Below are 288,358 nucleotides of genomic sequence, written 5' to 3'. Positions count from 1 at the left end.
GGGTGACCCATAATTCCCCCAAGGTAGTTTAGTTCACTTTTGATGGTCTTTAATCATGAGTCAGTTTTTTTTTTATTCTATCGAATTGAAATTCATCTCTTTAAGATTTTTACTCATTGTTCCTTGTTCTGCCCACTTACATCAAGTCAAACAAGCCTGGTATCTCTTCCATATGTGAACCCTCCAAGTACTTGAAAACAATTGTCATATTCCCTTATTAACTCTTCTTTTTTCAGACTAAACATTCCCAGTTTCTTCAAACAATATAAAAAAGCATGTCCTAGAAAGCAAAAAAAGATAGTAGGGTAGCATCCAAAGTACCTGGGGAGTAACCCACCACCACCAAAACACAATGGTGTGTCATCAATAACAAGTTATTAGCTAACATTTATATAGTGGTTATTATATGCCAGGCTCTGTGCTAAGTGCTTCACAATTGTCTCATGATCTTTATAGCAAACTTGGGAGAAAGGTACTATTATTATCCTCATTTTACAGATGAGAAAACTGAGGCAAACAGGGATAAGTGACTTGCCCAGGGTCACACAGCTAGTAAGTCCCTGAGGTTGGATTTGAACACAGGTTCTTCTGATTCTAAGCTCAGTACTCAATTGTGCCACTTAGATCTCCTTTAAACCGTAGCTCATGAGGGCCCACTGATGTCCTTTCTAATTAGAAGATAAACCTAATTCAAAGCAAAGACATTAGTGGGGCACATGTGGGGAACACAGGTGAGGACTACATTTGTAGAAAGCAATGCATGTAGGGAACTTGAATGGGCAGGGTCCCTGTGTAGAGGATCAGCTCATGCTTCCAGTGGTCCAGGCACACCAGTGCCTTCTGGTGAGATGAACATGCTCTTTCTCCTGGGATGTATAATAGTCTCTGTTGGGCTCGTGGATGTGGTATGTAGTTTCTAATGGCCATTGCTTACTGTGGCTCTCTTGTGATTGCTATCTGATAGTGTTTTGCTGAAAGGCTTGAGGATTTTTAAAAAAGCAGAGGCACCTTCTACTGTGGAGTAGCTAAGAAAAAGCATTTAGATTAGGAATAGTGGTGAACTTACAACCAGTTTCTGATATCTGGGAGGCTAGAGAGTTCTCAACTGCAGTGAGCCATCAATTGGGTGACTATGAGAAATTTGGTATTAAATATGGTAAGCTCAGAGAGAGAGAGAGAGAGGAAGGAAGGAAGGAAGGAAGGAAGGAAGGAAGGAAGGAGAGGGAAAGAAGGAGGGAAGAAAAAAGGAGAGGGAGGGGAGAAGGAAGGAAGGAAGGAAGGAAGGAAGGAAGGAAGGAAGGAAGGAAGGAAGGAAGGAAGGAAGGAAGGAAGGAAGGAGAGGGAAAGAAGGAGGGAAGAAAAAAGGAGAGGGGAGAAGGAAGGAAGGAAGGAAGGAAGGAAGGAAGGAAGGAAGGAAGGAAGGAAGGAAGGAAGGAAGGAAGGAGAGGGAAAGAAGGAAGGAATGAAGGAAGGAAGGAAGGAAGGAAGGAAGGAAGGAAGGAAGGAGAGGGAAAGAAGGAAGGAAGAAAAAAGGAGAGGGAGGGGAGAAGGAAGGAAGGAAGGAAGGAAGGAAGGAAGGAAGGAAGGAAGGAAGGAAGGAAGGAGGGAGAGGGAAAGAAGGAGGGAAGAAAAAAGGAGAGGGAGGGGAGAAGGAAGGAAGGAAGGAAGGAAGGAAGGAAGGAAGGAAGGAAGGAAGGAAGGAAGGAAGGAAGGAAGGAGGGAGGGAGAGAGGTTAGTTTTCATTTTGGGAGTTAGCATTACCAGGGCATTAGGATTAGCTGTTCTATAGATCTTGCTTCAGATAAATATATGTTGAAAATTCAGCTTCTTTAAAACAACCCCAATAAAATGTGTCTTGCTTGTGCCAGGCATACATTACACAGTAAAGTGGTTCTCCTAGAGATGGGTGTATTGACTTTGCCTTGAAGGCATTTCTTTTCCTGAATAACAGATTGTTGCCCTTTTATAAAAGTGCTTGGCTAAGTTCTTATCGATCACCTTCAAAGGAGAAAAAAGCATTGGGGGGGGGGGGGAGAAGGGGGGGAGGGAGCGCGCAGGTGGGACCAGACCAGTCATTTTCATTACTTTCGGTCAGACAGATTACCCAGACATACTCACAAGTATAATAAAAATCTGCTGGAAGACTTTTTTTTTTCCATCCAATAAGGGCCTTATTTATTTAACCACAACTCAGAAGACATTTGTATATCTGTAACTAGGAATGTTCCCCTTCTACCTTTGTATCCCTGTTCCTAGGATTTTCCGTCACATAAAATATCTCTTGCCTGTCTGTCTTTCTTTCTCTTTACCTTCTGTCCTAGAATTGATACTAAGTATGGATTCCAAGGCAGACAAGTAGTAAGAGGTCAGCAATTGCAATTAAGTGACTTTCCTAGAGTCACACAGCTAGGAAGTGTCTGAGGTCAAATTTGAACTCAGGACCTCCCATCTCTAGACCTGGTTCTTCATCTGCTGAGCCACCTAGCTGCCCTTCTGCTTATCTTTCCTGTGATACCTGCAGCAGGAGTCCCCTCTCCCTCAATAACCATATTAATATCCCTCCGTCTCTTTATCTGGCCCTTTATCTTGGAAGGTGGGGGGACATGCCAAGCTCAAGCACGTGCAAGGAAAGACAAGCTCTCAGTATTTCCAAAGCAATTCTATTCAAACTGGACTACTTAAAAACTGGAATGTATTAGGCATCCACAGGCACTTTGAAATAAAATTCCGAGATATTTTTAGGAAATTTGGGTGTTTCATTTTCTTCTCTTGCTCACAATAAAATTTCCCTATGACTTAAGCACAGCAATGTCTTATGAATGAGTGAAAAGGTCTTTATTAAGGGCTTACTGTGTGCTAAGCCCTGACTGAGCTCATGCTGGGGAAACAACTAGAAAAGTGAAGATGGTCATTGGCCTCGAGGACTTAACATTCTAAGGGGAAGAGAGAACACAGATAAGGGAATGGTGGTCAGGGATGGGTGTTTGGGTCTGGGAGACCTCAGAGATGGTAAGTGCACAAGTAAAAGCAAAGATTTACCTCCCCTTTCCAGTAGATATGACTGTTCAGAGCTAGAAGGGAGACGGGTTCCAGAGAAAGAACCATTGGAGTCGTCTTTCCCATCAGTGTATTTATGGTTTTATTTAGGGGTTTTGGTTATATATGATTTTGCTCTTACAACAATGACCAATATGGAAATGTGTTTTGCATGATAATAAAAATGGGGGGAAAAAAGAAGGGAGAAGGAAAGGGAGGATGTATGCTGTAGCAAAGCAGGATGGACGGTGAAGCCCTGACCTGAAACTGGACTAAAACAGTGGATCATGTGCAGAACTCATCGATCAAACCAGCAAACACTCCAGGTTGAATTTAGTCACTGAAAGGCATGGGGTCTGCTCATGGTGGTCATGGTGGGTAGTGAGCTCACTGGGGAATGGAGTAAAGCATAGCCAGTCTGATAGAGAGGACCATGAAGCACTCACCAATCAAACTTGTAGGGGTCCAAGAATGGGAAAACCAGAGCTCAAAGGGTAGAATCCTCAGGACATGGTTTGGGCAATGGAAAAGCTTTGGAATTTGAGACTCCAGTTCTCCTCCTTTTTGTCTTTCAATCATGTCTCACTCTTCCTGACCCTATTTGGGGTTTGTCTTACCAAAGATACTGGAGTGATTGCCATTTCCTTTTCCAGATCAATTTATAGTTGAGGAAACTGAGGCTAACAGGGTTAAGTGATTTGCCCAGTGTCAAAGGTAGATTTTCTTTAAACCCTTACCTTCTGTCTTAGAATCAATACTGTGTACTGATTCCAAGGCAGAAGAGTGGTAAGGGCAAGGCAATGGGGGTTAAGTGACTTGCCCAGGATCACACAGCTGGGAAGTGTCTCAGGCCAGATTTGAACTTAGGACCTCCCATCTCTAGACCTGGGTCTCAATCCACTGAGCTACCCTTCTAAGGGAGATTTGATCTCAGAGAAGAAAAAGCTTTCTGATTCCTGGTCTGGCACTCTATTCGCTGCCTCTGACTATTCCTTCTGAGTCTCTGTTGCTAAACCTACATCTGTGTCTTTCCTGATTTGTGTGGGTGTCCTCCAGGACTCTCTTTTCTTCCCTCTCTACTTTCTCCCTCTCACTATGTCTCCTTCCATTTTCTGGAGATGAGCTGAGCTCTCCATCTGTCACCTCTTGCTCTTTCCACATGACTCGTCCCCTTCCTTTTCCAGTCATCCATCTCCTTTCCTTCCCAGCACATACCACTCCTCGTATGTAGGTCATCACTGGAAACATGCTGCAGCCTCTTTACCACCTGTCTCACTGTTGTCCTCTGGGTCCCCTTCAGCTTGCATGTCTCAGATGTTGTGGCGTTCCAGTATTCGAGAGCAGAGAGCATCACAAGGAGGATGATTCTGTTCAAGTCAGAGCTGGTTCTGTAGGACAGGGACTGCTCAAAGGGAGGCCAAATCTTCCAAATAGTCCAGACGATGGGCACTTTTCAGCCATTATTGAGTCCGTTTCTTCTGGATGGCTGTAACTCTCATCAAGAGTAAATTGTACTGGGCTTGATGGGATCAAGGCAATATCATCTGAAATCAGGAGTATCTGGAGGACCAAGCCATTTACTGGCCCTAACCTCAACCATCTGGTCTTTGAGTAGGGCACCCTCCATCACTATGTTTACCTCCATTTGGCAAGCACACACTTCCCTGCTTTATGCCTTGACTAATGATCATGATGTTTTCGAACAGGTATTTCTATGGTTGCATTAATCTAGGGATCTTGTTCGATCTTCACACATGCATGAGACACCTTTCTGATGGAGAGCTACTCTTTTGTTCTCCTAGGAGAGTTCAGTGCTCTCTAAAATAATGAACAAAGAGTAAAATGAGTCACGTCTTTATTCTTTGCCCTTTTAGGTCAGTTGCGTGACTTAAAAGATGTGCTCTTCTAGAGAGAATTTTAGAAAAGACTCAGTCAATTAACAAGCATTTAAGTGCCCATCCATGGTGTGCCATACACTGTACTAAGCCCTGGAAATACAAAGAAAGGTAAAATCTCTCAAGAAACTCACAGTCTAGTAGCCAAAAGCTATGTTTGAACAAGATAGAGATATAGATATAGATATATGATAAATTAGAAACAATTTGGAAGGTGTAAATTTTAAAAATTCTATTTCTACTAATAAAAATGTTATATTTTAAGAGAGGTTTATTAAGGATTATTAGAAATCAAGGATACAAAATAATAACCACATTTGTGCCCATGGCTGATTAGCTCATTCATAATCCCCACGATTAGCTTACTTACTACATCATTGCAATGGAAGAGAGCATAGAAGAGGGAGAGGTAGGCGTTACCGCCAGTTAAATACTAACTGTGATCTCACCCAGGTGGAGACTCATGTGAGATTATAGGGAACTCTGGGAAATACCAAAGACTTCTGGGGATTGAAGTCTAGGGTTCAAATCTCCATTTTTACAAAGGAAAGGCATTAAGATTAAGGAAAACTAAAGAAGAGGCAGCTAGGTGGTACAATGCTAGACTTGGAATCATAAAGACCTCAGTTTGAATCCAACCTCAGACTTACTAGCTATGTGACCTTGGGCAAGTCACTTTAACTTCTGTTTGCCTCAGTTTCCTCATCTATAAAATAGGTACGATAATACCACCTCTCTCCCAGAGTTATTGCAAGGACCAAATTAGATAATAATTTTAAAGCACTTAACATAGTACCTGGCACATAGTAAGTATACATAAAATTATTATTTAGTATTATTTAAATTTATTATTATTTATTAAATTAATATAATTGTTTTATATAATAATAAAATTAAAATAATAAACAAATTAAATGTATTATTATTTAAAATAAATTATTATTATAGGCTTCTTGTAGGTGAAACTTAATCTGAGACTTGAAGGAAGTCAGAGAAGCCAGGAAAAGATGAGGAGGAAGAATTCTAGACATGGCAAATAGCCAGTGAAAATGTTCAGAGTTTGAAGATAGAAGGATGGAAGGATGAAAGGAAGGAAGGGAGGAAGGAAAGAAATATGGAAGAGAAGAGGAAGGAAAGAAGGGAGAGAGGATGAAAAGAAGGAAAGAAGGAAAAATGAAAGAGAGGAAAGATGGAAGAAGGAAGGAAGGAAAGAAAGAAATCTGGGTTTTTATGAGATATTATAAGATGCTTAGCACATAGTAGATACTCAAAAAATGCTTATTCCTTTCCTTTTAGTCTCCTACTGTTATAAATGGAATGGATTGGGACAAGTATGAGAGCCAGACCTGGAGATGGGAGGTCCTGGGTTCAAATCTGGCCTCAGACCCTTCCTAGATGTATGACCCTGGACTAGACACTTAACCCCCATTGCCTAGCCCTTATTGTTCTTCTGTCTTGGAACCAATACACAGTATTGATTCTAAGACAGAAAATACTTGTTTAAAAAACAAAAATAAACAAAAGATGCTACAACTCAGAATCAGGATCTTCACAGACCAATTTAATACACTGGAAAAAGCACTGGCTAAAGACCTGAGTTCAAATCCCAACCCCTGATATTTATCTGTGAGACTACTCATTTATTCACTGTGAGCCTCATTTTTCCCATCTGTAAAATGAAAGAGTTGGACTAAATGACTTCCAAGTTTCCTTCTGACTCTCCATCTAGGATGTTCTATGGCTAGCAGCTTTTCCTTTCCTGCTCCTGTAAGCCCCATGATTCAGAACTGACTTCTCCATAGGTGAAAACATCTTATCCCCGCCATCTTGCCTGATACTTTCATCCCTAGCTTACCCACTTCCCATATTGCTTGGTCCTCTCTTTCCACTGTGCCCTCTCCTGCTGTGGGGTTTGGGATTGGTGCTGGAGGACCCAACCATTTGTTGAGCATGAAGCCTTAAGCAAGGCTCCATGTTATGAGCTGAGCATGATGACCTTATCCCATGCTTCCCTGAAATAACTTCGATTCTGTTGACTCATCTGAGGAGCTTCTTTCAGGCCTGTGGAGTTTTTATGGCCTCGTTGGAGTTTCCATGATTTTTTGATGGTTTCCTTTCCTTACCCACCCCTAACCTCAACATAAGAGAAAGTCATGGTTTGTTAGCCTCTTCATAAAATCACGTATGGATCTCTGCTCCATTTCCTTTGGATCTGTTCCCTGTCACCCTTCCCATTTCTGATGCAATGCAATCCAGTTAAAAACATTTGTTCTGGATGTCCCCTCTTAACCTCTAAAGAAACATTGATTCAGATTCAGATTCTCTCCTCCCCAGTTTTTTGGGTTCCATTTCTGCTCCACCTTTTTGATGTTGAAAACTGGAATCTGACAGAATTCTCCTCTATCCTTTTCATCCTTCTTTTCTTCTCATGTTCCTTTCATCTTCAGATTTTCACTGATGTCTAGTTTTCTTCTGAAGACTCTACATTTCTTGTCATCTTCTCCAAGACTGGCTACTCCTCTCTTGACATACAGGGTCAGAAGGAGATGTTGACACCATCCCTGAGAAACCAGCTTTCCTCCTTTGACTCCATCCAGTCCAGAAATTGTTTTGCTGACCTTTAGGAGGTTCCAAGTTACTTTTCCTCATCTTCCATTAGTTCAATAATGGGCTCTCAGTTCTCTTTTCTCTCCCAGCTCCTGCCTTCTTAAAACAGCCTGATCTCCCTATTCTTTGACTTCCTTGACATCCTTCTCTAATGTGCTATTATTACACACTGGAGTGTTAAGATTCCTTTCTCCCCCTGCCCACTTCTGACTCAACTGACTATGGCTCAGGAGTTAACATGCCTAGTGATGACTATCACCAGCTATCAATGTCAATGGTATAGAGATTTTAGTTGACTCTTGCCCAGAGTCACATAGTAAATATTGAAGCAAGGATTTAGATTCTGATGCCATGTCCAGTGTTCTTCCCAGTAAGTACACCATGGGTCTCTACTTTATGTTACTTTGTGATTATTTTTGAGGAATTTATCCCCAAATCCACTTTTGCTCAAAGGATTAGATTTGGTGTTTAAATGAACCTTAGAGATCAATGAGCCCAGTTCTCTCATTTTACAGGTCTCTGAGGCCCAGAGAGATCAAAAGATAAAGAGGTAAAGCCCAGGGTCACTAAGCCAGAACAGCATTTGGGGCAGGATTTGAGTTCAAATCTTGCTTATTCCAAGTCCAACTTCTGACTTACTATGCCTGCCCTTCCAATGTTTCTCTCCTAGATGGGATTTTATAATAAGGAATTATCTTCCCCAAACCCCATCCCTACCCACCCAGAAAATATGTTCAGTGTCTTAGTCTTAAAACATTTCAAATGTCATGATGTTGCCAGCTATGCAGAGAGATGCCATAATTGGTCTAAAGTCAGTCAACCTCAAGTTTTCCATGGAATACTATCATCAGAATAGTGTCATGGATAGAAAGGACCTCAAAGGACTCATAAAGTTCAACTCACCCATAAAACATGGATACACCTGTCAATCAGGTTCAAAGTCTTATTAATTCTGCCAGAATTTTCTTACATTAAACAACTAGCAGAACTTGAAAGGGACCAAAAAAAATATGTTCTAGTATCCTCTCCATAGGTGACATCTCCCTGGATAGATTATATATTTCAAAGGGAGAATGATGCCTCAGTTTACCTTTATTGTTTTCCCGTTGTTTAACTTAATGAATGGTTGTTGATCAAATGCTAAATGGAAGATCATATACTGGAAATAGAACTGGGATTGAAGTCCTAAGACCTGGCTTCTACCTCTGACTTTACTGTTTAAGTTTTAAGACTTTGCTATTTCAAATTTTAAGATTTGAACTAAGTTCTGAGCCTCAGTTTACTTAACTGAAAAATAAGATTGGACAAGATGACCTTCCAGCTCTATAATCCTCTGAATTCTAATATCACAGTGGCTAGTAAAATGAGTCATCTTTTAGAGTGATAGGGAGACATCATCATTTTGGTAGTAAGAGATTTTGCTTTTTGGACAGCGTTTAGCTTTGTGTTTAGTATAGTGTGGCCATCCTTTCTACGGAGAAGCTAGGTGGTAAAGTAGATAGAGTGCAGGGCCTGGAGTTGGGAAGACTCATCTTTCTGAGTTCGAATATGGCCTCAGACAATGAATAGCTGTGTGACCCTGATCAAGTCTTTACACTGCCTCAGTTTCCTCATCTGTAAAATTAACTGGAGGAGGAAGTGGTAAATACTCCAGTACCTTGCTCAAGAAAATCCCAAATGGGTTCACAAAGTGAAACGACTGAATGAGATCCTTCTTTGCGTGCAAGCTCAGAATTGCCATTTTATTCCTGGTTTCAACAATCATGTGGGTGCTTTGGGACCCACTCCTGGTCTTACACCTTACATAGGCTATGCATCCATCAGAACAACATGGGATGCCCTCCTGGGCCTTTCTTTATGGGTCATTTCCTACCGATTTAATGTTAGATAGGATTTACCACCACTCTGGGCTTCCCAAGAAGGATTTACCACCACACTTCCCAAGAAAAGTTACCTGGGGACTACCTGTGCTAACTTCACACCCTCCGTGGCCCAAATGGGAAGGACTTGTCTCGTCTTGCTACTGCCTCCTTCCACTACAAGTGGCTCTTTATTTCTCCATGTTTCATGCATTAAGGGCTTTGTGGACTTCTTTCTTGGTCAATGAAACTCTGATTAGTTTCTTTTCAATCAATGACTGACATGTTAAATTTAGCAGCTTACCCTATCTGCTATGGGGCTGCATGGTAGGGTTGACTTCTTTAAGCAGGGTGCCAGGTCTTTTCTCCATGCCCTTATGTGTCAGGAGGTTAAGATGGGTTGAAATATTTTTGGCCCTTTCCTAATATTTCTTGGCCCCTGCTTTTCTCATGTCTTCAATGTTCTCCCCTCTCTATCTCTGCCTGTGGCTTCAAGACTCCTGTCATAAGGCATCTTCTTCATGAAGCCTTCCCTGGTCTCTCCGGGTCAGCAGAGGATGTAGAAAGTTTATGAATGCTGTGTGAGGATCTTTTCCAACAAGGAAAATTAATTAATTAAAATCATTAAATATAATAATGCTCATACCATAGAAAATATTTCAGATGCCACAGATGCAGGAAAACCTTCCATCCTCAGCTCCTGTGGATCCAAAACTATGTCTTGTTTCCTTTGTGTCTCTCTCAGAGTCTTGTACATAGGCAGAGACATAACTAGGGCAGAACCAGTGGGCCACTCATTGCTCAAGGGCGCCTGAGATAAATTGCATCAGCATTGGTACCCACATCTCATCAGTATCCTCAGTTGCCTTTGCCCCTCTAAACTTGAAGGCTGAACAAAAAACTCCTCCTGAAACCTACATTAATGAGGACTCAGAAGCCCAATCAACTCTTCATTTCCCACCAGCTTCCTTCTTTGGATTTGACACTACCGTCTTCATGTCCCTTCACCAACTTTTTGTCCCTCCAGCCCCATCCTTTTCAACTTCCTCTTGTGTGTTATGTTCCCCTATTAAATTATAAGTTCCTCGTGGTCAGGAATTGTCTTTTTCTTATCTGTTAGTACAGTGCCTAACATATAGAGTTGCTGTTGTGTTGTTGGGTAATGTCTTGGCTTGCATGGGGACTGTATTTAAGTGAGACAGAGTTGAACAAAGTCATCATCCTCTCTCTTCCAGAATCATCCAGCAGCAAGACAAAAGTCAGGATGACTAATGATGGCCTGAGATGTAGTAGATGACCTTAGCATCTTTAATGGTTGACCAAGCTCTAAGTGCTCCACAGCATCTGCTTTAGCCACTTTCATGACTGTTAGAACAAATTACTTTCATCTCTCCATTCCAGTGGGGGAAGTCTTTACATGCTTGGGATAGGCATCCCTTAACACATCAATGAGTTTGAACCCTGTTGGTTGCTCTCAATCTGGTTTAGCCCATCTGCCCAGGGTATGGCCATGGCACATGCTACAGTTTCTTGGAGACACAGGTCAGAATTGGGCAAAAGATAAGCACAAGATGGATGAGCAGCCCTGAAAAGTTTCAGCAAGCCTTCACACCAGAGGTGCCTGAACACCCCATGTACCTCTGGCATGTAGTAAGCACATAATAAATGTTCAATGTATTGTATTGTAGTGATCTACTCTAGATTGTTCCCAGAAACCAAAGTCAAGCTCACTGGGCTATAGGTTTTATTTTTTTTTCCTTTGTGTAAAGATATTTTATTTTACCAATTACATGTAATAACAATTTTCCACTTAAGTTTTCTGAAGTTATATAATCCAAATCCAATATGATCCAAATGATCTCCCTTCCAGGATTTGGTAAATAATTTGATCTGGGCAACACACATATTATCATGCTTGCAGATTTTATTCTCTTCCTTTAATTAATTAACAAATTAGCTAGCTTCTTGGCTTGGTTACAGGTTTCCCTCTTTGATCCCCAGAACTGGCACTGAACTTAGACCTTTTCCTGGAGTTGGTTTTGTTGACTCTTTCTGGCCTGCTAATAATCATCACTAATCCCGAGTGGGGCAAGGATATTATTAGGCTTTCCCAATAGAATCAAAGCAGACACAAGGAGGGTTAGGGTCGGTCTAGGAATAAAAGAGCAGCAAGCAATTAAATCTAAGATTGGGGAAATAGCAATCAGCCAGGGCCAAAACAAGGGTCCACCAACACAGTAATAAGGGGAGCTCAAGGGAAGAGTGTAAACTGGGAAGAGAGGTTAATTTACGGGCAGTCGTTGAGCCAGAGCTCTTTTGGGCATTTAAAACTGATTTCTTGAGGCTTTTATTAGGCTGGCCTTTGCCCACCTGATCTGATAACCCCTCTCCACCAGCCGTGAGTAACTCTGGCTTGCCTAGGAGTTCACACATAGTCTTACAAGAGAAGCTACTCTGCTAGTGTGGATAATGGCCAAATTGGCTAATGCCAGTGCAATCAGGGTCAAGGTTCTGGTAGCTTATTGGATGCCTCCAATTGGCTATTGGTTCAAACATGGCCTTCTTGCTGTTCTTTATTCATCTCTTGTCTCCATGCCCTTGCACAGACTGGAATGCATGACCTCCCCATCTTTGCTTCTTAGACTCCCTTGCTTTCTTCATTGCTCAGTCCTTTGGTGTATTGCTTTTGTATACCATATTGTCTTTTCTCATTAGACTGTAAACTCCTTAAAGATAAGAATTATCTTTCTTAATTTATCTCCAGAGCTTAACACAGTCCCTGGGACAGTCTGTCTATCCTATAACATCATTCCAAGGGCCACCTCCTACAGGAAGCCTATCTTGATTCTCCTTCATTCCAATGAACTTATATGTAGTTTGAAATACAAACTTTGTATTTACCTATATAGTATGCGTGAAGGAGATTTCCCTAAATAGAATGCAGACTCAGACAGGAACAGTCATTTTTGTCTGGGGATACCTATTGCCTAGAACAGTTCCTGGCACATAGGAAGTGCTTAATAAGTGTTTGTGGGTTGATTATCCTTTCATGGACTACATATGCTCCTGCTTTCTCTGCCTCTTGGCTTCCCTGGCTTCCTTCAAGTCTTAGCTAAGATTGCAAGAAATTCTTCTCAGTCCTCCTTAATCTTAGTGCTTTCTTTATGAGATTAGCTCTAATTTAACCTATATGCGTCTTATTCATTCATAGCTGTTTGTTTGTTGTCTCCCCAATTAAATGTATTCCCTGTACTTAGCACAGAGCCCGGTACCTAATATGTACTTAAGAAATGCATTGGCTTGCTTGGCATTCCATCTCCAGTCCCTGTCTTTGTACAGACCCATGACTGCGGCAGCAAGGTGGTTCAATGGATAGAGTGCTAGGTCTGGCTTCTGACCTACTACTGACTACTGACTTCTGACTACTAGCTGTGTGAACCAGGGCAAATCACTTTATCCTGTTTGCCTCAGTTTCCTCATCTGTAAAATGAGCTGGAGAAGGAAATGGACAACCATTCTATTATCTCTGCCAAGAAAACCCCCAATGGGGTCACAAAGTCAGACTGAACATCAATGCCTGGAATGCACTTTCTCTGGATTTTCATCTATGGAATCCTAGGTGACAATGAGACTCAGTTCAAGTGCACAAAGTTTGTCTCACCTTCTCCAACTGATAGAGCCCTTCCCTCAATTGTTTTGTATTTACTTATCCATATACTTGCTTCTCCTCCCTGTTCTTGAAGGGAGGGTCAGGTGATTTTTTTTTTGTTGTATCCCCTACACAGTACTGTACCTATATAGCAAAATACTAGGTATTCAATACATGTTTATTGAATAAAAGAAATTAGCTTCCTTCTCTTCTATAACTATATGAGATCACCCGTAACTCACAAAAATCGGTAAATGGTCAAAATGGTGGATTGAGCAAACATGTGTTGTACCTCTATGGCAATTTTCCTTTCTGACTCCTTTATACTCACCCAGATACCATCAGCTTATTTAAGCCCCTCTGCCCTAACAACTCTGCCCTAGATTATTTTTTTAAACCCTTACCTTCTGATTTAAAATCAATACTGTGCATTGGTTCCAAGGCAGAAGAGTACTAAAGGCTAGGTAATGGGGGTCAAGTGACTTGCCCAGGGACACATAACTAGGAAGTGTCTGAGTTCAGATTTGAACCCAGGACCTCCTATCTCTAGCTCTGGCTCTTAATCCACTGAATCACTCAGCTGCCCCTATCCTCTAGATTACTGAAGCATCTTCCTAACTGGTCTCTCTGCCTCAAGTCTCTCACAGCTCCCGTTGGAGCATTGCAAATGCTGTTGTACATACTGCTGGACAGCGCATACTGTTGACATTACTTGAATTCAGATCTAACCATGTCACATCCCAACTCGGTCAACTCCAGTTACTTCCTATGTCTCTAGGATCAAGTATAAATTCTTCTATTTAGCTTTTAAAGCCTTTACATTCTGGCCCCAACCTATCTTTTCACCTTCACTGAATGATACCTCCTCTCCTGCACTCTCCAGTCAAACTGGTCTTCCCTTTGTTCCTCACACTATATCCCTTTTCCTATCTCTACTATCTATCTATCTGTCTGTCTGTCTGTCTGTCTATATGTTTATCTTTCTATCTGTCTATCTATCTGTCTATCATTCTGTCTCTATATGTCTTTCTATCTGTCTATCTGTCTGTCTTTTTATCTCTCTGTCTATCTATAATCTATATGTATCTGTCTATCCATTTATCTTTCTATCTATCTTTGTCTGTCTGTCTATCTCTTTCTGTCTATGTCTATCTATGTCTGTCTTTCTATCTGTCTGTCTACCTTTCTATCTGTCTATCTCTCTGTCATTCTAACTCTCTATATGTCTATTTTTTCTATCTATCTGCCTGTCTGTCTATCTTTCTCTCCATCTCTGTCTTTCTATCTCTTTGTTTATATATAATCTATATGTCTATCTTTCTATCTATTCTGTCTCTATGTCTATCTATCTGTCTGTCTGTCTACCTATCTCTCTGTCTATCTATAATCTATGTCTCTGTCTATCTGTCTATCTATCCATTTATCTTTCTATCTATCTTTCTGTCTCTGTCTATCTCTTTCGATCTATCTATGTCTATCTATGCCTGTCTTTCTATCTGCCTGTCTACCTTTCTATCTGTCTAGCTCTCTATATGTCTGTTTTTCTATCTATCTATCTATCTGCTTGTCTGTCTGTCTCTCTATATGCATCACCTCATGCTTGGAATATACTCCCTCTTCACCCCCATTTCAGAAACAAGCCCCCTTCCTTCCAGACACATCTCGAGCACAACCATGCATGTCAAGCCTTTTCTCATCCCCTTAACTTCTCGTGTCCTCTCAAACTACTTCGTATTTAGTGGCTTGGCATTTATCAGCATTCATTCTCTTTACATCGATCCCAAATCTCCTCGTCTATGTACTTCTTGTCTTCAGTCGAATGTCAGCTCCTTTCGAGCAAGGCATTTTTGCAATCTTTTGTATTTATATCTCCAGTACATAATGCGATGGCTGGCACTTAGTACATGCCTGACTGATACTTGGGAGAGGATTGACAAAAATGTATCATTACCTCTGGGAGAAAACACACGCACACACACACATGCACACACATACACACAACCTTATTGATGTTGACTCAGTAGCTTAATCTTTGATACATAACCTGGTTTAGAAGGCAGCCAGAGCAGGGATATTAAAAGCCAGTCATTAGCAATGCTATGCAGCCCTCGCCGTATGCCTGAACTTGTGCCCTTCCAGGGATCAGATAACTAACTCCTATTAGCCCATCAGGCATGCCAGCCATTCCCTTAATGAAAAACAAACAGAAAAAACCCTTCACATGATCCTGCTGGAAGATGAGGGCGATACACACACCGGCTCTGCTCTCACACAGCAGGTCAAGTTCAAGAGAAGGAGGGGAAGGGCTTGTTTCCTGTCAGGAGGGACCGTGAGACAGTTCCTAAACAAAGTCGACAAAAGAATCAGTTCTTCACCTCAAATCTCCTTAACAAACCCATTTTGGGGGGTTTGGATTTTTATTGAATACTTACTTAATCATCAGCAAATATGAACATTTTTGCAATAAAGAGATGAATAGATGAAATTGGGAACTTTGGTTGCAGTTGTGAATATTAAATTGAACATAGTGACAGAATTGCCTTTTTTTTCCCCCTTCTGAACTCTTTTTGTCAGTGCATTTTTTAAAAACCCTTACCTTCCATGTTAGAATTAATACTGAGTATTGTTTTGAAGTCAGAATATCAGTAAGGTTCAGGCAATGGGGACCAAGTGACTTGCCCAGGGTCACACAGCTAGAAAGTGTCTGAGGTCAGATTTGAATCCAGGACTTCCCATCTCTGGGTCTGACTCTCAATCCACTAAGCCACCTAGCTACCCCCTGTCCATGTATTTTTAAATTATGCTTTTTAATTTTTGCATTTTTATCATGACCTACTAACACATTCCTTTTGGCCCCAATATAAGGGGGAAAGTTGCTGTTCAGTCACTTTTCAGTCATGCTCAACTCTTTATGACCCCATTTGGGGTGTTCTTGGCAGAGATACTGGAATAGCTTGTGCTTTCCTTGTCCCCCAGATGAAGAAACTGAGGGAAACAGGGTAAAGTGACTCACCCAGGATCACCCAGCTAGTAAGTGTCTGAGGCCAAATTTGAATGCAGGAAAATGAGTCTTCCTAACTCCAGGACAGGAATCCCATCCACCACACCATCTTGCTGCCCCTACCTTTGGAGGATGACAACTCTGATAATGAAGTGACCAATCAAGACTTCAGAAAACTGAAGATGAAGCATAGCAGGCATCTCTTGGGAGAGAGGTGATAGATTATGGGCACAGAATAAGGCAGGAATTTTCAGAAGTGACCAATTTATTGAATGGGTTTTTTGATTCTTTTTTGTTTTAAGTTTTAGAAATCTTTAATTAATTAATTTAGAATATTTTCCATAGTTACAAGATTCATGTTCTTTCCCTCTCCTAAAAATGCACAATTCCACTGGGTTTTACTTGTGTTACTGATCAAGACTTATTTCCATATTATTGATATTTGCACTGGGGTGATCATTTAGAGTCTATATCCCCAGCCATATCCCCATCAACCCATGTAATCAAGCAGTTGTTTTTCTTCAGTGTTTCTACTCCCACGGTTCTTCCTCTGAATGTGAATAGTGTTCTTTCTCATAAGTCTCTCAGAATTATTGAATGGTTTTAAAAGACAGTGCTCAATATGCTGGCCTCTACTTACTTGTTTCTGTAGACAGAAGACAAAGCACCGAAGGACTATAATTTGATAGAATTACATTTGTTCCATTGTAGTTGGTTGGTTGGTTGGTTTTTAATAAGGCACAGTTGCATATTGAATTGGTTGGGTTACTTAAATAAGATGCTGTTCCATTTACAGCATCATAAAGTTTCGAAGCAGGATAGGACCTCATCCTCTGGTCCAATCAGTGCCTGAACAAGAATCCCTTCTACCCCAGTTTTGTCAAACACAAGTAGAAATAGAAGCATATTGAGCCAGAAAACCACATACTAACACTATTTAACAATAATAAAAATAATAATAAAAATAAAAAATTTAACAAAATAATAACTATTAATATGCTAACAAAAACTGTTATTATTTTGTTAAATATTTTTATTATTGTTAACTAGTGTTATTATTTTGTTAAATACTTCCCAAAATACATTTCAATCTGTTTTAGGCCATTATGGGGTTGCAGACTACGTCATCCTTTGTTTGATACCTCTGCTTTATAATATCCAACCTTTGCTTTAAGACTTCCAGGGGGGGGTGGAAGGAACCTACTTTTTCCTGAGGGAGATCTAATTGTTAGAACATTCTTCCTTATATCAAGCCTAAATCTTCCTTCCTTCCTTGCTTCCTGGTTCTGCTCTCTGGGGTCAAGCAGAACAAGGCCAAATTTCTGTGTGAGCATCCTTTAAACACTTGAAGAGCAGCTACCATGCTCTGCCCCCTCAACCTTTTTTTTCCTTCTCTCAGCTAAACATCCCCAATTGCTTCAAAAGATCCTCATAAAGTCTGAATTCCTGCAGAATAAATAGTCCATAAGTATCCAGTGAGGAAGAGCCACACACAGGGCTATTCATCTCTAACTCATCACTCAGCAAAGGCACCTTATCCTAACTTGGAATTTTCCATGAAGTACTATAATAGCATTGGACAAAGAGAAAGGAAAAGGGAAAATGAGGAGAGAGGCAGAGGTGGGGGAAGATCCGGAACTCTTCATATTAATTCCTACTGACTCACAACTTTGGTGTTAATGAGGCAGAGTTATCACCTCTGGGTGTTTGGAACTTCCTGAAGGTCACCCTCTTGTTGCTTGGGCACCTGTTAGAAAGAATATGTCAGCAGAGAGGCTGAGCTGGATCTGATCTTCAAAGAAGGGCATTTCTCTGGACTCAGCACAAAGCTCCTAGGAAACTGATCATCACATGTTCGTTTCAACCTCCCCAATTATACGGGAGCATTTAGGTAGCTGTGCAAAATTTCACTAGGCAGAAGAACCACGAATCTTGATACTTGGGGCAGGTTTTCCTCTTTCCTTCAAGTAGATGTTTGGGCTAGAAGCAGCCTTTAACCTTTAAGTTTTCTCCTTCCCTTGTGGAGCCCTTTCAAGAAGAAGCCCAGGGTAATTTGCAAAATTTGACCAGCTTCTTTGGAAGAATGTGAGAACAGAAAGATGGAAAGGCTACAGGAATGTCTCTGGGAACCCTTATACTCAGTGAGAGATGCTTACAGAAAATCTGGTGTGGAGAAGAGGCAAAAAGGTCGGATTCACCATGAATTCCCCGCACTCAGGACCCAGTTCTATCTATGCTTAGCACAGGGTCAGGACTTGGAAGGCCATCTAGTCCAGCCTCTTCATGATTGAGAAGACTGAGGCCCAGAGACACTAAGTCACCCGTCCTGGGTCACCCAAGTTGTGAACACGCTAAGACTCGAATGCAAGCCCTCTGATGATCAATCCAGCTATTCTTTCTTTATTGCACTTGCATTTCAGTACCCAGCAGTACCCTAGTCTGAAACAATGACTGTAGGAACTTCCAAAGGTAATCAATGAAAAATAGATAAAAGTAATATTGTGCATCAGGAAATATCCAGCTAATGTAGTATGTAGAAGGTAATGTCAGTAGTAAATTAGTTGCTTACTGTTGTTTATTGTCGCTCAGAGGTCAGCTTAAGCAATCAATGGTCCTATGAAAGAGAGATCACAAACTTCAGAATAAGACCTGAATTTGAATCTCACTTCTGATGCTCAGTTGTATTACCTTGGGCAAGTCACTAAACCTCTCTGAGTCTAGTTTTCCTAATCTATTTAGTAGGGATATTAATACTTCTACTATATGCCTCATAGAGTTTAGAAGAAATGAGATAACATCTCCAAAGGACTTTTGTTCACGTTAAAGACTCTGTAGAATGCTGGAGTGAGAATTATTAAGAGCCAGAGGGCACAAGGCTAAATCTTCCAGATGCTGAAGCCTATCTAGGAAAGGAAACTATGACAAAATAGCAACAAGATGCCTCCCACAAGCACTATTTATCAAGTGGAAGTGACCTAACGTAGGGATGCATGACCATCATTCTATCTAATTAGAATTTGTTCATTTAATTATTATTATTAATTAATTAATTTAAAGAAAGGCTATGTTCTGTGTTTTATCTGATCAGAAATACAGACAGAAGGGCCCTCTTATCCACGGTTCTCCATGAAGCTCAGGAAGTCTACTGAGGCAGGCAGCAAAGGGGTAAGGTAGGGACATAGCCGATGTTGCCTATATATTTATTTTAACCATCTTCTCTAGATCTTGGAATGTTTCTCCAGATGGTATAGAGCCCTATCGTACATAAGAATTCTATTAATATCATAGTTTTGGAGCTTGAGAGAGAAATATGGGTCCTGTTGGGCACTCGGGGTCCCATATATCTATCAGCCACATGTTCCACAGATAAGTTCCCCAAAGGCAAAGCTCATGTCTTATTTCTTCAGTTTACTTCACAGTTGCTCAGCTCACACTGTTCCACAAATATATGTCAAATAATCGATTTGCTTTCTTTATACAATAATTTAACTTTCTACTGGCACACTGCTGACCAAACTTGAATATACAGTGATATCACTCAGATGCAAAGTAGCCAATGCATTCAGATAGATGCATTTTTGTAACTTTCAGTTAAATTTTATGAAAATGACACTTCCTGAAGTATTGCCTGGCCTTGGAGTTAGGAAGAGCTGAGGTGGACTCCTTCCTAGTTATGCTACTATTGTTATACTATAACAGTGATGAACCTACTCAAGTTTCAAATTTTGATATTATTTTTAAAAGATAATCATGTTTTTGTGATATCTAAAAACGGCTTTGAGAATATAATCATATTGTCTCAATATTTATTTATAAATAAATAAATTTCCTTTACAACACAAAGAAAAAAATAGTGATGGACTAGTTATTTAACCTCTTGCTGTTCTGCTAGATTGATCTTGAAGACTCTTAATGACAAAAGGAGTTACTGATTTGGACCAAGAGAGGGCGTTTCCACATTAGACACATTTGGGGGAATTTCTTTTGATCTCTATTTTATGGCTCCTATCCAGAAAATCCCCTCACCTTCGAGTATTGGGAAGTTATATCTCTGACCTGAATCTCTGACCCATCACTGACTGAGGATAAAGCACCTGGATTTCTTTTCAATTGCTTCTCTAATCTCAGCAAATCAGCTCTACTATTATGTACAGCATCTGGTTAGAATGGAGGGGCAGAGGAGGGGTGGGATCAAGATTTTCTGGGAATGTAATAAAGAAAAAAGGCCCAAAGAAATATCATCTACTGTTGTTGTTTAAAAAATGAAACTTAAATAAACCTTTATTCCACCTTCTTGTACCATGGCCCAGATTTGGATAATAGTCAGACATAGTGGAAGGTTACATGGAGCACAGAAGCTGGCTCTACAGACTGGGCTGCCACCATGTGGCCATTCCCTATATTACATTGTCTGGATCCAAAGGGTGAAATTAAGCAAGGTGAAATTTACAAGCCCCTCCAGGGTCAGACTTTGGTTGGACTGAATTGCCCTTTCTCCTTGTATTTCTAATTTTTCGTGTCTTACAAACATAACGAGTATTTGTGTTTTGTAAAGATGTAATGTGTCACTTCCTTCTTGATTAACCAAACACTTTTCTGAAAGGTAAATGAATCCAGAGAAATGGTGAAGATAGCAAAAAAAAATGATGATTTCTGAGTGAAAAGTCCCAAACTACTGTCCTTGAAGGTCTATCCCTTCAGTGACCCTACAAATCAGTAGAATGGCTTTGACAAATATGTGGATTTTCTTCTCTGAATGGTTGGCCTTCAGAGGGGCACCAGGGAACATGCTAGAATTAAAGAACTTCACTGTCGAATTAAAGGATACTGAGCCTTATTCTTCATCCATAAATGGGTAGAGGATTGAACTTGGAGTCATGAAGCTATGAGTTCAAATACAGCCTCAGATTTTACTAGCTATACCCCTGGACAAATCACCACTTCTGTTTGCCTCACTATTTTCATCTGTAAAATGGAGATAATAATAGAACCTCCCCTCCACTGTTGTTGAAAGGATCAAATTGAGAATAATGGCACATCATATGCACAATATAAATGTTAAATATTATTGTTATGAGATGATTTCTAAGGTTTCTTCCATTTATTAATCTATGATTTCTCTCTAGGCTGAACTCCAGAATTTTTACCATGTCCTTGGTCTGGTATCTTATTTAATCTCCTTTCCATTCCCTTTTCCTTTTCAATTTCTGTTTATGTCTTTTGTTATAAGAATGTATGTTCCTGAAGGCTAGGACTATCTTTCTTCTTGAAATTATATTCTCAGTATTTGGCACAATGTCTAGCATATAGTAGGCACTTAATAATTGTTTATTGATTATGGACCTTAAATCAGAGACTGTGCTGCCTTATGTATGTATTATTCTACTCTACTGAACTATAAACTCATTGAGAACAGCTACAGAATTTTACATTCTTTTTTCCCCTCAGTATCTTTCACAGTATTGGTATTCATTTGAAAAGATTTCCCCCCATGATTTGCCATTTATGTTCAGTCTCACCTCTGATATATTGGCTGTGTGACTGTGGGCAAGTTGTTTCCCAGTTTAGTGTTCTAGGCAACTGTCTAAGGCTCTGAAGGCAATGACTTACATTGATACGAGAGACATTTCCCTCACCTGGGGGTTCCTTATCACAGAGAGGTCCAGTCCTTTTCTAGGAAGAATTTGCTTATTAAAGGATCCTTGGTTTAGAGCTGGAAAGGTTCTTAGAGGTCATGGCATCCAACTCTTTCTTTTTATAAATGAAGAAACTGAGGCACAGTGAGGTTAAGTGATTGGGTAGTAAATGCCTGACTCCAAAGTCACTCTATTTACCAAACTACCTAGATTGTAATTTCTAAAGATATTAGGTAAATTTCTTTAATCTAGATTTTGGGGGCAGCTAGGTGGTTTAGGGGATAGACTGTCACCAGGCCTAAAGACTGGAGGTCCTGGGTTCAAATGTGGCCTCAGTACTTCTTAGCTATGTAATACTTAACCCCAATTCCCTAGCCCTTACTGCTCTTCTGCCTTGAAGTAGATGCTTAGTACCCATTCTAAGACCAAAGTTAAGGGTTTAAAAAAATAAACAAAATAAACTCAATTTTTATATAGTGCCTTGCACACAGTTTATACATACTATGTGAATACACATATAGATGTCTATATACCAACCCACAAAACACAAATGCATCATGGCCACTTCCTTAGAAGTCATTTCTACTCCTCATTTTATAGTTGAGGAAACTAAGGGGAAGAGAGATTGCCTCAGGTCACACAGGCAATAGAAATTGGAGTCCAAACTCAAACCCAAATTTCCTGACACTAAATCTAGCAATTTTTCTGTGAATACCATTCCTCTATTACTATTGCCCACTGAGCACCAGTAGTGTTCTGGTTACTTTTTGGAACATGCATTCCTATGTTCTAGGAAAGAAGGGCTCTAATGTAATGCATATGTCCATCTTTCAGTTGTGCTATTGATGAGTTGATTCTAGAGATCCCTGGATATATTTATCAAACACAGCAGAATATTTTGTAATCCAGAGGTCAGAAGACAGGGCAAATATTAATAAGAGCTAAAATTTATATAACACCTACTATGTGCCAGACAGTGCTAAGCATTTCACAAAAAATCTCTCATTTGAGCCTATCAACAAGCCTGGGAAAAGGGTTCTATTTTTCATTCACATTTTCATGGGGAAATGAGATGAAGAAACAGACAGAAGTTAAGTGACTTGCCTAGATCACATAATGAGTAAGTACTTAAGCTGGATTTTAACTTAGGTCTTCCTGACTATAACAGTTAATTTAGTCTCTTGTAATAAAAGTGTTATATTTTATGAGGTTTATTAAAGATTATTAAAAATCAAGGATACAGCTCTTCCAGTCAAGATGGCGGCTTAGAGAAAGCTAAAGTCCAGATCTCCTGAAACCCTTCCTTATCGATCTCAAACCAAATGCTCCTAGGGCACCAGAATCCAAAACGATCAACAGCATAGACCCTGGGAGTCCTCCTCCTGGACCTGGACCTGGATCAAAAGGTACGTCCCCCCCCCAAAGCCAGAACCCGAGACCACTCAGACCTAAGGGGTAGGCAGGAGGAAGGTCCTAGGACCCATCCCCCCCAACCCAGAGCACCGAGTCTGAGTCCGAGACAGCAGAGGCAACCTCAGAGCCCCCACGGCCTGCTTTTCTGAAGGCCGCTTCCTGAAAACAATCTAACCCAGTCGAGGGGGCACCCAGACAGCAGGGAAACATAGAGAGACGGGGGAGCTCTTAACCCCCTGGGAGGAGCCCTCGGAGCTCCAGGAAGCCGCGGCTCCTCCTCCTCAGAGAGCAGGGTCGTGTGGAACAACAGCAACCCTCAGGGCTGGCAAAAGGGCCTTGAGAGCCGGCTATTCTGAAGGCCACATCCTGAAAACAACCTGACCCAGTCGAGGGGGCACCCAGACAGCAGGGAAACAGAGAGAGAGGGGGGAGCTTGTAACCCCCTGGCTGGATCCTTCCATTGGAGTCTCACGAAAAAAGTCCCTGCATCAAGGCATACTAGGGAGGGAGGAAGGAAGGAAGGAAGGAAGGAAGGAAGGAAGGAAGGAAGGAAGGAAGGAAGGAAGGAAGGAAGGAAGGAAGGAAGGAAGGAAGGAAGGAAGGAAGGAAGGAAGGAAGGAAGGAAGGAAGGAAGGAAGGAAGGAAGGAAGGAAGGAAGGAAGGAAGGAAGGAAGGAAGGAAGGACAGAAGGAAGGAAGGAAGGGAGGGAGGGAGGGAGGGAGGGAGGCGGGAAGGAAGGAAAGAAGGAAGGAAGGAAGGAAGGAAGGAAGGAAGGAAGGAAGGAAGGAAGGAAGGAAGGAAGGAAGGAAGGAAGGAAGGAAGGAAGGAAGGAAGGACAGAAGGAAGGAAGGAGGGAGGGAGGGAGGGAGGAAGGAAGGAAGGACAGAAGGAAGGAAGGAAGGAAGGAAGGAAGGAAGGAAGGAAGGAAGGAAGGAAGGAAGGAGGAAGGAAGGAAGGAAGGAAGGAAGGAAGGAAGGAAGGAAGGAAGGAAGGAAGGAAGGAAGGAAGGAAGGGTCTTTTCTAAGCTTAGTATTTCGCATAGCACCTAGTCAGACATTCTTCAGAAAAATATTTAATATGTTTATTGACCTGAATTTTATTTATTATCAAGTAGGTTTTATTGTCATGATTTCAACTTCTAGAAAGCTGCTAAAGCAAATAAAAGTATGTGCGCTATATATAGTTGGGACTAGATAGTTACTAATGTCCTTTCCCACTCTGAAATCCTATGACTGTATCAGGAGACCTGAATTCTAGTCCTGGGTACACCACTAACTTGCCATGTAGTCATGAGGTAGTTACTTTACCTCTGAGCCTCACTTTCTTCATCTGTAAATAGAAGGTTGGACTGAATCTATAAGACCTCATCTCAGAGCACTACTTCTATGTTGGTGTTCATCATTTGAAGATTGTTAAACTAGATTATACAGATAAGAAAATTAAGTCTGGAGTCTCTTAATATATTTATCTGAATCTGCATTGAGGTAGTACTACCAGGCTTAGTTGAAGATATGGATTAAAGGCACAGTTGTTCTAGAAGACTAATTCTTAAATCTAACGTAATGAAATAACCTAGAAGTGAATCTACAAGATAATCTGGCTTAACAAGGTGTCGGATTTTCTGCAAGTTTTTCCATTACATTTGGCTATTTCACAAGGCAGTATTTTGCAATGAGCTTGCATAGTAAATTAGTATTGCTTTGGCTTCTAGTGCTCTTTATTTGACAGACATAGTATTTGCTGGCTAGGATAATTTCTGGGCTCTTCTAGCCTCCACTTTGTAGTGATTGTTTTACAATAGTTAGACTTTGCTAATAAAAAAAACAAAAAGTGGAATATAAAGTAAATGTCTTTAATTCATTTATCATTTTTCAAAATCACTGGCTTGTTTAAATAAGTAGGATTGGAGTTTATACAATTACACAATATCTTTTATCTTTATATCTCATTATTTGGTATTTATTTTTGCCTTTGGCCTAAGCAGAGATCTGACAACACTTTTAAAGTAGAGATGTACATGTGGGAGGACAGTGACAAATGTTCTGAACAACATGCATCAGGATTAAGGAAAGGAAAGAGGCTAGTAGGCTATTAAGAAGTCTGAATGTCATGATGTACACAAAATGACTCCTAGGATGATCACCAGTTGTTTCCTACATGTTAAATTTTTTTTTTTGTGATTCTGTATAGATCCTGCCCTGTCCAACACCTTCTAACTCTCACCTTGAAGAAAGAAATGATCTGTAACACATACATTATACTTAGAGCTCTGAGTAGTTCCTAGCTGCAGAAGACTCAACAGGATCAGAGGAGTCATTGGTCACATGAAGCTGCAGCGTTCAGCTCGGCTTGCCCAGGAACAGTTGAAATTTCTAATCTGCTGTCATCTACTGAGGAGCCACAGCTGGCAATGAAAAATGGGAGCAATGGGAAGCAGATTTTGGTTCACTGTAAAGAAAAAACTTACTAACAATTAGAGTTGTCCAAAAATGGAATACATTCCTTTGAGTCAGTGAGGTACTTTTCTGCTATTAAAGGTCTTAAAGTAGAGGCTGAATGGGAGCAACTAGATGGCACAATGGATAGAGTGCCAGGCAGAGAGCCAGGAAGACTTGAGTTCAAATCTGACCCCAGACACTTATTAACTGTGTGACCCAAGTTACTTAATCCTCCTTACCTCAATTTCCTCCTCTGTAAAATGAACTAAAAAAGGAAATGGTAAACACTCGTGTCTTTGTTAAGAAAATCCCAAATGGAATCATGAAGAGTCAGACAGCTGAACAACAACATAGACTGAATGAAAGTAGTAGAGAGTCTTCTTGATTGACATAAAGATTGAACTACCTCAGAGCCTTTTATGTGCAATAGAGCTCTTTGGCAATCTGGGGAAACCTTTGCATCTGTTTCCAGAATAATGTTTTTAAGTGCTCAAAATAGGATTATGAAGGAAACCAGTCATTGAAATAGTTATTAAAATACTTTTAAAACAAGTTTATGACCCTAGTTAGCCCCTAGACTATATGATCTCTAAGATCACTTCTAACGTGACAATTCTATAGTTCTACTGAGTGTAGATATCTTGAGCAGACTATGTAAAGAAGCCACCATTTTGTTCCAGACTAACACTGGACAGCTAGCAATGTTGGCCAGATATGAAAAGCCAGTATTGGTTTGGGGAGCAGTTTGCTCAGCTTGAACTTTGCCAGTCGGAATCCTCCCATCAGGTGACCTACTTTGGCTTAGTAACAAAAGCAAGTCCTTTTCTTCTTCATTGGCAAGAAGAAAGAGTCATACAGATGCTTGAACCAAACATTAGGCCAAATTTAACAATGACAAATTTAACAATAACAAATTAGGTCACCCTAAATTTTGCACCTTGGATGGGTTCACCTATGCGATTGCACCTTTACCTCTAAACCTGACTTGGATATTCTCAAGGAAAGGAATTGAATGTTTCCCTCCTAAAATACTCAGCACTAATTTGGGGGTACAAGAAGGGCAGATACCTAACTGGAGGGAAGATTATGTCACCCAAATGCCGCTTTGGGGATAGTAACTCCTCCCTACTCTGCTGAACAGAGTCCTAAGAGACAGGCTAGCAATAGACTTCACCGCAGAGTTTTAAGAGAATCCATGAGCAGCAGAGAGATTTTTAAAATTTAAATTCTTCTTTAATGCTCTCAACTCAAGCCCCAATCCCAGTGTCTTCACAATATTAATTTCCAGTTACACTTAGTGGCTCTCTTATAACACTGATTGATCCAGGAGCAGAGGATCATTTGAAAAATCAAGCCCCCTTTTGGTCAGCTTCCCAAAGACAATAATATGAATTTTGTGCCACCACCTAGGGTTAATTTTGCCCGTAGGTACAGTGGGTGAGGACCTATTAAGTGTGATTTCTTGACTTTGAGGAATGCCTCATTATCCAAAACCAGTTCTCTGACCTTTATGTAAGGCTTGAAATTTCAGTATTAAGATTATTTCTTTGACTTAAGGCTGGGCATATAGAAAAATGATATGTTCTTGAGAAAGAATATGCATATTTTTAAAAGTTCTGAACTCGAGTGACCCTGGGCAAGTCACTTGACCCCCATTGCTTAGCCCTTACTCCCAGAAGTAAGCTCACCGAACCTCTTCACGTCGTTCAGCTTTCTGAGTATGCTTTCTGTGGTGAAATATTATAATAGGACTGAAGGGGTTTTAGGAAAGAAACATAGAAGGAACATATAAATATTTTGATTTTATTAAACAAGGAAGGGGAAGGTAAAAAAGGGAAAGAGGGGGAAAAGGGAGAGATCTTACTTATTTTACCTTCTAACTTATAAGCTATTTGACTAAATCTATCTTATTTCTAAGTATATTAAAGGCAAAGTCTTTAGAGATTAGTAATTCTTACAACAGAGTCTTTTGGTGGGCAAAGTCCAAAAATCCCAAGAAAACTATCCAAAGGTGGTCTGTTCTATCTGCCCAGCCCAAGAATGAAGACTGTCTTCTTCTCCACAGCCAGAGATATTCCCAGGCTTGTAATTTGAATGATGGTTCTCAAGTTTCTCCAGGAAAATACTCCTCCTCCTGCATCCAGGTCCAAAGAGATTGTCAATTGCTTAACTGTTTCTCTGGGATTCTATTCCACCAGCTCCAGGGAAAATTCTAATCCCATGCCCTGTCAATCACTCATGTCCCAAGCCTTATTGTCTATTTTAACAGTGATCACAGGATGAGGTTCCAATTGTACAATGCTCCTGTTACAAGTGTTTTGTAGTTGTGTCTATACAGATCCTATGTGTGTTTTTGTAGGCAAGCTCCCAAATAATTTATACATTTTATGGTTATTTTGAACAGAACTTCTATTTCTTTTTATTTCTGCTATGTTGTGTTGGCAGTACATAGAAAGAGGGATGATTTATGCAGGTTTATTTTATATTCTGCTATTTGCCAATGTTATAAATAGTATCAATTAAATTTCAGATTTAATTTTTTAGAGCTCTCTAACTAGATTACCATATCATTTTTAAAAAGCATTTTTGTTTCCTCTTTGCTTATGTTTATTTCATCAATTGCTTTTTCTTTTCTTGTTGCTATAGTGAGCATTTCTAGATATATGTTATGTATATCTAGGTATCTATAGATTATATAAAGTAATGGTGGTGATAATAGATGGTGGATCATGATGGAAGCTTCCCTAAACTAAATCAGCTCAAGGAGTTGTTAATGCCCATTCATGGACTTATCTTCCCTCTTAAAGAAGACAGAAGATCTGTAAAGACTAGGCAATGAAGATTAAGTGACTTGCCCAGGGTTACACAGCTAGGAAATGTCTGAGGCCATAGTTGAACCCAGATTATCCTAACTCCAGGCCTGGCACTCTATCCACTCTGCTACCCAGCTTCTCTGTTGCCCATTCTTATTAAATATCCTTCTCCCATATGGCTATGTAAATCTCCTGTTAACTGTTGAATCACCAATGAGTAGGGCAGCTAGGTAGCACGGTGGATAGAGAACCAGGCTTGGACAAAGAGCCATGACCTTCATGAGTCTAGGACCTCTTAGATGTAGAATTTCCTAAATGATATATTCCTAGACTCCACTCCCAGGTTGAGTCCATAGAACTCAGATTCACCCCAGTGCTTGAGAGTTATCCTTGAGGGGCTGGGAGGTGAAGCCCAGAAGAGGAAGAGGGCTTCCCTCTAAGATTATCAGTTGATATCGACTAAGCATTGAAGGGAGAAATCATTGTGAAAAAGGATCCACCTTTCTCATTGCCAGTGGAAGCAGCTGTTGACCAACTAATAGGTATAAGAGCCCTAAGAGAGACAGCACTTCTCAGACAAGCAGTCCTATTCCAGCCCAGCCCTCTCAGTCATCAATTGGGGAAGCAACTCTTGGGGAAGAAGAGCCAGCCATCACTTCTAAATGCCACACATAGGGCTGGCAAGTCAGTCTAGCTGAAGCAGTCAGTAAGCATTTATTAAGTGCTTACTATGTGCCAGGCACTGTGCTAAGTGCTGGGTGTGGGGTTTTCCTTAATGGACTTCCCTGACCAGCAGGGTCCCACAAGGGAAGGGGCTCACCTTTGTGATGGGACCCGAGGAGAGGTAGGAACCGAGAACCAGGGTGGAAATGAAAGACACAGACAAATCAGTGATTGGATAGGGCAGGCAACCCCTATGATTTTCCTTAAGGCGGAAAATGAGGATAATGGAATACAAGGTGGTTGAGGAGATTAAGATAGAGAATGCAGGCCGAGATGGTTACAGCCTTGGGGAAGGAGAAGGTCAAGAAGAGAGAGACATAGTCATAGAGGAGCCCAGTGGAGCTCCATGGAAGGGAGAAAGGCCAAGAGGAAATTCATGGGATTGCCTCTGAATTTATTCATGTCCTGCTTGGGCGGTACTCCCAAGGACGTAGTAACCACATCACAAAGTATAGACAATTAAGATTGGGTGGCAAGGTAGAGGGAACACCTTTTGGGCGTGTAGGACATAACCACGCTTTCCCGGGCAAGTCTCCGAACATGTTAATGGACTTGTGTTGGGCAATAGGTCTCGTGATCAGGTCAAGGTTACCTTCACAAAGCTTATCGGTAAAGCCTCATGCTTGGAGACACAGTAGTAATACAGTCATCTATATTTCATAGATGTGAATATGCTTGGGATGCTACACTGGGGATACAAAAGACAGTGCCTGACCTCAAGGAGCTCAGTTTAATGGGGGAGGTGATAAGTGAACAAATATGTACAAATAAACTCTATACAAGATAACATGGAAATAAAAGAGGGAAGGCACTAGGAATGAGAAATTGAAAAATAAGGAGTTTCCTGTAGAAAATGGGATTTTAATTTGGACTGGAAAGAAGCCAGGAGGCAGAGATGAGGATATGCTATGTTGTGATATGGAAGAGAAAGAAAATGTCCAGGGTTGAAAAGGGGATTGATTTATTTGTGTAAAAGCACTGGAGCTAACATTACTGAACTGAAGAGTATGTAGTGGGGAATGAGGTATAAGAAGATTGGAAAGGTGGAGGAGAGTTATGAAGGGCTTTAAATGAAAAATAGAGAATTCCATGTTTGATTCTAGAGTCATTTGAGTTTATCAGGTGTATATAGGGGAACCCAGTGAGAACTGTAGTTTAGGGAAATCACTTTGGTAGATGAATGGAGAATGAACTGGAGGAGTAGGGAGTAGTCTGAGTCAGATAGTAATGTGGGCTCCACTAGTATGGTGGTGGAATCAGAGGAGAAAACGGGTATATTCAAGAGATGGTGCAAAGAAGAAATTGTCAGGCCATAGGGAACAATTGGATATACATGCTGAGAGAATTTGAGAAGTGAAGGATGACACCTAAGTGGTAAGTCTGAGGGACTGGTCAGATGATGGGGGATAGGGGGGCAGGGTTTAGGGGAAAAAATAAGAGTTCCATTTTGTACATGCCTAAGATATCTATTAGACATCTAGTTTGAGATGACTGAAAAGAAAATGAAAATGTGAGACTAGAGATCAGCAGATAGTTTAGGGCAGGATAGGTAATTTGAGAATCATTTTCATTAGAGACAATAATTAAATGTATAGGAGCTGAGATCACCAAGTGAAGTAGTATAGAGTGAGAAAAGCAAAGGACCCAGGACAGAAGCCAATGGGACACCTGTAGTTAGCAGACATGACATGACTAAGGATTCAGCAAAGAAGACTAAGAAGGAGAAGTCATGGGTTGGAGGAAATTCAGGAAAAAGTGGTGTGTCAAAATAAAAAAAAAGGAAGAAGAGAATATCAAGGAGAAAAAGGTGATCAACAATGTCAAAGGCTGTGGAGAAGTCAAGATGAATGAGAATTGAGAAAAGACGGTTGGATTTGGCAATTGAAAGATGATTGGTAACTTTAGAGAACAGATTTAGTGGAATAATGAAATGGAAAGATATTGTAAGAGAGAAAAAGGAGAGAAAGTTGAAGCATCTACTGCAGACAATTTTCTCAAGGAGTTTAGCCAAAAAAGGGTAGATAAGATATTGGACAATAGTAGAGATGGAAGGATTAAGTGAAGGGGTTTTTCAGACAGAGGAGAGATGGAGGAGTGGTCTATTGGAGGAGAGATTAGAATTGGATTGCTTGTGCAGGGGGGATTTAGCCTTGTTAAGGAATAATGCCATTTCCTCATGTGAAACAGTGTAAAGATTAAAATTTAGGGGAAGCTGAGGCAGGTAGACATTAGTTTCTCTCTGCAAGGAGTATTTTATTTTTATGAGGTTTATTAAAGGTTAAGGATTAAAGAAAATACAGAATAAGAAAGCACATGCCTAGGCCAGAGAGGCCTAGACAGGATAACCTCACATCATGGAAGAGACGTGTCTGCTCCAAAACGGAAGTCCAAAAAGACCCAAGCCTATTCACAACCAGGTTTAAATACCCCATCTCGCTCTCGACCCAGGTGAGAATTCAGTGATATTATAAAGCATTCTGGGGAAGTGGAGCAAGGAATTCTGGGGATTGAAGTCCTGTATTTGAGTCTATTTTTTACAACAGGGGTGGAAGAGGAGATAGTAGCACAAGTCACCTGGATGATATAAGATGAGGACGAGAGAAGAGGGAGCTCGTAGTAAATGCCCTAAATTTTTTCTAAAAATATGAAGAATGTTCTCAGCAGAGAGGATGGATGAGCAGGAGCCACAAGAAGTTTGAGAAGGGATGAAAAAAGTCTAGAAGAATTGCTATAGTGAGTGGGTATAGATATAGAAACATCCATTTCCTAGCACAAATGAGGGCCCAGTGTAAATTCTATAACATGAATCTGTAGTAGATCTAGACAGAACAGTTTTGTACCTGTCTCCACTTTCATTCAGCAACACAAATAAGAAAAGAATGGAGGGGAAATATTATAATAGACAAAAATGGTCATTCCCATCTCCTTGGTTTGAAACCTCTATTCCAACCCCAAACTTCATGCATGTGGCTTTGTCTGTTGGAACTAGATATTTTCCAGAAACTATGGTTCCCAATTGGGCTCAGTATTTATATTTATCCCTGGATCCTGAACTGGTCTCAGTCTCTTTCCCCAGGAGAGGATTTCTATTCTGTCTAGTGATTAGACTAATTATGGGCACATATCAATACCCTAAAGGGATATGATTCCTTTGTTTAATAGTTTAAATTCGAAAATAGTCTTGCTATATATCTTTGATGATCCCTTTTATGTTGTTTTATGAATATACTTCATCACTGGTCATGTAATAATAATGCAGCCCATTTACATCCACCATGCATTTTCACATCACCCACTACTCTATGACGAGCTGTAAAGTGAACTCTTCAGAGATAATGGTATTGCATGATTTATAGCCATATTGCTGTACTGGAAGAACATTTATATTTAAAGGATGGGATTTCATTTCAAGAAGATGCTTGTGAACACTGGAAACACTGCCCAGTTTCTCAATCTAATCTAATCTAATCCAACAAGCATTTATTAAATGCCTATTAGAGGCAAATAAAGAAGGAATTGGCACATCACTGCAGTATCTTTGCCAAGAAACCCCACATGGGGGTCACAAAGAGTTGGATATGACTGAAAAATGACTGAACAATAACAAAATTAGAGGCAGCCTGGTGTGTAGTGGAGAGAGAACTGGCCTTGGAGTCACACAGTGTCCTGCCTCTGAAAAATACAGATTATGTGAATATAGATGAGTCACTTGATCTCAAAGCTTTCTAAGCCTTGAGGTCCCAAAACATTTGCACATCTGCATTGGTAGAGGGAGCTTCCTCACTAGCAATACTCCAAGCCAATGAGACCACAAGTCTGCTAAAAACAAAACCAAACAAAAGCTCTATACTAGGTAGGTGGGGATAGAGTTTGTATTCCTATATGTAACAGAGATACAAAACAAAACAAAACAAGTCTCTTTCCTCAAGAAGTTTACACTCATTTGAATTAAGGATATCCAGGGAAATCATGAAAAAAAAATGTGAAGGAAGGGGGCCTTGCAGTCCCAGATCTCAAACTATACTATAAAGCAGTGATCATCAAAACAATATGATACTGGCTAAAAGACAGAAAGGAGGATCAGTGGAATAGACTTGGGGTAAGTGACCTCAGAAAGACAGTCTATGATAAGCTCAAAGATCCCAGCTTTTGGGACCAAAATCCACTATTTGATAAAAACTGCTGGGAAAATTGGAAGACAGTATGGGAGAGATTAGGTTTGGATCAACATCTCACACCCTGCACCAAGATAAACTCAGAATGGGTGAATGACTTGAATATAAAGAAGGAAACGTTAAGTAAATTAGGTGAACACAGAATAGTATATGTGTCAGATCTTTGGGAAAGGAAAGATTTTAAGACCAACCAAGAGTGGTGGAGTTGTGAATTGATCCAACCATTCTGGAGGGCAATTTGGAACTATGCCCAAAGGGCGCTAAAAGAATGTTTGCCCTTTGATCCAGCCATACCACTGCTTGGTTTGTACCCTGTGACCGCGAAAATATGGGTCCAAGGCTTTGAATTGCCAAAACTGTAAAGATAATTTTAGTGTCTTGAATTAAATCAAAAATAAGTGGTCACCATGGGGAAAATTCCCAAATATGAAATACCCAAGTCAGCTGGGTTTTATGAAGATTTTAATTAATATAAATGAAGGAATTAAGGAAAGGGAAAGAGACAGAGTAAGAGGAAATAGTAGGAAAAGGCTAGGGCCTAGGCCTTTTTCTCTTTAAGAGAGAAACTAACTCAGTCTTTAATCACTCACCACAAGATCTTTCCTAGCAAAACTCTAGTGTTCAGAGACCCAACAGCCTCCTCTGACTCCTGACCTCCAGAATTAAATCAAACTACCTTGAACTGGTTCAGACAGCTCCTTTTAAAGAGAAATTTCTCTTGTGTCACCTCCCCTAAATTTTCATGTCTACCAATCACAGTAGATGCTTTTCCTAGGACAGCCCATTCTTAGTTTTTAGTTCTCACCTTCTCTGGGTAGATTATATCTTCTGAGTACTTCACACCTCTTTGTTAAGCTTGCCCCTTGCAAGTTGCCTGACCTTTTAGTGATTAATTTGACCTTCATAGGTACTTAGCACCCTTTTGTATTAGATCTAAAAATAGACCTAACTTAAGGGCTTTTGCCTCACTATAAGTATGGGTTAAGTACTTTTTCATTGTTCAGTAAGGAGTTTACAACTTTATCTTCCCCTAAAGTATGCCTAAGTACGGGTGGAGTAATTTTAGAGTTCCTAATACATTCCTGCCCAAGTACCTCCATTGTTTAAATGGAAAATAACCTTAACCATAACCTTAAGATAATGTTCCAAGGTAGAGTCTGAGAAATTTTAAGATTCACAATCCCCCCTGATGATCATTGGGAGACTAGTCTCCCCATTGATCATTTAACATAATCATTTTATAGTCCTAAAGCACTTCTAACTACAGATGTATATAATATTAAATTTTTCTAAGAGGAAATTATAGTAGTGAGGGAAGAATAGAAAAGAAAGAAAGCAAAACCAATGTTTTGCTAGGCGCATTGACAGAAAGCCAAATTAGGGGCAGTCCCTTTTGGCATAAATGCGTACATTTACAATAAATGTTCAATCAAACTTCAGTTCAATCAACCACACCCAAAGTTCATTCTTGATCTCTTTGCTGTAGTGTAGGTTTTCTGGCATCTTTTTGCAATAGTTCATTCTCTGGATTTAGGAGTTAGCAAGCTTCTTCCTTGAAGATCTTTTCTCGAACAAAAAATCAAAATCTTGGATTTTATTAAAAATAAAATCTCAAACAAACAATAAAAAATCTTGGATTTTAAATTAAAATACAACCCCAAAGAGATAATAAGGGAAAAGACTTGTACAAGAATATTCATAGCTGCACTTTTTGTGGTGGTAAATAATTGGAAAATGAGTGGATGCCCTTCAATTGGGGAATGGCTGAACAAATTGTGATATATGTTGGTGATGGAATACTATTGTGCTCAAAGGAATAATAAACTGGAAGAATTCCATAGGAACTGGAATGACCTCCAGGAATTGATGCAGAGTGAAAGGATCAGAACCAGGAGAACATTGTACACAGAGACTGATACACTGTGGTACAATTGAATGTAATGGACTTCTCCATTAGTGGTAATGCAATGATCCTGAACAACCTGGAGGGATCCAAGAGAAAGAACACTATCCACATTCAGAGGAAGAACTGTGCAAGTAGAAACACAGAAGAAAGACAACTGCTTGATCACATGGTCGAGGGGATATGGCTGGGGATGTAGACTCTACATGAACATCCTAGTGCAAACATCAACAACATGGAAACAGGTTCTGATCAAGGACACATGTAAAACCCATTGGAATTGTGAGTTGGCTATGGAAAGGGGTGGGGGGAGGGAAGGGAAAGAACATGATTCTTGTAACCAAGGAATAATGTTCTAAACTGACTAATTAAATAAACTTTTCAACAACAAAAAAAAGTTTACATTCAATGTTTCCAAGGGCAACCCTTGTTATCTTTTATCTGTTCACTTCTAGGTCTAGTTTATCATTTATCAGGAGAACCTTATCCAAGGTGGTTATGGTCTCTGGAGGTTCAGGTCTCAAGAGTCATTGTTTCTGGTGGAGAGAAGGGAATTAAATCTCTAATAACAGTGCTTATACATTGATGCCATTCACATGTCAATAGAAAGCTAGCAGTACAAGGCTAGGTTATGATAATACCTTAAGGTAATAGTGATTAGTAATGAGGGGTTTTGAGAAGTAATCAATTTTCATACCTATATCCCATTATTCAGATTGCTATTTGGTAAATCTAGGTGACTCAGTAGTTAGACGACTGGGCTTAGAATCAGGAAGACCTGAGTTCAAATTTGGCCTCAGATATTAACTAGCTGTGGGACCCTGGGCAAGTCACTTAAATCGGTGTATCTCCGTTTTAAATTTTATATGTAAAATGAGCTGGAGGAGGAAATAACAAATTGTTCCAGTATCCTTGCCAAGAAAACCTCATGGATAGCTATGGTCCATGGGATCACAGAGTCAAATATATAACTAAGGGACTAAATAACAACAAGAAATCTATAACCCTATGAGAAAATTGTTATTTCCAGAGCAAAATTCACATATCCGTGGAGGATTTATTGAACAATACAATTACAGCCAACAAAGCTTCTGTCAGTCTTAGTTTCCTCATTTGTAAAATGGGTATAGTAGCATCCACCTCCCAGGGTTGCTGTAAGGCTCAAATGAGGTATTTGTAAAGCACTTGCACAGGGCCATAAAAGTGCTAGCTTCAAAATAAATAAATAAATAAAAGCTTTATTTATTTTTATATTTTATATATTTTATTATTTTGTTTTATTTATATTTATTTTGTATATTATTTATTTATTTTAAAAGTCATTAGACAGTTAGACTCATGGTTAGAATGCCTAGATCTCATCTTTTTCAAAGCCCTGAGCTGGTATCTGTGAGACTTTTTTGCTGCTACTGGCCCTAGTAAAGATGATGATTGTCTACAAAGCTCCAAATCTTTCAGAGAGGAGAAACCAGGACAAAAGGCTTCCTAGCTCAAGAATGCCTTAAGGAAAGCAAAGACAACAAATATTTAACAGATGATTCCAATAATAGATTTCCATTCATTTGTTTTTACTGGACCTGCCCCTGTCTTTATTGATGAAATAATTAACTCTAGATGAGAAAATTCCTCCATCAAAGCAGAACACCAAGTGCTCTGCACTTTCTATCCTCAGAGCTTTTGTGCCTTTCTTGGTTTCTCCAAGTGCATGTCAGGGGAGAGACATGAACCAGGTCTTGACTCCAAAGTTGTTAGATCCCACTGCCCCACAAACAAATGTACTTGGGCTATTTCCTTCTCCTTGGAATCCTCAGGCTCAAGAGAGAGATTCTTTTTTTTTTTAATTTATTTATCTAGTCAACTTAGAACATTATTCCTTGGTTACAAGAATCACCTTCTTTCTTTCCCCCCTTCCCCCTCCACCCACCCTTCCCATAACTGACGTGCAATTTCACTGGGTATTACGTGTCCTTGATCAGAACCTATTTCCATGTTGTTGATGTTTGCACTAGAATGTTCATTTAGAGTCTACATCCCCTATCTTATCCCCCTCCACCAATGTAACCAAGCAGCTGTTTTTCTTCTGTGTTTTTACACCCACAGTTTCCCCTCTGGATGTGGATAGTGGTTTTTCTCATAGATCCCTCCGGGTTGTTCATGATCACTGCATTGCCACTAATGGTGAAGTCGATTACATTCTATTGTACCACAGTGTATCAGTCTCTGTGTACAATGTTTTCCTGGTTCTGCTCCTTTCGCTCTGCATCACTTCCTGGAGGTTGTTCCAGTCTCCATGGAATTCCTCCACTTTATTATTCCTTTTAGTACAATAGTATTCCATCACCAACATATACCACAATTTGTTCAGCCATTCCCCAATTGAAGGGCATCCCCTCATTTTCCAATTTTTTGCCACCACAAAGCACAGTTATGAATATTCTTGTACACGTCTTTTTCCTTATTATCTCAAGAGAGAGAGATTCTTGCAGTTGTATTGCACACATTCTTCTAAAAACACAGTAATGAGGACAAGGGATTTTTGCTTCATCGTTAAACATAGATGCAGAATTTATTTACCTGTGTGAAAGAGGCAATAACAGTGAGAGTGGGAATGAGTCTGATCAGGATATACTTCCCCAGGCAAATGGTTTGGTGTTATCAAAGTTTCCTCACTACAGTGACTGTGAGGAGGAAGCTTAAAGATAAGCCAGAAGTACCTGTCTTGGGCATAAATCTTGCACAAGGGTTAATGCCACCTTTGCCCTGGAAGAAGCCCCTAAATCTTACCGATGGCTCCACAGCTGTTTCCTGCGATTTTCTCAGAAAGACGTCCTGCTTCCCAATAAAACAATCTGAACTGTAAATATACCATCCCAAATGGTAGTAAGTACCTCCTCTAGGCAACTCACCTTGGATGTTTCCCATCCCAGTTTCCCATAGGTGAACATTCTAATACCTATAGCCTCTATCTCCCTGTTGATCTTGGCTTTGCCAAGGTTCCAACACATGCGCCCGAATTCTGTCCCTCTAAAGAAATAAAAATAACTGCTGTGAAAATTCTCTGATTCTTTTTCCAGGCTTAATATCTGCTTCCCTCATAAAGTGGTTGAGAGGAAGAGATTTTAGTCAAGAGAAGGAGTGAGGGGAACTTAGTTCAGGGCTTCATCTATGGGGGAGTTATACTTTTGCGAGGTACATCTTGTAGGGTGCCAGAGCCAGCTCAGAGCAGCTTGCAGTGATTGTTCAGTTTCCAGGAGGAGTATTTACAACTTGGAAATCAGCAAACACCACAAATCGGGGCTTGATCTATTGTTTTGAAGACTGGCTAGCTTAATGGGATGAATGAAGCATTACCAATACAGATTAATTGAATTATTTGTCAACTTCAGGATGGGGGGAAGAAGAGGGAAGGGAGATAACATGAATGATGTAATTTGGAAAACTTATGTTATTGGAATTGTGTAACTTTGGGAAACTTCTATGTAAATTTGTTATTGGAATAAAATAAAGTTTAAAATTTTTTAAAATACAGATTAAGTTTGAAGGTATATTCTGCATTAAAAAAATCAAATCCTGGAACAAAGGCCAAGCCAGGCTTAGAGCATGGAAGTAAAGCAACGGAGAAGCATCAGGAGGGTGCCAAGGAGAGGAGGGCAGTAACACAGAAACACCAGCAATTCCTGGCTTCCTGGGAAGACAGAATAACAACTGCATAGAAAGGACAATCTGCCTAGGGCTAAAACCTCTGAACGCCAGACAGAGATAAGAAAAGCTAGTCCCCCCCCCCCACTCAGATAGAGATGGCAAACTCCACAGAAGCAAAAAAGTCCCAAAATTAAAAAAAAAAAAACAAGAAGAAGGGGGCAACTTTGGATACATTTTATGGAGCAAAAATACAAAACACAGAGGAGATAGAAGAGGAAACACAAGCAAATGCAAGAAAACCTTCCAAAGGAAATGGAAACTCTCCATAAACCCATGAAGAATTTGAATCTGAAATGATCAAAAAGATGGAAGCCTTCTGGGAGGAAAAGTGGGAAATAATGCAAAAGAAATTCACGCATCTACAAAACCAGTTTGACCAAACTGTAAAAGAAAACCAGGCTTTAAAGCAAGAACTAATAAAGCAAAGCCAAAAGAGCAAGAAATTAGAAGAGAACATAAAATATCTCACTGACAAAGTGACAGATTTGGAAAATAGAGGTAGAAGAGATAATTTAAGAATAATTGGACTTTCAGAAAATCCAGAAATAAACAGCAAACTCGACATCGTAATACAAGAGATAATCAAAGAAAATTGCCCAGAGATTCTAGAACAAGGGGGCAATACAGCCACTGACAGAGCCCACAGAACACCTTCTACACTAAACCCCCAAAAGACAACTCCCAGGAATGTAATTGCCAAATTCCAAAACTCTCAAACAAAAGAAAAAATCCTACAAGAAGCCAGAAAAAGACAATTTAGATATAAAGGAATGCCAATCAGGGTCACACAAGATCTTGTAAGTTCTAATCTAAATGATTGTAAGGCATGGAACATGATCTTCAGAAAGGCAAGAGAGCTGGGTCTTCAACCAAGAATCAGCTATCCAGCAAAACTGACTATATACTTCCAAGGGAAAGTATGGGCATTCAACAAAATAGAAGATTTCCAACTTTTTGCAATGAAAAGACCAGAGCTCTGTGGAAAGTTTGATATTGAAAATCAAAGAGCATGGGATACCTGAAAAGGTAAATATGAACGAAAGGGAAAAGGAGAAAAATGTTATCTTCTTCTTTTACTCAAACTCTCTTCTATAAGAACTACATTTATATCAATCTATGTATACTAACATGTGGGGAAAATGTAATGTGTAAATAGTGGGAAAAGAAAGACCAAATAGAATAATCGTTCTCACAAAAAGATTCACATGGGAAGGGGAGGGGAAGAAAACTCCTATAAGAAGGAGAGGAAGAGAGTTTTTACTTAAACCTTACTCTCAGGGAAATCAACTTTGAGAGGGAAAAACATCCAGATCCATTGGGATCTTGAATTCTATCTTACCCAACAAGGTTAGGGAGAAGGGAAAACCAAGGGGGGGAGGGGGAGAGGGAAAACAAAAGGGGAGGGAAAGAGGGGGGGAAGGGGAGGGAACAAAAAGGGGGGGACTAAAAAAGGAAACATATCAAGTAAGGGGACAAGGGGGACCAATTTAAAGTAAATCACTGGACTAAAAGGTAGAGCCGAAGAAGAAAAGGTTAGAACCAGGGAAGGATATTAAAATGCCAGGGAGTCCACAAATGACAGTCATAACTTTGAACATGAATGGGATGAACTCACCCATAAAACGTAGACAAATAGCAGAATGGATTAGAATACAAAACCCTACCATATGTTGTCTTCAAGAAACACACATGAGGCGGGTTGACACCCACAAGGTCAGAATTAAAGGATGGAGTAAGACCTTCTGGGCCTCAACTGACAGAAAGAAGGCAGGAGTGGTAATCATGATATCTGATAAAGCCAAAGCAAAAATAGACCTGATCAAAAGGGACAGGGAAGGTAATTATATTTTGTTAAAAGGGACTTTAGATAATGAGGAAATATCATTAATCAACATGTATGCACCAAATAATATAGCACCCAAATTTCTAATGGAGAAACTAGGAGAATTGAAGGGAGAAATAGACAGTAAAACCATATTAGTGGGAGACTTAAACCAACCATTATCAAACTTAGATAAATCAAACCAAAAAATAAATAAGAAAGAGGTGAAAGAAGTGAATGAAATCTTAGAAAAATTAGAATTAATACACATATGGAGAAAAATAAATAGGGATAAAAAGGAATACACCTTCTTCTCAGCACCACATGGCACATTCACAAAAATTGACCATACATTAGTTCACAGAAACATAGCACACAAATGCAGAAAAGCAGAAATAATAAATGCAGCCTTCTCAGATCACAAGGCAATAAAAATAATGATCAGTAAAGGTACATGGAAAACCAAATCAAAAACTAATTGGAATTTAAACAATATGATACTCCAAAATCTCCAAAAACTCCAAAAAGTTAAAGAAGAAATCATAGAAACAATTAATAATTTTATCGAGGAAAATGACAATGGCGAGACATTCTTTCAAACCTTTTGGGATGCAGCCAAAGCGGTAATCAGGGGTAAATTCATATCCCTGAGTGCATATATCAACAAACTAGGGAGAGCAGAGATCAATCAATTAGAAATGCAAATAAAAAAACTCAAAAGCGATCAAATTAAAACCCCCCAGCAGAAAACCAAACTAGAAATCCTAGAAATTAAGGGAGAAATTAATAAAATCAAAAGTGATAGAACTATTGATTTAATAAATAAGACAAGAAGCTGGTACTTTGAAAAAAACAAACAAAATAGACAAAGTACTGGTCAATCTAATTTAAAAAAGGAAGGAAGAAAAGCAAATTAACAGCATCAAAGATGAAAAGGGGGACAGCTCCTCCGATGAAGAGGAAATTAAGGCAATCATTAGAAATTACTTTGCCCAATTATATGGCAATAAATACACCAATTTAGGTGATATGGATGAATATATACAAAAATACAAATTGCCTAGACTAACAGAAGAGGAAATAGAATTCTTAAATAATCCCATATCAGAAAATGAAATCCAACAAGCCATCAAAGAACTTCCTAAGAAAAAATCCCCAGGGCCTGATGGATTCACCAGTGAATTCTATCAAACATTCAGAGAACAGTTAATCCCAATACTATACAAACTATTTGACATAATAAGCAAAGAGGGAGTTCTACCAAACTCCTTTTACGACACAAACATGGTACTGATTCCAAAACCAGGCAGGTCAAAAACACAGAAAGAAAACTATAGACCAATCTCCCTAATGAAAATAGATGCAAAAATCTTAAATAGGATACTAGCAAAAAGACTCCAGCAAGTGATCAGAAGGGTCATCCACCATAATCAAGTAGGATTTATACCAGGGATGCAGGGCTGGTTCAATATTAGGAAAACCATACACATAATTGACCACATCAACAAACAAACCAACAAGAATCACATGATTATCTCAATAGACGCAGAAAAAGTCTTTGATAAAATACAACACCCATTCCTATTAAAAACACTAGAAAGCATAGGAATAGAAGGGTCATTCCTAAAAATAATAAACAGTATATATCTAAAACCATTAGCCAATATCATCTGCAATGGGGATAAACTAGATGCATTCCCAATAAGATCTGGAGTGAAGCAAGGATGCCCATTATCACCTCTACTATTTGACATTGTACTAGAAACACTAGCAGTAGCAATTAGAGAAGAAAAAGAAATTGAAGGCATCAAAATAGGCAAGGAGGAGACCAAGTTATCACTCTTTGCAGATGACATGATGGTCTACTTAAAGAATCCTAGAGATTCAACCAAAAAGCTAATTGAAATAATCAACAACTTTAGCAAAGTTGCAGGATACAAAATAAACCCACATAAGTCATCAGCTTTTCTATATATCTCCAACACAGCTCAGCAGCAAAAACTAGAAAGAGAAATCCCATTCAAAATCACCTTAGACAAAATAAAATACCTAGGAATCTATCTCCCGAGACAAACACAAGAACTATATGAACACAACTACAAAACACTCTCCACACAACTAAAACTAGACTTGAACAATTGGAAAAACATTAACTGCTCATGGATAGGATGAGCCAATATAATAAAAATGACCATCCTACCCAAACTTATTCATCTATTTAGTGCCATACCCATTGAACTCCCAAAATATTTCTTTACTGATTTAGAAAAAAACATAACAAAATTCATTTGGAATAACAAAAGATCAAGGATATCCAGGGAAATAATGAAAAAAAAACACATATGATGGGGGCCTTACAGTCCCAGACCTTAAACTATATTACAAAGCAGCAGTCATTAAACAACTTGGTACTGGCTAAGAGACAGAAAGGAAGATCAGTGGAATAGACTGGGGGAAAGCGACCTCAGCAAGACAGTATACGATAAACCCAAAGATCCCAGCTTTGGGGACAAAAATCCACTATTCGATAAAAACTGCTGGGAAAATTGGAAGACAGTGTGGGAGAGATTAGGAATAGATCAACACCTCACACCCTACACCAAGATAAATTCAAAATGGGTGAGTGACTTAAACATAAAGAAGGAAACCATAAGTAAATTGGGTAAACACAGAATAGTATACATGTCAGACCTTTGGGAGGGGAAAGGCTTTAAAACCAAGCAAGACATAGAAAGAATCACAAAATGTAAAATAAATAATTTTGACTACATCAAATTAAAAAGCTTTTGTACAAACAAAACCAATGTAACTAAAATCAGAAGGGAAACAACAAATTGGGAAAAAATCTTCATAGAAACCTCTGACAAAGGTTTAATTACTCACATTTATAAAGAGCTAAATCAATTGTACAAAAAATCAAGCCATTCTCCAATTGAAAAATGGGCAAGGGAAATGGATAGGCAGTTCTCAGATAAAGAAATCAAAACTATTAATAAGCACATGAAGAAGTGTTCTAAATCTCTTATAATCAGAGAGATGCAAATAAAAACAACTCTGAGGTATCACCTCACACCTAGCAGATTGGCTAACATGACAGCAAAGGAAAGTAATGAATGCTGGAGAGGATGTGGCAAAGTTGGGACATTGATTCATTGCTGGTGGAGTTGTGAATTGATCCAGCCATTCTGGAGGGCAATTTGGAACTATGCCCAAAGGGCGACAAAAGACTGTTTGCTCTTTGATCCAGCCATAGCACTGCTGGGTTTGTACCCCAAAGAGATAATGGAGAAAAAGACTTGTACAAGAATATTCATAGCTGTGCTCTTTGTGGTGGCCAAAAACTGGAAAATGAGGGGATGCCCTTCAATTGGGGAATGGCTGAACAAACTCTGGTATATGTTGGTGATGGAATACTATTGTGCTCAAAGGAATAATAAAGTGGAGGAATTCCATGGAGACTGGAACAACCTCCAGGAAGTGATGCAGAGCGAGAGGAGCAGAACCCGGAGAACATTGTACACAGAAACTAATACACTGTGGTATAATCGAACGTAATGGACTTCTCCATTAGTGGCGGTGTAATGTCCCTGAACAATCTGCAGTGATCTAGGAGAAAAAACACTATTCATAAGCAGATGACAAACTGTGGGAGTAGAAACACCGAGGAAAAGCAACTGCCTGACTACAGCGGTTGAGGGGACATGACAGAGGAGAGACTCTAAATGAACATTCTAATGCAAATATTGACAACATGGAAATGGGTTCGAATCAAGAACACATGTGACACCCAGTGGAATCACGCATCGGCTATGGGGGGTGAGGGGGAGGAAAAGAAAATGATCTTTGTCTTTAATGAATAATGCTTGGAAATGATCAAATAAAATATTATTTTTAAAAAATCAAATCCCTTACTTTCTGTCTTAGAATCAATACTTTGGATTGGTTCCAAGGCAGAAGAGCATAATAGGGATTAAATGACTTGCCCATGATCCTATAGCTAGGTTGTGTCTGAGGTCAAATTTGAATCCAGGACCTCCTGTCTCTAGGCTTGGATCCATTGAGCCACCTAGCTATTCCCTCTTCAATTTTTTTTTAAAGGAAAGTTGATTCTTAAACATTTGCCAGCATACTCCTGCATAGGTCAAAGCATGCATATATGAAAGGGGCTCAAAAGCCACATCCACACATTGCTGAAAAACTAGGCCTTTCACAGGCTATTTAAAAACAGCCCTTTGCAGAACCTCAGATGAGATTTCCACACAACAACTCTATCCTTGCCTTTGGAAGCACAAGAGCTGGATCTCCAAATGAGATGTCAGGCAGGGCAATGGCTGGCTATATAATAAATAATAATTTATTATATATGAATATATAATAAAGAGTCTCCCAGTTCTCTGCCCTATCCTGGTCCATCTTTGGGAGAACAGTGCTTTCCCTATTTGTCAATACATTCTGTTCTTATGGAAGAGCCTCATTAGGACAATGCTGATTAATCCATCCAATCCAAAGCCTATTAGTAGTTAGAAAAGCTTAGCTTGTGTGAAAGGCATTGTTCATGGGGCAGGGGACAAAAAGACAAAATAGGTATCAGTCTCTAGACTACCAGGAGCTCCCCATTCTCCTGGGTGTGGGGGAGAGCAGATAAGTATATAGAGAAAGAAAATTAACAATAGGAATATTAAAAAAGGCTTGTTGAGGCTTTGAAGCTGTGCTTTGAAGGGAAATTTTTAGGAATGGGGTGGGAGAAAGGATGAGAAAGGGAGAGAGGAAGAGAGGGAGAGTGCATTCCAGGCTTGGGAAATAGCTTATCCCAAGACTGAAAAGTGGGAGTTGGAATGCTGCTTTTGGCTAGAATGGAGAGGATTTGAAGGAGAGTGACTTGCAGGAAGCCTGGAGAGATTGAGTTAGGCTGGGGAGGCCTTTAAATGTCAAGCTGAGGAGTCTGTAATTTTTCCCAGCAATAATAGGAAAGGCCCTGAAAGTTCTTGAACACTACCTGAAGTGGACAGATATGTGCTGTGAGAAGGGTTTTTCAGCTGGCTGGAGGATGGATTTGAGAGGGGCAAGACTTGAGTGCAGGATTCCAAAACAGAAAAGTGTGGGCCCCTCTAGCCCATACCAACTGGCATCATAAATAAGATCTTCTCCCTTGTTAGCCAATTTTGAGTAAATGAGAGTACCATTTCATCCTTGTATTCCTCTTAAGCAATTGATGAATTCAAAGATCCCAGAGCATAGATCTATAGGCAAAGGTAGTATATGACATCTGGCATCCTATGAATCCTCATCCTGGATCTCCCGAAAAGAAGTAAGCTTCTGTAACACAATAGAGATGGGACTTTCTTTATACAAAAAGGAAAAGCTGGGGAGGACCCTTTTTTTTCTGGGAACAATAATCAGCTCACTACTACCATTGTTAGGAGAAAAGGCATGATAGTTGATGACCCTATGGTTCTAGTAACAACCTCTGTGGCTGCCAAACAAAATTGCCTTCCTTTTTTACCGCTCTCCCCAGTGTATTTTATGCTCATGTTAGAATAAAAAGTCTTGCTGAGGTCATTTACCCCAAGTCTATTCCACTGATCTTCCCTTATGCCTCTTAGCCAGTACCATATTGTTTTAATGACCACTTCTCTATAGTGCAGTTTAAGATCTAGTACTCCTAGGCCCCCATCCTTCACATTTATTTTTCATTAATTCCCTTGATATACTTGGTCTTTTGTTCTTCCAAATGAACTGTGTTATAATTTTTTTTCTAATTCAATAAAAAAGTTTCTTGGTAGTTTGATAGGTATGGCACTAAATAAATAAATTAATTGGGGCAGAATTGTCATTTTTACTATGTTAGCTGATCCTACTCATGAGCAATTAATGTTTTTTTCAATTGTTTAGATCTAATTTTAATTGTGTGGAAAGTGTTTTGTAGTTGTGTTCATATAATCCCTGTGTTTGTCTTGGCAAATAGATTCCTAGATATTTTATATTATCTAGGGTGATTTTAAATGGAATTTCTCTTTCTAACTCTTGCTGCTGATATGTTTTGGAAATATGTAGAAATGCTGATGATTTATGTGGGTTTATTTTGTATCTTGTAACTTTGCTAAAGTTGTTGATTATTTCCTCTAGCTTTTTAGTCAATTCTCTAGGATTCTTTAAGTAGACCATCATATCATTTGCAAAGAGTGATAGTTAAGTCTCCTAGTTGCCTATTTTAATGCCTTCATTTTCTTTTTCTTCTCTAATTGCTACTGCTAGTGTTTCTAGTACAATGTTAAATAATAGAGGTGATAATGGGCATCCTTGCTTCACTCCTGATCTTATTGAGAAGGCTTCTAATTTATCCCCATTGCAGATGATGCTTGCTAGTGGTTTTAAATATATGCTATCTATTATTTATAGGAAAAGTCCCTTTATTCCTGTACTTTCTAGTGGTTTCAATAAGAATGAGTATTGTATTTTGTCAAAGGCTTTTTCTGCATCAATTGAGATAATCATGTGATTTCTGTTGGTTTGGTTGTTGATATGGTCAATTATGTGGATGGCTTTCCCAATATTAAACCATCCTCTCATTCCTAGTATAAATCCCACCTGATCATAATGAATAATCCTTGTGATCACTTGCTGGAGTCTTTTTGCTAGTATTCTATTTAAAATTTTTGCATCTATGTTCATTAAGGAGATTGGTCTATAGATTTCTCTCTGGTTTTGGTCTCCCTGGCTTTGGAATCAATACCATATTTGTGTCATAAAAGGAAATTGGTAGAACTCCTTCTTTGCTTATTTTGTCAAATATTTGTGTAGTGCTGGGACTAGTTGTTCTTTAAATGTTTGATAGAATTCATTGGAATCCATCTGGCCCTGGGGATTTTTTCCTTGGGGGATTTTTGATGGCTTGTTCAATTTCTTTTTCTGATATGGGATTATTTAAGTAATCTATTTCTTCTTCTGTTAATCTAGGCAATTTATATTTTTGCAAATAATCATCTATAGTGCCTAGAGTGCCATATTTATTGCCATATAATTGGGCAAAATAGTTCTTAATAATTACCTTAATTACTTCTTTATTAGAGGTGAGGCTTCCCTTTTCATCTTTAATATTGTTAATTTGGTTTTCTTCTTTCCTTTTTTTATTAGATTAACCAGTACTCTATTTTATTTGTTTTTTTTAAGTAACAGCTTCTAGTCTTATTTATTAATTCAATGGTTCTTTTACTTTCAATTTTATTAATTTCTCCTTTAATATTTAGGATTTCTAATTTACTTTTTTATCTGGGGATTTTCAATTTGTTCTCTTTCTAACTTTTTAATTTGTGTGTCCAATTCATTGACCTCTTTACTCTCTGATTTGTTAATATATGCACTCAGGGATATAAATTTCCCCCTGAGTACTGCTTTGGCTCCATCCCATAGATTTTCATATGATATCTCCTCATTGTCATTCTCTTCAATTAATTTATTAATTGTTTCTATGATTTGTTCTTCAACCAATTATTTAATTTCCAATTAATTTTTTATTTGCCTCTCCATGTACCCTTTCTAATTATTATTTTTATTGCATTATGATCTGAAAAGGTTGCATTTATTATTTCTGCTTGTAAACCTCAAATTTCCTTAGACTTATAATTGTTGAAAATTTCACCATTGGGATATTTCATACTTGGAAAATTTCTTACTGATAGTCTATTGGAATGGGAACTCCATTGGCATGGGAGGTTCCTTCTCTTCCCTTCTTAAGAGTACTTTAGGACAGAAAACCCTTTGCTGAACAATGGATAGGACTTTGACCTATGCTTGAACATAGAACAGGAATTTCTTTGAGTCTTGATTGATTTTAGAATTGATACAATGGAGATACTCCACCCTATTCAGTCCTAATAAGATTGAGTAAGGGCTGCAGCCTAGATCAAAATTTAATTATTCCAATCTCTACCATACTCAAGTTAACAGGATTTAGAAAGGGCTGTAACAAAGGAGTATAGATTTAATCATTTGAAAATATGACCTTCAACAGACATGTGCAAAAAGCCAGAAACCTCTGGGCGGTCCTGGGTTAAGCGAGAGCCTCCATTAACAGGCAAATTGATGAAGAGTGATTGGTAGATGTGAGGACTGAGGGGAGGCAACTTGGATGGTTTCCTTAAAGATAGGAGGGTCTGGAGACTCGAAGGGGTGGTTGTTGAGTTTTTGGGTCGGTGTGGTTCCTGGGCTCTGAGGAAGCTTGCTCTGGAGGAAGCTGAAGGTGGGGGCCTCTGAGACTGTTTCTCCATTTTGGACACGTGAGTGAAAGGGACTGATCTCTTTTCTTTGCCCCAGCTATCTAAGGGCTTGGGCCTTTTGGCCCAGCCTAAACAGAAGGGGTATTTAAGCCCTATTCCCTTCTCTCCCCTTTCTCTCTCTCTATATATCTCTAATTCCTTTCTTGCTCCTATTGTAATTAAACTCCAAAAAAAGGCTGACGGCTGACTTGAGTTTTTCATTTAGGAATTACATAGCTGATTCCTTGGCGACCTTAAATTAATATATATCAGTCTTTTAAAGTGATTCCCTTGTAACATGCTTTTTTGCATTTGTTTGCAATGTTTTTATGCCCTAGTACATGGTCAATCTTTGTGAATGTACCATGTGCTGCTGAAAAGGTGTATTCCTTTTTGTCCCTATTTATTTTTCTCCACATATTTCTTAACTCTAATTTTTCTAAGATTTCATTTCCATCTCTTACCTCTTTCTTATTTATTTTTTGTTTGATTTATTTAGATCTGATAGAGGAAGGTTCAAGTCTCCCACTAGTATAGTTTTACTATCTATTTCCTCCTTAAGCTCCAATAGTTTCTCCTTTAAAAATCTGGATGCTGTATCATTTGGTGCATACATGGTGAGTACTGCTATTTCCTCATTTTCCTCATCCTGCCTTTTATCAGGATGTAATTATCTTCCCTATCTCTTTTAATTAGATTTATTTTTACTTTGGCTTTGCCAGATACCATGATTGTAACTCCTGCCTTCTTTTTCTCAGTTGATGTCCCCCAAATTTTGCTCCAGCCTCTTATCTTTACCCTGTGTATGTCTACCTGATTCATATATGTTTCTTGTAGACAACATATGCTAGGATTTTGCTTTCTAATTCACTCTGCTATTTGTTTCCATTTTATGGGTGAGCTCATCCCATTCACATTCAGAGTTATGGTTACCACCTGTGTATTTCCCCATCATTTTGATTTCCTCTCCAAATCCTGCCCTTTTTTCTTTAACTGTTCCTTCTATACCAGTGTTTTGCTTTTAATTAGTATCCCTAATCCCCACCCTTATTTTACCTCCCTTCCCACCTCCTCCCTTCTTCTTCCCCTCTTATTTTTCTTTCAGATCTATTAAATTCCCTCCCCCTCTCTTTCCCTCCCTTTTGGTACTCCCCCCTTGTTTTTTCCCTCTCAACTTCCCTGTAGGGTAAAATAGAATTCAATACCCCAATGGATTTAGATGTTCTTCCATTTCAGAACTAATTCCACTGAGAGTAAGCTTTAAGTATTACCTATTAGCACTCTCTTCCTCTCATTCCTAAAATAATATTCTTCCCCTCCCCCTCCCATGCACCTTTTTATGTGGCATAATTTATCCTATTTTTATTTCTTCACGTTTCTCTTGGTGTCATCTTCTATCCCCCCTTTCTTTTTTTTTACATATCATCTTAAACCACTTAGTACCCTAACCTCTACCTATGAATAATTCTTCTAACTACTATGGTAGTGAATACAGTTTTTGAGAGTTATAAATATCATTTTTCCAAATAGGAATATTAACAATTTGACCTTACTGGAGCCCTTAAAAATTTTCCCTTCTCTTTTTTGTTTACTTTTTCATGTATCTCTTGAATTTTGTATTTAGACATCAAATTTTTCATTCAGTTCTGGTCTTTTCTTTGCAAATACTTGGAAATCTTCTATTTTGTTAAATGCTCATACTTTTCCCTGGAAGTAGTCAATTTTGATGGATACGTGTTCCTTGCTTGTAGATCCAATTCTCTTGTCTTTCTGAATATCATATTCCAAGCCTTGTGGTCCTTTTGTATGGAGGCTGCCAGATCCTGTGTAATCCTGATTGGTGCTTCTTGATATCTGAATTGTCTCTTTCTGGCTTCTTACTTTTCTCTTTAGCTTGGAAACTCTTGAAGTTGGCAATTATATTCCTGGGGGTTATCTTTTGAGGATTTAATGTAGAGGGTGATCTATGGACTCTTTCATCATCTATTTTGCCCTTTTGTTCAAGAATATCAGGGAAGTTTTCTTGGATAATTTCTTGTAGTATGATGTCAAAGTTTCTGTTTATTTCTAGGTTTTCAAATAGACCTATGATTCTCAATTTGTCTCTCTGGGACCTGTTTTCCAAGTCTACTGTCTTCTCAAGATATTTCATGTTTCCTTCTATGTTGTCATTCTTTTGACTTTGCTTTATTAATTCTTGCTGTCTCATTAGATCATTGGCTTCTACTTGCTCAATTCAAGTCTTTAAAGACTGCTTTTCACCTATGATCTTTTGATTTTCCTTTTCTGTTTGGCCTATCCTGCTCTTCAGGGCTTCCAGCAGGTCAATTCTGGTCACCAATTTGCTTATCATTTCATTTGATTTCTGGGCTCCCTTTTCCAAGTGGGAGATTCTGTCTTTTAAACTGTTATTTTCTTTTTAAAAACTATTTCCCATCTTTCTTGCCAAGTTTCTTCTATATTTCTTAGTTGGTTCTCAAATTCCAATTTGAGTTGTTGGATAGCTTGTGATCAATTTCCTTTTGTTGTTTTTTTTTTGAAAATTTGGATATGTTTGCTTGTTTGTTGCTCTCTGCTATCTTCTCTGTAGTCTGCTGTTTTTCACCATAGAAGTTATCCAGGGTCAGAGTTTTCTTCTTATTATTTTGTTGTTGTTGTTGTTGTTGTTGTTGTAGATTATACTTCTTAGGTATTGGTGGCTATTGCTGTGTTAGTTTTTTCTTCCCTTCCCAGGCTGAAGTCTGAGTGAGGATGATAGTATAAGCTGTAAAATTATGATTGGACTTAATTTATCAGAGTATGGTTGCCAGGAATTTATTTTAATTAATTAGTTAATTAATTAATTTCAAATGATTTTTAGCAATATATTTATAAAATATAGAAAGAGTAAAAGTAAGAAAATCAGAGAGGATAGGGTAAGATATTGTAACTGTGAAAACATGGTTTTCAAGACTGTGAATTGCCAAAACTGTAAAGATAATTTTTAGCATCTTGATTTAAATCAAAAATAAGTGGTCACCATGGGAAAAATGCTTTTGGTGATTAAATCTAAAAATGAGCAGGGGACAGTTAATCTGATCTTCACAGTACGAAAGTCTCTGTGTGTATTGAGCTACAGAGTGGTTTTTTTCCCTGAGGCTATTTTTCAGTCTCCAATGTATCTGCTGTGGGCAGCCCCTCTCTGCCCTATCTCCGAGTTCCTCAGCCTCTTGGGGTCTCAAGTCTTGCTGCTCTCAAGGGTAAGTCTGTGGTGTCCTTAGCCATCCCCCCCAAGAACCTAAAGATTGCCCCCATGCTTGCTCTGACTCTGGTCCTGTAGGTGGAATGGGGGAAGGGTGATCAGCTCACACTTTGGTAGGAGTAATTTTACTCCCTTATAGAGTGGAAATACCCCAATCCTGCCTACCTTCAAGGCTATGATAAACTCCCTTCGCTCATATGATTTTGATTTTTGTCTTTTTGAGGAACTTTATATTGGTTGGTGGTGAGGCGAAAAATATCCTTGCTTCTACTCTGTGCCCATCTTATACTGGAAATCTGTCTGTACTTTTTTTGTTGTTGTTGTTTTTCTGTATCATTATTTTCATGTATGTAACCTGGAGAGCTGAACTAGCAATATTAACTATTGCATTATATTCATGAGATATTAAAAGACTTAGAGGAAGACCTCAGATTGAGGTACAGCATGACCTGATGGACTGGGCAAAAATTATTCCTTACATGACCTTAGTCAAGTTACTTAATCTCCATCCCTGTTCTTCATCTGTAAAATGAATTTTGGATTCTATGGATTCTAAGTTTCCTTCTAGCTCTAATTTGTGATTCTATGATGTCCTATGGAGAATTTATGGGAAAATGTGGGTGTGCCACATAGGATGAGAGACTGTGTATGGGCTGTTCTCTGCACTTAGAGATCAAATGTCCATATCAAATGGACCATGTCCCTAACCTTATACTGGGAGCTTACAGAGGTCAAAAAATTGATCTATTTACAATATTCATTATCATGCTGGTGATGAGATTCTTTAGCCTGGCCAATCTGCAAGTGACAGGAACATAGTTTGTCTCTGGGCTGATAACTGAAGCTCTTCAGGCTTGGCAGAATTCATGCTCTTCTGACAGAGCAGGGCATTAATGGATGTATAATTGAAAATCTGTTACCCTAAAAAAAAAAGAACTACATTTCCCAGGAGCCCACTGACTTCCTGTCATTATGTACTTCCTATAGATAGGGGATATTAGGCGGGGACGTGTAAGGCCCCAGCTCTTTACATGCTGTCCTAAGCTTGGTGGTGGTAAGGCGGGTATTTGAACTGGCTACTCAGTCATGGACATGTGGTCTTTATTTTGTGTGTTCTTTATTCCTTGATTTCTAATAATCAATAGTAAATCTCTTAAAATGTAATATTTTTATTAGAGATTTAATTTTTACATGGAGGTCCCTGGTCAATAAATTCTGATAGTGATAATAATTAGAATAAGTGAGGAAGGCCTGTGAAAAGAGGTTGAAATTGCCCAAGAAAGTGGCTCAGGCCTAAAGATATGGTCTATTTCCAAGTAAAAACCCACCTTCTACAAGAAACCTTTAGACCCCATTGCTTTCTTCTTTTAATTATTTCCCATTTATCCTATATTCAGCTTGCTTTGTATGTATGTTTGCATGTAGCTTCCCCCATTCAATTAGAAACTCCTTGAGATTAGGGACTGTCTTTGCCCCTTTTTGTGTCCCCAGCTAATAGCACAGTCTCTAGCATATAGTAAGCACTTAAATGTTTATTGTATTGAACTGCAGTTCAATATGGGAGCCCCAAAGTAGTCAACAGGCATTTATTTAAAAATCATAGGGGCAACTAGGTGGCTTAGTAGATTGAGAACCAGGCTTAGAAATAGGAGGTCCTGGGTTCAAATTTGACCAAGGATAATTCCTAGCCTTGACTCAGGGCTAGTTGTTTAACCCCCATTGCCTAGCCCTTTCCACTCTTCTATCTTGGAACCAATACACAGTATTGATTCTAAAGAGGAAGAGTTTGAAAATTAAAGACAAAAATCACACTCCAACTCCCTCATTTTATCCATGAAGAAGCTGTCAACATGGAATCTAGAAACCCCAAACTTGTGGCCTAATGGGATCTGATGAACCCCAGGTTTCAGGACTAGCTTTTAGGTTGGAGACACCAAAGTTTATACTTGTTCCAGTTCTCATGGGAATCCACCCTGAAGGGAATCACAAGCTATCAGTTTCAGACTGAATGGGGACCCTCAGGTGAATGACAATCCTAGTTAGGTGGGACTAAGCATAGGTTAAGGACCCTCTTTGTCTTAGGTAGTCTCTCCTATTGCATCAGAGACCCTTTCCTAAGAAGATCCACACCTGGGCAAGAACCATCCTTTTAGTATCCATTGTAAGCAGCCCCTTCTCTTCCACCCTAAACTCTCCTTTCCCAAGCTTGATTGTATCCTGTCAGTGTAGTTTCAACACTCCTATTTCCTTTGTAGCAATAGTGATGTCAGTCATCTTTCCCTGCCCCTGGATTCCCCCCAAATGGCATATAGGTTCCCCAAATTCTTTTGTTCCTTGGAGTAGTCATCTAGCATGGTGGCACTCCCAGGGATAACATCCCTAGAGGCCAGGGTTTATACCCTGAAAAAGTTGTGGCACCAGATTGAGTAAAGAATTAAATACTGGATTTATCCCTATCCTGATTCAAGACTTGGTTTTTCTGACTATTTGATAGTTCTGTGTTGTTTCCAAGTTAACAAATGGTGGGCCGGACAGGATGCCAAATTTATGGCTGCCTAAACCTTCAGTCAGCTTGACCACCGGGATGGAAGGTACACACAAGAACCCATTGAGTTCAGTCAGGAGTCAGCTGGGCAGGCTCCTTTAGGTAAGCCAAACTCTCAGCAAAGGAGCCTCTCTTTAATCAGGAGCCAAACGGGCAATCCCATTTCTGTGAATGCCCCAGCACACCTCCTCCCCCACTGCTGCCGAGTTCATGTCTATAATATGTGTCCATATATAATATATACATAATATATACATCCATATGTTATGGACCAGGTACCTGCGAGTGTCGAACATCAACCAAATCTGTTTCCAAGGTCCGTCAGCCAAAATGGAGCCCGGTTCAACCTGACTGCAAGCTCCACATTTGACTTAAGTTTTGTGTGTGTTGAGTGAGTGTTGACCTGTGTAGGCCAGTGAAGCAGTATCTCTACTAGAAATAAGAGAGAGGATAGTGTAGATCAGATGAGTGAATGGCTGGCTGAAAGCTTTGAATGGGAACCTTGAGTTGGAGTGTGAGAGCCTGAGTGTTCAATTGAAAGTCTGGATAATTGCTTTAAGTTGATTAAAATAGAGAAAGTTTCTTCATGAATTGAAATGCCTTAAGGTTTAAATGGTTATAAAGTTTTGTGAAAAAACTTCTCATAGAAGCTTAAGAACTTAAGTTCTGGATTTCTTATCCATTTTCTATGGGGTTTTGCTTATATTGTATGTCTAATGTAAATTTCTTAGGCAGAGATTTCGATGATAATTTCAAATGCTTGTGATTTAAACGTTAGCAAATAATGTCTGAAAGTTGTTAACAATGAATTCCTCCCAAAAATTGAAGAGGTGAGACCAGAGCTGGTGATTTGGAGACGGGAATATCTAGCAGGAGGCAAAAGGAGGTCCAGAAATTCATAACTTGAAAGTGTTTTATTCCCAAGAAAAACTTTTCTTCCCAAATTTTGGCATGGTTAATGTGTGAAATATTTTATATCAAGTGCAGTTAATATTGGTAATAAGATGCATTTTATTCTAGGTATTAACTTTGTTGTTTGAATGCTATAATTTCACATTTTTGTCAAGCTGTTATTGGTTTTTAAAGAGCAAGGTCTTTCTGATTAGTGTGTGTGTGTGTGTGTGTGTGTGTGTGTGTGTGTGTGAGTTCTGGAGTAAAGAAAGTTTATTTTTGGCTATTGCATTGTAAAATAACAAGATATTGTTGAGAAAAGGCTTTGCTTTAAATGGTAAGGAAACCCTGAGTGTTTTAAACTGACAAATGAATTTCCTCTCTAGGAGCAGCTTTAGCCATAGGCCAAAGGGGTTTGAGGCAAAGCTGAGAGAAATGCAATTTGGGGGCCAAGAGTAAATTAGAGTAATAAGATAAAAAGAAGGGAATAATATAGGTGTTCTGAGTTAAAGGTAATTTTTATGCTTTTCCTAACCCTAACCCTAAGTTTTATTTTTTGAGAAAAAAAAGTTATGGGGTTTAGTTGTTGAAAAAGTAAAAGGATCATGAACTATAACCTGATTTTTGGAATTTTTAAGGTAAATTTCCAGAGTGCAACCAGATAATTTTCTATTTTAAAAGACCAGTGAATACTAATAACTAATTTTCCTTTTTAAGTGGAGAGAATGAATGGTTTTGTGAGCATTATTTCTGATCACTGGCACATGACCACTAATAGAGAAAGGAATTCCCCACCTGGGAAACTCCTAAGAAATTTCTAGGAATGCTCTGTATTTTACCACCCCACTTCTGGAGTGTGAGTGAAGTGATTAAAATCTATTAAAGTTAAGTTTTACCTCTAGACGTTTCTTAGGAGCCAAAAGTCTGGACAGAATCTGAAGAATTCCTGAAGAAGACATCTCTATGAGAAATCCAAAGGAGCCCCCAAGATACTGAATCCAGATAAGTATTGTTTCTCATCATTTTCATTGACTTTTAGAAACATGTAGCAGGCATAAAATTGTCCATTGTATTTCCTTCCCACTGTTATGATTAAATTTTTTAGTTTCTAATAATAGAAGTATTATATATTTAGAGGTTTATTAAAAATTGAGAAATAAAGAAAAAACAAAATAAGAAAGCACATGGCTAGGAGGGCTGAAAGGCCCATTCAATTTCACTTACACTACCTCTTGGGAGATGCGTGTACCTAGCGGAAGCAGGAAAAGAGAGAGAGAGACCCAAAGTAGGTGGAGAGTCAGCCTAAATACAATTTCTGTTCTTGGCCCAGGTTCAGGTGAGGTTACAAGGCATTTTGGGAAGTGACCAAGGACTTCTGGGAATTGATGTCCGGGGTTCAAATCTCCATTTTTACACCCCTGAGAATTAAATTTAACCTGAGAAAAGTCCCTTTTAGGTAGAGAACCTAGAAAGAAGAGTTTTATTCCCCAAATTTAGATGAAGTAGGGAAAGCTTAAAATAGTAGCATTTTACCTTGTTAATGTTATGGGGTGCAGATGTGTCTGCAGAGAGGAAGAGAGAACAGATAAATGTTTTGTTTTCATAATTGGATCTTTAACTTAGCAATAATTTCTAGAATTGATGTATGTAGTTTTGTAAAATCACAAATAATTCTGGAATTTCTCTGAAAATTCCTTAGAGAGATTCCTGACTGATCTTGTCTTAGTTCCTTCAGATGGCCTAAGGTCAGGATATGATCTAGCCCTGATTTGTATTTACTGTAAAGCTAATCAACTCAACATTCCTGTTCATGTTTTGTGACTAAATTGTGATAAAGTAATTATTGCCAAAATATGTAAGAATAATTGCTATAATGTAGACTCATAGGCTTTAAGGAATCCTTAGAGAGGGCAAATGGTCAGAAAAGATTGTTTGAGGGTATGGAAATTTGTTTCTGGACTGCTGATAAGCAGAATTTCTCTGAGCTGTGATGGGTGAGACTTGTCCTTTAAGGAAAAGAAGGCTTCTGGGATCTAATGGTGGCAAAGTACACAAAGTACAGAGAACATCCTGGAATGGTTCTGATCATCTAGGCTGCTAATCCTTGAGTGAAACAATAATGGCAGTGACAGCCTTGCTTTGTACACGAAGTCACTCACTGTGTCCTTTGTGACTTAAGGAAATATTTTCTCTTTTGGGCCTTCTTCCTTTGTGACATTCCCATAATCAGCACATGATACAAATTGGAAAATTAAAGTTTCCATTTCCCCAAACAATCTATTATGTTAATAATTGAACATTCTCAAACTGTTAGGGAACATACTTTGAGAAGTAGGTGAAGTTTATTAATTGATGGCTTGTATTTGCAGCCTTAATTGAAGTTTGGATCTTGAGCTTGGAATAGCTCAAAAAACTCCTGAATTTTCCCCAGAATCTGGGGTAAAGAAATTCATCTGTAAAATATTGTTACTTAAGTGTTTATAGATGTTATAGTTAATGTTTACTTTGCAAAAGGATATTCTTTAACAGAAACATCACATACCAACTCTGCAAACAACTCAGGAATCCAAAGGGATCTATTCCTGTCAGAAGATTATCTCTGAAGATGAAGTCTGTCAGCTAAGATACCCAAATGCAAATGTGGAATACCAATTGCTATTGTACTAATTTTCTCTGTTTTTATCTGGTATTCTGGTGTTTCTCCTAGTCCTGGTTTCTACACTTCTATCTTAGGGGCTGAATCTCCCCTTGTGACCTGTCTCCCAATCAGGGGAAGCAGTCTCTGGACATATCCTTCACATCTCCAAGCAGATTTCTAGCTACCTAGGACCCAGGCATTCACTGAGGACATGTCCCTAAGACCCTGTGCCCACAGCCTTTCCCTCCTGCTATCTTAACCCCTTTTACTTTAGCTCTTAACTACCTGACCATAACTCATTTCTTTCCTTAAATTTTGGGTCTTCTTCTATGTTTTAAATCATGCATACCCAAACAGCTGGACATATAATCCTCTGATTCATCTATCTAGTTGCTTCTAGGGTAAAAGCACTCATGGGAGCCACCCAGATGCCAGATGCCAGATGCCACCATAACCTCTGCAACCATCCCAGCCTGATGCTCTGGACATGGCCTACAGTCAATACCTCTCTCTCCTAATGTTAGGCAGGGACAACTCTACGCCCATTCTCAGTTCTGAATAAGTTACAGAAGACTGAGACCATCTCCCCTTTCCCCTTACATATTAGGAGAGGGGGGAGGTGACATGGCCACTGTACCCCCAGAAACCCAGGCAAACTATTATCAGAGAAACTCCCTTGCTCCCTTACATCCTCGTGACTCTGAACCTAGAAACACCCAATGACCCCCTAGGGTCCTGAGATGTTTATCCTCTTTGATCATCCTCTAGATTTAAGATGGACAAAGAGATGAATCTTTATGCCTCCAAGCAGACCCCAGTCAGATGACCATCCCACCCCACCAAATGCCTGAGTGACTAACACTCTAGGTCACGTCCACACCATGACATAGCATCTGTTGTAAAGAGTATAAAAGCCCCCTGATGTCATCTGGGGGACAGATTTTCCATCCATGCTGTCCTCATGGGGAACACCCTTTCCTTTCATGCTGTCCTCCCAAGGAACTGCTCACCATCTTGCTGTTCCACCTTGCTATCCTCCTGGCCATTCTCAACCTTACTTCCTAAATTAATAAATTTCTATTATTGTTTTTAAGCTAAGTTTTGGAGTCTTGCATTCTTGCAAAAGGTATCCTTCCCAAACCCCAGGGGTACACATCTGAACCCCATAATAGTTAAGAAGTTTGATAGTAGTATCTGTAAATTTGAGAATTTATGGAGTGCTAGCTTGGTCTAAAGTAGTAGCAAAAATTAGGAAAGTGATGGAGCCTAAAAATAATTGTTAATAACAGGAGGTCATTTTAAATCCTGAACATGGTTAGAGAGAATTGCCATGTAAGGGTGAATTATATGGGAAGATAATTGGGAAAAGAAATGCTATTGGATGAAATTGGTTATTGATACAGTCACAAGGGCAAATGGAAGGGCTAAGTTTCTGTCAATTTCTACAGATGACTGCTGATCATTGCCAATTGACACATGGCATTAATATTCCAAATGACGATGGCATTTCTCCCTCATTTTAAGTTACTTCCCACTTTTCTCCTGTTAACAGCAAATTTTCTGTAATCGTCTGATGAAGGAAGCTTCAGGAAGGCAAGGCCTAGAAAATGGGAATTGGGAAAGCAGATAGAAATTTTTAGCCATTATGAGTGAGTAAGCAAATTCAAAGTGGTCCCTTTTCTTAAAAGGGAGAGTTTAGGTCATGTGAACCTTAAAAAATTCTCAGACCCTACTTCATAAGGTTTGGTTAAGACCATTCACCATTTAAACAATGAAGGGACTTAGATTAGGAATGTGAGAGCTCTACTCCACCCCTACTTAAGCATACTTTAAGGGAAGAAACTCCTTGCTGAACAATGAAAAATACTTAAACCCATACTTATAGTAAGGCAAAAGTTCTTAAGCTGTGCCTATTTTTAGATCTAATACAAAAGGGTGCTAAGTACCTATAAAGGTCAGGCAACTTGTGAATTTACAAGGAGCAAAGAGGTGAGAACTTACTCAGAAGTTTTTTCAGATGTGAACTTAATCAAAAGTTTAAGCCTAGACTTCCGGTTAAGATGGCGGCTTAGAGAAAGCTAAAGTTCAGATCTCCGGAAAACCCTTCCCGACCGATCTCAAACTATAAGCTCCTAAGGCGCCGAAATTCAAAACGATCAACAACACAGACCCTGGGAACCCTCCTCCTGGACCTGGACCCGGATCAAAAGGTACGCCCCCCCTCAAAAGCCAGAACCCGAGATCACTCGGACCTAAGGGGTAGGAGCGCAGAGTCCAAGGCTCCGGGAAGCCACAGCCCGGCCTGGCTCAGAGAGCAGGGTCCTCGGAACAACAACCCTCAGGGCCTTCTATCCGAGTCCCAGTGAAAGTCACTGCCCTCGGAGCTCCCCCGGCAGAGAGCAGGGTCGAAACAACAGCAACCCTCAGGGCGGGCAAGACAGCCTCACAGGCTGGATCCTGCTATCCAAGTCTCAGTGAAAGTCCCTGCCCTCGGAGCTCCAGGAAGCCGCAGCCCATCCCCCCGCAGGCGGACGAAACAGCCTCACGGCCAGCTATTCTGAAGGCAACTTCCGGAAAGCAACCCGACCCAGAGAGCCAGAGTGTGGCCTCGTGGTCCGACCCTTCCATTCCAGTTCCAGTGAGGCATATTCAGTTTAACCCAGGGAAAGCTCATAGAACCGACAATCTGCCCAGGACTAAAGCCTCTGAACACCAGACAGAGATAAGCTAATCCTCCACATTCAGAGATGGCAAACTCCACAGAAGCACAGAAGCCCCAAAATACCAAGAAAAATAAGAAGAAAGGGGCGACTTTGGACACATTCTATGGAGCCAAAATACAAAATACAGAGCAGATAGAAGATGATATACAAGAAAATGCTCCAAAACCTTCCAAAGGAAATGGAAACTCTTCACAAACCTATGAAGAATTTGAATCAGAAATGACCAAAAAGATGGAAGCCTTCTGGGAGGAAAAGTTGGAAATAATGCAAAAGAAATTCACGCATCTACAAAACCGGTATGATGAAACTGAAAAGGAAAACCAGGCTTTAAAGGCCAGAATCAGGCAGCTGGAAGACAACGATCGTGTAAAAGAGCAAGAATTAATAAAGCAAAGCCAAAATACCAAGAAATTAGAAGAGAACATAAAATATCTCACCAACAAGATGATAGATCTGGAAAATAGAGGGATAAGAGATAATTTAAGAATAATTGGACTCCCAGAAAAGCCAGAAATAAACACCAAACTGGACATGGTGATACAAGATATAATCAAAGAAAATTGCCCAGAGATTCTAGAACAAGGGGGTAATACAGCCACTGACAGAGCTCACAGAACACCTTCTACAGTAAACCCCCAAAAGACAACTCCCAGGAATGTAATTGCCAAATTCCAAAGCTATCAAACAAAAGAAAAAATCCTACAGGAAGCCAGAAAAAGACAATTTAGATATAAAGGAATGCCAATCAGGGTCACACAAGACCTTACAAGTTCTACTCTGAATGATCGTAAGGCATGGAACATGATCTTCAGAAAGGCAAGAGAGCTGGGTCTCCAACCAAGAATCAGCTACCCAGCAAAACTGACTATATACTTCCAAGGGAAAGTATGGGCATTCAACAAAATAGAAGACTTCCAACTTTTTGCAAAGAAAAGACCAGAGCTCTGTGGAAAGTTTGATACCGAAAATCAAAGAGCAAGGAATACCTGAAAAGGTAAATATTAAGGAAAGGGGAAAAATGTTATCTTCTTCTTTTACTCAAACTCTCTTCTATAAGGACTACATTTATATCAATCTATGTATACTAATATGTGGGGAAAATGTAATGTATAAATAGGGGGTAAAGAAAGACCAAATAGAATAATCTTTCTCACACAAAGACTCACATGGGAAGGGGAGGGGAAGAAAACTCCTATAAGAAGGAGAGGAAGGGGGGGCGTTTCTTACTTAAACCTCAATCTCAGGGAAATCAACTCTGAGAGGGAAAAACATCCAGATCCATTGGGATCTTGAATATCTTACCCAACAAGGGTAGGGAGAAGGGAAAACCAAGGGGGGGAGGGGGAGAGGGAGAACAAAAAGGGAGGGAAAGAGAGGGGGGAAGGGGAGGGAACAAAAAGGGAGGGACTAAAAAGGGAAACATCAAGGGAGGGGACAAGGGGGACCAATTCAAAGTAAATCACTGGACTAAAAGGTAGAGCCGAAGAAGAAAAGGTTAGAATTAGGGAAGGCTATCAAAATGCCAGGGAGTCCACAAGTGACAATCATAACTTTGAATGTGAATGGGATGAACTCACCCATAAAACGTAGACTAATAGCAGAATGGATTAGAATCCAAAACCCTACCATATGTTGTCTTCAAGAAACACACATGAGGCGGGTTGAGACCCACAAGGTCAGAATTAAAGGATGGAGTAAGACCTTCTGGGCCTCAACTGATAGAAAGAAGGCAGGAGTGGTAATCATGATATCTGATAAAGCCAATACAAAAATAGACCTGATCAAAAGGGATAGGGAAGGTAATTATATTTTGTTAAAAGGGACTCTAGACAATGAGGAAATATCATTAATCAACATGTATGCACCAAATAATATAGCACCCAAATTTCTAATGGAGAAACTAGGAGAATTGAAGGAAGAAATAGACAATAAAACCATACTAGTGGGAGACTTAAACCAACCATTATCAAATTTAGATAAATCAAATCAAAAAATAAATAAGAAAGATGTAAAAGAAGTGAATGAAATCTTAGAAAAATTAGAATTAATAGACATATGGAGAAAAATAAATAGGGATAAAAAAGAATACACCTTCTTCTCAGCACCACAAGGTACATTCACAAAAATTGACCATACATTAGTTCACAGAAACATAGCACACAAATGCAGAAAAGCAGAAATAATGAATGCAGCCTTCTCAGATCACAAGGCAATAAAAATAATGATTAGTAATGGTACATGGAAAACCAAATCTAAAACCAATTGGAAATTAAACAATATGATACTCCAAAACCGTTTAGTTAAAGAAGAAATCATAGAAACAATTAATAATTTCATCAAGGAAAATGACAATGGCGAAACATCCTTTCAAACCTTTTGGGATGCAGCCAAAGCAGTAATCAGAGGTAAATTCATATCCCTGAATGCTTATATTAACAAACAAGGGAGAGCAGAGATCAATCAATTGGAAATGCAAATGAAAAAACTCGAAAGCGATCAAATTAAAACCCCCCAGCAGAAAACCAAACTAGAAATCCTAAAAATTAAGGGAGAAATAAATAAAATCGAAAGTGATAGAACTATTGATTTAATAAATAAGACAAGAAGCTGGTACTTTGAAAAAACAAACAAAATAGACAAAGTACTGGTCAATCTAATTAAAAAAAGGAAGGAAGAAAAGCAAATTAACAGCATTAAAGATGAAAAGGGGGACAGCACCTCCGATGAAAATGAAATTAAGGCAATCATTAGAAATTACTTTGCCCAATTATATGGCAATAAATACACCAATTTAGGAGAAATGGATGAATATATACAAAAATACAAACTGCCTAGACTAACAGAAGAGGAAATAGAATTCTTAAATAATCCCATATCAGAAATTGAAATCCAACAAGCCATCAAAGAACTTCCTAAGAAAAAATCCCCAGGGCCTGATGGATTCACCTGTGAATTCTATCAAACATTCAGAGAACAGTTAATCCCAATACTATACAAACTATTTGACATAATAAGCAAAGAGGGAGTTCTACCAAACTCCTTTTACGACACAAACATGGTATTGATTCCAAAACCAGGCAGGTCAAAAACAGAGAAAGAAAACTATAGGCCAATCTCCCTAATGAATATAGATGCAAAAATCTTAAATAGGATACTAGCAAAAAGACTCCAGCAAGTGATCAGAAGGATCATTCACCATGATCAAGTAGGATTCATACCAGGGATGCAGGGCTGGTTCAACATTAGGAAAACCATCCACATAATTGACCACATCAACAAGCAAACTAGCAAGAACCACATGATTATCTCAATAGATGCAGAAAAAGCCTTTGATAAAATACAACACCCATTCCTATTAAAAACACTAGAAAGCATAGGAATAGAAGGGTCATTCCTAAAAATAATAAACAGTATATATCTAAAACCAACAGCTAATATCATCTGCAATGGGGATAAACTAGATGCATTCCCAATAAGATCAGGAGTGAAACAAGGATGCCCATTATCACCTCTACTATTTGACATTGTACTAGAAACACTAGCAGTAGCAATTAGAGAAGATAAAGGAATTGAAGGCATCAAAATAGGCAAGGAGGAGACCAAGTTATCACTCTTTGCGGATGACATGATGGTCTACTTAAAGAATCCTAGAGATTCAACCAAAAAGCTAATTGAAATAATCAACAACTTTAGCAAAGTTGCAGGATACAAAATAAACCCATATAAATCATCAGCTTTTCTATATACCTCCAACACAGCTCAGCAGCAAGAACTAGAAAGAGAAATCCCATTGAAAATCACCTTAGACAAAATAAAATACCTAGGAATCTACCTCCCAAGACAAACACAGGAACTATATGAACACAACTACAAAACACTCGCCACACAACTAAAACTAGACTTGAGCAAATGGAAAAACATTAACTGCTCATGGATAGGACGAGCCAATATAATAAAAATGACCATCCTACCCAAACTTATTTATCTATTTAGTGCCATACCCATTGAACTACCAAAATACTTCTTCACTGATTTAGAAAAAACCATAACAAAGTTCATTTGGAAGAACAAAAATCAAGGATATCCAGGGAAATAATGAAAAAAAACACATATGATGGGGGCCTTGCAGTCCCTGACCTTAAACTATATTACAAAGCAGCAGTCATCAAAACAATTTGGTACTGGCTAAGAAACAGAAAGGAAGATCAGTGGAATAGACTGGGGGAAAGCGACCTCAGCAAGACAGTATATGATAAACCCAAAGATCCCAGCTTTTGGGACAAAAATCCACTATTCGATAAAAACTGTTGGGAAAATTGGAAGACAGTGTGGGAGAGACTAGGAATAGATCAACACCTCACACCCTACACCAAGATAAATTCAAAATGGGTGAGTGACTTAAACATAAAGAAGGAAACCATAAGTAAATTGGGTAAACACAGAATAGTATACATGTCAGACCTTTGGGAGGGGAAAGGCTTTAAAACCAAGCAAGATATAGAAAGAATCACAAAATGTAAAATAAATAATTTTGACTACATCAAACTAAAAAGCTTTTGTACAAACAAAACCAATGTAACTAAAATCAGAAGGGAAACAACAAATTGGGAAAAAATCTTCATAGAAACCTCTGACAAAGGTTTAATTACTCACATTTATAATGAGCTAAATCAATTGTACAAAAAATCAAGCCATTCTCCAATTGATAAATGGGCAAGGGAAATGGATAGGCAGTTCTCAGATAAAGAAATCAAAACTATTAACAAGCACATGAAGAAGTGTTCTAAATCTCTTATAATCAGAGAGATGCAAATCAAAACAACTCTGAGGTATCACCTCACACCTAGCAGATTGGCTAACATGACAGCAAAGGAAAGTAATGAATGCTGGAGGGGATGTGGCAAAGTAGGGACATTAATTCATTGCTGGTGGAGTTGTGAACTGATCCAACCATTCTGGAGGGCAATTTGGAACTATGCCCAAAGGGCGACAAAAGAATATCTACCCTTTGATCCATCCATAGCACTGCTGGGTCTGTACCCCAAAGAGATAATGGACAAAAAGACTTGTACAAAAATATTCATAGCTGCGCTCTTTGTGGTGGCCAAAAACTGGAAAACGAGGGGATGCCCATCAATTGGGGAATGGCTGAACAAACTGTGGTATATGTTGGTGATGGAATACTATTGTGCTAAAAGGAATAATAAAGTGGAGGAGTTCCATGGAGACTGGAACAACCTCCAGGAAGTGATGCAGAGCGAGAGGAGCAGAACCAGGAGAACATTGTACACAGAGAGTGATACACTGTGGTACAATCGAACGTAATGGACTTCTCCATTAGTGGCGTTGTAATGTCCCTGAACAACTTGCAGGGATCCAAGAGAAAAAAAAAACACCATTCATAAGCAAAGGATAAACTATGGGAGTGGAAACACCGAGGAAAAGCAACTGCCTGAATACAGAGGTTGAGGGGACATGACAGAGGAGAGACTCTAAATGAACACTCTAATGCAAATACTATCAACAAAGCAATGGGTTCAAATCAAGAAAACATCTAATGCCCAGTGGACTTACGCGTCGGCTATGGGGGGTGGGGGGGATGGAAAAGAAAATGATCTATGTCTTTAACGAATAATGCTTGGAAATTATCAAATAAAATATATTAAAAAAAAAAACTTTAAGCCTACTTAGGTGTGAATTAAGAATGGTCTGTCCTTTGGAAAATGTCTACTGTGATTGGTAGATATGAGAACTTAGGAGAGGTGACATAGGAGAAAATTCCCTTTAAAAGGAGATGAAAAGCTGAGAGAATGGGCTTTCTCAGAAGAACTCTCTCAGGGGATTCAGCTGAGAAGCAGCTGGAGATTCAGCTGGGAAAAGCTGAATTGGAGGAGACAGCTGATGTCTCTCTGAACACTAGAATCTTGCATAGACAAATCTTGTGGTGAGTGGATTGAAGACTGACTGATCTTTCTCTCTTAAGGCTGGCCTAAGCTGGTCTAGCCTTTTTTTCTAATTATTCCCTTTTTCTCTCTCTCCCTTTCTTTAATTCCTCATTTGTATTAATTAAAACCTCTATAAAACCCAGCTGACTTGGGTATATTTAATATTTGGGAATTTTTCCCTGGCAACCACCTTATATTTGATTTAAAACAAGACACTGTCTTGAAACCATATTTTCTGTGTTCATAATTTAAGCCAAACACTTTTATCTGCCACAGTTTATGTACTCCCACTATTTTAATCAATACAGTCATAAGGAAACCTGGCAAAATATCAGTGCCAAAAAAGGGGGAAGCCTTGCACATAAATAATATTCTAGGCAGCATTTTTAATAAACAAGGTTCAGATAGAACACTGAGTTGCTCCCTAGTACCAGTAAAGTTTATACATTTTGAAGCCTCTAGGCAGGAAACAATGAGATAAGAAGGAAACCTTTGTGAATAGGAATACTAATGAAATCACCCATAGACTAGGCCTAAGTTCAATGGTAAATGAACCCTTATTGCCAATGAATAGATACTCAGGAAATTGAAATGTGTACCCAAAACTAATTTAGTTGAGGCTAGAACTCAGGAGAATTATTTTAACAATAATTTTTATCTTAGAAATAACATGGAACTATTAAATAGTCAGAAAAACCAAGTCTTTAATCAGGATAGGGGTAAATCCAGTATTTAATTCTTTACTCAGAGTCTGGTGCCACAACTTTTTCAGGGTATAAACCCTGGCTCCTGGGGATGTTATCACTTGTCCAAGCCACAGCACACCACTTGGGTGGGGAGAAGAGCGGGGAGGATCAGAGCTCTGTCTTAATGTGAACTGTCTAGGTTCCTTTCTTACTGCTGCCTAGGCTGCTTCGCCAGGGAGGTCGAGACATCTTTTATTTTATTATTACTATTTTTTTAAACGCTTACCTTCTGTCTTAGAATCAATAGTGTGTATTGACTCCAAGGCAGAACAGTGAGGCAACTGGGGTTATGTGACTTGTTCAGGGTTTCTGGGGCTACTTTTTTAATTTTTAAAAATGTAATTATTTTCCCATGGTTACATGACTCTTGTTCTTCCCTTCCCCCTTTTCCTTCTCCCATCCCAGAACCAACAAGCAATTCCAGTGGGTTATACAAATGGGGTTACGTTTGAACCGAGGTCCTCCTGGTTCTAAATCCAAGGAGTCACCAATTGCCCCCCAGAGACCTCTTCAATGCGCTTTGACCTGGAGGAGTGGTTAAGGGTGAGTGCATCTTCTATATGGGGACCGAGAGGCCCCGAGGCCACCCAATGAATAAGGGCCGGCCCTCGGTTCCGGTAGCTTCGTCGCTCCAGTCTGGTCTCCTGCTCCAGGGCCCACCTTAGTTCAGAGGCTCGGTTGTAGAGGGAGGGGTCTCGAGATGGTAGAAAAGGTAGGCGGAACCTTTTTTTCCCAATTTCACGTTTCCCGCGGCACCAATGAGTGTGCTGCACCGCTACCCCGCCAGCCTCACTCTCATCCATCCGCTGAGAGGGGTAGGGCGGGGGCGGGGTCGCTCCAAATTGAGGTCGAAATCGCGACCGTTACCCCCGACCACATCAGGTGTCCGTGGCCTTTGAAGAGGAAGATCTCCCTCTGGAGTCCTGTCAGAAGGGCGGAGGACCACCTGGGGAGACACTACAGGCACCGAGCAGGTCCAACCCCAGCTCCTGCACTGTGCCCCTTGGCGGCACCCCCTTCGTTTGCTCGCTCCGTCCCTCCCCTCAGCGGCGTGAACGCACGCCGAGCACTCGTCCCCGCCCCCGTCCGAGCTCGCCCCCGCTTCCTCCGCGCTCCTCGCCCCCACTCCTTCCCGTCGTTGGAGACCTCGGACCCTGAAGATTAGTGAACATCTTTCTGGTCGGAGCGGGAAGAATCGGCCCGGGTCCGAGGGAGAGAGCGAGGGTGGACACTAGCTTCTCCCGGCCTTTGCCTCAGCTCAGGCGCCCCCGGGGCTAGTTACCGGAGGTACCCGAGGGAGGACAGCGAGCGTGGGGCCAGCGCCGGCAACTGGAACTGAGGCCGAGCGGACCCGACTCGACCCGACCCACTGTGGGCTGATTTCTGCGCTCTCCCCGAGTGGGCCCGGGGACCATGGCTTCCCCTTACCCAGCCCAGGGGGCCACGACTGGCGACAGCGGCGGAGAGCTGAGCTCCGGGGACGAGTCTGGGGACGTGGGGGATTCCCCTCCCGGGCCCGAGAGCGAGGCCCCCAAAAGCCTGGTGGAGCTCTTTGAGAAGGCGGCGGCTCACCTGCAGGGCCTCGTCCAGGTGGCTAGCAGGGAGCAGCTCCTCTACCTGTACGCCAGGTACAAGCAGGTAAAGTCACAAGTCGGGGCAGGCTGCGCAGACCCCGAGGAGGAAGGGGGCAGGGTCAAGGTCAGGGCCCGGGCCCGGGCCAGGAAAGAGAAAGCCCTGCCAGGCAACCTTGCTCTCTCCACATGGGTGCACACACACTGTCTTGTCTTACCTACTCACTCATCCAGCTACCTATCTATATGCTGAACTGTATCTATCTACTGAGCTATGTATCTACCTACCTATCAGTCTATCTACTGTTCTAGGGATCTACTTACCTATTTATCTACCAATCTATATCTAACTGTACACTTGCTTACCTACCTATAATGATATCTGTCCTTCACTTCTTTATGGGTTGGAGATTGGATCATCATGCCCTCTCCAATGGTCAACGGAATAATAATAAAAGCATTTATATAATATACTGCTTTAAGTTACAAAGCATGCGTTACAAACGTTTGATCTTCACAACTGTATCCCCATTTAACAGATGAGGAAACTGAGGTAAATAGAAGTTAAGTGACTTGCCTAGCTACTACTACTAAATTTATATAGCACTTATTTTGTACCAGGTATTGTGCTAAGTATTTTCCAATTATTAGCTCATTTGATTTTCACAGAACCCTGGGAAGTAGGTGCTTTTATGATCACCATTTTACAGATAAGGAAACTGAGGTACAGGTGTAGTGACTTGCCTAGGATTATACAATTAGTATGTGAACTTTCTGTTTGCTGCACTTGAGGCAGAATTTTATCTGTTAGTAAATTTAGTAATAAAGCTTTGGGCATACAAAAAAAAGGGCAAAAGAGAGCCCTTGCCCACAAGGAGTCCCCTAGTCTAACAGATGAGACAACATACTAACAACTCTACAGACATACAGACAGAAAGGATAAATTGGAGGTGATAAGGAAGGGAAGGCACCTGCTTTGGGGGGACTGAGAAAGTCTCAGGTCTTTCTTACTATCCATTTTGCCACCTAACCAACCTTGCATATAACACTTAAACTCTCTAAGCCTCAGTTCTTTCATCTGTAAAATAGAGGTTATCATAAAGGTTCTATCTCCATCTTGCTTGAACAAGGGTATCATAATAGTTAATGTGGTCATTGTAAATGAAGAGCTTCAAGATTGTGAGAGAATAATAGTTTTATTGAAATAAATAAGAAAAATGCCAGACCAAATAAAGAATTGCTACTGTTTTTGTTGTACTTTTCAATGCTTGCCTATCTTACATTTTTGTCTTGACAGACCATGGTTTCTTGTTAGAATCAGACACTTAAGAGCTTGGAAAGAACTTAGAGATGGTCATCATCTAATGTTATTTTTCTATTTTACAGATAAGGAAACTGAGGCACTAAAAGGGAGACATAGTAAACATTTCTTAAACACCTACTATGCACCCCATACTATGCTAAGTATTGGGGATAAGCAAAAGGGCCAAAGACAGCCCCTGCCCTCAAGGACTTCACACCCTAATGGGGGAGACAACAAGCAAATATGTACAAACAAGCAGTATGCTGGATAAGTAGGAAGTAATTAACAGAGAGAAATCACTAGAATTAAAAGGGGTTGGGAAAGGCTTCCTGTAGAAGGTGAGGTTTTAGCTGGAACTTGAAGGAGACCAGAGAAGCCAGGAGGCCAAGATGAGGAGGGAGATTCCAGGCATAGGGGATAACCAGAGAATATGTTGAAAGGTAAAAGAAGGAGTATCATTTTCAAACATCCAGAAAGCCACAATCTGGACAGACCTCAGAGATCATTTAATTCAAACACTTCATTTAAGGAATGAGGAAAATCAGAGGTCAATGGCAAAGCTTTAATTAGAATTTAGGTTGCTGAATGCCCAGTTCAGTGTTTTTATTACCATGAAATAGGAAGTGTCTCTATTTTGTTAATGTATACCATAATGGATCACTTAAAGTGACCTCAGTTAAATGACAAGAAAAGGTAATTCTGTCAGTCAATGGTATTATTAAGAACCTGCTTAATTAACTAGATTGTTGGGATTGAGTTTGCCCTCAAATTGTTTACTTGAAATGACAAAACTACACCTGAAAGATTAAATACAGTAGTTAAGACTATAATAAGACCTCAGTTATCTTTAGAGCAATATCATTTTTGATGACTTTTGTTATAGAACTGTTCTAAAACATATTGTATGCTGTCTTTTTCCCATTTTTTACATCGTAATTTTACCCCATAGAATAATTCCATGTAACAAATAACAATTTTTAAAGACAAGAAAAAGGAAGAGGAAAAAATCAACACAACTGATTAGCACATTGAAAAAATATGTAATATATAACATTTGTGGCCTTCCTACCTCTGGAAAGGAGGATAGGGGTATCTTCTATCTTTTGGAACCTTGCTTGTTCTTTATAAATTTGCCATTTTCACTTTTAATTTTTTGATCTTTCCAATTACGCTGTTGTAGTTATTGTATATGTTACTGTCTTTGCTTACTTCAACTGCATCAGTTTATTTAACTCTTTCCAGCCTCTGCATTTTGCATTTTGTACTACACAGGAATATTCCATTGTATTGGTGAGCCATGGTTTGTCTCATTTGATTACCTTTCTTCTTAAGCCTTTTCTGGGCCCTGAAGTTCTTAATTTTGAAAGTCAGTTATTGTGATGTGCCAAAGATGTCACTATCGATACAAACAGGCATACCAGATTTTAGAGGCCCCAATCTTGGCAGGAACACTGAATCAGAACTTTGGGGTGTGTTGAGGTGAGGAGGAAGGCCCTGATTGTTCCTTGTTTTTTGGGTCTTTAGCTCTCTTTTTTTTTTTTTCAAAACTAAAGTGATTCAAAGGCTGAAATAGCCTTCTCACATGTATTTTTCTTGCTATTTAGAAATCTTCCCTGTTGCTTGCTTTTCAGTCAGTGTATGACTTAGCACTTGATTATCAGTGATTTGAATCACTTAATTCAGTACACCCTGTCTCTTTTGTTATAAGATCAGAGCGCTTCAGGCTATAAGAGACCCTAGGTATCATGTAGTGTAACCTGCTTCTCTAATCTGCCATTGGCCCCAATTTTCACTTTCCCATTCTGTCTAGATCACCACCCTCAATCCTGGAATTAAACAAAGGGATCCACTTCTCTTTTAATCAATAACTATCCTAGCACCAATCACATATGGTGGATGGCGATACAGTTGATTTGAATAAGAGAAGAATTAAATTCAATTACCCTTAATCCATTTCTTTAAGAATAGTATTTTTGCTTTGGATCTATCAACCTTCTTTCCAAGGAGTTTTCCCAAAGGGATCTGGAAAGGACAATGGAGAAAAATATTCCTTAGTATTTCAGTTTTACTAAAAAGGTTTTGCTTCCACATGTAGAAGGAAGATTTGATTTGTTATGTGTGGTCTTGAAAGACTGAATCAGTAGCAATATGTGGATCTAAAATACAGTGAAATGGGAAAGAAGAATGGGTGCCTTTTTCCACTATGAGAATTAGAAGTCAAGGGACCTGGATTTGAATCCAGACTGCTATCCATGTGATTTAAAACAAGTCACATAACTTCGGTTTCTTTATCCGGAAAAAATGACCAAAGGGTCAAATTTAGTCATGATTACAGCATAGCTGTCCTAATCAAGCTGTTCCTAAGTGGAATCAGCTGCTTAGAGAAGTGGGTACATTTTTCACTTAGTCATTTTAAGCAGAGGCTGAATGGGTCCATTTGTTAATCCTAAAACTACTATGAGAGCCTTCCTTCTAGCCACTGAGACCCTTTCCACTGAGCACATCTTTCTAATTCTATGTGGACGATACCTTTGTTGCTTTTTGTTACTACAAAACTAAAACTGAAAACTGTGTACTTTTTCCTGTTGGCTATATTTCCTCGTCCTTTGTTTCATTGCGACTTATCTGGACATTGCTTTAAGTGGATCTCATTTGAGTGATAGAGGGGAGCTTTGAATGTCATTGTCACTTTCTGAAATTGCTCGTAACCTGAATAAAGTGTCTCTGAAAGGGTTCAGCCAAAATAGAGTGAAGTTTGTTTTTTCCACAATTAGTACATGTAGACAGTCTTTATTTTGTTTAAACCACTTTATTTAGGAGACAGTGTTCCAGTGGCAAGAGCTCTAGGTTTAAAGCTTACTTTAAATCTCACATATGCTACTTAATGGTAGCTGTGTGATCTTGAGACACTAAATGTCTTTGGGACTTAGTTTCTCATCGTAAAATGAGGGGATTGGACTAATGGACTTCTAAGGTCCCTTTCAGCTTTAATTCTATAATTCTTTGATCCTATGAACCTCTGGGAAATTGATTCCTTGGCATCTATCAAAAAAGAAATTGGGAAGCAATAACCACATTTAAATTTGTAGTCAAGAAGACTTGAATTTGACTTTTGCTTCAGAGATCCCCATGGCAGTTATGAAACCTCTCTAAATCTCAGTTTTCTCATCTGTAAATGGGATAATAGCACTCTTTCATAGGGCTGTTGTGAGGATCAGGTGAAGTACACATAAAATGCTTTGCATACCGACATAAAATATATAACATCATGTATAACAGATAAGTAAAAACTAGCTACTCTTATAGCCTAATTTACCCAGCATTATAAGAGTGTTCAGGAATAAATTTCTCAGATACAAATCCTCTGGGAAAAAAACTATTCTGGAACCTCATAATTTGTCAACTCTTTTTCACCACTGCTTTTTAAGGCTTCTAAAACTATTTTAGTTTGTAAAATGAAGGCCATATTTCTAAGAAGAAACAACCAAACTCATCTGTTCATGAACATTTCACTTTAAATAACTACTGGGATCATAGAGAGAGACGTCCTCAGATCTCTTCATTGAAGACCATATAAAATAAGACTGATTTCAAGTATTTTACATTCTAATAAAAATAGTACTATTAATTCTAGTCAATTGAACTTCATGCTTTACTCTTTCCTTTGGAAAGTTCACTCCTAAAAAGTCAATAATAGTAAGACAGATCAATAATAATAATAGTTATCTCCACTAAACTGCTTTGGCTAGAGGTAATCTTTGGTTTTTGAAAGTTCAAACTTTTGCTGGTCTTCCCAAGCAGGAGATGCTTTAAGTACAGAACTGACCTAGTGATGGAGACCAGCATAGCTAAATGTAGAACGCTCTTCAAGTTTCCCCCAGGGTGATAAATTTTGAAGGCACAGTGACAAGCAAAAATTCTACTTAGAAGTGCCCTGCTTTAATAGAGGAAATATTGCCATTGATGAAATTAAGCATCCTTGACTAGGAAATATTAATCATTCTTTTTTACAAAGTAATTTCCTTCAAATAACTTATTTTGGACAGTATGGAGGCCTAGAGGGCTACTATAGGTCCACACAAATGAAAAATTTAAGCCCAAGTTTTGTTATTTTATGCCCAGGACTTTTTCTATTATACTCCACTATTCTCTCTCTACCTGGTTTGTTGAATAAGACAATAATTTGAAATTAAAATGATTTTGCCAGTTTTTGACATGACTTAGAAGATTTCATTGTATGTGTCTTGTTTTGAAATAATAACTTCTCATAAAAGGGCTTTATCCCTTAGATATTTGTTATTCTAGGTATCAACAGATTTCAAACAAAATATATTCCGGTGATCAATTTATCTTTCAAATTTAACTATCAGTTCAATAATTTCCAATTATGATGGCAAGTTTCAAATATTTTTTTTCTTTTAATGTTGAATGGAAATCTTTTTCCTTTGTTGAAGGAATTTGGGAAAGTCGTGGGAAGATGTTTTGGTGTACCAGAAGGGCTGCTATAATCATTCTAGGCCAAGTGGTTGGCTTGAAGTCAAACTTAATTTATTCATTCTCCATTCATCCCTGGTCTTCCATTTTTCTTGGTACGACTGATAGAACCAGAATTTATGAAAATACTGTAAGAAAGGATGTCTGTCCCTTACTACAACAAATTTTGGGACCTAGATTGCACCTTGCCTATAGCTCTTTTCTTTCCAGACCCACATCCTTAACCACCTTCCTCTTTTTTTTTTTAACTTATACCTCTCTTCCCCTTACAATGGCCCTCTTCTTGGACCTTTCTTATCTCAAGGTTCTCTGGTATATTTGAAGTTATATGCTTTTTTTTTTATCATAGTAGCTCCTATTCATATTATTTCTGCCTCTAGTTATTAAGATTTCAACAAAGAAGCCTATCATTCCCTATATGTTCATAATAGTATTTTACTTAATAATATTAAAGAATAAGTCTACATTTTTAAAAATTTCCCATTACAACATATGTTTTCCTAATTATAGTAATTGCATACATATTCATTTCAAAAGAGAAAAATGCTTCTCAGGTATTTAATAAGTTATTGGTATATTTTTTCTTTCTTTAGGTCAAAGTTGGAAATTGTAATACACCTAAACCAAGCTTCTTTGATTTTGAGGGGAAACAAAAATGGTAAGACAGAATTCTTGGAATTTCTGTTTGAGCTTGTTAAAAAATATTTTAGATCTATAGGAATTAAGAAGTAATGAGCAGATTAGAGTATTCTTGGATTAATCTCTCTGTTATCCTATTGACATTCAAACAGTTTGTAGAGAGATTAAAAGAATCCTATTTTATATAAGGTTCTTATGTACTGTGAGTTTGGTGGATAGGCAGTCTTTGATGTACTGTGCCTTACATAGCAAGGTACTCCGTGGCCTCAGCCAGGTGGTAGGTCACAAATACCAGTTTTCTCTCTCTACCAGTACTGTTTAGGATTTTCCATCCCCAGTCCCTTTCATATCTTGCCCTAGGGTCAGGCTAGGATCGAGATGTTGGTAGCAGGAGGGGAAAAGGAAGGAAGAAGAGAAGCTAAGCCTTCATGATTATTTTCCCTCTACTCATATGCTGCTTCTAATGATCTTGTTGGCAGTGTACCTAGACTGTTGCTACCTTTTCATTGACCTCAGGATTTATCCTCTTTCTGGCTACATAGACTTTCCATTTCTCCATCTCTATAGTACTTGTAATGAAAAGCCTAGAGTAGCCTTTCTTTGTAAAGGTGGAACACCAACAGATACTTCTAAGCATATTTTCTTCCTTAACTCTTGAAGTACTTTGTGCACATACACATATATTACACACACAATTTTATGTGACAATTTACCTTATTTTGTATTTTTTTAATAGTGTGACAGAGAGAAGAGTGGCATTGAGATTTAATCTCCCTTCTTCCCCACAAAGACATTGTTTAGGATAATTACCACAGTAATTAAGAAAGCTAATGCAGTTGGAGACCTAGAGACAGGAGGACCTGGGTTCAAATGGGTATCTGGGTAGGCATCAAATTTTAGGAAGGACATTGAAAGAAGGTGGCAATATAGTAAAGAGCCTTTAAATCATTTCCCTTACAGATAGGTTGAAGATAGTACTAAGTGTAATGAATGGCCAATTGTAAAGAGGCAAATCTAGGGTTAATGTAAGGAATAACAACAAAGTGGTATCAACTTTTTGTTGGTTCTGTTGTAAAAGAATTCTTTTTCAGGTATGGGTTGGATTAAATGACTTCTGAAGTACTTTTCAATTCTTAAGATATTCTGACTTTATTCTGACTATATCAAAGGTTAGGGTAGTACTTAGGATATTAAGGTATCACAAAAAGTAGCTGTTAAGTTAAAAATACCTCCTGAAACCTTCCCTGTTCTCTCTAGTGTGTCTAATTCAGATGTAGGACCTCATGGTCAAATATTAGAGGACCATTATGTAGGTTGGTCCAGAAGTCCAACTACCATGCGTTATGGGGGGAGGGGGGCAGAGATAAAATTTTTTATGAAAAAAGGGAGGGGTTCCTAATGTAAAAGATTGACTTAGAAATTAATAGAAATCATTTTTTTTGGTAAGCTTGTTCAGTTGCATTTGTTTGCCTGATGGATTGTTTGAACTACAGTGTAGCTAGTTTATCTGTAGTTAAATAGATGTGTTTCAAAGTCAATCTGAAAGGTAATGGTCTGAATTATTCTTGTAATTCCAAACCTTCAAGATGAGTATACATCATTTTAGTAGGTCACTGGTTTTCAAAGTGTGGTCAGGGAATGCCTGGGAGTCCCTTAGACCCTTTCAGGAAGTCTGTGAGTCAAAGCTATTTTCATAACAATACTAGACATTTTAATTTCTAATAGGGTATATGTTGATAGATATAACCCACATAAACATTCTTTGAGAGGAATCTTCAGAAATTTAAAGAATATAAAGGAATCCTGAGACCAAAAAGTTTGAAAAAATGCTACAGTTGGTCATTCTGGATATTTTTTTTTTATTATAGGGAAGCATGGAAGGCTCTTGGAGATTCAAGTCCTAGCCAAGCAATGCAGGAATATATTGCCTTGGTTAAAAAATTGGATCCAAATTGGAATCCTCAGGTAAGACTCATTTTAAGGATCTGCATTTTTGTTGGCATGGATATTCCCTCCATATCCTTTTATAACTTGCATGGTCTTGAAGAGTTGCTTTGGCTAAACATTTATCATCCTATTGTCAATCTTGTTATGAGTCTTGTTAAATTTAGCATAGATGGGCCTTGGGCAAGCAGAGAGAGAACCTGTCACTAAGCCTGTACATGAAGCTTTTCTCACCTTCAGACCTTGCAGAACTTCCAGAGTTTGTTGTATTCCATTGGTTTAGCCTTTGAAGAATTCAAGGTTAACTTTTTACAATAGTCACAATGAAAACAGAGTTTCTTGAAATAATGTCACATATTCTGAAATTTTACCGAATTACTAGTTAATATATTCAGTATATTTTTAAAGAAAATTTAAAAGTCAGGATAATATCTATTTTAAGAATTTATCATTTCCTGAATCAGTTATAAAATTACTTAGAAATTGAACTATACTTAAATATTAACATAACTGTAGTCTGATATTCTAAGTTTCTTTGGGCAACATTAGAAAAACATGATTACAGCTTTGGCCTGAGAATTCTCATATTTCAATACAATTTTATTGATTTTTAGATTTAAAGAAAATCTCTGTGACCTTTGACACTATTAGTTGTGTATAGTATCATCTTTCTAGGTTTTCATAAGTACTCTCACCTGATATTTTTACCTGTCAGACCTGTCTTTTCTAGTCCTTCGCTGCAACCTCCTCTAAGTCATACCCACAGAGCATAGGTGTTTCAAAAAGCTTTGTCTCTTCTCCTTCTACATTATTTTGATTGTTGTTCTTATCATGTTTCATGGGTTCAATTATCATCTTTTTGTGGATGATTCTCAGATTTATTTCTCCAGCTTCTACTTCTCATGCTTTAGACTTGCATCATCTACTGTCTCTTGGACATCTTGAGTTGTCCCATAGATATCTAAAACTCAGTGTATCCAAAATGGAAGTCATTATTTTTCCCATTAAACACACTCCTCCTCTGAACCTTGTGATTACTGTTGATGCCACCATTCTTTTCCCAGTCCCTTGGGCAGTCTAGATGGCATCTCCATCTAGTTTAATGTTTAGTGTTTATACTGTTACATCTCTGGTTTATGTCTCTTCTTCACTCACACAAGACACCACCCTGTTGCAACCCTTATCTCAGACTTGAACTACTGGCATAGGTTTCTGGCTGATCTTCCAACAGCAGAGATTTGCTTTCTCCAGTACATTGTATACTCAGTTGCCTAAGTGATTTTTCTAGGGTACATTTTACCTCTACTCAAACCTCTACCTGGTGGATCCTGGTAACCTCCAGATCAAATATAAAATGCTCTGGTTAGCACTAAAAGCCCTTTTAAACCTTCTAATTTTTCCAGTAATAATTTCTTTTCAGACTTTCCTTCTCTGGACCATTTGTCTCTTCACTAGCTGTCCCCCTTCCCTGATAAACTTTTCCTTCTTGTTTCCTTTAAGACTCAACCCAAATTCCATTTTCTATAAGACTTTCCTGGTCCTACTTGTCAACTGGAGAAACTAAGTTTGAAACAAGGGTTCTGTAGCTCTGCAAAATATAACACCAAAGATCCCAAAGGCTTTGTTTTGGCAAATATCTTTAATCGTGGAAAAAGGGGATGAAAATGTGCATGTCTCTAGCTGGCAGAGTCTTAGTTTATAGAATGGAAAAGGAAGTACAGCTGAGCAGGATCTGAGCCCAGCACTTGTTACACACTTTGGGGACCAGCATGATTGGTTAGAAGTTTGGTTATTGGGAGCTAGCCACGAACCCCTCTTTCCCACAGGCCTTAAGAAAAAGTCATTGTTGGAGTTCAGGGGCAAGGGATTGACCCAGATCTTTGGATGGCCAATGAGACATCCTTGAAAGATAACTAAGATAGTTTAGAAAGTTATGGTAGCTAAAGATAACAGCCCCAACCACTCCCTTTCTTTCACATGCAGTCTTCCAAGGTCAACACAGATTGTCCCCAGAAGAGTTAGATTTCTAAAATTAACCCTTCACAGGCCAGCTGAATTCTGAGCTAAGTTCAGAAAGAATAATAATTTGAACAAATAGAGAAAGCAATTGAGGGCAAAATTTTGTTCTCAGCTTAGGCTTCTGATTGGGCCTCTTCTAAAAATAAGAGTTTTGCTAAAAGAGTGGCAGAATTAAGTTTATTTCCACATACCCATTGCTAGTAGCTTCCCTGTTTTTAACTTACATGTACACAGTTCTCAGGGCATATTCTCCCCCACTTAGAATGTGAGTTCTGTGAGGGCAGGGACCACATTTTTGTCTTTATGTTTCTTATGTACACAGTAAGCCCTTTATGTAGCTAGTTTTTTGTGCGTATGAATAATGAATACCTGAAGTGGTCTGATATTTGAAATCATACTATTTATTTCCATTAGATTGCAACCAATTACTATTTTTATATAATTACAACTTGAAATAGTACATGTTGGACCACTTCATATAAGATTCTACAGTGCCTTCCTTGTAACCAATTAGTCAAGTGAAATAATTCAAAACAATTGGCCATGATTGAAAATATACATCTTCATTCACACCTCTAGTCTGTCATGATTCTGCCAAGAGCTGGATGGTATGCTTCATCGATCTTCTGAAATTATGATAGGTTCCGTAACCTTTCCAAGTTGTTTCCTTTACATTGTCAGCATTGTGTAAATTGGTTTCTTGGTTCTTTCCATTTTGCTTTGCATCAGTTCATATATGCCTTTCCAGTTTTCTATGAATTTTTTGTTCATCATATCTTACAGTACAATAATATTCCATTCATCAATATACCAAAGTTCTTATGGTATAATAATATTCTGTTGCATTTATCTGCCACAGCTAAATCACTATAGTAGTTGATGGACATCATCTTTATTTCCACTTCTTGGCTACAGCAAAAAGTCTTTCCAATAAATTTTCAATCTATTCATCTATATGTAATGTTAATAGTATAATCCTTTTGCTTTTGAATTCTAAGGAGTGAGCTAATGAAAAAAAATAATTGTATACACATAATTTATTTATCGCTAAAAAAGATTTTTGGTGAGTTTTGCAATGGATATTTTAAGGAATACTTAAGCTACAACGCTTATTTTTAACTTCAAATTAAATCTTAAAGGCAGTGTTGAAGAGTGGAAAGAAAGGTCACTGAATCTGGAGTTTTGGGGGACTAGCTTTTGAATCCAGGCTCTGCTTGCTACTTAATATTTCCATTGGAAGGGGAAAAAAAAGAGAAAAGGAAGAAGTGGGAGGGGAGGAAAGGGAAGAAGCCAGCATACTATTACTATCCTCATTTTACATTTGAGGAAACTGGGACATATAAAGATTAAGTGACTTTTCCCAGAGTCACATAGCTATAGTAAATGCCTGAGGTTGGATTTGAAATAAGATCTTCCTGACTTACAGGCCCAGAACTTTATATCCTGGACTCCCTCTATAAGGCAGCTTCTGTATGGCTTTTGGGAAGGTCAGTTAATCTCTCTCAATTTAAATTTTTTGATTTATAGAATAAAAGAGCATCTTTTTGAATATTGGGATTCCTTATTCTTTTTTTAATACTTATCTTCTATCTTAGAATTGATACCGTGTATTGGTTCCAAGTCAGAAGAGAATAAGGGCTAGGCAGTGGGGGTTAAGTGACCTGCCCAGGGTCACACAGCTAGAAAGTGTCTGTGGCCAGATTTGAATCCAGGACTCCTGGTCTCCAGGCTTGGCTCTCTATCAACTGAGCCATATAGCTTCCCTCAGGATTTCTTTTTAATGCCACTTTTTTTTTCAGATACAGATATGATAGTAATTGCACAATTACTATTCAAAGCCTAAGAAAATATATGAATTGAGAAAGTATACAAAGACTTAATTCAGTGATATTTTTGTATGAATTTATAACTTATTAATTATGCCATAGTACTATATACATTTGAAAAATTGCAAAATAATATATATGAGACAACTTGAGATATAAAGAATGGCCTCAAAATGGGTCCTTATTCACATAAAGCAATTTACTTGTTGGTTTTGAAATCTGGTTAATATATCCACTTTTTAGTTTTCAGTTATTTGTAACAGACTACATTAACAGGTGAAATTCCATTTTTAATAGATGGTAACTTTCTGAGCCTTGACAGGAACAAAAGAAAAACTGTGTTCAATTAAGGTTTTCAAGTAACTTTTGAGTTCTAGTAATTTTCTTGTTAAAGGCCATTGTATACTTAAACACTATAGATACCGAAAGAAGTTTCACAAAATTTAACACCCATTCATATTAAAATACTAGAAAACATAGGAATAAGTGAGCTTTCCTTAAAATAAGTAGTATTTATCTAAAACCAAGAGTAACCATTATCTATAATGGGGAAAACCTAGCAGCCTTTCAGGTAAGATCAAGGATGATGAAGCAAGGAGGTCTGTGATTATCATTATTATTTAATATTATATTAGAAATGCTAGCTATAGCAAGATTTTAAAAGGAATTTGAAAGAATCAGTACAGGCAATGAAGAAACAAAACTATCACTTTTTGTTGATAATATGGTATACTTATAGAACCCTATGGAATCTTTAAAAAAAAGCAGTTGAAATAATGAACAAGTTTAGAAAAGTTGCAAGATATAAAATAAGTCCTCATAAATCATTAGCAAAATTCAACAAAATCCATCAGGAGGAGCTAAAAAGAGATAGAGAAATTCCATTTAAAATAACTGAAGAAAAAAATAAAAATAAAATAACTGAAGACTCTGTGAAATATTTAGAAATCTAACTGCCAAGACACATACAGGAACTACATGAACACGGTTGTAAAATGCTTTTTACATGAATAAAGGTGGATCTAACCTATTGGAAAAATATTAATTGCTCATGGATTGACTAAGCCAATAAAATTTAAAAACAACAATATTATGTAAATGTATTTATTCAACATCGTACCAGTCCCACTACCAAAGAATTACATTATAGAACTAGAAAAAACTGATAAAATTCATCTGGAGGAACAAAAGGTCAAAATTATCAGGGAAACACATGGGGGGGGGGAATGTGAAGGAAGGGAGCTTAGCAGTCCATTTCTCAAACTATATTACCAGGCAATAATCATCAAAACAATTTAGTACTGAATAAGAAATAGAGTTGTTGATCATTGGAATAGATTAGGTATGCAATATACCGAGGTAAATAAATACAGTAACCTAGTTTTGATGAACCCAAAGATCCAGACTATTAGGGCAAGAATTTACTATTTGACAAAATCTTATAGGAAAACTGGAAAGTATTCTGGCAGAAACTATAGGTCAACATCTCATACCATATATCAAGATAATCTCAAAATGGGTACATGTTTTAGACATAAAGGGTGATATAATAAGCAAATTAGGGGAGCATGTGAGAAATTACTTGTCAGATACATGGAGAGGGAAACAGTAGTTCATGACCAAATAAGAGATAGGGTTCATAATATGTAAAATGGATAGTTGATCACATAAAATTAAAAAAGATTTTGCACAAACAAAACCAATGCGTCCCAAATTAGACAAAAATAAGGAAACTGGAGGGAAAGTTTTATAGCAGATTTCTCAGATAAAGGTCTCATTTCTCAAATATATAGGGAACTTAGCCAAATTTATAAAAATAAGAGACATTCCCCTGTTAATAAATAGTCAAAGCATCTGAATAGGCATTTTGCAGAATTAAGAAATCAAAGCTATCAATAATCATATAAAAATGCTTTAAATCACTAATGATTAGAGAAATGCAAGTTAAAACAACTCTGAGGTACCACCTCACACCTATCAGATTGACTAATGACAAATGCTGAGGAGACTGGAAAAATAAAGACAGTTGGTGTAACTGAACTTGTCCAACCATTTTGGAGAACAATATATGCAAAAATATCAGCTCTCTTTGTGGTGACTAAGAATTGGAATCTGAGAGGATGCCCATCACCCAAAATGGTTTCACAAGTTTTGGTATATGAATGTGGTGGAATACTATTGTGCTGTTAGAAATGATGAAGGGGGGGAAACTGGGTAGCTCAGTGGATTGAGAGCCAGGCCTAGAGATGGGAGGTCCTAGGTTCAAATGTGGCCTCAGACACTTCCCAGCTGTGTGACCCTGGGCAAGTCACTTGACCCCCAATGCCTAGCCCTTATCACTCTTCTGCCTTGGAGCCAATACACAGTATTGATTCCAAGACGGAGGGCAAGGGTTTAATTTAAAAAAAAAAAAAGGATCAAGGGGATGGTTTCAGAAAAACCTGGAAAGACTTCTATGAACTGATGCAGAGCAAAGTGAGCAGAATCAAGAGAACAGTGTAACAGTAACAGCAATATTGTGGAGGTAATCAACTATGAAAGACTGGGTAACTGATCAATACAATGATCTACCAGTACTCTAGAGGACTCATAATATAAAATGTTTTCTATCTCCAGATTGAGAATTGATAGAATTAGAATCTATATTGAAGCATATTTTTTTTTATTTTTCTTGCTCCTCCCAAATGTGACTAATGCAGAAATATGTTTTGCTTGACTTTATCTGTATAATAGGTATCATATTTCTTGCTTTCTTAAGTGGGGAGGGAGTGGTGAAGGGAAGGAAAGAATTTGGAACTGAAAATGAATGCTTTTTTTTTTAAAGAAAAAAATGAGGTGTAATCTACAAAAGTAACTCTGAGGTAACCTCAGTGCCTCTGTGATCTTATGCATATTCCCTCTAAAGATATTGTAATTCCTTTATAACTTCTCATATTGTGTGGATTTTATGTTTTCCTATAAATACTTGAAGGGGGTTCACCTAGCCTATTGTGAAATTTTTCTTAGATCTCTTATCAATACATGGTTACCAATGAAATTCATAGGCTGCTTACACACAATTTTTGCTACATGACTAGCCTACCTTTTTTCCTTCCTCTTTGGTGATTACATCTTCTAAATGATATCTTTGTCACTTCTTGCCTATATTTCTTCATTGGTAATAAATATCCCTTTATGTTTGTCTCCATTGTTATCTGGATTCCCTATGGTTCTGATTCTTTGGAGATTATGGTATTACATGATTCAGAACTGCAGTATATAACATTATTAGAAAATAGTAGAATAGTTGGATAAAGGAACATTCCTGTTAGTTCTGCTTCTGGAGAACTTGAGTTCTTGAGTTTAGGAGTTTTGAGTTGCAGTGGATCACATGCTGATCGGGTGTCCACTTTGGGTCCTGTGATGGTGAGCCTGTAGGAGTTGGGGACCTACCAGTTATCTAAGGAAGAGTGAACTGAAGTCATAAATGGAGCTGGTCAATGCTTCCATGTTAAGTAAGCTTTGTGGAATTGAGCCTGTGAATGACCATTGTACTTCTAGCCTTGGAGAAACCAAGCCTTAAAAAAAAAAAGAAAAGAAAAAGAAAAATGTTTGTATTAAGAATATAGATTTTTTTTTCCAGTGAGAATGGTGAAGTCATTAAAACCATTGTGCATTTTCTTAAATGCAATCCATTTTTCTCTCTTTTTGCTATTGAATTCTGGTCCTACTTCATTGTTTTTCCACAATATCTCCAAGTTATATTTACTAAAGGACCAGTTTTATGAACTGTCTATCAAACAGTATATATACCCGTCTGGATGATAGGTATCGTTTATATTTTTGTTCTTATATGGATTGTTTTAAGTGATTATGGATATTACTTAGGAGGCTTTGCAGTGTTCTGGGGCTTGATGAAATCAATATCATGCCAGCCACATAGAGACTCTCAATTGGAGAAACTCACCAGCATAGGAAATCCCTCTGTTTAAATTCTTCAGGGCATTTTCCATGATAATGGAAAACACTCTCTGGCAAGTACATATCTTCCTGGTTTATGCTATTTCCCAAAGTTATGAACAGTCTCCTAATGGCTAAATCTAACGGCCTTTTCTGAATCCTCATTCTTCTTGACTTCTCTGCAGCTTTTATACTGTTGATGATTCTCTTCTTGCTGGTCTCTTCTTTCTAGGTTTTAATGACACTGCTCTCTCCTGATTCTCTTACTTATGTGACCACTTCTTTTCAGTCTTCTCTGCAGGATTTTCATCCCACTCATGCCCCCTACCTCTGACCAAGATGGTCCTAGACCCTCTTGTTTTTTCCCTCATTACTTTTTCACTTGATGATCTCATCAACCTTCATGGATTTAGTTATTTTTATGTCGACAGTCCTCAGACTATTGTCTAACCCTAACCTCTCTTCTGGCCTCCAGTCTCATCTTCATGGACATATCCAACTGGATGTCATCTCACATCTGAAGTATTCTAATACCCTACTGGTTGGTCTCTTCTTATTCTGTTCTATCCTCCACTCAGTGCAGGCCTGATCACATTACCTCCATACTCTGTAAACTCCAAAAGCTCCCTGTCACCTATAAGATCAGATATAAAATATCTTGTATTCAGAGTTCTTCATAACCTGTCCTCCTTTCCCCTGCCAGTTAGCCTATGGTTTAGTGACCCTGCCCTCCTCGCTGTTCCATTTACAAGAAACTTTCAGTTCTGAACATTTTCTCTGGCTGTCCCCTAAGCATTCCTTTAAGTCCCATCTTCCATCTAAATTCTATAGAAACTTTTCTCCATCCCTCTTTCTAAGTGCTTTTTCTCTGTTCATTTGTGTATATAGCTTGTTTGGGCATAGTTGTTTATACACATAGTTGTTTATACGTTATCTTCCCCTATAGATTGCGAGTTCCCTGAGAGCAGAGGGTGCCCCCTTTGCCTTGACTGAAAAAATAATTACTTAAGTCAGTTTGTTTCTAATACTATTGATAATGGACATTTCAGAAGGAACTTTAAAAGGTTCCTATAGTAAATGAAATGCTTAGAGAATGGGGTATGGTGGTGAATTATATTTCTTCTGTAGCCAAAGAATAACTGTAAGAACCATTTTGTTTCAACTCTTAATGAAAATACTTCTAAGCTGTTTTAGAGGCCAAATGGTTAGAATATTCATCCTAGAATCATGCTTAGGAACTATGTGACCCTGGGCAAGTCATTTATCTTAGTATAACTTTCCTTATCTGTAAAATGGGGATAATAAAAAAAAAATCCAGTTCCCTGGGGGCTGTGAAAAATAGACTCGAATACAGGACTACAATCCCCATGAGCCTTTGCTCCACTTCCCCAGAATGCCTTGTAATCTCACCTGGGCTGAGATCGAGAAGGTATTTAAGCTCATTCAAAGGCTTTTGTTGGGTCTTTTGGACTTCCGTTTTGGAGCAGAGGCGTCTCTTCCATGATGTGAGGTTATTTTGACTAGGCCTCTGGCCTAGACACATGTTTCTTACTTGTATATTCTTAATCTTTAACCTTTAATAAACCTCTAAAAAATATAATACTCCTTGCAGAGAGAAACTAATTTCTACCTGCCTCAGTCTCCCCCTCTCCCCTAAATTTTAATCTTTACAGTTTTTGGTGACCACGAAGGGACAAAAGAACCTTATCAGTCTTCTGATCTCCTTACTATCACCTGGGAGAAATCCCACCCCGGCTACCCCCTCTGGCTCTTGGCCCTGCCTTAGTGCTTGGAAGGTTTCTAGAACCTCAATAAATTTCCTGAATTTTCTTGCCTTTTCAACCCACTTATTGCTCACTCCCTCAGTCCTGTTACCAAATACCTTGGCTTAAAGACACAGCTGCCAGAACAGGTGAGTATAAAATACTTTTTTTCTCTTTTCCCTTTACCCCTTAAGTTAAATTGGGGTCAACAGGATTTTTTTTTCCTTCTCCTCTTTATCTCTCATTTCCGTCTCCTTTTACTTTAAGAAGGTGGCTCAGTAGATTATAAGGCAGGCCAGACTTAGCTAATCAACTGATCAACAACGAGGAACCTCAGGAGAGGAAGCTCTTAGGAGCTCCTAGCCCGCAAAAATCAGCTGAATACAGCTAGGGAGCTAACTTAAAAACCATTTTTTTTTTCTGTTTCCTGGCCTTTCTAGTCTTAAAAATTTAAGTGGGCTTTGCTCAAGGAAGATAGCACATGGTCCTAGCGGCTTTAGCCTGAGGGCCAAAGAAGATTGCTGGGACCCACCCACATACACTTTGTAAAGAAGGAGAATTTACAATACAATAGGCCCTTAGCCTGTATAGGGTTGTAGACTCAGAGCCACCTACTGTAAAAAGAAAAAGCCTGTGGAAAGTTTGCTGCTTGGCCCTGCTCCCCACTTGCTTTGTGAAATTACAAAATATACATATAAAAATGAGTACTATATCCTTTGACAATTATAAGACAGCTGAAGAAGTAGGGGCATTGAGGAATGAAGGATACCTCCAAATTTTTATATTAATAGGTACTGTCATTTTTGTACTCCTCAATACTATATTTAGAGATGAAAAAATAAAAAAAATTGAGGATAAAATAAAACAAAATGAGGAGAAAATAAAACAAAATGAGGAGGAAATAAAGCAAAATGAGGATAAAATAGAAAATATTGAGGATAAAATAGAAAATGTTGAGGATAAAATAGAAAAAATTGAGGATACAATAGAAAAAATTGAGGATAAAATAGGAAATATTGAGAATAAAATAGAAAAAATTGAGGATAAAATAGGAAATATTGAGAATAAAATAGGAAATATTGAGGATAAAATGGGAAATATGGAAGATAAAATAGGAAAAATTGAGGATAAAATGCAAGCCCAATTAGAAGATCTAAAAAGTTTCTTACAGGATCAATTGACAAACAACCACTCTACCAGAAATAGACCTGTTTCTGAACCTTTGAATGAGGAAATTTCCTTCCCTGAAATAGAGATGGAAAGCACTTTTCCTATAGCCCAGTTAACAGACTGCTTCTCTCGTGCAGTGCAAATCTTGTCTGAATTTAATCCCCAAAACCCTTCCCCTGCAATCCCAGCTTCTCATGTTCCTTCTCCTACAGAAAACCAAATTCCAATGCAAGAGAAATCTTGTCCTCCTAGAGAAACCTGTTCTTGTCAAACTGACCCACAGGTGCAAAATTCAACTAGAGGCCTGTTTCCTCTAAGAGAAGTACCTGAAATAGGACGAAATGGGGATGTGGTGACTTTAAGACATAGGATACCGTTTACTCCCCAAGAAATAAATGAATTTACACGAAATATTCCCACATATGAACAAGATCCTTTTCTAGTAACAAAAAAGATGGGAGACATATTTTTTCAGTATAATCCGTCTTACAAGGACGTTGAGAGCTTACTCCAGGCTTTTTTAAGTGAACGTGAAAAAAATAAAATAATTGCTCATGTCAACAAAACCAGGGGGCGTAATGCAGCACATTGGCCATCTCAGGATCCCGAATGGGACTATAACAATCTCAGTCTCCCCATCTCCCCTAAATTTTAATCTTTACAGGGCAGCTGGGTGGCTCAGTGGATTGAGAGCCAGGCCTAGAGGTCTTAGGTTCAAATGTGGCCTCAAGACACTTCCCAGCTGTGTGACCCTGGGCAAGTCACTTAACCAATACACAGTATTGATTCCAAGATAGAAGAAGGTAAGGGTTTAAAAAAAAAAATCCAGTTCCCATTGCAGCCAGTGCTCTAAGCTGAGCCTCCTCTTGCTAGAGATCCAAGAGCTCAGAGAAGAGGGCTCAAGAAGAGAGAGCCATCACTATCTTTGCTAGAAAAACAGTGCAAACTGCTTGCCTCAATGTGAAAACTAGCATTATATTTAGCAAAATACAATAGGTGATTAGAGAGAAGTATTTATCATCTAATAACTGAAATCCTTAAGAGTTAAGTAGATTTCTTAAAAATGATCAATAATCTGAATTCAGGTTTCTCTGACCTTCTGAATAAATTATTGCTTGTGTTGATACAACATAGAATCTCCTTTAACCCACATTGATGACTGAAAAATTAACTCTGCCCTACTCAATTCTGAGTTAACTTGAACCTTCACTGTTGAAGGATTGTAGTTTTTCTAAGCAATTATCTATCTTGCTGCCAGATCAATCTTAGTAAAGTTCTGCTTTAGTCATGGCACTCTCTTCCTTAAAAACCTTCAAAGAATCCCCATTGTTTATTAATAAAGGCCCATTTCTTCACTTAGCCTTCAGTCTTGTATAACCTGGTCTCAACTTACATTTTCTTTTCTTTTTCTTTTTTTAAATCCTTACCTTCTATCTTAGAATTGATACTAAGTATTGGTTCTCATGGGGTCAATGCTATTTGGGTCTCATCCAAAGGATTGATTGTCAAATGGAGTCATTTGACTCCATTTTGAGGAAATAAGTTTTATTATAAGAGAATGTAGGGAAAGAGTAGCTAGTCTAATAAGTAATAAGGCAAGGGAAGGAGGTGTGGTAAGTAAAGAGAGTGTGTAGGGTTCTCCATCATGTTTTTTATCTAGATTACTTTCTAAGGACGGGGTCAGTTCTTTGGGTAGCTGCTGCTGCCTTGTAAATCCAGAGAACTGAGGTCACTTTAGCCCTGGATCACTTTGGTCTGTGTGGCTTTATCCCTGGTGCACTCTGTTTGTTCTCAGGGGGAGCAAACAGCAAACTGCAATGTAAATGGATGCTAATGATATGTTAAATACCCTGCGGCAACTGTTGGGCATTTTTCCCCCCTTATTCTGTAAGGAATCTAAGAAAGGTGTTGAGTGTAGAAATTGAGCATTGTTTGAAGCTAGTCCTGGGTGACTGGGGAACTGAACCACGTGTACTTGCTGTTCAGCAAACCCCAACCAGGGACCTGGGTTATATTTCAGGATTAGTGTGAGGAGTCTTCTCATAATTGTGAATCTAAGCATCTCTGTCTTATGTGTGAAAGGTGGCCCCATTCTAATCAGCTAGTTGTTTCTTTGTTCTTTTGATTGTGTACAGCTACTTGGCAGGGTTTGTGGGACACTGTAATCTATATCAGTTCTTAGGTAGAAGAGTGGTAAGGGCTGGGCAGTTGGTTTGAGTGACTTGTCCAAGGTCACACAGCTAGAATGTATCTGATGGCAGATTTGAACCCAGAACCTTCTGTTGATAAACCTGTCTTTTTATCCACTGAGCCACTTAGTTGCTTCTCCCAACTTACATTTTCAAACTTATCTCTTACTACTTCAAAAATGAATCTTAATTTTCAGGCTTCAAAAAAATCTAAACTTAAAACATTTTTTTAACCTTTTTCCCCCCATGTCTTCATGACTTGACTTCAGGTCATGACTCATGACAAGAGCTCCCTTGTTTCCTCTTTATTTGAGCTTTCTTTCCGACTCTTAAGCTTTGAATGAGATATTGTGATTTAGTGGAAAGGATACTGAATTTGCAGACAGGAAAAAATCTGCATTTGAATCTTGTCTCCCAAGAGTTAACACCAGTGTGGCCATGGGTATGAAGCATTAATTTTTTTTTTTAAGTAAAAACCCTTACCTTCCATCTTGGAATACTGTGTATTGGTTCCAAGGCAAAAGAGTGGTAAGGGCTAGGCAATGGGGGTTAAGTGACTTGCCCAGGGTCACACAGCTGGGAAGTATCTGAGGCCAGATTTGAACCCAGGATCTCCCGTCTCTAGGCCTGGTTCTCAATACACTAAGTCACCCAGCTTCCTAGGGACATTAAATCTTGACTCCGAGCCTCAGTTTCCTTATAGATAAGAGAGGTGTAATAACTCTAGTACTTATATCATAGGTGTTTTTGAAACCTTAAAGTGCTATAAAATGCCGGCTAGTCTTACTTATATTACCTTATATACTTATATTATTTGGCCACAGTTTTTATACTTTCCTTAGCTTTACTAGAAAATGAACTCTTAAAAGGTAGGATGTGTTATAAATATTGTATTCTCTTCAGCACTGCCTGAGCAGTGCTTATAGACTACACTCACTAAATATTTAGTAATATAAATTAACACAATAATTATGTTGAGGTAACAACAAGGTTAGAAACAACAACATAGAAAACCACCGGTTTTAAATACAAGCTTTTTTTAACTTGTGGAAGTAGGTTGTCTTGACGCCCAGTGGGCTGTAGAGGTCAGTATTTGACTACCTAGCTGGCTGGTGAGGTGTACCAATGAGCTCCTGGGAAACAGAATGATGCTTTTGTGTCTTTTTATGTGGAAACAATGTCGGATTAGGTGATTTTGAGTTAGGTTATTTCAGTTAAGTTAGATTACTGATTTTAAGTATGTTTTCAAACATGTTAATAAGTAATAGTAAATTTTGGGTGGAAATTTTTCAAGGAAAAAAAGTTTTAGAAGGGTTTTTTTTCTTTTATTACTTCACTTTACTTTTTCTCCAGTCTTTTCCCAGTAGCTTGAATCTTTGAATTTACTAAACACTCTAACACTATATTACTGTGGTCATTAATTAGGTGTGCTGGTTACCTAATCTATTCCATTGATCAACTACTATATTTCTTAGCCAGTACCAGATTGTTTTGATGATAACCACTTTATAGTATAGTTTAATATGGCCAGGCCTCCTTCCTTAATATTTTTTCATTAATTCCCTTGATATTCTTGATCTTTTATTTTCCCTTATTGTTCTTTATGATTCCATTATATAAATATATTAAAGTACTTAGGGCTGTTGAACTCCTGGGGTGTTTTTCCTGAATCTCCTGTGTTCAACTTTATTCAGTGGAAAATTTAAGACATAGTTTAGAAGCAAATTTGGCATAACCCCTTAGCAATCTATAATTTTCCATTGACTCAAAGGTGACACTTGTGTAGACAAGTGATCTGTACATTTCTTAGAGTATATTATTAGTAATTAAATCCTGTCAGAAATGTCAAGGTTTGATTGTCACTGTTTTCTATTCTAATACATATACCACAACACTGGACTGTTTCCATGAAATAAATATCAGCAACTTTGATAATTTTCATTTTAACCCCAAGAAAAAATGTTTATATTGTGCCAAATCTGATTTTTCAAGTATATGATTCATTGAAATTATCTATTTTCAGATAACTTGTCTAATTTACCATTTCCATTCTAGTAGAATTTTATTGTAAAAAGGTATGAATGTGTATCACTTAGCCATACTACATTTTATATACATAAAATTGAATGGAAAATTTTATATGAAATATAATATGAATATCTAGTATATGACATATTTATCTTAAATTCCATCAGCTTTTTAGTGCCATATGGCTGAAGATTTGACTTATGATTGGGGTTTTGTCCTTGGACTCATGTTCTTTTACCTGGTAAGGAGCTGTGTTAAAGGTCAGATTTCCCTTGTTACCTTTTAGCCTAATTTAGGTTGGTGATTTTATAATTTAGATAAGAAATATTTAACATCTCTTTTCAGATACCTTTATAGTAGCATTTCCTACTATTTGCAACATAGCATTATTTCTTTCTTGCATTTCTCACTGGATGAAGGTGACTATTAGGGAAACCATTTAGTTAATTAAAAATTTTGATGGAACAAAAAGAGTATTTTCTTGTTCCCCTCCCTCATTCCTCTCCTTATAATTTGAAGCAATCAATTCCACAATAACTTTGGGAAGACTTTCTAGTTTTTTGAAAAATAAGATTGCTTTTGTTAGCCATAAACTATACAAAAGTCCCCAAAAGGAAAAGGACTTTTAATTTTATAATTCTATGTATATCATTCTGTTTGGAGAATGAATGAAGGTGTTAACATACTCTCAGTTATGAGCAATTATTGCTCTTACCTTGTCAAATATGAGATTATAAAGACTAATCAAATAAACATAACATTTGAGTTAAAAAATAAAACTCAGGTCCTTTAGGACATAACCTATTCTCTAAGAGTAAATCAAAGCACTTAGGAGGAAGCTTATTATCTCACTTAGGTTACTGAGATTATAGTCCTGTGCTATTTACTAAAAATAATAAAGATTAGGTTACTAAGAAACTAGGCACATTTAGAAAGAAAAGTAAATAGTGTTGTATAATTGTATTCTTGTGTTTCATAAATAACGAATCTCAATCTGTTTTGCATCTTAAAATGTTTTCAGAACTTCAATAATTTAATAATTCTCCCTTTTTATTTTTGTTGCTCAGTATTTATGGGACTTGGATTTTTATTTTTCTATTACAGATAGAATCTTTAAAAAGGATTAAGATGAGGTACTGGACTTAATTCAGGGACTGACATTTGAAACTGGCCAGGAATTTACTAAACAATTTTGATACTGCTTTAAAAACTTTATTTTCTGTTGCATTAATAAATCCTTGCTTACCACTAGGTGGTCTACTGTTGTTCCATGTTATCTAGGATATGGATTATACTCTTTAATTGTTGTGAGTCACAGACATTCTAGAGCCTATCATATTAGTGTTTGGCACTCTGCTAGTCCCCCAAGTCTATTTGAGCTATAAACTAGTGATGACTATATTAATTTATCCTTTGAGATTCAATTCAATTAAGATTTATTGAGTTGCTTCAGGGTGCACAGCATAGCTCTGAAATAGTGCTGTGATTCCACTGAGATCTTCTGTCTAATATTAATGATTAATTGTAGCTTTCTTCTGAGAACTTTTAAAAATCAAAATTCTTTGAAACATGATTTTGACAGACAGTTAACTCCAGATATTATGTCACTAATTTAAAAAATTCCCTTCCTCTGTCATTACTACTCCTAAAGGTGAAACCATGGAATCCTTCCAGTTAGTTTCAAGTTTGTTAGTGGTCTGTTTCTTTTAGAACTAAAGCTCTTTTACATATTATAACATCATAAAAGAACTACTATGTGTCAGGCACTGTGTAAGGACTGTGATTCAAAGACAAAAGTGAGACTATTCCTGTCTACAAGGAGCTTTATGTATTTACTGTGAAGGGAGACAAATGTATTAAGTGTATGCAGAATACAGTGAATACAAGGTAGTTTGGGGAGGAAGGGAAACAGCAGCTAAAAGTGGGGAGTCAGGAGACTTCATTAGAAAGGGGCACTCATGCTGAGTGTTGAGTAAAATGAGTGATAACAAATAGACATTGAGGAGAGAGTGTACCCCACATGCTGGAGTTGTTTCTACTATTATAAAATTAGTATGGGATTGTAAAAAGTTAAAATTAATGTCAATAATAAAAATGTTATATTTTAGGAGATTTATTAATGATCATTAGAAATCAGAGAACAAAGAGGATACAAAATAAAGATCACGTGCCCATGGCTGATTAATCATTTCAATACCATGCTGGAGGAAAGCCCAAAAAAGAGACCCAAGAGGACCGCCCACTGGTTAATATCCTCTCTCTATAGGAAGTACACAAGGACAGGAAGTCAGTGGGCTCTCCGGAAATGTAGTTCATTTTTAGGGTAACAGTTTTTCAATTATACAGGATGGAGGCATTTGAAGTTGATTGCATGAGAACTGAACTTTAAAGAAATTTAGAGGTTTTCCTTTAAGTTTAGTTATTTTGATGGTGGACTTTAAAATCTGCCTATATCTTCAGTGCTCAGCATAGTACCTGGCATATAGTCACAGTTTAATAAATTCTGTGAAAGGAAAGCTTTATGAGTACTATAAGCAAAATGGTCAGTAAATAACAAGCACAGAAGGACTTCTTGGATGCAACAGAGGTGGCACACTACTTATCTTAGAAATAATAAAAGCTGGTCTTGTCTAGTCTTTTTTAGTTTTTATTTTTGTCTTTTGGAATATTGGAGTTTCTAGTTAATCATTTAGATTTAGAATTTGGCAGCCATACCTCTTGATGACAATGTGAGGTGGAGGTGTTTCTGTCTTGTACTTCTGTGTACTTGAGGTGAAGTGTTTGCCTTGATTACATGAAGAGTTATTATTTTATGAAGCAGTACTAGTCTAGGCGGTACTTTTTATGCCCTTTGCAAATTTTGAGATTAAAGATTAAATCCTTGCTGGTTAGGTAGTCAGTTTGGCTTTCAGTAAGTTAGTATTATATTTTTTCTTTTTGTATTTATTTTGGTTATATGTCTTAGATTTTTTAGACTGTAAAAATTGTTCTTTGTGGCATTATATAAAGTTTTAGGCAGTTGATTAAAATACAATATAGAGTAATTTAGTGTGCATTTTGTAAGTACTCAGTTTGAAAGGGAAACTAGCAGTGTAAAGAATATTGTTTCATAGAGCAAGATAAATTTCATTCCTCTCCTTCCTTTTTATAAGGGGTTCAGATCTTTCCAATACTTTGCATGTCATCGTTTTTGTTAATGATCTCATCTCTTCAGAAATGGTGAAAATGGCTGATCACTCCTTGGATTTGGGATGACAGATTAATTTCCTCCTGTTAATAACCAGGAGGTAATTATTGAATTACCATTAGGAGGACTTGTTGACATTTTATTGTATTAATATTTTACAGCATAGATTGCTTTGGGAATGTGTATATCTTTTATTGAATTTTGTACTAAAAAAGCATAGGGAAATCAGATTCATGAAATAATTCCTGAAGCCTGCTAGGTGTAGACTACATTTTGGAATTTTATGCTACCAAGAAATATTTTAACATAGGTGACAGAAGGCTGGATCTGGTGTCTGAAAGACCTCAGTTTTAGGTTTAATTTTGACATTTACTTGCTGTGTGATCCTCTGGCAATACCCTAGGAAGAATATTCTAATATAATGAATCCATCTATAAAGCATTAACCACTGAGGGATTGGGAAAGGTCTTTTATAGGAAGGAATACTTTAGCTGAGTTTTGAAGAAAACCATGGCTACTAAGAGGTAGATGAGATAAAGTTTGTATTCTAGACATTGAGAACAGTTTGTGCAAAAGTAGAAATAGACTTAAATATTAATTCTTTTAATTCTTTTTTTCTTTTTAATTCTAATAATTGGAATCAATACTATGTATTGGTCCCAAGACAGAAGATAGGTAAGGGCTAGGTAATGGGGGTTAAGTGACTTGCCCAGGGTCACACAGCTAGGAAGTATCTGAGGCCAAATTTGAACCCAGGACTTCCCTTCTCTAGCGCTGGCTTTCAATCCATTGAGCTACCCAGCTGCCCCCTTAAAGATTAATTCTTTAAAAGCATCTCAAATTGGTATTGGATAATATGATTTCCATCTCTGAATCTGATGTCAATTATATCTCTAATTACTACATAAAATAATTTTTGCTTCCTTTTGGACTTGGAACTAACCTTTAGCAGTAGTTAAAACTCTCTGTTACCTCCGCAATCAAATAAGAACTCTCTTAACTTTTAAAACTTTTTAAAACTTGGCTTCTTGCTGTCTTTTCAATTCTCTTACACTTTACTCCATTCCACAGACTCTGATCTAGTGACACTGGCCTCTGCATTTCCTTGCTTAAGACACTCCATCTATTTCCCATGCTTAAAACCGTCTCTCCTCTTCATCTCCGTCTCCTGACTTCCCTAGCTTCCTTCAGGTTTCAACTAAGGTCCCTTTTTCTTCAAGAAGCCTTTTGTAGTCCTTCTTAACATTCATGCTTTCCTTCTAAGATTATCTCTAGTTTACCCTGTATGGTTGGTTGTTATTCTTCATACTCAGAGGACCAAAATGACGCTGTAGTGTCAGGGTCAATGTACAATGTGTCCCACTGGGGCTGATCAGACCAGTGTGAACATAGGAAGGCTCTACCACAGGTTGGGCACCAATGGGATCCTAATGAACATCTGTGGTTGAGATGTCCCTCAATTTGTACTTCCCACATTTCTTTTGAGCTACTACTATTCTGCTTTGCTTATAGAGCACAGGGCCTTCTTTGTTGTGTGCATGCCATGCTGGATGGTCTTGTGCCAGTGTCTTCCATGTCTCACAATTGAAACCACAGTTCTTCAGAGAGACCTTGAGAGGGTCCTTGATCACTTTTTCTGAATTCTGTGTGATTGCTTGTCTTTTGTGAGTTCTCTGTAAAATAAGCATATAGACAAGTGTGTGTTTGGTATTCAAACACCATGGCCAGTGCACTAGGCATTAGAGTTTGGATGTCTGACAGTTCAGCTTAAGAAAGAACTTCAGTGTCCAGTACCTTATCGTGCCAGAAGATCTTCAAAATCTTCCTAAGACAGTTCAAATGGAATCAATACAATTTTCTGGCATATCACTGGTCCAGGTTTCCCAGGTATATATCAATGAGATCAGCATAATGGCTCCATAAACTTCAGTTTGGTAGGCAGCCCAATACCTCTAATCTCCTATACATTCCTTCAGAGTTTCCCAAACACCAAGTTAGCTCTGGCAATGCATGTGTCAATCTCATCGTCTCTGTACATCCCTGGAAAGTCCACTGCCAATGTAAGTTAGCTTGACCACAATATTCAAAATTTTTCCAATTGTTGTAACTGATGGTTCCTTCTTGGATGTTGTGGTGCTGGCTGGTGGAGGACTTCTGTTTTTTTGGTGTTAATTGTCAGACCAAAATTAGTACAAGCAGCAAAGAATTGATCCATACCTTTGTTGCATCCTAGTCTCAGGCTGCATTGAATGCACTTGTGAACAAAAAGTCATGTGTCAATACTTTTTTTTTTTAAACCCTTACCTTCCATCTTGGAATCAATACTGTGTATTGGTTTCAAGGCAGAAGAGTGGTAAGGGCTAGGCAATGGGGGTAAATGACTTGTCCAGGGTAACACAGCTGGGAAGTGTCTGAGGCCAGATTTGAACCCAGGACCTCCCATCTCTAGGCCTGGCTCTCAATACACTTAGTTACCCAGCTGCCCCCCAATACTTCCTTTTGTAGACTTTTCAAGTATGAAAGCCAATCTTGATACTGTTTTTCATCATCCTGGAAGGCATCCAACATCACTGACAACATCAGTTGCATGAAAGCAAACACACACAGTCCTGCCTCACACCATTGGTGCCGGGAAAGCTTGATGTGCAAGCATGCTGTCATGGAGCAGGCTTACAATATGGATGAATTTCTCTTGATAACCAGATTTTGCTCTGATCTTCCACAAGCTCTCATGACTGACAGTATCAAAAGCCTTGGCCATATCAGTGAACATTTGTGAACAGAGCTCTGCTCTGCTCCATTTCTCCTGGAGTTGTCAGGCAGCAAACAACATATTGACTGTTCCTTGGTTCTTTCTAAGTAATACTGATCCTAGGGAAGGTGACCATCTTCTAGGTGAAGGATCAGCCAGCAATAAATTAGAGAGAAAATATCCTTTCTTCTTTCTTCCTCCCTCTTGTCACAGAGCAACCTATTTCCTTTTCCTTTATAGAGATGGAAAATGAAGGCATCCTTGATCTCCTTGGGCATAATAACCTTCTCTTGCCATATAACCCAGAAAATTTCAGTCAGCTTATATATGAACAATGGACCTCCTGTCTTGTAAATCTCTGGGATAGAATCAGTACCAAGTGCTTTGGCACACAAGAGGAGCTCATGGCATCCAAAAATCACTTCTTCATTTGGAAGTTCAGCTAGAGAGGGATTGACTTCAACCTGAAGTATATGGTCAGTGGCTTCAGCATTAGTTGAGAACATTATAAAAATATTCAGCTCACCTCTCCAGGATCATGTCCTTATCAATGATCAATGTGGCTTTATCATCAGTAAGTAGTTGAGATGCACTTTAAGTCCTTCGCCTATAAATAGCCTTTGGGGCATTGTAGAAGTACTTTGAGTTGTTACTATCAGTGTAAAACTGAGTTTCTTCTGCCTTCTTACAGAGACAAGATAACCCTGTATTATCCAGTATATAGTATGTAGTTGTTTTCATGGTTTTTCCCCCCACATTAGAATGTGAGCTCAAGAACAGGGAGTTTTTTTCTGCCTTTCTTTGAATCCCTTTGAAGCCCCTTAACACAGTACCTGACACATAGAAGGTGCTTTTGGGAACTGAGCATACTGCCTGGATACAATGTTTTGCTTTATCTTATTTTTCAAATGTTTCCATTTTCCCCTTTTACTCAGGAATGCAGTTTTTAATAATATGAAGGCAGAATCAGTGAAGATATAAAGATTTCAAATAATTCTGCATGGTTTTCTTCATGCAACCAAATCCTTTTCTAGTTAATGAATATACTTAAATTATACCTCCTTCATTCCTCAATTCATCTTCTTTCTGTGAAACTTTTACTTTCTTTAGAGTTACTAGGTGAAAAGTGGAAGGAAAAAAAGGAACCAGCAGAACTTCTGTTGGATATACTGTAAGAATTAAGCCTGAAATGGTTAAGAGGTAGTATAAGATAAGTGAAAGGCACTTGAGGAAGGAGGAATATTGCAAATTAACTTCAACACACTTTTTGATTTTTTTTCCCTGAGTTTTCCCTATACCTTAATATTTTAGAGATGGGCAGCAATCTTAAGAGATCATACAATTCATCCCCTTTGTTTAAAGATAAGTAAATGGAAGTTTAATAAGTATACATCTAGTTAGATGTAAAGCTAAGATTAGAATCTAGGCTTCTGACTTATAGTACCCCTTTCTGTAAATGACATTATACAGTTGTGTTCAGGTTCTCCATGTTTAGAATTGCCTTGTGTTCAAAGGAGTATTAAGATCTTTAAAAGGAAAAAAAGCAGGAAGTGTTTTCTATTAGCAGCCAGATTGGTTGAAATTAATCTCTCCTGTTGGATAGTAGTATAAAATAAATAACTTTGTCCATGTTGGTTAGAAATGTTGGATTTATTTAAATTTTATTTATTGATTTATTCTAATTTAAATAATTACTATTTCTGATGTGAAATAAACATCAAAAAAGGCAAACCAAAAACTGTATATTCAACAGAGGCTTTGAAAATATATATACTGTATGCCTCTTAAATTTGCTACATATTTTATTTGAAAGCACTGTCTACCCTATTGTTAGGAGAATTCCAACTGTAACTTAATAAATCAGAGTTTATTCAGAGAGCCTTAGCACCTTTTAAAAAACATATCAAAACTCTCTTTAAAAAATTAAAAAATCACTTTCCGATGGTTCTCTATATCCACATATAATCACTTAGTGAACAAGCTATATTAAGCACTTACTATGTGACAGAGACTGTGCTAAGCACTTATTACACAAATAAAGGCAAAAATGGCCCCTGATCTTAAGGAAGTCACATTCCAATGAAGAAGACAATATGCAAATAATAAACTTTTTTCCAACCTTTTTCTTTTTTCTAACGTGACTAAAGTAGAAAGTTGCTTTGTATGACTAGACAAATTTATTATATTACATTTTGTTTTTCTTGTCATATCACTGGTGAGGGAGAAAGTGAGAGGAAGAGAATTTGGAACTAAAAATTAAAAAGAATAAAAAAGTTTCTGTGCTTAAAAAAAATAAAGAAAACAGTACTGAGTAAAGTACCATGTACCTCTGGAAGCATTTAATAAATATTTAACAATTTTTTGACATTTTGAGACATAACTTTTCTCCTTGCACAAAAACAAATATTCTCAACGTTGAAGTTATGGGTTTTCACACAAATAAAGTAGGTATATCTGAACAAAAACACAATAGTGTACCTGGACAACAAAAATCAAAAGATCTTTAGTTTATCTTCTAAAAACTAGTTTCCCCTCCCTGGTGGTCTTGTGGTAAAGGCTGGATAGATCATTTGTCAGGGGTGCCATGAAGAAATTCCTATTTTGGTACACAGTAAATAAATGTGCTCAATGACCTCAGAGGAATCCTCCAGCTGAGAACCAGGGAGTCTAGTATACATATACATGCATAACAGTATGTTGGTAGATGAAAACTACATTTAAAAAGCTTACAATCTAATGGAGAGAGAGTATGTCAACACAAGTAATTATGATACAAACAAATAACAAATAACAAATAGCAAATGCATTAGAGAATTCCAAAACAAAATGAAACATGATGGGGGAGGTTTAAACAAGTCTTTCTGGAGGCAGTGTTTGAGGTGGGCTTTTAAGAAATGGTTTGAAAAGCAAAGATGGAAAAGAAGATCATTGCATTCATAAAGAAACTGAATGAATAAAAGCAGGTAGATAGAAGCCAGATAAAGGGATGGAGGAGGCAATTTGGGGGAGAGGAGGGTCCTACACTGGCTGCTGTTTGTGCCAACAGATAGTGGCAATGGGTTGTTCCTAGATTTTAAAAAATAACCTCTTTTACTAGTAAATATGTAATGTGCATAATTTTCTCAATTTTATTTTTTACATTATACATATTTTTAAAGCATGGCATGTTCTATAATTGGATGAACGGTCCATTGAGCTAGTATATCAATATCCTCTGGCACTGCACACAGACAATTAGTTGGCTCCAGCTCCAGAATTTAATAGGTGAAAGAGAGAAATTTGCAGAAAATTTAGTAACAACAAAAATTGTGCCAAGTACTTTTCATAGATTTATCTCATTTGACCATCACAACAATCCTGAAGGTTAGATACTATTATTATTCTCATTTTATAGTTGAGGAACTGCGGCAGATAAGCAGTTTAAGTGATTTCCTCAGGGTCACACAGCTCCCGAGTATCTGAAATTGGATTTGAACTCCTATCTTCCTGATTCTAAGTCCAGCATCCTCCAGTGTGCCACCTTGATGCCATATAGTATAGGAAGCACACTGTATGAAGTTACCAGACTTCCAGCTGGGCTACTTAGAACTTTGAGCAAATCATTGGGCTTTGCTTTCCCCTTTCTTCAAGGTTCAGTGTAGATGCTATCTACTCTATGATGATTTTTCTGATCCTTGTCTTGTGATCCCCATCTTCTCTCTACTTAATCTATATTGACTCATCTGTGTACTTGTTTCTTTCTTTAAAGAGAGATGGCTTAGTGGGTAGAGCACTGGGCTTGGAGTCAGACATAACCATGTTCAAATCCAGCATCACTTAACCTTTACTTGTTCCAACTATAAAATGGGGATAACAACAACCAAGTAAGGATCAAATGAGATAATATTTGTAAAATGGTTAGCACAAATCTGTCAGGCATTTTCTATATGTGTAGTCCCTTCCCTTCCTCTCTTGTGTAGTCCCTTCCCTTCCTCTATATAGAGAAATCCAGTGACTAGAGAGGAAAATGTGGTAAATAACATTTAGGTTAAGATCAATAGAGGGAGTCATTGGAGTATACTAACCATTCCTGGACATAAAGAAGAGTATATGATGATTTGGGAGACAGATTACACTGATCCCAGAAGTATGGAGAAGTATGATGGAAACTAGAGAGATGTATTCTATTTGAAGTAATAAAAAAACCTCCAAACTATGAGAAAATTCCACAAATGAAATGAGTGGGTGACTTTGGCAAGTCATGGGTTCCCTGTCATTCATCGTATCTTCACTGTGAGGTTGAGTGACTTATTTTTTATAGTATGGATTTTTTTCAGTTAATACTGGACCTTTGTGGTAACGTTCAATTTTGGAATTCTGTAATCCTTTACATTATTAAAATTCATTTAAAAAACTGTAACTTTTCATAGTGTACAAAATATTTTATAGCATTACTCATTTCCTATTTTGTGGTGAAAGTCCACAGGAAAATAACAGGTTAGTTTCATATTAATTTGGGCTGGGTAAAGGATATATCTAATCTTTTGATCCTAAACTCTTTTTGGATTCCATCCATGCTTTGTATCAAGACTTTGCATAATCAAGTTCTACCTTGTCGACTCAGCCATGTCCAGCTTTTATTATCTTCTTCACTCTACTTTGACCATAATATGTTTATTCTTTCCTTTATATCTTTAATCATTTTAATCTTAATCCTGAAATGCCTTCTTACTTTTCTTTCTTTCATAGCCCTATTCAACTTCCTGTTCTTTCGAATTTTCCCATACTAACTTCTCTTATCAGATTTCTAGCATTCAAGTCATAGGGAGAGAGGTGAATTTAGGAGATATATTATCTATTACATCCTCCTTGTCTTATGGATGGGGAAACCAAAGCAGAGGGAAATGAAATGATTTGCTCAAGATGAAAAATAGTGACAAAGCAAAAATAGAAACCAAGGTTTCTTGGTTCTTAATTCTTTGCACTTTCCATTATAGCTCAGTACCTTCTATTATTTCTAGAGTCATTGTACTTGATTACATTTTGTCTTTTCTTATTCTTTAATTTTTTTCATGCTTAATGGGAGTTGGATAGTATTATCAAGCATCATAAGACTATGCTTAAATAAGAGCACTGGAGTTAGGCCTAGATTTAAATGCTGGTTTTGCCACTTGTTCACATGACCTCAGGCAAGTCAATCACTTAAATATTCGTGAGTTTCCCTATCTGAAAGCGGAATATTTGTGTTGTCTGTTTTACAAGATTGCTATAAAAATCAAGTAAAATGTATATGACGTACTTTGTAACTATTAAATACCATTTAAATATAAGTTATTTGTTTTTCAATTATTCTTTGAAAATATTTTTGTTGTTGAATCATACTTTTTTCCTTATAGCAAGTATTTTTGATCCAAGGAACAGTGAAATATTTAAATTGGATAGTTCTAATAATAATCTAGGTTATTCATAGTTCAAAAGATATTCATAGAAGGTTGCTTTATGAAGATAAACAAAAAAGAGCAATTGAAAAACATATTTCATCTGCATCTGACTCCAGCAGTTCTTTCCCCGTAGGTGGATAGCATTCTTTGTTATAAATCCCTCAGAATTGTCCTGGATCATTGTATTGCCAATAATAATGAAGTCTATCACAATTGATTGTTCCATGATATTGCTATTACTGTGTACAATGTTTTCCTGGTTCTGCTTATTTCACACTGCATCAATCTTTCCAGCTCTTTCTGAAATCATCCTGTTCATGATATATGTGTGACTTTTTAGAGAGAATTTATCAGAAATATTTTGAAGTACTAGGGATTAAATTTTGAATTTTTAATGATGAGCATTAGTGAATTTCATATAATGAATCTTAAAATTGAAAATTGTTCTTGTCTCATGCTTTGTCAGTCAACTTATCAGAAGAGCATTTTTTACTTTTGTGTCCTCACACACCACATAATGCTTTCCTTAGACCACTCATTCTATTAATAAAAAAAGAAATGTCATTCATATATTAGTTGGTGAAAACCTAAGTAAATTTAGGCCAAATCTGTAGACTAAAGTAGAAGGAAACTTGTTGTAAGCAAGAATTTCTTTGACATAATTCCCAATAAAAGACTCATTTTGCCTTCACTTTTAAGACTTCCATTGAGGAAGGAACTCACTGCTTCCTATGGTAGCTCATTTTACTCTTTGATATTTGTCTTTCATACTGCCAGTTTTGAGTTCCATGAGGATATTTATCTCTCCCACAGCCTAGCGGAGTGTAGTAGCTAAGTCATGGGACTTGGAGTCAGACCTGAGTTCAAATCTCCACTTCAGAAACTAGCTATCTGTGGACAAGTCACATAATTTCTTTGTGACTATTTCCTTATGTAAAACAAAGGGGTTGGACTTAGTGGGCTCTTAAAGTCTCCTTCAATTGCAAATACTATGAGAATAAAGTATTTTTAGAAAAGTTAGAAGTAGGCAGTAGGATTCTATGAAAAAAAAATGGAAATGGATTATTGAAAGGATTTATTAAGGAATAAAAAATTCATGCAGTATAGTTATGAGATGATGAGGTAAAGCAAAATATTCTGAAGAATTTAAACAAAAACCTAAAACCCAACATAAATTTTTGTTGACATGCATGTAGAGATATACATTTTTCCTTGGTACTGTTTTTAGCTGCATTGGAGGGCTAGTATCTCTGGTATGGAGGGCTTGTCGTGCCCTCCTAGGGCAGCTCTCCAGCCTCTGACCCCCACCTGACACCCAGCTCTCACTTGTGGCTCCCAGTAGCTGCTAGCATGCAGCAGCAGCCACACCCCAGGCAACGGCTTTGACAGGCCGGCTAAACCTTGTGAGGGTAGCCATTGGGTCGTCGACCTCTGGTGAACCAGGGCTTTGCTCACCCAGCATGTGAAGATTGCTTCGGCTGAACAGATGGAAGAAACCAATAAGAAGGTTCAACGGCTGAGAGGGCGACACAGCAAAGCACTGTGGAGTGCTTAGGGCGTGTTGGAGCACAAAAGACAACACAGCCATCCAATGCAGCTGAGGAAGTCTCCAGGTCTAACGACTTTTCGTGCCACTGGACCCAGGCTTCCAACGCCGAGAGAGTGGGACTGTCTCTGTGCATCGACTTTTCCACTTAAATCTCCTTCACTCACAAGTGTTTTTGTGCACAAAAACGCACAAAGACAATCGTCATCCTCAGTTACTGAGAGACTACTACTATAGACCACTCAGGATAGGGCTGAATAGTGTGACTCAACTAGTACTCACCCTCAATAGTAAAAGAAAAGAGGGCACCAATTATGGTGCACCCAATTAATGGTATTCTAATCTCTAGCCTTGCATGTAATTGCTGCTGTCAAATATAATTATGGTCTACCTAAGTTCCCTTCCCAACGGGTAACCAAGCCATGACACAGCCTGGAAGGGAGAAGCAGGTTTCTTAAACTTTTTCTAAGTTTAACTGAAAGATCTTGACAATTTGAATATTCCAGATTATAGAATTATTTTGTTTCCTTTTAAAGAACTGAATTGAAACCCCTCTCAGGAGTTGTGAAGGTAGCCTGGGGGGGACAAGTTGACAGTTTTGTTGATGAGAATCTTAGTTAATTATTTCAACAAACCTAATTCTAGGCAGGATTTGCTTTTTAAAAGATAATTATACTTAATCTCTAAACAATTAAATAGGGCAGGTTCTTGCTAGTAATCTTTGGTTTGGGATTCAGTGTTCTCACCGCAATCACCCAGTTTACTTTCCAGTGCATCAGTAAGAAGATTGTGGACAGGGGGCAGCTGGGTAGCTCAGCGGATTGAGAGCCACTCCTAGAGACGGGAGGTCCTAGGTTCAAATGTGGCCTCAGACACTTCCCAGCTGTGTGACCCTGGCCAAGTCACTTGACCCCCATTGCCTCGCCCTTACCACTCTTCTGCCTTGTAGCCAATACACAGTACTGACTCCAAGACAGAAGGTAAGGGTTAAAAAAAAAAAGGTTGTGGATGAAGGAAATAGGCTTTGTACAGGGCTTCATCTTTCTAGTATCATCAGGGAACAAAGTGTCCATGTAAGTGAAATGTCCAGATAACTGAAACTTGTAAGTAACCAAACTTTTACATTTTAACCATTTTGGATGGGAATATTTTATAAATGGATTATATGTACATTCCTTCTCTCTCATCTTAAATGATAATGCACTGCATAGAATTGAAAATTTTAAAATAGCTTAAGGCCATCATTTTGACCAAATCAAGATCCAATAAAGGAATGAATACCAGACTTGGAGTCAGAAAGCCAGGGTTTGTGTACTTCTTCTGAGACTTTCATTAAGTCTCATCATTTCTCTGGTCCCTAGGTTTCTTATCTGTAAAATGAGTGACTTTGACCAGATGGAGTTTTTTTTTAAGATTAACTCTTATGTTTTCTTTCAGCTTTAAAACCCATAATTAGTCATTTATATACTATGCTGACTTTAAGGGTTATTGAGATATGTGGGACTATTTGGTTCTGTATTAAATGACCCCAGACTGATAAATCTTATTCATTCTTTTGGCTTCTTTTATGATTTTTTTTCCACCCTTACATCTGTTGCTTTCCTGTCAAGCTAATTTGTTTGTTAGAATTATATAAGATGCCTTAAAACTCTTAGTGCATTTGAAAACTATTGTAGCTTAATATTATGAATTACTAATGTTATAGCAGTATTGGTATTACTAACTTTTGCTTTTTGGCAATTGGCTCCTTTCTGGCTGCTTGTGATAATTTTTATTGGACCTGTAACCCTTGGATTTTGGATATGATGTTCCTGGGAGTATTCATTTTGGTGTTTCTTTCAAGAAGTGACCTATTGAAAACCTTACAGTTTTTAATTTTAATTTGTCCTCTGGTTCTAATTAGTCTGTGAAATTTTAGTTCAGTTTCTTGAAATGTGATCTGGCCTTTTTATGTTGATATTTTCAGGTAGTCTTATGATTATTAGATCATAGCTCCTTGACCTATTTTTAAGTCAGTTGGTTTTGATAGGAGAGATGTTACATTTTTGATATTATTTGATTTTGTTCTCATATTTTTTGTTACCTCATGAATTCATTGTTTTCTATTTTGTCCATTCTTATTTGTAGAGACTTTTTGGGTAAGATTTTGTGTTTCCCTTCTAAGCTTTTTTGTTCATTCATTTCTTTCCTCTAAAGCACATTTCTTTTCCATTCTTCCCCCAAAAACTCTAAGTGGTAATGTCTTTAAAAAAATCTATTTCTTTTGGCTAATTTCAGTAGAGTTTGTAGTATATCTTTGATTTCCTCTGAGGCTTTGAATTGGGCATCCCTGGTTCTATGATATTTATTTTTTTTATCATCTGTATTTTCTTGTCATTGTTCATTTTTTTAGCCTTCCAGAATTGGAACTTTTTTTATTTTTAGGCTCAGGCTCTGTGTAGGTTTAGAAGCAATGGTAGATCTTGTTTTTTCCTAATCTTTTTAATCTGGGTTCTCAGTAATGAGACTGTGTTCTTCAGGCTATGAAGAGCTGCTATTCTGATTAATGAACTTTAGCATGGTAGTTTTCTCTTTGATCTTCTGATCTGGAGAATCCCCTGATAACTTGCCTTTCTGGCCTGAGGTCCTACAGTCTCTTGAGCCCTAGTTTGACATCAGAGGGAAATACCTGTAGACTATAAATCCTCTTCTGGGACTCTGTCTTCTTGCCTCTGGTACAGAACTACTAGCTATCCTTACTTTTCCCCTATGCTTGAGCCGGATTATGTCCAGGTTAGACTTTTATGGCTGGATCCTTTCCTCAGTACTTGAGTATTATGGCATACTTTTTATGTGGATTTGGGCTGACAAAATTCACTTATATATTACTTACTTTAATCTCTTTTTTTAACCCTTGATTTGCTAGTTATGAGAGCTGCACTGTTTTGCTTCTGCTTGCTTAGTTATTTTGAAGAGTTCACAATCTTGAATGTGCTTAAGGGAATTATCTTGTTGGGAAGAGAGCCTTTAAGCCATTTCCCTGACCTGAATCAAATGCTTAAAAAAAATTTTTTTTTAATCAACAAACAAGCTTAGTGAGAATCTTGCATTATCTGTAACTTTCAGATTTGCTCTGTTGTGATATACTCCTTGCCAGTTGTCTTTAAATATCTGTACATTTATTAGTCTTATAAAATTTTATAAATATGGTAAAATAGGCCTTTGGGTTTTTAGTTATTCTCACAGGTCCCTTTTCTTAGTTGTAAGTTCTGAAATGAGTTCTAAAGTAATTTCATCTAAACTAATTGTTTAGATCAAGTAGATCTAAACAATTGGAAAAACTTTAATTGCTCATGGGTAGGATGAACTAATATAATAAAAATGACAATCCTTCCCAAAATAATCTACTTATTCAATGCTATACCTATCAAACTACCAAGAAACTTTTTTATAGAATTAGAAAAAAATTATAACAAAGTTCATTTGGAAGAACAAAAACTCAAGAATATCAAGGAACTAATGAAAAAAAAATATGAAGGATGGGGCCTAGCAGCACCAGATCTTGTACTATAAAGCAGTCATCATCAAACGTGTTACTGGCCAAGAGACAGAAGGGAGGATGAATGGAATAGACTTGGGGTAAATGACCTCAGCAAGATAGTGTACTATAAACCCAAAGATCCCAGCTTTTGAGACAAGAACCCACTCTTTCACAAAACCTGCTGGGAAAATTGGAAAATGGTATGGGAGAGATTAGGTTTAGGTCAATATCTCACACCCTAAACCAAGATGAATTCAGAATGGATAAATATCTTAAATATAAAGAGAGAAATTATAAGTAAATTAGGTCAATATAGAATAATTTATCTGTCAGATCTATGGAAAAGGAAAGAATTTAAGGCCGAGCAAGAGCTAGAGAACATTACAAAATATTAAATGAATAATTTTAATTACATTAAATTAAAAAGGGTTGGTACAAACAAAACCAATGCAACTAAAATTAGTAAGGAAGGAATAAGTTGTGAAAAAAATCTTTATAACAAAAAAGGTCTAATTTCTCAAATTTATAAGGAGCTAAGTCAGTTGTACAAAAAAATCAATCCATTCCCCAATTAATAAATGGGCAAAGAACATGAATAGGCAGTTTTCAGATAAAAGAAATCAGAACTTTCAATAAGCACATGAAAAAGTGTTCTAAATCTCTCGTAATTAGAGAAATGCAAATTAAAACAACTCTGAGCCACCACCTCACAACTAGCAGATTGGCCAATATGATAGTAAAGGGAAAGAAAAGCAAATATTGGAGGGGATATGGCAAAATTGGGACACTAATGCTTTACAGGTGGAGCTGTGAATTGATTCAAACATTCTGGAAGGCAATTTGGAATTATGCCCAAAGGGCTTTAAAAGACTGCCTGCCCTTTGATCCAGCCATAGCCCAAAGAGATAATAAGGGAAAAGATTTGTACAAAAATATTTATAACTGCATTCTTTGTGGTGTCAAAAAAATTGGGAAAAAATCTATTGATTGGGGAATGGCTGAACAAATTGTGGTATCTGTTGGTGATGGAATACTATTGTGCTGAAAGGAATAATGAACTGGAGGAATTCCATGGGAGGAATTCCATGGGAACTGGAAAGACCTCCAGGAATTGATGCAAAGTGAGAGGAGCAATACACTGTAGCACAATTGAGCATAATAGACTTCTCTAATAAGCAGCAATGCAATGACCCAGGACAATCCAGAGGAACTTCTGAGAAAGAATGCATCCACATCCAGAGAAAGAACTGGGAGCAGAAACGCAGAAGAAAAACATGATCAGTCACATGGTTCAATGGGGATATGATTGGGGATGTTGACTTTAAATGATAACTCTATGGCTAATAATAATATGGAAATAGGTTTTGAACAATGACACATGGAATTGTCTTTCGGCTCTGGCAGTGGGGATGGGGGAGGGGAGGGAAAACATGAATTGTGTAACCATGGAAAATATTGCTAATTAATTAATTAAAGATTATATGGAATGTAAGATTTTTCAAAATCATTATCATAATAATCATAATCATAAACAAAATCAGCAAATCTTAGAAGCAGATTGGATATGAAGGATGAGAGAGAGTGAGGAGTGAAAGATGACACCTAGTCTGCAAGCTTATGTGCCTGGGAAGATAGTGATGCCTTTGTCAGTAAAAGGAAAGTTAAGAAGAAGGGAGGGCTTAGGAGGAAAGCTCATGATCAGTTTTGGTTGTGTTGAAGTTAAGTTGTCTATTTTACATTCAGTTTTGAGATAGAAGAAGAGGTCATGAGAGAAGTTGAAACTGGCTTTTGTGAATCTTAAAATTTCTCAGACTTGTGAATGTTAAAAATTCTCAGACTCTACCTTAGAATATTTGGTTAAGACCATTCCCCATTTTAAACAATGAAGGTACTTGATCAGGAATGTGAGAACTCTAACATTACTCCACCCATACTTAAGAATACTTTAGGGGGAGATAAAGTTGTAAACACTTTACTGAACAATGAAAAAGTACTTAACCCATACTTATAGGGAGGCCAAGCCCTTAAGCTAAGTCTATTTTTAGATCTAATACAAAAAAAGGTGCTAAGTACCTATGGAGGTCAAATTAATCACTAAAAGGTCAAGCAACTTGCAAACTTGCAAGGGACAAGCTTAACAAAAAGAGGTGTGAAGTTTGTCTACCCAGAGAAGTTGAGAACTAAAGATGGTGTGAATTAAGAATGGTCACTCCTGTGAAAAAACATCTACTGTGACTGGTAGGTGTGAAAACTTAGGGGAGGTGACATAGGAGATAATTCTCTTTAAAAGGAGGTCAGAAAGGCCTCTGGGAGGAGATGCAGCCTTAGAAGCTGAAGTGGAGCTCAGGAGCTGAACTGGTGGGTCTCTCTGAACACTAGAATCTTGTTTGGGACAAATCTTGTGGTGAGTGGATTAAAGACTGACTGATCTCTCTCTTAAGGCTTAAGCCTAGGCTGGCCTAGGCTGGCCTAGCCCTTTTCTCATTATATCCTCTTACTCTCTCCCTTTCATTAATTTCTTCATTTGTATTCATTAAAATCTCTAGGGGGCAGCTGGGTAGCTCAGTGGATTGAGAGCTACTCCTAGAGACAGGAGGTCTCCTAGGTTCAAATCTGGCCTCAGACACTTCCCAGCTGCGTGACCCTAGCCAAGTCACTTGACCCCCATTGCCTAGCCCTTACCACTCTTCTGCCTTGGAGCCAATACACAGTATTGACTCCCAAGACGGAAGGTAAGGGTTTTAAAAACAAAACAAAACTCTATAAAACCCAGCTGACTTGGGTATATTTAATATTTGGGAATTTTCCCATGGCAACCACTTTATTTTTTATTTAACTCAAGACACTGTCTTGAAACCATATTTTCGTGGTCACAGTTTATGGCAACCACTCTTTTATCTGTAACACTTTGTAGATATGAGAATCATTAGCACAATGACAGTACTTAGGTATATTTATCTATAACTATACCTATTTTAACTATGTTACTGCCTGAAATTACCATCTTTGCTTTTTGGATTCATTTAAACCATAATAATTTCTCCTCCTACCTCTTATTTTAACCCTGCTTGAATATTTATGTTTCAAATTGTTTCTTAGCTTTCCATGACCATATATCAACCTTCTATTCAGTAAACTTCAGTAACTCCCTATTGCCCCTGTGATCAATTAGAAAATCCTCTGGCTTCAAAAGCCTTTCAAAACCTTCCTCCTTCCTTCTTTTCCAGTCTTCTAACACCTTACTGCCCTCCATATACTCTGTGATCCAGTGTCCCCCTTTGCATCTTACTGGATGTCCCCCAGACCTTTGGGGTACTTTACCGCCTTACCTTTGTCTTCTAGATTCCTTGGTAAAATCTCATCTTCTGTAGAAAGTCTTTCCCTCCCCCCCTTAATAATCTTCATGCCAACCTTGTGAAACTACCTTCAAGTTAGCATGCTTGTACTTTGTTTCTACATTGCTACTTGCATGTTGTGACCCTTTTTAAACTGCTAGCTTTCTTTGTATCTTCAGCACTTATCACTGCAAAAAGGCTAGATATTTGTTATGTAATGAAGGAAAACATAAAATATAAAAAAAAAAAACAAAAATACTAGATAAGTGCTTTTATGTTCTTATTTCTCTTTAAATACTCTCCTGTCATTTAATGGATAATCAAAGTTTGCTACTTTTACTGCTTCCTAATATTTCCAGATGGCACATTTAAGTACACATTTTCCTACCCCCAATTTTCCATAGTTTTCTATAGATTCTTTTTTAGCTAAGCACACTTCCAGATTCTTGACACTCCTAAGTAATCTATATTATATATTTATCATTTTTCAGAATTAATTTAAAATAAAAATATTTTAGAAGCAATTTAATTGAATTCTTTTATTCTAGTACATTTTGTTGATAACACTATGAAAAACATTAAGCATAAGATAATAGGTACTGCATACTTTAATTAGAATAAATCAGAGTAAGAATAATTGATATTTAAAATAGCATAGAATATTTTAAAAGATAGACATATTTTACTTTTCCTTCAAGAGAAGCTACTCAGTGTTAACTTCATAGGTTACATCTGACTTTGAAGATGTATTAAATCAATTTCAGTGATCTTTTTGGTGGTTTATTCTGTTTTTTTAAAATACTTTTTATCTTTGAGATATTTTTGCTTTTTATAAAAGAGGCAGGAAAAAATGGAAACTTAAGAAATGGAAAAAAATTTTAACTCGTAACTTCCTAGCCTCAAAGTCTTGTTTTAATAAACTTTTATTATGAATTAGATATTTCAATTTCATAAGAAACAAAGTATGAGCTACTTAGATTAAGACGTATAGTTCAGTAAATAGGATTTGGAGCTAGAAGGAATCATAGAGATCACCTAATACCTGAGGGAGCTTTGAAGCCTAGAAAATAAAAATTGGTTATGAACTAAAAATTTTTAACCTAAATCTCTTCTGAAACAACTAAATTTGCTTCACTTTGGTTGCTAAGATTTGGCATACTTTGGAGATAGAAATCAACATGAAGGGGTTTTGTTGTTGATATTGTTTTTTATAACAGTAAAGAAGAGTCTTCTTCAAAAAAGACAGGAGCTGAGGATAAGAAATTCCTCCTTGCCTATGTCACCTGGAAATTCCTTGGAAAGAAGATTGTGGTTTTCTCCTATTGCAAAAAAGATTTCACAATGTTATTAAATTTTGACTCTAATGAGTGTGATGGATTCTGGATCAAATGAAGATTTAACCAACAACCTATTCTTTCTCCTGAGCATTTCAGTATCTTAAATGATATAGTCAGAGGCACAGTGTATCCCATTATCAGTCAATTTGGAATGTCATATTATGATTGCTAAAGGCTTACACACAGCTAGCAAGTATCTATGAGCTGGATTTGAGCTTGGACCATCCTGAGTTCAGGATGAACTGAGCCCAGCACTTTACCCACTGAGCCATCTAGCTACTTAGTCAAAGGCTTTTGCAAATTATTCTTGTGGTAAACCAGATGTTTCCCTTAATCTACTCAAGTTAATGATACTTCATAATTCCTTAATACCTTGTATTTTGCAATTAAACATCCTATACTGTTATATATCCTATACTCCAGGAGGCAATACTGTTCTTGTCCTAGAATCACAAATAACAGATAATTTTCTAAAACTACCTGTAAAACTCTTGTAGATACTAGAAGTTGTAAAGGACAAAATATCTTTCACTTTTCAACAAAATGAGTTTTTGGATTACTCTTAAATAACATTGCTTTTTATATCATGTCCCTGTTTTTTCTTTTAGATGCCAGAGAAGAAAGGGAAAGAAGTAAATGCTGGTTTTGGTGGACCAGTTGTTAGTTCTTTGTATCAAGAAGAAACTATCAGGTAAATTTCTCTTATAAATATCAGATGGCTTATAGCTAAGTTAAATATTTGTCTGCCTATCTATCTAGCCATTCATCAATATATACATACATATATATATATATATATATATATATATATATATCTCGATATATATAGCTGTTGATAGCTATGTGGACATAGATGTGTGTATCTAGTTCTATGTGTGTGTTTATAGAAATAAAATTTTGGAAGCATTTTTTTTTATATATCAGACCAATTCAGTGACACCTCTAACAGGATAATAAATTGCAGGGAAGAACTTTTTAGGTCCATAATCTTTTAAATCAATAAGTGTCTGTATCATTGCCAGATTGCTAACCTTTCCCAGCATGGAAAGTGGGCAGGTTAGGATTTTCTGTCTTAAATGACAAAACCTGAATCTGTAGATTTCTTAAAATCCGATACTTATTTTTCCTTCTCTGTGCCTTAATTTCTTTAATGTATTTCATTTTCCTAGTCCCTAGCTAGGCACTTGCATACATTTTCCCTTGGATGAATTAGAACTAAACTTATGTTAGTAAATACAACTATAAAATGTACTAATTTCAAGGTGAGTTGTCTTGAAATGCCTTTTAAAAAAATGAATGCTGTGTGCTATTATTTGAAAAATCATCTAATGCTCTGACTATAAATAAAATGATTTAATAAAGCTAATGAAAATGACAGACACACTGTCTCTGATTCTTTTACTTAGCATAGTGCCTGGCACTTAGTTATTGCTGCTTCTTAACTTGAATACTAACTTCTTAGCTTTGATTTGATTCATGACCAAATCTGCAAAATTTGAACATTGGTTTCATATGTTTGTTGTGAGCAACTTCTCATAGATTTGCTTATAGTTTAAAATTCCATACTCTGCATTTTTGGTACAAGTTTGCAGGAAAAGAAATTTATTCATTCAACTAAACCAATCAAATCAGTTTCTACTTGGAAAAAAATGCATAGGGACAGAAATTCTGCTTTTGAAAAACTCTTACAAAAGTCATTTTGGAGTTATGATTTACAATATTTTAATAATAGACAAAAATCCACAGTCCGAATGTTCTGAGTATAGGTAACAATTTCAGTATAATAATAACTTAAAATATCAGAGCAGTCTAGAGAAATATTTTCTTGGAGCAGCTCCTTCAACCACCTCTTCTGAATGCTTCTTACCACCTGTCAAAGGTGAACTCTGAAGAGATTTCACTTTATTGAAGTAATCCAAAACATTTTCCTTCTCTTGGTCTGATCCTGGCCCTAATCTCGTCAAGATTTAGGGGAAAAGAGTATTGGCTTTAGTGGTGAGGCCAAGGCCTTGCACCTGGATGGTCACTGAGCATTTTCTACATTTCTGAGCTTTCACCTTGTTTCCTCAAAGAAGGTTGTTAGACTTTTGATAAAGAGAAAATGGATTTTAGGCAGGATATTGTTTTAGAATTGTTAAAGAAAGATACTCTTAGTGTTTCCAACCCTAAGGAGAGCCAAGACTCTTTAAATAAAATACGTAGCCTAGAGGTCTGTGTGTTTCTACTAGAGCCAAGGGAAGTTGTTAGAACACCAAGAACATGAGTGACTTTATATACACAAAGCACTTATTATCAGTATTTATTCAACAATCATTTCTGAAACATCCTGAAGAATTTATTCTTTACTTACTCCTAAAATTCTAGAGGGGATAAAAATAACTGTATGACTTGTAGGAAGAATACCAGATTTAGAATTTGAGAATTTGAATAAAACAGGAATATTCATTCATCTTTGTAAGCAGCTTAAATGGTAAAAAGAGTATTACACTTGCAGTTGGAAAATCTGGGTTTGAATACCTTCTGATGTTGACTCCCTTTGGAACTGGGAGCAGGGCTTCATTAGGAGTTGGACAAGTGATCTCTCAGCTCCCTTGCAGATCATTTTTGAGATCATCTAACTCAGTGACCACATTTTACAGATGATGAAGTCTAGGCTTTGTGTAATGTCAGTGTCACCACAGATTAAGCCAAGAATCCTTTCCTCTACAAGCCATTGAAAAGCCAGACAGCTGGGCTTGGGGTCTGAAGAATGGCTTTGTTTCCATCTTTCCTCTGCCCTTTCTTCCCTTTGTGGCCTCATTCCTCCTGACTTTGATTTTTTCACTCACAAAGCAAGGAAGTTGAACTAGTGAGCCACTCAGGCCCTTTCTAGCTTTATATCTGTGATTGATCCCAGCAATATAGCTATAGGCTTAGAGGTGATTTATCTCTCTGAACTTGTTTCTTCATCTTTAAAATAGGAGTCATAATATTACTTGCACTAACCTACCTGACAAGATTGTTGGGAGGAAATTTGCTTTGTAAACTATGAAACATATCCTTACGTGTTAACTGCTATTAGTACCGCAGTCTATTAGAAGGAGATGAAAAATTTATACAAATAGCTAGAATGCAAATAAAGTAAGATAACAGCCTGAGAAAGGTTACAAAGTGCCATGAGAAAACCAAGAAAGGGGATAATGCATTTCTTCCTTGGGTATTGTAAAAGTTAAATTTACTCTTGTAATAAAAGTTATTATATTTTTAGAGGTTTATTAAAGATTATTAGAAATCAAGGAAATAAGAAAATATAAAATAAGAAAGGCATGTGCCTAGGGCTGATTAGCCCATTCACAATAAACTTACATCTTGTTGTAATCTCTGAGTTGAGGAAGAAAAAGAGGCCGAAGTAGGCGTTGCAGCCAGTTTAAATACAAATTGTGTTTTTTACCCAGGTGGGGACCCAGGTGAGATTATAGGGAATTCTGGGAAGTACCAAGGACATCTGGGGATTGAAGTCTGGGGTTCAAATCTCCATTTTTACATTCCCCTTCTCCCTTGATCATTATTGGGAAACCAGTTTCCCCAAAAGGATCATGAAAACATAATCAACTTAAAGATTACAATAATTTGAGGATAAGAGGAAAAAAGAACAAAACCAATAATTGTTAGACGCATTGACAAAAATCCAGTTATGGGGAAGTCCCCTTTGGCATGAAAGTACACATACAAATAAATGTTCAATCAACCACACCCAAAGTTCATTCTTGATCTTCTCGTGTAACTTGTGGTCTGGAGGCATCTTCCTGGTGTCTTCTCCAAACAGTTCAGTTTCTGGATTTGGAGAGGTAGCATGTTTCTTAACCTAAAATTCTTCTCAAAAGGAATTTAAACTTTGCAATTTAAAATAATAATATTTTTACATTCCCCCCTTGAAGAGGGTGATTTAAAAAACACTCATTTAGGGATGCATGGCTGAGTTATGAGGTATATGAATCAATTGGCAAGAGAAATTTAAAAGACATCAGAAAAACCCAAATAAAAAAAGATAATTTCTGGATGAAAATATAGACTATCAAAGTCTTGTGTGTAAAAATTCTAAATATGGGAGTCTAGGAAAAAACCCAAAACTCTGTACTGTTGATGTTGGGTAAAGTGAGCTGAAGAGTGAGAGATGCTCCTCTTTTGGGAGTACCCCAGCGGTATTATATGCCCTGGGATTAACTTCCCAGCTCCTTGGTATGAGACTGTGATGTCCCATCTGTTCACATTCTTATAAATGTGGGAGGTGGGGGTTATAATTGTATTTCACTGCAGCTACTAAAATGGACCTTACCTCCTGTTAGGGGCAGGCAAAATGACCAGAGATTGTTTAAAAAAATTCTAAAAATCATGTATAAACACCCCTTAAAATCAATTTAAGATATTTAGCTCATTAAATTTTCCAAAGGTTGTTATACAATTGTAGCAATATTCTGATGGAGTCTATCTATCCTCTTTGTGACAATTTACAAAATCAAAACAGAAAAACTGTTTTTATATGGACTTATTCAATAATGTTTGTTCAGTGTAGTTATAGGGGAAAAGCAACAGAATATACAGTAGTTAAAACCCCGTACATTAAAATTATTCAGTGTAACAGAATAGTGTTGAATACCTTAATATATTAATTTAAAACCAACAAAATTAAATCTTAAACAAAACAATCAGTAAAATGCAATAAAATAGAGAGATTTTTATAAAACATTGAAGTCTGAAATGCCTTATAACCTCCAATCTCTTTAAAGTTCATTGTTTTTTTTTTTTTAATTATCCGTTTAGATGCCTATTGTCAGAAGACAGAAAATTGGTAAGGGGTAGGCAATGGGGGTTAAATGACTTGCCCAGGGCCACACTGCCAGGAAGTGTCTTGAGTCCAGATTAGAACCAAGGACCTCCCATCTCTAGGCCTGGCTCTCAATCCTCTGAGCTGCCTTCCCATAGTGAGAGTGGGTGTTTGGAATCACAAATTGGGCCAAAGAATTGCAAGGAGCTGAATTTTTCTCCTGAAGTAACAGAATCAGTGCACTCAAAAGATATCCTTTGAAATACCCCATGCTTGTAACTTCATGTTTAGAAAAGTCTCTTCCTTCTCTTCGTTCTCCCCACCTGTGATCCCCTGCCCCCAGTCCACGTGGAGGCTAATTGTAGCCTAAATAAAGAAAACCCCCATTTTTATCAGCCAGTTTTTGATCCTGAAGAAATTGGGGCAGCTACCAGCAAGACCTGGAGTGATCTGGCTCGGAGGCTGGAGATCAGCTGGGCTGGGTCCAGGTGGGTCAGGATCAGGGGAGCTATCTGGGTCCAGATTGCAGGAGTGCAGAAGCAGGCAGCAGGAGCCGGGCCGCAGGTAGGAGCGAGCTGAGTCAAGAGGCTTTGCTAAAAAGCCTTGAAGAAACATGGCTTAGAAATCATCTAGGCTATCTTTTTTTTTTTAATTGAGAGTTTTTCTCTCTTCCCATTTGGTCACCAGACAGTAAAAGTTAAATTTACTCTTGTAATAAAAGTTATTATATTTTTAGAGGTTTATTAAAGATTATTAGAAATCAAGGAAATAAGAAAATATAAAATAAGAAAGGCACATGCCTAGGGCTGATTAGCCCATTCACAATAAACTTACATCTTGTTGCAATCTCTGAGTTGAGGAAGAGAAAGGCCGAAGTAGGCGTTGCAGCCAGTTTAAATACAAATTGTGTTTTTTACCCAGGTAGGGAGCCAGGTGAGATTATAGGGAATTCTGGGAAGTACCAAGGACTTCTGGGGATTGAAGTCTGGCGTTCAAATCTCCATTTATACAGTAGTGAGGGGAAAGATCATGAAAAGCTTTATGAAAGAGTTGGCATTTGAGCCAGGCCTTGGAGGATGGGTAGTATCTCAGTGGAAAAGAAGGGAAATGTCTTCTAGGCATAGTAGAAGCAAAATAGAAGGAAAAAGGGAAGAAGGATGAGTCAAGAAGTAGTACATTTTGAATGTATCATGAATTTTTTTTTTTACTTTAAAAAAATATTTTATTTTCCAAATTACATGTAATGATAATTTTCAACACATGTTTTCTGAAATCATAAGACCCAAATTGTTTTGATAAGCAATTTGATCTGGGTTACACATGTATGATCATACATACTTCCATATTGATCATTATTGAAAGAGAATATTCATATAAAACCCAAACCATAAAATAACACAGATAAACTAATGTGATAAATCATATGCTTTGATCTGCATTCTGATTCTAATAGTTCCTTCTCTGGAGGTGGATAGCATTTTTCCCCCCCCAAAAGTCCTTTAGAATTGTCCTAGATCATAAACTTCATTCTTACTTTGATGAATTCTTTTTTTTTTTAATTTAACTTTTTTTTTTAATTTGGTCAATTTCAAACATTATTCATTTGTTATAAAAATAATTTTCTATTCCTCCCTCCCCTTCCCCGACCCGTCCCATAGCCGACGCGCAATTCCACTGGGTATTACATGTGTCCTTGATCAGAACCTATATCCATGTTGTTGATGTTTGCACTAGGATGTTCATTTAGAGTCTACATCTCCTATCTTATCCCCCTCCACCCATGTAGTCAAGCAGTTGTTTTTCTTCAATGTTTCTACTCCCACAGTTTTTCCGCTGGATGTGAATAGTGTTCTTTCTCATAGATCCCTCTGGGTTGTTCAGGATCACTGCATTGCCACTAATGAAGAAGTCCATTACATGCGATTGTACCACAGTGTGTCAGTTTCTGTGTACAATGTTCTCCTGATTCTGCTACTCTTACTCTGCATCACTTCCTGGAGGTTGTTCTAGTCCCCATGGAATTCCTCCACTTTATTATTCCTTTGAGCACAATTTTCCCAGCAGTTTTTGTCAAATAGTGGATTTTTGTCCCAAAAGCTGGGGTCTTTGGGTTTGTCATAGACTGTCTTGCTGATCTTACGCCAAGTCTATTCCTCTGATCCTCCTCTCTGTCTCTTAGCCAGTACCAAATTGTTTTGAATACCACTGCTTTGTAATATAGTTTGAGATCTGGGACTGCAAAGCCACATTCCTTTGTATTTTTTTTTCATTATTTCCCTGGATATCCTTGATCCTTTGTTCTTCCAAATGAACTTTGTTATGGTTTTCTCTTGTTTATAGTCAGTCCCCCTAGTTCCCACCCTTATTTTACTTCCCTTTCTACCCCCCCCTCTGTTCTTATTCCCCCCCTTATTTTCCCCTGTAGTCTTTTTACCCCCCCCCCCTTATACTGCTTCCCTCCACACCAGTCCGTTTTTTACCCTTCTACTCCCCTATAGGGCGCAAATCTATTCTGTGCCCCAATGGATTGGATTGTTCTTACCTCTTTGGGTCAGTTTCAAAGTACATAAGTGTTGAGTATTTCCTATCTCCAAACTCTTTACCCTTCCAGTGTATCAAAGTTCTCCCCCCTCCCGCCATGAGCTATTTTGTGACATATCAATTTACCCCCATTTGTTTCTCCTTTTTTTTTAGTTCTGATTGTGTGTGTGTGTGTGTGTGTATATATATACATATATATATATATATACACATACATATACACACATATATATGTATTTATGCATGTGTATATCTATATACCTATTTATGTCTTATCCTTTCATCCTATACAGTTTGTCACTATTCCCTCTTAAGTGTAATTCTTCTAGGTGCCCAGGTGATAACAACAGTTAAGCGTTACCAATGACCTATTTTCTTATAGGGATACATATTTTAACATTGAGTCTCTTAAAAATTTTTTGATGTTCCTGTTTTGTTTTGTTTTTCTTTTTCCCCTCTTTTTTAATTACTTTTTGATGATTCTCTTGAGTTCTGTGCTTGGACATTAAATTTTCTTTTCAGGTCTGGTCTTTTCTTTATGAATGCTTGGAATTCTTCTATTGTGTTGAATGACCATACTTTCCCCTGTAAGAATATAGTCAGTTTTGATTGGCATTTTATTCTTGGTTGTAGACCTAGTTCCCTTGCTTTCCAGAATATCATATTCCATGCCTTTCGGTCCTTCAGGGTGGATGCAGCCAGATTCTGAGTTATCCTTACTGTGTTTCTGTGGTATCTAAATGGCTTCTTCTTGGCAGCTTGTAATATTTTTTCTCTGGTCTGATAGTTTTTAAGTTTGGCAATAACATTCTTGGGTGTTGTCAGTTGGGGATTAAATATAGGAGGTGATCTGTGAATTCTTTCAATCTCCACTTTCCCCTCTTTCTAGGATATTGGGACAGTTTTTCTGAATAATTTCCTGTAGTATTATGTCCAGGCTTTTTCTTTTGTCGTGGTCTTCTGGTAAACCTATGATTCCTAAATTGTCTCTTCTTGAACGATTTTCTAAACCATCTGTTTTGTGAATGAGATGCTTCATATTTTCCTCAATTTTTTCATTCTTTTAATTTTGTTTTATAGTGTCCTGCTGCCTTGTGAAGTCACTTAATTCCAGTTGTTGTATTCTGGTTCTTAAAGACTGGATTCATCCCTGGCTTTTTGGTCATCCCTCTCTTTCTGGTCTGATTTTCTTTGGAGGTCCTCTTCACCTCATCTTTCATCTCCTTTGTGTCCCCAGGAGGCCAAAGAAAGGAAGTCAGCCTTGACACTCACCATGTGTCAGTTCAATCGGCAGATTCTTTATTAGCCTCAACTCCAGCAGGCTTCACTCCAAGTGTATCTCTTTCAAACTCCCAGAAGAATGACCATCAACAACCAACAACCAACCACCCTTCATACCCATGTCTCTTTCATTTAAAGATCTTTTTTCTTGTGTCACTTCTCCTAATTCCATGTCTACCAATCACAGCTGATGCTCTGCTCTAGGACTGCCCAGAAGGCAGTTAGTTGATTTTAATTAGTTATATCCACTATGGCACACGTGGGTCACAGACCTCCCACTTCATGATCAAGTAGGATATTTACACCTTTGGTGATTAGATCTAACTTGAGCATATCTTCCCACTCAACTTTAAGTACTGTGCTTACATTTCTGGGAATTAAATCAACAAAAAGACAGGGGACTACAATTTCATCTTCACAATCATGGAAGAGCTAAGTACCTTCGTTGTTACAATCAGGGGAGAGCCAAATCCAATCTTCATACCTGCCTGGCTTTAGGTTGTCATTCTCAGCAGTTCACACTCTCTGCCCCAACCCCCAACTCTTTTCATTTGGTATTCAGGAGTTGAAAATATCAGTAATACTTGTAGAGGATCAAGAATTGGAATATAACTCCTCACCTTCCCCATTGCCACTTCCAGACTCTCTCTTGACACTATCACTTAGCGGTCCTCTAGTATCTCATCCCCACTTGCCTTTTAGACATATTGAACTTGATGTCCTTTAAGCCTCTTTGATTTGCCATATCCAGAGCAAAAATCATTCTTTTTCTTTCCAAACTGCTTCCTTCTTTTAAATTTCCCTGTGGATTTCATTTTTTTAATGTTTCATTTTATTCTCAAAAACATTTAAAAACTTTTTAAATAATATTTTATTTGATCATTTCCAAGCATTATTCACTAAAGACAAAGATCATTTTCTTTTCCTCCCTCCCACCCCCCATAACTGACGCGTGATCCCACTGGGTATCACATGTGTTCTTGATTCGAACCCATTGCCATGTTGTTAGTATTTGCATTAGAGTGTTCTTTTAGAGTCTCTCCTCTGTCATGTCCCCTCAACCGCTGTAGTCAGGCAGTTGCTTTTCCTCGGTGTTTCTACTCCCACAGTTTGTCCTCTGCTTATGGATAGTGTTTTTCTCCTAGATCCCTGCAGATTTTTCAGGGATATTACACCACCCCTAATGGAGAAGTCCATTATGTTCTCTTGTACCACAGTGTATTAGTCTCTGTGTACAGTGTTCTCCTGGTTCTGCTCCTCTCGCTCTGCATCACTTCCTGGAGGTTGTTCCAGTCTCCATGGAATTCCTCCACTTTATTATTCTTTTTTGCACAATAGTATTCCATCACCAACATATACCACAATTTGTTTAGCCATTCTCCAATTGATGGGCATCCCCTCGTTTTCCAATTTTTGGCCACCACAAAGAGCGCAGCTATGAATATTCTTGTACAAGTCTTTTTCTCCATTATCTCTTTGGGGTACAAACCCAGCAGTGCTATGGCTGGATCAAAGGGTAGACATTCTTTTATCGCCCTTTAGGCATAGTTCCAAATTGCCCTCCAGAATGGTTGGATCAGTTAACAACTCCACCAGCAATGAATTAATGTCCCTACTTTGCCACATCCCCTCCAGCATTCATTGCTTTCCTTTGCTATCATGTTAGTCAATCTGCTAGGTGTGAGGTGATACCTCAGAGTTGTTTTGATTTGCATCTCTCTGATTATAAGAGATTTAGAACACTTCTTCATGTGCTTTTTAATAGTTTTGATTTCTTTATCTGAGAACTGCCTATCCATGTCCCTAGCCCATTTTTCAATTGGAGAATGGCTTGATTTTTGTACAATTGATTTAGCTCTTTATAAATTTGAGTAATTAAACCTTTGTCAGAGGTTTCTATGAAGATTTTTTCCCAATTTGTTGTTTCCCTTCTGATTTTAGTTACATTGGTTTTGTTTGTACAAAAGCTTTTTAATTTGATGTAGTTGAAATTATTTATTTTACATTTTGTGATTCTTTCTTAAGTCTTGCTTGGTTTTAAAGTCTTTCCCCTCCCAAAGGTCTGACATGTATACTATTCTGTGTTTACCCATTTTACTTATGGTTTCCTTCTTTATGTTTAAGTCATTCACCCATTTTGAATTTATCTTGGTGTAGGGTGTGAGGTGTTGATCAATTCCTAATCTCTCCCACACTGTCTTCCAATGTTCCCAGCAGTTTTTGTCAAATAGTGGATTTTTGTCCCAAAGGCTGGGATCTTTGGGTTTGTCGTATACAGTCTTGCTGAGGTCGCTTGCCCCCAGGCTATTCTACTGATCCTCCTTTCTGTCTCTTAGCCAGTACCAAATTGTTTTGATGACTGCTGCTTTGAAATATAGTTTGAGGTCTGGGACTGCAAGGCCCCCATCATTAGTGGGTTTTTTTTTCATTATTTCCCTGGATATCCTTGATCCTTTGTTATTCCAAATGAACTTTGTTATGGTTTTTTCTAAATCAGTAAAGAAATTTTTTGGGAGTTCAGTGGGTATGGCACTAAGTAGATCAATAAGTTTGGGTAGGATGTTCATTTTTATTATATTGGCTTGTCCTTTCCATGAGCAGTTAATGTTTTTCCAATTGTTCAAGTCTAGTTTTAGTTATGTGGAGAGTCTTTTGTAGTTATGTTCATATAGTTCCTGTGTTTGTCTCAGGAGGTAGATTCCTAGGTATTTTATTTTGTCTAAGGTGATTTTGAATGGGATTTCTCTTTCTAGTTTTTGCTGCTGAGCTGTGTTGGAGATATATAAAAAAGCTGATGACTTATGTGGGTTTATTTTGTATCCTGCAACTTTGCTAAAGTTGTTGATTATTTCAATTAGCTTTTTGGTTGAATCTCTAGGATTCTTTAAGTAGACCATCATATCTTCTACAAAGAGCGATAACTTGGTCTCCTTGCCTATTTTGATGCCTTCAATTTCTTTTTCTTCTCTGATTGCTACTGCTAGTATTTCTAGTACAATGTCAAATAGTAGAGGTGATAATGGGCATCCTTGTTTCACTCCTGATCTTATTGGGAATGCATCTAGTTTATCCCCATTGCAGATGATATTAGCTGATGGTTTTAGATATATACTGTTTATTATTTTTAGGAATGACCCTTCTATTCCTATGCTTTCTAGTGTTTTTAGTAGGAATGGGTGTTGTATTTTATCAAAGGCTTTTTCTGCATCTATTGAGATAATCATTTGGTTCTTGTTGGTTTGCTTGTTGATGTGGTCAATTATGTGGATGGTTTTCCTAATATTGAACCATGCGTCCCTGGTATAAATCCTACTTGATCATGGTGGATGACCCTTCTGATCTGGAGTCTTTTTGCTAGTGTCCTATTTAAGATTTCTGCATCTATATTCGTTAGGGAGATTGGTCTATAGTTTTCTTTCTTTGTTTTTGACCTGCCTGGTTTTGGAATCAGTACCATGTTTGTGTCATAAAAGGAGTTTGGTAGAACTCCCTCTTTGCTTATTATGTCAAATAGTTCGTATAGTATTGGGATTAACTGTTCTCTGAATGTTTGATAGAATTCACTGGTGAATCCATCAGGCCCTGGGGATTATTTTTTAGGGAGTTCTTTGATGGCCTATTGGATTTCATTTTCTGACATGGGATTATTTAAGAATTCTATTTCTTCTTCTGTTAGTCTAGGCAGTTTGTATTTTTGTCTATATTCATCCATATCACCTAAATTGGTGTATTTATTGCCATATAATTGGGCAAAGTAATTTTTAATGATTGCCTTAATTTCCTCTTCATCAGAGGTGATATTCCCCTTTTCATCTTTGATGCTGTTAATTTGCTTTTCTTTTTTCCTTTTTTTAATTAGATTGACCAGTACTTTGTCTGTTTTGTTTGTTTTTTCAAAGTACCAGCTTCTTGTCTTATTTATTAAATCAATAGTTCTATCACTTTCGATTTTATTAATTTCTCCCTTAATTTTTAGGATTTCTAGTTTGGTTTTCTGCTGGGGGTTTTTAATTTGATCGCTTTTGAGTTTTTTTATTTGCATTTCCAATTGATTGGTCTCTGCTCTCCCTAGTTTAATATATGTACTCAGGGATATGAATTTACCTCTGATTACTGCTTTGGCTGCATCCCAAAAGGTTTGAAAGAGTGTCCCGCCATTGTCATTTTCTTCGATGAAATTATTAATTGTTTCTATGATTTCTTCTCTAAACAATTTTGGAGTATCATATTGTTTAATTTCCAATTAGTTTTTGATTTGGTTTTCCACGTACCATTACTGATCGTTATTTTTATTGCCTTGTGATCTGAAAAGGCTGCGTTTATTATTTCTGTGTTTCTGCATTTGTATGCCATGTTTCTTTGACCTAGTGTATGGTCAATCTTTGTGAATGTGCCATGTGGTGCTGAGAAGAAGGTGTATTCCTTTTTGTCCCTATTTATTTTTCTCAATATGTCTATTAATTCTATTTTTTTCTAAGATTTCATTCACTTCATTTACCTTTTTCTAATTTATTTTTTGATTTGATTTATCTAAATTTGATAATGGTGGGTTCAAGTCTTCCACTAATATGGTTTTACTGTCTATTTCTTCCTTCAATTCTCCTAGTTTCTCCATTAGAAATTTGGGTGCTATATTATTTGGTGCATATATGTTGATTAATGATATTTCCTCATTATCTAAAGTCCCTTTTAACAGAATGTAATTACCTTCCCTATCCCTTTTAATCGGGTCTATTTTTGCTTTGGCTTTATCGATATCATGATTGCAACTCCTACCTTCTTTCTGTCAGTTGAGGCCCAGGTCTTACTCCATCCTTTAATTTTGACCTTTTGGGTGTCTACCTGCCTCATTTGTGTTTCTTGGAGACAACATATGGTAGGGTTTTGGATTCTAATCCATTCTGCTATTTGTCTACATTTTATGGGTGAGTTCATCCCATTCACATTCAAAGTTATGATTGTCACTTGTGGACTCCCTGCCATTTTGATATCCTTCCTTACTTCTAACCTTTCTTCTTCAGCTCTAGCTATTTAATCCAGTGATTTATTTTAAATCAGTCCCCCTTGTCCCCTCCCTTGATATATTTCCCTTTCTAGCCCCTCCCTTTTTGTTCCCTCCCCCACCCCCCTTTTCTTCCCTCCCTTTTTTATGTTCCCTTCCCCCTACCCCCCTTGGTTTTCCCTTCTCCCTACCCTTGTTGGGTAAGATAGAATTCATTCCCAATGGATCTGGATATTCTTCCCTCTCAGAGTTGATTTCCCTGAGAGTAAGGTTTAAGTAAAAACTCTCTTCCTCTCCTTCTTATAGGAGTTTTCTTCTTCTTCCCCTCCCCTTCCCGTATGAATCTTTTGTGAGAAAGATTATTCTATTTGGTCTTTCTTTTCCCCTATTTACACATTACATTTTCCCCACATTTTAATATGCATAGATTGATATAAACATAGTCCTTATAGAAGAAAGTTTGAATAAAAGAAAAAGATGACATTTTTCTCCTTTTCCCTTTCCTTCATATTTACCTTTTCAGGTATTCCATGCTCTTTGTTTTTCAATATCGAACTTTCCACAGAGCTCTGGTCTTTTCTTTGCAAAAACCTGGAAATCTACTATTTTGTTGAATGCCCATACTTTCCCTTGGAAGTATATAGTCAGTTTTGATTGGTAGCTGATTCTTGGTTGAAGGCCCAGCTCTCTTGCCTTTCTAAGGCATGTTCCATGCCTTAAGGTCATTCAGAGTAGAACTTGCAAGGTCTTGTGTGACCCTGATTGGCTTTCCTTTATATCTAAATTGTCTTTTTCTGGCCTCTTGTAAGCTTTTTTTCTTTTGCTTGAAAGCTTTGGAATTTGGCAATTACATTCCTGGAAGTTGTCTTTTGGGGATTTAGTGTAGAGAATGTTCTGTGAGCTCTTTCAGTGGCTGTACTGCCCCCTTGTTCTAGAATCTCTGGGCAATTTTCTTTGATCATCTCTTGTTTTATGATGTCGAGTTTGCTGTTTATTTCTGGCTTTTCTGGTAGTCCAATTATTCTTAAATTGTCTCTTCTCCCTCTATTTTCCAAGTCTATGACCTTGTTGGTGACGCCCTGCCATTTTGATATCCTTCCCTACTTCTAACCTTTCTTCTTCAGCTCTAGCTATTTAATCCAGTGATTTTATGTTCTCTTCTAATTTCTTGGTCTTTTGGCTTTGCTTTATTATTTCTTGCTCGTTTTCTTTCAGTTGGCTGATTCTGACTTTTAAAGCCAGGTTTTCCTTTTCAGTTTGGTCAAACTGGTTTTGTAGATGGGTGAATTTCTTTTGCATTATTTCCCACTTTTCCTCCCAGAAGGCTTCCATCTTTTTGATCATTTCAGATTCAAATTCTTCATGGGTTTGTGGAGAGTTTCCATTTCCTTTGGAAGGGTTTGGAGCATGTGCTTGTGTTTCCTCTTCTATCTCCTCTGTATTTTGTATTTTTGCTCCATAAAATGTGTCCAAAGTCGCTCCCTTCTTCTTGTTTTTCTTGGATTGTTGAGGCTTTTCTGTGCTGTTTGCCATCTCTATCTGAGTGGGGAGGTCTAGCTTTTCTTATCTCTGTCTGGTGTTTAGAGGCTTTAGCCCCAGGCAGATCGTTCCTTCGTGGGTGTTACTGCTCTCAGTTCCCTCCCTATGCTTCTTCGTTGCCTTACTCCCAAGCTCTGAGCCTGGCTTTGCACTGTCCCCAAGGTATCTCAGAGCCTTTGTGGGCCAGAGAGGCCTGCACTCTGAGGGGGGAGGGGCCAAGGCTTCCTGGAGCTTAGAGGGCTCCTGATAGGATTAACTTCTCCTGGGTTGGATTGAATGTGTCTTAAAGCAGGGACCTTCCCTGAGACTCGTACGGAAGGATCCAGCCAGGGGCTACAGGCTCCCCTCTGTCTCTCTCTGTTTCCCTGCTGTCTGGGTGCCCCCGCGACTGGCTCAGGTTGTTTTCAGGGTGCGACCTTCAGAATAGCCGGCACTGGGGTCCTTTTGCTGGCTCTTAGGTTCCCGCTGCTGCCTCGGACTCAGCGCTCTGGGTTGGGGGGGGATGGGTCGTGGGACCTTCCTTCTACCTATCCCTTAGATCAGAATGATCTCGAGTTCTGGCTTTTGGGGGGCCGTACCTTTTGATCCAGGTCCAGGAGGAGGCTTCCCTGGATCTATCCTGTTGTTTGTTTTGAATTTCAGTGTCCTAGGAGCATACAGTTTGAGATCTGTAAGGAAGGGGTTTCCGGAGATCTGAAGTTTAGCTCTCTCTAAGCCGCCATCTTGACCGGAACTCCTCAACATAATTTTTGAGTTCCAAATTTCTTCTCTCTCCTCCACCTTCTTGCAGTATCTTATATGTAGATTATACATGTTTAGTCATGCAAAACATTTCCATGTTAGCCATATTGCCAAAGAGAATGCAGACCAAAAAGGAAAAAAAGGTAAGAAAAGTATGGTTTGACCTATATTCAGATTCCATCAATTTTTTTTGGAGGTGGATAGCATTTTTTAACATGAGACCTTCTGAATTTCATGGATCACTGTCTAGATCACAATAGCTAACTCACTCACAATTCACTGTAAAATATTGCTGTTACATTATATTTTACAATGCTCTCCTGGCTCTACTTACTTCACTTTGCATCAGTTCATATAAATCTTCCCAGGTTTTTCTGGGACCATCCTGCTTATCATTTCTTATATCACAATAATATTCCATCATAATCATACACCACAACTTATTCTGCCATTCCCCAATTGATGAGCATCCTTTCGTTTTCCAATTTAGTGAATTTCCCAATTTTTCCACATCCCCTCCAACATTTGATATTTTCTCTTTTTGTCATATTAACAAGTCTTATTTTAAGTTAATTAATCTTAGTTAAGTCTTAACTAGTGAGGTGGTTCCTCAGAGTTGTTTTAATTTACTTTGCTCTAATCAATAGTAATTTAGAACATTTTTATAAGACTATAAGTACCTTTGATTTCACCTGAAAGCTGCCTATTCTTATTCTCTGAACATTTATCAGCTGGGAAATGACTTATTTTCTTATAAATTTAACTTGAAAAAGGAGGCCTTTATTTTTTTGTTATAAAAATATTTTTATCTTACCAATTATACATAATAACAAATTTCCATATAAATTTTCCAAAGGTATATGATCCAAATTGTCTCCCTCCTGTTAGAGCTAATAAGTGATTTGATCTGGATTAAACATGGATTATCATATAAAACATTTCCCTATTGTTTATTTTTGTAAAAGAATAATCATATAAAACTAAAACTCCCAAACAAAAAATAAACTTAAGTGAAAAATCTTATGCTTTGATTTGCATTCTGGCTCCATCAGTGCTTTCTCTGGAGGTAAATAGCATTCTTTGTCATAAGTCCCTCAAAATTGTCCAGAATTATTGTATTGCTGAGAGTAGCAAAGTCTGTCAGAGTTAATCATTCTACAGTATTGCTATAACTGTTTACAGTGTTCTTCTGGTTCTGCTTATTTCACTCTGCATCAGTTCATGTAGGTCTTTCCAGTACTAATAGAAGTCCATGGATTCATTATTCCTTATCACCCATTAATATTCCATCACCATCATATACCACAATTTGTTAAGCTATTCCACAATTGGTGAGCATCCCCTCAATTTCCAATTCTTTGCTACCACAAAAAGAGCAGCTATACTGCGTTCTTTGTGGCAGTCAAAAATTGGAAAATGAGGGGATGCCCATCAATTGGAGAATGGCTGAACAAATTGTGGTATATGTTGGTGATGGAATACTATTGTGCTAAAAGGAATAATAAAGTGGAGGAATTCCATGGGGACTGGAACAACCTCCAGGAAGTGATGCAGAGTGAGAGGAGCAGAACCAGGAGAACATTGTACACAGAGACTGACACATTGTGGTACAAGAGAACGTAATGGACTTCTCCAGTAATGGCTTGACAATGTCCCTGAACAACCTGCAGCGGTCTACGAGAAAAACAAAACAAAACAAAACAAAAAAAAAAAACTATCCTCAAGCAGAGGACAAACTAAGGGAGTGAAAACACCGAGGAAAAGCAACTGCTTGACTACAGAGGTTGAGGGGACATGATCGAGGAGAGAAGCTAAATGAGCACCCTAATGCAAATACCAACAACAAGGACATGGGTTCAGAGCAAGGACACATGTGATACCCAGACAAATCGCGCCCGTCGGCTAGGGAAGGGGTGGGGGGTTTGGGGGGGGAGGAAAAGAAAATGATCTGTTTCCAATGAACAATGTATGAAAATGACCAAATAAAATAATGTTTAAAAAAAATAAAAATTTTTTTAAAAAGAGCAGCTATAAATATTTTTGCACAAGTATATCCTTCCTTCTTTTTTGGATCTCTTTGGGATACAGAGCTAGTAGTAGTATTACTTGATCAAAGAGTAATATACATTGTTTTATAGCCCTCTGGGAAAAGTTCCAAATTACCCTCCAGAATGGTTGGATCAGTTCATAACTCCACCAGCAACACATTAGTGTCCCAATTTTACCACATCCCCTCCAACGTCCCCTCCAACATTTATCACTTTCCTTTACTACCATATTGGCCAATCTAATAGGTATGAGGTGGTACCTCAGAGTTATTTTAATTTGCATTTCTCTAAGAGAGATTTAGAACATTTTTAATATGATTATTGATAGCTTTGATTTCATCTGAAAGCTGTTTATTCATATTCTTTGACCATTTGTCAATTGGGGACTTGTATTCTTACATTTGTGAAATGAGACCTTTATCAGAGCAATTTGTTATAAAATATTTTCTTGAGTTTGATTATTTTATTTGTACAAAAACTTCTAAATTTTATATAGTCAAAATTATTTTACATCTTGTAATGTTTTCTGTCCCTTGTTTGGTCATAAATTTTTCCCTTCTCCATAAATATGACAGGTAAACTATTCTGTATTCCCCTAATTTACTTATAATATCACCCTTTATGTCTAAATCATATACCCATTTTGATCTGGGTTTATTAAACTCTAGATTATTAGTCATTTCCCTCTAATCTATTCCATTGATCCACCATTATAAGAAATGAAACCTTTATTAATGAAAATTGCTCTGAATTTTTTTCTCCCAGTTTTCTTGCTTTCCTTCTAATCTTGGCTACATTGGTTTTATATGTGCGGAATCTTTTTTAACATAATCAAATTTTTTCATCCCATAATTCTCTCTATCTCCTGTTTGGTCACAAATTCTTCCCTTATTCATAGATCTGACAGGTAAAGTATTCAATGCTCTCCTAATTTGCCTTGGATATCACCTCTTATTTCTAAGTTATGTACTCATTTTGACCTAATCTTGGTATATGGTGTGAGAAGTTGGTCTATACCTAGTTTCTTTCAAACTTTTCATAGCAATTTTTGTCAAATAGTAAATTTTTCTCCCCAAAAGCTTGAATCTTTGCATTTATCAAACACTAGATTACTCTGGCCACTTACTACTGTATGTTGTGCACCTAATCTATTCCACTGATCCCATCATTCTTTTTCTTGGTTAATACTAGATGTTTTGTTAATCACTACTTTGTGATTTGGAACTGCTAAGCCACCTTCCTTAACATTCTTTTTTCATTGATTCCTCTGGATATTGTTGACCTTTTGTTCTTTCAAGGGAACTTTCTTATTTTTTTCTAGCTTTATGAAGTAATATTTTGGTAGTATGGTTGGTATGATACTGAATAAGTAAATTCACTTGGGTAGAAATGTCATTTTTATTATATTGACTTGGCCTAATTGTGAGCAGTTAATATTTCTTTTTGCTAAACTGTTGGTAACATATAGAAATGCTATGATTTGTGTGGGTTTATTTTACGTTAGTTAACTGCTGAAGTTGTCAATTATTTCAATTTACTTTTTAGTTGATTCTCTATGTCTCTGAGTTTATTTACCATTATGCCATCTGCAAAGGGTGATAGTTTTATTTCCTCATTGCTTATTCTCATACCTTCAATTTCTTTTTCTTCTCTTATAGCTTTACCTAGCATTTGAAATAGTATAATATTTAATAAAAATAATTATAATTGGCATCTTTGCTTCACCCTTGATCATTTTTGGAAGGCTTCTAACTTATCCCCACCACAGTTAATACTTGATGATGATTTCAGATACATATTACTTATCATTTTAAGGAAAGCTCCATTTATTCCTATGTTTTCTAGAGGGTTTTGTTTTTTTTTTAACCCTTACCTTCCATCTTGGAATCAATACTGTGTATTGGCTTCAAATCAGAAGAGTTGTAAGGGCTAGGCAATGGGGATTAAGTGACTTGCCAAGGGTCACACAGCTGGGAAGTGTCTGAGGCCAGATTTGAACCCAGGACTTCCCATTTCTAGGCCTGCCTCTCAAACCACTGAGCTACCCAGCTGCCCCCTCTAGAGTTTTTAATAGGATTAAGTGTTGTATTTTATCAAAAACTTTTTCTGCAGCTGTTGGGATAATCATATTATTTTTGTTGTTGATATGTTCAATTATGCTGCTAGTTTTCCTGATGTTGAACAAGCCAGCTCTTCATACCTCGTATAAATCCTACCTGCTCCTCTTATGTGATTTTTGTGATATGTTGCTATAAACTTGCAAGTATTAAATAAAATTTTTTCATCAATATTTATTAGGGAAATTAGTCTGTTGTTTTCTTTCTCTGTTTTTACTCTTCCTGGGCTTAGGTATCAGAACCATATTTGTATTATAGAAGGATTTGGTAGAACTCTTTGTTCACTTTTTTTCCTAAATAATTTATATAGTAGTGCAATTGTTCTTTAAATGTTTGGTGGAATTCACTTATAAAACCATCTAATCCTGAGAATTTTTTCTTAGGGAATTTATATGTGCATATTAAATTTCTTTTTCTAAGATAGGGTTATTTAAATATTCTATTTTCCACTTCTGTTATTAATCTGAACAGTTTATATTTTTGCAAATATTTATCCGTTTCACTTAGGTTGTAAGTTTTATTGGCAGATAATTGGGCAAAATAACTCAGAATAATTGCCTTATTTTCAACTTCATTGGTGATAAATTTAATCTTTTCATTTTAGATACTGGTAATTTGGTTTTCTCATAAAAATCAAATTAATAAAAATCTATTTTATTGTTATTTCCTCCCCTTAAAACCAGTTCCTCAATCTATTTATTAGTTAATTGGTTTCCTACCTTTCAATTTTTTAATCTCTCCTTTGATTTTTAGGATTTCCAATTTAGTATTTAATTGGGAGCATTTTAATTTGTTCTTTTTCTCATTTTTTTAGTTGCCTTCGTTGATATTCTCTTTTTCTCTTTTATTGATGTTATCATTTATAGATATAAAATTTTCCCTAATTACTATTGTATAATTGAAAATCTGTTACCCTTAAAAAAAAAAAGAACTATATTTCCCAGGAGCCCACTGACTTCCTATCCTTATGTACTTCCTGTAGACAGGGGATATTAGGTAAGGATGTGAAGGGTCCCGCTCTTTTTTTGGCCCTGTCTGCAAGCATGGCAGTGGTGAATGGGGATTTTGAAATGGCTAATCAGCCATGGGCACGTGGACTTTATTTTGTATCCCTCTTATTCCTTTATTTCTAATGATCATTAATAAATCTCCTAAAATATAATATTTTTATTATTGAGATTTAATTTTAACTTTTACACTATTTTTGCATCATCTTATAAATTTTGGTATGTTGTCTCATTGTTGTCATTCTCCTTAATTAAATTATTGGTTATAACTATGATTTGTTCTTTGAACTTTTCATACTCATTCTTTAGGATTAGATTATTAAATTTCCAATAAATTTTTAATCTATGTTTTTATGGCCCTTTATTACATGCAATTTTTGTATTATTATCTGAAAAGAATCCCTTTAATATTAATAATCAATATTAATAATAATAAATATTAAAATTTTAATTTTTTTACATTGCTGTGTGAAGTTTTTGTGCCCTAATACTTGGTTCATTTTTGCATAGATACTAGATACAACTGTGAAAAAAAAAGTATAATCCCTTTTGTTCCTATTTATTTTTTTCCAGAGGTCTATTATGTCTAATTTTCCTAAAATTCTATTCTTCTCTATTACTTCCTTCTTGTTTGTTTGTTTTTTGATTAAGATGTATCTAGTTTTCAGAGGGGAAAATTGACTTTTATTGCTTATTTCTTCCTGTAACTCATTTAACTCCTTAAGAATTTGAATGCTATACCATTTGGTGCATAAATGTTCAATATTGATTTTCATTTTTGATAGTATCTTTTGGCAAAATATAGTTTCTATAATTATTTCTTTTTACCTAGACCTATTTTTGCTTTTGCTTTGTCTGAAACCATGATTGCTACTCTTGATTTTTTTTTACATCCGCTGAAGCTTAATAGATTCTATTCCAGACTCTTAATTTTACTCTATGTATCTTTCTGTTTGAAATGTGTTTCTTGTAAACATCATATTTTCAGATTTGTTTTATGGGTGAGTTAATCACTTTCACAGCCATGTTTACTAATGGCATATTTCTCTCCATCCTTTTTTCTCCTGTTTATCCTAAGGCTCTACCTTTCTAAAACCTTTCCTCAAAAGACTTCTGACTACTTCCTCACTTCGTTTACCCTCCCTTCTGTCATTCCCCTCCCCTTTCCTTCTCTTATCTCTTTCCCTTACAATATTCTCAGTAGGGTAAGATAGATTTATATACACACCTGAGTTGCATATATTTTTTTCTTCTTTGGGCCAGTTGGTTCCATAGTAAGTAAGTAAGTAATCCAGAGTAAGATTCAAGCATTGACTACCACTCCCATCTTCTCCTCCACTCTAAAATCTCTTTCCCCCCATTTTATGTGAGATAATTTTCCTCATTTCTTTCTCCCAGTATATCCCTCTTTCTCACTGTTTAATTTTATTTTTTTGAAATCATTTCCTCATACTCAATATACTCACTTCTCTGCCCTCTTTGTATACTTCTTCTCACTGTTCTAAAAATAGTAAAGTATCTTCCCACATAGGAATGTGAACAGTTTGACCATATAGAATCCCTTATGATTTCTCTTTCATGTTTACCTTTTCATGCTTCTCTTGAGTCTTGTATTTGACAATCTAATTTTCTGTTCAGCTCTGGCCTTTTCATCAGGAATGCTTGAAAGTCTTCTATTCAATTAAATGTCTATTCCCCCTCCCCCCAAAGAATTATATTCAGTTTTGCTGGGTAGATTATTCTTTGTTATATACCTAGTTCCTTTTCCTTTTGGAATATCTTATTCTAAAACCTAATGCTTTAATGTAGAAACTGGTAGCTCTTATGTTATTCCTTCTGAGTCTCTGCAGTATTTGAGTTGTTTCATTCTGGCTCCTTGAAATATTTTCTCCTTGATCTGGGAGCTCTGAAATTTGGATATAATCCTGAGTTTTCATATTCAGATCTCTTTCAAGAGGTGATCAGTGAATTCTTCCCCTTTCTATTTTACCTTCTGATTCTAGGTTTTGAGGATAGTTGTCCTTGATAATTTATCCAGATATATCTTGACCCTTTTTTTATCATTGCTTTCAGGTAGCCTAATAATTTTTTTTTAGTTCAATAATTCTTAAATTATCTCTCCTTGATTTGTATACCAATGTTGTTTTTTCCAGTGAGATATTTCACATTTTGTTTTTTTTTCATTCTTTTGATTTTATTTTACTGTTTCATGATGTCTCATGAAATCATTAGTTTTCAGTTACCCAATTTTAATTTTTAAGAAGTTTTTTCTTTGGCGGATTTTTGTACCTTTTTCATTTGCCCAATTTTGTTTTTTTTAGAAATTCTTTTACTATTTGGCCTATTCTGTTTTATGAGATGTTATTTTTTTGTGTGCCTTTTTTACCAAACTATTTTTTTCCATAATTTTCTTAAGACTCTCATCAGCATCATTCACCTATTTGATTTTTTAAATCCTTTTTTAGCTCTTCCAGGTATTCATTCCAGGCTTGTATTCAATTCACATTTTTCTTTGAGGCTTTGCATGTAACTGTTTTGTTTTATTATCTTCTTCTGGGTTTGTGCTTTGATCTTTCCTGTCTCCATAGTGACTTTGTATAATCAGGTTCTTTTTTTTGTTGTTTACTCATTTTTCTAGCCTATTTCTTGACTTTTAAATTTGTGCTAAAGTTAGATATACTGTTGGGGATAGTTCCAAGCTTTAACTTTTTTTAAGCTGTTATTTTCAGAACTAGTTTTAGGCGCTGAAAGTTTTTAGTTCTTCCAAAGTGGTATAAAACGTGGTTACTTCTCATCTGGTTTATGCTGTGCTCTGGTCCAAGAGCCTCTCCAAGCACTTTTCCTTACCCCCAAACCAAAACCAGGGCCCTGATTTCCTTTGGCTGTGAGCCCTCTTGCTACTTCTGACCCTGTAAAGGCAACTTGGTCACATGATAGTGCCCCTCTCTGGCTATACCTGAAACAAGGTCCTGGTTCCTGCAAGGAAACACAAGTACTTCTCTTTATCTGAAACTATGACCAGGGCTCCTGCTCCCCTGGATGATAGTTCTTTTTAATCATGATGTGAAATTGTGTATGGGCAATGTCACAGGATCTTGCACCCACTGCTAACAGAGGATCCTCTATAATCTCCTGATCACTTGCACAACTCCTCTATCATCTCTGTATCAAGAGTTCCTAAAGATGCATGCATGGTACAGCCTGGAATGCATTGTGCACCCTGGGTGACCCCCATGTTGGTGAGACAGACCTTTCCTGCTAGGTACAACCAAACCTAGGGGTCCTTATCCATTCTTCACTTATATCCAATCTGTTGCCAGAGCCTGTCTGTATTACCTTCAAAACAGCTCTTATGTATCCATATTCTGTCTCTAATACTGCTACTTCTTTGATTTAAGCCTTCATATCATCATGTTCTGTTATTGCAGTTATGTGCTGATTCCCTTCCTAACCAAAGCATCTTTCCAATCCAATCCAATCTGTCCTTTACTTAGCTGCCAAAGTGATTTTCCAGAAGCCAGAGCACACTGTAACATCCTTCCCCCCCTTCCCCAACTCCTCCACAATCAAATATAAAATTATTCCTTTGACATTTAAAGCTCTTCATAATCTTGTCCTTTCCTTTCTTTATAGACTTGTAATGTTTAAATTTAGGTTTTATGACTAAATAAGAGAGTTATAAAGTAATATTGTGGTCGACAATTTTGAAATGTTATAGCTTAAGTCAAAATGACTTTTAGCAGCTTTTATTTACAAAGAGGTGGAAAGAGTGAAAGTTTAAAATGTAGATAAAGAGACAGATTCCTAATAAGCCTGTCAGCCCTTCTCCAGTGAAGTGTGGCTCAGCCCTGGCAGGGGCTTCCCCAAGTCCCTATTTCCACATGGATTTCCCAGTAATCCTTAGCCAAAAGTCCCGGTGGTATCTTTAACCAGAGTTCCACCAACACAGCCTCCTCCAAAGCCAAGGCAGGAATCTTAGCCAAATCTAGTAAGTGATTTGTGAACTTTTGTACTTAATGGTAAGTAGGGGTACTTTTAAATTCTTGATTTGATTAGCTAAAAATAGACAGGGGAGAGTTAATCCTATCTTTACAGCCCCCCCATTCCTTGGGAAACAGATCTCCCCAATGAATCATTTAACATAACTAGCTAATACCTCTAAAGATCTTCTAGCTAAAGATGCATACAATATTGTACTTTCTAAGAGGAAACTACAATAGTTGGAGATAAAAGGTAAATAGAAGAGAGAGAGCAAAACCAATGTTTGCTAGGCACATTGACAAAAAGCCATTTAGGGGGCAGTCCCCTTTGGTATAAGTTTTTATATTCAGAATGAATGTGTTCAACCCTCTTCAGTTCAATTAATTACATCCCAAAGTTCATTCTGGATCTTCTGATGCAGTGTAGGTTTCTTTATGGCATTTTCTTCAAACAATTCATTTTCTTAATTTGGAGAGTTAATGAGCTTCTTTTCCTGAAATTTCTCTCAAAAATTATAAATCTTGGATTTTAGAATTATACAGACTCAATGCATTTTACTCTCTTCCACATACTTTATGATCATGTAGCACTTTTTCCTTGTTTTTCCTGTTCCATACCTTTTCCTTCATTGTCCTTAGTGTCTTTTCTCTTTTTGCAGCTTCCTGGCTTCTCTGGTTTCCTATCAGTCTCTCATCAAATTGTACCTTCCTTAAGAAGCCTTTCTCAGTTTCATCTCTAGTTCTCCACCTCTCTTCCTTCCTTCCTCTAACCTCCACTGTCCCCACATTACTAGGGGCTTTCTGATATTGCCTTGCTTTTACAATATCTTATATTATATGTTTAAATAAATATAAGTAAATATCTTATACATATGTAGATGTTTATATGTTGTCTCCCCAGTAGAAAATGAGCTCTTTGAGGTTAAGAACTGTGGTTTTTTTGCCCATTTTGGTATCCCTGGTGCTTAGTATAATACCAGGCAGCTGGAATTAGTAAATGATTATTGACTGATAGCCATTATATTTCATTTGGGCAATACAAGGACAAAAACAAAAGTCTTTGCCTTAAAAGAGCTTAAGTGGAATTAATTTAAATATTTAATTTAAAAAAATTTTTGAGTTCCAAGTTCTCTCCCTCAAACCTCTATCCCATCCATTGAGAAGATAAGCAAAATGATATCTATTATACATGTTAAATGAAGCAAAACATTTTCATATCCACCATATTGGCAAAGAATCAAAAAACAAAACAGTAAAAAGAAAGAAACAATGAAACTGAAAAAAGTATGCTTCAGTCTTCACTCAGATTTCATTAGTTGTCTCTCTGGAAGTAGAATAGCATTTTTCATCATGGGTTCTTTGGAATTGGTTTGGGTCACTGTATTGATCGAGTAACTTAAGTCTTCTACTGTTGACCATTGTAAAACTTGCTATTACTGTGTACAATGTTTTCTTGGCTCTGTTCACTTCATTTTACATCACTTCATATAAGTCTTCCCAGATTTTTCTGAAACTATCTCCATTCTCCTTCTTACAGCACAATATTCTATCATCATCATATTCCTTAATTTGTTTGGCCTTTCCCTAGTTGGTGGATATCTCTTCAATTTCCATTTCTTCGTCACCACCACAAGAGCTGCTTTAAAGACAATATGAACATTTTTTCCTTGATCTCTTTAAGATACAGAATAGCTCAAGTTCTCATTTGAGATGACACATGTCATAAGCATATATAATGCATATACAGAGAAACAGTTTTGGGGGGGAAAGGCAGTAGAAGCTGAAGCATACTAACAAAAGTTTCATGCAGAAGGTGAGAACTTGAGTTGGGTCTTGAAGGAATCTAGGACCAGCCAGTTCAGAGGCACTCAGATGAGAGATAGAATGTTTGAGAAATATAAAGAAGACTGGTTTGGCTTAATGGTAGAGGAAGTGGAAGGAAGTAATGTATTTATAAGACAGAAAAGTTCAGATGGAGGCATGTTGGATGGGACTAGTGGTTTGCTATTGTTATTTTACAAATGAGATTGCAATCTCAATTTTTCTGCGCTTTGTCTTAGGTTGATCATACTATTCCTTTTCTAGTACTCTTTCAGTTATCCAGCCAACTAGTATTTATTAAGCACCTGCTATGTGCCAGGCACTCTGCTAGGGGCAGCAGATAAAAGTGCAAAAATAATAGTCTGTTCTGGCAAGGAGTTTCATTTTAATGGATTCAATAGAGTTGCTTTCTATGTTACAGACTAACATCTCATTTTATTGTGCCTTGTAGATAGTATTTTTTTTACAAAATAAATATTTCTGACAACCCTGTATTGAGCAAATCTAATAATGCCATTTTCCTCACAATATGTGCTCACATCATGTTTCTAGGTCGCATTTTAGTCATTCTTGTACTATTTCAAACTTTTTGGTTATATCTGTTGTGGTGATTTCTGATCAGTGATCTTTGATTTTACTATTATAATTGTCTTGGGGCACCCATATAAGATGGCGAACTTAATTGAAATGTTGCATGTGTTCTAATTGTTCCACCATTTAGCCTGTCCCCCTTTTTTCTCCTTTTCCTTGGGTTTCCTTATTCTCTGAGACATAATATTGAAATTAGTCCAATTAATAACCCTATAATGGCCTCCAAGTGTTCAAATGAAAGGAAGAGCCAATCAGTGTGGCAGATTTCATTGTTATCTTAATAAATTGCCACAAGCACCCCAGCCTTTAGCAACCACTACCCTAATCAGTCAGTGGCCATCAACTTCAAAGCCAGACCCTCCACCAGCAAAAAAGAATATGATTCACTGAAGACTTAGATGATAGTTAGACTTTTTTGGCAATAAAGTATTTTAAAATTAAGATATGTTTTTTAAGACTTAATACTATTTCATACTTAATAGACTATAGTATATTATAAACATAATGCAAAAAAATTTGCATGACTCACTTTATTGTATTATTTGCTTTATTGTGGCATTCTAGAACAAAATCTATAATATCTCTGAGGTATGCTTGTATTAAAAAAAGTCACTAAATGCAAATATCTGAAAAATAATTGAGTACAAGATTTTTGGGGAGTGAAAAATGTAACATTTAGGGGTATCAGGAAAGGCTTCTTATAGAAGATAATGCTTGAATTGAAACTTAAAGGAAGAAAGAGGGAAAAGGTAAGGAGGGAGTTTGTTCCATGTGTGTGGGACTGCCCAAGAAAAGGAATGGAGGTAGGAAATGGAGTAAAAGTTTGGCTGGATAGCAAGGTTGGAGAGGGAGAGGGAGAATAATGCCCAATGAGGATTGAAAGAGAGGTGAGATCTAGATTTGTAAATGGTTTTAAAAATTAAACAAAGATCATATTTGATCCTAGAGACAGTAGATAAACTGCTGGAATTGAATGGGGGGGGGGGTCATGTTCAGATCTGCTCTTAAGGAAAATATCTTTGGCATTGGCATCACCATGTAGGATGGGCTAGAGTAATTAGGAGATTGTTGCAATAACCTGGAAAGGTAACTAGGGCCTGAACTAAGATGGTAGCTGTTTGTAGTACTAAGAGAAGTGGTCTGAGGTAGTTTGGAAGCCTGGGCCTACTTTTGACAGAAATACAAGAAGTTTGAAGAAAAGAGTGTTAGGGATAAAAAATAATGGATTCAACTTTATATATATTCAATTTGAATATGTTTCTGGGATGATGTCTAATTTGAAATCTCTAAAAGATGATTAGTTAGTAGTGTTTGTCCTGCAAAATAATATGCTAAAATTTAGCATCTTTTGGATCACACAGTAGAATGGCAAGTCACTCATTATGCTCATTGACTTGGCTCATGCTTTAAAATGAATTATATTCAGTAGTGAGGCATCATGGTATAGTTAGTGGAAAAATCATTGGATGTAAAGTCAGAAAATTATTCTGGTTTTTGAATCCACGTGACTTTGTGCAAGTCATATATATAACATGAGGGCTAAAATCCCTGTACACTGGAGAATCAAATGATATAATGCATCTTAAGGGCTTTGCTTCCACAAAGTGCTCTAGTTATTAATTAATTGTGTATTATTGTTACTTTAGTTATTATTATGATTTCATATTAGGTATTTATGCTTCTAAGCCTTTACTTTTTCCATAAAACTTTTGATGTTTACATGTGGGTACATCTCAGAAATTATCTTACTGCATTTATTTAATGTAATTTTAAAAAAATTTAATTTAAATTAATAGTAAATTAAATTTAGATTGAAGAAAAATAGTTGATAAAAGCTTGACTTTAATCTACTTAAGAGGTATTTTGAAGTGTCTTACTTGGAACACATTATTATGATTTAAAACCTAAAGATAACTCATGCACGAATATGCCTGTTAAAGGGAGAAAGCATCAAAATCTTTTTATTACAAAAAACAAAAAATCTTGTTCATATTACCTGTAAGAAAAAAGGGGTTATTTTATAAAAGGTTGGTCTGGATTATTTAAGAATAGGGTTGCCAGGAATTTAATTAATTACAAAGAGATTTATTTATAATTTATTTACAAAATATAAAAAGAGCGAAGTAAGAAAATCAGAGAGAGGTTAGGGTAAGATATCTAGTCTAAGCCCTAAGTAATTTACTCCTGGCCCCTGGCTCAATCTGGGCAGGGAGAGTTAGCCCTTAGCCGGAGAGGCCTTGGCAAAGCTGAGGGCCTGGGGATATCTCTCTCAAGAGGTAAGTCTCTCCTGAGGCTAGTTGCTTCAGAAAATCCAAGAAAGGAGTCAGCTTTTTTCACTCACCACGAGTCAGTTCCAAGGGCGTGATTTAAGGACAGTCTCACCAGGAACAGGCTCTCTCAGGTCCAGTCAGCAGATTCTTCACCAGCCTCCAACTCGAACTCCCAACTCCAAAAGAAGACAAAGTTCAAGTTGAACTCCACTCAGTAAGTTGTAACTCCCTTTTAAAGACACTTTCTTTTGCATCACTTCCTTTGCCTTCCCCTAATTTTACTTCTACCAATCACAGTTGAAGCTTTGCTTAGGATGGCCTACAGGACAGTCAGTTTGGTTCTGATTCGTCACCCACTATTGCACACATGCGTCACAGATCTCCCCACTTAATGATTAAGTGGAATGTTTTACACTTTGGGTGATGAGATCTAAAAATGGGCAGGGGAGCTAATTTCATTTTCACAATCAGGGGAGAGTTAAATTTAATCTTTATATACCATAGATTAGAAAGTTTTAGAGAATAGACTCATTTTATAACATGACAGAGTTTTATTACAGCAAATTCATCACGATGGTTAGAAATTCATGTATAATGACCTGGTAGACTATCCTAGCCAAGAGCCAGAAATGTTTAAGAGTCAGAAGTCGATTAAAATGAAAAAAAGGAGGCTGTTCACTTAAGTACTTTTCAGTGAAACTTTGCTTGTATCTTTTATTTAGTGAAATTTAGTGTTTAATATTTTATTTTTGCACACCAAAAATGTCATTTAAAAGGGTTTACAACCTGGAAAGTCTCCTCCAGTATTAAACATGGAAAGTCTCCTCAGGTATTGGTGTAGAGCCTTTGTGCTATATTATGAATTATTTGCAATGATTAGTATGATTAGAACAGTGGCAATACGATCCTTTGGAAAGAGCACTGAGGTTGGAATCATAAGACATAGATTTGAGTGCTGCCTCTCTCACTACCCATGTGATCTTCCTCATTCCTGGAATGAAATGGTTGAACTAGATGAAGTCTAAGGGCCTTTTTCATACTAAACCAATGACCTCCTGAAAAAATATACCTATTTTATGACACTTTGGACTCCTGGCCTTTGCCAAAAATTGTAACTTGTCCAAGATATGGTAGTGAAAAGTCAATGCTTCTTGTCACCGGCTTCCTGAAAGGGTTTTTGAGTTGAGTCTCTGCAGATAATTTCTACATTAGACAATATTCGGATCCTTATCCTTTTGCAGTCCACTTTGTTTCCTAGGTACTTTGTTACAAGTGGCAAGGTATACTTAATGCTAGAGTTATAAGTGAGTCCCTGTGTTATATTTAGAAACCTGACATCTGACTCTTCCTTTAGCTCTGTTTGAGATTTATATAGTGCTTTAAGGTTTAAATTGTTCTTCATATGCATTTTTTCATTGATGCCTCATCATAACATCATGAGGAATGCAAAAAAAGTTATTATTGTAATTCTTTTAAAGACAGAACTCAGTTACATAACTAAGCTTAGCAGAACCAGAACTCAAACCCTAGCTTCTTGGGATTCCTTCTACTATGTTATGCTACTATTTTTGGCAAAGGCAGATCTGGCAGACATAGCAGGGGTCAATGACAGTCTTCTGTCCTGAGAGGTTTGGAGTCAGATATTGGGGTAAGCTGGGGAACTCTGAAACAGCTACATCTGACTTTTTATACAGATAGGTGGGTAAACAAAAACAAATGTAACAGGCATGCTACTTTTCAAAAAACACCTCAGGATTATTTTCTAAACATGCTAAGTAGTTAGAAGGCTTTATTCCATGAGTTGGGAAATACATTTAACAATTAAAGCAAAAGTTTAAAATGCCAACAAATTATGAAGCTATGTGTTTTTCCTTTCCCACACACCCCTAAGATTTGATAATTCCCATTATATTTTATAGTTTGTTAGATGCTATGTAATCTATCAGAATTTTATAAATCCCAATTATACAAGCAGCCATCTGTACCTGCCCTGAACAAGACTGTACTAGTGCACAACTGGAATGATTGATGGGCTCTGGAATTGATTAGTTGTTCTGTGAGATAAATGAACTGTTTTGGCAGAAAATACCAGAGGTCACTACATGTGGTCAGGCACAAAGGCCTGAAGAATTTTAAAGAGATGTTTTCATCATAGACTGTAAAATTGCTGTTCCTAAATAATAATGAACTTTAGAAATGTTCTGATTGAAATTTTTTCTTCATGCTCTTAATTGAATATGAAACTAAAAGATCAAGCAGAAAACTTAGACTGATTTTGCTTTTGCTTTTTTCCATTTTGACTTAATGGGAATGAAAACTCCTGTTGGCATACATATTCTACATATTCACTGTTCAGAATGAAAGCAGTGCTGAACTGTGTCACTCTCACATAAATTGTGCTATAAAATTGTCCAGCTTAAATGGCTGGAGGAAAAGAGAGCAGCATCATAGACATCTCTTCCACGAGCAGCAATGATTATTGGGAAAAGAATAACATAGATGTCCAGCTAGTTGAGGATTTAAAGACTCACAGCATTGGGAGAAAAAAGCCCATTTTTGATAAGTTCCTATCAAGCACTTTAAAGAGTATTTTAAGCAGTTCATGTTATAAACATTTTATATTTTAAAATAATTATTTTAAAAATTTATACTTGTATCTTTACCTTTTGATAGGGCAGAATCATCTTTGGGACTCCACCCTCTTCTGTTCTGAATGCCAGAAGGATCTATTATTGTCCTTCTCTGGCTATGGTACCTGTGATCGGAATTGTACTTTGGTGATAGATTGGGAATTGGATGACATGTCTTGTTACAGCCTGGTTATTCTCTTGAGGATTCTATGAGAGTGTATAGGCGAGTGGGCAACTCCCTCTGAGAATCTGGCTGCTCCGAATGAACTTGAGATATGGATTTATTCAGCCTGTAAAACCTCAGCTGGCATAAATAATTGAGAAAGCAAAGGTTTGTCTGTGGTGCACACCTCAGGGACACATGGCTCCCTTCCCTCTCTTCCCTTCCTTTCTTATGAAAATGATCCCAGTTGCACTGCTCGATAAGAACAACACCAAGCAATTAAAAGCTATGGGTGGCTGGAGGGAGGAGAAAAGGTTCAGTTAATGAGCTTTTCCTCGTTCAGTGCCCATGAGAGCCTCAGGAGTGACAAGGCGATTAAAGCAAAGAGATAATTATAGATTATGTGAAAATGGGCCCCTTGGGGCAAGAAGGCCTTGACATCAAAAGTAACTGTTGCCAGAGTTTCCTGGCTCCCATATTTGCCTTCTTTTCAAATGTACTTCATTTAGTTTCCATATGATCTGTGGCCTGATGCCAAGTATTCAAGCAAAGCCACCTGTTTGTTGTTCACCAGTCTTGGCTCGGTGAGCCAACATCCTTTAGCCAAAACATTCCTGGTTTTGTTTCATTCTTTCACTCACTAAACCAATTAATATTTATGGAATGATTAATATATTTTTAGGCAGTATGCAGAGTAGTATTCTGAATATCCCTAAGGAGCTATAATTTAGTGAGGGAGAAAAACTCAAAAAGTTAAAAGGTTTCTTAGAGATAATCTGCTATAACCCCCTTACCTTCCAGGGGAGGAAATGGAAGCCTTGAAAAGTTAAATGACTTATCCAGTAACAAGTGAGTTATTAGCAGCATACTGTTCCTTAAGAAACATGTATACACATCAATGTCATATAAATTGTATAAATAAAGTGCTATCTTCCGTCTGATGCAACATACAGAAATCCAAAGGAAAGAAATGCTTTTTTTTTTATTTAATTTAAGGAATTGGAAAGACTCTCAAGGGTCATCTTGTCTAGCCCCTTCATTTTTAAAAAATAAAATGTTCTTGATCTGTTTTGTTTTTATATAACCTAATTTTTTCCAGGTCCCTCTTCTTTCCCTTTACAATAACCAAAAAAATATATTTTTAAAGGGTCAGAAAACTAATCAGTGCTTCAGAAAAAAAAATTTGAAAATACATTCAATATTCCACACCCCTAAACTTTCCATCTCTGCAAAGGAATTGGGGTAGGTATCTTTTCATGATTTTCTTAGGAGCCATGCTTTTTCTTTGTACTTTTTCAGTGTTCATGTTTGATTCTTTCATGGCTGTTCTTTCCATTCACATTGTTGTACATATTGGGGGTTTTTTGGACCCAGATATTTTCATTCAACATCAGTTCACATAAGTCTTTCCATACTTCTCTTTCTTCATCACATTTGTCATTTCAGCACAATAAAATTCCATTCCATTCATGTTCCACAATTTGTTTAATCATCTTCCAGTCAGTGGGTGTCTACTTTGTTTCTGATTCTTTGCTACCACAAAAGGTGTGCTGCTGTAAATATTTTGGTGTTTATGAAGACTTTTGTCTTTATCAGTAATTTCCTTTTCATATGTGCATGATAGTAGAATTTCTGGTTTCTGGGAAATGGACAGTTTAGTCATTTTATTTGCATAATGCTTTCAAAAGTGCTTTCAGAAGTTGTACTAATTTCTACTTCTACTAACAAGGCATTAGTACTTGTCTTCCCACAAAATTGGGATTGAGAGAGAGAAATTATTCTTCTCTCCGAATGTCTTCCATCTACCATGTATCTGGTCACTAATATATTGTCTCCATTAGAATGGTGGCTTCTTGAGGTCAGGGATTGCTTTTTGGATTCTCTTTGTATCCCTAGTGCTTAGCAGTGCCTACCATATTGTAAGATCTTCATAAATGCTTGTTGACTTAATATGATTGATTTATGATTACAATACTAGCTTAAATAATGATAATGGTAGCTAGCATTTTACTTTAAGTGCTTTAAGGATGGTGAAGTGCTTTACAAGTACTATCTTGTTTTGTCTTTACAGCAACTCTGGCATTAAGTCCTATTATTATTCCCATTTTACAGATGAGGAACCTGAGGCAGACATCACTTAAATGTCTTGCCCAGGGTCACACATCTAGTAAGTATCTGAGGTCAAATTTTAATTCAGGTACCCCTGGCTTCAGGTTCAGTGTTTTCTCCTCTGTGCCACCTAGCTGCCTCTAATACAAGAATGTAATCAGTTTTGTACCTGGTCAGAACAGTGTTTCACCCAACCTGATATTCACTATGTTATTGATGCTAGGTGATAGACATTTTGGGAGAGAGCGTGATTATTGTCCTAAATAATAGTACCCTCAAAATGTTAAGGATATGTAGCATGAATTTCCTAACTTTCTATAGCAGTTTATCATATCAAGTGACCTAAATCACCACTATTAAGTTACCTAAGGGCCTTATGAATTTGTTTAAATTTTCAACTTCAAATGTTGCTATGATAACTTATTTTCATTTTTAAAACAACATATAATTTTGGAATGGCATTTAAATTATTGATAGTTTAGCCAAAGCAAATCACTTAGACTATTGAAAAGTCTATTAGCCTTGGGATCTTTGTATTTGGCATACAAAACAGGTTACAACCTGTCATAGACAGCAGTATCTCCAAATATCTTGTTTGGCAGAAATACCAATCCTTTACCCTTGATTTTGACACCTTCTCATCATATGTTAAAGTTAGGAAATAGGGATTAAAAATAATCCTCAGAAATATTATGGCCTTATAGTTGTTATTGTTTTCCATCAGAGCCTGGTCTAAAAAAATGATCATTTGTTTCAGAGGGTCATGGTCTAGAGCTCATTGGGCCATTTAATTCTTCCTCATTTTTTTGAGGTAGTAAAATGTCCAAGGTCATAAGGGTATTAACATTAGAGGTAGGATTTGAATTCAGGTCTTCTGACTTTAGAATTGTTGCATTTTCCATAGTACCACACTACCTCCTTTACTTCAATGCCCCATATTCTATATTTTCCTCAACTTTTTGTGCTACTCAAAGACCACAATTTAGTTTGATAGACTCTCTCAAATATCTCTAATCCCTTCTCCTATTTTATTTTGAATATTTTAAAGTGTCCTATTCTCTTGTGAAAAAATAAACTTTCTTACTTGACTACCAAAGATAGAGCCAAAACCTAGGAATAATTTCTTCTGGAACTAAAACAGCAGAGGGAGAGGAAGAGAAAGGAGCCCAAGTATGTGGATTGCCCAGAGTTACATAGATATTAAGTAGCAGGTCTAGAATTTAAATCCAATAGCTCTTAATTCCAAATCCCATGTTTCTAACATATTGTATTGTTTTTATGATTTAGAGACTTATTGAGGTGAAGTCACTTGACCAAGGTCACAAAAATTGTGTCAAGTAGTTGAAGGACTGGCTTCACTTGAAAGTTATTGCACTTGCTATGCTTGGCTCCAATGGATCAGAATAAAAAACAGTAGGTGAAAATTGCATAAAGGAGATTTAGGATTGAGGGGGTGGAGATGGGCTTGTTTGTTTTTAGAAATCTTAATATTTTATTTTCCAATTTTATGTAAAATTAATTTTTAACATTAATTTAAAATTTTTTTTAGTTATAAATTCTCCTCTTCCCTAACCTCTCCCCTCCTTGATGTTGGTTATACATGTGCAGGTGTACAAAACAGATTTCTCTATTAGCCATGTCGTGAAAGAAAGTACAGCCAAATAAAAACATGCATTAAAAAAGAGAAAATAAAAAGAAAAGTAGTTTTGATCTGCATTCAGACTCCATCTGTTCTTTCTCAAAGTGTATAGCATTTTTCAATATAAGGAAGGCAATTTCCTTAACAATTCAAGGTATCCCAAGATGAAATTGACACTCCACATGTAGTAAGTGAAAAAACAAGATGGAAATGTTTAGACAAAGAGATAAAATAAATGTATCTAGAACAAGAATCAAAGTTTCAGATTATGTATAGATGTGTGAAAAAAGAGGCTGTATGAATAGTTGCAAAGAGTCTGCAGAGGAAGTCCTGCAAGAAGGAAATGAGAAGTGGGAAGATTGTCTATTTGGCTGTGTGACTGTGTGTGACTGACATAATGTGACTCAGATGGTGATTCTTCCCTTATGAAATGCAATAAAAACAATGCATTGTTTAAAAATAAAATACAACTGAAATATCTCCATAGAAAGGCCCCAATTTATAAACAAATTCTGTTCCAAAAGTGTTTTTCTTGGAAACTTAGAATACGTTTTCTGTTACAGATAGCATTAGAAATGACTGACATGATCACTGGTTGAACTTTTAAACCAGCTGAAATAGTACTGAGCTCAAAGGATTCTAGATTCTATCCCAGATTTCAGAGACCATTTGGCCCAGTCTTTTCATGTTACAGATCAGGAAAATATGTTTCAGTGAGTTAATAATTTGCTTCAGGACAGGGCTTCTGAATGTCCTCTCTGCTTCAATGCACTCCCCATTCCAGCCCATTCAAGTCCAAGATCTTATTAAAGTGGAGGTCTGACCATATTACTCCCCCTTTACATAAACTTCATTTGACTCTGACTCTCAGGATCAGACATAAAATGCTCTTTAACTTTTAAAGCCCTTTACAACCTGGCTCACTGCTACCTTTCTAGTCTTCTTATACCTGTATATATTCTGTGATTCAGGTGACTCTGGCCTCCTGGCTCTTCTTCAAACAAGACATTTCCATTTCCTAATGCCAGGCCATTTCACTTTATGCTCCTTATACCTGGAATTCTCTCCTCCTTATTTTTGCCTCCTAGTTTCCCTGGAGTCCTTCAGGGATGCTCTTCCCTCTAACTGCCAGTTTACCATAAATATTATATCTTCTTTGTACATAGTTGTCTGTATGCTGTTTCTCCTATTAGATTATGAGTTCCTTGAGAGTAGGGGATGTTTTTGCTTTTCATTGTATTTTCATTGCTTACCATAGGTCCTGAAACAGAGTAGGCATTTAATAAGTGCCTGTTGATTTGGTTATTATCATGTTTTAATATGAAAAGTATTAACAAATTTGTCATTTTACAAACTAAAGCTGTAATGTCTGGGCTCAAGATTTTGCCATAAGGCCATATTTATAGACTCAATTAAAAGTAAAATAGGAGCAGCTAGTGGTCCAGTGGATAGAGCACCAGGTCTGGAGTCAGGAAGACCTGAATTGAAATTTTACTTCAAACATTTACTGGCTGCGTGACCCTGAGCAAGACCCTTAGCCTGATGCCTCAGTTTCCTCATTTGTAAAATGAGCTGGAGAAGGAAATGGAATACCACTCCAGTATCTTTGCTAAGAAAAACCCAAATAAAGTCACACAGAGTTGAACAGGACTGAAATGGTAGCAACCAAGCAAGATAATTCTACTTAAAGTGATAGTGATAACGAAGGGGAGAAAATTTTTAGGTAAAGGATATTGTTTGTGCCTTATGAGAAGCCCTTAAGTAGGATTCCTGCTCAGCTGTGCTGGCATCTCTATATCCAGGATCCAAAATGTTTGTTTTCTGGGTAGGTATCTCACATACATTTTTGTCCTTACTTGATAAATCCCAAGTCTAAAGGAAGGTGTCCTCAATAATACTGCTCTAGGATAAATCTGGCTGTCATCCAAGTACTTTGTAAAGGTTAAATAACTTAGGACAAAAATGGCTATTGTCCAAATGCTGTATAAGAGCTCTACAACTTAAGGGGTACTGTAACTTATCACAGATGAAGGTCTATCTCTTTCCCCCCCCCCTTTTTATTCTCCTGTGAATCCCAAGAATATTTAAAATGTTGTTTATTAGCCTGATGCCATTTTACAGATGAAGGGTTTTAACCTATTCTAACAGCTCAACTTTTATGAGGGAAGAAGGGAGGATAATAATGGGTTAAAGAGTTTGTGTATATTTGAGGAAAGTTGGCTAAAGACTGAATTTCTTCAAGGAAAGAAAACAAGGGAAAAGAGTAGGGGGGAGGGATTTTAGTGCATGTTTCTCCTGACCCCAGTGGTGGGTATTTCCAAAGCTTTGTCCTAGGCCTCCTTCTCTCCACATTTTTTTGGTAACCTCAGATCTTCAGCTTCTGTATGATTGATTACCTCTAGGCAGATGGCTCACATATATGTATATCCAACACCAGGCTTTGACCTGATCTTCAATCACCAACTATTTGTAGATATTTCCAATCCAGTGTCCCCAAGTCATCTCAAACTTACTATGTCTACAGCAGGACTCATTATCCCTCCCCCAAAATTCACCCTTCTTCCAAACTTACCTAGTTCTGGCACAAGTGCTGGACTTCGAGTAAGGAAGATCTGAGTTCATATCCAAGCTTCAGATGTTCACTAGCTGTATGACCTAGGCAAGTCACTTTACCTCTCTCTGCCTGCAAATCCTCATCTATAAAATTGGGATCATAATAACACTTATTCCCAAGGGTAGTTGTGAGAGTCAAATGAGATAATAGTTATAAAAGCACTTTTCAAGTGTTGAAGCACTATATAAATGATAACTGATGTTATATGTCTTATTAGATTTCCCTTTTGGTACACTGATCTTGCCAAACTAATCTTCTGTAAAGATCATAATAGTCTCCCTTTGTATAAACGAAGAAAATGGGCAAGTCTAAATAACCCGAGTTGACCTGGACCAAAGTAAAGCCTGTACTATCTACGTAAAGCCCACTTTCTACCAGAGAGCTGTTTGCATGTTTGCTAGCTGGCCAGTTCCCCAAACCCCCATCACCAGAGTCCAATAATATTCAATACCCTAGCAGGCACATCTCCTCCCCCTTCAGCTGATATAAAGACCCTACAAAGATGCCTGAATCTTACCATTAGGCAGTGCTTCCTTCTGCCCTTGCAGACCTGACTGGGAACTCTTCATTGTGTTTCCCTTCCATAAAGCAAGATTGTTTTGCCTTCCCTCTGTTAGCATTCTCATTGGGCTCTGGTTTTCTCTTGCTGTTCTCCACTGCCCAGAAACACCAGTTTTCTTCTTTTGAATCAGAAGATATACTTACTTTTCATGCTATGTTTCAGGGAACATGTAAAGGAAGGGCTGGGATTGTGAAATTCCTTCCATAGACTTGGCCCTTTGGGCTTTAACTCTAACAGCATGGATGGCATATAGGAGAGGTTTCCACCCACTCTGGTACTGTCCTTTAGGATCTCAAACTTGACTCAAGAAAGTTGATCAAATAACTTCTCTTGATTGCTTTTCCATTGTACTGTTAAATTTTATTTGTGGTTGAGACTGAAATGCATTAAATAGGTGGTTACCAGGGATTTAATTTCTAAATCCCAAAATGAATTACTAAAGTAAATGGAATTTATGGTAGTTTATTTACAATAGAGGGAAGATATTAAGGAATGAGAGAGAGAGGAGAAACTCTGGCTTCCTCTGAGCCAGGTAGAAATACTAAGGCCCTAATCAGGGAAAAGAGTCTCAAGACACCTCCAAGAAGGCAGGGTCACTAAGTCAGCCTTTCACTCACCAGCAGTGACTGTCTAAAATGGAAACTCAGTCTAAGGCCTCCTACATCCAACACGAATCTTGAATATATCTTCTTCTGGCCTCTGGTCCTCTTTTTTTTTTTTTTTGAAAAAATGAATAAAAAATTTTTATTAAAATTTAACAGCTCTGAATAGATTGATAGAAAAAGTTAATCACTTATCAATATATAGTAACCAAAAAAAAAAAACCTTTTTAAATCTGAGAAGTATGTCTTAGTTCAATGCCTCCATTTTAGACTTGAGAAAACCAAGATCCAGAAAGAGCAAGTGATTAGTCCCAGGTTAATAATAAACAAAAATCTGAGGTAGAACGTGAATTTTGGTCTTCTGATTCGAAATCTATCCTCTTGCATTAATCTACACTATAGTGTCTTTATATGTACCTAGGTGGTATAATGAATTGAACACTGGACTTGAAGTCAGAAAAACCAATCTTCCCGAGTTCAAATTTGACCTCAGATACTATTAGCTGTGTGACCCCGGGCAAGTCATTTAACCCTGTTAACCTTAGTTTCTTCATCTGTAAAATAAACCAGAGAAGGAAATGGCAAACCATTCCAAGATCTTTGCCAAGAATCCAAATTGAGTCACAAAGAGTCAAATATGACTAAAAACATCTAAACAGCAATATACTGTCCTTATGCCTCTTTCCCTGCTCTTCATGGGGCCATCCCCAAGCACGATTGGTTTGGCAAAAATAATGAAGTAACTAGGTTCCATCTAAGTAGACTCAAACCCAACTATACTCTTCACTACCACTTATCTCTGCCCTCATCCTCCCACCATTATGATCCTAATGCCTTATCTAGAATGTGCTTTAAAAGAACATTTAAGATATGGTTTTCAAACCATTCCATTAAGATGTGCTCAACAACTTCTCCCTCACCCCCTATCTAGGCAACCTGTTCCCAGATTCCTAAATTGGTCCAAATTACGAAGTAAGTCATGCTTATCTTTGTTTAACACTATCCTACCTCATCCCCTTTTCCATTAACTTTTTAGTGGCCTTTTTTCTTTCTCTTTCCCACCCATCACCCTCTTAGTTATCCAATATGTTCATGTTTTTCACTACTGTTAAATATCTACCCCTGAAGAAGTATACCTATCCTACCTCATCCCACCTGCCCCACACCCAAATTTATGATTTTTCCAGACTATAAGAAGTACCCCTTTCTTTCCTAGACCTTTGAGATTCTTTCTGTGAGTTCTTTTTTTTTTGTTTTATTGTTCATACAAGGCTTTATTTGAATTTTTATTTTTTCTTCTCTCTGAATTTTTTTTTCTTTTTTTTTCTTTTTTTTTCTTTTTAATATATTTTATTTGATCATTTCCAAGCATTATTCGTTAAAGACATAGATCATTTTCTTTTCCTCCCCCCCCCCACCCCCCATAGCCTCTGGTCCTCTTTTTAAAGATCCTTTTCTCTTGTGTCACCTCCCCTAAATTTCACATCTACCAATCACAGCAGACGCTTTTCTCCAGGACTGCCTACTTTTAGTTCATACCTTCTTTGGTTAGATTATTCATTTTTGGGTTACTTAACACCTTTTTTGGTTAGTTCACCTTTTGTAGTTAAAATGAGTAGATATGCTTCAAATACTGAGTTACCACCTTTTTGTAGATTAAAATCTAAAAATAGATTGTGGATTACAATTCAATATTCCCAATAAAGGAGATAGCTAAATCCAGTTTTCACAGTACTCCGTCTCCCATATCCTAGCAGGTAGCTTTTTTCACTAGTTCTACATTTTTAGAGTTCATTCTTCTTTTACCTTTGCCTTCTACAGTCTCCATCTTCTTCATTAAGATTTACTCAAACACCATCTACATGAATCCTTTTCTGATACTCCCCAACTGCTAATGTCCTATTTCTTTGCTTGTCTAATGACTTTGTTATCTATACAAGAGGCAGTGGTCCATAGTGGTTAGAGAGATGGTCAGGAAGCCAGGACACCTACTAATCTGTGGATTGGTAAATCACTGTTTTCTGGGTAACTGTTTAAGACTACAAGTTGTATGGAAGGTTCTGACCTGTATTTCCAGAGTCATTTTCCCATCACCTGAAGTTTTCTCTGTTGATGAAATCACAGCTGCAAAATTGATCCTATACCAATCAGTTTTTTCTGTATAAATGTTTATGGACTTAGTGTCTTCTCTGTCAGAATGTCAGATCTTTTAGAATAGGGAATTATTTCATTTGTTGTATTGGTATCCCCAACACCTGGCACACTTTCTGATGTGTAGTATGCTTATTGGTTAATTGACAACACATGTAAGCATACACTACTTTTTTTTTTTTTAGGGAGTAGGTACTAGCAGTTAGTGAGAAACAGAAAAGGCCTCATGTAGTGGGTGTTTATGTTAAGCTTTGAAGGAAATTATGGATTCAATTGGCAAAAATATATAGAGTGTGAATTCCAGTTTTGGAGGGGGAGAGGTGGAGATAATGATTAAGACAGAAGCCTATAGAGAGATTGGAGATACTATGTTCTGTGTGAGAAACATCAAGAAAACCAGTTTGGGTAGACTGTTAAGTGCATGAACAAGAGTCCTGTATTAGAAGCCAGGAAAAGTAAGTTGGAACCAGGCTGTGAAACAAACAGGAATTTGTTTTCTATCCCTAGTAGGGAGCCACTGAAGCTTCTTGAGCAGGGGGTGAAAAGGTCTGACCTACATACTTTAGAAATAATAATTTGGCTTCTGGTGGAGGATGGATTAGAGATTGATAGATTAAAAAGGCTGGGAATATCAAGATCAGGAAAAGGAGGAATAAGAGTGGGCATGAGAAAGTTGTTATGACTGGTATTATGTTGGGAGTGCCCAACTTCGCAGTTGTGTTATAGACTTGAGAAAGACATCTTGGATAAAAAATTAAGAAGTTTTTGAGACAGTGTATATTATATATGCTTCTAATGCTGGGTACAGAGCCTCTGAAAGAGTAGATAAGAAACAAGATAGGAGGGTGGGGATGAGTTATAGTGAAGTAAAAATATGGGAACTTTAATTTTTCCTGTGGATGTTTAGTTTTAATTTTTCTATTCCATCAAATAATACTTAATAAGTGCCTAAAGGGCATATTTGTTAGCCTTCTAAAAAAATTACATTAATTAAATTCAGAAGTACTTATTAAGAACTTGTTATATGACAGGTACTACTTGTCTCCTGATTTTCATCTTTCTATAAACACTTGACTGACTCTCATATTTGCCACCCTTTGAAATATAGTAACATCCTACCTCTTTGCATTCCTAAACACCCTTGTGAAACCATTATCAACTGTTCTTCCTTGCTGTTTCTGCAGCCATAAGAGCTATAGAAAGAATTTTCCCATGTTGTAAAAGGCAGCATCTACCTACTTTTTCACCGTCCTAGCCCTTCAGCATCATAATCTGACTGGTATAATAGGAAAAATAACTAATATGAGAGTCAAGTGCTGGATTTATTTTTAATTAATTAATTGATTAATTATTTATTTTTTGCTATCTGACTCTATGTGCTTTGTTTGGCAAGTATTTTTCCCCAGGCATTATTTTTCATATTTATAAAGTGGCAGTCACATTAGATTTCATTTAACATTCAGTCATTTAGTCAATAAACGTTTTTATGTGCCTCCTGTGTGGCACTGTTGTTATGGTTCTAGATTAAATTATCTCTCAAATTCCTTCCAGCCCTAAAGTCTATGATAACTGCAGGTGTAGAGTTTTAATTTGCCTCCTTTTTGAAACCCTTTCGATAAACTACTTCTAGTTCCATAAAGTAAGAAAAACTTAGTAAAAATACCTAAATAACATTTCTGTTCCATGAACATTTATCAAACATCTATTATGTGCAAAAGGTACTGGTGCCAGAGATAGAGATAGAGGGGGGGAAACCAGAAATTATAATAATTCCTACCTTTGAAGATCTTACATTCTACTTTATATTTCATTGATTGTCTATTTTCCAATAGGGCTCCCTTACCTTTTTAAGGTGACAAGAAATGCTTTAGTCCCTTTAATATATACCAATCCTTTAATAACTCTGTATTTGTAATAAAAAGTATGTCAGCCTTAGTGTGAGAGCCCAGGATCAGTAGGTAAATCTCTGTTCTTTGTAGGACAGAAGTGACTTTGAAAAAGACAAAGCACTAATCATGATCAACCTTATTATTCCATCTTGGAATCCATTAAGGAAAAAAGTTTGAGTTTTCCCATCTGTAGTTTCATTTGAAAGAATTTTGTAGTATTTCCTGTATCCTGTATTAGAGTTGTGTCATAATGTTGGAAAACATTTGATGTGGAAAACACTGGAAATACATACCACTCTCTCTAATGATTCTCTTGATTTGCATGCTTTTACAATAAACGGCTTGTATTTGTTATGTGTATGGGTTTTATGTGATACCTCATAAAAGAATATCTACTTTTTCTATCCTAATTAGAGAAGAAGACAAAAACATATTTGATTACTGCAGGGAAAACAACATTGAACACATAACCAAAGCCATCAGATCAAAAAAAGTAGATGTGAACATGAAGGATGAAGAGGTATGAAAAATATTATATTAAATATACAAAATATATTCTATTTATTTTCTTCTAGAATAACTGGTGTATTCCTTGCTCTTTTTGCAATTACTTATATGCTTTACCTCAAGAATGATTCATCTTAAGAATGACTAAAACTATTGAGAGAAGATAATTTAACCCAGTTGAAAGGTTTTCTGCAGCAACAGTTATGAAATTTCTGGTAAAACACTAACCACAACAATAATAATTGATATTTAATTTATTTTAATTCTTTAATCATCTACTAAGTTCCCACTTTGTTTCAGGATGCCTAGAACAGCATAGTGGGTAGAGCATTGGCTTTGGAGTCAAAAGGCCTTCAGGCCAAATCTTCTCTGTCATCTACTAAATTAAATTGAAGGAATGTAGAAATTCCAAGAGGTGAAGGTGAATATCCCACCTGTGCAGAAGCACTGTTGCCTCTAGAATGTTGCCAGTGGAATACTCTGTAAAGACAAAAGTAGATGGACTGATTTAGGATGAAGTAAAATAATATGAAGTCATCCTCTAAAGAGCATTTGGAGCCAGATTGTGACGAATTTTTGATCCTATAGAGAATAGGAAGCTCCTGAAGCTTCTTGTACTGGGGATGATATGGTCAGATTTTTTTTACAGCTATGTAAAGGACAGATTAGAGAAAGGAAAGACTGAAAGCTTGGTAGCAGCTATTTCATTAATCTGTGAGAAGTAGTGAGGGTCAAAACCAAAATAGTGACTATTTGGAGAGGGGAAAAAATGCAATAGATATTAAGGTAGAATTGTCAAGACTTGATAATGAATATGGAGACTGAATAAGAGTAAAACGTTGAGGATGATTCCAAAATTGCAAACTTGGCATAAATAAGAGCATTTGGAGAGCAAGTGACTTTAGGGGCAGAGGTAAGTTCTGTTTTAGATTTGTTGAGTTTAGAGACTAGAGGGCATTATGAAATGATTGATAGTGTTAAGAGGCAGGAAATAGGTGAGAGGAGAATAAGGAAAGATACCAATGAATCTGCAAATAAATAAATAGTCAACTTCTAACTGATGGTGTCTTTATTACACAGGTTAGCCTTTAATATTATATCAGCCTCAAGAAATTCCCTTCTTCTGCTCCACTGACAAATAATTGAAATCCATGGGATCATAGTCCTAGAGCTGGAAAAAACCTCAAAGGCCATCTAGTTCATTTCCTTTATTTTACTGATGAGGAAACTGAGGCCCATGGATGTTAAGTAACTAATGGTCAGAGGTGTGATGTGAACCTAGATCCTCTGATTATGAAGACACTGATAAATAAAATAAATTTAATAGAATTGTGTTCTCTCCTAAATGTTAAATAGAAGTGTCTGTTTTACTGAAAGTGTCATGAGTGAAAAATATAGTGATTTTAAATATTTAAACATTAATTGTGGTAACATGCGTTACAGATTGCAAAACAAAGTTTGATAGTCTGAGAACTGTCTATTCATATCCTTTGATCATTTATCAATTGGGGAATGACTATGACTTTTATTCTTAATATTTGTCTAATTTCTCTATGTATTTGAGAAATGAGACCTTTATTATAAAGACTTATAAAAAATTTTCACTATTGTGATTAATATGTGTATTACTCCCCATCCAACTCCCCACCCAACCACAAGTATTTATCCTTTTTTCTCTTTTCAAACAACTATCACATGTGACTACCAAGAGCCCCCTTAGCCTATGTCATATTGAGTCACATGATTATAGCTAGTTATTTGATACAAGTGACAGTGAAAAAAATAGGTACATTTAGTACAAAACTCCTTCATAATGAATAAAGCAACTTACTGGTGAAATAAAAATGCTTACTTCTGAAATTCATTTACTTTGCCATTATATTGCTGTCTTTCACTCCATCATACATTGAACTGCCTTTACATCACCCCCAATCTTACTCCTTACTCCTGTCTCCTAGCACATTGTGTTTTTCTGAACAGATGAAGTGCTTACACATTCATAGACTGAGACGCCACGAATTCAGTTGGGTTCTTTCAGAGCTCTAAGCAGATTTCTGCCCTCTCAGCCATGACAGCTCAGGCTGGGACTTTGAATGCTGATGGCAAAACATTTTATTATTAATCAGCAATTCATATGAATTAGAAACATAGGGAGGAGAACTTAAAATCAAGGTAAACATATAGCACCTTAAATAAAGTGCTTTGTGCTATTGAGAGCTCTAGCAATCAGTTCTTTGTACAGTTGGTCAACTTTGCTTCTTGACCCAAAGTCCATACCCTCAAAGTTAAGTTGCACATATTTCATTGTGTTGTTATCCTTACAATGGGAAATACAATTACATTTCTACTACACTAGTTTTTATGTAACAAAGATTATTTCAAAAGTGTTTACAGTGTTTCATGTAGTTATTTAGTATTAGTAATGTAATGTCTTGAAACAGTAATGTGTATGATATGCCATTATTTAAAATTCTCAGTTCATTTGATTCCATTTTAACATTTATTTATTGGACAATTAAAATTGTTGTTATACTTCAGATTTACCATGTGCACATGAAGAAATATGTTTAAAAACAAATAAGTAAGTTTTCAACTTGTATTCCTAATCTTCATGCTTTTTCTGTGTGATGAAGTGTAATACCCTAGATTATTGCAATAATTGTATTTATATGTAGCTACACATATATTTAGCCACATATCCATGTTTATGTGCATATAGGGACATTCCTACATTTTGTGTTATGTACAGATAATTCATATAAAGTGTTCTCCCTACATAATTTTATATGTTTATTTAAATGTGATTAATTATCTTTTCCCCCACTGGCCCCTTTTATTCAATTACATTTAAATTAATGCATAAAATTCACTGCTACTCTAGTAAGGCAAATATTTCATATTTGAGGAAATGAAGTAGATTCTTCATAGAATAGTAATTTAATCGACTTATACATATATATGGATATAAAATATAGCTGAAAAATGAAGTTGTTCAAGAAATTGTGCTTATTCCAAAAGTTATAGCATTGCAAAGCCAGAGTCTTGCATATTTTGACTTTTAATTTTAATTGTTATAAATTTTACTAAAAATTTTAAGATGAAAATATGTATATGTGTGTGTACATATATTTATTTATTTGTTTGTTTTAAGTGCCAGAAATTAAAATACAAAACTTGAAGGTCAAATGTCAAAATTTCTAATACTCCTTTATCTTTTAAAAAGATGATTTTACTTTGATTCTTTTGAATCATATTAATATAAATCCCCATGTATGTCAAAATATATACTATTTTCCCTGTTGCTAGGGTAACATCTTCTCAGGGGAAAAATTTTACATAATTTGTATGTACAGATCCTTTTTTCTTTTCTTTTTTTTTTATCTCTTTGGTCATGGGTCCAAATTGTTCTCCAGAATGGCTGAATCAGTTCACAACTCCCCAGCTGTACATTAGTGTTTCAGTCTACCCACATTCCCTCCAAAGTTTATCATTTTCCTTTTCTGTCATAATTGCCAACCTTATAGTTGTAGGGTGGTATCTCAAAATTGTTTTAATATGCATTTCTGTAATGGTGATTTAGAGGATTTTTTCACATGCCTATAGAGAGCTATCAATTATTTTGTCTGAGAACTGTCTATTCATATCCTTTGACCATTTATCAATTGGAGAATGACTTTTAGTCTTAATATTTGTCTAATTTCTCTATGTATTTGAGAAATGAGACCTTTATTATAAAGACATAAAAAACTTTCACTATTGTGATTAATATGTATATTACTCCCCATCCAACCCCCCACCCTACCACAAGTATTTATCCTTCTTTCTCTCTTTTCATTCTACCCATCCTCAAAAATGCTTGACTTCTGACCAGCACCTCCTCCAGTTTGCTCTTATTCTATCAACACCCTCCTGCTTTCATCTGTTTCCCCTCCTACTTTCCTATACGATAAGATAGATTTCTATTCCCAATTGATTTTATATATATATATATATATATATATATATATATATATATATATATATATATTCTTCCCTCTGAGCCAGTTCTGATGGGAGTAAGGTTCAACTGCTCCCCTCCCCACCTCCTCCATCTTCTCCACTGTAAAAGCTCTTTCATGCCCTTTTTATGTGAGATAAATTACTGTTTTTTTCTCCCCCACTTTTCCCAATGCATTCTTCTTTCTCACCCCCTAATTTTATTCTTTTAGATGTCTTTCTATCATATTCAACTTAACCCTGTCTTTGTATACTCCTTCTAACTGTTCTAACAATAACAGAGTTCTTGGGAGTCACAAAAATCATCTTCCCATGTAGGGATGTAAACAGTTAAAGCTTACTGAATGCCTTTTGATTTCTCTTTACTGTTTATCTTTTTATGCTTCTCTTGAGTTTTGCATTCGAGAGTCAAATTTTCCTTTCAACTCTGATCTTTTCATCAGGAATATTTGAAAGTCCTCCATTTCATTGAATATCCATTTTTTCATCCTGAATGATTATGCTCAGTTTTACTGGATAGATGATTCGTGATTGAAGTCCTAGCTCCTTTGCCCTCTGAAATGTCATATTCCAGGCCTTCCAGTCCTTTATATTATAGAAACTGCTAAATCTTATGTTACTTTGACTTTGGCTCCACAATATTTGAATTATTTCTTTTTGACTGCTTGTAGTATTTTCTCCTAAACCTAGGAGTTCTGGAATTTGACTTTAATATTCCTGGGAGTTATCATTTGGGATCTCTTTTAGAAGGTGATTCTTGAATTCTTTATATTTTACCCTCTAGAGTATCAGGATAGTTTTCCTTGATAATTTCTTAAAAGATGGTATCTAAGCTCTGTTTTTTATCAGAGCTTTCAGGTAGTTCAATAGTTCTTAGATTCTCTCTCCTGGATTTATTTTCTACATCATTTGTTTTTCCAATGAGATATTTCATATTTTCTTCTATTTTTTTCCATGCTTCTGACTTTGTTTCTTGCTGTCTCATGAAGTCATTAACTTTCACTTGCCCAGTTTTTATTTTTAAGGTTTGATTTTCTCACGTGAGCTTTTATACCTCCTTTTCTATTTGTGCCTCTTTTTCCATTTGATCAGTTTTGCTTTTTAAGCTGCTGTTTTCATTTTGCATTGCTTTCATTTCTTTCCCCCATTTTTCTTCAACCTGTCTGATTTTATTTTTTAATTCCTTTTTTTTTTCAGAACTTATGAACAATTTCCTGGTTTTTTTCCTTTTCCTTTTTTTTTTGGTAGTTTTGCATATGGTTACTTGAAATCTCATCATCTCCTTTTGATTCTTTGCTCTTTTTCCTCATAGAAATCTTCAAGGGTCAAATGTTCCTTTTGTTCCTTTCGCTGTTTGCTCATCTTCCCACCCTTTTTTTGCCTTTGGTTTGGGAACTCTGAAAGCTTCTTGACAAATCTTTCTCCTCTGCTAAGTTTTCAGTGCAGCTTGCCATAGAGACTTGAAAGGGCCTAGCCAGATATACTACCCAACTTCTCTGTGGGTTTTGCTGGTGCCAAGGCCCAAGACCTCAAGGGATGAGTCTGAGGTGCTTCCTTGCTGGTGCAGCCCCCATCCCAGGTTCCTGAAGTTGGCCTATGCCCAGGTTCTGACTCTGGTGTGATAAGTGGTGGAGTTGGTCAGCCAGCTCTCCTCTGTTTGGGCTTTTGCTTCTGGTTTCTCCATATCTCTTTAAATACAGCTCTCTTTCCCTACCTTTCAATTTGTTTTCAATGGGAGAGACCCCTCACTCCTCCTGCTTTGATGCCTGTCCTTTTGAGGAGCCTTCTAAAGATTGGTTTAGAAGGATAAAATGGTTTCAGATTTTGCTGCTCCTAAACTGCCAGGTGGGTTCCCCTACTTTTCATTTGGCCAATTCTATTTTGTAAAAAGCTCTTTTCCTCCGTGAATTTTTTTACCCCTTTTCCATATAGCCAATTTTGCCTTTTAAGAAGTTCTTCTCTAAAGTGAATTTTTATATGTTTTTCCATGTCATCAGTTCTGCTTTTTAAGGAATTCTTTTCATTAGATTTTTGTCTTTTACCAATTTGTCCATTCTTTTTAAGTATTTTTTGTGCCTCCTTTACCAAGATCCTTTTTAAGCTCCTCCATTAATTATTTTTGGGTTTGAGACCAATTAATATTTTTATTGGAGACTTTCAGTATTGACTTTGTTGTCTTTTGAGTTTGTGTTTTGCTCTTCTCTGACACCAAAATAACTTTCTATGTTGAGTTCCTTTTTTTGTGTTTATTTTCCATGTTTACTTATTTTCCAGCCTTTTTCTTTTCTTTTAACTTTAAAAACTCTTAAAGTTCGGCTCTTTTCCTATGGCAAAGGGAATATTTTTCCAGGCTTCTGGTTCTTTGGGCATCTGCCTTTAGAGCTAGCTCTTGAGATCTTTCTATTTTCAGTTCTTCCAGTGTGATTTGATGTAAAGAGAAGTGTGTTTAATACTTTTCTATATGTGATATGTGAACATCTACAAGCACTCTTTTCCACTTTGTAATTTTGACCAGGGTCCCTTGCTCCCCTAAGGTTGCAAGTACTGAGGTGTGCTACAGTTCCTCTGTCCTGACTGTGACCCAGGACTACAACTTGAATCTGCATAATTGCCCCTATAATCTCCTTCTGAACAATTGTGCCCTCTCCCCTTACTTTTTGTGGCTGAGAGCTCCTTTGTTGCTGATTGAGCCAGTCCAATGTCTTTGTTTCCACTGTGAAGCATATTGCTTGGTACTACCTTCCACCCTGGTGTGATAAATCTTTTGTGTTGACCTTTTAAGTTGTTTTGGGCTGAAAAGTTATATCACCTCATCTTTTTGTGGGTTATACTGCTCCAGAATTTGTTGTGAAGCATTATCTTGTAATGATTTGGAGGGTAATTTGGGAGAAATCAGGTGGGTCTGGTACCTTCTCTGTCATCTTGGCTCTACCCCCTGTTGTTTGTGTTTCTAATAGTATTGCTATTATGCTGATTGTTCTTTGTTCTGTTCATTTCACTCTGCATCAGTTAATACAATCAGTTAATACAAATTTTCCTAGATGTCTGTGATTCCATCCCTGTCACCATTTTTGAGATAGCCCATTCCATCATGTTTATGTGCTGTAACTTGTTCAGCCACTCTCCAATTGATAGATATACCTTCAGTTTCCAATTCTTTGCTACCCAAAAAGAATAGAGTTTATTTTGCCTTTGAAGAGGTGACCTTTCTTCTTGTCAAGGCCAACTGCTCTCTCTGCACATGTGATCTCATGCCAGTCTTTTCCAGCAAGATTCTCCCTCTATCCCGAATATCTTATTAGTCCTCAAGCTCTTCCTTTCTACTGGCTGCTTCCCTGCTGTCTGTGAACATGTCCATTTCTTCCCCATCTTCAAAAAACCCTCACTTGATTCATCCATTCTTGCTAGCTCTCATCCTTTTCCTCTCTGCCTTTTTGTGGCTAAGATCCTCAAAAAAGGATAGCTACAATTAGTGCCTCAATTTCTTTCCTCTCTTAAAATTATTTTGATGTCTTTTGTTTTTTCATATCACCAGAATTTCTCTTGAATTCCCTCTGGTTCCCTCTCTCAGAGAGCTTTCTGAAATAGCAAATAATACTTTTAAAGGAAAAGAGAAAGAAAAAAATAAAAAAATCATCCAAATCAATTAGTATGTCTTAAAAGCCTGAAAATATACACAGTATACCAAATGTCTTCTCATTTCTCTTCTTTGGGGCTTATTCTTTGTAATTTTGCAACATTCCCTTTTGATTGTTTTATGATTATTCTTTATATATACGTTATTGTAGTTGTATGTGTTTTTTTGGTTCTACTTACTTCATTCAGTATCTGCTTCTACATCTTTCCCAGATTCTCTGTATTCATTTCTGTATTCATATATTTGTCATTTCCCATAGTACAGAAGTATTAGGTCACACTGTTCTCCCTTCATTCCAACTATGGTCATTATTTCCCTTGATAGTCTAGGTTGTTTCCTTCTCCAGATGAATTGTTGTTATTTTATTGAGTTCTGTAACATATCTCTAAAGTAGTTTGATGTAGCATCAAAACTGTACATTAGCTTTTGTAGTATGATCATTTTTATTATATTGTCGTAGGCAAATCATAAGTACTAAATGCTTCTTCAGCCATTTATTGTTTTTATTTTTTGATACTGCAGTTCACCATCTTCTCCTTGGTGTTCTGTTCTGTCTAGGTTTACGTGATATTTGCCTCTCCTAATTCTTTCCCTACTTGTCTGACTACTCTTTAAGTCTCCTTTTTTTTATCTTCATCCAAGTTATACTTGATAGCCATGATTCCCTACTGCCATGTCCACCCCAAGGCTCTGACTTGTACATTTTTCCTTTCTTATATACTCTTTTGCTAGGTCAGCAATTCCCAAAACGTTTTGATTTTAGGACCTCTTTATATACTCTTTAAAATTATTGATGACCCCAAAGACCTTTTGTTTATGTTGGTTATTTCTATTAATATTTATGAAATTAGACATCAAAATTGATAAAATTTTTAATATTCACTTAAAATTATTTTTAAAACCATCCTATGTTAACAAATAGTATTTTCATGAAAAATAACTTTTCTAAAACAAAACCAGCATGGTGGAAAGTAGTGTTACTTTTGCTTTTTTTCAAATCACTTCATTATCTTAATAGAAGACAACCAGCTTCTCATATTTGCTTCTACATCTAATCTGATTCAGTGTTATTTTCTTTAGTGATATATGAAGAAAATCCATCCTTACATAGATACATAGTTGGAATAGAGATTAGTATTTTTATAACCTTTTTTTTTAATTGTGGATATTCTTTGATATTACACTAAAACTTGACAAGTGTTTTCTTAAAAATTAGTTGCAATTGGAATTTCAAATCATAATGAATTTTTTAAAAACTGTTACATTACTGTACACTGGACTATGTTATAATTTTAATTAATCTTTTACTTATGCATGATTGTATAACATCATGCATTGTTCATTTGGAAATTAATAGTTCCTCAAGTTATGTAGATCTTTTACATTTGATAATACCACCAATCTCATCAGAAAAGTATTTAAGTATTAGTAAACTATCAGGCACATGGTGGCAAATACAAGTCTTCCAAAATTCTAATTTTCTCTCCAAAAATGTTTATTTTTACCATTGGCAATAATAGTTGCTTTCCTTGAAATCACAGGCTTATTCATTTTTGAGGAAAAAATGTCTGCCAGATAACTAAGACTGAATAGCTGTAGTTCATCAATCATTCTTTCACGTAAATATGGCATTCGATGAAAAAAAGCCACTCTTTCAGTTTGTAAGTCAGTTGCACAAATGCTTTCCCTCAAGACAGTTATTGTACTTTATATGCAGAGATGTGCAAACTTTCCATCTTGTTGCACAGAATGTTAAAAAGATGTGTGCTCAAGGGATGATATTTAATAAATTTAGTAATTTTTATTCCTTCATCAAGGACTTTCTTAAGTGAAACTGGTTTTCTTTCTCCCGTCTTCCCCATCCTTGGTCTCGCTGTCTGTCTCTCTCACATTGCGTGGTATTAAAGCAAGCATACAGTGATGATGAATGGTTTGGTACAACTACTTTGATTCTGGCTAAAACATTAACAGTTTCATTTGTACCATCAGTACAAATCTCAAGCCAGTTGTACCAGAATAAACTATGATATTCATTGTATAGTATTTTGAATACTTTAGCACCACTTGTGTTCATTGCCAAGTATTCATATGAAAGTTCTTTGATTAGTTGGTGCCAATAACTGATAAATACAAGCAAAACAACATATCTATCAATGTCTATTTGTAGGCAAAAGTGCAATTCTGCAGATGTGATATTAATACGGGTTTTGTTTGCAAATAAATCTTTAATTCACTGTTCATATAACCTCTGGAAAACTACTGTATACCTATGAAAGAATAAAAATGAAAAAATGCAAATCATGTCTTAGTACTAATATGAATCTAGTTTTGACTTTTTGGATTCCTGGGGTGAGGGTAGGGGCTTCCCTCTCTTCTTCTCTTTCTCTTGACCCCATCTTCAAAAGTCCTTTGTGAATTCTTCTTTTCTGAAACCTTCTTTCTGTTAATTATTTCTTATTTGTCCTGTATATAGCATGTTTGTTTATGTTTGTTTGCTTATCATCTCCATTGGATTGTGAGATCTTTAAAGGCAAGGATTGTCTTTTGCCTCATTTTATAAATCCAGTTGCCAGTGCGTGGCAACATAGTCAATGCTTAATAAATGTTCAATGACTGACTGACTTCCAGTCTCCCATCTCCAACTGCTTGTTGGATATCTCAAGCTAGATGTTTTGTAGGCTCCTTAAACTCAGTATGCCCCAAACTAATTTCATTATCTTCTCAAGAACCTACCCCTCTCCTTTATTTCCTAACTGTTGTCAAGAAAAAAACAACAACAACCACCTATCTTTAGTTACCTAGGCTCCCAAACTAGGTATTATGATGCTATCCTCAATTCCTTACTCTTTTTTTCACATCCTGTATCTTATGAATTGCTAAGTCTTGTTAATGAGACAAGGTTTTGCAACCTCTCTCCCTTCTCTCCACTCATAAGCCAACATGGTCCTCTTCACTTCATGCTGGCACTATTACTATTGGCCTTCCAATTCACCTCCTTGTGTCAAAGCTCTCTCCACCCAGCCTGCCAAATAATCTTCCTAAAGTGAACTTATAATTTTTTTTATATTATGTAAAAAATAGACTCGAATACAGGACTACAATCCCCATGAGCCTTTGCTCCACTTCCCCAGAATGCCTTGTAATCTCACCTGGGCCGAGATCGAGAAGGTATTTAAGTGGATTCAAAGGCTTTTGAAGGGGGTCTTGGCTCTCGGGCTTTTGGACTTCCGTTTTGGAGCAGAGGCGTCTCTTCCATGATGTGAGGTTAATTTGCCTAGGCCTCTAGCCTAGGCACATGTTTCTTACTTGTATATTTTTTAATCTTTAACCTTTAATAAACCTCTAAAAAATATAATACTCCTTGCAGAGAGAAACTAATTTCTACCTGCCTCAGTCTCCTCATCTCCCCTAAATTTTAATCTTTACAATTATAATGTTTTTTAATTTTTAATTTAATTTATTATTTTATTTATTCATTTTATTTGTTTTTAAAAAGTTAAAATATGTTTATATTTGATATGTTAATTATAATGTTTTCTCCCCTCTCAACATCCTCTTCCCATTCAGTTACCTCCAGGATCAAATACGAAATCCTTGGTTTGGCTTTTAAAGCCTTTCACAATCCAATCCCTTGCTACCTTTCCAGCTTTCTTACACCTTACTTAGCTTCACATATTCTGTGATCCAATTATATTGACTATCTTGTTATTTCTTTCCAAAGACATTCCATCTCCTGACTCTTTAAGTATTTTTGCTGGTTATCTCCCATACATGGAATTCTATCCCCCTTCATTATTCCTCCTGGTTTCCCTGGCTTTTTTAATGCATCAGCTAAAGTTCCACCTAAAAAAACCTTTTAAGGCCCATTTTAATGCTAATCCCTCTATGATTATCTCCAATTCATCCTGTATCTAAGCTCCTTGAGAACAGAGACTATCCCTAGTACTGAACAGTCTCTGATATATGTAATCAATAAACATTTCTTTAGTTCCTTTTAAGTGCTAGGCAATGTCCTAAGTTAATAAGCATATAATGATTGTTGACTTAACTTAGTACTCCTAGTAATTCTCTAAGAGAGTTGCTGATCTACATTGATAGAGGTAGTTTCTTCATCACTATCGAAATCTCAGGTCTAGACAAAATGTCCAGTAGGTGAGAGGGGTATGGGTGTGAGTATGTTTATACATCCACCCCACTCATATATACACACAGAGACAGAGAAAATAGTTCCTAGAGTTAGACCCTTCATAAATACTTTTTGATGGTGTTGAAAGTAATTATATGTCTTAATGGTAATTCATATCTATTTTAGGTGATTTATTTTTTGATAATAGACATTATGTCATTCAGATATGATATCCACTACTGCCATCCCCAAATTCTTCCTTAGCAAGTAGTAATTTTAATGATGATAACATTTGCTTTCATTTATATCAGTTTTTTAGGTTTTGTAAAATGCTTTTTTTACAATATGCTTGTGAGGTAAAATGTGCAAGTATTGTTATCTTTACTTTTGTAGATAAGGAAATAGAGGCTTAGTTTTAGCAGCCTCTCTCAACAGTAGAACCACTGCCCTAGTTCAAACTCGTCTCTTGCATTCTAATCTAGTGTTATTTCCACTGCATCATACTGTCTCTTTAATCAACTTTGAATTGCCTTTTCAATTGAAACATTTCCCTCGATGTATTTTCTCACTCATTTTTATGATGTCATAATAGTTGTCAGTTTCCTCTACATGTTTATTGATACTTTAAAATATTTATAAGGATGCTACCTTTCTCACAATTTCCCTCCCCATTTCTTATTGCTTTGTTTTTAAATAAATCTATGACTCATGTCAGAATAATATTTATATGCTTTTGGCTTGAAAAACTACTACAAAAATTGGCCAAACTGGCAACAGTAACCCAAGTGAAACACAGAAGATTTAAGAGGCAGGGTCAGTCTGTAGAGACTAAATTTATGCTTTTATTCGGGATTTGAGGAAGGAAGAAAAATGTACCCTCTTAAATAACTTCTCCACAGCAGTATATATACACTGCTGTGATAATGTACTTGATTAAAATATTAATTTGCTAGAACCTTGCTCTTTTACACTAATGATTGGGAGGAACATTATAAAGTACCAAATTTTATGAATTTGCATGAATGCAAACAACCCTGTTCAAAATATAAAAACCATAGTATTTAAGTAATATAGTGTACTCTGAAAATAAAAATGAAACATTGATAATATAATGAAACTATTTAAGTCCTTTGAGCTGCTCAGATACTAGAGAGACACTAGTTTAGACAAAGTGTTTTTACTATTTTTATTTCTTTTATTATAGAATAGATTCATTACCTCTTGCTTATTTCTCTTCTCATTTCTAATTCACCACCCCACATCTTAATGTAAATATTGTTCATGAATGAATTTTCACAAGTAACTTTTAAATCGACAGTCTTAATTGTCAAACTTATCACCCATTTCTTTCTGGTTGAAGACCTAGTAGAGTCCTTAAAGCTAATTGTCTTTATGTGGTTGGTGATACATGTAGGCACAGCTTTCAATGGGATTACCCTTCTGATTCCTGCTGACCGACTGTCTTTAGTGTGCCATTTGTCTCTGAAAAGAATACATAGGCTGACCAGTACAGAAAGTATGCTGTGCCTTTTAAATGTAACAAGTAACCCATTGCACATGATCAAGCCAAGTTAGTTATTGCAAAGATCCAAGAAAAACACTCTGGCATCATAAAGAAAAAAAGCCAAATATCAACTCAATAATGAAAAATCTAAGTTTCTAAAACACACATTTAGTGATTATTAGTGATTATTACTTTTTCTTCCAAAGGAATATTCAGCTTCAGCCTTCATTCTAATGTTTTTTTAGCTCATCAGTGCTAGAATTTAGTCGCTGAGCTTCACACTGCAACTGTAAAATGAACAATCAAATATATACTATATTTTAAATGTTTAGTTAATCTTCTTTGCATCATTAAAGTGAATATATACCTAAAAACCTAACAAGTTGAGTTTCATGTACAATTCTCTTTCTTGACCTTCATGTATTGAAATGTTTGCATTTGTTAAATGTTGTTACATTTATAATATTTAAATAGTTGTTTACCATGTTTCCTGGTATAAATATGATTTTTTATGGTTTATAAAAATTATCCTGTGAATTGACATATTTACTAGATATATTGTCAATAATGCCCTCCCCCTAGTAACCTTAATATGGCTCCCACACAGACACTTTTCCTCTCTGTATTATATTGGTTTTGTGGTTTTGGACAAACGCTAGAAATAGAAAGCATACTGTACTTTGGGGATGTAGCAGTAAAACACAAATACAAAGGATTGATCTATGGTGGCCTATTCAGCAGTTATAGGAGTAGTATTAATGGACTAAAAGGAGTTGAAGAGGGGAGATACATTCTCCATAACTGGCAGTTCTGAGAGTTCCATTGTAATGAATTTAGACCCCAGATTTTTACAAAGGGGAATTCAGATGGATCACTTTGCCATTTTTACTTACATTATTCATTGAGGTATATCCAACAGATTGCTGGTCTTGGAATCATAGAGACACCTGGGTTTCAGTTCTACCTCAGATCATTAGTAGCCCTGTAATCCTATATGATTCCTCCCATTGCTTTCTTCATATGTAAAGTGGAGACACTGTAATAACATATCTTAGCCTTCAAGTTTATTTGACACTCACATGAAATGTTTTTAAAGTGCTTTGCAAACCCCAAACTAAATAAAAGCCAGTTATTGTTTTAAACCCTACATATAATATTTCATGCCAGTTAAGTAGTATATATTATTAGCTTTTTTAAAAGACAATGGTGGTTTTATTTTTGCTTAAATTCACATTTTTATTGAACTTTTAGGATTACAATTGACAAGAGAATAAACAAAAAAAGATTATAATTATAGATATTTTAAAAACACTAAAGATAATTTTAAAACAAAAATTATTTCTACATTTTAAAAATGTGAGTATAGACTCAGTAATCTTAATACATAACTTGCATATAAATGAAAATGTTTTACTATTCATTGTTGGTTGAATAAGTTTTTCTTTAACATTTTATTTTGTATTCAGTGAACAAATATTTATTTTCTCTCACTAAGGCCTCTTCAAATTATAAAGAGAAGAAAAATAAAATCTTTGTAACAAATATGCATGCTAATGTATGTTCAAAAATGTTTGTATCATTCTACACCACAGTTCTGTCATCCTTTTATCAGAAGGTTTGGGTAGCATGCTTCATCATTAGTCCTTTGGAATCTTGGCAGATTTCTGCATTCATGATAGTTCCAAAATTTTTCAAAAATTTTTTGTCTTTATTATATTGCTGGTATATAAATCATTCTTTTGGTCCTCACTTCACTCTGCACAAGTTCATGAAAGTCTTCATAGGTTTCTCTGAAACCATCTCTTTAATTTATTTCTTTTTTTGGCACAATAATGTTCTATTACATTTATATACCTTTTTCCCTCATTTATTACCCATTTGATGAAGACCATTTTAGTTTCCTTTCTGTTTTACCCATACAAAAAATCTGTTACAAATATTTTTGTACATAATGATTTTTTAAAGAAATTTGGGTGTATAGGAGTACTACTGGTTTTGATAGGTCAAAGGATATGCTAGTTTAGTAACTTTTAGGGCATAGTTCTAAATGCTTTTGAGAATAGCGGGACCAATTCCTAGCTTCACTGCCAGTGCAACAATATGTGTACCATCCTGCAGTCTGATCAGTATTTGTTATTTTGGGGTGCTCATCTGCCAATCTGATAGAAATGAGATAGAGCTCCAGAATTGTTTTAATTTGCATGTCTTTAATTTTAAAGATTTGTATAATTTTTTACTAGGACTGTGGATAGTTTGAGTTTCTTCCTTTAAAAGCTATCTTATTTTGGAATTGGAAATTTTTTGGAAAACTTATTTTAGTTATTTATTGGAAAAAAATTAGAAAAATTGACCAAATTGGAAAATTGGGGAAAAAATTAGAAAGACACACACAATTAGTTCTTATGTGTCTTGAAAATGACACCTTTATCAGAGAATCACAATATTTCCCTTGTTACCAATTCCCCTTCTAACTTCAGATGTATTGTTGTCAGCCAAATTTGTGCTAGGGTGCTTTCTATTTTTCCCAATAAGTTTAGGTTTTTTTGGGGGGGGGTGATTATTGAGTACTTATTCCAGTAGCTAAGGTCTTTGGACTTTTGAATGCTTGGCTACTTGGATTTGTTTGCTTTGTTATGTTGTTTATGTTATCTATTGTACTGTTTGACCTATCTATCTTTTAAGCAATACCCAAATCATTTTAATAATTAATAATTTGTAGTATAATTTGAAATATGGCATGGTGGGTAGGCCTCCTTCCTTACTTACTTTTTTCCCATCATATCCTTCAGAATTCTTGACATCTTTGTGTCTGCAACTAATTTCATTATTATTTTTTGTTGTTGTTTATCATTAGGGCACTAAGAAAATTACTTAGGTAATACTCTCATTGTTAGGTCATGGTCTACGCTTGAGCAATTAATATTTCCTCCAGTTATTTGTATATATCCATTTTAATCATATTTCATAGATGTATTCATATAATTCCTGTATATGTCTTGGTAGATATACCTCTGAAAATGTATTTTATATATTCTGTATTTATTTTTGTTTCTTACTAATGGATTTTGTTGGCAATTGACAAGAATACTGATGATTTATGTGGATTTATTTTGTATACTTCAACTTTGCTGTATTTAATAATTGTTTCCATTAAAAATTTTAGTTGATGTGCTGGATTTCCTGGAGGTCATATAGACTTCAATTACAATAATTTTGTTTCCACTATGCCCATGTTTATTCCTTCCATTTCTTTTCCTTGTCTTATTTTTACAGCTAGCATTTTTAGTTCTATATTAAATAATAATGGAATTAATATAAATCCTTGCTTTTACCCCTGCTCTTTTTGGAAAGGCCTTCATTTTATTCCCTTTACATATAATTTACCTTTTGATTTTAGACGGATACTTCCTACTATAAAAGAAATATCTTATTTCTTTGCTTCTTTCTGTCAACAAAGATGTGTATTATATTTTGTAAGCAGTTTTCTTTGCATTTATTGATATAATCATGATCTTTTGTTATCAGTGTGGTTTATGATGCTTATGGTTTTCTTAATCTTGAATCAAACTTGTATTTATGGTATAAAGGTGATGTGTTTGAAATGTTGCTGTAGCTTCTGCTAATATTTTATTCAAAATATTTACATTAATATTTGGACATTTAATTTAATTTTCCATTGGTTTAGATAATCAGTACCATATTTGTATTAAAATTTTAGTAGCATCCTTTCTGTTCCTATTTTTGTAAATAATTTATGTAATATTGGAAATAATTGTTTTTTGAATATTTGATAGAATTTACTTGCAAATCTATCTAGCCTTATTCCCTCACCTCTACACCCACTTTAGTACTTCATTAATAGATTTGTTTCTTTTTCTGACAATAGGTTATTTAAATTCTCAGTTTCTTGTTCTGTTAATCTTGTCATTTTATACTTCTACAAATCTTCACTTCATTTAAATTGCTAGTTGTATTGGCCAATAATAATATCACAATCAGTTTGTAGTTTGTTATAAATCATTTATTTACTACATTTTATACATGACTTTCTATATGGCACATATTTAGCCAAGCATAACTTCAGAACTAAACTCAAGATATCAAGTAGTCCTCATTTATAATAGAATCTCCTGACTTCAATATTTTAATTACAATTCTTTTTTTATTTTTGGTAGTACTCAGGGTAAATTTTAATTACTTTTTTTCTGGTTGGGCAAAAGTAGCTAAATTTATTAAAAATAATTTTTCAAATTTATCCACAATTTAAAATGTTAAAACCTTCAGATATATATATATATGTGTGTATATATATATACACACATAATAATATATAATTATATAGCTATACACGCATAATTGGCTTCAAGGTAAAGGATTGTTACAAGCAACACCTTAAATATGAAGGACTACTTTTTATTTTCCAGAAAGCATCTAAGTAATACCATTTAACAGGGTAGCTAGCTCCCTGAACTTAAAAGCACTTTATAGTCATTTATCTGTCTAAGGTCAGTTAGTATTAATGAACAGCCTTTGTTAATAGATGAGAATTCTTTTAATTCTACTTTGCAGTGCTTTTGGAGCACCAAAAATACATTCAAAGTTCTCTAAATGCTGCATTTGATCTGCTGATTGCTTAGTAAACCCATATTCCCTAAATGCTTTTTATAGGGAATGGGGGGGGGGAGCAAAAATTGTCAAAATTTTTAGTAGCAGTAATAAAACTTCAAATTCAAAATCAATAATAAATTGTTCATGTAAATATTCAAAAATTACATGAAAGTCATTATTCAGATAAGTATAATCTGTCTATTTACTATATTACCCCCTTGGTTAAAATCTTTAAGAAAATGTGTTGTTCAGCACTAATGTTGTCTTGTATACTAGCTCAATGAACCATATAGATTTTTCTGTTTTTATAAGAAGGAAAGTGCTATATAACAAAATAATTTGTACCTTATATGATTTACTTAAATTATATAGTTTGCTAAATGTGTAAATTATTAAAATATTTGCTAAGTTTTTTGTTTCTTTACTTGCTTTTGATCTTGCATTCAGCTATTTTTTTAAACCACACCTTTAAATAGTTCTAATGTGGATATCTTCCAGAACTGTTACAGAAAGTCATTGTCCAAGAATTCATTCTCATTCAAGGTTAATTAGTGTACCATTAAAATAATGTGTTACAAAAATTAATTACATAGTGGGTCAAAATGTATTAAAAAGCTTAGTGCAAATGTCTGGGAGCTCATCATCATACTTCAAACAATGCTATATGTGTGCCACCCTTCTGGAAAAAATATCCAACGTGAAAATCACTAGTGAGGTCCAGTCATAGGTGTTTCCCCTAAAGTAAATTTTTGGCACTGCATATGGGAAATTTAACATATAACTCCCATTAGCAGTAAAATGAGTTGCTTGTCTACTTCCTTACAGTAGTACCTAAAGATTTATGAGCTAGAATTCCTTATTTTAACCTTTTTACATTTTATAATTAACAGGGAACCTAAGCAGATGTTTATTAAGAACCTAGGAATAGATATTATTTGGTTTTTTGTTTCATAAAAGCACAGATTATTTTATTATTTCTTCACTAAACTAGTAGATCTGTGTCTTACATAATCTAACATTAAATCTATTGTAGTTCATGTTAATAGTTTAATTTAGCAGCTATAAAATGTACACCTGAAAATTGGAACTGAAAGTGATAGAGGCCATATAGCACCTTCCACATTGGAATTTTACTGCATTCTTTTCACTTAAAGTATAAAACATCAATTTATAAAATATCTTCAGTTCATTGAAAGTGTTTAAAACTACTAATTAAAGGATGTAATTGTTTCTTTGAAAGATTTTAAGAGTGAGTTCTCAAAGTAACTGAATAATCAGAATCCCTAGAAATATTAATAAAAGAAAATATTCTTTCTCTTTTATTATTTCTCAATTCATATATTGGTACCTAACCACAACAGCAAAAAGTTCCTTTGGAGATTTTTGTATGCATTTTGTTTTGACCATTTAATCTTAGTGAATTTTGAACAAAGAATGGTTAAATATCTTTTTGTTTTGACAAGACATTTTTAATAGATATATCTATCAAGTTTATCTATACCTGGTAATTTTCTATTTGCTTTTTTCCATTTTGGATTTTGTGGTGTTTCGTTAGAAAGTTCATTGAAACAAATAAGAAATCAGTCAAGTATTAAGTGAAAACATATGAAAATTGAGTCTCAGATTGTAGCATTCTTATATATAGTTATTAAAATGGGATCTTGTTAATGGGTCTATAAGAAAAGAAGAATTTAAATGAAAAAAGCAAAGGAGAGTTCTTGAGAGGTCCTTTTTACTGTAATGCCATCCTTGGACATCCAGGGATTTAAATTTAAATGAAAAGACATTACTTCTTTAAACATGACATCAGCATCACATCAGCCTTTCTTACAACAGTGCTAAACCACTTGTCAATCATTCTGTTGGGTCCTAGGCTATTAGTATTCTCTTTACTCTTTCATCAGGGTAAGAATGTTCACATCAACTAAACTTAGATTCCATTTCACTCTACTATAGAAATGATATTACTAGAATAGTTAAATTAATAATCATGTTTGTGGTAGACAACAGTGGTCAGTTTTGCAGACATCCTGTTCTTTTCCTGTTGGTTAAACATCCATAGTCTATCCATATTTAAAAATAGCTTATACTGTCACTTGTTCCCTTTAAAACACTTGAAAATTTCATAATTATAACTTTTCAAAGAGTTTTGAAGTGTAAAATTGGAATGTCAATGGGGGCAGCTGAGTAGCTCAGTGGATTGAGAGCTAGGCCTAAAGATGGGAGGTCCTAGGTTCAAATCTAGTCTCAGACACTTCCCAGCTGTGTTACCCTGGGCAAGTCACTTAACCCCCATTGCCTAGCCCTTACCACTCTTCTGCCTTGGAACCAATATACAGTATTGATTCCAAGATGGAAGGTAAGGGTTTTTAAAAAATTTTTGGAACGTCAAGTTCGTAGAGTATTATATGAACAAATGAATTTATCTGGTTAAATTTTGAACTTAGTTGAATTTTATTATTTCTACCTGTTATGGGGATTTTAAGAAAGGGGAAAGGGTTTATACACAAGGGAAAAATCACATTTAAATAACTTGAGTTCATTAACAGAGAAGGGAAAGATATTGGGGATGGAATAATGAGAAGGGTAGCATCTGACTTTTTACCCACTGTATTTGATTATCTAGGCTTACACTGTCTATCTATCTTAACTAAAGACTATTAAGAATAAATCCCACAGTAAACTCAGAATCTCACACATACAGAGTCAGTAGTTGGTCAGGTATCAGGAATCCCAGTTGTGATGTCCTCAGATGGTCCCAGCAGGGTAGAGGTCTTTTTCCCAGTCAATCTGTCCACCAGGAAGACGAGATTTTCCTCTTACCCTTAGCCAGTTGATCCTCAAAGGCCAGTTGCTTGATAGGTGGTTTCACACCTTACCTCTTCACTTTTAGCTCCAGACTGAGTCAATTGGAAACTGCCCCTTGGAACTCCGACCCAACCAGCTCATGAAAGATTCTAAGTCTCAAAACCTGTAAATGATTCTTGCAGCTTCTACCTTCCCTTGCTCATGTCTAATTTCTTCCTCCTGTACCTCCTCGTTTTTAAAAATAAGTTATTGATGTCTTTAAAATAACAATATAATTTCCCCACAGTATTCCTTTATTTCCCCCTTCCAGAAAGCCATCCTTTATAATAAATATGGTATTTTTACAACAAAAAAGAAGGGGAAAATCAGTGTGATTGATCAACAAATCAAAAAAGCCTAAAAAGATATATTCATTGTGCAGCACTTGTGTCACTTCTGAAAAGGGTTTTGGTGGTAGCTTTTTACATCTCTTTCTTTGATGTTTGATGTTCTTGATGATTATCAGAAAATCAGTCCCACCCTTCCCCCATTTGCTTTCCTTTCCATTTACATTGTTGTGATAGCAGTGATAACAACAGCTCTGATTTATATAGCTTTTAAGGTTTTTAAATTGTAAAAGATCTCATTTGATCTTCACAATAATCCTGGGACAAAGGTACAAGATGTTTTTATAGATGAGGAATCTTCTCTCTCCCTTGTTGGACTAGAGAAGTGTCATTGAGTATTATAGATGAGAGATTGACTATTATGGGGGGTGGGAGGGAGAGAGAGAGAGAGAGAGAGAGAGAGAGAGAGAGAGAGAGAGAGAGAGAGAGAGAGAGAGAGAGAGAGAGAGAGAGAGAGAGAGACTGATTATCAATAAGGGAAAAATAAAGATTGCCATGTAGCATTGGAGATTAGATAGCATAAATTTGTAGTGGATGCACAAGTTATATGACTTACTCTAGTGGTATTCTGGGATCTTTGGGCTTATCATAGACTCTCTTGCTGAGGTCATTTACTGCTAGTCTATTCATTCCACTGATCCTCCTTTCTGTCTCTTAGCCAGTACCAAATTGTTTTGATGACCACTGCTTTATTCCTTATTTCTTTTAATCAGATCAATTTAAACTTTATCTTTCTGATATCATGATTGCTTTACTCTACCATCTTGGTTCCGCCCCTGGAACTCCCATTTATTTTTTCAAACATGGAATTCTTTCCTAAGTAATTTAAACTTTCTTGTGGTTTTTTTTTATGATGGGTTATTAAATTCCATTGTTTCTGATTCTCCTTTATCTAAGTGTGTTCCATTGATGTTACCTCCTTTTTTTAAATTTTATTTCTTTTAAACCCTTACCCACCCTTTTAGAAATACGATATATTGGTTCCATGGCAGAAGAGTGGTAAGAGCTAGACAATGGGGGTTAAGTGATTTGCCCAGGGTCACATAGCTTGGAAGCATCTGAGACCAGATTTGAACATAAGACCTTCTGTCTCTAGGCCTGGCTGTCAATCCAATGAGCTACCCAGCTGTACCCCCCCCTTTTTTTAAAGATGGTTCTGATGCCTGCTGTTTTATAGTCTAGTTTGAGATCTAGAAGTGCTATTTCCTCCTTGTCCCTACCATTTTCCATCTTTTCCTTTGATAGTCTTATTTTTTTATTTTTCTATTGCTATTTTATCAAGTTCTATAAAATGTCCTTTTGATCATTTTGTTGGTAGAGCACTACATTTATAAATTGACTAGTTACATTGGTATTTTTATTATTTTGGCATGACCAGGCCAAGAGCACTATGCATTCCTCCAGCTATTTAAGTTATTCTTTATTTCCTTAAGGATTACTTTATAGACTAATCTATTCAAGTACTTTATGTACTTTGGTAAATTTATCCCTAGGTGCTTCATGTACTTTCTAGTTATTTGAAATGATGTTTTCCTTTCTATCATTATCTCTTGGATTTGTTACAATATGCAAATGATGTTCATTTTGGGATTTTTATTTTGTATCCTGTATCTTTAATAAAACTGTTGTCTTATCATCTTTGCTGATTCCAAAAGACTTTCTAACTAAAATGTGCCTTCAGCAAATAAAATCAGTTTGATCTCCTTCTGAGTTCTTTATGCCTTTATCATATTGCTATTTCTAGTATTTCTATAATTCAATCAAATAATAGTGGGATGAATAGGCATCCTTGTTTTATACCAAGATGTTCTAAGGTATCCATATTGTAAGGGGAAATTTTAGGGTTGTGACCTAATCTAATTTTTATTGGTCACCAGGGAATATCTCAAATAAAAATACCCAAGTCAGTTTGTAAATTTTATGGTGGTTTAATTAATGTAGAAGGAAGGAATTAACAAGAAGAGAGAGGGAAGGGGTATAGGATTTCTCCCGCCTGGCCTGTGCCAGTGGGAATTCAAAGATCTCCGCCACAAAGTCTTTTCAGAAGATTAGAGGCTTTCCCAAGAGAATAGTGTTTTGGAAGGTAAAGGAGAAAAGAATCAGCCTAAACTCTGAGAGAGATCAGAGAAGACACTTCACCTGAACTAGGTTACTAAGCATCCCCCAGTAGTGTATCAAGGACTCTCACTGGCAAACCTAGACAATAGCTGCCACTATGCCAAGATGCCAAGACACTCAGCATGCTGCCACTAGAGCCACCTCTCCGTGAAAAGAGATCAAGAGAGGAAGTGACGCGAAATATATAGACAGTTTTTACATCACTTTCCTGCATCTCACATATGCCAATGGTAGCTTAAGCTTGACTTAGGATGGCCAGGGGTCTGTCAGGTTTTTCTGATTTGTCATTTAAGAAATGACATGTCTGTCATAGGACATCCTTCTCAATACTTAATCCTTAAGTAGAGGTGTAGACTTTCCTGTTTTGTTAGACTAAGCAGGGTGGAGTAAATCTAAAGTTCACATATTGCACATGATGTTTGCTGTTAGTTTTAGGGAGAGATTTGAGTGTTGAAATAAATAAATTAGGGGTTAAGAATAATGCCTTCTGTGTTGGAAGTTCATAGGGTCTTTAATTTCATTTGGATCTTTGGTGTCCTGGCATATGGAGATGTGTGAAATTGCTTTATTCCTTACACATGTAAAGGATAATTTTAGCGTTGTGACTTAAAAATCTAAATTTATTGGTTGCCAGGGGAAATCCCAAATAATAAAACACCCAAGTCAGCTGGAAATTTTATGGTGATTTAATTGATATGGTGGAGGAGATTAAGAAGGAAGAAGGAAGGGGCTAGTACCGGGAGGGAAGATTAGGAGATCTAGAAAGTAAGGGTTTGAGTGTGAAGGAGGAAGGAATCAGCTTGACCTCCAAAAGGGCTCTGCTAAGATGCCCAAACCTGAATCAGCTCAAGGGCAAAACTCACCGCCAAACCCAAATAACTGCCATCACTCCAAGATGTCGGAATGCCTAGCACACTGCCAGCCAGAGTCGCCTCTCCAGGTAAAGAGGAAGAGAGAAGAAGTGGTGTGCCTTATATAGTCGGTTTTATGTCACTTTCCTGCATCTCACCTGTATCAATAATAGCTTAGCTTGACTTAGGATAGCACAGGGGTCTGTCCACTTTTTCAGCACATGTCTGTTGAAGGCCATTTCCTCAGATAATTAAATGTTGAGTTTGGTGCATACCTTCCTAATCTTGTTAAACTAAGTAGGGTGGAAAAATGTATAGTTCTGTTAGGAGGGTGGAAAAATGTATAGTTCTGTTAGTCCAAGTATCTCTATTGTTATTGATCAGGAAATAGCTCAATCAGATCTTCTAAATTACGGTCTGATTAGGGTGGAATAGTTTTAAAATTCACACACATAACTCTTATTTTTGAAGTCCTTACTGTGCTAAGTAGTTGAGATACTAAAATTGTAATACAGTCCATAATTTCATATCCTGATTGCAGACAAACTATAAATGTGTATGAACAGATATATACAGTGTATTGGAATATAGTTTTAAAGGGAAAGGATTAGTACTCACATTGGATGAAGGGAAAGGAATAGAACAGTGACAAGAAACAGTCTCTTACAGAAAGTAGAAGGTAGAATTTGGGCTGAGTCATAGAAGAATCCAAGAAAAATAGGAGGCAGAGGTGCAAAAGGAAGACAGCCCAGTTCAAATAGCTGCAAGTGCAGATGCATTGTCATCAGATGGGAGTGTCATGTCTGAGAACGAGCAAGTAGCACAATATGTCTGGATTGCAGAATTTGAGGAGGGAGATAAAATGTAAGAAGACTAGAAAGGCATAAAGTAGCCAAGTGGTAAAAGGCCATTAAATGCCAGAAAGCATTTTGTATTTGATCCTGGATAAAATAGGAAGCCATTGGCTTTGAGTAGAGGGGTTTGTATTGAGGCCTATTTGGGGTGGGGGTGGGGGGGAATCACCATGACAGCTAAGTAAAGGTTGTATTGCAGTGGGAAAAGACTTCAAGTACAGAGACCAATCAGAAGGCCATTACAGTTGTCCAGGCAAGAGGTGATGGGGGCCTGAACTAGGGTAATACTAACTTGGGTGAAAAGAAGGTAATATATACAGCCACAGATCAGATATGTGAGATGAATTCAGTGAGGAGTTGAGGATGACACTGAGACTAGGCCTGGGAATATGGCCTTTACAGCAGTAGGAAATTCTTCAAGAAGAAATTATTTTCAGGAATAGATAATGAATTCTGCTTTGGACAGGTGGAGTTTGAGGTACCTAAAGTAATCCAGTTTGGCATAACTTAAGAGGTATATGGTGATGTGCAGTTAATTCAGGTGAGAAATTAATGCTAGATATAGAGATTTGGCAGCCATCTGTATAGAGATGCTAGTTGAAACCCTGGTAGCTGATCAGATTACCAAGGATAGTACTGGAGGAAAAGAGAAGGGGGTCCAAGAAAGAGTAATAGTGAGTGGGAATGGCTTCATGAAAGTCAAGCAAAAGACACTTGAAGGAGATCAGTCAGACAGGATGAGAACCAGAGAGCTATGTAACAAAACCCAGAGAAACAAAACCCTACAAAGGTGAGGTTTTCTTAGGGAGAAGGTAAACAACAGTGTTAAGAGATCAAGAGGCCAAGGGCAGAGAGAAAAGGCCATTAAGATTTATCCCTTTCTTCCCAAATTATTAAGCTCTATTGGTACCCTATTCCACACTCCATATATACTTCTCTATTTGATATTTAAAGCTCTTTATAAATGGCCCCTTCCCAGATAGCAGTCAGCAAACATTTATTATACATTAACTATTTGCTGTGTTAAGAACACAGTTTTAAAAACTGTTCTAAATTCTGGGCATACATAGAAAGGCAAAAGCACAGGCCTTGATCTCAAGAGATTCAGTTATACCTCTCTGTGCATTCTGAAGAACAGCTACCTACACTGGCCTCCTCTCTGTGTAATTTTTTTTTTTACCCCTTACCTTTCACCTTAAAATCAGTACTATATATTGGTTCCAAGGCAGAAGAGCAGTAAGGGCCAGGCAATGGGGATTAAGTGATTTGCCCAGGGTCACACAGCTAGGAAGTGTCTGAGGCCAGATTTGAATGCAGGAACTTCGTCTCCAGGCCTGGCTCTCAGGCTACCAAGCCACCTTGCTACCTCTCTCCTTGCTGTTTATTGAACATGACATTGTCTCTACCTTTGCACTGGCTGCCTCTTATACCTGTAATACTTTTTGCCTTAGTCTCTTAGTTTCCCTTTCTTTTTTCAATATTCATTTTGAGTAACACCTTTTGCAGGAGGACTTTCCCTGACACCCAAGTTATTAATGTCATCTCTCAGTTTACCTCCCATCTGTTGGGTGTGGGTAGGTGTGGTATTTGTATGTTGTCTTACATATTAGAACATGACTTTCTTGAGGGCAGGGTTTGTTTTTTGCATTTCTTTGTATCTCTAGCACTCAGCACATTGTCTGGCACTAAATAAATGCTTGTTTACTGACTATCAAATAAATTAGAATACATTTAATTACCAAAATGTGATGAAAATATTATTCTTTTCTGTTGTTTAGTCCAGTATAGAATATACAGCATTTTGGTGGATCCTGGGACAAACTGTTCCTTTTCAATTAGTTTTACTGATTGTGTTCAAACATTTATCTTTTTCTGAATTTTTAGGGCAGGGCTTTACTCCATTGGGCATGTGATCGAGGACATAAGGAGCTAGTAACAATCCTTCTGCAATATACAGCTGACATAAACTGTCAGGTAAGGAAGGGGGAAACGGGAAAGAATATTTGGGGAAATTTTCTATGTTTGTTTTATGTTCTTAGGTATTTTTGAGATAATCTTTTTCCCACTGTATCATTTTCTTCCCCTGAAAAAGTTAATTTATCAGTATTTTAGTGTCCCTAAAACCATACTGTGGCAAAATTTTACTTCCTTTTTCTCTTGACTAGTTTACAAAACAATAAATCAAGCCCTGGTTTGTAATGTTTTCCAGTTTCCAAGGTAGAGCAGCTAGGTGGCTCAGAGCCAGGCCTACAGTCAAGGAAACTTCTTCCTGAGTTCAAATCCAGCCTTAGACACTAGCCTTGCAATCCTGGGCAGGACACTTAACCCCATTTACCTCAGTTTCCTTATCAGTAAAATGAGCTAGAAAAGAAAATGGCAAAATCACTCTAATATCTTTGCCAAGAAAACCTGAAATGGGGTCACAAAGAGCCAAAAAAAAACTGAAAAAATGACTAAACTACAACTACTGAAGGTGCAACACATTCTTTTAGGTCCTGGGAATACAAAAATGAAAAATGGTCTATCCCCAGTCCTCTCTACTTTGAGCTGGGTACAGGGAGTTTATATATGGCAGGTACACAGATAAATATAATGCCAAATAAAGTACAATAGATGCAAAGGAGATATTTAGAGTGTTCCAGAAAACCTTGAAGAGGCTAAGTAAGCTTTGCTAAGTGCCAGGATACAAATACAAGCAAAAAGAAAGGAAGTCCCTACTTTCCAGGTGCTTCTATTCTAATGGGAAGACAAAGCACAAAAGGGAGCTGAAAAACAGGAAGAGCCTGGGAACTGAAGGTATCCTATATAGAACCATGGTTTTGAAATCCAGAGAAAGTCTAGAACAGGCCTGTAATCTTGAGACATTCCAGGATGAACCTGCAGTAGAAAATACATGGTAGTTGGTTTGTTTTGTTTTAAGGACATGGTTTTGAAGTCTGGGCAAAGTCAGGGACAAGAGCGGGAATCATAGAATGAAATGAAAATAATAAATAAGATGTAACTTTTATTCCTGTTAGTCAGACTTTTAATATTAAACCCACATATCCATTTTGAGCTGCTTGTGATATAGTTTTGAAATAGTTTTGTAACAGCTAAATTAGTCTCTTGTAATAAAAGAATTATAATTTATGAAGTTTATTAACGATTATTAGAGATCAAGGATACAAAATAATAAGCCACGTGCCTAGGGCATGATTAGCCCATTCACAGCCTACTTACAACATGTTGAAATCTCTGAGTAGAGGGAGAGAGCTCTTGAGAGGCAGAGAGCCCTTTAAATAATAAATTGTGATCTCGTCCAGGTGGAGACTCAGGTGAGATTATAGGGAATTCTGGGAAGTCCCAAGGACCTCTGGGGATTGAAGTCTGGGGTTCAAATCTCCATTTTTACAGTTTAATCCTAATTTTTTTGCATAACTGTATTCTAGTTTTTCCATTAGTTGTTTTCAAATTAAAAGTTCCCAGAACCCACATAATTTATATTTTCAGGGGTATCAAACCTTGAGTTATTGTGTTCTTATTTTTTTATTTCTTTCTTATCTAAGCCATTCCACTGCTCCACAGTTTTTTTGTAAATATTGCAGTGGCTTTTACTTGCTAGAATTTTAAGATTTTAAAAATAGAAATTCATTAATTATCCTAGGCAGTAGTTGTTCTTTGTTATATCCTTCCCTGATTTTAGGACTATTATTTGACTCAAGAAATTTAGTGATTTTTTTTCCTCACATTTGGAGAAATGATTTATGTAGTATAGATATTAATTCTTTAAAAATTTTTTGTTATTGCTCTCATTCCTTTGTTAATAGTGCAAGCAATGTTGACAAGGTATGTAAGAATCAGGTCCCCCACTCAAAAAGTTTTTCTCGCTTTACAAAATAAAACATAATTGTCTACCAGGGAAAAGCTTGGTAGAAGGAACTTTTAGAGACAAGGAAAACTATTTGATTACCATGGTTTCTATGTAAGAGGTGTCACAGAAAGAAAAATGTCTAGTTCCAGATTACAAAAAATGGAAATTAATTAGAATTAAGGATTCCAACAAAGAAAAGAGAATAAATATAGAACTCTTGACAAGGGATAAGAAGAATGCAGAGAGCTAGGAGATAACTGGACCAGAGGTTTTTTTCTTTGGCAATTCCTTTAAAACTTTTTCAATTTTTTAAAAAAATTGGATTATTTCTGATCTTTATTTTAATTTTGCTGATTTATATTTATTGTAGTTAATCTCCTGTTTATATGAAATAAACTATTTTGCTATTATGTATACATATATAATATACTGTATGTATGTCTTTGTGTTCTTGCCAGATACCAGAATAGTTTGCCATTTCCTTCTCTAGTTCATTTTACAAATTAGAAAGCCAAGTCTAGAAGGGTTATTAGGAATTTTTATGCAAATAACCTCTAAGGTCAATTCCAAATCTGAATCTGTGATTCTTTTTATTTCTTCTGGGTTCAGACATAGTAAATTACACTTCTTAATAAGTATTTGTTAAATTAGTGATCTTATTACTCAGGTGAAGGAAAATATATGAATAAATATGTACCTTTTCTATAATATCATTTCTTCCCATTCCTTTCTTTCCATATAAGTTGTACATTTTTAGACCAACTTCCTTTTGTGAAGATGTAAGGACAATTTAAAAAGATGAGTGGTATCTGGGACAGTTAGGTGATTCAGTTGATTGAGAGCCAGGCCTAGAGACAGGAGGTCCTAGGTTTAAATTTGGTCTCAGACTCCTCCTAGCTATGTCACCCTGGGCAAGTCACTTAACCTCTGTTCCCTAGCCCTTACTGTTCTTCTGCCTTGGAACCAATACACAGTATTAATTTTTAGACAAAAGGTAAAGGTTAAAAAAAAGAAAAGATGAATGTTATCAAGAAAATATTTGAGAATTTTTTTCTATTCAGATAAAGATATGTTTTAATTTTTTTCTTTTATTGTCTGCTCAAAGCTATATTTTCAGAGGATGAGGACAATTGGAATCTATTCAGTAAAAATTATAATGATTTTAGACTTTCTTGATTTTATGTCATTAACTAGAAAAAAGAATTTAAAATTTTAGATATTCTGCAAAAAAAATATAAGTTCAGAGAAATTGTAAAGGTTATTTTAAAGTCTTAAAACTATTTTATTCATCATTTACATTTCAGGACTTTCTCAGTTAAATGTTATTGAAGACATTTATATGAAACTTTATTTTTAAAAACTCAGAAGCCAACTATGTTTCAATCTTCAGTGATTTGCAGTAATGGAGCTATTTTAGTTTGGAAGCTATATCTGTTCCCCTAAAAAATAGTGCATTTTCTGATTAATTCCCAGGGTAGCAAGATCCTAATTGGATAGCTTCATATACTCACATAAAGTTAGGTATCTAATAAATGATTTTGAAAGGGATAAAATGTAACTCCAAAAAGATTAAAAACATATGATGAGGAATGTAAAATTTGAAAGGTGTATTTTGCTTTTAAATTAAAATTCAAAAACTATCACATTTTTCTCAAGTCTTTATAAAATTTTGAGTTTGTAATATTTATAATGCCATTTTATGGAATTTTAAGATAACATTTATTCATTTAGACATTAAGGCCTCCAATATGTGTCATCTCTTAGTAAGGTAAATGAGAAAGAACAAAATACTTTATAGATATTTGGTTTTCATGATATTATTATGTTATATAAGCAAATGGTAGTTATGCCTCATAAAAATTCTAAATCAGTCTTTATTATTCAGCGTTTGTGAAGACAGTAGATAACACACCAGGCACTGAGTCCTCTTAATTATTTTATGCTATAAATCCATAAGTGCAATATATCTTGGATGGGCTCCAGTCTCTAAACTTAGAGTGGAATTTTGAATTGATTTCCCTTTTCAGTTATAGTACTATCGTGGCATTTGTTTTATTTTTGTTTTAAAAGAGATATTTTATTGGATAAAGCCAATTTCTAGAGATACTTTTCAGTATTAGTAATTTAGTTCTAATTGTTCTTTTATAAAGAGGTGATAATTGATTTGCCTTTTGGGAACAAGGGATTGTATGAAGTCAAATAAGCATACTTTGCTTTATGTTGAAAGAGGACATTTATATAATTGAATCGCCTAAATCCTCCAAGCCACAGGCCATTTGTTAGTAAGTATGTTTCTCTTTTCTGGTATGTGCATATGGTAGTTTGTAGCTCTTAAGTTATACCTAGAGCACAGAAATCTGTAAACTATGTTTCCTTTTCTAAGTCTACTGGGGCTTTCCTTTATCTAAAGTATTACTATTAGGACCTGCTGCTAGGAAGTGTTCAGTGAGTAATAGAAAAGAGAAACTTCAAGTTTTTCTTAAATATCCTTAAAATTTTTAGAAAAAGCAGGTACCCATTCAATGATAATATATTTATGTTTTTATATATTTTAATATATTTATATATATAATATATATATTTTAATATATTTATATGATTCTTAATAATGTTGATTTAACTGACTTCTCCATAAAAATCCTTTAAAGAACATTCCCCTATGTACTTCCTGTCCCTGGGGTTTTTTACTTCTTTAAGTGAGGAAAAGAGAGACTGAAGGCACCTCCTCCCAAACCTTCCATTTAAGGAAGGCCACCAGGGAAGAAGCCTCAACTCCTCTGGTTTCATCCTACAGCATCTCCTTGCTCCTATATGTTCAGCACCTGCAAGAACTTTTGCAAGAAGGGGAGGGGAGAAACAAGCATTACTTTGAACTTCATTCCATCTGATCTGTTTGAAATAGAGAAGAGTATGTATACACGTGCATTTGGGTTTAGAAATTCATCTTACCCAGCAGAGAAGTAGGAGGTAAGATGCTAGGAAGAATGAGCCAGTAGTCTGAAGCAAAACAGTTTTTTAAAGAGGGGATAGGGTTAAAAAAAAAGATAATGATAAATAGAAGTGATTAGGATGGAGGGAAATACACAGTTAACAATAATAACTATAAATGTTAATGAGATCAACTCCCCTATAAAACAGAAGAGAATAGCATAATAGATTAGAAACCAGAATCCAACCTTTTTTTTTTTACAAGAAATATACTTGAAACAGAAAGACATACACAGAATTAAAATAAGGGGATGGAGCATAATCTATTAAGCTTTTGCTAATGTTAAAAAAACAGAAGGAGTAATCTTGTGCTCAGATAAAGCAAAAATAGAAATAATTAAAAGAAAAATACGGGAAACTACATTTTGCTAAAAGGTGCTATAAGTTGCTGTTCATTTGTTTTCAGTTGTGCCCAACTCTTTATTACCCTATTTTGGCTTTTCTTGGAAAAGATATAGGAGTGGTTTGCCATTTCCTTCTCTAGATCATTTACAGATGAGGAAATCAGTGCAAAAGTGTTAAGTGACCTGCCCAGGGTCACACAATTAGTAAGTACCTGAGGCCAGATTTGAACTCAGGCAGATGAATCTTCTAACGTGAGGCCTAGTCCTCTGTCCACTGTATCACCTATCATCCCCAGGTGCAATAGACAATGAATTAATATCAATATTGAACATATAAGCACCAAAAGACGTAGCATCCAGATTCTTTTTAAAAAGTTAAAGGAAGCTATAGACATACAACTAGTAGTAGATCTAGGACCTCCTTTTAGACCTAGATTAAGCTAACCTTAAAATAAGCAAGAATGAAGTTAAATAAGTATATAGAATTTTAGAAAAGTTAGATATGATAGGCCTCTAAAGAATTTCTAATTGGAATTGAGAAATATGCCTTTTTTTCAGTTGTGCATGATACTTTCACAAAAACTGACTGTGTATCAGGGCATAAAAACCTCACAAACAAATAAAGGAAAAGCAAAAATAAATTACATTCATTAAAAGATTCCTGGAAACAGAAACTCAAGATTAATGGAAACTAAATAATGAGTGAGTCAAAGAACAAATCACAGAAACAATTTCATTAAAGATAATGACAACAATGAGATAATGTACCATATTCGTACCAAATATTAATTTGCTGTCTTTCTACTAGAATAGTAGTAGAAAGACAGCAAATTAATATCTACCCCCTAGTTAAACACCAAAGTAGAAATAATGAAAATCAAAGGGAGATTAATAAAATTGAAAGTTTGAAAACATTGAATTGATAAAACTAGGAGCTGGTTTAAAAAAAAAAAAGTAAAATAGATAAAACCATTTGTTAATTTGATGCAAAAAATAAAACCAGATTATCAGTATCAAAAATGAAAAGGGTAAATGTTAATCCACAACCAAGTGAAGATGAAATTAAAGCAATTATTAAGAGGTATGATTTTTCACCTAACTATATGCCAACAAAGTTAACAATTGAAATTAAGTAGATAAATATTTACAAAATATAAATTGTCCAGATTAACAGAAGAGGAAATAGAATACTTAAATCCAATTTAGGAGGGGGGAAAAATGAAAAAGCCATAAATGAGCTCCCCAAGACAAAAAAAAAGCACCTAATAGACATATACACTAATTCTACCAAACATTTAATATTATAAAAGCTGTTGGGGGAAAAAATAGGTAAAGAAGGAACCCGGCCAAATTATTTCTCTGATATAAATAAGGTTTTGATACTTAAAGAAAGGAGAAAAGAAAAAGAGAAAGAAAACTATCAACCAATTGTCTTAATATTGATTCAAAAATTTTAAATAATCTGTTAACAAGGAGATTACAGCAATGAATGATCATAAAGATCATACACTTATGACCATGAGGGATTTATTCTGGGAATGCAGGGCTTGTTCAATATTAGGAAAACTATCAGCATAATTGACCATATCAACAAAAATCATAGAATTATATCAATAAATACAATAAAAGCTTTTTGACAAAAATACAATACCCACTCTTGTTCATAACATTAGAACTCACAGCAATGAATTTAGCCTTCCTTGAAATAATAAGTGACATCTATCTAAAACCAAGAGGAGACATCTATAATAGCAGTAAACTAGAAGCCTTTCCAGCATTGAAATAGGGATGTCTATCACCACTGTTATTCAGTATTGGAACTAGAAATTCTAGCTATAGCAATAAGACAAGAAAAAGAAATGGAAAGAAACTGTTATTCTTTTACAGATTGTAGGGTGGTATTCTTAGAGAATCCTAGAATTCTAGATAGTCAGCTTTAAAAACAAATTGAAACAATGAACAACTTTAACAAAGATGCAGGATATAAAATAAACCTACATATATCATTAACATTTCTAAGTATTAACAGCAAAGTCCTTCAGAAAAAAAGAGAAAGAGAAATTCCATTTAAAATAAAGTAGAATAAGTCTATAGTAGTAGTCTCTTGGTAACCGAGGATGACGATTGTCTGTGCGCTTTCATCTGTGATGTAGATGAGTGTGCACAAAAACACTTGTGTGTGAAGGAGATTTAAGTGGAAAAGTCGATGCACAGAGACAGTCCCACTCTCTCGGCGTTGGAAGCCTGGGTCCAGTGGCACAAAAAGTCGTTAGACCTGGAGACTTCCTCAGCTGCATTGGATGGCCGTGTTGTCTTTTGTGCTCCAACACGCCCTGAGCACTCCACAGTGCTTTGCTGCGTCGCCATCTCAGCTGTTGAACCTTCTTATTGGTTTCTTCCATCTGTTCAGCCGAAGCAGTCTTCACATGCTGGGTGAGCAAAGCCCTGGTTCACCAGGGGTCGATGACCTGATGGCTACCCTCACCAGGTTTAGCCGGCCTGTCGAAGCCGTTGCCCGGGGTGTGGCTACTGCTGCATGTTAGCAGCTACTGGGAGCCACAAATCAGAGCTGGGTGTCAAGTGGGGGTCAGAGGCTGGAGAGCTGCCCTAGGAGGGCACGACAAGCCCTCCATACCAGAGATACTAGCCCTCCAATGCAGCTAAAAACAGTACCCCAAGGAAAAATGTATATCTCTACATGCATGTCAACAAAAATTTATGTTGGGTTTTAGGTTTTTGTTTAAATTCTTCAGAATATTTTGCTTTACCTCATCATCTCATAACTATACTGCATGAATTTTTTATTCCTTAATAAATCCTTTCAATAATCCATTTCCATTTTTTTTCACAGAATCCTACTGCCTACTTCTAACTTTTCTAAAAATACTTTATTCTCATAGAATTTGCAATTGAAGGAAACTTTAAGAGCCCACTAAGTCCACCCCCTTTGTTTTACATAAGGAAATAGTCACAAAGAAATTATGTGACTTGTCCACAGACAGCTAGTTTCTGAAGTAGAGATTTGAACTCAAGTCCCATGACTTAGCTACTACACTCCGCTAGGCTGTGGGAGAGATAAATATCCTCATGGAACTCAAAACTGGCAGTATGAAAGACAAATATCAAAGAGTAAAATGAGCTACCATAGGAAGCAGTGAGTTCCTTCCTCAATGGAAGTCTTAAAAGTGAAGGCAAAATGAGTCTTGTATTGGGAATAGAATAAGTAGAACCAGGTAAATATTGTATACAGTAACAGCAATATTGTGAAATGATTAAATATGTAGACTTAAGTACTCTCAGCAAAACAGAGATCCAGGACAATTTTGAGGGACTTATGACAAAGAATGCTTTCTACCTCAAGAGAAAGAATTGTTGGAGTCAGAATACGAAAGGGAGCATATGACTTCATTTGTTTATTTGAGCTTATGTTTGAGAGTTTTGATTTTATAAGTCAGAAACTTGCCTCAAGATCATTGGTGAATTAGTGGTAAGGTGGTGTCTAAAAACAATGGGACAAAAGACAATTAAGACCTAATTACTTTTGCACTTTCTTTAAATATTCAAACATTTCTATTAAAATGTGTTTTAAACACCCAAAAAATGAATTTACAAAAATGAACAATGTGGGAAAATAAACAAAAAATTAAAATAAATGCAACAAGTATAAAATTTGGGAGATACTTCCTCCTAGGACACAGGAACACAATTAGAAAATACTCCTAAAGCAAATAAATATAAATATAAATAACTACAGAAATATTAATTGCCCCTGGGTAGACCAAAATATGAAAAAATGACAGTATAACCCAATTAATTTACTTATTCAGTACCATGCCAATTAAATACTAAATAATTACTTTAAAGGACTGAAAAAAGTAATAACAGAATTCATCTGGAGGAGCAAAAGGTTAAAACTATTGAGAATCAATGTGGGGGGAAATGTGAAAGAAAGAGGCTATCTAAATAGACTACATTACAAAATGTTAATCATCAAAACAATACAGTACTGAATAAGAAATAGAGCAGTGAATCAGTTGAATAGATCATAAATTTCTTGAGGACCTGGACTATTTTTTGCCTCCTTTTTTGAGTTTCTTTATTTTTTTTTTAATTAAAACATTTTATTTAATTAATTTATTTAGAATATTTTCCATGGTTACAAGATTCATGTTCTTTCCCTACCCTTCTCCCACCCCCTTCCCATAGCCCACAAGCAATTCCACTGGATTTTACATGTCATTGATTAAGACCTATTTCCATATTATTAGTATTTGCATTAGGGTGATCAATTAGAGTCCCCAGTCATATCCCCATTGACCCATGTGATCAGGCAATTGTTTTTCTTCTCTATTTCTGCTTCCACAGTTCTTTCTTTGGATGTGGATAACGTTCTTTCTCATAAGTCCCTCAGAATTGTCTTGGATCGTTGCATTGCTGCTAGTAGAAAAGTCCATTACGTTGGATTTCCCCATAGTGTTTTACTTTTTGTGTAAAATGTTCTCCTGGTTCTGCTCATTTCACTCTGCATCAGTTCAATCTCTCCAGTTCACATGGAATTCCACCAGTTTATTATTAGTAGGGGATTTTTTTTTAATTTATTTAATTAGATGATTTAGAATATTTTTTCCATGGTTACAAGACTCATATTCTTTCCCTCCCCTCCTGTATCTGACACGTAATTCCACTTGGGTTTAACATGTGTCATTGATCAGGACCTATTACCATATTATTAGTATTACACTAGGGTGATGAGAGTCTACTTTCCTAATCATATCCCCATCAACCCATGTGATCAAGCAGTTGTTTTTCTTCTGTGTTTCTTTTCCCACAGTTCTTCCTCTGGATGTGGATAGCATTCTTTCTCATATGTCCCTCCAAATAGTTCTGGGTCATTGCATTGCTGCTAGTAGAGAAATCCATTACAGTTGACTGTACCACAGTGAATCAGTCTCTGTGTACAATGCTCTCCTGGTTCTGCTCCTTTCGCTTTGCATCAATTCCTGGACGTCTTTCGAGGGAATTTTTTTAAAAACATTATTTTATTTGGTCATTTTCAAACATTATTCATTAGAAACAAAGATCACCTCTTTTTTTTCCCCTACCCCCTACCCCCACCCTTCCCATTGGCGAAGCATGATTCATCTGGGTGTCACATGCATCCTCAACCTGAGCCCATTTCCCTGCTATTGGTTTCCGTAGTAGGGTGTTGTTCAGAGTCTCTCTCCTCGATCATATCCCCTCCACCCCTGTAGTCAAGCTGTTGTCCTTCCTAGGTGTTTTTACTCCCACCATTTACTCCCACCACTGCTTGTGGATAGTATTTTTTAGATCCCTGCAGATCGTTCAGGGACATTGCATTGAGACTAATGGAGAAGTCCATTATGTTCAATTGTACCACCGTGTGTATCAGTCTCTGTGTACAATGTTCTCCTGGTTCTGCTCCTTTCGCTCTGCATCACTTCCTGGAGGTTGTTCCAGTCTCCATGGAACTTCTCCATTTTATTATTCCTTTTAGCACAATAGTATTCCATCACCAACATATACCACAATTTGTTCAGCCATTCCCCAATTGACGGGCATCCCCTCATTTTCCAATTTTTTGCCACCACAAAGAGTGCAGCTATGAATATTCTTGTACAAAGCTTTTTCCTTATTATCTCTTTGGGGTACAAACCTAGCAGTGCTATGGCTGGATCAAAGGGCAGACAGTCTTTTATCGCCCTTTGGGCATAGTTCCAAATTGCCCTCCAGAATGGTTAGATCAATTCACAACTCCACCAGCAATGAGTTAATGTCCTGATTTTGCCACATCCCCTCCAGCATTCATTACTTTCCATAGCTGTCATGTTAGCCAATCTGCTAGGTGTGAGGTGATACCTAAGAGTTGTTTTGATTTGCATCTCTCTGATTATAAGAGATTAAGAACACTTTTTTCATGTGCTTATTAATAGTATTGATTTCTTTCCTGAAAACTGCCTCTTCATGTCCCTTGCCCATTTATCAATTGGAGAATGGCTTGATTTTTTGTACAATTGATTTAGCTCTTTATAAATTTGAATAATTAGACCTTTGTCTCAGGTTTTGGTTATGAAGATTGTTTCCCAATTTGTTGCTTCCCTTCTAATTTTAGTTACATTGGTTTTTTTTGTACAAAAACTTTTTAATTTGATGTAATCAAAATTATTTATTTTACATTTTGTGACTCTTTCTATGTCTTGCTTGATTTTAAAGGCTTTCCCTTCCCAAAGGTCTGACATGTATATTATTCTGTGTTCACCTAATTTACTTATAGTTTCCTTCTTTATGTTCAGATCATTCACCCATTCTGAGTTTATCTTGGTGTAGGGTGTGAGGTGTTGATCCAAACCTAATCTCTCCCACACTGTCTTCCAATTTTCCCAGCAGTTTTTGTCAAATAGTGGATTTTTGTCCCAAAAGCTGGGATCTTTGGGTTTATCGTATACTGTCTTGCTGAGGTCACTTGCCCCCAGGCTATTCCACTGATCCTCCTTTCTGTCTCTTAGCCAGTACCAAATTGTTTTGATGACTGCTACTTTGTAATATAGTTTGAGGTCTGGGACTGCAAGGCCCCCTTCCTTTGTATTTTTTTTTTCATTATTTCCCTGGATATCCTTGATCCTTTGTCCTTCCAAATGAACTTTGTTATGGTTTTTTTCTAATTCAGTAAAAAAAAGTTTTGGAAGTTCAAGTATGGCACTAAATAGATCCGTTTGGTAGGATGTTCATTTTTATTATATTGGCTCGTCCTACCCCCCCACACACACACTTTTTTTTAAACCCTTACCTTCTGTCTTGGAGCTGGCTCCAAGGCAGAAGAGTGGTAAGGGCTAGGCAATGGGGGTCAAGTGACTTGCCCAGGGTCACACAGTTGGGAAGTGTCTGAGGCCAGATTTGAACCTAGAACTTCCCATTTCTAGGCCTGCCTCTCAATCCACTGAACCACCCAGCTGCCCCCTTGAGTTTCTAACACTTAGGACAATGCCTTGTGTACAGGTGCTTAATAAATATTTATTGGCTGGCTTTATCTTTGGAAACTTTATATGGTATTTTTTATTAATGTCTTAATAAAAAAATTAATTATTGCAATATTCATATTAGGAACCCAGAAGATATTTCTGAAGTTAGACATAGATACTAGAACTTTGATTTCCTTGACATTGAGAGTTGTCAGTGAGGAACTTCCTCTACCAAGGCAGGTTGTCCTGGTTTTTTTTGTTTGCTTGTTTGTTTGTTTGTTTGTTTGTTTGTTTTCTGCAACTGATAGAGCTTTTTAGAGTACTGACAAGTTAAGTGGTTTGTCATACAGCCAGTATGTATGAGAGGTGGGACTTGAATCCAGATCTTCCTGGCACTGAGACCAGCTTCCTTTCACAACTTTATAAATGACAATAATCATATTTATACAGTTTATCTCAAAGATGAAATGAAGTGTAGTGTATTAGGATTTGGTAGAAACACTTCTGGATTTGGAAACAGAGGGTTTGGATTGGTTAGGTCCCAACCTTCTGCCATTTATTAAGGTCTTTGGGTCCTTAGACCAGTTACTCAGGTCTCTAAAACTTGGTTTCCTCCCCTCTTAAAGTGAAGGAAGTTGGGCCAGATGGCTCCTAAAGTCTATTCTAGCTCTAGAGTTTTGATTCTGTGAAAGTATATGAAACTGCTTTATTACTATAGTACATTAAATCATGCTACCCCTACCACCTACAGGATGAGTCCGACTCACAGAAGGCACTTTGCTCTATGAGTGAAAGAGAACTGTACTTACTCACAAGGAATGTGAGATGTGCAAGACCTTCTCCACCCCAAATGTTCATGCGGGTTATTTGTACCTGACCTGAGCTTGTTTTAGTCTGATCAGTCCCAGTCACTATAAATTGGCCCCAACATAGGTCATTTTAGTCCTCTGAGCACAAAGGGCAGCAAACAACAATATCAAGTCATTTCACTGCTACCACTGGTGTCATGCCTGTTGTTTTTAATTTATGAAGGTGTATCTCTGTCCATTACCTGACTTCTTAAGAGTTGGTGTTTATGGGCCTATTGTAACATGTAACAGCAGTAAAATGTATAATAACCTACAATTTAGAAATTTGATTCATCAGTCAGGACTGTTGCCATCAGCTCCTCCACTATCTTATCTCCTACTGCCTCTTACCCCTTTCACCCATGCTTTCTTGACTTATCTATTTTATGCCTTATTGTTTCAGTAAACTGAGGGACTTCATGCTCTGTCAGTTTAGGATGATAACATAGTTTTGATTCTGAGGCCTTTAGAAGATCAGCTCACAAAATAGCTTTCCCTTGTAATTCCTTCTTTTTTTTGTCTTTCTTGAAAACCCTTTTCAAATGTAGACAATACAAACATAATAAATGGCAGGGAAGGTTCAATCCCTCATGACTCAATCCTTCTCAAACAACATTATTATTGACTAACCTATTGGTTGCCAAAAAGAAAAATCAATTTTATTAGAAGTAGCTCCCTGGCCACAGATGACAGTACTAAACCAGCTTGGACAGGCTGATTTTATCAACCAACTGAAGACTAATTCCCGCCATTAGCCAGAAATGAAGCAGTAAATATAGATACGTCAAAGTCTTCTTGGTATTTTACTGTCATTTTTTCCCCTTCATTGTCCTTCCTGAATTCTTTATTGTACTGTATGTCCTTTTTTGCTTCTGAATTTTGAAACTCTAGTACAAATCTGTCTAGTGGAATTGAGTCCTTTAAATTTTTTTATTTCTTGAGGAGATTCTTGTATACATTTTATTTGGCATTTGACCTTTTTTGGATGTAGTTTTCATTTTTAATTTCTGCTGAGCATTAGTTTTTCTTTTCAGACCCCTCTCCCCAGTAAAACAACAGAATCTCTCCTTTGGAGTGTAGAAATAAAATTTGGAATATATGAAGAGGCCTGATCTCTTCCTTCCAATATACAATGGTTTTTCAAACATAAAGATTAGAAGTGCTCTTTAGTAATTTAAATGGGATCTGAAAATTGAAATTTTGGAGCTAGTTTTTTTTCAAGAGGCCATATGATATAATATAAGGCCAGCTTTGAATCAGGAACAGGATTCAAGCCATGCTTCTTATAAATATTCATAGTATAACTCAGGAAAAGTCTAAATTTAAGTTCTCAGTGCCTCAGACCTCTTTCTGTCTAATATAGTTTAGATGAATTGCCAGTCTGTATTTGTAAGTTTACATACTGCAAGTTCCTGATCACCAATCAAATCACAGCTGCAAACCTTGCAAAAAGTTTTTCACAGTACTCAAATACTCCACTCACACAACCACCACCCTAGTTCAAGCCAGCATCTCTTCTCACTTGGGTTTTTTACAATAGCCTGGTAATCATTGGTTTCCCTGTCTCATATCTCTTCTCCATATAGTTGTCTTCATTCTCAAAAGTAGACCAGCCCTTCTTCTCCTTTGATCCTATGTTTCTTTGATGATCCTTTACTATGCCTTGTTTGAAATATGAGGCAGGTTACTGATACCTATCATGCATCTCACCGTTGTCTTCTAGTTAATACTAATTTTTAATTCCTTAGAGACTGTGATGTTCCATGTCCCAACCATATGATAACCTCCTCTCCCCCCAGTAACTATTGATATTAAAGAGGGGCTTTTGTTTCAGGAAGAATTTCAAGTATTTTATTTAATTTCAATGTTTTTTATTGATGTCTTCTGTTTGTTACATCTTCCTAGTTGTCCCCACTCTCATATTTATAGATCATTTTTTAAAAAAATTGAACGAAGGGGCAAAGCCAAAGAACAAAGACTGATCAAAAAGGGGAAAAAACTCAATCAGTCAGCAAACATTTATTAAGCCTCCACTCTGTGCCAGGCATGTGTGGTGCAGTAGATAGAGCATCAGGCCTGCAGATAGGAAAATCTGAGTTCAAATGCAACTTCAGACACCAAGCTATCTGACCTTTGGCAAATCATATAACCCTGTTTTACTCAGTTCCTCATCTGTGAAAGAAAATGGCAAACCACTCCAGAATGTTTGCCAAGAAAACTCTTACTGAAGCAGTCAGTGGGGTCCCAAAGAGTTAGATACAACTTAATGACTGAACAACAATGACAACAAACAAACATATCAGGCATTGTACCTGAGGGCTAAGGATACCAAAAAGGGCAAAAATACCTTGCTCTCAAGCAGCTCACAATCTAACAGAGAACACAGCAAAAAGAAGTGACAAGCCATGTTGGGGAGAGGGAAGGAACTAATGTGATCTTGCAAGATGATGAGGTCCCAGGAGGCATGATGAAGTCCAAGGGACAGCATCCAGGTGGGAAACTCAAGAAGCTAATTATTGAAGGGATACTTTAAAGAATCAAGAAAAGGCTAAATTAGTACCCCATGGACAAAATCTTATAATTCCTTATGAGACAAACTTTATCTTTTGTGGAAAGTCTAACTCAGTATGAAGAGGGGGAGATATAAGGCAGGACAGCTGGAACTTTACTCTCTACCAAACTACCGTTGAATAGAAAAGGATAATAATTCCCTAATTTCTAAATAAGAAAGTAGAGCTTGTGAAAAATTTTAATAATGATAGAAGGAAGAAACTGAGATGAGGTTGTAGAGTAGAAGGAAAGACTCTCACCAAAAGGGGAAAGGAAGGGGCAATGGTGTTTATCTGTGGTAAGAGACATAAGCTATTCAATGAGTTTCAATTGGGAAGTACTTTGTGGACGTATTAGTCTTCTTTAGCCCACAGCCAGTATAATTAATGTTATACCTGTTTTTTTATCTTTTGTGATTGTTTCTGTCTCATTTGGTTAAAAATTAGACTCTTAGCTATTGCTGTGGTTAAGTACCTCAGCTAGTTTTCTTCTAATTTGTGTGGGTGTATGGTATGATCCTTAATATTTAGGCCATGTGGCCATCCTGAGCTTATTGCAGTATTTGGTATAAAATACTGGGTTTCAGTTTAATTTCTGACTTTTTCAGACTTCTCTCCAGTTCTTTTAGCATTTCTTACCATTTAAGGAGTTCTTTTCCCAAGTAATTTATGTTTTCAAATTGATTGAACACTGGTTTATTGAGTTCATCAATATGTGTCTTGTTTCACAAAATGATGGGTTTGTATCTTTTTTTTTAATTCTCAATTTTCTTTCCAGATACATGTCAATGCAATTTTTTAATATTCATTTTCTGATATTTTGCAATCCATTTTCTCTCCCTCCTACACCTCCTTCCCCAAGAAGGCAGGTAATATGATATGTTATACATATATTATCATATAAAACATATTTCCATGTTCAGCATGTTATGAAACAAGACAGATATTGCTTATGAACTGGAGAAAAATTCATGGAGGAAATAAAATAATGGTATGTTTCAATTTGCATTTGGACTCCATCTGTTCCCTCTGTGATAATAGATAACTTTTTTTGTCATGAGTCTGTCAATATTGTCCCTGTATCTTTGCCTTGTTAAATCATTCATAGTTAATCATCATACATTATTGTTATTACTGTGTATAATATTCTCATTGTTCTGCTCACTTCACTTTGCATCACTTCTTATGCATCTTTCCAGGATTTTCTGTAATCATCTTGTTTGTTATTTCTTATGACATAATAGTGTTCCATTACAAGCATATACCACAATTTGTTCAACCATTCCCCAATTGATAGACATCCCTTCAGTTTCCAGTTCTTTGCTACCACAAAAACTGCTCCTATAAATTTTAAGTACAGATGGGTTCTTTTCCTCATCTATTAATATCTCAAATTTTCCACATCCCCTCCAACAGTTATCATTTTCCTTTTTTGTCATATTAGCCAGTCTGTTGGGTGTGAGGCAGTAGCTCAGAGTTGTTTTAATTTGCATTTCTCTAATCATTAGTTGGAGCATTTGGAGCATTCTTATATGACTAAAGATAGTTTTAATTTCTTCTTTAATTTTAATTTTTTTCTGACAATTGTCTATTCATATCCTTTGATCATTTGTCAGTTGGGAAATGCTTTATATTCTCAGAAATTTGACTCAGTTCTCTGAGAAATGAAGACTTTGGCCAAGACTTGCCAAATTTTTTTTCTCATTCGTTTGCCTTTTGTCTTAGTTGTGTTACAAGGGAATCACTTTAAAAGACTGATATATATTAATTTAAGGTCGCCAAGGAATCAGCTATGTAATTCCTAAATGAAAAACTCAAGTCAGCCGTCAGCTTTTTTTGGAGTTTAATTACAATAGGAGTAAGAAAGGAATTAGAGATATAGAGAGAGAGAGAGAAAGGGGAGAGAAGGGAATAGGGCTTAAATACCCCTTCTGTTTAGGCTGGGCCAAAAGGCCCAAGCCCTTAGATAGCTGGGGCAAAGAAAAGAGATCAGTCCCTATTACTCACGTGTCCAAAATGGAGAAACAGTCTCAGAGGCCCCCACCTTCAGCTTCCTTCCGAGCAAGCTTCCTCAGAGCCCAGGAACCACCGACCAAAAAACTCAACCCTCTCCCCCGAGTCTCCAGACCCTCCTATCTTTAAGGACACCATCCAAGTTGCCTCCCCTCAGTCCTCACATCTACCAATCACTCTTCATCAATTTCCCTGTTAATGGAGGCTCTCGCTTAACCCAGGACCGCCCAGAGGTTTCTGGCTTTTGCACATGTCTGTTGAAGGTCATATTTTTCAAATGATTAAATCTTTACTCCTTTGTTCCAGCCCTTTCTAAATCCTGTTAACTTGAGTATGGTAGAGATTGGAATAATTAAATTTTGATCTAGGCTGCAGCCCTTACTCAATCCTATTAGGACTGAATAGGGTGGAGATTTATTCCAAGTATCTCCATTGTATCAATTCTAAATCAATCAAGACTCAAAGAAATTCCTGTTCTATGCTTAAGCATAGGTCAAAGTCCTTTCCATTGTTCAGCAAAGGGTTTCTGTCCTAAAGTAATCTTAAGAAGGGAAGAGAAGGAACCTCCCATGCCAATGGAGTTCCCATTCCAATAGACTATCAGTAAGAAATTTTCCAAGTATGAAATATCCCAATGGTGAAATTTTCAACAATTATAAGTCTAAGGAAATTTGAGGTTTACAATCCCCCCTGATGATCATTGGGAGACTAGTCTCCCCATTGATCATTTAACATAATCATTTTGTAGTTCTAAATTCACTTCTAACTAAAGATATACACAATATTCAATTTTCAAAGAGAAATTAGAATAGTGAGAGAGGAAATAGAAAAGAAAAGAAAGCAAAACCAATGTTTGCTAGGCGCATTGACAGAAAGCCAAATTAGGGGCAGTCCCTTTTGGCATAAATGTTACAATAAATGTTCAATCAAAAGTTCAGTCGAATCAATCACATCCAAAGTTCATTCTTGATCTTCTTGATGAAGTGTAGGTTTTTGGCATCTTTCTGCAACAGTTCATTCTCTGGATATAAAAGTTTCAAGCTTCTTTCTTGAAGATCTTTTCTCGAACAAAATCAAAATCTTTGAAAATTTTTTATAACAGTAAAATCTTAAACAAAAGTCTTGGATTTTTATAAAAATAAAATCTCAAACAAAAAAAATTCAAAAAATTCTTAGATTTTAAATTAAAATACAATCCCCCCTGAAGTAAGTATTTAAAAAAAAATATCAAGTTTAGCTCAGAATGCAATGTTCAGTTATGGGGGTGTATGTGTCAATTATCAAAAGAATAGAAAAATAATCAAAAACATAAGAAAAATTCAAAATAGACCTTGTATAGGTCCAATTTAAAGTAATTTCTATCCCACAAGTATGTAGGACAGAATGCAGTAATATTTCACTTAGCCATTTGTAGCCAAGACTACAGGAAGTTGTTCCTTAAGGGAAAGGATATTTAGAAACAGTTCTTCCAGCCAGGACTTTAGAGTCCTGTTGCTGAGATTTAAAAACAGCTGTTTTCTGTCTATCAGAGTCACACAGCTGGGAAGTATCTGAGGTCCGATTTGAACCCAGGACTTTCTGCCTCTAGGGCTGGCTCTCAATCCGCTGAGCTACCCAGCTGTCCCTTAAGATTAAAAGGAAGAAAAAGAAAAAACTGCTGATTCCAATTTAACTTAAGGAGAAAAGAGAAAAAGTTTTTTATACTCATGTGTTCTAGCAGCTGTGTCTTTAAGCCAAGTTTTTTTTTTTTTTTTTTAAAAAAAGGACTAAGTGGTGAAACAGTATAGTAAAAAGGCAAGGAAAAAGTTTTATTGAGAGGATTCTTTAGACTCCCGTGTGGTCAGCCACAATGTTACAAGGGAATCACTTTAAAAGACTGATATATATTAATTTAAGGTCGCCAAGGAATCAGCTATGTAATTCCTAAATGAAAAACTCAAGTCAGCCGTCAGCTTTTTTTGGAGTTTAATTACAATAGGAGTAAGAAAGGAATTAGAGATATAGAGAGAGAGAGAGAAAGGGGAGAGAAGGGAATAGGGCTTAAATACCCCTTCTGTTTAGGCTGGGCCAAAAGGCCCAAGCCCTTAGATAGCTGGGGCAAAGAAAAGAGATCAGTCCCTATTACTCACGTGTCCAAAATGGAGAAACAGTCTCAGAGGCCCCCACCTTCAGCTTCCTTCCGAGCAAGCTTCCTCAGAGCCCAGGAACCACCGACCAAAAAACTCAACCCTCTCCCCCGAGTCTCCAGACCCTCCTATCTTTAAGGACACCATCCAAGTTGCCTCCCCTCAGTCCTCACATCTACCAATCACTCTTCATCAATTTCCCTGTTAATGGAGGCTCTCGCTTAACCCAGGACCGCCCAGAGGTTTCTGGCTTTTGCACATGTCTGTTGAAGGTCATATTTTTCAAATGATTAAATCTTTACTCCTTTGTTCCAGCCCTTTCTAAATCCTGTTAACTTGAGTATGGTAGAGATTGGAATAATTAAATTTTGATCTAGGCTGCAGCCCTTACTCAATCCTATTAGGACTGAATAGGGTGGAGATTTATTCCAAGTATCTCCATTGTATCAATTCTAAATCAATCAAGACTCAAAGAAATTCCTGTTCTATGCTTAAGCATAGGTCAAAGTCCTTTCCATTGTTCAGCAAAGGGTTTCTGTCCTAAAGTAATCTTAAGAAGGGAAGAGAAGGAACCTCCCATGCCAATGGAGTTCCCATTCCAATAGACTATCAGTAAGAAATTTTCCAAGTATGAAATATCCCAATGGTGAAATTTTCAACAATTATAAGTCTAAGGAAATTTGAGGTTTACAGTTGGCATTGCTTTGGGATATGCAAAAGCATTTTTATTTAGTGTTGTCAAATTTTATCTTTTTTACTTCTTATCCATCGGTCTGACAGGTAAACTATTTGTGCTCCCCTAATTTGTTTATGGTATTACCCTTTCTTTTTTTTTCCCTAAACCCTTACCTTCCACCTTAGAATCAGTACTGTGTATTGATTTCCAAGGCAGAAGAGTGGTATAGTATATGGTGTGAGGTGTTGGTCTATGCCTAGTTCCTGCCAACCATACTGTTTTCCAATTTTCTCATCAGTTTTTTGTCAGAAAATAATTTCTTCTTCTAAAAGCTTCAGACTTTGAATTTGTTAAACTAAGTTACTATGGTAATTTATCATTGCATGTAGAGTGCCTAATCTATTCCATTGGTCCTCCACTTTTATTTTTTAGCCAGTACCAAATTGTTTTGATGGTTGCTGCTTTGCAATATAGTTTGAGATCCAGTACTTCTAAGGCACCTTCTTTTCTATTTTTTTTACTACTTCTCTTAATATTCTAGTTATTTTGTTTTTACAGATGAATTTTGTTATTTTTTCCTAACTCTACAAGATAATTTTTGAGTAGTTTAGTTTGGCACTGAAGAAGTAAATTAATTTAGAAAGAATTTTATTTTAATTATATTTATTCAGCCTACCCATAAGCAATTGATGTTTTTCCTCTTGTTTAGATCAGACTTTATTTGTGTGAAAAGTACTTTGTAATTGTGTTCATATAATTCCTGGGTTTGTCTTGGCAGGCAGTTGTATTTCATTATTAATTTATGTGATTTTAATTTGTATGTTTTTATTTCATAAATAGAAGCATGTTTTTTTATAAGAAACCCAAATCTGGAAACAAACATATATTTATCATTGACTATCATTTAGGAAAGCAGAACAAGCTTTGGTATAGAAATGTAATGAAATATCACCACACTATAAGAAGTTATGAACATAAGAAACTCAGAGAATCTTGTAAGGACTAGTACAAACTAAGGCAAAGTAAAAAAGCCAGAAATAAGAAGAATATATGTACAGTGGCTAAAATATAGCAAATGAAAACAGTACTAAGAGACTTTCTGGTGACCAATCTGCGTACCTAAGAATAGATTTGATAAAAGCCAAAAGATCATAAATTTCCAGCATGAAAGGGCATTAAAGACCAAGCCTAATATCCTCATTTTACAGATGAGGAAACTGAAGCCAAAAGAGGTGAATTCAGTGACATTTCTCTTATTAATAAATGATTCCAATGCTGTCACAATCATTCGAGCAGTTGGCTTTAACTGGGCTTTTTTTTTTCCTTCTCTTTATTAAAAACAGGTTTTATTGGGAGATAAAGGCAGTGGGACACATCAGGAAATAACTGGTATTTTAAAAAACCCAAAAGGCATGAAAAAAAATCTTTTCTTTTAAAATAGTAGTTACAACCGACATGGAAAGAATGGAAAGGTAAGCATGGAAATGAAAAGGCTAGCTATAAAAGTAATACTTCCTCTTATGTGTATGTAGTTAGGATTAAAAATGAATGCCAGTCAACTATACTTTGTAGTTCTTAATACTTTCAGACTGCTCGGCAAGCATTTATTAATTGTTTATTATACGCAAGTTAATACAAAGAAAGACAAAAACATGGCCCTACCCTTAAGAAGTTCACATTCAAATGGAGAAGATAGCGTTCATTAAATGCATATAAGAGAGATAAATAGTCTTCCCTGGCTGTATCGCCAGTCTTTAAAAATATATATATATATATCGAATTCTGTATCCCTGGAATTACACTTATCATGGCACACTATTGGCTGATGGAATGAAAGGCAACCAACCACAATGCTGTGTTCTGTGTCCTGTGCACTGATTGGCTTATTGTTTGCAGGTAAATAGAATGTGGAAATGGTTTATAGATGAGTGGGAAGGGTTTAATCAGTGATGGGCAACCTTTTGAGCTTGGTGTGTCAAAATTCACCCCCAAAAACAAGCATAACTCCGGTGGTGTGTCACTTTGAGGGAAAAAAAAACGTAATTTTGCAATATTTATAGTTTAAATAACAAAAATGCATGATTGTGATAAATAACTGCATTTAATAACCCAAAAACTAATTATTTAACTTACCTGCTAAGTGACTTCTTTGTTCATCTGTCAGTTTCTTTTGTTGGTTTTGATATTATTTAACTTGTGTGGGGTTCTGTGAACTAAGATAAGTGAGGGGAAAGGGGAATTCTTTAACTAATCTGTCTATTAGTAACTTTTTTGTTGCTGAATTTCATTGGTTAAATCTTCAATTGAAGGTTGGTATTTTGTACACTTCAGGCCCAAGTAAGTGCTACTAACTTCATCTATCAATCTGTTTCTTTTGTTGGTTTTGATATTATTTAATGCTGAGAATAAGGTCTCACCAAAGTACATAGAGGGGAAAATTGTGAGTAAAGCCATTGCTATATTTTTCAGGTTGCTAAAAGTGTCTGGTAATTGGTTCCAGGCACTCCTCCATTGCAGGTGGGCCGGAACCTGGCCCAGTCTTCCACTGGCCCCACCCCTCCCCTGCCAGCTGGCCCAGGGGTGCTGTGAGAGCAATGGCTATAGCCCACCAGCCTGCCTGCCTGCGTGCACTCCTCCCCCCTGCCCCTATGGCCAGCACATGGAACAGCCTCCCTCCTTCCCCCCAGCCAGGGCATGGCCAGGGCTGCAGGCATGCAGCTCCTAGGCTTGAGGAGTGCTGAGGCCACACCTGGCCTCATGTCATAGAAAATGGCTATGCGTGTCATAGGTTCACCATCATGAGTTTATAAAGTCTTAAAATATCTATAAATAATAAAATAAATATAACAGCAGCTACTTTGTGGATTTTTGCCTATTATGAGGGTCTCTGGAACATAACTCCCCCTCTAGGTGAGAGATTAATATGTATATCTCTTTTGTTTAGTAAATGGAAGGTAATCTTGTTTAAACCATTATCAATGTTTTCATCTCATTCTAACTTAAAAACTATTGTGATCTCTCTAGTAGCAATAAAAAATAATTAAGATTTCAGTAAATAAGAAGGAATTTTGTGGTGTGACAAATAATAACTGAAGATTTGTGTGGTTTTCTCACTACTCTCTCTATACCTGCCTTTCTCAATGTATCTGTCTTTCTCCTTTTAAACCCTTACTTACGATCTTAGAATTGATACTAAGTGTCAGTTTTAAAAGAATGTTAAGGATTAGGAAGTGTTTGTGATCAAATTTGACAGGTCCTCCCAACTCCAGGCCTGGATCACTCTCCACAGGGCTATCAACTCCCCTGCTACTCCCTTGAGATTTTTGGCATTCCATAACTGATGTCATCTAAATGTATCTGAAATGACAGCTAAAATTGTGGACCATCCTATATAGTATACCCTTTTATAATTAGAAGGGGGAAAAGTAATGAAGTATAGTCAGTATATTCAATAAGACCATGTAGTTATCTTTGATATCAGTATGATCTAGAATTCTCACTTCTCTGTATCTAATCTGTCCAAATAACTAACCTATTTTGTTCTTATTTTGTATGGCATAGATATCAGAAAACATACTCAGTGTGCACATATAGTCTTTGCAGGTTTAGATATTACTTTTTTAGTGACATTACAATTTGCTATCCAATTCAAAGAAGCAGAGGAAAAGTTCATTTTATATATTTACTGATAATAGTTTATTGCTAGAGACTAATATTATTTTTCCTGAGTTACAATGCCCTTTGTCTTATAGATGTTCTTGGGTTATTTAATGTTTGAAATCTTTTCATTCTTACAAATTTCGGTGAGTAATTTTAATGAAACTTAAAAAAGAACAGCAAACCAGGGATACAAAATGGCAAGTACTTCTTTTGATAGCTTCATTAGAAGAGCATGTTTGGGAAGTTTATGTAAAGGAAGAAAGTTCAATTAATAAAAATAAATAAAAAGAAGTAAATAATGAGGCAATCAAAGTCAGGGAAATTAGTATTGGCAGGTTCTGAATGATGTTCTTGGATGAGCAATCTTTCAAAATCCTTCCTCCTATATTGCTGCTGTTCCTTTATTTATTATTAAAATAACATGAGCCATGAGGAGCTTGGGGTGACTCTGGGTCTAGCTAATTCTAATTAATCCAGTCAGAGAGAGCAGTAGGGTAAGTGGAGTAGTCTATTGGATTGAAATTCATAACTTAATTGAGGTCAAAGTCCTGGGCTGAGAGAACAAAAGTCTTTCTCTAGGACCAGGCAGATCAATAGTAATAAATATCTGGCTTGGATACAAGTAGTTTATAGTGACAGATTATCTGACACTGGCCAGAGGTCTTGGTTCTTTTAAGGGCAAAGTCCTGAAGCCTGTTCAGTATGCCATAGTTCTTTCTGATGTTTCTTCATACTCAGTGACACTTGAGAAGAAGATGCTACTGCTCATCTGAATAGCTTTTGAAAATGTTGTATATGTAATCCCACGTCACTTTTGTTTTTAATACAGAAACAAAAATTTTTTATAAAGATAGGTCTCTTAGGAGCTTCATTATCACTTTGACCATAAGATCATAAAAATTTGGAAATTTTTTTCTCAGACCTAAATCACCCATTTGTATAAAAACCTATAGGCTTGCTTTGTGATAAGAGGAATACCTTTACCATTACAATCATTATGTGTTGTAGACATTTATATCTTTATTAATAGTTGTTTCTATTAGAAAATTTCAAATATGTGAAGTTATAATAAAGGATTGACTGTTTTTAAAAAGTAGATAAAAAAGGATCGCTCAACCTTTTATGTTCAGTCATGCCTGCAACTTCCAGCTTTGAAATTATATAAACTTCTCCATTTTTTATTGTTGTTCAGTTTCAGTTGTATCTGACTCTTCATGACCCTATTTAGGGTTTTCTTGGCAAAGATACTGGAGTTCTTTACCATTTCCTTCTGCAGCTCATTTTACAGATGAGGAAACAGAGGCAAACAGGGTTAAATACTTGCCCAGGGTCACATAGCCAGTAAGTGTCTGAGGCCAGAGTCAACCTCAGGAAGATGAGCTTTCTGACTCTAGGCCCAGCATTCTATCTATTGCACCACTGAACTGTCCCAGCCCTCTCCATTTACAAATTAATAAAGGGAACTCTAGAAAGATTATGTGGTTTGCTCAAAGTCACAGAATCAAACCTATATAAATCCAGGCTTCCTGACTCCAAATGCAGTGTTCTTTCCACTGTATCACACTGGATAGTAACATGTTATTAACTTACTAACACTAAACTAGGGAGAAATTTTGGCATTCCAACCATGATGCTTCTAGAGCTTCAGCCCCACCTGACCTAGAAGGAAGGTTTGAAGAATCTGAAAGAAGTCACAGAGGTGTGATAGGAGCAAACTGAATTCCACTCCCACCACCCACCTAGTGTATGGATGTTCTAGAAGGAAAGCTCCTTTGGTGGAAGGGCTCTCAGCCTGTCCTGGGCCTGCCCGTCCTCCTTGAATGGACTGTCCACCTGCCTCCCAGCTCTCACCTATGGCTCCAAGAAGCCACACCCTGCTAAACCCATTTTGGCAGATTGGAGGCAACAGATCTCAGACCCATCCATGAGTTGGGAAAGGGGAGAGAGGGAGGTCTGCCCCAAGCAAGGGAAGACCTCTCCAGGGAATGGGTAGATGAGAACAATTATGTGCCATGAAGACAGTGGAGTGGGCATCAAAGCAGAGATAGTCTGGCAAATCATTGGGGAAACATTCCCAATTGCTAGATATGTACAAGAGCATAAGGGGCAGTTTGGTAGAGTGAATTCCTCATTCCTTGGAGGTCTTCAAAAGGAGGCTGAACAGTTGTTCACTAGATATGATAGAGGAAACTTCTGTTGAGAGAAAAACTGTATTAGGTGACCTTCAAGACCTCTTCCAGGTCTGAGATTCTATATACTTGTAGCATAATGGGAAAAGAAGTGAACTTGAACTTGGAAGACTTGGGTTTAGATTTCAATTATGTCATTAGCACTGTGTGACCCAACTTCTTAAAATCAGTCTCTTAGTCTTTGTGGTAGGGGAAAGGGACAGAAACTATGATATGTTACCTAGGTGGATAGGATTTTGAGAAATGATCTTGGGAGTTAGTAAGACTTGAGTTCAAATCCTACCTCAGACACTAAACTAAATTAGCAAATTATTGAGTATAAAATGGAGATAAGAAAATCACCTGCCTCCCAGAGTTGTTGTAGGGGTCAAATGAGATAAAATCCTACATAGATTTATTATTTCATTGGTTTAAGGAACTTTTGATTGAGGAAATTCCTTCTGCCAATGCAGAAGGTTGGCACCATCTCTACAGATGATTGTGTTCAAGAGTTGCCTAGAGCAGGGGTCCAAACTATAGCCCGAGGACCAAATCTGGGTCTTCCCCACTCTGCCCTCCACTTTTGCACCCCTGCTCAAACTGAAAACAATTTTTACATTTTAAAATCCAATAAAAATTCATTTAAAATATTAAAAGCATTCTTAGCACTCCATATAGAAGTAAGCTACTATAGTTTGCTAACCTATGACCTAAAGTACTGAGAAGTTGAATAATTTAATAGTATCAGCTCATGAAGATTCTTTTGGCACTTTTATAGAGGACGGATTAGAGAAAAGAAAATAAAGATAAGGGAGATTTATTAGGAGGCATGTATAATAGTAAAGTGAGAAGTGAAGGAAACCTAAACTAGGGAGAGTAAAGTGATGGTTATATGAATAGAGAGCAGGGTACAAATATTAAGATATTTTGAAAATAGAATTGGGAAGACTTGGTATTTGATCAGAATATAGTGGGTGATGAATGACAACTAACATTTTGAGCCTGAGTGACTGTGGAAGAATGTATATTTTAAGTAGAGGTTCACTTTGGGTTATATTGAGTCAGATATTCCAGAAGGTGATCCATTCTTCACTGAGGTGTAGAATTCACTACTTCCTAAGGCCACCCATTCCATTTTCACTTTTTCTTCCCCATTGATCTTAAATTTGCATCTCTGCAACTTCTGTCCAATATTCCTGGTTCTGCATTGAAATCAAGCAGGTCAAATTTAATTTCTCTTCTCTGGTGACAGTCCAATATTCAAAAAAGTTCTCATGTTTCACCTTCCCAATTTTTTTTGCTTGTTTTAAAAATATTTAATTTCTAAGAATTTCATTTCAATCATTTAACAAACATTTATTAAAGGTTATCTGTATGCAAGACCCATTAAAGGCCAACTATTGGTAGCATAGTGCTTGCCATAGCAGATGGAGCATTGGTCCTCAGATCAAGTAGACTTGGGATCAGTCTCTAAATCTGATGTATGTTGCTGTAGTTCTACAACCACAAGCCCTTTTACCTTTTATTGCTCCCAAGAAATCTTTAAAAATCTTAAATGAAAAACAGGTATGGGAATGGAGGAAGTTTCCACATTGGGCATCCTCCACATTGATTGATAAAGTCCTAGATCATGCCCTAAATACATAATCTAAACACTCATATACTTAGTCCCATAATATATTTTGGTGTGTATCTATATGCATATAGTTATACATGTACATCTATATGCACACATACAGGTATAAGTTTTGGTGTGCACGTGCATATATATGTAGGTATAAGTTTTTGAGTATAAATGTATTTGCATGTCTTTGTATGTCTATTCAAGATACCATGCCAAGTTTTAATTGCATTAGAAATACCCATTTAGTAATTCCTATTTTTGGTGATAATTTCCATAGTATATAACACAAACTTCAATGGATTCATGATCTCATCAATGTGACGATAGCAATGCCAATGATTACTCATCATCCATGTCTTCTTATTCTGTTTATCTTGACTGTGCCTCCCTATCTGGGCTCTCCAACTTTCTGGAGGTCATTCTCGCAATCAGTGCTTTCAAACTCAACTGGATACTACCGTACATAACATCCTCAAGGGCCACTTGTTGACCTAGAAAACCACATCTTTATATTTTCTATCTTTTACTGAATTTTTATTTTTTTTGTCAAATATGTCCCAATTCTATCTTATCTTAATTTGGCTCTACCGCACACAGGGATATAATGGATTTTATGGCCGATGACCCGGCTGATCTAGATCCTTTTGCTTCCTGGTTACCAGTGTAGAACTTTGGTTGAATTTTCTCCATCTCTTTTGCTACAGTATTATTATTGAATAGTGTATGCTTTATTTTTATATTTTTCTGATTAGATGTAGATACAATTTTAATAATCATTTTCTGGTATTTTATGACTTATGTTATCTCCTTCCTTTCTTCCCTTTCTCCATTCTGAGAAAGCAGGTAATATGGTGTAAATTGTACACATGCTATCATATAATATATATTTTCATGTTCATCATATTGTGAAAGAATAAAATAAACATATTGCTTATACTAAAGGAAAATTCATGGAGGAAATAAACTAAAGAATGGTATGCTTCAATCTGCATTCAGACTCCATGAGTTCCTTCTATGGCAGCTGGTAGCTATTTTCCTCAACAGTCTTTTGTAGTTAGCCTGGATTTTTGCACTGCTGAATATAGTTAAGTCATTAAAAGTTCTTCATCATGTATTGTTGCTGTTTCTCTGTACCATGTTCTCCTGGTTCTGCTCACTTCACTTTGCATCACTTCTCATAAGTCTTTCTATTAGCTTGTGAGGAAAGTACAACATGATTTGTCCATATCCTTTTCTGATCACACATTTTTTTGATGATATTGTTTAACCCCCTTCTTGTTGGCGGCATTGAGAAGACTACATATACCCGTCATGTGTCTCTCCATTGCATTTCGTGTCATTTGCAGTTCTGATTTTCTGGAGATTGTGGTGTTCCATGGCCAAGATCTCTCTAAGTAAGGCTTCTCATGCCAACCTCAGGCTCCACCTTCAAGAGAGCCTCCTTTCAAGAAATGTTTCCAGAGAATTCTCCTCCTTCAGAGCCAGCCTTCTCTCCTGGTCCTCCCACAGAGCAACCTTCTCAATCCTACCTTCCCAAATTTTTGTTTCTTTAAGTTCAATGTCCACATTTCCTTCAATCTATCATTGTCTAGCTTGATCTCAAAACCCATCTAAACTATTGTTCTCTTCTATTGGTCCCTTTAGATTATCATCTAAGACCATATAACTTTAAAGATAAACTGTAAATTGGCTAACTTTTTAACCATTAGAAAGTACAGCCATGAATAATATCTGCCTGATAATAGAAGTGGAGACACATTGCTATTATAAGTTATCTAATTTCCATTTGGAATAGGGCTATAGAACATCCTCAAGTGGAGTTCAAAGATCTTGAGTTCTACATGAAACATGTAGTTTCCTAGACTTCACACAGTTAAAAATACTCATGAGTAAATCTTAGACATTCTTCTTGTCAGTACTGAGATATCAGAATCATCTAGTCTTTTGGAATATGTAATCTCCTGGAAGGGAAGCAACTGTTCTATTTTTGTCTTTGAAGCCCATGTGTAGTGCTCAGCTATCTGGAACATAGTGGACACCTTATAACTGTTCATCTATTGATTTCATTTTATTTTCAGCATATCAGTGTCCTTCCTAAAATGTAATATACCTAACTGAATAAAATGCTCCATTTGAAGTCAAATTGGATCAAATTACAGTGGTACTATCATCATTTCTGACTTCAGTGTTGCAATTTTGACCCCTTTTGAGCTTAATCACTAAAGTACTTAGATCTTAATTCTAACCCTGTAATTTCATAACAGCTAATATCTGGTGAAGGAATCACTTCTTTCCTTATCTATACATGTGGTCTAAAACTTAAAATCTTGGTCAGTTGTTTGAGGCATTGAAAGGTTAAGTGCCTCAGGTTTCACTCAGCCATTCTTGGATTTGTCAGAAGTAGACCTAAGTCATCCTGACTGTGAGACTGATTCTAAATCACTGCCTTTTCCCATATATTCTTTATGCAGATTCTTTGTTTAACAATGCTTTTGTCCTGTCTTGTAAAGTTGATAACCTAGTTCTGCCTTTTAATACCTATGTGACCTTGAGCAAATCCCTTTATCACTCTGGACCAGTAATCTCTTCTCCAAAATTAAGAGGCTGAAATAGATAATCTCTAAGGTCTCTTCCATCTCCCAATCTCTTATCTGATGAAATTGGGTAGAAATTTAAATTTTTCACTAATAAATTTCAGCTTTTTTGAGTTTTTAATTCAGCCTCAGATCACTTCAAGTAAACAGATATTTTTAAGAGCTTGCTGTAAGCAAAGGCACTAAGAGGTGCTAAGAATACAAAGACTGAAATGTGAATCAGCACTTGAGAGGGCTGTAGAGGGGATTTCTTTCAGATATAGGTTTGATTAGATAATCATTGGGGTCACTTTCAATGTGAAATACTATGATTCTATAATTTATTTGTTTTCTGTCCTTAGGATATTTCTTTTCATGCTAAAATGTAAGTTATAAAATTTATATAATTTTTTCAAGTTAGGGCAAAAATGGTAAAATATAAAAAAGGAAATGGTGATATGCCTTAATGTCTGGGGAATTTCACGAAAAAGAAAAAAAGAATAGTTTGGTGATCCTTTTTTTTTCAGAATGTTTGGGTGAATTGTAGTTTTCCTAATCCTCTGCCAACAGCATATTATAGCTACTGGCAATCATGCTTATTTGTTCCACAGAGAATTGTTTAAATGCGACAGACCTAGATAAATGTGCTGTAACTAATATATCAGGTAGGTATTCTTAATCAGTTTCATACTAAGGGTGTCATATCAAAGATAAATTAGATGTACTCTTTAATGAAGGGTTTACATTATGGGACCACAATACCGATGCTGAAGTGACTTATTACTTGTGACAAATATCTTGGCAGTGGGCTGGTTTTATTTTATTTGGTTGTTGGTGATCTTTGAAGCATAAAGAACATTTTTCATGTCTTACTTTAGTTTATTTTTTCTTTTTAGAAATAGTTTCTTGTGGTCAACAGATTTTAAAAAGAGTAATCAATAAGACACCTAGAATCCAAAAGAAGGTTTAAAAAATCGCCAAACCCATGAATTGGTCCTCACTCACCCTGAACTCACTTATCCCCCTTGTCTCACCTCCCACTCTACTGGTAGTAAGACTGCACTGTCAGACACAAGGATACAATATTGACTTAACAACAAAATCTACCCTTATGCCCCAGGCCTCCCCTCCCTTCCTTTAGTGCCAGGAAGATCCCAGCTCCATACAGCAAAAATTTGTTTGTACTGCAATAGCCATCATAGCCACAGCCAGATAGGAGCAAAAGCTTGCCTGGGGCCACAACACTATAGCACTAGCACAACAAAGCTCTGAACTACTAGTGCCAGGGTGAACTGTGCTACAAAGCTCCGAACTTTCTGTGCCAAGGTAAACTGCACTGCTGAATTCTGAATTGCTGATACTGGGCCAGGGAACAAACGAAAACAGAAGGAATAAGACTGGTCAGGAAACTATGTGTGGGGGCAGCTTGGCAGCACTCTACTAAGCCTCAGAAAAGGAACACAGCATCCAACTGGGACCAGTTCTGAGCACACAAAAGTCACTTAAAGTGGAGAACTAGGAGACCAAGATGCTCTGAGATCTAGACCTGAATGAAACTATTATCAGAGGGGACAGTGTCAAAAACTGAATAAGGAAAAATTGAGATGGGTGATGGGAAGCTGAAATTATCAAACATCTCAAGAAAAAGAAAAACTTACAGACTTTGAATCAAAGCGCATCAGTCCACAGGGAAAATATTACCAACAGAAGGAAATATGGCTTCCAGGTCTAGTAAACTAGTCCAGGCATCTATGAATAAATATTACAAATGAAAAGAAAATAATCCAAAACTTGATAAGACATTGGGCTTTGTAGAATGTGAGAGAAGATGGAACATGCAATGTCTGCTATTTCTGAGTAGTTCAGAAGAGAAAATGAGAATTATGAGTACAAGAATGTATGGCCTGCCCAGCAAAAATGATGAATAGAATAGGAAACCTGAAATTTGTAATGGTAAGTCTCACCAAAGGGACAAAAGAAAAAGCAATAAATTGGGGATGCAGATAATATAGAATTGAAGGACAACCCAGTAGAAGAGAAGCAAAAAAAAATAACATTAAAAGAAAATGTGTTCACTGTGTAAGCAACATGTACCTGTCTCAAAGACAAAAATGACTAGAGAATACGTAAGGATCATAGATCTCTCAGAAGAATACAACAGAGAAAAAAAACATAACACCTTAATGTGAATGAGAAGGAAGAAAGTTGCCTAGATCTTCTAAACATAGTACATAGAGATCTTCTTAGCTTCCTCAAATTATTCATGATTTCTTACAGAATAATAATACTTTATTACATTCATAAGCCATAATTTGTTTGGCTGTTCTCCAGTTGGTGGGCATCCCCTTAATTTCTTGTTCTTTTTGTAGAAAAGAGTTGCTATAATAAATATTTTTGTGGCTAAAGGGCATATAACTAATAGTGATATTGGTAGGTCAAAGGGATAATTTACTGATTTTTTGGACATAATTCCAGAATGCTTTTCAAAATGACTGAACTAATTCACAGCTCCGTCAAAAATTCATTAATGTGCCTGGTTCCCTGAAGGTCCTCCAGCATTTGTCATTTTCCTTTCATCTCATTGTTGCAAGTATAAGGTCAAACTTTAGAATTGTTTTATTTACATTGTTCTAATTCTTCATTTGGAGCATTTTTTTGGCTGATATTTCTAATTTCTTCCCTTGAAAACTGCCTGATCATATTCTTTGACCACTTGTGTATTGGGTAATGGTTCTTATTCTTATAAATTTGAATCAGTTCCATATATAGTTTATGTAATTAGACCTTTATCAAAGAATTTTTTATCAAAGATTTTTACCAATTCTTAAAATTTTAACTTAATTTTGTTTGTGCAAAGAATTTTTAAATGTATGAAATAAGAATTGTTTTAGCTTCTTTAAACTTCTGTCTCCTGTTTGATCATGAATTCTCTTTGTAGATCTATAAGGTAACTTCTTTGCTTCTACTTTTCATATTATGTCACCTTTTTATATTAAGTCATTCCTATTTATATCTTATGTAGGTATATGGTATGAGTTATTGGTCTATACCTAATTTTTGTCATACCCCTTTCCAGGACTACTCTATTTAAAAGAAGTTGAATATGAATTCCATTTTATAACATCTATAACTATCATCAGTCTTTTCTATAAACCTAAAAGTGTCACAGAAACTCAGCATTAGAAGAGATCTCAGAAATTTTCTAGTTCTCTGGTAACTAAAAAAGGAATTCCAGAATTAGAGTTAGAATTAGAATCTCAGAGGCCATCTGATCCAAACTCTAAGTCAGTGATGGTGAATCTTTTAGAGATGGAGTTCCAGGCCCCACCCCCTAGGCTTAGTGCCTTTCTACTACTGAATTCAGGAGTGAAGGGGGTGGAGGATATGTCCACACACTGTGTGCCATCTTTGGCATCTGTGCCATAGTTTAGCCATCATTGTCCTAAGTGAACAAGAACCATTTCTAGACCATACATAACAATTGGCCATCTGACCTTTACTTGAATACCTCTATTCAGGAGAAACTCATTACATAACTAGAACAGCCCATTCCATTTTTGGATCACTATTTGTTGTCAGGCAGTTTTTCCTTATATCCAGCCAATGTGATTCTCCCTCCAGCTTTCTCCTATTATTTCTAGTTCTTTCTTGTGGGGCTAAGTATTACTTCTTGAGATTATGTGGTAATTCTTCGAGTAACTTAAATACACTTACTCTTGAATCTTCTCTTTTCTAGGTAGGCTAAAAGTGCCCAGGTCCCTCAATAAAGCCAAATATAATCATGTGATTTTGAAGCTCTTCTCTCTGACCAGTAACCATTTAGACAGTTCTGGAAGACATTCAGTAGTGGAGAACTTTCTACCATGAGAAACCATCTGATCCATGTTTGGATACTTCTAACAATTAGGAAACAGAAATGCCTTTCTAGAATTTCTACCCATTCCTCTTGCTTCAGCCCTCTAAACAAGCAGAACAAGAGTAAGACCTTTTCTTTATGACATTCCATCATATACTTGAAGCCATTATTTCCTCTTTTCTACTGCCCCTAACTTCTGTCCTAAGTAATAATTTTCCCAGTGTCTTCAGCTGATCATTATGTCATTCATGATCTCCAGCCCTAACATAGTCCTGGTTGCCCACTTTTAAATGTGCTTATTTGTCAGTATACTTTTTAAAATGTAGCCCCCAAATTTTGCATACCGTTTGATTTAAATGGAGCACACATGGACAAATAACAATGACAGATCTTAGATTTTTGGAAGAGGGAAGGGATCTTAGGGATCATGCTGTTCAGCCACTTAATTTCCTTGGCATTAAAACTGAGCCCCAAAGCTAGTTCAGTGGCAGACTGAAATTTGAACCCAGGTTTCTTAATTCCAATTCTAGTGTTCTTTCTTATACCCTGTAGCCTCTGAATATGGGATCATAAACTCAGCTAATCCTGCCCTTTCATTTTGCAGATGAGACCAAGAAAGGCAAAGTGTCTTGCCTCTTCACATAAGCAGTAAATGGCATAGCCAGAACTCAAACCCAGGTCTTTTCATTCCACATTTAGTTCCTGTCTCCTTCCAACACAAATTCTGTTGGCAGATTAACAGTTAGTCCAAATCAATCAATCCTAATGATATAATTGCCTTTGAAAGCAATAATAGTAACTCAGTTTACATAGCTGTGATTTTTGAAACATTTTTATTGAAGAAATACGCTATCCCAGGGTAATACTTGTATAGGAAGTCAACAGTTCTGTGTTTTACAGCAGCAGTAAGAGGGAATGTAGCCAGGGGACCATTAAGGAGGAGCAATTTACTATATCAGGTCATAACACTGTGACAGTGTCCTATAATTCAGTTAGATGTAAAAATAAGGTGGCACTGGGTGTTCTCTGAACTCAAAATAATTTGAACTTGATTCACACTATACTGAGAGCTAAAGGACTACAAGTTGTTCATTCTTGCTAACAAATACTTACCTAAAGAAGTGAGTATTCAATATAAAGGTGACCAAAAACACACAAAAAGCCTAGTAAAAATCACCCAATTGCTAAAGTCTTGGTACTCATGTAAAGGGCTTATTCAAAGAAAATATGAGAAAGAAATGGATAGGAAAACTAAAAGTTAAACTGAAGTGATAAAACTGATAAATTTTAAAGCCATTCCTACATATACTGAAATGTCATAAAAAATTAAAAAGTATTAAATTTTAAGGATATGAAGACATTGAATTATTCCATATCTTCAGCATTGTATATTTGCAAATTATAAAACTACTGGATTTTTTAAAGATCTCATTAAATAAATGTTCCTAATCATAATTATTAATAATTTTCAACCATCTTTTCCCTTGACTTTCTCTCATAGCCAGGAACATTTTGCCTCTTAAGTTTATGTTGCAATTTAAACAGTTCTTTGTAGAAGAATGCAACTAGGTTACTTCTGAATTCTATTCAGTCAGCCACTTAACAAATATTTGCAAAATATCCACAAAGAGGGGGTAGCTGGGTAGCTCAGTGGATTGAGAACCAGGCCTAGAGAATGGAAGTCCTAGGTTCAAATGTGACCTTAGACACTTCCCAACTGTGTTACCTTGGGCAAGTCACTTAACCTTGCATTTCCTCTGCACTCTTTCTCACCCTCCATCACAAATCTATTGCTAAAACCTGTCCATTTCACCTGTGTAGCATCTCTCAAATATGTCCCCTTCTCTCCTCTGACACTGCTAACACTGTGGTACAGACCCTCATTACCTCATGGTGGAGACCATTCAATACCATGAGAGATTTGTTCTCTGTAAGGCTTTAAGATCTTTCCCAAGTCACAGGAATGTTTATCTGCCTTTAAAAAAAAAAATTAGTTGTTTTGAAGTCTTAATCTAATCTTAGTCTAATCAATCTTAAATTAGAATAAGGGGAAAAAAACTTGTTTCTTTGATGATCTTTCTAAATCACATTTCTGTGAAGAGACTTTTAATGCTTGCTTATTAGAATACTCACCTTTTTTCAGACAATGAGATTAAATTCTGTGGCATCACAGAGGACATCATATTAAAACCCAGTAATTAGTGTGTGTGTGTGTGTGTGTGTGTGTGTGTGTGCACGCGCGCGCGCGCAGTGGCATTTCTTATTGGATTACTTTTATTATGTCCTGATTTTGTTGACTAAAACATTGCAGTAGAAGTGAACATTTGGTATAGGTAAAATCTATATTCCTTCTTAAATTAAATTGTGACTCAGATCCCATGTTTTTATTTTTGATGAATTATTTTCCATTTTGCTATTATTTAATGTGAGGAATTCAACTCTGATATTACATTAGTTGACATGGCACCCTTACACATGATGCCACTAGGTTTTTGTATTAGGGATATATTGGGGATATTGGAGATAACTGGATTTTAGCAACCTGTTTTCACCTATAGTAAAAGTTAAATATAACAGCCAAAGTGTATGGAGGGGGAATCTACCACTTATTAACTAGTTAATAAGGTTTTCTCTACTTCTCTATAATAGTAAATACATATGATTTCTCAGATGCACTAGGATATCCCATATAATAATGTATAAGTGCTTTGAAAATGGTTATGTACTAATTAGTTGTTATTCTCCTTGTTAATAAGAGAATGTGATTTTTATCTTTCACAGCAAGATAGAATTTCGCATGCAATTGCCATCTTAAGATTTATTCTCTGCCAAAAGAAATTTCAGTATTATTTTTAAATGAACATTGTCTCTTTAAAAACAAGCATGGTTTAAGAATACATATTGTCATCTTGTTGGTGTAATGGCCTTTGTCAGTAGGTTCGTCCTTTTTAATTTTCTGGGCTCTTGCAGACTTAATCCCATGAGCTCACCTCTAATATCAGTAAAGGGTATGAGCTGACTGTGCCGTGGAAGCTGCCACTTGAGGCTTTCTCCTTCTTAAGAAGCTCTCTTAATGGAATTCAAGGCCCTTTCTGAGGGTGCTCATTTACAAAGCCTGCCTAGACTTCAGGGGAGAGTGAAGTGCACCAGGGGTTCAAGGACACACTCCCAGTTTAATGTGCACAGACATGCTCCTCTCCTACAACTGCTGGCTCTGATTGGCAAGGTTAACTCTGAGAGACTGTAGCTTTTTTAAGTGATTTGATTAGAGTCACTACTTTGTCCCCTTCACTTTTCCCCCTCCCCCATCTGGCATCTAACTACCACCTTCTGATCCTTTTAATGCAGCCTTTGCTTTACTAACCAGATTGTTTTTTGTTTCCCTTCTCCTATTTTCTTGCAGGATGCAGATATTTTGTAAAAACAAATAAAAGAATCCAAATGCTAGAATTAGAAAATACTACCCAGCCTCCTAGGAGGATTTTTTAAAAGCTAAATTCAAATCTTAATCATAGATTTGGAGCTTAACTGATTGAACCTCTGGTAACCTGAAGCCTATAGAGTCAGAGTAAATTCTCTGGTCCCACCTGATTGAATGTGGCTTCAGACCACAGATTTAGTTCACTTCCTGCTATACCCCACCACCTCTGCCTTATCACCTCTCCAGTATACCGAGAAACATTTATGCACCCGCCAAAACTGGCAAGTTGGCCTTCTTTAGCACTTGGAAAAATTGCGGTTTAGGGATATCAGTGACACTTTAATTTACATGTAGAGGCATAGTGGCAGGCAATTATTTTTTTCCCAATAGGGGCACAGACACTGTTAATTGAGCAGCAGGCATAGTAAGGATAGGAGGCTCCATGGGGATGTTTTTTCTAATAAGAATTATATTGTCTCCAGTGAGTTTTTTTCACAATAAAGAGTAGAATAGTAGAGGCTCACTCTTCCACTCACCTGCCAAGAGGTGAGACTTCTAAATTGTGGCACAAGAATCTGCTGTGAAAAAGATAGGACTGCAGCAGCTAGGTGGTTTCAATGGTTAGAGTGCTAGGTCTTCACACAGGAGGTTCTGGGTTCAGATCTGGATTCAGACACTACCTAGCTGGTGACCCTGAGCAGGTCACAATGCCCATTGCTTAGTCCTTACCACTCTTCTTCCTTGTATTAAAATCAATACCCACTGTTGATTCTAAGATGGAAGGTAGGAGGTTAAAAAAAAGAAAAATGATAGAACCTTGGCCATGATGGTCAAATACCACCTTTTTACCATCTTTGGTACTAAGTACAGGATCACTTTTCATGTTTCTGTACTTCTTTTAGTCATCTTCTTTTACTCCTGATGCCATAACACAAATTCTCACATTAAAGCTGGTGCCAGTTCTCCTAATGTTAACAAATTTATGGTTTTTTAAAAATCGAACTCAGGACTAACATAGGACATAACATTTTACCATTAAGTTCCACTTTTTAATCTCGAACACTTGAAAAAAATACTGTACTACCATTTATTCCCTAATCATCAAATTCCTTTTTTCTTTCTTTCATTTTTTTAAACAAAAATTCTGGCAAGTTATCTTACATTTTCCTTCTGTTTTATCCTTGGTTGCTCCTCTGGCTGATGAAGCAATACTGCTTGCAAAGTTCTATCACCTTCATAAAATTTAATAAATGAAGATATATTCTAAACCTCAATTGCCTTTGACTTCCATCTCTCTTCAACTGTCAAGTATTTGTTGACTTAGTTGCTTTTCTAGGCTCTTTTGGTCTCCTTTTTTATAACAGTTGATTTATATCTGTTAAACATTTGTCTTGAATAATTGAATTGTGGCAGAGGGCTCTCTAGTATCTGTTGCCCTTTCTTCATTATCAGTAAATTCTTTTTCAATAATTTCAGAACTAACTTATTTCAGTTATCTTATATCTTCTCATCTTTATTTAATTTCTTTTAGCTGTTATTCACATTTTGATATTTGCTCCAAGAAATCAATGTTCTGATTATACACAAATAGCTGATTGAGAACTAACTGCCATAACAAGCCTTTTCCAATCTTAAAATATGATCAGTTTCATTTTGGATGGTTATTTTGTGTTCATCATGTATAGCATCTTCCAGTTCTTTTCTCAAAGAAAAAATTAATGATATAGAGGCATGAGGCTTTTTGTGAACTCAATATAAATCTTTGACCCTGCTCCCTCTTTACTCTTAACTTGTGTTTCCTAACAAATTTCTAGTCTTCCTTGTCTCTTCCACCTTTGCAATGAAATCAATTATCATAGTGTCTGCTAATGAATTTAATTTGGAGGATTTTATCAGATTCTTTATAAAATTCTACTATATCTTCATCCTCTTCAACTAATGTTGCTATATATAATTTGCAACTATTTTTATGATTTTTATTTGCAAATCTATATCATGAACACTGAGATATGATGGATTGAATTTCCCAATGCTAAGACTCCACCATAGTTTTACTTAATTTGTTTTTCCAAATTATTATCTGGTAAACCATCTTTTTATTTAGTTCTAATGTCCTTCTTTCTTCTAATTTCATTATATTGTGTGTCAAGATTGATATGAATCGGTTCCTATAATAATATGTATTCATTTATCATTAGATAAGAATCTCAGAGTTCCAGTGACCAAATTAAAGTTAATAGATGTGTAATTCTTAACATCTTCAGCCCTAATTTTCTGATCTATACAACCTGAAGCCTATTTTGTAATTTAAAAATGTAGCCCTGGCCCCCAGGAATTCATTCCTAGTTGACAAGCTTACTGGTGATGAATTTTTCTTTACTTATCTGGCCTTGTCCTTGGAAAACAGAGTTAGTCTGTTATGAAACTCTACTACAATATACTGACATAGCCTTCAAGAGTCCAGACTCATCTCCATGACACAATGCAAAATAAGAGTGGAACTTTGTAAAGGAGCTTTTAAATACTGCTAAGTAATAATTGAAAATCATCACAGATCAGAAGTTGATTTTTTAAAGGACTCAATTTTATATGCCTTCCTCTAAACCATTAATGTCAAACTCAAATAGAGAGGCTGCTAAATCATACATAAGGATTATTGTGGGATCCATAGTTACTTAGTTTTAAAATGTAGTATTCTCTACATTTTGTTGTATTTTTATGTTGTTAAATATTTCCCAGTTACATTTTAATCTGGTTCAGGCTTCACTCAGGAGTGCTATGGACTACACACAGCCCATGGCCATAAGTTTAGTACTTCTTTCCTATATTCACTCTGCCTTTGGAATAATCCTCACATTGGAAATGCCCTCTGCCCCTGTGGCCTTTCCCTTGGATTTGGCGAATTGCTCCCAGAATCTCCATTTTAAGAAGTTAACCGAGGCCGAGCCATGTCATCATTCCCCTGTAGTCTGTACTCATGACTTAATAGATTTCTTGTACCATGCCCCCCCCTTCCCCGCCCCGTGTAGGTATCAGCTTCTTTCTCTATTTCTGTCTCTCTCCCTCCCTCCCTCCTTCCTTCTCTGTCTCTGTCTCTCTTTCATGCGCACGCACACACACACACACAGCGGAAGCTTCTTGAGGTCAAGGACTATCTGCATATTCTTTTTTATTCCTGGAGCTTAACATAGTGCCTGGCATAAAATAAATATTTAATGAATGTTTGTTGACTAAAATTTTTTAAATATAAAATATTCAGGGATTTGTCTCTTTACAAATATAATTCCTTCCATGAAACATATCAGAAATTCATTATATCTGGTTTTGTAGGATTCCACCCATCTCTTCTGTCTGTCTAAGCTCCTTTGGGGCTATGGTGAAGGTCTCCTTCAAGACTATATTCCTTAAAGAATAAGTTTTTAAAATCTCAACAACAGAAGTATCTATAAGGAAGATCAAAATCTTTCATTTTTAATACTTTTAAAAGTCCCTTTAGTACTTTCAAAAGTATTTTTATGCATAATGCCATCAATATTTTTGAGATGGCATTTGTGGTTTGGCTATTTGTGATTGAAGGTGAATTCACAGCTCTCCCAGGCAACCCCTGACCTCTTCTGTTGGGGACTAAGTATTCCTAACCACCTGCAGTGAAATAAAAAATAGTGTTGCCTGGAATGAAAACGATCCCCCCACAATTTATTAAACCTTGACATACTGCATTACTTAAGAGTTCTCAGGGAGAATTAAAACCCTTTTGACTGGGTTTTGCAATGCAGGGGAAATTTTTAGTGACATTTAAAAGGTTTCTCTTGTGTTCCTCTAATGGGATAAATAAAAAAAAAGGCTTGTTTTAGCCCAGCAAATGGGGGGACAATCCAATTTCCTTGATTCCATCAAGACACTCTTAAAGCATTAGCTTGTGCAGTAAAAAAAAAAAAAAGCACAACTGACCCCCTTTGCCTGATGGCTTTGAAAAGTGTCCTGATGTGTAGGTATTTGTCCAATGAAGCTTACTTGGTTATTGCTCTCCCTTCATGTTCGTTGATGGAACAACGTTCTCTGAAGTTCCAATAAATGTCAGCTTATGTTATTGCACTATGCAAACAGCACAGCAGGCCATGTAATTTTACATGTGATAGATAGCTTTGTCGCTGAGAAAATAAAAGAAATTTTCCCATATATTTTTAAAATTAAAACCATGATTTTAAATAGCTTTGAAATTTAAAGAATATTCTAGAAAGTCATTTGATCACCCTAGTATTTCAGTGGTGTTGACATTTGTCTATAAGATAAAAGAAATAATATTAGTCTTATTTTCTAGTGCATCAGTTTGCTAACATAGGTGTTGATTGATAAGAAGACCACAGAGCCTTTTGCTTCTGGTCACTAGCTCAAAATTTGGATTATATCTTTTCATCTAAAAGTCTCAATATCAGATAACATGTTGACTCTAAAATGTGCTGATAGATAGATTTCACTGCTACTCTTAATGAAGAGTTATTCATGTAGTGTTTGATCTTGTAGCCAGTTTCCAAGGCCTACATTGAGGAAAAACACGATGATAATGTTATCTTCTTAATAATGTCCTAAAGATAAGACTAAAGAGCTAAGAACAGTATGGATCCCCACATGTTTATTATTAAAAAAAAATTTAAGCTATTTTAAAATAAACTTTAATTGTATAGTAATAATAGAGCAAAAGCTTATTCAGCTGACATATAAAAATCTCATTAATTGGTATATCTACATTTTAGCCATATGTTCATATTGATGACCCTTCAAGATCAGAGTATCTTTCAAATTGAATAAAAAGCAAAAACAAAATTATGTTTTTATAATTGCCTTGGGATATTTTATTACTCTATTCTCTAACCCTATGAGATAACTTTGCAGTATGATACCTTTTTGGTTACAGAGCTAGACATCTTTTTTGCAAATGTGACTTTCGAATTAGAAACTCTTAACATAAAGAAACCCATGGCATCTTTCATAAGTCATGTAACGTAAGTCCAAACTCCCATAGCAACAGAACTAGGACAGGTAAATTTTCATTACAATCAAGAGTAGAAGTCACCTAATTCACTAGGTCATCTAGTTTAACCCACATATTAAGCATTGTGTGAAGGGAATCCTCTCCCAGGTTCACGCATGGCTACATCATTTATGTCACCTAGGTTGGTCACCTAGTTACGTCATCTAGCATGGCCTGTGCACTTGATCCGGACATGTCTCTGAATTAGACCCTGTTATAAAAGGAAGGAATAAAAGAGATGATCCTGGAAGTGTTTGTGCTCTAGCTCTGGCGACCCTGCAAGAAGATGACTATAAGAGACCATGTTGGGAACACACCCAAATGGGAACTTCTTAGATTGTGCTAAAATCTCTTATATTTCTACCTGTTTCTGATCTTTTACCTATTCTAGTGATTCTAATAAACTTTATAAAAATCTAAGGACCAGAGTTCTAATTTTATTTCTTATAGCATAGTATTATAGGCATTACCATTCTCATCAGAGCTTTCTATGGTTAAATTCTTTCTTAACCTTGGGCCTAACATGAAAACTGTCTTTCAATATAAACAAGTTACATTTGCAATCCTAAATATTTTATTTCCTATAATTTTTTTTTAATTATCCTAAAGGGGACAGCTGAGTAGCTCAGTGGATTGAGAGCCAGGCCTAAGGGCAGGAGGTCGTAGGTTCAAATCTGGCCTCAGACACTTCCCAGCTGTGTGACCCTGGGCAAGTCACTTAACCCCCATTGCCTAGCCCTTACCACTCTTCTGCCTTGGAACCAGTATACAGTATTGATTTCAAGATGGAAGGTAAGGGTTTAAAAAAATTTTTTTATCCTAAAGAGTCCATGCCACAACATAAGTTTAAAATGACTAGTTGAGGACAGACCTTATTTAAATGCAGGCATTTAATATAGTCAACTATCTACTTCCCTAATCCATAGAAGAAATAGCTATTTTCAATCTTAAAAAAAAGTAAATATTCAGCTATTTTGGTTGTGAATGTCTTCTGTTTCTGATGTACCTTCAGATGCACTAAATTTAATTATAATATTCTTTTTTTCTCCCCCTGTTGAATGTCTAGGCCAAAGGAATGGATATTTCAGCTACTTCATTAGTTCTATGCCAATTTCTTTTAAAAATATATAGTGCCAGTTTACAACTCCCTCTATGTATCTAACTTTCCTCGACCAATCCAACATTGACTGTTCCTATTCTGTGTTCTTTGCCAACTTGTTGGGTATGAACCAATATCTATTATTTCACTTTTAATCCTGTTCTTATTAATTATTTGAAATATTCTTTCATAGGGTTACTATTAGCTTGTAATTCCTCTTTTTTTCTTTTTCGATATGATCTCTTTTCAATTTAGGTGCATATCAGATAGACTACGCTAAAGTCAAGCTGCACTAAAAGATATAGGAAAGATATTCTGGCTGAGAGAATGGTACTTATTCTAAATGGTCTGATTTTATACAGTGTACTTTTAGCATATTTTTTAAAAACTGTTGAATTTGGGGCTTTCAAGAAAGAAATGTGTTAAAAAGTTATCAGTAGTACTTTGTGGTTCTCTTGGGAGTAGGAGGGCTATCTGTATTCCTTAAACCCCAATTTGAAAATAATTAAAGATGGCTTTGAAATTAGTATGGGTTAAATGACTAGACTAGAGCAATCAACACTTTTCTTGAGTCCTCCTCTATCTCCCTAGAGGCCTAGAGCTCTACATTCTATAATCTGTTGCCAACATAAACTTACTTTCTCTCTTTGAATCTCAGTCTCTCTCTCTGTCTGTCTGTCTCTGTCTGTCTGTCTGTCTGTCTCTCTCTCTCTCTCTCTCTCTCTGTCTCTCTCTCTGTCTGTCGGTCTCTCTCTCTCTCTCTCTCTCTCTCTCTCTCTCTCTCTCTCTCTCTCTCTCTCTCCCCCTCTTCCTCTCCCTCTCCCTCTTTCTCTCTCCTCTCCCTCTCCCTCCTCCAGGACTCTCTTCCCTCCCCTTGCCTCTTTTCTAGCTCTCTGTCTTCTCCCTTACATATCAAGTGATATCTTCTCAAAACTATTTCTCTGGACTTGAGTGAGTAAAGGAAGCAGAATTGCAAAGAAAATAGCAAAGAAGAGACTCATGTAAAAGGAGTGGTAAGTTAATCGCTCTGCATCTATTCCCCATGTGCTGTTCTGATACCCGACAGCCGGTCCAACATGGGCCTAATGCCAAAAGGGACTTTATAAGCTTTATGGTAGAGATTATTTAAAAGAGATTAATCCTTCTAAACCCCTTAGATTTTAATTATTCCTGTATGTATTTGTAAGACATGCAGTCTGCTAGTTCAGGGCCATAACTGTCTAAACCCTCAGCCTTAACCTGGTTTTCACAAGTAGCTAGCATGTTTTTCTAGCCACAAAAGATAACATTTTTAAATCATAGGTCTGGATCTGGAAGGTACAACAGATAAATCTTGTCCAACCATCTCATTTTAAAGATGAAGAAACTGAGAATGAGGGAAATTATTTGCCAAAGATCATTTGGTGGTAGTAAGTGCCAGAGATCAGATTAGCAGGTCCTCTTGACTCTGTTCTACCATACCATGCTTTCTCCTTCCTATACTGTCTTAGTTAGATTTTCTTTGTTGTTAAAGTTGGGTGTTGTTTTGATTTCTTTTTAAATTTCAAAATATTTGATATGACTGAAATACTTAACATTTATTAATTTTACTTTGGAATATTTATTAAATATTCTACATTGTATTTAAATACCATTACAGAAATACCTCTGTATATGTATATGAAAGTATGGGTGGTTATTAAGATTTTTTTCTTTCAGGTTTTGTTTTTTTTTTTTTACATTGGCTAGACAGGGCCACCATGGTTGCCTCAACAAATACATATTTACCTAATCAGGGAACTTGGTCCAAAGCTTTCTGCCTTGTTATTTTATGTTAGTGAGAACTATAGGGTCTCTAATTCCTCCCTACAAAAATGGAAACTAATAGAATTTGAAGGGATAAAGCACTAGAAATCTGTAGGGTACTCAGAGTTTTCAGGCCAACAATAGAAGGTTGGGCCACACTAATTTAGTCACCAGATCTATTCACACAAGACTTTTCAGTGTAGAGTTGGGGTTTGGGTTCTTCAGATGCTCCATAGCCCATTCTCTACATGTTAAAAGAAGCAGCAGAAATTTCTCTGTAGATATCTATACTAGGTGTGCAGATCATAGGCTTGCTGTAGCTTATGAGATGTCTTTAAGAATTGCTGTGGCCAAAAATAAGTATCACCCTGTAGTCAACTTGATGATGATGAGCCTTGCTAAACTTACATGGACTTGGGAAAAGAATAATACAGTTAGTTAAGCACCATACTCATAATTGGAACCTTTACAGTCTGGTAGGCCCTTCTAGAGTTTGTAATTTGCATTTGCTTTCCATGCCACACTGAGGCAATCAAAATAAGACTTTAATGAAAAGTGGTCTTGTCATCAGCAGTTAATTGCTTTGTATTGGTATAGTGGTGATATCTAAGCCCCTAATAGGTCCTTTCCCCTCTCAATAATATTTTTAAACATATAACTTCATGAACATTGTACATTTGGGGAAGGGGATCTGGCCATATTATAGATTTTACATTTTATTATAATCAAAATTCAATTGTAATTTTCACTTGAAAAAAATAAAAACAGATAAACATTGAAATTTCATAAACTGACATCTGCTCTTCAGTATGTTGCTTGAAGAAAAAGGTATAAAAATGTGACCAGATGAATAAAGGTTTATTATAGTACATCACCTGAGCCTTCTGCAGAAGACTGGTTCAACCATCTTAAAGAATTTTAAGCTATCATATATTCTATTAATAGCTTCTTAGTTGATAATTCATCAAGTTCTTTCCCTTGTCCTCTTTTTTAAAAGTTTTCATGATTCAATTTGACCCCAGAAGTATTGTTCTGTTGATACTCACCTCCTCAGTAATTAATAAGTTGCAAAGTCCTTTCAATTCTATTTCTCTGTCATTCACAAAATTCTCTTTTTCCCCACTCACAATGCCATCAACCTATCTTGAACTTTCTTCACCTCTGTCCTGGACTATTATCACAACCTTCTCACCTTTCGCCTGGCCTGTCACAATAGCTTCCAAATTGGTCTCCTTCCTTTCTTGCAGTCTCTACACTCCTTCCATAGCACTTCCCTTTCCAAAAACCTTTAGTGGTTTCCTTTTACCTTGAAGATACACTACAGCTCTTCAGCCTGGTATTTAAGGCCCCCCAGAGTTGGATGCAATCTACCTTCTCAACCTTATTTCTTTTTACTCATTCTTAGAGCCAAAATTGAACTCCTAGCTATTTCTTATACTTAACCATTCAATCAAAAGCTATCTCTCATTCCTAAAATGTTTTGCTTCCTCATTCATCTCTGACTTTCAGAATCCTTGTCATCCTTCAAAGTTCAGCTCAAGTGCCAACTCTTCTGTGACACTTTTCTAGTTTGTAATATACTTTTCCTTCTCAAATTACCTTCCATTTATTTAACCATGTACATGTTGTATTCTCTTCTACATAGAGTATGAATTCCTTGAGGCTATATATAGCTATTTCATTTATGTAGTTTTATTCCCAGCCCAAAGCAGTGTCTGGCATATTGGAAATGCCTAAAATTTTGTTGTTAAATCCTAAAGCATCTTTTAATTAGGAATTATACATAAAGATAAGTGTTAGTTATATAAAAATAAGTAGTAGGGGTGGTGGTAGTAGTAGTAGTAGTAATAGTAAAAGTAGTAGTAGCAGTAATGAACAGTTTCAAATTTGAACTTGTTTCACTATATATTTCCTATACACAATATTCACTTATGAGATCATAACAAATAGGAAATTCCTATATTTCAAAGAACCTCAAAATCTTTGCTTACTAGTATTAACCTGGTTTTAGAGGCAGTTGGAAAACACATAGGTTTTAAGTGGAGAAATGACATAGCCAAGGTGTGATGCCTGAAGAAAGTGATTCTCATTTTATGAATGTAGAGTTTGTTTTAATAAAATGACTGAAAATGAAATGTGGGGGACATTCTACTTGTTAGGAAGGTAGGACCAAGATTATGATCTGTGGTAATAGAAATGTAAATGAAGGGATTAGATATGAGGAATTTGAAGGGAAATTTGAGTTGGCACAAATTGATGACAAACTAGATTTAAGGAATAAAAGAGAAAGAACAGTTGAAGGTGACTCTAAGGCTATTGAGGAAAGATAAGATTTTTGTGGTTGTTAAACCTAGGTTTGCTAGTGTTGGAATACAAATATAGAAATTCCCATAATGGAAAAAAAATAAATTATAATATGGGAAGAAATTAGTATATCATGGTATATATCTAAGAGTTCTCTACTTGTTGGTGTTGAATAGATGCCATATATGGATGAAACCTGGTCAAAAGTCATAGAAAGAAGTTAATGAAAGACCTAAAATTGAATTTTAGTTTTTAGAAGCCCCAAAGTACTGAAAATTAAGATATTACCTATAAGCATATTAAAGAAAATCCATACAATCCTAGAAAAGCTTTAAAGTTGCTTTTTTTCCCCCATTTTCATTTTTCTTAATCATAGAATTTTAGACTGTCAGAGCTGGAAAGGACTGTGGAGGTGATTTAAACCAATCCCCTCATTTTACAGATGAAAAAAACTGAGGCTCAGAAAGTGAAAGAACTTGCCCAAGATTATACAACTAATAAATGGGAGGTTTGAGATTTAACCCCAGTTATCCTAATTGCCAGTTCAGCCTGTTTCCTCTCATGAAATAAATCTTCCATTTATTTTTAATTCCTCGTTAAATTGAGTGATGTCTACCATTGTTCCAAAATTCATTTTCTTTCAAATAAATTGTTACTATTTGGTCCTCCCACCCACCTTCCATCTTCCTTTGTTCTCCTTAGGTGAAAACAGGTTTTTCTTTCTCAGCTTTCCATTAACATGTTGTCTAGATTTCTTCTTAGAACATTATGCATCCTGACTTTTATAATTTATTTTTGTACATCTTTTAACCATTTTTAACCAATCTTTTAACCAATCCCCACCATTCATTATATTGTTAGCATTTTGACCACAAGGTTTGTGACTTCAATAGTCTAGCATATCTTATGCATATGCTCCTACCATATGCAAAGGCATGAATCGTGCATTGTAGACTCAAAGATAAAGCAACCCCAGCATGCTCAAGAGTTTTGGATTTATAACATGGGCATAAAAGTAAATACAAGGTAATATGAAGGACAGACTAAAAATTGGAGAAAACCAGGCAGCTCCACCATAAAGAGGTACCTGATAGGAACTTTGAAAGAAGTTAAATATTCTAAGGTGCAAAAGTGACACTTTTCCTAATTTCCTCAAATTATTAGCAGTCTCTATCTTGAGACTTCTTATGTATATACTTTGTGTTTACTTACAGTACTTGTGTATGTGTACTCCACTCTGAGAATTTAAGTACTTTTTTTTTTCTGAGTGCCTTGCACATAGTAATAAATGTGTGATAAATTGAATTTACAAAATGCTTGCTAAATTGAATTGCATGCATTACAGGCAGGGGTGGGGATGCAGTTGGCACAATGAATAGGGGTATGGGGGAGATCAAGACATAAAGGTAGAAGATGGAGATAAGCACAGGAACCAGCCAATAGTATAGTTTAGCTAGAATACAGTGTGTTAAAAATAAATGATGTAAAGTTTGGAAAAGCAGGTTGGAGCTAAACTTTGGAGGGCATGAAATGCTAAGCTGAGGTGGTTTATATTACAGCAGCACAGAAACAAGTGAAGAGTTTTTAGCTGAAGGACAAAATAACTGTTCTTCAGGAATATAATTTTGCCTATGTAAAAGGTAGATTGGAAAGAAGTGAAGGCAAGGATTCCAGTTAGGAGGAATTTATGCTAGAAGAGAGAAATGCTGATCACAGGTCCTAAACTAAAATGGTGACTATGTGAGAGAATAATATGAGATGTATTGTGGAGGTTGAGGGATAAGGAAGGAAGGATAGAAAGGAAGGAAGGGCGGACGGATGGACAGATTCAAATTATGAACCTGGTTGACTAGGAGAAAGTGTATTGCCCTTTACACAAGTCGGGAAGTTTGGAGTAAAGGCAAGTTCAGAGGAAGAGATTATGAGTTCTGTCTTCCAACTTTTTGAATTTGAGGTGCTTAAAAGATATCTAGGTGGAGGTGTCTGCTACATAGTTCAGCAGGTGGGATTGGAGAAGGGAATTATTTTGAAAGGATTTATTTTGAAACAATCTTCATGGTTGTAGTAATTGAGCCCCCAGAAGATTATGAGATCATGAAGTGAGAGCATGTATAGTGAAAAAGAAAAAGGACACCTGGAAGGGGAAGATGGTATGGAGAGAAAGGCCAAAAAAAAAACAACCATAAAGAAGGAAGAAAGATCAGAACATATTAGAAAAGGTAGAATTAAGAAAACTAAGGGAGAAGAGACTATTTGGGAGGAGATGATGGACAATATTGTCACAGGCTACAGGATGTTAAAGAGGATAGGAATTGAATTTATCCATTAGAATACATGCCATTGTTGATACTGAAAAATCAGTTTCAGTAAAGTGGCAACATCAAAAGCCAGAGGATAAGGAATATCTTATTTTATCTTTGCATTCCTAATGGCTAGCACTTGGGAGAATTACTCTTAATTGATTTTTATTATGATTCATAGTTCCACATATATGTGAAATATTTTGTTGGAAATGTTAAATATTTTTTTATATCTACTAAAGTTCTCCCACCCCCAAAAGAAGATAAACATGAATAAGCCAACAAATATACAGTGGTGAGAATGCTGAATTTGTAAATTGGAGGCAGAGACCCTGGGTTCAAATTCCATTTCTGTTACTGTCAACTTAAATGACTGGACAAATTACCTTCTCAGCCTCAGTTTTCATATCTGTAAAATGAGGTTTACAGTGACCATTAGTGTCCTTTCCAACTGTAAACCTATGATATTTCAAAATTGCCTTAAGTACCAACTGGTTGTATATATAGGACCAAAAAATATAAAAAATGAAAGCTATTGAAACTGAAATAACTTACTGTGGAAGGTTATCAGATCTCATTCCCTGAAGGTCTTAGAAAATATTATATATTAATTTCTTCAGAATGATTTAAAAATTACTTTTAAGAAAAGATTGAGGGATAGCCTTAGATGACTATTCAAAATCTATACCAGACTTTTGTTTCTTCCCTTGAAGATGCTTTCAGACATTCCAAGAAAATATAACAATTTTTATTTTTTTTATTATTGTTACTTCATGTGATTACCATGGAATTTATAAGGCCATGGTCTGAAGTTCACTTCCTATATAATGTTAGTATCCTTTTTCTGTTCAGGGGTAACATACTATGCCCTTAACTACAATTGTGTGTTAAAAATTGATTTCCCTGGTTACAAAGATGATCTTAATATGTGAAAAGTATCAAAGTCTCAGTAAAAATTAATCAGCACTAACTTGAAAAATAGTCCAAAACCTAGTAATGTTTATAATCATTATTTTTACACCAAAATAATAAGAAACTACTTCGTTTCCTCTCTTCACCTCTCATTCCATGTCTTTTAAAAATTATTTTAATGCAGTTTTATTTTATTTCCAGTTCCAAATTATCTCCCTTTCTCATCCTTTCCCCTTACCCTTTGAGAAGACAGGAAGGCTAAACCCATTACAAAAATGTATAATCATGCAAAGCAAATTTCTGCATTAGTCATAGATAAAATTACCCCCCCAGACGGATTTTAAAAATATGCTTTCAATCTATCAGCTTATATATTCTCGTTGTTATTTTCAGTCATATTTGACTCTTTGTGACCACATTTGGAGTTTTCTTGGAAAAGACACTGGAGTGGCTTGCCATTCCCTTCTCCAGCTCATTTTACAGATGAGGAAACTGAAGCAAACAATTAAGTGACTTGCCTAGGTTACATAGCTACTAAGTGTCTCAGGCTAGATTTGAAGTCAAGAAGATAGGTCTTAGAATTATGGATTGATAACGCCTATCAGTGCCCCATCTGAAAGCATGTCCTTTGGAATGGCAGTAGGTTATTGTGTTGAACAAAGTTACTAAGTTTAATAATAAAGCTTCCCGAGGGGAGAGAAGCTTTAAGGTAGAAAGATAGAGGAAGGATAGAAGTTTTGGATACCACGAGGGGGATGGCGGAGCCAAATTATAGATATGAGGTGGCAGGAATGAGTCAGAAATCCAGGCCTTATTAATTATCAATGAGCCACAGCAATACTCCGATCAGTGGACTACTCAGAAGGCTTGTATCATCCAGTGATCCAAACTTAATACCACACAGGTCGGAGAGATGATAGAGAAAAGAAAGTGCCTGGCTGAAGGCCAGGTCCCAGGTGAGAGAGATAGAGAAGGATTAAAGATGGAGCTTGGCCAGAGGCCAAGCTCCAGCAAGGACAGACATCAGTGAAAGCTGAGATCCAAGTGAGGAAGAGAAGAAGAAGAGAGAGGGGAAGAGGTGGAGCTTGCTGTGGCTGTATTTAATCTCTTTGATATGCAAATATACACAATACATAGCGATGATTATCATTGGTTAACGATAAGGTATAGGTGTGGTTTCTCTTAACCAGGTGAATACAAAGAAACCTGTTTTCCCGCCTAACCTGGGGGAAGCTGGGGTCAAGGGTCAGAGGCTTTCCCAGCCAAGCACAAGACTGAGCATGCTCTCTTCTAAGACCATCTGTACATACTAACTGTTTTCCTTGCCTCTAGGCAGGTGTGGACTGCTACAAATAGCTTATTATCTTTATATCATTACTATATAAAGAGTTCACCTGGTTCTGTTCTCTTTACTTTTCATCAGTTCTTATAAATCTTCCCAAGTTTTTCTGAAACTATCCTTTTCATTTAAGTAGTATTCCAACACATTCATATATTACAACTTGTTCAACCATTCCCCAGTTGATCAATATCCCCTCAGTTTCCATTTCTTTGCCACCAAAAAAGAATTCCTTTAATATTTTTGTACAATATAGATTCTTTTCATTTTTTATTTTATCTCTTTAGTGTATAGCCCTAGAATCAGTATTGAGAAGGCAAGAAAAGCTAAATGATATGCAATTAACTTTTGGGGATATCGCTCCAAATTGCTTTCTAGAGTAGTTAAACTTGGTCATAATGTCCTCCAACAGAGCATTAGTGCACCTGTTTGTCCACAGTCCCTCCAGGATTTGCCATTTTTTATTTTTTATCATCTTACCCAATCTGATGGGTAGGTGTACCTCAGAGTCATTTTAATGTGCGTTTTTCTAATTATTCGTGATTTAGAGCATTTTCCATATGGTTTTTTTTTAATGGATTTCTTTCTCTGAAAATTGCCTATTTATAGATTCTGTCCATTGTGGATCTTATTCTTATAAATTTTACTCCGCTCCCTATATATCTTAGAAATGTAGCCTTTATCAGTGAAACTTGCTGCAAAGGTTTTTTTTTTTCCTGTTTCCTACTTTTCTTCTTATTTTAAATTTTAGCTGCATAGATATTGTTCGGGTAAAAACCTTTTATTATGTAATCAACATTATATGTTTTGACTCATGTGAACCTTTCTGTTGCTTGTTTGAGCATGAACTCTTCCCCTCTCCACAAATCTTATAGATAATTTTCTTCCATGCTCTTCTTTTTTTTTTCTTTTGGAAACCTTTACCTTCTATATTAGAATCAATACTATGTATTAGTTCCAAAGCAGAACAGCAGTAAGGGCTAAGCAATACGGGTTTAAGTGACTTGCCAAAGGTCATACATCTAGGAAGTGTCTGAGGTCAGATTTGAACCTAGGACCTCCTATCTCTAGGCCTGGCTCTCCATCCACTGAGCCACCCAGTTGCTCCTCATGCTCTTTTAATTTGCTTATCATATCACTCTTTATATCTAAATCTCATACCCATTTTGAGCTGATTTTAGTATATGGTGTGAAATATTGGTCTATGCCTACTTTCTACCAGACTTTTCTTGAATAGTAAATTCTTGCCCCATTAGATGTGATCCTTATGAAACAGTAGGCTGTTCTGTTCATTTACTTCTACATATTGTATACTAAGCTGTTCCATTGATCAACTTCTATATTTCTTATGCAGTACCAAGTTGTTTTGACAGTTAACAGCTTCATAGTAGTGATCCTGATCAGATCTAGTTATAGTAGGCCCTCTTTTTTTTTAATTAATTCTCTTGATATTCTTGACCTTTTGTTCCTCCAGATGAATTTCATCATTTTTTTCTAGTTCTGTTTATTCTAGTGTTTTTAACAGGGAGTGTTATATTTTGTCATGGTTGTTTTTTTTATTTGTTGGTTTGTTATTGATATAGGCAGTTATATTTATGTTTTCCTAATATTGAACCAGTTCTATATTCCTGCTACAAATCCATTTTAGTCCAAGTATATGATTTTTGTAATATAGGGCCAATATAGTCACCAATGTTTTATTTTAAATTTTTACATTGATATTCATAAGGAAAATTTGTCTGTAGTTTTCTTTCTCTGTTTTGACTCTCCTTGGTTTAAGTATCAAGGCCATATTTGTGTCATAGAAGAATTAGGAAAGATCTCTTCTTTGCCTGTTTGGAAAAACTTTATGCAATGAAAAAAAATTATGCAATATTGGAATTAATTGTTCTTTAAATGTTTGGTAGATTTCAATTATGAATATTCCTTGTCCTGGATTTTTTTTTTCTTCAGGAGTTAATTTATGAGTTATTTTCTTCAATATCTTCTTCTAAGATAGGGTTTTTTTTTGAGTATCCTATTTCCTGTTCTTTTAAGCTGGGCAATTTATATTTTTGCAAATACCAATTTCATTTAGATTATCATTTTTATTGGCATATAGTTAGTGTTAACTTTTAACAATTGCTTTTATCCCCTCACCATTGTTTGTAAATTTACTTTTTGCATTTTTCATACTGGTATTTTGGATTTTTTTAAATCAAATAAACCAGTAGTATTAGGTTTAATTTTTTTCATATCTTTTATACAGTTTATATGTCTCTTTCGCATGTTGCCTCTCCCAATTATAACTTGAAATTTTTGTGGTCAAGGGCTGTGTTTTGGCCTTCTTTGTTTCCCCATTGTATATCTGGCATTTAGTAAGTAGTTAATACATTTTGACTGATATATAGAGGAAGTCACATAATCACATGGACTTTTTTCTACTATGAATGCCTGGTATCTCATTTTAATTGGGTCTCCCTGCCAAGGCAATCCTTCCTCTTCCCTCTGACTGTTTATTTCCCACAACTAGCTCCTTCCTCAAGCCTTCCACATCTGTCTCCCTCACCTTCCCCTCTCAACAGTGGATCTCCCCTCCTACTTTTCTGAGAGAAGGGGCCATTGCCCATGAGTTTATTCTCCCCTACTGTGCCCTTCCTCTCATGAGTCCTTGACATCTATTGTTTTCTTCTTGAGTCCCTAATGAATTATAACAATTCCCCATAGATAACATTTAAGCTTCTTCAGAAAAGAAACTCTCTTGGTTTATCTTTATATCTGCTGCTAATAGTAGGCTCTTAATAATTACTATAGGTGATTGATGTAATAATGCAGTCTTAAGACTCAACAATGTATCATTATTTGTTTAAGAAATCCATTATTGAAATGGGAATTAAAATTTTGAATAAAGTAGTCTTCAAATTTCTGAACCATTTAAAATGCATCTTTAGGGACAATCTTGAAAGAAGGATGAAAGGTTTTGGTGTAGTATGCAAGTTACAGTGCATTCTAATAATATTTGTTGAATCATATGATTTTGATATGGAAGATCCTTGCATTTACTCAAAATTAAGACCTTTGAGACAAGAAAACTGAGGGTTAAAGCTGAGCTGTAGAAGCAGATTGTGTTTTCCTTTTGTGATGTAGGCTGACAAGACATCAGTATTCTATTCATCTGTTGGGAATTAGGCTGTTAATCCAATCAATGACTCTTGAGTGAGCTGTGGTCAGCTTCCCCCACTGGGGAACAATCGGATCAGACTGTAGATTGTTTAAGAGCACTGTGCTGTCCCGTGTTAGGTGGAATTCTCAAACATTCCCTGGTGAATTGAGGACGGGGAAAGCTGTCTTGGTCCATTTATTCTGCTTCTTAAATAACCAGGTATCTGTTTCATCCATACTAAAGCATTTGGCAGTAGTGACAACAGCAGTGCAATTGAAATCCACCAACTTTATTTCATGAAACTATAGGAGGGACAAAGGGAATAGAGAAGTGATGTTAGAAAACATATAACACCCCACAATAGAAGTATTTTCACTTTATTAATAGTTTCATGAGGGAAAAATATAGTTGATAGATTCTTTATTAAATCAGATTTTAATTTCAAGATGTGTTGCACTGGGTATACATAATTTTGGCATCTTTCTCAGCATAGAAGATTTGACTACATTTCCAATTATTGATTTATCTAGTCTTTAAATTTACATGGCCATTTTTTTTTTTGGAACAGTTAGGTGAATATAAGGGTTTTTTTGTTATTTACTGATGACCTTTTTTTAAATCTATGTATAAATTCCACAAAAAGAATTCTGAATGAAGAATATAAATCTTTACTTCAACTTAATAGATATCTCTCGAATCCTTAAGAATTCCAAAGTACTTTACAGAGTGTATATCTAATGAAGGACTTCCTATCCTCAACACAGGAGTTAATATACAGAATAAAAGCCTTGTGTGGTTTTAGCACTATTCTAACCATCTCTTTAAGGAAACACATAAAAGAATCTGAACTTGCCCTTCAATGAAGAGGGTAGTCATTCATATTTCAAAAGAGCAACAAAAATTTTTTTTCTCTGTCCCTTTAAAGAATGTACACTCTTGGCACATTAAAAATATGACTTAATTTACACACACCTTTTAGAAAACACATCTGTTGGGTAAAAGGAGATAAAATTCTTAAATAGCAACTATTACTAGTTTTAAATTTCCTGAAAGGTCTAAAAATAAAATGCTAAAAATAAAAAACTCACAAGTCACCACTAGGGTTGGTAAAATAACTTTACTTCCATCCTTAGGGTTCTGTTACCATGATTCTTCTTTCCAGGGTCCACCTTTACTTCCAAATTCCATGGACAGATAGGCCAGATTTTGGGGGGGAGGGGGGGGAACAGACCATTCCTCTTTTGGCACAGAGGCACTCTCCATCAAACTGTCTACATATCCCACCATCACCATTGACCTTTATCCTAGTCCCAAGACTTCTTATTAATGGCACTGCCAGAATTAAAGTTAAAATAGAGATGAAAGAAAATGAAGAAACAATGCAGTATATTAATAAATCTTTTATTCAAACCCAGTAAATGGAATTATCATTGCCAAAATAATATGTAGACAAGTATAATGTCTGTGGTTTTATTAAGGGTCATTGAGTAAAATTATTTCCACAAAAAACAAAAGTAATATTAATATTTAAAATAATTGTTGCAATGACTAGGGGTTGGAAAGACTTTTTTTTGTTTGTTTGTTTGGTTTGCTTTGGTTTTAATCATGTGTATGTGATGGAGAAACAGGAGTTCAAAGGCAAAGGTAGAAGAATATAATTTTTAGCTAGGGAGAGGAGAATCAGAAGCCAGGAATCCAGTGACAATAGAGTTGTTGGATACTGCCGGTCTAACAATAAGGAATCAGATCCAAGGAAGTCAGAAAAAAATATGAAGTAGTATCATATCTTTAGGTAGGATCATAGGTGTTAAACTTGGAAGCAACCTTGAATTCTATAGCCTTTGGCACCATTTATCTTCCCCTTGATACTCTCTTTCCTCTAAATTATCATGGCTACTTCTCCTATCTTTTTGCCATTCATTCTGTCTCCTTTGTTAGATTCAGCTGCCTCTTGGACCTTTCAAACCGAGTAGCCTGTTGATATCTTAAACTCAAAATAAACAAAACCGAACTCATTATCTTTCCCTGCTGCAAGCCCTCCTCTATTCCAGACTTCCCTTTTATTGTTAATGACACCATCATCTTAGTTACCCAGGGTCACTTGGATTTCTCATTCTCTGCTGCCACCACCCTGTTTCCAAACTGTTACAAAGCCCTCTTGATTTTACCTTCCTAACATCTCCCATGCCAGAGGTGTCATGGCCTCATGCCAGGACCGCTTTTGGTTGGTGTCTTACACTGTTGCAGCAGATTTTTTTGGACACAAGCATAGGATTTTACATTCATCTTAAGAGTCAACCTAATGCTTTAGCTTTAGCTTGATAAGCTCTTTTTAGATGCTGTGTTCGGTGTGTCAGATGTCCCTCCTAGCTTTATACTTAGATGATCAAGTAGAGCAAATTGTCATTAACTCTGTAGTAAATTATTTTCATTGTACCTGTCAATGTGGAATCTAGAGGTCCCCAGACTTGTAGCTTGGAAAGATTGAGTGATTCCCCAGTTTTATTTAGCTTAAAGGTGAAAGTCTCAGGTTTGAGCCAATTCCTATGAGAATCCACAATACACTTCAGATGGGGGCTGAACCTAAGCCCGAACTGAAGTCGAGTGACTTCTAGTCTTCAGAAGCCTCTCCCAGTATATCACACCCTCCTTCCCAGGATCGAACTCCAGACCTTCAGCTGCCTACTGTGCCAAAGAGTCACACGACTTTGGCTTGGGCTTAGTCCCCATCTGAAGTGTATTGTGGATTCTCACAGGAATAGGTTCAAACCTGAGGCTTTCACCTCTGAGCTAAGTAAAACAGGGTAATCACTCTATCTTTTCCAAGCTCCAAGTCTGGGGACCTCTAGATTCCACATTGACATATCCAACCCTTCTGCTTAATCTAGACTGAGAGTGTCAAACACAAGGGTGTCAGACAACACTCCTAAGTGCAGCCCAAACTGTATTTTAACATAAAAACACAATTAAAAATATGTAATTTAGCATTTTTAAACTGTCAACATGTAGCCCACAGGAATCCTCACATAGTGTTGTTTAATGTCCCCCATTTGTAGTTGAGTTTGGTCTTTTTTGAGTTATCTTTTCATGATCTACTTCTCAATTTATGTTAACCATAATCATTACTTACACTAGGTCTGAACTTCATGTCTTGTGTCCATTAACTTAACACTCAATGTCAGCATGCCCAGACTCTGATTTTGTGATCTGAACCTGCCTCTCTAGTCCTTACTGAGAAGGAATTTTCAAGCTACTCTCTTTTCTACTCCTCAGGCCAGAAAAGCCCAGCTTGTACAACTCACCTTTGTCTCCATCCTTCATTTTGTAGTAATAGGGCTAGAATTTTGTCAAATTCCCACCAAACAAGATACAAGAGCACCTATGGAACTAAGTGACTTCTATGATGTTGTACCTAATATACTTTATATGCTAATATACTAATATACTAGACTTAACTATTTTAAGTTGCATTTTTACCCAGTAACTTTTTTCATTCTAGCTTTTTCTTTATTTTTATTTCAGCTTGTTTTGTGTTTTACTTTACTGGATTACATAGTATATATTATCAAGGCTTCAAGTGACCAGAAATTTTTGTTTTTTTTTTTATAGTTGAATGAAAAAAGTGTTGATTAAGTACTTAGTATGTGCCAGGTCCTGTGCTAAGCACTGAGGGATACAAATACCAGCAAGTAAGACAGGACTAGACCTGCCAGAGCTTCCGTTTTAATTGGAAGGGAGTGAGGGTAGAAAAAACATAAAGAGGAACTGGAGGAGGGGTAGCACAGTTTAGAAATGTTGATTAATGGAAACAATTGGTTTCATCCATGCCCTTTCTCTCTCAAATGTTAGTCAAAGATATTTCCCTTCCTTTCTCTGATTCTATTGTAAGACACAAGATAATCAAATGAAAGTACAATTGCTTTAAATTTTCCCTCTCTGCACCGCCAGTCAGTTCTGAGAATTAAGTCCTCTTCTTATGTGCATGCTCCTGACTCTAATTGGTTTTCAAGCAGGAATGCTGTATATTGAAGAATGAAAAGTATCTCACTAAAACACTTGAACACCCAGCACCTGAATGCATTAGTCCTGAATTAGGCAAGGTGCTCTTGAAAAAAGATAATAAGCAAGATAATGAGAATACTAACACAAATCAGAGCATGATCAAAAGTCATTTTAAACTAACTATGATTTAAACTGCTTTAATAATTCTTCATGGGATAAATGTAAACAGTAATTATTTCACCCAGAAAATGGATCATTGGAAAATAAATTTCTAAACACAAAGTAAAAAAACAAACAAAAAATACAAAGGTGAGAAAAAGAATGAACTAAATATTCCCCATCCTACCTTTCCAGCCTTCTTTCACCTTCCCCCTCTCCCACTAATCCTCTTCCCCCCACCTCCCAAATCCAAGGACATAGGCCTCCTTTCCATTCCTTGCACACAATACTCTATCTCCCAACTCCAGGCATTTTCAATTCCATGCCTTAGAACATTTTCCTGTCTCATTTCTGACTACTGACTGCCCAGGTTTCCTTCACACTTCACACAGTTAACATCTTACTTTCTTCATAAAACTTTCCCAGACCTTCTTTACCTTAATGCTTTCCTTCTGAAAATATCTCCCAATTTATGGTTTGCCTGTTGTCTTTGCTATCTGCTCCTTGAGAACAGGGATTTTCCCCCTTTCTTTATATCCCAGTATTTAGCACAGTGCCCTGTACCTATTAAGAATTTATTAAATGCTTGGTTGTTTTATTTGAATTAGAAAATCAGCAAATAAACCCAGAATGAGACTATAAGAGAAAAATCTAGAAAATGACATGAAAATTTGATAAAATGGAAAACAAAAAATATGTAGAATTAATCAAATTAGAGAAACTAGCCCTTTAAAAAGGCCAATGTAAATTTTTAAAAAATCTTTACCTAATACAAAAATATTCATAGCCATGTGCCTTGTGATAGCAAAAAACTGGAAAATGAGGGAGTAACCCTCACTTGGGGAATGGCAATGGAATACTGTTGTGCTATAAGGAATGATGAACTGGAGGATTTCTGTATGAACTGGAAAGACCTCCAAGAACTGAGCTAGAGTGAAATGAACAGAACCAAGAAAACATTGTACACAGAAAGTGAAATAATACAAGACAATCCCAAGGGACTTAGGAGAAAGAATGCTATCCACATTGAGAGAAAAAACTGTGGGAGTAGAAACAGAAGAAAAACAAATGACTTATCTGTTTATATGGATAAATGATTTGGGATTTTGGTTTCAAAAGATTGCTCTTTTGCAAAAATAAATAATATAAAAATAGTGATAACATTTGTATAACCCAGTGGAAATGCTTATTGGATCCAGGAGAGAGGGGAGAAGAGGAAAAGAAAATGAAATATGTAAACATGGAAAATATTTTTAAATTAAAAATTTTTAAAGAATTTTTTTAAATCTTTAGCTAAATTAACCAAAAAAGAGTGAGAGAATCAAATTATCAAAATTAGAAATGAGCCATGTGAAATTACCTTTACTATTCTGAGATCTGCAATATTGTTATCTGAGAGAGGCATTCTGTCCACTACAAGAGAAATGCTAGTTCCATTACACTCTGTCCTATTCAGACCACATCTAAAGTTTTATTTTCAATTCTGAGGTCATATTTTATGATGGACATTGACAAGCATGTTCAAGGAGAATGACCAGGTTGATCCTTTTCTCTATACTCACAGCTATCCTAATTCACTTCTTTACTGTACTACCTCCTCTTCATTGATTTCCTGACCTCTCTCCCCTATAATTCATCCTCCTTAGCTACTAAATTGATACTCCTAAAACACAACTGAACATATCATTTCCCTTCTCAAGAAACTTAAGTGGCCACCTCTTGTCTCTAGGACAAAGATGCAAATTTCTCTGTTTAGTAGAGAAAGCAGCTGGTGGTGCCGCTAAAGAGCATGTCTTGGAGTGAAGAAGATCTGAGTTCAAATATGGTCTCAGATACTTAATAGCTGTGTTACCCTGTACAAGTCACTTAACCTCTGCCTGCTTCTGTTTCCTCAACTGTAAAATGGGGATAATAACAGCAACAGCTTCCATGGGCTATTGCAAAGATCAAATGAGATAATATTTGGTAAAGAGCTTAGCACAGTGTAGAGCACAGAGTAGTTTACTTAATAAATGCTTGTTTCTCTTCATCTCTGCCTTTGACTTAAAATCCTTCATAATCTATCTCCTTGCTTCTCTTTCAAAACATTTCTTATTATCCCATCTCAAGTATTTTGTGTTCCAGCCAGGCCGACTTCTCTCCACCATTTCCTATATACAATATTCTGTCTCCTCCTTACCTGACTAGTGCTCCAACTTCCACCTTGAAATCCCCCATTCTATTGAAGGATCATCTCATGTACCACTTGCTATATAAGGCTTTTCCTGATCTCTCAATTATTAGCCGCCCCTGCTCAAAATACTTTCTATTTTACTTAACTAGCACATGTTACTTCTTTTCCTTTAATTGATTATGAACATTAAAGCATTGACTAAATGCTTATTGAATTAAATATAATCAAATGATTAGGATCCTAAGAAACATACCATGCTAGGATTGGTTAATAATGTTTAGCCTAAAGAAGAGCAAACATGCTTCCTTTCTTTAGATATTTGGAGGAGGGATTAGATTTGTTCTGCTTAACCCCAGAGAGGAATACCAGAAGTAATGGGTTTAGATTTAGAGTTGATGTAATAAAAAATTTCCTAACAATTAGAATTGTCCATAAGTGGAATAGATTCTGCCTCCCAAAATAGCAGGTTTCCTATCACAGAAGTGCTGTATGACTTATTGGAGATGCTACAGAGAGACTGGTCTTTATACTGTGAGATCCCTGCCAACTCTTGAGTGTTCTTGGTCTCTAATTTATTTCAAAGGAAAGCTAAATTATTAGGCAGGTCCTGTAGTTGTGCAAGTTTAGCACTGATGCTGTACTGCCTAAATCTGAATTGCTTAAAAAAAAAAAAGCTGACCACTTTTTAATTAAAAAAGATTTCAACCACAATTTTCTTTTTAAAGTGTATCTCATTTTTATAACAAAAATCAATGGAAAATTAGATTTTATGTTTAGAAATTAGCCTCACAGCCAGTTTTATTTGAACATATCTCTTATGCAATCTAGGAGTTCCCTGTCTTTTCTGAGTTTTAGTTCCTCTGTAATCACTGACATTTTGAAAAGGTCAAAATGTTGGCCAAAAATAGACTAGAAGCTCCTTGTCATGAAAATCATTTTCCTTCCTACTCTCTTCCCCCATGACAAGCTATCAGAACCTCACATATATTATGCATTCTAGATTTCCAATAATTCATTTATACTGTGCCAGGTCTACTCCAGCCTCTGCCTCTCTAGCAATTTCAGTGTCTTACTGAAGTCAATGTAGTCGTCTTAGCTGGAACTTCCAATGCCAATCCATCCTTGAGACCCATTTGTGTGGATGTGAATCTGCTCTGTTGCCTTATTAAGGATGAATAATCGATAGACCCTGTCTTTGATTGTTTTCCTTTCAGTCAGTTCCTCACTATGCTTGCAATAGTTATTAATCCATTTACATATTATATTCTGAAGTTTGCTTTTACTCTTGCAGCCAAAATGGAAAGGCGGATGTCTTTCTTATACTGAAGCTATAAAGGTATAAAGAATAGATGAAAGATTTTTCATTCTCCACTGCTTGTTTTGTTACTTTCAGAACAAACAGAAATAGAAATGTCACCGCTTTTATTTTAACCACTGAGAGAAAAAAACTTTTAAAAATCATGTTACCTTTGCCAGTTTTTCAGATCGTTGAATTTTCTGATAACCTGACATCTATCCAGAGAAAGTCACTAAGAAAATTGGTCAGATGTTATGAATAGTTTTCAAAATTGCAAACTATCAGTAGCCATATGCATGACCCAATTCACTAATAGTAAGAGAAATGCAAATTAAAACAACTCATGTCAAGTGCAATAATATTTATAAAGTGCTAGTGCCAGGCATATAGTAGGTGCTTAATAAATATCCCTCCTGAGATTTCATTCTACCTTTAAACTGCCAAAGATGGCAAAAGATTAAAATAGTGTTGGAGGGGCACATGTTGTTTGATGAAGCTATAGATGAGAAGTTTTGGAAAACAATTTGGAATTGAACAAGAAATCACTATTCTTAATCTTTGTTCCTAACCCTCTAATAAGCATATATCCCAAATTGATAAATGACAGAAATGAAAGATCCCTTACACAGCAAAATTCTCACAGTATTATTCTTCATGGTGGTGCTGCATGGCATACTAAATAGACCACTTTTAGATGTAGGAAGATCTGAGTTCAAGTCCCACAAGACTGACACTGGGAAACCCATCTGTGATTCAGGAAATATTCAGAAAGATTCTGCATTGCAGAACACAGACTAATCTTTACTGGAAAAGGACGTTTCATTGAAGGTTCCCTATAATGATAAAATCACAGTTCTCATTCCCTTCCCTTTACCACCATCCCAATCTTCTTTAAAGTAGAAAAGAAAATCCAAAACAAAGTTGATAGATGCTCATTTAGCAGGGACTTTGGTCACTACTGTACAAAGCCCTGGGACCACAGTTAGATTGTCCCTGCTCTCAAAAAACATTCACATTCCAGTTGGGGAAGACAGCAAGGAAGATGGAAAAGGTGGCAGTTCTGAGGGTGCAGTAGGAAAGTAGACAGCAAAGGGTGCTTAGGGTTATCTGCAGATCAGATGGTAAGGCCTGGTGGGCCAGAGGACATAGTTGCTAGGTAGATGCTAAGATAGTCCTCTACCTTGCCAGAAATATTATAGTTGACTTCTTTCTCATCCAAGTGGCATAAATACATATATAGGGGCCTAGAAAAGCCCATCCTATTACAGTCAAGGGGTGGAGAGAGGACCCAAGCTTTAGAATGGTGAAGGGACTCTTGAATTCCCTTCTGTACCAGTAAGGTTGGGGAGGATTTCCTAAAATGCCTGCCCATCTCCTTCAGGCTCCCAGATTGGCCCATCTTGGTCTAAAACCATCTCTCATAAAAGAAGTGCAAGAATGTATTAATGTCTCAATTTTGCCACATCCCCTTCAACATTCATTACTTTCCTTTGCTGTCATGTTAGCCAATCTGCTAAGTGTGATGTGATACCTCAGAGTTGTTTTGATTTGCATTTCTCTGATTATAAGAGATTTGGAACACTTTTTCATGTGCTTATTAATGGTTTTGATTTCTTTATCTGAAAATTGTCTATTCATGTCCCTTGTCCATTTATCAGTTGGGGAATGGCTTGATTTTTTTGTACAATTTGATTTCGCTCTTTATAAATTTGAGTAATTAGACATTTGTCAGAGGATTTTTTAAAGATTTTTTTCCCCCAGTTTGTTGCTTCCCTTCTAATTTTGGTTGCATTGGTTTTGTTTGTAAAAAAAAAAACTTTTAGATTTAATGTAATCAAAATTATTTTACATTTTGTAATTTTTTTCTAACTCTTGCTTGGTCTTAAAATCTTTCCTTTCCCAAAGATCTGACAAGTATACTGTACTGTGTTGGCACATTAATGCATTGCTGGTGGAATTGTGAATTGATCCAACCATTCTGGAGGGCAATTTGGAATTATGCCCAAAGGGCGCTAAAAGACTGTCTGCCCTTTGATCCAGCCATAGCACTGCTGGGTTTGTACCCCAAAGAGATAATAAGGAATAAGTACAAGAATATCCATAGCTGCAGTCTTTGTGGTGGCCAAAAATTGGAAAATAAGGGGATGCCCTTCACTTGGGGAATGGCTGAACAAATTGTGGTATATGTTGGTGATGGAATACTATTGTGCCCAAAGGAATAATGAACTGGAGAAATTCCATGGGAACTGGAATGACCTCCAGGAATTGATGCAGAGTGAAAGGAGCAGAACCAGGAGAACATTATGCACAGAGACTGATACACTGTGGTACAATCCAATGTAATGGACTTTACTAGCAGCAATGCAATGATCCAGGACAATTCTGAGGAACTTATGAGAAAGAACACTATCCACATCCAGAGGAAAAACTGTGGGAGCAGAAATGCTAAAGAAAAACAACTGCTTGATCACATGAGATGATGGGGATTGAGGAGGTAGACTCTAAATGATCATCCTAGTGCGAACATCAACAATATGGAAATAGGTTCTAATTAAGGGCACATGTAAAACCCAGGGGAATTGTGCATCAGCTACAGGAGGGGGTAGGGGGAAGGAAAGAACATGATTCTTGTAACCAAGGAAAAATATTCTAAATTGATTAATTAAATAAAATTTGAAAAAAATAAAAGCAAACAAAAAGAAGTGCAGAACTAGAGGCATAGAATATGACAGATGTTTGAAGGAATCATAGGATCATATATTGAGAGATTTAAACAGAGGCTCAGAGACCATCTAGTACAGTGATGGCCAACCTATGTCATGGGTGCCAAAGATGATCCACAGAGTTCTTTCTGTGTGCAAGTGGCCACCCCCACCCCCCAAGGGTCTGTTACTAGAAAAAGAGGCAAAGGGACTTGGGTGGAGCTGTTCCCCTTCCCCTCTCTACTATGCCTGACTTTTTTTTCACATCCTCTGCCCAGCATCCAAATGGGAGCACTTTCTCCCTCCCTTGTGTGGGGTAAAAGTGGGACAGTCCATGGCCAGCATTCATGGTAGGGAGGGGCATGGTACTCAGTCTGAAGGGAACAGGAACAGCAGTCTGGGGGTTGGGGTGAGGGAAGGGCCTGGCACTCTATCTCTAAAAGGTTTGCCATCACTATTTTAGTATAACCTTCATTTTATAGGTGAGGAAACTTAGTCTTAGAAATATGGGTTGACAGAGTGTCAGGTAGGCTCTGCACCCCTTTTGTTACAAGAGAGAGTTCAATGGAGGCAAGGTAAACAGGGAGTTAGCATGTATCAAGACTAGAGGTGTAGTTCAATAGCCAGTGTAATACAGTGGCATTTTACTGATCTGGAATTCATTTATTTGTAAACCTCAATAATGGAGCTTTTAGCCAATACGCAGGAAAGAAGGAAAGACCTCTGAGTAACCAAAGTGAATGTCATAATATCTGTGAATTGAGATTTTTCTCTTGTCACATCCCTTTTTTTATTTTTAATTTAACATTGTTTTTTTTTAATTTGGCCAATTTCTGACATTATTCCTTGGTTACAAAAATCATTTTCTATTCCTTCCTCCCCTCCTCCCACCCCTCCCATAGCCAATGCCAATTCTTCAGGGTATTACATGTGCCCTTGATCAGAACCCATTTCCATGCTGTTGATGTTTGCACTAGGATGTTCATTTAGAGTCTACATCCCCAGTCATATCCCCCTCGACCCATGTAGTCAAGCAGTTGTTTTTCTTCAGTGTTTCTACTCCCACTCTTGTCACATTCTTAACCCTTCCAGGGACACATTGTGGACACAAAGTCTGAGGTGGTTGGTAGTAGTAATAATTAAAACAGTTGACATTTTCCTGTTGTACTTTAAGGCTTACAAAGTCCATTATACATCTACATTATCTCATTTTGATCCATACAACAACCCCATGAAGTAGACACTGTTATTTTCCCCATTTTGCACAAGAAGAAAACAAAACTGAGAAAAGTTAAGTAATTTAGATTTTTAAAAATACATACAAACGATGGAAGCAATGGCAGGTAAAGAGCGTGATCTCATACAAATAGTGAAGGGAATGTTAAAAGTTCAGAATGACATGAGACCAAATTGGGAAGATAAGGACAACAAAATGGAAGATTTTGTTTGTTATTATTGTTTTAAGCTACAATGGGGGAAAGAATTGGCTCAGAGAAGAGATAGGATGGCTGCTTGGGGTGGGATGAGATGGTGATGGCTAACAGAGTGAAGGTAGCGCTTGCAATAAAGAACAAAATAAAATAGTTAATAGGAATTTGATACCTAAAATATGAAAGTTGTTAAATTTGTCATCTGACCTAGATTAATATCAGGTGTTGAAAGAATTGATACATGTGATTATTAAACACTATCAGCAATATTTATTTGAAAGATGGTAAAAAAAAATGAAGAGGTACTACAAACTGGAAAAGTACAAAAGTCCCATTCCCTCTAGCCAGTTTGGGGGGAGGCATAGAGGACAGGGAGAAAATTGAATACAAACTATAGACCAATGAGCTTGGCTTTGATTCCTATGAAAATTCTAGAATTCATTATTATAAAGATGGTTGGTGAACATCTACAAAAACAAACACCAATTACAAAGATCCGGGATAGCTGCATGAAAAATGCATTATTATAGACTATGCATGTCTAATCTTTATCAAATTGTTTACCTTTTGAGGGAGTAACAGAATTTGGAGGGAAAAATTTTTTAATGAATTAAAAATTTTTTGTTTATATGTAATTGAGAAAAATTAAATTACATTTTTTATTTAAAAAATCAATACTGGGTTTTACCCCCCAAAAAAATATGACTCAGTTCCTTCTTAACACAAAAATTATTTTAAAATATTATAAGGATTATAATAATTTAAATGATATTTATATATTTGCTTTGAGGTACCTATTTTATCAAAAACTATCAATATATGTGTATGTATGTGTGTAATATATGTGTGTGTGTATTTTTTAAATAATACATTAATCCAAATTCATTGAACAAGTTGAAATAAAATAACATTCCTTTGCAAACTTAAATAGAACATCATTCTAGAAAAAGCCTTATTTCTTTTTTTAGTAATTTACTGTATAAGATTGGAGATTGCTATAAATATTGTTTAGATTAAATTTTAGCAAAACCCTTTAAAAAGCATTTCATATTATTCTTGGGGAAAAGTGAAGAGACATGAACAAGACTAATAAATTTAGATTGATTTGGAATTGGTTGAATGGCCAGAATCAAAAGAACAGTCATTATGGTTTAGTGTCAGCATGGCAGGAGGTTTCTAGTAGAGTGCCCCAGGGATCTGTGATGTTTAGAATTCTTATTAGTCCTTTAAATAAAGGGCTAGATGGCATGCTCATTAAGTTTTAAAATTCCACAAAGCTAGGAGGGATAGCTAAAACAATGGATGACAAAGTCAGGATTCAAGTAGATTTTGACAATCTAAAATGTTGAGCTGGCTGCAGGAAAATCAATCTATCAATTAGTATTTATTAAACACCTACTATATGCCATCCACTGTGCCCAGTGTTTGAAATACAAAGACAAAAATGAAACTGTTCCTGCCATCAAGGAGCGTACATTTTCTCTTGGGAATAGCATGTATACACATAAGTATTTGTAAAATATGTGCAAATAAATAAGGATAATGGTGGCATACTAGCAGCCAGAGGTATGAAGAGACTCATGTAGGAGGTGATATGAACTGATCTTTGAAGGAAACTTAGGGATTCCAAGAGGGAGAAATGAGTAGAGAATGTTTTCCAAGGATGTGAGGTAGCCTATACAAAGGATGGGAGACAGGATGTCATGAGTAAGGAACATCCAGAAATACAATTTTGTCCAACTGAAAAGTGTGTGAAGTGGAGGAAGGCTAGAAAGGTACATGGGATTAAGATTGTAAAAGGCTTTGTCAGAGAAGAGAATTATGGTCAGACCTGTGCTTGAGAAGAGAGAATTGAGGTAAGAAAACAATTAGGAGATTATTATTGCACGAGTTCAAGAGGTGATGAATGATAAGAATTTGAAAGATGAAATTCAGTAGGGATAAATGTAATATTTTATGTTTGGTCTTAAAGTCATTTCACCACCACAGGTGGGGCCATGGTTATGCGGCAGTAACAGTTTTTATAAGATCTGGGAGTTTTAGTGCTTACTATAAGCACAAACTCAGTATGAGGCAATGAGTACTGCATTTGGTATATCTTTAGCTACTGAAGAATTAGAAGGAAAAACTCTTCATCATCAAAGTTCTTGGTACTATCAGATAACATTATTAACAGAGAATTGTTTATTAATGAAAATAACATTAAAAGAAGATGCATTACCAGCTACTTCATGGTGGACCTAAAGGTCTTTTTGTCTGATTGGTACCTTTCTCCTCAAGAGAATGCTTACACTGGTAGAGCAAGAATCATCTTGCTTTTCTGTTTGCATCTTAGCATGATGCTTGGCATATAGTAATTATTTAATAAATATTTTTTCATTCTTTCATTCAGTGTGATGTGGCAGCCAGGAAAGTTTTTATGGTGGTCAGTTATATTGAAAGAATTGTCCAGACCATATTTGAAGTATTTTATTCTCTTCTAAGGGTCAAAGTTTAAGAACCACATTGATAAACTAAAAAATACCCAGAAGAGAGTAATCAAGGTGGTAAAGGACCCAGAGTACATGTCATATTTGAGTATCAGTTAAAGGAACCAGATGATGTTTAGTTTTAAGCTGGATAAAAGAAGATGGATGTAGGGAGAAGGAATTAGAGGTAGAATATATGTTCCAAGATCTGAACGAAGAGGGATTAGACTTGTTCTGTTTGGTCTGAGAAGGTAGCATCAGGAACAATTAGTGGAAGTTGAAAAAACATTTAGATTTTTAAAAATTTATTCATTTTTCCATGCATTAGAATCTATCCCTCCCATGACTTCCCATTGAACAAAGACATTCAGATGGACAGAACTCTCTAAGCATGAACATTCCAACAACCACATTCCCATTTTGACCATGCCTGATCATGTAAATGTCTCTCTGTATTTTACATTCATTGCCTTTTCTGGTAGGAGGTGACTGACAAATTTCACTTCTGGACTCATCTTTCCATTGATGAGTTCTAAAGTCTTTAGAAGTTGTTTTCTTGTATAGTTGTTTTATAGGCAATTGTAGCTCTTCTCACTTGACTCATCATTTCATCCAGGTCTTTCCAGGTTTCTCAGAATATCATTTCTTTTGGCACATTAGTATTCCCATCACATTCATATACCATAATTTGGCCATTCTCAAAATAATAGTCCTTTGGTTTCTAATTTGGGGCTAATATGAAAAAAAGCTGTTATGAACATTTTTATGTTCTTCATCTTCCTCTTCCTTGATCTGTTTGGGATAACAGACTCATAGTGGTATAGCTGGGTCAAAGGGTATAGACATATTTTAGTAAGTTTTGGTATATAGTTCCAAATTACCTCCCAAAGTGACATTACCAGTTCATATTCCCAGTGATCATTGGTATGTACCTATTTTCCCACAGCCTCTCCAGCATTTATTTTTTTTAATCTTTACCTAATCACTCCTAATATATGTGATGTAGAACTTTAAAATAGTTTTAATTATGGATGATTTGTAGCATTTTTTCTTCTGCTTTGTTAGTATCTTGGATTTCTTCCTTTGAAAATTGCCTGTTCATATTCATTGACAATTTATCTGTTGTGGAATAGTTCATTGTTTTATAGCCGTGAATCAGTTCCTTATATATCTTAGATAAGAGAACTTTCTTAGAGAAATGTATTGCAAAGATTTATTTCCTATAAATACTTCTAATTTTAATTATATAAGATTTGTTTGTACAAGTACATTTTAATTGTATATAATCAGAATTCTAAATTTAATCTTGTGTGATCCTTTCTATTACTTGTTTCTTCATGAACTTTCCCACAATTGATAGATTTGAAAGGTAATGTATTCCTTGCTCCTAATTCTTCATCAGGTGACATTTTTGTATTTAGGTCTCCTATATCTATTTGGTGCTTATCTCAGTGAAAGTTTAGATGAATGGCATAGTGCTATGGACTTGGAGTCAGGAAGACCTGAGTTCAAATTCAGCCACAGATACTAGCCTTTAGAGAGTCATAGAGCTTTATCAGGATTGTGGAGCAAAGAGAAGTGCCAGACTCTGGGCACTGTCACTCAACCTCTGTCGGCCTCAGCTTCCTTACCTATAAAAACAGAGGTAATAATAGCACCTACCTCCCCAAGCTGTTGAGAAGATAAAATGACATATTATTTATAAAATTATTTGCAAACCTTAATGCACTCTATTAATGCTAAGTATTATTGTTAGTAAATGATATGAGATGTTGATCTAAGCTCAGTTTCTACAGACTACTGTCCCATTTTCCTCTTGGAAAAAAAAATAGTTTTTGTCAAATAGTAAGACCTTTCTCCAGCAACTTGAGTTTTTGGATTTTTCAAAGACTGTGCCACTGTTTCTTTTAATGTGGTATTCCTAATCTATCCCACTGCTTAACCTCTAACCTTTTTTACCAGGCCCAAATTGTTTTAATGTTTTAACTGCTTTGTAGTATATATTTGAGATCTGGTACTACCAATAGACTCCCCTTCACTTCCTTCTCCCCCACCTTTTTTTAAATATTATACTTAAGAGTCTTGATCTTTTTGTTCTTCAGTATGAATTTTGTGACTTTCTTTCCTACTTGATAAGATATTCCTCTAGTAATACTGTAAAAGCTTAGACTTTAGGTCAGAAGGGGGGGAAACATACAATTGGAGCTGTCCAAAAGTTAGTCTTCCTTTGGAGGTGTTGATGAGTTCCTTCTCATTGTAAGTAGAAGCTGGACCTCACTTGGGTGGGGATTTCCCCCACTTATTATAATAAGGGTCCCTTTTGGAGTATGATCGCTGAGGTACTTCTGATTCTCTAATTCTGAGATATTTTGACTTGCCCAGGAATCATAGTTAATATACATATTGGCTTCTGTTTTCTGAAGGCTCAGGCTCCAAGGATCATAGATCTCCTTCATTATCTCTAATAACTCTAGGCTTCTCCCTAAACAAAAGCCCATCTTTCTTTTTTTTTTTAATATGACTCCCTAACAGAAAAAAACAAACAAACATCTTTTTAATACCATTGTTGTGGTGATGCATTATGGTTGTGAATCTTGGAAAACATATCCTTATTTTTTGTAATTTCTTACTCACATTACAGTCATTCACTAACAACTTAAATCAGTAAAAGGATCCTTTTGTTAGCCTTTCTTTCCACTTCAAGGGGTTGGTCTTTCCATTTTTAAGAGAGATAATTCAATCTGAAGGCAAACCCCCTCGTGAGGAAAAAGGGTACAATCTAAAATGTAGACAAGAATCACAGATCATGCTGGATCCTGAATCTGCATTTTTCAGGAACTGCTGGTTCAAGGACTAGAATGGAGATGGGTAAGCGAGAGCAGGAAACTTAAGCTTGGAGGTCTGTACAACAATCAAACACATGGTATGAAAGTGTTTGAAATAAATATTTATCTGACAATCTGCCTCTTCAGCTTTTTGCCATTTTATCATTGCAGTAAATGTTTCCCATTCCCACTTATCTTGCTCTGATACAGGAAATCATTAGCACACCAACATATGTGCTGGCACTTCTTGCCCCACTATCCTGATAAAGGTCTTGAAGCAGACACTTTTCAAATAAGCAAGGCTTTGCATGCCATCTTAACTAAAAAAACAATAGGAAAAAAACCTAACTGTAATGTTCCCCTATTACTTGGCTTGCTGTGAGATTTTTTTACTTTATCCTCATACCTGATATGAATTAGAGAACTAACAATGTGAGATTCATGAATATGTGACATTATTTTTAAAAAATTACCAGCTTCATAGAAAAGACCCGAAAGGTGCTGCTTATGGCAGTTCTACCTTCTTAGAGGATCTAGATGACCATTTTAGGAGGGATACTCATGTTGCTTACCAGTCTGCAAATCTGGACAGGCTCTGCTTAGGATTATATAGTTGGGGTGTTTGTTTTTTTAATCTCTTCAATAATGTAGGGTTATTCCAAAATTATCCTGATTTTGAAACAATTTTAATTTTTTTTATTCTTTTTCACCAAGTCAGATAAATTTATGAAATGATGGCACTTTTGTTATATTCGACATTAAGAAACAACATGGGGGCAACTTGGTGCCTCAGTGGATTGAGAGCCATGCCAAGAGACAGGAGGTCCTAAATTCATATCTGACCTTAAATACTTCCTAGCTGTATCAACCTGAGCAAGTCATTTCACCGCCATTCCTAATCCTTCCCATTCTTTTATCTTAGAATCAATAAATAGTATTAACCCTGTTTGCCTCAGTTTCCTCAAATGTAAAATGGGCTGGAGACAGAAATAAGAAACTATCAGTATCTCTGCCCCAAAATACCCCAAATAAGATCACAAAAAGTCAGAAATAGATGAAAAACAGTCAAACAACAAACCAATTGCTTAGAACTCTAAAATGTGTTATTTCCTTTCTTTGTAGGACAACGAAGGCCAGACAGCCCTACATTATGGTAAGCTATTGATCAAAATACTGAATAATTAAGATAAATCAATAACAGCAATGCCAACATAGCATTTTTACCTTCAGAGGATTTCACATATTTTTAGTTTTAACTCCCTCAAGTTGCTAAAAAATTTTCTTAGTTTATAGAAGTGAATTGAAACCAACAAGTTGCATATCTGACTTAAAAAGAATAAGAACACTTGTAGTCTAAAATAGCTTTAAATAACCATTAGAGTTGGTATTTAGCAGAAGATACTAGAGAGGAGATTTTGACCCAAGATACATTTCTACATTAGAGTAGATCACAGAAAATCCAATGCTGAATCATGGCAAAATAACCGAGTATGTCTAGATCTTGCACCTAAACTGTGGATCTTAGAAAATGTGGAAGTGAAGTAAGAAAACACTGACTATACAGGAGTTCTTAGAGTTTTAGTAAATCCTCAGACCCTGGACTCTTCATAAATAAATAGCAGGAATTAAATCAAGGGTTCCCTAGTTATTCCAGTAAAGCTAATAGACATTGCGGCACTTAAAGTCCTCCTTTATCTTTATAGTTAGTTAGAGAACAGGTGGATAAGATCTTCCTGTAGCATCACTTTGGTATTTTCATTTGTGCTGCTATTTAGAAGATTTCATTTAGATGTGGCATGGAAAGATGCATGACCACCCATACTAAAGGCACTAGACAAAAAATTACCAAATCCAGGATGTGAAACTCATGGATACCATTATAATCATGCCAGCCCTATTGCCACTCATTTACAACCATCACAAAGTCCCAAAGTGCCCTTCTTTTGTCTACTCCTCTGACTTATCCCATCTATTTACTTCAGCTAATATATGACATGAAAATCCAAATGCTATATTTAAATGTCTCTCAGATTTCTGAGAGATGAACCAGCATGTACAACTTATATTTCACTATTGTCAGGATCCACAATTTCATCAGGGTGGTTACACCTTCTAAGAATGAAGATCATAACTTCTTTATGCCTTAGGAACTGATCTTCATGAACATATAAAGCCAAAAAATTCACCACTTAGTGACTCCCCTTCTGGATATGAATCTCTCTCAGTTTCACTAGGACAGACCTCAAATGACAGACACACAGACTCTTACCCGCCTTTCTAGCTTTCCATCGTTTTTGAAAACCAGGGTTACCTCTAAGCCATGAAGCATTGAAGTAGAACTTTAATATAGGAAAACATAAACTAATCACTGAGTCCAATTCTTATGTCTCTTTTTCAAAATTTAAAATTTTTATTATTTACTTGTTTATTTTTATTATAATGCAGAACATACTTCCATATTGGTCATTGTTGTAAGAGCATAGTCATACAAAACCAAAACTCCATAATAGAATCATAAATACACTGACGTGAGAGATAGTCTGCTTTGATCCACATCTGTCTGACTCCAACAGTTCTTTTTCTGGAGGTGGATAGCATTTCCATTCATAAGTTTTAAAAAGCATACTTCTTTACAAGGAACTTGCTCCACAGGCTTACATGGAGAGAGGAAAGAAATTTCTCTCCCTGTATATATATCCTGAAGTGCTTCACTCCTCTGCTTCCAGAGAGAAGAGAAGGAAAGGCAGCTGGGGAAGCATGTGGGTATGACATTTCTGCTGAAGCAATCCCTGAAGACACCCCTATGCTGGCTATATCTAACTTACACAGCTGCCAAGTCAGACAACATTTATTGAACACCTGCTATGTGCCAAAGATTGTGCTAAGTACTAGGGGCTCAAAGAAAGGCAAAATAGTCCCTGCCCTCAAAGATATCACAATCTTGAAAAAAATGTGGAAATAAGATAAATAGGAGAATAATCTCAGAGAGTAGACACTAGCATTAACTTCCTTCTCTCACTATTAAATAAGAAATATATTAAGTATAAAAATTCCAAATGACAGCTAGTTTTAATATAGACTAACCACAATATTTCACTAAAACCAATAGTTTAGGCAACACAAAGCCTCCAAAACTCATTGACTGGTGTATCCTTCCCATCATATTCATTTTGCATCCTTTCTTCCCATTGGGTTAGATTTCATTGTGTCATTCATATCAATTTTGAAGCTCAGACACTTTCTATCTATGATCATGCTTAAATATAGAGCCAGTCAGCAAAGTCCAGAGAGGATTTTGAAAACTTCTTATCTACAAGATATGCATTCACTCATACATAGAATCCAACCAATCGTAACAGCCAGATAACAGAGATACTGAAAAAAAGGTTTATCACAGGACTAAATAGCCCTCAAAAGAAAAGAGTACCTTAGGAAAGAAATAATAACTGCCCATATTGGGGTTAGAATAGATGAACACTGGTTTTTAGTAGTGATCATCACCAAGTGTTTTCAGAGTAATTAGACATAAAACTATTAAATTCAGAGAATCAGGAGGAAAAAGAGAAACTTTTTTCCAGGGTTAATGATGCCTCTAAATCCTAAATCCAGGGACACACATTTTATCATGACAGTTCTTAAAGAATTTCATCTGCCAGAGGACAGTGGACACTTTTGTATACTACCTGATCCTAAGAAATCATAACCTCTTATATCCAGAGAATAAAGGAAAGCACCTCTTGAGGGAAGAAGACAATGCCAAGTCAATGCAGATATGTTTTTGAGCATATCAAGTGTTTCTTAAGTAACTTCTATATATTAGAGGTACTGTTAGATGCTAGAATACAAATTTAATTTTAAAAAGCATTTTTTAAGCACTTTCTCTGTGCTGGGCCCTGGGGGGCACAGAGACAGAAATGAGATAATCCTTGACTTCCAGTTGGCTGATATTCCACTGGAAAATACAATAGGTGTACAGATAATCAATACAAAATAATTTGAGGTAGTGAAGAGTAGTAAAAATGGAATTTGGGAAGGTTTTGCTAAGGGATTGGCTCTTCAACTGATCCTTGAAGGCAGACAAACATTGAATGAGAAAATGGATTCTAGGCATAGAGGACACTCTGTGTGCAATGAGTGGAGGCAGAAGTCGGCATGTCAAGTTCTGAGAACAAGTTGATGGTTCAATTTGGCTGGAATATAGAGTATATATATATAAAGGGTCGGAATTTGAACCAAAGCTGGAAAGGTAGATGGGAGCTAGATTCTGGAAGCCTTTAAATTACTAGCATCAAGACTTTGTGTTTTATCCTAGAGGCAATAGAAACCCAATTAAAAATTTTGAGTAGGGTGCAGCTGGGTGGCTCAGTGGATTGAGAGCCAGGCTCAGAGACGGGAGGTCCTGGGTTCAAACCTGCCCTCAGACACTTCCTAGCTGTGTGACCCTGGGCAAGTCACTTGACCCCCATTGCCTAGCCCTTACCACTCTTTTGCCTTTAGAACCAATGCACAGTATTGATTCTAAGAAGGTAAGGGTTTTTAATTTTTTTTAATATACATTTTTTTGAGTAAACGAATAAATACCATAATAGTTACCATAATTTCCTTAGGAACACTATTTGGACAGCTTTGTAGTCAGTTAGCAAGCATTTTTTAAGCACTTCATACATTCTAGATACTATGCTAAGCTTTGGGCATATAAAGAAAAGCAAAAACAGTCCCTTCCCTCAAGATGCTCCCATTTTAATGGGGAAAACAAGATGTAAATTAGGTCTGTGCAAGATGAATGTGGAATAAATAGAAAGTAGTCTCAGGGGAAAAGGCATTAGCAGCCAAAGATCTGGAGTAAAGCTTTCAGCGGAAGGTAACATTTAAGTTACTCTTGAAGAACAGCAAGAATGACAGTGACCCAGAATGTGCAGAAGGGAGGAAAGTATAAGAAGATGGAAGGTAAGAAAAGGCCAGGTTTTAAAGAGCTTTAAATTTGAGTCTATAGGTAATTGAAAACCCCTGAACATGGACAGATAAACACTTCAGAAAAATCGCTTTAGTAGCTAAATGGAAGATGAATTGAAGAGAGCAGAAACTATAAGTAGGGAAGCTAATTAAAAGGTTTTTTAAATCGTTCAATAAATTGAGGTAGCTAGATGGTAAAATGGATAGAAAGTCAAACTTGGAATCAGGAAGACAGTTTGAATACAGTCTTGGAAGCTTATTGTCTGTGTGACCTTGGGCAAGTCACTTGACCTCTGTTTGCCTCACTTTCATCTTTAATTTGGGGTAATAATTTTGCCTATCTCTCACGCTTGTTGTGAGACCCAAATAAGGTATTTGCAAAATGCATAACATAGTGCCTAACACGTAGGAGGTATTATAAATGCTAACTGTTACTATTATTACAAATAATAATGAATGCCTCATCTAAGGTTGGTGGCCATGATGGTAGGAAGAAGAGATGTATAGTTAGACTTGATGAGACTTGGCAACTGCATATGAGGGGAAAGGAAAAGAAGTAAAAAATGACCCTGAATGATGAGCAGATGATGGTATCCTCATCCAAAAATAGAAAAGTGTAGAGGAAGAGGTTTGGTATGGGATGTGTTGACATGCTTCAGGCATACACCCACACTCCCTTCTCCAGGTGATGCCCTCTTTACTTTCTCCTTTCACCTCCCTCTATCTGCCTAGATTACATGGACATTGTGAGAAGCTAGATGCATGCAACTTGGGAGATGAGTCACCATGCTTCATTTCTGTGTAGACCCACATTGAACATAGATGTAGAGGCATATATCACTTAGGTTTATGTAGCACATCTGAAACAGGCTACACTTTTCCCATTCAGTTTGGCTTTGTTGTATTTTTTATTGTGTTTAGCAATGTACTATGATGGTTAGAGTGTTGAACTTGGAAGCCAGGAATACCTGACTTCATATCCTACTTCAGACTCTTACTGAGACTCTGACCAAGTCACTTAACTTCACAGTCTCATTGTACTCATTCGTAAAATGGAGATAATAATAGATCCAGGAATTTGTAAAGATTGATTGAAATAAACATACCTAAAGCACTTTGTAAACCTTAAAACAATATATAAATGCTAGATGCCTCTTAAGAAGAAATAACAATAATGACATATAAAAAATGTTGATAAGAGAATGAATAAAGAATCTGCTTGAAACTAAAGAAATGTAAATACATTTTAAATTATGTTGTATGGTCAATTTTGTCTCATTTTTCAGTGTTTGCTTGTGTGTTTTATATTTTCCTTTCAAAAAGATCTCATCATAGGGCTGGGTCCTACAACTTAACCGATATGTATATAAAACCTATATTAAAGGAAGGGAATGGTAGGGAAAATTCGAAACAATGGATAATTCAAATGTCATTTCTGTTTGACTTTGAAATGCATTATATGATTTTTACACATATGACCTGCCTTCTTAATTATATTTTGTTTGGATGGATATTAAAATTAGTTTGAATTCCCTGGGCATACACCAGCTGGACAATGAGGGAAAGCAACTCTAGAGCCTGCTGGGTTGTAAGGGGAAGTGAGCTCAGGATTAAATATTTGCCATAGATAATCCCCACAGTAGATAATCTTATAAGTAATACAAAAAAATTCACCATCCCACCGATTTTTAAACATTACATTCTCCCTATGGGAGGTGCATAGGTACAATAGTAAAACTAAATACAAACTCAAATTCTTCACTAGTCATTGATCACTTTTGCCAAGTAATGAATGGTTATTTTTCAAGACATTGATACTCGTGTGTGTTAAAATTTTTCTTTTTAGGAATCTTATGCCCCAAATCACTCATTGATAGATACAAATCTGTCTTACAAAGTAGTTTTATTAATCATTGTAAAAAGAAAATAAATATTAATAATTAAGATAGGTGAATACTTTAAATAATGGAATTTATTAAATGGTTCATTACATGGCAAATATTTAAAATCAAAATATACTTTTTTAAAGTGAGAGTACTCATTTAAAAGAATGCTTCCTAAAATGAAATTACATAGATTCTATAATAACCACTTTAAAATTAATTCATTTTCCAATTAGGTTAAACTAAAACAATTTACTTTACTTTACCCTTTAATTTACTAAATTAATCTAAATCCTTACTACACCTACCCCAAACCTTTTTTAGCTGTTCAAAATATATATTTACTGTTTTGATTTAATTTTATTTCAGTGTACATAACTATTTTAGGAACTTCATTATAACTATAAATATGGTTTATTCCAGTGAGTGAGAACAGTGAGATGTTGGGGATGTCTTTTGGGCCTATCCATTCTTTTTTATTAATTATAGTTTGGCCTGACAGCTGTCCTTGTGATGACAGTTTTTGTGATTATAGCAGGTGTCAAATTCCATCCTTAGATGGGTTGTAAATACTGGCCTCTTCCGATTAAAGCTGGGGTCAGAGCCAATAGAAGGGTTAAATAGAGGCCAGTATTGTACTAGCATGTGTCCTTACCAGTTCATCCTTCCTGTACATTGGGTAGCAACAAACTACAGCACCTGTTTGCCTCCATTGTACTTTAGTATTCACTGACCTTCAGGAATTGGTGCTTCTGTTATTTTATGATTAAATATGGTCCTTGTTGAAGAGTTGATCGGTATGAATCTGGTCTTCGTCATAAATGGCCTGTTAGTCTTCCCCCCTCCCCTCTCTCCACTGGGAATACTAACATCATTGCTTCTATGTCTCCCAGAGGAAATCAAGGCTTTTCCTTGCACATGTAGTCATGTGATTTCAGAGTGGGCTGGCTTTGTATCCTCATGGGCTCTCTGTCTTCCCTATAAAGCACCATCTGTTCTGCTCCTTCCATGCTGTTGCAGGGCAGTGGGAGGAGACATTAGAGTGAAAATAAATAAAAATTTTAAAAAAAGAAAGAAAGAAATTCATCATCAAAACCCTGAGGATTAATGGAGTCAGAAGGCGAACTGTGCTGAATGAAAATTCATCTTCACCTGTGCCAGTGTCAGGGCTGCCTCTCTGGCACTTGACAAATAGAGGTTCCCAGGGTACCATAAATTCAGCAGCTGTTCTAATCCCTAGAGACTTTTTCAAGCTTTTCCGAGATGGGCTGATGACCATTTTTGGATTTCCCAGCACAGTATGAGCACCAACACATTTCCTCATTAATTTCATACAAAATTCAGCCCACTTTCCCTCAGCACACTTCTCCCATCTTGTCCCTTTTGTGTCTGTTTTGAGAGAATGGGAAGTTAACATAGTTTGTACTCTATGTTTGACCAAAGAAACAGATAATAGTTCATCAATATGTAATGATCACCTGCTAAATGCCCAGAACTATGAAAAGCATTGTGGGGGATACAAAAAAAGACATAACCTCTGCCCCCAAGGATCTTATAGTCTAAATAAATAAAAAGCAATATACAGTAGAGGCCAAATGGATGATTTTGTGTCAAATATTCCAGGAATTCCCTTTCACATTGCTTCTTTCAATCATCACTTTATCACTTTCTGGTAGAGTATTCTCATATATAGGTTAGTCAATTTGTCATAGTACTAGGCTAAAGAGGGTTCACTTCTATTTGTTTCCTTTGCCTAGTATTTAGAAGCTCAAGTTCCATACATGCATAAGCGTGTGAAGATCATATCACACTTTCCATAAAGTAGTTTCCTTACACTGATACCCTTCATCTTTGGGAAGCAAAATTAAGTTTTATCTAAATCAGTTATATCAGATTGCAGTAGCAGATCATGTCCAATCTCAGAGTAAAATTGAACTAAATCTGATCTAAAATGTCTTGGTTATTATTTGGGATTACAGATTAATATGGTAGACACAGTCTTCTTTCACTTTTGTTGAAAGAACTTGATTTCACTGAAACATAACCAGATGTTTCACAGAAATAAGTAGAGACTGCCAGCCAGAAATATTTTCATTATAGCAACAATAAGGTCAAATGAGTATTATTGTTCATGATATAGATTTGCATGCCTATTTGTATGCAGAATAAATTAGTCATTTTTTCTTTTCATAGGGTTTATCAGACAACAGATCCTTAAATTTATTCTTTTGCATGACAAGTAACTATCTTTTGTTTGGGACTCATCTTAATTCCATTGGTTCCCAGCACCACTACCACTGCTAGTGACTGTGCTGAGATTATTTCTATTTACTCTATATATACCTCATATGCAAATAGATATTTGCATGTTGCCTCCCTGTTAAAAACTGAACTTCTTGAGGGAAAAATTTAGGTGATCTAGATGACTCTATAGTAGTCTGGAGGGAGAGAGAGTGAGGGAGGTAGGAGAGGAAGAGATGCATGCAAGCTTCTTGGCTTATTCTATTGTTCATTCTCTGCCACCTGAAAAATCATCAAAACTGACTTAGCAGAAGAGAGAGGTATGTATAAAAGTGTGGCTCTGAAAGTTAGGTATCCCCAGCAAGTAGCTACGAGACCAAACAATCAGAACTTAGTTTGAAGATTCCAGTCCTTTTTCAGGGAGAACTCTGAATAGTCAAGGAAATCACTTTGCTCCTTACCTAAGGAAAGAGAAGGCACCAACAAAAGAGAAAGGAAATGTCACTACAAAATAGTTTAAAATAAAAGTCCTACTACATATGGCAAATATCCATATATATCCATAGTAGATAAATATAAGCTGTAGCCCAAAATGTGAGAAGTTTAGTAACTGACATTAATTGTGCCTGCTAAGGGTTGGGTTTTGTTTGGGGGGGGGGGGGGGAGGGACGGTTCCAGTCTTGTAAATACATCTTCTGAAAGCTAAAGTGGGAAACTTCCACATTCAACATAGTCTTTCCATACTCATTTTTCCTGTAAGGAAAGAATCTACCTGAGATACTGCTTTAACCCAGATGACCATTATAATGAAATCTATTAATCAGAATTCCTTAGCAAATTTGAGTTGTCTAGACACAGGACAAGCAACAGAAACCTTCTAGATAAATAAATCATAGACAGCCTGTGGCATGGGTGCCACAAAATGGACCCCTGAAGTAAAATTATTACATAAATTTAACCACTAAATTAAAATCCACATATCCCCCATTAAATATCTTCTCATTCCTGTCAAGATACAGGCCAGAATGAATTACTTCTGAGGTCCCTTCTGAGTTTCTGTAATTCTACAAAATATGCCCAATATTTATCTGTCTCTCCCAAGGCACTGGGGAAAATAACCACAACACATTTTTTGTGACCCTTGAGTATTCCAACATACTGTTGTGACTATGATACTGTAATTTTTCAACAATCATAATATTAAACATTGTTTGTATCATATTATGGCTTTGTGATTATCACTGCTAATGAGCTACTGTATTTTCCATTCATGTCATACTAACCTTTTTGTCTCTTTAGCCTCTGCCTGTGAGTTCTTAGACATTGTGGAACTGCTGCTGAAGTGTGGAGCTGACCCCACCCTACGGGACCAGGAGGGCTGTCTGCCTGAGGAGGTGACAGGCTGTAAAGCCGTCTCTTTAGTACTCCAGCAACACACCGCTGGCAAAGCTTAACTCCAAAGCTGGGAAGTTGCAGCCTTTACTAGCCCAGGGCTTCAATAATGAAAGAAAACTACAATAATAACCCTTCTCTGCCACTCTTCTTTGGTATGCATTGGCTAATGAGGAATAGGACATTCAGAGATGTTGACTGGTGGTTCAAAACCTAAGCGATTCATCCTATCTGCATATATTTGGGAGAATAGATGAACTTATGTGCTGTGCATAATGTGATCTAGTTATTTGGAGCATGCTCTGATATTCATAACTGCTCAAGAGTGCGGGGAAAGGAAGCAAATCATCCTTCACAACATTAAATGCAGCTGCTCTTTAAAATATAGATATATAAGCAAAATGGACCATTTTACACAGAAAATGAGGGCATCTATTCATAAAATACCTTGTTTGGTGATAACCAAATAGTAATTGGCACTAACACAACTGGAGTAGACATTCCAAGTGCTCCTCATTTGACAGTCAAAATTAGAAAGGAAAAAGAAGTTAGTGATCAAAAGCAGTAAGGAAAAAGTTTGTTTGCATTAATGAGAGATATGAAAGTCATGAGGAAAATCAGCTGCATTATGAAAAACCCCAGACTCTGGATGTTTTAGAATAGGATCCAGCAAACTCTGAAAGGAGGAGACATTGACAGTGGGCAAAGCCCCAGTTAAGCCAGTACTTTTCTCCTAACCAACTTGGGGTGGGGGCTGAGGGGAAGAGAGGGATTTCCTTAGTTTCCAGCCTTCTCCCTCCAGATAGAATGTTTGTATCAGAAGGTTGTCAGCATTATGTTGAGTAAGAGTCTTCTAAGATCTTTTAAGTCTTTTAGGCATGTAGTGATGCCTAGTTGCCACTAAGATAACCTCTGTTGTTATTAAAGCTGTTGTTATTAAAGGATGCCCTTTAAGCATGGTGCCAGCGTCCATGCTGTGCTCCAAGTTTACCCCTTTATCCTGGCTCAGCCTAATGCAGGAAATTAAATATCATACAGACCAAGTATGCTCATTAAGATAGGAAGTTAGTTTGAGGAGTGTAGCAGACATCATCATTAAAATAGTAACAGGCCAGCATCTCAGAACTTTGGTGGTGGTGAAGCTTTTCATCAACTTGTACCTCCTCTAGGGAATGCTTCCATGACAGAAGTCAGGCATGTTGACTAGTGCCTGTCCTGTTTGATTATTCTCAAGCTTACTTGAGGACTTAGATCTTCTAGGATATTGACCAGCATCTTTCACCAGTATTCAGTTTCTAATTGTTTAAAAATCTGGCATGCATGTTAGAGCCTCCTGAGGTTTCTATGGCATTCTTATAGAACTTTGCCCTTACCGTGGAGCTTCTTTCGCAGCATTCAAGCTACATTACAGCTCACTTTTGACTTTATTCTGCTGTGTATCCTTGTGTGTGTAAGAATCCTCTTCTTGTTGCAGCCAAAATGCAAAAAGTTGTTGCATGCCCTTTTTAAAGTTAATGTTACTTTTGTGCATATTAGTAACAGAACAAATTCAGTAAAGTTTTTGTTCTGTACAGGCTAAAAAGTGCAGCTACTTGGGCCCATTTACCTCTGTTCACCTGATTCTGCAAACATTTATTAAGCACCTGCTCTGTGCAAAACAAAATTCATCTTTGTCAACATTTGAAAGTTTGACCATGATATATATTAGCCAAGCTTTCAGTTTTCTATTCTCTCACATAAAAAAAAAAAAAATCAGTGGAACTTAAGTGAAAGAGCGTTTATTTTTTGTTGGTTTTGCTTTGAAATTTTTGTGTTCACCTCTACCACTTTAGGTCATTCATTGAATCAGTTTAGAAATATCAAGTGCATTTTAAAACCAGTTTCAAAATATTTAACTTCTTTCATTGTTACTATGATTTGAATTCAAGAAAATGTTTACAAGAAGCAGTTAATTATGTAAATTATCTCTTGTATCACAAGAGTTGTGTTAGCATTATCCATTACAACAGTGATAACCTGGTTTGTTTTCACTTCCCTTTAACTCTTCTTGAGTTGTAATAAAAATAATTATACTCCTACCTGGAGCATTTTAGGTTAGTATTCTTTGAGTTTTCTTGCTGAAAGTGAAGGAGCTTTTCCCACGCAAAGAGTATATTTTGAGGCAGAAACTCGGCTATTTATCTGAGTACCTTCTTATGAGGAGTACATGATGAGCTAATGATTCCATACTATTTAATTGGATTTTCCAGTAGTTTAAGCTAGAGAGCACCATACCTGAAGTCAGGAAACATTGGTTCAGGTCCTGGTCTTGGTATTTATTCTCTTTCTGACTCAGATCAAGTCTACCTCTCTAGACCTGTTTCCTGTATAGAATGAGGAGATAATTGTTCATGTCCCTTTCAGCTCTAAATCCTATGAATAAACTGGTTTGAGTGAGGAAATGTTTTAGTGTGGGTTCAGCTGTGAATACTGGATATGTTAATAACAGTTCAAATGAATCCTATTCAAAGATATAATGGGAAATATTATGGTTCTACTATAAAAACCAACAAATGTTTAAAATCACTTTTCAGATAACACTGTTATTTGGGGGAAGGGAAGGAATAGTTTGAGTTTTATTGGCTCAGATATCTTTTTTCCACATCTTTCTTGTTTGATATTTCTGATGCAACAGAGTATTGTAAAATTTGTATTACAATCAGTATCTGTGGGGTTAGAGCAATCTTTGGGTTAGAATGAATCATATGTGAGTGTTATAACTAAAAAATTATCAAACCCTATTTAAGATTCTCCTTTGCATCCATTATCCCATTGACCTTTATCATTTTTCACTTTTTACATTCTCAGTTCAGTATTCTACTTTAAAATCTTGTCCTATTATCCTAGTACCAGTGTCCATACATAAAAACACAGCTGACCATCATTTTTCATTTCCCAACAAAAGTACTAATATAACTTTATTTCCCTTCTTACTGAATTTTATCATCAAAATTTCATTGTTGGTTTGTTTATTCTAATACATAGACATAATAAACCTTTACAATCTACATGCTAATAACCAAAATGCCTAATTTTTACTAAATATTACTAATTCTTAGGTGCAGAAATCTTATAACATTTTTTGGTCTCTGTTTTTAAAAACTGGATATTTTCACCCTTCCTCAGAACCAGCCCCCATAGCTAGATATATCAGGTATCACTATTAACACCTCTCAAAAAGATTTTTCCTGTTGTCTGAAAACTTCCCATCTGAGTTTCACAAGGTTTTACTTGTTTTCAGTTCTGGATATGGAATAAAGATGAAGGGTTCAAGTCCTAGGTCTGCTACTTACTAAATGTGTGGCTTTGGGCCTGGTCCTTAACTTCATTGGGTCTCAACTTCCTCATCAGTAAAATGAGAAAGGAGAGGGAAAGAAGAAAATGACCTTCCTTTAAGATCGTCTGTAAGGGTTCTTCCAACTCTGTGAGCTTCTGAATATAAGGAATTGAAAGAAAACATGTATAGTATCAAAGTGGAGATAAATGACTTGAGTCGCCTTGTCTCCCAAGCTCTTTTCTGAAACTTATTTGTCTTTCCCATTATTTCAAGAGTTAGAAACTTTTTGTAGATGTGTGATCCTTTTAATCATTCTTAGTCAGAACCTAGGTGACTTGTCAAGGAAAATGTCTATATTGAAAGAGTATATCTGGTTTCTCACCAACATCACCATAGTAAAGTTGGCTATAGAATCATAAAACCACAAAATATCAGAACTGGAAGAAACCCAAAGCCATCTAGTCCAGTCCCATCATTTCAAAAATAAAGTAACTAAAACTGCCTCTCTGGTTTTGGGTAGCACCCAAGACCTGCTTGTCAGACAAAAGCCTTGATAAGGGCTTAACAGCTTATATATCTTGGATAGACATTCCAGATGGACAATACAATGGATATAGAATTGAATAGGAGGAAGAGTATGTTGGGTTGCATTTGGGAAATTGTGCAGCACATTTGACCCCCAAATTTCTCCCTGAAATAAAAACAACAACAACACAACTTTAACACTCTTACTCTATGGCTATAAATAGCAAATATAAAGAATCAGAACTGTAGGCTTTGCAACAAGCCAATGGAGATATCAGGTGGGAAGGATGCCAACAGGTTGTGGCACATTACATCAAAAAATTACAAACAAAAAGTTGATAAAATATGTGATCAAATAGATGTATTATGGTTTGGCCATGTAGCAAGAGTAAGGGATATCAAATGTATATCCTAAGTGCCGAAGATGGCACCTTCTACTAGTCCTTTTTGTGAGCCTCCTCTGCAGAATATATTAGAGGACATGATCAAGAATCTCATGCAATGAGAAGACTTGGATGGTTGTGAGCCATACCCCTGCATGGAGTACCCCTATTAGTGAGTGGCATCACAGAGCAATTACAGTATAAGTATCCCTTTCAAATGAGAAGATCTCTTCTAAGGTCCCTTGCAATGATAAGTCCTGTGTCCCTTAAGAAACCTTTAAAAGGGTAGAGCCAAACCCTTTGAAGTCATGGAGTAAATTGCTGAGTCATTTACTATTTAATGTCTCTAACTTAGATCATCACATCATGTCCAAAAAAGAAAGATGCCCACAGATTAGCTGCCATTTAGATAATGATGCCATTTTAACTTTTCAAAGTATTATTGGTTTTTTTCTTCACAATAGTCCAGTAGAGTCAGTAGGGCAGGTGCTGTTATCCTTGTTTAACAGATGGGGAAACTAGATATCTAAAGATTCACGGACTTACCCAGAGTAACCCTAGGACCAGATTCACAGGATGACAGTGAGGGACTGATGCCCCTCTTTTTTTTTTTGCTTTTGGTAATCCCCAATGCCTCATTTGGCCTGGCAAATTACAAAATAAACAATGACTCTTTAATGATGAAAGGCCCTTATGACTCTGTTACACCAGCCCCCAAATCCATTCCTGGTCTTAGTCTTCTTCAGACTAGAATTGAGATCTCTTGTCACCCAGCCCTCTCTTCTTATACAGTACAAGGCTTCATTGGTCCAACAAGCACTTATTAAGTACCTCCTGTGTAAGTCAACTTCACAAGTATTGGAAGGTGGAGGCATGGCAGATAGTAGTTTGTATCACAAAAATCAGGATTTTCATAGATTGTAAACAATATAAGGCAGCAGTATGGTGTGGCAATCAAACAAGCTAATACAATATTGACCTGATTTAGAAAGACATCATTTAAGGGAATTAGAATGTGATGGCCTCTCTCTTCTCTACCCTAGTCAGTTCTTGGTGATAGTTTAAGCATTATTAAGCTGGAAACATTCTACAAAAAGGCAACCAAAATGGCCTTGAATCCATGTCATGTAAAGATTGGTTAAGGCAAGTGAAGATGTGTGGCCTGGAAAGGAGAAGACTCAGAGAGAGACATGTTAACACAGGTATCCTGAAAGAAAGATCAGATTTACTCTGTTTGACCTGAGGGTAGAATCAGGACCAACAAATAGAAGTTGCAAAGAAGCAAATTTAGGCTTGGTTTCGGGGGGGGGGGGAACAACAACAACAAAAAAAAAACAGCTAGGCATTTGGAGCTACCCCAAAATACAGTGATCTGCCTTAGAAGGTGGAGCCTTCCCCTAATTAGAAGTCTTCAAGCAGAGAGTGGATGACTACTTATCAAATAAGTTATAACTAAGATTCCTTTCAGTGTTGGGTTAAACTAGTTTCCAACTCTAAAACAATACAGTGCAATAAATGTCAGTCATTTCAGTCATGTTGACTCTGTGTGTCCCCATTTGGGAGATTTCTTGGCAAAGATAGTAGAATTGTTTGCCATTTCCTTCTCAAGCTCATTTTATAAAAGAGAAAACTGAGGGAAACAAGGTTATGTGACTTCCCAGGGCCACATGGGTAGTAAGTGTCTGAGGTTGGATTTGAACTAAGATCTTCCAGATTCTGGTCCCACTGTATCCACTGTGCCACCTAGCTGCCCTACACATAGGAGGTTAGTATCTTACACAGTTACAAAGCAAGGAAGGAAGGTGTTATGGGGTGAACACAGATCAAGGAAGATTTCAAGAAAAAGATGGCATTTAGTTGAGCTAAATTTAAATTTAAAGGATGCATAGGACTGGAAGTGTTGAAGAGGGAGGAGTACACTCCAAGACAGGAATCAAAGACAAGGAGGTATGGGAATTGTATTAATATTCCATCACCATTCCTCCCACCAATACCATGGCTAATTGAGAATTGATTATATAATGATGTCTCAGAATGTTTCATGAGATATCTAAAAAACTATCTTTCCACAATGCATGAGTATCAGAATATAATTCAAAGTTAAACTTGTAGTATAACTATGTCTCTAATGAGGATGTGAGAATTATAGACAATTTTCCACCTATTTTATATGAAAACACCACATAATTCTATCTGACTCTCTTTAGCCAGAAGTTTAACAGTAGAAACAGAGATCTGGAATCATTTGTTCTTTTTTTTAACATTTCAGCATTTTCTAGCTAAAAGGTTGCTATTATCCAGTGAACCTTTTTATTAAATAGGTATTTCTTCGCTTCCTGCCAGCTTTAACTGCTTGGCTGTGGCTTATTGTTTCATGTCTTGTACACTGCAGCATCTTTGAGGATTAATGTACAAATCTGGGATAGCAGCAGCACTGAGTTCTGTTTGCAGGAGGGTTAAGTAATAGACTTCATTAAATATCTGTTTCAGTTGCACATAAAGATTTTTAGGTGTTTCTTTTTTTAAATTGAAGTGTTGCATCCTATTTACCCAACATCTTCATTAAATTTCAAGCTTTTGAAGCCCCCTCAGTAAATTAGAGTGCATTCATCACAAGATGATGTGGGAAATAGCCCACCCCTAATGACAAAGCAGTAAGTATTAAATTCCTTTTCCTATGGTGATTTGTGTTATTGCTTGAATGGCAAAATATTAATCAAAATTAAAAGAACCAGATTATAAATTTATCTTCCAGCATCTTTGTCCCTTGCCCACCAGAAACATACCAAATTTTGCCTAGTTTTTAACCTAACTTAGATTTTATGTAGTGAAAATTCATTATGGTGTGTCATTATGCCCTAAAGTCTTTATTAAGCAATTTAAAGTGACCTACACTTTGCCATATTAACATATCGGATTATTCTTCCAGGTGGTAAACTCCCATTATAAAATATCTTGCCACTGCATGGATGCTATCAGACTGTGGATGAGATTATGTCCCCAAATACAAAGTGATACACGAGAAAGTGATGTTTCCCCCATAGCATGGCCCTTCAAAGCTGGAGCCCCCTCCTCAGTTACTCTTCTATTATCATAAGCTTTAAATATTCTTTTAATGAGAATTAGAAAACTTAGCCAATTTAAAGTTTGATCTGCTCAAAAAAAGTTATGCAGTTTTGTGATGGTAATGACTTATGATTATCTGAAGCATTGACTCAGGTCCTTGTTTCATTGTCATTTCATAAGGACTTAACTGTAGATTTTCATCCATAACATAAAAGCCCATATAGTTAACATATTGAAAGCTGAGTGAGAAAGTAGTTGTCAAGTATAGGTTTTAAATGAAGAGAAACAATCCTCTTCTAAAGTAAGTCTCAAGACTATCTTAACTCTCACTATAATCCTTACTTACAATTTAATATACACAAAGAACAATGAATTTCAAAATGATCTATTCATTGGCATTAGGCAAGGAGAAATTGAGATATACCTGCTAGTCATTGATTGTTGCCTCACCTTGGAATATTCCTGTTAGCTCAGAAACAGGGAAAATTCCAGAACTATTTATAATTTTATCAAGTGAATTTCAGGATTTTGTTTTCACCATTTTATATGTTACTTTCATTTTCAAATAAATGCCTTTATTTATAAGCTGTCTGAATGCCCCTTCTGCTAACCAGTATAGTACAAGGCCTACTGTAATGAGGCCACATTGGAATATGGTCACTAGAAATACAGGCATGGTTGTCTCCGAGTTTTGTGCTGACTTATATGAGTTAGATGTATATTTCATGTCCAAGGCTGAATCAATCTTACTGTTAATGTTGGTTCTCAATTGACCTACATTCTTCCTAAACAAAAATATACCGTTTTGTACATTTGTGTGTGTGTGTGTGTGTGTGTGTGTGTGCGCGCACGCGCCTGTGCCTGCACCTTCAATGCATTATTTTATTTGGGCTTCACAACAAAACTGGGTTTAACACAAATATTCCCAATTTATAGAAAAAGAAACAGACCCGCAGAGGATGTGCTTTTACCATTCCATACTCATTTTACCAGTGAGTATACTGATACTCGGGGAATTTGAATGTTTTGCCCAAGATCACACAGGTCCTCTGATTACAGTCAGTTCTCTAGCCAGTCTACCACACTGCCAATCACACACAGTAACAGGTGGAACTTATGATTTCATATAAAGTTGACCAAGTGTGTTTTTTTTTCCTCAACAACCCTGTGGGGTAGGTATTGTGATCCATTTTTTTTCCCAGCTTAAGAAACTGAGGTTTAAAAAAATAAAATGATTTGTTCAATGCCACCTTACTAGTATTTGCCAAACAATATTCAAATCTGGAGTTCTCCTAAATCCAGCATATCAGTCACACCAATTTCCTGCTCAGAGAAATAAATGACTTGCTAAAGTCGGTGGCAAAGTCTTGACCCTAATTCCCTTCTGAGGCACTTTTCCATCTTATGCTAACCTATCTTCCTGACTGTCCCCAAAGAGGTAATTGTCAGGGATCTCCCCTGATTTCTGGAGCCAGGAGAAACAGTGAAGTTAAAAGATGGTTCAACATATGCACTGACTGAGATGAAGACAACACTGTAAGCTACCCACCCGGAAGCCAAAAATGGTGTCATACAGGCACCCAGAGAGCCAAGAATTCCTCATCAGAATCCCATGTGCTTATTGACCTCCTGTTCCTCTTTTGGTGTGAGGAAGTAACATATATCCAAAATTAACCAATACAGGGCTATGAACTTGTAGGAGAGCAGGGAGGGAGGTGACCTTCCTACATAGACTGAACAGCAGCAAGCCATTCATCCTTTACACTGGGGCCAGGATTTATTTCTCTCACTTATGTGGCAATTCTGGTTTGCATTTTAATATTTGGAAGGTAAGTTCAGCTTGATGGACACTTTGCATAATAAAATATTCTTTTAAAATACACACCCACACACACACATATGGATGAAAAGTGGCCTGACCAGTGCCCACAGCTTTCACAAAGTACATTTGTGAAGCTCAAAGCTTAGTCCTGGATATGTTTATAGCACTTTAGCCCTGTTTGTGAGTTTGGAGCCCTTCCAAAAAAAAGAAAAGAGAGACATATATTATTGTTTATAATCTGCTTTATTCCACCAAACCTTTACTGAACAGACTTGTGGATTGCTGTTTAAATCCCTCAGTGCCTTTAACTACCGATGCTGAAAGTGGTTAATGTGCATTCTAAATGAAGCTTGGCATCCACTCTAGGAAATCACTTTAATTGAGAAGCATTAAATGTTAAAATGATTAAAAAATATAAAACCAACGCATGCTGAGTATAAAGGGCTGTGGTTCACCAGTAATGTGGTTCCTTTTTACAGTGTTCCCTCCAACTTGAACAAGCCCTCACCATTTCTAGGTATCTGCTGCAAAGCAAGATGTTGTCTTCCTGGGTCACTGTCTGCAGACCATTTGCTGTACAGTGCAGCTGGATAGTAAGCAACAGCAAGAATGACTTGTCCCAACTGCCATCTTCTAAGATCACCACCTGTATCACAGTGGTGTGCACAAATGGAGAGATAAGAGTGCCATCGCTGTGGTAAATGCTTGCCTTTCTGAAATGAAAATCAAGTCCCAGTTGTCCTTAATATGTGATAGATTTAACCCCCAAATCATCACCCGCACTTTCCATTACTCTAAGGAGACGTCTGCCAAAATCTGCATGTGCCTTAGTAGCATGGTTTGACTGTACCCATGATTTCACCAGAGTGTGGGCCAAAACTCATTTGGGTCTGTATTTTATATTAGCAAATATTCAATTTTCCAATAGAAAATTACTGTTACAGAAATAAAAAACAGCTGAGGAATAGGTTGGAAAAAATGCCCTTTGTTTACTTTAATGAAAGTTCAGTGGGCTTATGGTCTGGTTTAACTGCATGTATTGATAGTGCATATTGATATAGGCAAGATGTCCTTTTTCTTCTGCAATTTTACTCCTGCTTAGAAGTAAGTATGCTAGGAATTTTTACAGCCTAGACTGTGAAGAGTTACTATTACATTTGATAACAGACCTTTTATGGAGTGATATGCCAGTACACTTAAGTTTTGAGAACATAAGGCAAAAGAAAGCTCCTGCCCTCAAGGAGTTTATATCCTAAAGGATGAAGACCGCATATAAAAATAGGCTGAAAAAGGGTGAGAGAAAAGGTACCCCTACAGAGGCATGATACAGAAAGTCCAAGGCATCAGGAATGGACCCTATAGAGGAATGAGGAGGGCTGGCTAGTCTGAAAACTTTCTTTAAAATGGAGGTTCTGGGAAGAACCAAGTACAGCAAAGGGCTCCAGAATGAATTGAACTCTCAGGGTGAGAAGACTCCTTGTGAAATGATAGTCTAGAAATTGAAGAATAGATTCCAGAAAGGAATGACCATAAAAATTGGCCTGAGATTTGGGGATGAATTAGATATGATATGACTTGAGTTTATATCCTTCCTGTCTGAAATTGCCTCAGAATTGTTTGTCATATAAACCCTGAAGCATGATTCCTTTTTAAAATATAGTCCATGAGAAAGAATCCTAAGAAATTCCTCCTTTTTTTAAGAGATCTGAGAAAGAGAAAGCACAAAATCAGCTGGACCTGTTTTTCCTTTAAGTATGTGATATACTCTTTCTGGGGTAAGAGCTGATCATTTAAAAGACCTTTATTTAATAGTTCTAGTGGTATATTTTTATTACACCTCTTAGAAGCATGATGATAAAAATTTCCCTCTTCTTAATGATTTTGGTCCCATTTTATAAGCATTGATTTTTTTTCCTTCCTCCTCTCTCACCCATCATATTTCTACTGCACAAAGGGCAAAATGGCAGCTTGATGTTTACTTTTCAATTGCGTGTTCAGCAATAGAAGACATTCCCAAAGCCAAATTTAGGTATTCACTCTTTCTGCCAGTCTTTATGGGGCTTTGTGAAGAGATAGTGAATTTTGTATGCTAAAATGGAAGTAAAATGACATTCTTCAAAGAAAGGAGGGATTAAAGTTATAATATTTAGACCCTCAGGGACAGTTGTTTTTAGTTTTTTTAGATAGTTTAAAAACAAATCATTAAAAGTAGCTAACATTTTGATTCCTAATAATTTCTATTCCAATCTAAAGGAATAAAATTATCTCAGAATTATCAGGGACCTCAGCAGTCTAGTCCAACCCCATCCTGAACTATGACATCCACAGCAATCAATTTCTTGAAAATCTCCACTGAAGAGAACTGCTGGCTAAATTGACTTCCCTGTGTCAAACATTGTGACAGGTTCTATCCTCCAATCAATCAATACACATTTACTAAGTACCTGCTATGTGCCAGCTGCTGTGCTAGGCATCTACCACAACTAGTAATCCCCATTTTAATGTAGAAATCACTGCCACCATGAAAAAAAAAAGCAAAAAGTATGTAGTCAATCTAGTTTAATGATGCTTTAGTTAAAAGATGTGACTCAAAACCTATAGGTTATGAAGAGGAAACCTCATAGCAGACTCATTTGAGTCTTAAATCTCTGATCTGAAAACTCTGCTTAAAACTTATCAGAAGATCACATTTCACCACATTTTATAATACGATTTTTATTTGGTCTTTATCCCTGTGCCCTAGAAGCAGGGTTAGCCCTAGTTATAAAACTGCTGCAAATTCTGCTTTGTTTTTACTTTGCCTACTCACTAAGTTTCACATTCTCTCAGCCCCAACAGTCCTGTTTGCTAGTCTCAAATTGTCAAAAAAAAAATTCCAACGTAAAGCATTTTGGACCAAGTTCTCATCTACCCTGTGGCTTCTTGGGTGCCATCCCAAACCCTTCCACCTTTTGTTCAGGATCAAATCAACATCACTCTTGCTATTTCAAAGATTTTGACAAACCAAGTTATCCACTTGGAATCCCTGTCACCTATGAACTATGAAATCAGGGCCAAATAATATGATTGTGGGTCACCATTTCTAGTCCTGTCCCCCAACTCAGCTCCATTCGTCCTGTGTCCTCATCCTCTTCTATCCTGTTCTTCCATTGGTTTCTCTGGGAACCCTGTGTTGTTAGCAAACTACCTTCTAGTGGAATAGAAACTCCTTGAAGGTAGGAGCATTTTTTAAAGAATATTTTTCCATGTTTACATGATTCATGATCCCCTTCCTTCCCTCCTTCCACTGGTGCTGACAAGCAATTCTACTGGGTTACACATGTATCATTGTTCAAAACCTATTTTCATATTATTCATATTTGTAGTGTGATATTGAAATCACTTTAAAAGACTGATATATATATTAATTTAAGGTCACCAAGGAATTCACTTATGTAATTCCTAAATGAAATACTCATGTCAGCTGCCAATTTTTTTATGGTGTTTTAATTACAACAGGAGGAAGAAAGTATTGGGGGGGGAGGGGGAGAGAGAGAGAGAGAGAGAGAGAGAGAGAGAGAGAGAGAGAGAGAGAGAGAAAGAGAGAAAAGGAAAAGGGAGAGAAGGAAAGAAGTTTTAAACTCAGACCCACTCTGGCTCAGGCTAAACCAAAGCGGGCTTTAAGGCCTTGGATAGCCAAGGCAGGGAAAGGGATCAGTCCTTATCACTCACATTCCAGGTGGAATTTCCATCTCTCTGATTATAAGAGATTTAGAACACTTTTTTCCTGGGATTATTAATAGTTTTGATTTCTTTAACTGAAAATTGCCTATTCATGTCCCTTGCCCATTTATCAATTGGAGAATGGTTTGATTTTTTTGTACAAGTGATTTAGGTCTTTATAAATTTGAATAATTAGACCTTTGTCAGAGGTTTTTGTTATGAAGATTATTTCCCAATTTGTCACTTCCCTTCTTAATTTTGGTTGCATTGGTTTTGTTTGTACAAAAACCTTTTAATTTGATGCAATCAAAATTTATTTTACATTTTGTGGTTTTTTTCTAGCTCTTGCTTGGTTTTAAAATCTTTCCCTTCCCAAAGATCTGACATGCATACTATTCTGTGTTCACCTAATTTACTTATACTTTCCTTCTTTATATTCAAGTCATTCACCCATTCTGAGTTTATCTTGCTGTAGGGTGTGAGATATTGATCCAAACCTAATCTCTCCCATACTGTCTTCCAATTTTCCCAGCAGTTTTTATCAAATAGTGGATTTGGTCCCAAAAGCTGGGATCTTTAAGCTTATCATAGACTGTCTTGCCGAGGTCACTTACCCCAAGTCTATTCCACTGATCCTCCTTTCTGACTCTTAGCCAGTACCAAATTGTTTTGATGACCACTGCTTTATAGTATAGTTTGAGATCTGGTACTGCAAGGCCCCTTTCCTTTGCATTTTTTTTCATGATTTCCCTGGATATCCTTGATCTTTTGTTCTTCCAAATGAACTTTGTTGTGGTTTTTTCTAATTCAGTAAAGTTTTTTTGGAGTTCAATGAGTATGGCACTAAATAAGTAAATTAATTTGGGTAGGATTGTCATTTTTATTGTGTTAGCTCGTCCTACCCATGATCAATTGATGTTTTAACAATTGTTTAGATCTAGTTTTAATTGTGTGGAGAGTGTTTTGTAGTTGTGTTCATATAGTTAGTATTTTATATTGTCTAGGGTGATTTTAAATGGATTTTCTCTTTCTAATTCTTGCTGCTGAGATGTGTTGGAAATATATAGAAATGCTGATGACTTATGTGGGTTTATTTTGTATCCTGCAACTTTGCTAAAGTTGTTGATTATTTTGGGTAGTCATTCTTTTAAATCCCTTTGCACATAGTTCCAAAAAGCCTTCCAGAACAGTGGGATCAATTCACAACTCCACCAGCAGTGTATTAGTGTCCCAATTTTTCCACAACCCTTCCAACATTTATCACTTTCCTTTGCTGCCGTATTGGTTAGGTGTAAGGGAGTACCACAGAGTTGTTTTTATTTCCATTGCTCTAACCAGGAGGGATTTAGAACACTTTTTTATGTGCTTATAGATAGTTTTGATTTCTTAATGTGAAAACTTCCTATTCATGTCCCTTGACCATTTATCAATTGGAGAATGGCTTGATTTTTTGTAGATTTACCTTAGTTCTTTATATATTTGGGAATAAACCTTTGTCAGAGAGTTTTGTTATTAAAATGTTTTCCTTCTAATTTTGGTTGCATTCGTTTGTGCAACAACTTTTTAATTTGATATAATCGAAGTCATTCATTTTACATTTTGTAATGTTCTCTGTCTCTTGCTTGGTCTTAAATTTTTTTCCTACAGATCTGACAGGTATATTATCCTATGTTCAACTAATTTATTTATTATTTCACTCTTTATATTTAAGTCACTTACCTATTTTGAATTTATCTTAGAATAGGGTGTAAGATGCTGATCTAAACCTGTTTGCCAATTTTCCCAGTAGTTTTTGACAGATAGTGAGATCTTGTTCCAAAAGCTGATATCTTTGGGTTGATCAAACACTAATTTGCTGAGGTCATTTACCACTAATCTATTCCATTCATCCACCCTTCTGTCTCTTAGACAGTACGATATTGTTTTGATGACCACTGCTTTATAGTACAGTTTAAGATCTGGTACTGCTAAGCCCCCATCCTTCACATTTTTTTCATTATTTCCCTTGATATTCTTGATCTTTTGTTCTTCCAGATGAACTTTGTTATATTTTTTTCTAATTCTATAAAAAGTTTTTTAGTCGTTTGATAGGTATGGCACTGAATAAGTAGATTAATTTGGGTAGGATTGTCATTTTTATTATGTTAGCTCCTCCTACCCATGAGCAATTAATGTTTTTTTCAATTATTTAGATCTAGTTTTAATTGTGTGAAAAGTGCTTTGTAGTAGTGTTCATATAATCCCTGTGCTTGTCTTGGTAGATAGATTCCTAAATATTTCATATTGTCTAGAGTGGTTTTAAATGGAGCTTCTCTTTCTAATTCCTGCTGCTGGATTTTGTTGGAAATATACAGAAATGCTGATGATTTATGCTGGTTTATCTTGTACCCTGCAACTTTGCTAAAGTTGTTAATTATTTCCACTAGCCTTTTAGTTGATTTTCTAGAATTCTTTAAGTATACCATCATATCATCTGCAAAGGGTGATAGTTTAATTTCCTCATTGTCTACTTTAATCCCTTCAATTTCTTTTTCTCCTCTAATTACTACTGGTAGCATTTCTAGTACAATATTGAATAAAAGAGGTGATAATGGGCATCCTTGCTTCACTCCTTATCTTAATGGGAAGACTTCTAACTTGTCTCTGTTGCAGATGATATGATACTTGCTGATGGTTTTAAAATCATACTGCTTATTATTTTGAGGAATGACCCTTCTATTCCTATATTTTACAGTGTTTCCAGTAGGAATGGGTGTTATATTTTGTCAAAGACTTTTTCTGCATCTATTGAGATAATCATGTGTTCTTTGTTGGTTTAATTATTGATATTGTCAACTATGTGGATGGTTTTCCTACTATTAAACCATTTTTGCATTCCTGGTATAACTCCCACCTGATCATAGTGAATAATCTTTGTGATAACTTGCTGTAGTCTTTTTGCTAGTATTTTATTTAAGATTTTTGCTTCTATGTTCGTTAAGGAGATTGGTCTATAGTTTTCTTTCTCTGTTTTTGATCTGCCTAGCTTTGAAATAAATGCCATATTTGTGACATAAAAAGAATTTGGTAAGGCTCCTCCTTTGCTTATTCTATCAAATAATTTATATTATATTAGGATTAGTTGTTCTTTTGATGGTTGATAGAATTCACTTGAACCCATCTGGTCCTGGGAATTTTTTCTTAGGAAGTTCCTTGATGGCTTGTTCAATTTCTTTTTGGATTATTTAAGTATTCTATTTCCTCTTTTGTTAATCTAGGCAATTTATATTTTTGTAAATATTCACCCATTTCACCTAGATTGTCATATGTATTGCCATATAATTGGGCAAAAAATAGTTCTTAATAGTTACCTTAATTTCCTCCTCATTAAAGGTGAGAGCACCCTTTTCATCTTTGATACAATTAATTTGATTATCTTCTTAATTTTTTAATTAGATTAACTAGTACTTTATTTTATTTGGTTTTTTCATAGTACCAGTTCCTAGTCTTTTTTATTAGTTCAATAGTTCTTTTACTTTCAATTTTATTAATTTTTTAATGTTTAGGGTTTCCAATTTAGTTTTTATCTGGGGATTTTTAATTTGTTCTTTTTCTAATTGTTTAACTTGCAAGCCCAATTCATTGATCTCTCTCTATTTTATTGCTATAGGCACTCAGATATAAAATTTCCCCCAAGTACTGCTTTGGCTGTATCCCATAGGTTTTGATATGTTGTCTCCTCATTGCCATTCTCTTTAATGAAGTCCATAATTGTTTCTATAATTTCTTTTTTGACCCCCCAGTTTTCAAGAATTAGATTATTTAGTTTCCAATTAATTTTAAAATTTGCCTTTCCATGGATCTTTGTTAATTATAATTTCTATCACAGTATGATCTGCAGATGTTGCATTTATTATTTCAGCTTTTGTGCATTTGTTTGCAATATTTCTATGCATTAGTACATGGTTGATCTTTGTATATGTATCATGTACTGCTGAGAAGGTATTTTTTAATCCCTGTTCAGTTTTCTCCAGTTATCTATTAACTCTAATTTTTCTAGCATTTCATTCATTTCCCTTACTTCTTTCTTATTTATTTTTCAGTTCAATTTATGTTGTTCTGAAAATAGAAATTTGACATCCCCCACTAGTATGGTCTTACTATCTATCTTTCCCTTGAGCTCCTTTAATTTTTCCTTTAGAAATTTAGATGCTATACCATTTGGTGCAGAAATGTTTAGTAATGATATTACTTCATTGTTTATAGTACCTTTTAACAGAATATAATTTCCTTCCTCATCTCTATTAATCAGATCAGTTTCTACTTTAGCTTTTTCTGGTATCATGATTGCTACTCCTACTTTTTTTACTTAATAGGACACATAATAAATTCTACTATAGCCGTTTACCTTGAATCTGTCTGTGTCACCCTGCTTTAAATGTGTTTCTTGTAAACAACATATATAGGATCCTGGTTTTTAATACACTCTATCAGCTTCTGTTTTATGGGTCAGTTCATCCCATTCACATTCAGTGTTATGATTACAAACTGTATATTACCCTCCATCATATTATTCACTTTAGATCCAGCTCTTTTCCCTTTCTCTCTGTTTCTCCTCACCATAATTTTGCTTTTTGTCACTCCCTCAATTCCCCTCCCTTCAGTTACCTCCCCCTTCCCTTGACTTATTGCCCTTTTACTTCTCTGTAGTGTGATAGAATTCTATACCCCACTAAGTATACTTTTTTATTATCTTTTCTGAGCCAGTTATAAGAGTAAAGTTTAAAACACTGTCCATCATTACCCTTTTCTTCCCCTCTCTATAATGATTTTTCATGTCCCTTTATGTTATATAATTTACCCCATTCTCTCTCTCCCTTCCTTTTCTCTCAATGCAACCCTTTCTTTCAGTCCTTGATTGATTTGTAATATATCATGTCATACATACATATTGTTCCATAGCATCACATTTACATATTATATATCATATTATCATAATCAGCTTACTTCTCCACCCTCTTATTGAGCAAATTCCATCTATCTTCTCTACTACTAAGAGTAATTTTTGAGAATTATAGGAATCCTTTTTCCATGTAAACATATAAATGTTTTTACCTTAATGAGTCCTTAAATTTTCTCTTTATTATTTACCTTTTGGGGCTTCTCATGTGTCTCATGTTTGGATTTCAAATTTTTTGTTTAGGTCTGGAATCCCTCAGGAATGCTTGGAGATCTTCTATCTTTATGTCCATTTCCCCCCTGAAAGAATATACTTAGTTTTGCTGAATAGGTGACTCTGGGTTGTAAACCCAAATCTTTTGCCTTCATGAATATCATATTCCTTGCCTTTTGATCCTTAAATGTAGAGGCCGCTAGGTCCTATGTGATCCTGCTTATAGTTCCATGGTATTTGAATGGTTTCTTTCTGGCTGCTTGAAGTATTTTTTCCTTGGCTTCGTGGCTCTTGTATTTAACAGTTAAATTCTTAGAAGTTGTCATTTGAGGATTTCTTTCTGGAGGTGATCTGTGAATTCTTTCTATTTCAATTTTATTTTCTTGTTCAAGGATCTCTGGGCAGTTATCTTTTATAATTTCTTATAATATGATGTACAAAGTTTTTTTCTTGATCATGGCTTTCAGGCAGTCCAATAATTCTCAAATTGTCTCTTCTAGATCGATTATCTAGGTCAGTTATTTTTTCAATAAGATATTTCATGTTTTCCTCTTTTTTTCATTCCTTTTATTCTGCTTTTTTTGTTTCTTGATTTCTCATGAAAGCATTAGTTTCTAGTTGGTCAGTTCTGATTTTTAATGCCTGATTTTCCTCTGTCAACTTTTTGTTCTCTTTTCTTCAGTTTGCCCATTTCTTCTTGCATCCCTTTCATTTCTCTCTCCCACTTTTTCTCTGCCTCTCTTAATTGGTTTTTGAAGTCCTTTTGAGTTCTTTCAGAATCTGTGTCTACTCCATATTTTTTTTTGGACTTTGCATGTGTTTCCTTTGCTTTCACTGTCTCCCTTCTGTGTCTGTACTTTCCTCTTTGTTGCCATAAAAATTCCTTAGAGTTAGGTCCTTTTTTTGTTGTCTGCTCATTTTTCCTAACTAATTATAAGTAAGCTTGGGAGGATAATGCGATGGTCTGAGGAGTGAGAGCTCTAAGAGTCCCATCCCCATACTGATTCAGTTGACCTTTGAGATGCTGATAAGATGCTGATAGATTAAAGACTTGCCTCGGGCTTAAGTGTAAGCTTTTGATTTCATTCTAACTTTCATTGGGTCAAGGTCTGATCAAATTCTTGTGCCAGGCTTAGGTTCAAGTTTTTGGGCTCTCTATGTACTTAATCCAATCAGGTACACCCTTGATTGTCCTGTCTTGGAGCTCTGCTCTGAGCTTTGCAAAAAAAGATCATTACTGAGTACTTAGTACTATCAGCCACCCCAAAATGTGAACTAAGCCCTTATCTCAAGCCCTGACTAGAATCCCCTTGGGCTGGGGCACCAGACTTCTCTATAAGTTTGAAGTTTCAAAGGATATGGGTTGGCTTCTGCCACTATTTACCCAGGCAGCATCTCAGGATCTGGATGTTGATTTGGCCTTAGGTTCCAAGCCTGCAGATGTGGGGGTGGGGGGGTGTAGCTTGCTCTTGGCTTACTCTTCCCTTCTTGCTACAGCTTCTTATTGGTTCTGCTCTCCTCTCATCCCAGTGCCCCAGATGTTATTTGCCTACCTTTTGGGTTTCTTCTTTTCTTGAAAGTTGTTTCACTCTGTCTCCTTGTTAATTCTTTCATTTCTGTATTCATTTTGTGGTGATATTTTAATCTTGGTCGGAGAAGATTGTCATGGTGGCTCTGGATTATTCTGCCATCTTGGCTCCACCCCCAGAACCAGGAGCATTCATTTTTTACTTTGTATCCCCAACACCTAGAAGAGTGCCTGGCTTTCATTAAAGGTTCAGTTCAATTTAACAATCATTGTTTTTTAATTAATTACCTCATACATGCCAGGCATTGTACTAGGTGAGGGATATTAATTGAATATTTATCAAAGGACCAACAATCCTATCCCTATAAGAAGCAAAATCAAATGGCCTGATAAGCATCCCCTCTGAAGAATTTATCAAGTAACCCATCTCCAGCTGCCTTTAAAGAAGGCTTTCCCCACCTTGGAGGATCATGGGCATTATTCTTCCTTTTTTAAAATAATTGAGAGGAATGTGAGGTAGAAACTGGCCTTGTTCAAAATCATACAACCACCCAGGGGCAAAGATACAATTAGAATTTTATGGCCCAACATTTCAGCTTCTTGCTTAGCATCCTGAACC

At 36.4% G+C, this 288,358-nt stretch overlaps 1 protein-coding gene across 4 annotated transcripts; it reads left to right on the top strand.

The window, feature by feature from the left end:
- Positions 1-69,069: 69,069 nt before the first annotated feature.
- ACBD6 (acyl-CoA binding domain containing 6) lies at positions 69,070-271,300 on the top strand. 4 transcript variants are annotated; one of them, XM_001374505.3, is made up of 8 exons: positions 69,070-69,294; positions 75,618-75,682; positions 77,532-77,628; positions 114,247-114,329; positions 158,154-158,259; positions 185,019-185,108; positions 258,899-258,929; positions 268,153-271,300. In XM_001374505.3, the coding sequence occupies exons 1-8, from the start codon at positions 69,070-69,072 to the stop codon at positions 268,305-268,307; spliced, it is 852 nt and encodes a 283-aa protein (XP_001374542.2). In that variant the 3' UTR covers positions 268,308-271,300. The 4 variants fall into 4 exon arrangements, with proteins under 4 accessions (XP_001374542.2, XP_056671583.1, XP_056671582.1 ...); XM_056815605.1 differs by lacking the exon at positions 268,153-271,300 and adding an exon at positions 206,849-206,977; XM_056815604.1 differs by lacking the exon at positions 185,019-185,108.
- Positions 271,301-288,358: the final 17,058 nt, after the last annotated feature.

This window comes from Monodelphis domestica, chromosome 2 (genome assembly GCF_027887165.1).
Source record: "Monodelphis domestica isolate mMonDom1 chromosome 2, mMonDom1.pri, whole genome shotgun sequence".
NCBI classification, from domain to species: domain Eukaryota; kingdom Metazoa; phylum Chordata; class Mammalia; order Didelphimorphia; family Didelphidae; genus Monodelphis; species Monodelphis domestica.
The sequence above is the reverse complement of the archived record's forward strand: the minus strand, read 5'-3'. Positions and strand labels throughout refer to the sequence as shown.

Bases quoted from the DNA above. Each gene is read 5' to 3' on its own strand.
- ACBD6 (XM_001374505.3), top strand. From the start codon at position 69,070: ATGGCTTCCCCTTACCCAGCCCAGGGGGCCACGACTGGCGACAGCGGC. The intron at 69,295-75,617 runs GTAAAGTCACAA...TTCTTTCTTTAG, and splicing joins TGTACGCCAGGTACAAGCAG to GTCAAAGTTGGAAATTGTAA. The intron at 158,260-185,018 runs GTATGAAAAATA...CTGAATTTTTAG, and splicing joins TGAACATGAAGGATGAAGAG to GGCAGGGCTTTACTCCATTG.